The sequence below is a fragment of the Marmota monax genome, unplaced genomic scaffold, assembly GCF_021218885.2.
Source record: "Marmota monax isolate L192 unplaced genomic scaffold, Marmota_monax_Labrador192_F-V1.1 WCK01_AAM20220418_F8-fsc00250, whole genome shotgun sequence".
Taxonomy (NCBI): domain Eukaryota; kingdom Metazoa; phylum Chordata; class Mammalia; order Rodentia; family Sciuridae; genus Marmota; species Marmota monax.
Genome location: NW_026693876.1, coordinates 416913 through 705270, shown reverse-complemented (window position 1 = coordinate 705270; position 288358 = coordinate 416913). Strand labels below are relative to the sequence as shown.

Genomic DNA, 288358 nt, shown 5'->3' with positions numbered 1-288358 from the left:
CCAGGCACCCTGTGACTCAATGAGGTTAACTCATAAAATTAATCATTATATCATATATGAATTCCAATTCATTGAATGTAGGTGAAGGTGAAAGATATCACTTTCAGGCTCACCTGATGAAAATGTCTCCCATAAGACTCTTTCTGACCTTTACCCATCCCAGGAAAACTGATGAGTATTAGATTTAATGTTAGCTATCAGTAATGTTCATCTGTTTTATGAATTTTTTTAAAAAATCTTCAAATGTAAAAGGTTAATTCCACTTTCTTTCCAGGACTAAGAGGCTGTCCTCAGCTATTCCAAGGTGTCTTCTATCCTTCTCTTTTCTAATGGAGATCTCTCTGGTGTCTGTACCTGCTACTATACATACGAAAAATGATAAACATACATAGATCTTCATGAATGGAAAGTATATGGTAAATATTGGGGCTGTGTTATTTCTTTGTATGTGTTGGTTCTTAGTTTGTATAAAGTAACTCAGCACTTCATAGCAGTGAATTAAAGAAAATTCAAGGCAGTTAAATGGTTCCATTGGAACGAAACATCCACCTACTCATGAGTAGGACTGAAAGGATAACCGAGATGAGTCACCCAAAGTGAAGAAGCAGGATTGGTGTCATCCGGGCAGAAGCAGAACACAGGAGCTCAGGAGGAGACAAGTGTATTATTCATCGGGGAGACATTACATCCCTGATCCCAGATACCCTCTTAGTGTAGGATGAAGACAGCCATTCTTAATGGGGAGAGATACAAGCAACGCCCAGAAGTTTTCATAGACTGACCCTTTGTATCACAGGCACACTCAAGCGGCAGAACATAGGAGTAGCTAATGCCAACAGAAAGCAACACCCTCATAAATGGACCCTAGTACTCTGCAAGTGATCTTGAGGTGTCCTCAAGAAGGGCAGATTTATATATTTTATATATATTTTTACACACACACACACACACACTTTCCAACCAGGTTGCATAAAACAAGTCCATACTTTCTGATGTTAAATTTTTTTAGTTTTTTCAACTGAGAACCTATAAGTAAAAGTCAAACAGGAAATTGGGTAGAAGGACGAACTCCAAAACTACACAGGCTGAGCCCACATCCCAGCTCCAACCCTTTCCTCCTGTGCAATGCTGAGCAACTCATATGATCTAATCTCCATGTGTCCTACTTTCCTCTTCTGGAAAGTGGAAATAATAATAGTTCCTACACTCATCAGACCAGTTGTGAGTTTTAAAAATTAGTACACTTAAAGAATTTAGCAGGATACCTGACAGATAGTAAGTTCTTATTAGCTAATCAGCTATCACATCATCATCATCACCATCATAACCATCATCATAATCACTATCAAATCACCTTTATCTTCAGGACACAATGTGCTATATAATATCTATTCCTGAGTTTCTGGGTCAGGGAGTCCACACAGCTGAAAAGGAAACAAGATGAATTCACTAAAAAGACCTAGAAGGTAGCTCATTCCCTCTGCTCAACCTTAGCATAGGCCTGTATGACCACAGTTCCAGAATGATTTGACCACAAGACACTCATCACATTCAAAGGGGCAGGTGACTAACTATGGAGGTAGGTGGGAACAAAATAAGTGAGTTGTGATATACATGGAGAAGGTGAAAAGAGGGTGGGCAAGAAACAGGAGAGGGGCTGGGGCTCAATGGGAGAGCACTTGCCTGGTATATATGAGGCACTGGGTTCAATTCTCAGCTCTGCATATAAATAAAGTAAAGGTCTATCAACAATATATATATATATGTGTGTGTGTGTGTGTGTGTGTGTGTGTGTGTGTGTGTGTATTACGACGCAGGAGAAAGAAAAAACAGAAAATCAGTGGGGCTGTTGGCAAAACTGCAATGTTCCACTTGGTTTTAAACACTTTTATCCCTGGACTTCTGGATCTGCCCTCTCCAGACCCCTTCCCAGGTTTCTATGCTCACAACCACCTTGTTATTAGACGGACCCCCGAACAGTGCCTGTCAACAACCCTACCCACTCTCTGTGCTGTGTATGTATTTTAATAGAGTTACACTAAAGAAATGAACATCATTCATAACCCAGAGACCTTGCACCCCACAAATCACACCACACTCTTCAGTTTCCTGTTGAAGTCTTATTGCTTAGAGAAAAAAAAGAAAATCACAGAGTACAAGTGAGCATGTAATTTTTAAATCATCTTCCTCTTCAGTAATAAAGTACAAGATGTTCCTCAGTGTGCTGAAAACCTCTAGATGATTATAGAGATTGAGGAGGGACTAGGAGGAGGAAGCTTGACTTTTCATAAACAAGCCATTAAAACTCAGGTTGTTAAACTAAGAACTTAAACATGAACAAGGAAAGCCTTCTTGATCAAAGCCCCTGTTCCAAAAGTTCAATAAGATCCTGACCTTGTCTGTGTTCCTTATGCTTCAAGAAGCAAAATTAATTTTTTTTAAAGGAAAAAGAGAAAGTGTGAGTCAAGTGTTCAGAGGTGGCCAAAGGATGGCTTTTCTTTTCTTCCATGAATTCATTTCCATCAAAAGGTGGCCGCATGTTCTTGCGCCATCCTTCAAGAAGTTCATGAACACGTCTCTGAGATGTGGCCCTAGAAGAAAGGCATCCTCACGTAGCTTTGACCAACAGCTCAGTGGCTGCTTTATTTAATATAATTAAGGCTTCAATTATCCAGGAAGGGCCAGAGAACATTTGCTTTCCTCTAGTGTGCCTCTTCTATGACCCCAGGGGGATTCAAAAGGCCCCCCAGGAATAAGTTTCTCCTCCATCTCAAATATTTTGCCACATGTGTTTGTTATGATTGGCTGGGCCTGTGGTGAGTACTCTTTAATTAGGGCAAGATTTAACCTCCTAAAAGAAGATGTGTCTCATGTTTTCAGGCTCCAGCCATCTGAGAGCACTCTCCCAAGCATGAGCCAGGGAAGCTAGGGCTCTGTTAGGGGAGCAGATTTCCATTCATGAAAGGGGGGGGGGCGATTTTTATATTCTCAAGTGATATGTTGGCACCAGAATTTTTTTTTTCAAAACTCAGAACATCTGTTTTAGAATAAAGAAGGATGCCTGTTTCTTTATAATATATTTGTGCATTTCCAGCTGACAAGATTTCATCATGGGTATATTTAGCCGGGTTTTTCTAATTTGGGACATTTGATTAAAATATGTCAAATTAAATTACTCATCATAATTTTCAACCTAATGTGAATTCCCTCCAGGAACATTTGTATAATTGTCTCCATTTGTTGCCATTTTCCCCCCTCAGATTTTTTCTCTGCTTTGCACATTCTCCTTATTTTACAATTCTTCATATATGAGGGAGGTATATTATATGCTCCCCTTTTTAATTTTTTATTAAGTGTAGCAAAATTGAAATCCTCAAAATTGATACTGGCTGAAAGTAGCTTAAACCATAAAGTAAGTTAATAATCATAACAATTTATTATTATATATAATAACAGTGCTTACTCTAAGAGGGGCACTATTTAATTTCAATTTTTACTTAATTTTATCCTCAAAATAACCTTGTGATCATTACCCTACTGTCATGATCTGCACTTTACAAATGAGGAATATGGAACGAGGGCAAATAGCTTTCTTCAGAATCCAATTTTAAACACAGTTTAACATTTAGAGATCCTTTCTCTAAATCTGAGATGTCTCTCTGAATTCATATCACTTTAGACCATTGCCTCAAAGATATTTCAAATATACTAAAATTATCTTGTCATTTCCTTGTTGACCAACCTTGGATCCCACCCCTGCCCCACTGATCCAAATGTCCATGCCTTACACACCCTACCTGTTCACCTTAAGGTATGGCATTTATGGTTGCATTACTCTCCACATGAGAATCATAAATTCTACAAGGACAAAAACCATGGTTTACCCTATTGTTTTTTTTTAAAAGTCTTTGTTTCAGTTCATAAAAGCTTTCCTTAATTATTTATACTTCCTAACTCCTAATAGGACTCCCTCTATCTGTACAATGAAAGAACAGAGGGGCTGGTGTGTGGGGCCTGACAGATATTGTTAGCTCAGTCCCCAGTGAGCAGCATGAGTGTAAATTAGGTTGAGTTCCAATGAGAAGCACATGCAGGTATTCCAACACTGAGGGGTTATTTGGTTGGAAAACAAAATAACTTAAAAGATGCAGGAATAGTGTAAGATGAGGCATCCCAATGTCACTCAACAAATCACTTCTTTCCAAAGACACTGAAAAAACAAGAATGTTCGAAATTAAGTCATCCAAAACCTGATAGTAAGTCCCAGGCGGCCGCCAAGACCACAGCTAAGGGTCGGCGGCCACTCCGCGCGGCTGCTGGCCCTTCCACCACCAGCAGCCACCGCAAGATGTGGGTTTTGGTTATGGGTCCCTGATCTGGAAGGTGGACTTCCCCTATCAGGACAAGCTGGTCGGATACATCACAGACTACAGCAGGCGTTTCTGGCAGGGCAGCACTGACCACCCGGGGTCCCCCGCAAGGTGACGAGCCAGTCAACTCCCATACGGCCCCCAGACCGCTCCCCAACTCCAGGCAGCCTGGAAGAGTTGTGACTCTCATTGAAGATCCTGGGGGTTGTGTTTGGGATGTTGCTTACAAACTGCCAGTAGGAAAAGTACCAGTAAAAACATACATAGCCTCCTTTCTCTGAAGTCAAGGTAACAGTCATTTTTTAATCCAAAAGATCCCACAACAAAACCATTCAGTGTGCCTTTATATATATATTGGAACATGTGATAATCCTAATTATCTTGGTCCTGCCCCTCTGGAAGACAATGCTAAACAATTTTTAATGCAGCTGGTCCAAGTGGAAGAAATAGAATTTGCAAGCTCAAAAAGATACTCTATTAGAAGCCTTGTACCAGAAGATGCAGAGGAGCATCTTTTCTCCTTGGAAAAATTAGTAAAAGAACGTTTAGAAGAAAAATAGAACCTCAGGTGCATATAAAGACCTAATCATTAACTTATTTAAATAGAGCATTTAGTCTTCAAAGAGTAACTTCAGCACACAATGGCAATATTTTGGAAGTGTGTTTAGTTGAAGATCTTATTATTTTTAATGTTATAGCCAGGATATCATCTAAATGTATAATTTAATTGCAAGTATCCTGAAACATTCAGAAGACTGACATACAGAGAAAGAAAAAAAAAATCAAAGTTTTAATAATATAATGATTTCCTAACTATGCGATATTGAACACTTACTCATCACAAGTGAATTCTTTAGAAACATACAAAGTACTCCCTTCCGCAGCACATACACTAAAATCGGAACAATACAGAGAAGATTCACATGGCCCCTGCACAAGAATGGGCAAGTTTGTGAAGCATTCCATATTTTTAAAGAAGCAAAATATATAAATATAGAAATACTTGGTTCAGTTCTTGTTTGTATCAGTAAAATCTTATTTCATTTCACAATACTATTTTGAGGTTATAGAGAATTAAGCCAAAAGTCAAAAATGATGCAAAGTTATTTGCCTAGTTTCACCCAACTGACAGGATGCAGGAGCAGGTCTAGGGTACGGTCTGCCTTCCCTCCCTCCAGTATCTTCAGTCTGTGCTACTGGTCTCAAAGTGCTGCTGTGGATTTTTGTGTAATTTAAAATCTCATTTTGTTCGGGATCTACCCCACCATAGACCATTCACACTGCAATCTGGGATGGGGTCAGGGCATCAATGTGTTGTTTTGATTTTTACTTTATTAAAGAAAATCACAAACACATACAGAAGAGAATTTAATAGTAGAAAATTACCCACTTTCATCCCCAATCTGTTCATCTACTCGGACAATCTCACCTCATCCCTATCCCCAGATTACTTCTCCTCCTCCAGATGATTTTTAAGTAAATCCTAAGCATGTTATTTCATCGGTAAATATTTCAGTATTCTAAATAAGGACTTTTTCCCAAAAAGTCCCTGATTATTTCACTTCTTTTTAAAGTAAGATCTAAATAAGGCCTGTACTTTGCAATTTGAGTTTTAGTTGCTCCTAATTTGTAAATTCTCTCTGCATCAGACTCCCCCCCCTCCCCACTAAAAGCAAAAACAGAACCAGGTTGTTATTCTTTAGAGTTTCCCAATCGCCTGGATTTTGCCATTTATGTCCCTTGTACTATCCTTCAACATTTTTCTCTGTGCCCTCATTATGAGTTTATCTTGAGAAATATTACAGACAGAAAAATAGATGCTTCTTTCCATGTATTTATTTCCTTCCAATTAAGAATGGTTTCACTAACAACTCCCAAAGGTGACCACGAAGAATGTTGTTTTATCTTTTGGCATCAAGATGAGCTTATGAATAGTAGCTTGCTTGAATGCTTTCATATATGCAATTATTTATCCTATAAGATAGATTATACCCTCTTTTGCTAGTGAAGGTCTGTTCAGGTTAGTGCAGGTTTGTTTTGATTGGATTCTTGTAGAATTGTTAATACTACTATTTTGCTTTCCAGAAAAATAAAACATTCCAGTTTCACACATTTTCTACCCCCGACATGGCAACAACCCGTTTTTTAAGTAACCCTTGTAACATTTTAAAGGGAAAATGTATTTAGAAGACTTTTATCTCAAGGAGTGTTCCATATTACCGGGTTGGTTATTAAGAATTTTCAATGGACGGAACTAAATAACACTTCCTTTCAAGATAAAATACATTGCAAATTCACATTTTTAACTCCAGTTCAAATAAGGGCCACAGGGCATTTATTTAACTTTGTCAATCCTAATTTATGTCTTCCTATCCACACACGCACACACACTCCTTATTGTAAATTATACCAACATAAATAACCCACTAAATTTATCCCACAATTATCTACACCTGAATCCATAATAATATCAGCACTTCCAACAATGGCAAAATTATTGAATGCCTTTTAAGGTTTCTTTCAATTACTTTTGTTCTTAAAGTACATCACACAATGGATACAGAGATAAATTGCTATATTAAAATATCACTTGAAATACATTTTGTTTATATCTATTTTATATTTAGGGGTTGATTTTTTAATATTAAGTTATGTGGCCAGGAAGATAAAAGAGACGGGAATGTGATAGGGTCCCAATATTCCCTCCAAGGGCATACTCCCAGTGACCTAACTTCTTTCCATAGGCCTTACCTCTTATAGGTCCCACCACCTCCCATTAGCACCCAAGCTAGGGACCACACCTTTAACATGGGCCTTTGGGGGGACATTCCAGATACAAACTATAGCTCTCTACCTCTGGCACCCAAAGGCTAATAAGCATCTCACATTGTAATATGCATTCAGTGCATTTCTGAGAGACCCCAAAGTCTTAATTCCAATAATGCTCAAAAGTCCAAAGCCAAAGTCGCCTCTGAGACTCAAAGCAAACACTTAGTTGTAAATTCCTGAGGGAGGGAGGGAGGGAGGGAGGGAGGGGGAGGGAGAGAGAGAGAGAGAGAGAATTAACATATTTACAAAACACAATGACATGCAAAAGGGAGGATTAGGGGCATGGAAAGAGGGGATTGGATCAAAGCCAGACTGACACCAGTAGGGAGAACATTAAGTCTTAAGTCTGTATGTGCAGCATCTGAGGCACATGGTAGAATGATGTAATTTCTAAAGGGCTCGGACAGCCCTACCACTGGGACATCGCTGACTGTGGCTACTCTCTTGGGCTGGCTCTGCTCACGGCCTGCAGCTTCCCTCAGCAGGTATCCTGTGTTCCTAGCCATCTCTAACTTCTTAAGAGCTCCACGAAATCTTTGTGTTCACTATCTTAGCTTCATGCATTGCCCTCTGAGAGGCTGCCGGCAAGGACTCTGATCTTGCTGCATATGCCCAGCCTCCCAGACCTGTTCGAGATTTCAGTGGAAGCCTCCATGACCTTGTAACTCTTCCATTCTGCAAACCAACATCACATGGATGGTGACAAGGTCTGCTGCTGCATGCTTTACAGGGGCCTGCTTAAATCATGTTGTAGTGTCCTCTGATTGCCACTGATGACTGAACACAGGAAAAATCAATCCCAGGGAAATGATTCCCTAGGTAACACCATGTGAGCAGGACACCTTAGGCCTGGCTCACAGGCCTTTTCAAACGGAAGTTTTTAAGATGAGTCTATACTTTTAAATTTCAGATCCAAACTAGAGCCTATATATGTACACATATTTATATTTCTCCTTTTTCTTGCTTAAATGAAGCAAATCTGAGAAAGCACGAGTAAAAATAGCATAAACAAGATAGAATGGTGGTTTTATACAAGAGAAAAACCAACTATGTGACTTGGCACAAGTGGTCTGCTTGAGTCCCTCAGGACCCGGCTCCTCCCCACTCATTACTCTGACATTCTACAGAGATAGACCCCATGCTCAGGCCTAAGATGACATTATCCATGTTTGAAGCAGCGAAGTGGATAATGGGTGAAGAAAAGAGAAAAGAGTATGTATCAATAATTTCTTTAAAAACGTTCCTTTGAAAATGTTACAAGGCACTTCACCTTATATCACACTGGCCAAAGTAATATAGCCATTCTCACTGCACAGTAGCAATTTATATAAAAACTCCTAAGTTCTAGATTGTATCTATAGCTTCTAGTTTCCTATGATCTTTTTTTAAAATATTTTTTATTTGGAAATGGAGACAATACATTTATTTATTTATTTTTATGTGGTGCTGAGGATCGAACCCAGTGCCTCATATATGTGAGGCAAGCACTTTGCCACTGAGCCACAATCCCAGCCCCTCCTATGATGTTTATTAAGTCACCTGTGAATGGCCATTTTCTTTCCTTATACAAATTATTTTTTTATCTTGTTTTATTGAGCTGAACTTATAATGCAATGTTATAGAAATGGCAAGAATGAACATGTTTTTTTTTTTTAACATGTTTCTGAATTGGGTATCATATCTGTGTTTTCTTTTTATCATTTTTTCTTTGCTTGGTAGATATATATTTTAGATTTAAGGAAGTTCCTCCCCATTCCAAATGTTAGGCAGTCCCTCTCTTCAGGATGATTTCTTTGCAGGCATACTTTCAAGGAAAACTTATTATGAAGTTGACTTTATATACAAATGTTGGTTCATTTGCTATGACATAGTAATACAAAGTATAATATACACTAGAATATGGAAACTATGTGTTACATTTGCAACTTTTCTATAAATCTATGACTATTCTAGATTTTAAAATCTATTTTAAAATGTCTGAAAAATTAAAATATTATCAATTTAATTTTTCACGAACCTAATTTATTCTAAAATGTATATAAAAAACAATGAATAATATTTAAACCACTCAAAAAGAAGAAAAAGCCGGAACAACTTGCCCTCCCAAAGAGCTCTATTCTAAAGCTTCATAGTAATTAGACAGCACGGTATTCTGATAAGGGTGCTGTAGAAAACAGATCTGCAACTTGTGGTATCTTAATGTATGAAAGAACTACTTCATAGATCAGAGAAAAAAAAAATGAGTCAGTATGTAATGTTGAAATAACTTGTTATTGATACAGAGAAAAATGAGAAATGAATAAGTCACTCATATTTGGTTTATCGACAGGTATAAAGTGTTAGGTTTGTAAAAAGTAATTTGGCTGTGTGTCTCAGAAGCCAAAAAAAAAAAAAAAGTGTTTGCATCATTCAATGTAATCGCTCTTCTAGTGATCAAAGAGGTATCCAGAGAGATAATGTACCAACATGCATCACAGTGTTTCTTATAAACTCAAAAAATTTAAAATGTTTCACAGAAAAATGTCTTTTCATGTCTTTTCCTACAGGTAGGAAGTCATTAAGATTCTTTTGTGAGGAATGTCCTGCATATACAAAAGCTAGAAAAGAATTCGATTATCAGAGACAGTTAATTGTTTTGTTTTTTGTAGTGCTGGGTATTGAACCAAGATGATAGGCAAGCACTCTGACACCGAGTTATGTTCCCAATCCTCTACTGCTGATTGTGAAGTTACTACACAATGAGTTGTGTGTAACTACAAGGAGTTTGCATAAACACACTCTAAAGTAGCCCTTATCTTTCAATAGTTTCTGCATTCCCACCCCATGTATCTCATAGTAACATCCCTAGTGTTAGAGTCTGTAAACAAGTCAAAATAACACCTGGCATTTTGCCAGGGGAATGTTAGAGTTCGTAAATAAGTCTGGATGGTGCCTGGCAAAATGCCAGAGGGAGTGGTTTGAGAAGTAACAAAAGCGAGCCATTAAGTGTGGAGATTCCTTATTGGTTGACTGATGTATCTAGTTTATGCTAATTAGATAAGCTGTGTGGAATGTATAAATACTGCTCCTGTCCTGCAATAAACGGCTTCCACTCCTGCTGTATCAACGTACACAAGTTATTCGTCACAACCACCTCCCCCCACCCCCCCCACCCCCGTTATTCTGCTGCAGCCGGACTGCGGCACCCTAGAATTTACTGCCATAGTCTACACATCCATTTGGCCTGTTACCTCTTTACATACTGTTCTTTGTCAAAGAAAAAGAAAAAAGTGTGTACAAGGCCTCTTTCTCTTGTGAAGATCCCTCTGAATTATGTAAATTAAAGAAACCTTGTAAGTTGTTCTTTCTTTAGTCAGTACTTGCATTCATGGGGTTCCTATATCCAGGCAAAGTTCCCACATTGAACTAAGGGGGGCAAAGAGGATTTCTGTCTCCTCTACAAAAACTTATACAATATACCAATGTGTTTTAAAAGTCCTTAAAAAAGAAAATTAACTTTTTTGATGCTGTAATTCATCTTCTAGGAAACTACTGCAAATGTATGACAATATTTACTCTCAGATTTTTGAGAAGGAATATGTCAGAATATTAATAGTGATTACTTTTGAATTCAAAGATCATTGGGCCACCATTTTTTAATACCCTTCTGTACATTTGAAAATCTCACCTAATCAATAAAAATACGACCGAATTAAAAAGTGGGTCAAAGACCTTAATAAACATCTCACCAAAGAAGATAGATGGCAAATAAGCCTCAGAAAAGATGCTCCACATTACAGTAACTAACAAGATGTTAGTTACAAGAAGATTTCAGTACACTCCTATTAGAATGGCCAAAGTCAGGAATATTGACATCACCAAGTGCTGGGGAGGATGTAGAATAACAGGAATTTCGTTCAGTGCTGATGGGAACACAAAATGGTACAGTCACTTTGGAACACAGTGAGATATCTTCTTATAAAATGAAATTTCCATTTACCATACAATCCAGCAATTGAGTTTCTTGATATTTTACCCAAAGAAGTTGAAAATGTGCCTCCAAGAAGTTATATGTGGCTGATTATTTTTATTTATTTTATTTATTTATTTTTGGCCAGGGGTATCCTTGAGCTCACCATCTTCCTTAGCCTCCTAAGTATCTGGAATTACAGGCTTGCACTATCTCATCCAGTTTATACCTAGTTGTTTATAGCAGCTTTATTCATAATTGGCAAAACTTGCAAGCAACTAAGATGTCCTATAGAGGCCATCTACTAAATAAACCTTGGTACATACAGAAAATGGAATATGATTTCGAGCTGAAAAGAAATGACGCATCAAGCCATAAAAAGACAAGGAGGAAACTTACATGCTTATTACCAAGTGGAAGAAGCCAAGCTGAAAAGGCTAGATAATATATGATGGCAACAATAAAGATGTTCTGGAAAAGACCAAACTATAGAGATAGTAAAGAGATTAGTGGTTGCCAGAGGTTGGGGAAGGAGGGATGGTGGCAGAGCAACAGAGAATTCTTAGGACATTGAAACCATTCTAAACGATGCTAAAAGATGGTAGAAGCATATCATTATACATTGTCCAAATTCACAACATGCACACAACCCAAAGTGAATCCTAATGTAAACTATGAACTCTGGGTGATGATGTGTGTCGGTGTAAGTTCATTAATTTCTAACTATTATACCATTCTGGTGGGAGATGCTCAGAGTATGGGGAAGTTATGCATGTGTGGGGGCAGAGGACATAGGGAAAAGCTCTGTATTTTCCTCTCAATTTTGCTGTGACCTTAAAACTGACCCAAAATGTCTACTAAAATTTTTTTGCAAAGGATAATGCATAATTTATAGAGGTGTTATTAATGTTCTTAATCCATTCAATAAATATGCATTTAGTACCTGCTGTCTAGACACTGAAGGATTTGTTGTTGAACAGGACTGACAAGATCCTCACTCCCTCAGAGCTTACATTCAAGCAAAGCAGACAGAAAATAAACAAGAGAGAGAAAGCCCCGAGGGTTTGGATTTGGAGAGCAACAGGAAGAAAAGATTCAAGATGGTCTGAGCAACTGAGGATATGATGTCACTTGTTGAAGAGAAAGAAAGTGTTTCAAGTGTACTGAATGCATTGAGAGGTCATTGTCCAAGTAACACCTGCGAAATACAGAGAGGAAGGAAAAGTGTCATGGGGACATGGCTGAAGAATACTGTGAAGAGTTGTTAGCACCCCATTTCTCTCCAGGTCATAAAAAAAGGAAAGCTGCGTTATGAAAATTTTGGTTTATGAGTTACACATTATTTACCAGAGAAAATGACTAAATTTTGAAGGATTTCTAGATTCCATATTCTTTGCAACTTTGCGATTGAATTCCTTAGCGGGCCTGACATGCTGAATTAGGTGTTGAGAGGCATGTTCCAGGATCTCTGAACCAAGTTCTTTTCACTATTCACCAACATTTTTTCACCAGGATTCCTAGCCTTCTCTGTTTGCAATCATTACCTGCACCTTGATGATATAGACCAGTCACCTTTTTGTTTTGAAGGAAAGAAAATACTTCAATCTAAGAAATAAGAGGTCTTCTCCAAATGTTTTGATATCACACATCTCCTACTTTTCTTGGTCAGTTATTAGTAGATTCATATAATGTTATTGAATGCCAACCTAGATTATTATGACTTATCAGTACCAAATAGGTATAGTTTGTTTATACATTTGTGTACCTGAGAAATAATCTACACTCCTTAAATTCAAATAGAGAAAATTTTCAATAATATTTTATGTGCCAAAGTCATAAGAGGCTCTTTACAATTTGGTCCCTGCCATCTGCTCCCCTCCTGCCCCAGAATGTCTTTCCCTCATCCCTGTCTGCTCAGTTGTCAATGTCCTGTCTATGGATTCATCTTTCACAGCACATTTAAGGGATACACTCACCAGATGGCCCTTACTGATGCCCTCTGCCCACCACCACCAGTTTAGGTACAGCCGTATCCACAGGGTTCCCTGTGTGCTTCCTTCTCTCACGGCTCATTCAAATAACTTATCAAAAATTATTATTATTAAAAGTCCAAAGCAGTGTGCTATCTGAAATAGTCTATCTGAAAACCCCATGATGAGTTAGAGCTTTTAAATAGTTAATATTCCGTGCTTTTTAATTGCACAAATACATTTATTTGCAAACTAGATAGAATCATTGTCACAGAGTTAATCATTAAAAATTAACTTGGTGAGTCTAATGTCCTCTTTAATTAGGTCAGCAAAGTGTCAAGAAGCCTCCAAAGAGCTGGGCACAGTGACACATGCCTGTATCCCAGAGGCTTGGTGAACTGAGGCAGGAGGACTTTGAGTTCAAAGCCAGGCTCAGCAAAAGCAAGGTGCTAAGCAACTCAAGTAAGATCCTGTCTCTAATAAAACACAAAATAGGGCTGAGGATGTGGCTGAGTACCTCTGAGTTCAATCCCTGGTGCCAAAAAAAAAAAAAGAAAAAGAAAAAGAAACCTCTAAAAGCTAAGAAAGGTCCGTGGGTTCATTGATCCAGAATCTTGAACAAATTAAAAAATAGCACTAAGTAATTGGAATATGAGAATATACATTTTTCATATAAACATTTCAAAACACTGAAGCAGTTTTACTTTCAAACCCTAAATATGTTTTGTTTTACTTTTCACTTTTCACAATGGTGCTATGTGCAATGCTTCCATAATTACAGCCTTGTTGTGTAAAAAGCCTGCAATTGAGAAATGAGAAAACTTAGGTTTCATGCATTTGCCACCATCTCAGAGTTTTGGAGGAGCTCTTCATATCTATTAGCTTCCATTTCCTCACCTATAAATGTTCAAAGTTCCTTCTGATTCAAAAGACTTATGAGGGGCTGGGGTTATGGCTCAGTGGTAGGGCACTTGCCTAGAATGTGTGTGGCACTGGGTTCGATTCTCAGCACCTTGCATAAAATAAATTTTTTAAAAAATTTTAAAATTTAAAAAAAGAATATTATGAGTTTTAATTTTATAATCATAGACGCAGAAGTCCATCAAAATTTAAAATTCACTAAAAGAAATTTTGCTAGGGGTAGAATTCTAACATTGCTCCTAAAATAACACAAATAATGGCCCCCACAAAGATGTACAAGTCCTAATCCCAGAACTGTGGGTAGAGGACTATGGCAAAAGAAATTTCACAGATGTGATTAAGAATCTTGAGATGGTGATGACAAAGATGCTAAGTGGTGACAAAGATTCTGTCCTTCACCAACCCCTAGTCAGGCACCTCTGAACCCTCCAGCCACAACCTGCCGAGCCTTGAAGAAAGGCTAACACAGTTTCTAACAGTTCAAGGCCCCCGTCCCCAAGATGGGGCTCCAGCCCCCCTTAAGATACCTGTCTGAGAAATTGTAAGATTACCAAAGAGTTTATTGCTTGGTCCAGCCAGTACCTGAAGATAGGGCTTCTGTTTCTCAGTCTCTGAGAGGTCAGGGCCTACCTTCGATAAGCACCAGTAAGAAACCCCAGATGGGTTTCACACTGACCAACTGCCTTTCCCACTTTTTGCAATTTTCATTTCCCTGATCCTCACCAGTCACCCTCCCTTCTCCCTTTAAGATGCACTTTTGTACAACTTTGGAATAGAGCTCATTTCTCTCCCTTAGATTCAGCAGTTAATGAATAAAATCCATTTTCACCATTTTAACTAAAGCCAGCTGTGTTTAACTTTAACAGTGAGCCCAATATAAAACCACAAGAGTCCTCCTCAAGGGAGGCAGGGAGGTCAGAAAGAATATGTGATGGCAGAAGTAGAGGCCAGAGTAAAGCAGGCAGGAGGCAAGGAGTGCAGGCCGTCTCCAGAAACGAGAACAGAGCAGCGAAAGAGTGTCCCCTAGAGCTTCAAGAAGGACTGCAACTCTGCTGACACTCTAGTTGAGCCCCACAGACCACTTTCAGATGTCTGACCTCCAAAACCGTAAGAGACTAAATCTGTTATTCTAAGCCACCCAGTTTGTGGTAATTTGTTACAACTGACTACACGACACCATCTGCGCTACATGAGTAGCCTGACAAAACTGTGTTAAGTCCATATGACCACTAGAGAGGATTCAGTTGGTCACCCATGTGGTTTTGGGTGATTAGTCACCAAAAGAAAGGAAGATCATGAACATGTAGCAAGTAAATCCATGATTCAAAATCAAATACCATTTGGGGAAGCACGAAATGCCAGAGCCATTAAAAAAGACCAAGTAGAGCTATTTGACAAGTATGGAAAAGTGTTAAATTGTGATTTTTTTTCCCTCAAGATGTTTAGCAAGGCCGATTCATCTTTCATTCATTTTTACTGAAACTGATTCACCGCACAATTTTTTAGGTAAATTTTTGCCTATATGATAATGCACTATTAGACGAGAAGGGACAGTATATCAAAAGTATCTCACAGCTCTTCCACTCACTTCCTATGAAACCTTCAAACAGTTTTTCACGTTGGTTGCTGGGCTTACCCAACAGAAGGAAAAGAACAATGGGCTGTTCTACCAGAAGAGTGCAGAGGCCAGTCAGGTGGCCATGAGCAATTACATGCTGCCACTCTGCTGGAGCCTAAATGTGGTTTATTTTTCTTTTTAATTAGCATAAAATTATTGTACATATTTATGGTGTATAGTGTGATATTTTGATACACATATACAGTGTGTCTGATCCAATTATGGTGATTAATATTTTCTACTCCTAATCCTGCCTTTATGTTTAGAGCCTATGATCGCTGCTTTTCTAGTTCTTCATAAATCATAGGTTATTGTGAACTGTAGTCATGGAACTGTGCACTAGAACACGAGAACAGGTATCTGATACCCAGCATTCCTGTATTGCCCACCCCTTTCTGTCACCAGACAGAGGTCCAAGAAGGTTCCTCCACTGGGGTAATGTTCCTGGAAGGTTCTTGACTTTACTTAATTCTAGGATTCATCTAAACCAAGGCACAAAGATTTATTTAAGGACAGCAAAGGAATATCCAAAGCAGAGTGGGCTACCTTAGAAGAGAAACGATGCACCCAGGCTTCAGCTCCCTGATTATATATGATTTTCCTGGAAAGAAATGTGCAGGTTCTCCGGCAGGCTTCATGAAAATCAAATCCCATGACAATCATCTAATATTGGGGTTCAGGATGTTTCTTCTTGGTTAGGCAGTCTATCCATCCATCAGTTGTGGGTGGCATCTTTGTGTAAGTCTTTGAATCTGGGACATTTAAATCGAGTATGTTTTTGTTCTAATTGATCTGGTGCAAGCATATGCTGGAGGTTTTGTTCATCTAACTAGAGGAACCAGTGTGGCTGGTCATACTTGTAGATCCTGGTCTCCATCCACTAAGGATCTCTTTGTCTTCCAGAGAGCCCACCTATCTCATTCCTAGACTCTAGTAATTACTATTCTGCCGTGTTCTACTTTGAGTTTAACTTTATTAGCTTTCACATCTGAAAGAGATCATGCAGTATTTGTCTTTCCATGGCTGGTTGACTTCACTTATAATAACATGTCTTCCAGTTTTACCCATTTTCTCCCAAATGTAATACAAAATTTTATTTTTTATGTTTGAATAACATCCCATTGCATCTGCATTCATTAGTCGATGGGTATCTAAGTTGATTCCATATCTAGGCTATTGTGAATGCTGGTACAGTAAACATGGGACTCCAAGTAAGCAAATGTAATTTCTATTTGGCAATTAATTTTCCCTCTATGGAATTTTTAGGGACTAAAAACACTTGAATTTCAAAGTATTTTGTTATTTATCTTGAATTCTGAGAGGCAAAAATAACCACTTCACCACTGTTCCTTTTCCGTTTTCTAATTTAGTGTTTTGATAGATGTCCATAGTTAATGCCTTTTTAATTAATGTTATTCAGAAAATGCATCTGTTCCAGGTTGACCCAGTAATTAAGATGGCCCTGAACTTTCCCATTAATTTAATATTTCTCTAATATTCTTTAATATATCCCTCTTTTTACATGCCAGAGATTGAACTGAGGATCTTATACCTGCTAAGCACATTATCTACCACTGAGCTAAATCCCCAGCCCCTAAAATGTATGGTTGATAATCTCTAATACTACTACTGGTTTCTCACAAAACAATTTGCCCAAGCTACACTTGATACAAAACAGATTATACTAATTTCTATTCTGTTGCATCTAGGGAAAATAACTGGAAAAAAAAAATAACATATCTTCAGATACTTCCCTATATTAGTCTAGGTTCAGGGATATTAACAATTCTAATTGGATGAACACTTGCAGCAAGGGAAATGAAAATTATATTTTTCTGGGAACTCCTATTTTGTCACCATTAACTCATAGCATGAAGTGGTTTCAGATTGGAAAGATTCCATCTCTGTTACATTGGTCCCATGGCTCCAACGGGGTATTTTTCTTCAAACTATAAACATCCTTTAGCTTAGTTGAAATTTAAATTAATTTCTGCAGGAAAGTTAGTAAAGAAAAATATTATGTTTCAACTGTAAGTTTGGAAGTGTCTTCCTTTATGGGATTTTGTAATGGCAAAATTATATTTACTCTGTAAACAGCCCTTCTTTTTAACAGACATACATAATACACATGGTGTAGGAAAAGGAAACCAACTACTGTCTGAGATCCATTTGTAATGAAGTAATGTCTCTAAAATTATCATTGACATTCCACCTTCTTTGGTGAAAAGTCTTGCAAAAGCAAATGCTAAACTGAATAAACTCATTACTTCGATTTCTGGAGTCTTTATAACTGGCATTTCCCCTCATGAATGCCTTCATGTTTGATTAATTGAAGGATGCCATCCAAATTAATTAAAGAAGACAAAGCACAAGAAAATAGAACTGGTCCACTTAATTAGGAAGCATTGGGTATAGCAGGTCTCTGGGAGACTGTCTTTAAAGAAATGCAAACTACTCTTCTATAAAGTCAAATTACTTTGATTCTTCCTCATGGTTGCAAGAATGAAGAATTGGGCAACAATTAATTCTTAATCATAGTTTACCAATATGTCATATGTAAATTGCTAGTTTTATGTAAGAACTTTAAAGCAATGTTATAATTATTTTTTTAAAATTACATAGTATGGTTGACAATGATTAAGTGTGTATATCAAATAGCTAGCAGAGAGGATTTTGAATGTTCCCAGTGCAGAGAAATGTTGTGTTGAGGTGGTAGATATACCAATCACCTTGCTCTGATCATTACATATTGCTTATAGGTGTTGAAACATCACACACAATGTGCCATATAAATATTCATAATCATTATATGTCAATTGGAAATTTTTAAAAATATTTACACAAGTTATATGGTATAGACTTGTGCTTCAAGGAATGGCAGAGTAAGTTTTCCACTGAAGGCAACCAGAAAAACTGGATTTAAAAAACTGCTTGGGTGTAGCTCAGTGGTAGAGCTACACCAGGTTCGAGGCCAGCCTTGGCAATTTAGAGAGTCCCTAAGCAACTTAGCTAGACCCTGTCTCAAAATTAAAAGCATGTGTAAGACTCTGGGTCCCATCCCCAGCACTGCAAAAAAACAAAAATCCCCCCTCCTTAAGGAAATTTACTATTAATAAAATAGTAAAGAATTACTGAAGCAAAAAAAAAAAAAAAAACCCCACAGAGGAAGACCTAGGACTGAAGAGGGAACCTGGAATTTAGGGTCACTTTTCCGCTAGAAATTTCTGCCAGTCCTGGAGAATTCATTTGCCATTCCCAGAGGAGAAAGCTAAGGGGAGGAACAGTGCTTTGATCAGACTCACAGGGCCTGGGGGACAGGAAATGAGATCGGAATCTGCCAAAAGTGTTTTGTGAATCTTTTCTTCAGTTTCAGATAGAGAACATTGTACCCCAGGAGCAGGGGAGAACTAGAACCAGATGGCCTTCACAGAAATTGAAGAGCAGCTTCAAATTATCTTAAAGAACCTAAAACTGGAATCATACACAGAAGCCAGAAAGAGGCCAATGAGAATGACTGCTAGAGAAGGATTAGACTTTCCAAAGACTAATCAATCCTAAAATTTTGCAAATGCAAACCTGGCAGTGGCACCATCGTCCTCATCAAAATAACCAGTCACCAAAGACACCACACAACATGAGTGAAAACCAGCAGCAAAACAGCACGGGGGCTTCAGATAGTGGAGTTACCTTCCACGGACTCAGTAAATGCAGAAAAGGGAAAAAAGAAGTTTGATCTCAGGAGCTTCAGAAAAGAAAGGGAATGGTTAACTGAAATTCTGAATTGTTGCTTCTGTACACAGCAAATGCAGGGCTTGTACCCTCTTCTCTAACCCTTCCTTAGAGCCATTCAAAATTCCAAATAGGAAGCCCCTCCTTTCCATCTCTTGCTTATGAGCAAGGGTTCCTTCTGCAATGCCTTCTCCCTCGCTTGTAGCAAATGAAATATGTAAGTCTGACTCCAACTATAAGTGCATTTCTTTTCTTTCTATCTGTTCTTTTGGTACTGGGGATTGAACTCAGGGGAACTCTACTACTGAGCCATATCCCCAGCCCTGTTTTGTATTTTATTTAGAGACAGGGTCTCACTGAGTTGCTTAGCACCTTGCTGATGCTGACTTTGAACTCAGTATCCTCTTGTCTCAGCCTCCCAAGCCGCTGGGATTACAGGAGAGTGCTACCATGCCTGGCACAAGTGCATTTCTTATCCAGGTTTGGCTGGGGTATTTGACAAAATTCAGTGAAAAAGTTAGGATCATTTCCCCCTACAAAGGATAGGAAAGCTTTGATATGAATTTTTTCCAGCAAATTTAGACCTGGTAATTTGAGAATTACAGAATAATCCCAGCAACTCAGGAGGTTGAGGCAAGAAGACCACAGGTTTGAGGCCAGCCTTGGCAATTTAGAGAGTCCCTAAGCAACTTAGCTATACCCTGTCTCAAAATAAAAAATTTTTTAAAAAGACAGGGTAGCTGGTGATGTAGCCCAGAGTAAAACATCCCTCAGTTAAATTCCTAGTACAAAAAAAAAAAAAAGTTACAGAGTAAGACATTATTTTAATATGATGTGGGTCATCTTAATGGTGCAAGACCTACTGATCACATATCTAAAGAGGTTAATAATAGCAACTACATAATTCAGGAATTATTAACACTGATAAATCAATCTGTTCTTAAGAGTAATTAAAATAACACAGATATCAGATTCTTAGCATACCTAACACAGATGAGGTGGCCCTTGAAGTTTTGTAAAACTCCTTTTCACTTCATATTTTAAGTTGTAATTTAGCAGCTTTAAGATAAACTTGCTTTGATCACTAGTTTGTAATTTATTTCTATGGATACTGAAAAGTAACCTTATTTTACTTTTTAAAATTTTAACTTTGAAGACTTGCCCAATTGAGTTCCAGAGTTAACATTTTCATTACTCCCTGAGCCAATGAAATCAAAATCTCTGGGGACAGAGCTCATATTGTCAATGTTTTATCCTAATGTAGTGTACTTTAGGAAAATCTTTAAAATTATAATTCTTTACTTTAGTGGCATTTTGGACACAGGTAAAGAAATCAATTGAATTTTGATTTTACTAATCTGAACTTTTATTTTTAGAAACTATAGTTCATTTTTTAAAATACTTTAAAATTTGAATGACTTATATTTGTAACTATATTTGTTATAAATTCTGTTCTAATTGCTCTATTAACTCTATTTACCCAAGCATATGTTCTGCAATTTTTTCATGCTGCAAGCTTTCCTCATAAGTTAAAATATATAATTGCTATATGATCCTATAATTCCACTCATAGGTATGCATCCAAAATATTGAAAATATGTACTCAAACAAGTATAGGCACACAAATGCTCATAGCCATACTATACACAATAACCGAAACAACCCAAACATCATTAAGGGATAAATGGATAAACAAATGATAATTTATATATACAATGGAAGATTATTCAGGAAGAAATTCGGACAGAAGCTACAAAATGGACAAACCTCAAAAACATTATGCTAAGAGAAAGAAGTTAAACACACAAATATCATATTTTGTATGGTTATATTCCTTTGATATATCTAGAATAGATAAATCCATGCAGACAGAATCCAGATTGGTGGTTGCCAGGAGCAGGCATTGAAGAGAGACTGGTTAATGGGTAAAGGTTTTTACTTTGGACTCATGGAAATTGTTATGGTTTGGAAATGAGGAGTCCCCCCAAAGTTCCTGTGTTCATACAGAAATATTCAGAGGTGAAATTAGATTGTGAGATCTATAACCTAATTAGTCCATCCCAGTTTGAATGGACTAACTGATGGTAACCACAGGCAGGTGGGGCATGGCTGGAAGAGGTGGGTTACTGGGGGTGTGCCCTGGAAGGGTTCATTTTCATTGCCCCCTGCCCCAGTTCCCAAGTTGCCATGAACAGACAGCTTTCCTCCACCACACTCTTCCACCATGAAGTTCTGCCTCACCTTGGGCCCATAGAAATGGGGTTGATTGACCATAAACGAAGCCTCTGAAACTGTGAGCCAAAGTAAACTTTTCCTCCTCCAAGTCGTTTTTGTCAGGTATTTGGTCACAGATGTGAAAACTGACTAACACAAATATTTTTGAAACTAGATAGAGGGGGTGGTTTCACAGAATTGTGAATGTACCAATAGCCACAGTAATTGGCTACTTTTATGTTATGTGCATTTTATCCTAGTTAATACATTTAAGAAAAAGTGGTATCTGACTTCCACTTCTCTTTCTGGGAAAGAAGGAGTAGACATGCTTTCTCCATCCTGCCCATGAATATAGCTAAAACCACTGGATGTTATCTGTACGACAAGGATTAAAAAAAAAAGATCCTGAAAGTTGGAGGGGGAGTCAGACTGTGTAGGGATCTTGATTCCTAAAAGAAAAAAAAAAAAAACAAAAACACACACACAAACCAAAAAACAGCAAGTATATTCCCTGTGTCTTTATTTTAGTTCATATAGCTTACACTGCATGGCTGAGACATCAAAAATCAAGGTGACAGAGATGTTAGGATTACCTGGAAAGAGTTTTACAGTATCAAAATTAATAACCAAAAGGAAATTTTAGAACCATAATAACCTCAATTTAAAAAGCTAATAGATGGCATCAACAAGAGAATGGAAGGGATGGGGGAGGGTGGTGGTGGGGGGGACGTGTCAGCAAATTTGAAGGTAGAATAATAGAAATTACCCAATCTGAACTACAGAGAAAATAGATTGACAAAACATGAATAACGGTTTAAGGACTTGTAGGACTGTAACAAAAAAAAAAAAAAAATCTAATGTTCATATCATTGTAGTTCTAGAAGGAAAGGACAAAGAGGAAGACCCTGAAAAGGTATTTGGAAAAACAATGATTGAAAATTTCACAAACTTGGCCAAAGACAAACATAGATTCAATAATTTGAGTGACCCTCAAGAGAATAATCCCAAAGATTATTGAACAACATCTTCAGGATCGGTGTCTCAATACAAAGTGATTACACATGACACCAAAAACACGACCCATAGAAGAAATAGTTGAGCCAGGCGTGGTGGTGCTTGCCTGAAATCCCAGCAACTTGGGAGGCAGAAGAAGGAGCATCATAAGTTTGAGGCCAGCCTCAGTAATTTAGCAAGGCCCCAAGCAATTCAGCAAGCACTTGTCTCAAAATGAAAAAGGGCTGAGAATGTAACACAGTAGTAAAGCACCCATGGGTTCAATCCCAGTACCAAGAGGAGGGGGAGGGGGAGGGGGAGGGGGAGGGGGAGGGGGAGGGGGAGGGGGAGGGGGAGGGGGAGGGGGAGGGGGAGGGGGAGGGGGAGGGGGAGGGGGAGGGGGAGGGGAGGAAAAAAGGAAGGAAGGAAGGAAGGAAGGAAGGAAGACCTAGTGTATTTTGACAATGGAATACTATGTAGCAATAAAATAAACTACTGATATAAACAATAGTTTCCATGAATCTTTAGGGAATTAAGCTGAATGAACAAAAGTCAATCTCAAAAAGTCATATGTTAGGAATAGTAACAAAAACGGCATGGTATTGGCACCAAAGACATCTAGACCAATGGTACAGAATAGAAGACACAGAGACAAACCCACATAAATACAGTTATCTCATACTAGACAAAGGTACCAAAAAAAAAAATACATTGGTGAAAAGATAGCTTATTCAACAAAAGGTGCTGGGAAAACTGGGAATCTATGTGTATAAAAATGAAATTAAACCTCCCTCTCTCACCCTGCACAAAAATCAACTCAAAGTGGGTCAGACTTAGGCACTAGAACAGAGACCCTGCACCTAATAGAATAAAAAGTAGGCCCAATTCTTCACCAGGTCAGCTTAGGACCTGACTTCCTTAACAAGATTCCTAAAGCACAAGAAGTAAAGAAAATAAATCAATAAATGTGATGGATTCAAACTCAAAAGCTCCTTCTCAGCAAAGGAAACAATCAATAACATGAAGAGAGAGCCTATGAAATTGGGGAAAATCTTTACCACATGCACCTCAGATATAGCACTAATTTCCAGGATATATAAAGAACTCAAAAAAGTTAACACCAAAACACAAATAACCCAATCAATAAGGGCTAAGGAACTGAATAGATACTTCACAGAAGAAACAATCAACAAACATATGAAAAAATGTTCATCATCTCTAGCAATTAGAGAAATGCAAATCAAAAATCACTCAGATTTCATCTCACTCTAATCAGAATGGCAATTATCAAGAATACAAGCAATAAGAAGTGTTGGTGAGGATGTGGAGGGAAAAGGTACACTTATACATTGCTGGTGAGACTGCAAATTGGTACAACAACTATGGAAAGCAGTATGGAGATTCCTCAGAAAACTTGGAATGGAACCACCATTTGACCCAGGTATCTTCAGTTTATACCCAAAGGACTTAAAAATCAACATACTACAGTGATGCAGCCACATCAATGTTTATAGCAGCACAACTCAATAGCTAAACTATGGAACCAACCTAGATGCCCTTCAACAGACGAATGGATAAAGAAAATGTGGCGCATATATGTGTGTGTGTGTATATATATATATATATATATATATACACACACGCACACAATGGAATATTACTTAACCTTAAAGAAGTATGAAATTATGGCATTTGCAGGTAAATAGATGGAGCTGGAGAATATCATGCTAAGCGAAATAAACGAAACTCCAAAAATCAAACACAAAATGTTTTTCTGATAAGCGGATGCTGATCCATAATGGGGGGGGGGGGGAAGAATGAAGAATGCACTATGTACAGTCAGAGGAATGAGAAGTTGTGTACGATGTGTCAAAATGCATTCTGTCATGTGTAACTAATTAGAACAAATTTTTTTAAAAAGTCATATGCTGCCAGACGCAGTGGCGCACACCTGTAATCACAGTGGTTTGGGAGGCTGAGGCAGGAAGATTGTAAATTCAAAGCCAGTCTCAGCAATGGTGGAGTGCCAAGCAACTCATTGAGACCCTGTCTCTTAATAAAATACAAAATAGGGCTGAGGATGTGGCTGAGTGGTCAAGTGCCCCCGAGTTCAATCCCTAGTACCAAAAAAAAAAAAAAAGAAGTCATATGCTGGGAAAACCGGGGACAGGAATAGGAAAGACAGTGGAATGAATCTGACATAACATTCCTATGTACATAATATATGAATACGCTACAATGAATCTCAACATTGTGTACATCTAGGAGACTGGGAACCTAATTAAAATAAGATATAGTCTGTGCTTGTATAAATTTATCAAAATAGATTCTACTGTCATGTATAACTAAAAATAAATTTTTAAAAAGTAATATACTATGATTTAATTTATAAAACCTTCTTGCAATAACAAAATTATAGAGATGGAGAACAAATAGTGGTTAGATAATGTAGGGAAATGGGGATGGGTGTGACATGAAGGAGGAAGTTGAGATGATGGAATATTTCTGTACAAAGTGACATAGAACCAGAGGTACACAATGTCCCAGTGTTAATCATCTGGGTTTGCATGTTGTGCTGAGTTACAAGTCATGTAAACATAGGGAGAAAATAGATGAAGAGTGTGACCAGGGATTTCTGTACCATCTTTACAACTCCCTCTGAATCTGTAATTATTTCAAAAAAAAAGTGCTGACCATAACTTGACAATCATTAAATGTGGAAGAGTTTGTCTTAATTCTACTCTCTAATGATTTAGCATAGCCCTCTGGGGCATTTAGTTGAAATTTGAGTGAATTGCCACTAGATGACACCATTGATTGCATAACCAAACCGTTGGATTATTCCCTAAGGGGTTGAGATATTTTTAGATTTCCACTGTTTTCAAAAACATGTTTTTTAAAAAACATAATATATATTATATAAAATATATACATGTATGAGACATAATCACAAAAAATAGACATTATTGCTGTATGTATATACACGACTGCATAGCCAATGTGATTCTGCAACCTGTACTCAGAAAAATAAGAAATTATACTCCATCTGATTCAAATGTATGATATGTCAAGATCATTGTACTGTCATGTGTAACTAATTAAAACAAATAAAAAAATTTACTGTTGATTTTAGGAATATCATTTAATTGCTTCAGGCCTCATTTAATCATATCTTAAAATGTAGAGCTTTATAAAATATTTGATCTCACTAAAAAAAGGGTTTTGGGGGGGGGGAACATTTACGTATTTCTTTGGAGGTGTTAAAGTTTCTTTGTCGTTATGATTTTAAGATTGGGTAGTTGAAATCACTAAAGAACTCCGAAGCTGTGGATGCTAAGTAACAAAGCTAGTTACAAACCAACTTTAGATCAAAAGTTATCTGCATGGATCTTCCCTATTTTCCTGTATTAATCATGTTTTTCTGTATTTTATGATTTTTTTAAATTAGTGCATCATAACTATACATAACTATGAGGGACTCAATTTTATATATTCATCCGTGCACAGAACATGTGTCTGTTTGCCGATTTCATTCCCCACGCTTCCTCTTGCCCTTGCCACCACTACCCCTTCCTCTCATCTACTGGTCTCCCTTCTACTTCACTGAGATCCCCCTTTTTATTTCTTCTTCTCTAGCTTCTACATATGGGAGAAAACACATATGACCCTTGACTTTCTGAGTCTGGTTTATTTTACCTGGCATGATGTTCTCTAGTTCTATTTACCAGTAAATGACATAATCTCACTCTTCTTCATGGTTGAAAGGACTCCATTGTGTATACAGACCACAATTTCTTTCATCTGTGGGCAGATACCCAGGCTCAGTTCTTTCCATAACTTGGCTATTGTGAAGCGTGCTGCTATAAACATTGCTATGCATGTATCACTACGGTATGCTGACCTTCATTCTTCAGGATAAATACTGAGGTCATGTCATGGTTCCATGTCTTGTCTTTTGAGGAATCTCCATACGGATGTCCATAGTGGGTGTACTAACTTGCAGCCCTACCAACAATGGATAAGAGTTCCTTTCCCTTTATTATTTGTATTTTTGAAAACTGCTATTCCAACTGGAGAGAGAGGAAATCTTAGTTTTAATTTGCATTTCACTGATTGCTAAAGACATTGAAAATTTTTTCACATTTGTTGAACACTCATATTTCTTCTTTTGAGAAATGTTTATTTCGTCCATTTGCAAAAATCCAGTGTCTTTATTGGATTCTTTGTTTTTGTTGTCGTTGTTTAAGAACGTTAAGTGTTTAGAGTTCTTTGTATATTCTGGATGTTTATGATGTTTTTGTATCTTAAAACCATCAACAGAGGAATAGATAAATAAAATGTGGTATATACATAATGGAGTTTTATTCAGCTGTAAAGAAAAATGAAATTATGTTCTTTGTAGGAAAATGGATGGAACTTGAGACCATTATGTTAAGTAAAATAAGTCAAACTCAGAAGGTCAAGAACTTTATATTTTCTCTCATATGTTGAAGAAAGTGGAAAAGAGAAATGTGGGGAATGATCAAATGAAAACAAAGGGAAATCAGTAGAGGAAAGGGACCAGGAGTTGGGAGGAGAGGAGGGAGTGGGTAAGTGATATTGGCCAAATTATATGGTTACATTGCACACACACATGATGATGTAACAACAAATTCCAACATTATGTACAACTATAATGCACCAATAAGAAAATATGAAAGGAACGGATTTGGGGTTGTGGCTCAGAGGCAGAGTGCTTGCCTAGCATGCATGAGGCACTGGGTTCGATCTTTGACCCCACATAAAAGTAAAAATAAAATAAATGTATTGTGTTTACCCACAACTAAAAAAGCAATTTTTTTCTCCTAAAGAAATATGGAAGGGAAAAAAAAACCCCACAAACAAAACAAAACACATGCTGGTCTAAGATACTGCCCCTCTAAGAGATGGTAAAGGGCTCACTAAGGGTGTCTTTTCATGTGCAAACCAAGAAATCCCATGAAAGGGAGGAATTAGAAACACTCTGTTAATGGAAACCAGCAAGAATTATTCAAACTAGCCCAATCCTGTAATGTTCGTTCCGCCCTGCTTTGAATTTCCGGGAAACTCCTAGAGAGAATCTGGCCTAGACTTTCCCCTCACTCTTGCCTCTTCCTTTTATAAAAGAAATTTCCATTAGTAAAGGTGTTTGTTTCAGGTAGAGGTCGCTCCTAGACAACTTCATTGCCTGTGGCACCTTTTGTCTTCATAAGGAGACAATTCTCTCCTCATCCTCCCATAGCTTCCCACCCCCAGAAGCCTCAAACCCCCATTTCTTTCTGTAGTTCAGGATGCTACTAAGCCTCAGTAGTGAGTCTTACACTTCCAAGACACACCTGTGTGTTTGCTACTGAACTCATTTGCCTGCTAAGTAGTTTTGCCTATCACTGAAGTCACGGATTTTGCAAAAAAGTTTATTCCCAAGGTGGTCAAATGAGCGGAGTAGAAGCCCCCAGACTCAAATCCGCAAGGATAGGGTTTAGGGTTATAATCAAACACAGTGGTTTTGTATGTTGGTGGCTGCAAAGCCAATCAGCATGCAAGGAGATAAAAGTGTCAAAAGAGGCTTACTACTTACAGCAAGTAAGAACACTGGAGTTATTTGCAAAAACATACTCTCCCCAAACAGAAAATGTCTTTTATTGGGTAGCCTATACAAATTCATATAGAAAAACATGTAGGTTGGGCTAGGATTGTGGCTCAGCTGTAGAGCGCTCCCCTAGCACGAGCGGGACCCGGGTTCCATGCTCAGCACCACATAAAAAAATAAAAGGCATTGTGTTGTGTCCATCTACACCTAAAAAAATAAATATTTTTAAAAAATATGTAGGGCTGGGCACATTCCTGAGCATGTTCAGTTTAAGGTGTATCTTTCTGAGCATTCTCAGTTGAAGGTCATAGATCATATGTTCAAAAAGAAAAGAGAAGAGACAAATGCTTCGGAGCAGAGAGTTTAATATTATATGACGAGCAAAGTTTATGCTAGATTTCCTGAAAGAGAAGAGTGACTTGGTAACTTTGGTTTCTTATAGACTTCCTCCAAGAATTTTAACTGAAACAGAAAGAAAGAAAAACTTTGAAGGTTTGTTAAGAGTCTTTTAAAGGGGCAGCAGCTTTCACCCTGTTTGTGTGGGAGTTTGCTCTTAAGTTGGCTTCACTTAGCAGCTGACATTTATGGCATGAAGAAACAAGGTGCTCTGAGGTGTGGGGAAAGTTACTGACAGTAAGAAACGAAGTACTTGGTGGTCTGCACATGCATAAACAAGATTTTACAGCATAGGATCCATGTTCAGAAAACGGCAGCATTAGCATGATCTGAGTATAATGGGGCTTAAAGGCTGCTTTTTCTAAAAGCACTGATTCTTCACTTGGGCCAGCAAACAGAATGAAAGCTTCACATCTCTGCCTTCATACTGCATCTTTTTCCTTTGCTATCTTACGCTTTGGGTCAGATTCCTGCTCAACTCTGCACATAGACATGTTACTCATTTAAAAGGTGTCTAAAACTGATAATGCAAGATAGATTTGCTCTAAATTTATCTAATATTTGTCCTCCCTTTTCAAAGCTTAAGACACCAAAATAAGAGTAAGATATTTTCAAGATATACAGGGACAGGGCTGGGGTTGTAGCTCAGCGGTAGAGCACTCCTCTAGCATGTGTGAGGCCCTGGATTCGATCCTCAGCACCACATTAAAATAAATAAAGGCATTGTGTCCAACTACAACTAAAAAATATTTTTGATATACAGGGACATCATGATCAAAAGATTATCAACAATCAGCTTTAGCAACATTATGTTCCAGACCACTGGAGCAACACCTAGAAGTCTCCAGTCATTGCCCAAAACCTGAAGGAGGATACAGTTTGTTGTTGCCCCCTCCTAACTCCATTTTGCTCCTCTGGCCTGTTCTTTCTCTGAATCATTTCTCCAGAAGGGACAAACCCTGCAGGCAATCATCTCTTCAAGGGAACCAGACTGCCACCATCAAGCAATAGCAATTTCCTTGGCACTTAGCAGGATCCCCCAGAGCCAGATCCTGAGGCAACGATCAACCAGACCACAATTTCACCAAAACTGCTTTTGTCCTCTGCCCCCGCTAATCCAGGAGCTGTTGCTAGCACCTTGAAGAGAGTTTCTTAGGAGGTCACAAGACCCCTACCTTCCGTGTATGGCCAAACTGAAAATAAATACCTTTCCTGTTTTCCTACCACTATCTCTCAAGATTCTCAAGGTGGTGAGCACACAAATCTGGTCTGTTGGGACCAGAGTTAGTCCTCTGGCCTAGGACTCCAGTAACTTGAGGGTGGAGATTTTAACCCTGATACGGGGTCATGCATCAGACACTTGTTCAGGTCCAAGTAAAGGAATTGGTGGCTTCAACCAGTTTGAGCTAGAAAAGGCTATCTCCAAATCCCTAAGAAAATGCTTAGTCATTACCAGGGTGACTATGCATCAGAGATAGTTATAGTAAAGCTAGCAGGGGACTATTATTTTATTTAGGTAAACAACTTCTAAAACCAGTGACGAGAGCAAGAAACAGACAATCAAGTGAAACTAGATTTGTTCAGATTTTCAAAAGAAAGACCATCCTCTTTGGTTTTTACACTTTACGGGGAAAGAATAGTTCCTTCTCTTGCAAGAGAAAATGACTGGAAATGTTGCTCATTGGTACAGCACTTGCCTGGCATGTGGAAGGGCCTGTGTTTGATTCTTTCCCCCCACAGGAAAAAAAAAACAATTTATTAATTTAATTATGGAGTCTCAATAATTAAACATTTTTCTCTTATCAATCTGTCTTATGTTCTTTTAATTTATAGCCCAAAGAACCTGCAAAAGTAGAGCGAAGTCATTTTTCTCTCCCCTACATTAGCAAGACTGTTCCAGTATCATTTCCTGGTATCTAAAAATCTATATGCAAAACATGACTACTTGAGGCTAACAACTTCACATTTAAAATCTGATGAATCTTTTCAATGAATTTTTATATTTATAATAAATTAGAAAAACATTTCTAAAGGGAAGGAAGTACTAAAATACAAAATAATTAGTTGTCAGAGACATGTGCAAATATATAGAAGAGTTACAACTTTAAGTTTTTATATTGCCTTTACTTTCTGCCAGTAAAAACAAAATATACTTGGGTTTTGGCTTCTCACAAAACTAACAAATGTTTCTTAATATAAAATAAGTATGAACTATGCTAATATTTTTTCTTTTCATGTAGGCAGAATTCTATAAAATGGTTCCATATCAACCTATGAAATTGGGGTTTGTACTTAACTACCTCTTCATCAATTGTTCTACTGTATGTTGAAAAAGTTCTATTTTTAGTAGAAGATTTTGTAATCTCCTTTATTCAAATAATATGGCCACTTAAAAAGTGAATTAGTTAACAACAAACGAGGGCAAGATTACACTTAGATCAAAACCACAGTTCTCAAAAATATTTTGAGAATTAATTGAAAGTGTTTCTATAATCTATAAAATTTGACCTGGGAAAAATCAGATACTCCATAGAAATTTTGAGAATACTGGCAAAAATTGTAAAATCAACTTTTCCAGAACCCTGTAAATTAAACCAAAGGCTTACAACAACACAAGGAATATTTATGCAGAAATCTCATAAACTCAACAATGAAGAGACAACTCAATTTAAAAACAAAGGATTTGAATAATTATTTCTCCAAAGAATATAGAAATGATGGATAAGTATATGGGGGAAAAACATCCTTAGCCATCAGGAAAATAAAAAAAAAAATCAAGACCACAATGATATGTGACATGAAATCACTAGAATGACTGTAATAAAAAATTTAAAAGCACATGATAAGGAGAAATTGGAACCATCATAAATTGCTGGTACCACGGTTCAGCCAGAGCTGGGGGTGTAACTCAGTGGCAGACAGAGCACTTGCCTAACATGAGTGAGATTGAGCCTGACTTCAAGCCTACACATTCACACAAAAATGTGTCCCTGATTGTGCAGAGAAAACTTAATGCTTATAATCAAAAAGTGGAGAGCCCAAATGTTCTTTCAGTGAGGAGTAGATCCAGCATGGCATTGATTAACCCAGCCTGATTCCCTTAAAATTGGGAGCCATCTTGCCACAAAGACATAAAAAACTAATTTCAGCTTTACTATAAATTACTGCAAATTCTGAAACTGCTTGGAATGCCTGCCCGTGCCTTGAACTCACCCATGCCTGGCTCTCTGACCAGATAGCAGCCCTCTCTGACCAGATAGACGCTTCAACAATCTTGGCCTTCCCTGGCCAGATAACCACCCTCTCTGAGGCTCTAATGATCTTCATAAATTCTGATGTTGGGGCCAGCAAAAATATAAACTGGCCTTTATGTTATGCTCTTCAGAGTTTTGTTATCTGTAACCCCCCTTTGTGTAACTTTCTGGGCTATAAAGCTGGCTGTCTTGTTCCCGTGGTTTTTGTTGGGAGAGGCAGCACAGCCGGTGGAAATAATAAGCTTGATTTTAATTTGATTTTAATTGGAGTCAGTGGTCTTTTCTTTGTGTCGTGGTCTAACAGCATACCCCTAAAGCATTTTACTACTAAACAACAAAAAGGAATGGAGTACAGGTACATACTACAACATGCACAGACCTTGAGAATACTGTGCTAAACATAAGGAGGCAGACACAAAAGAATGGGTATGATTCTGTTTCTGTGAAGTGTCCAAAATAGGCAGATTCATAAAGACAGAAATTTGAGTAGTGGCTTCCAAAGGTCAAGAAGGGGAAGAAACAGCAAGCGATAAATATTTTCTCAAGTTATACAAGGTGATTGTTTTGGTCTGCTATTTCGATGCAGTGATTAAAAGACCCGACCAGCACAATTATAGAGAAGGAAAAGTTTGTTTAAGGGCTCACGTTTCAGAGGTCTTAGTCCACAGAAGGCTGGCTCCATTCCTTGGGGTTCAAGGTGAGGCTGAACATCATGGCGGAAGAGTGGGGCAGAGGGAAGCAGCTCACATCACGATCAGAGAACAGAAAGACAGAGACTCCACTCTCCAGATACAAAATATATACCTCCAGCCACACCCCACCTGCCTCCAGTTACCATTCAATCAATCCCATCAGGGCTTAATTCATCGATTAGGTTAAGGCTCTAACCCTTATCATTTCTCCTTCAAACCTTCTTGCATTGTCTCACATGTGCGCTTTTGGGGGAGAAATGAAAAGGGTTAGAGCCTTAACCCACATCCAAACCATAACAGTGATGTTTGCATAACTCCGTGAATACCCTAAAAACCTTTCAATTGCACAATTTAAAAAGATATATTTCATGGTATGTGAATTATATCTCAATAAAACTACTTTAAAAATTAAAAAGAAGACCTATGCAAAAAATAAATATAGATAGAATTGAGGCAGGAGGCAAGAGGTATACATAATTAAATAGTTTTGGTCAAGCTGTGAAAAATAAAAAGGGAAACCTATGAACTAATTTGATTTATTTGGTAGTGAAACGTATCTATTATAATTAACTTTATGCCACTAAGTATGACTACTCATCTATGTTCCTGATTAAATATCAGTTCATTTTTTAATCCCGACTCAGAAATGTTATTTGTTATAAACTGTGTTCATTGTTTAGCATTATAAAGCTCTTCAAGTTCTGAATTCTTAATTTTGAAACACATCTGGTTCCAGGGATTTTTGAATACTAGATAGAAACCTGAACTTCTATTGATAATCACTAGCATAATTATAAATACTGAACTTCAATTTTGGTTTCCCTCTTGTACCCCCAAACCAGGGAGAACACAAGCCTGTGTAATGTAAATGTGGGTATGAAATTAGTTGGCCTGGAAGCACTCTAGACAATTATGGTGAATAGCCAAATATCTATGCAGAGACTTGATTTCAAGTGGCTTTATAGAGCTGGAGATGGAGCTCAGTGGTACAGCACTTACCTAGCATGCACAAGTTGGTTGTAAACTAGATTTGGTACTTGATTCACAACTCTTGGAATTATTTATTGATAGTTGCACCATCTCCTATCTTTAAATATGGCCACAAAGAAACTTTAGCACTTCTAAGAATTGTTTAGAACTTTCTTTTTTCCTATAAAAAGAAACACACACAGACATACATTTGTGCTGGGGACTGAACCCAGGGTTGTGCATGGTAGGAAAGTGCTCTATCATGGAGCTAAACCCCAAACCCACAAAATCTGGGTTTTGTTTGTTTGTTTGTTGTTTTATTTTTGTTTTTAGAGGTGCTGTGAATTGAATGAACCTCAGGCTTCATGCAAACCATGCTAGCACTAAAATGTTTGTCAGTGGGATCAAAAATTTGAAAGCAAAACAAGAACAAACCCAAACACATGTGCAATATGTACATTCTAATGCAAAAATCCTCACTGTGATCTGTAGGACTAATGTTTCTCTTCTGAATCATCAAAGGCATAAAATCTGAAACAATAGAATGCCTTAGGTTGATGTTCCATTACCATTGGAAATGTAGACAGTGTCATATTCAATGCATCAATGATTAAAAAAAGAAAAGAAAAAACCTTGGAGCCCTTAGAGAATCGCCATAAATCATTAGTAATGCTTAGTCTACATTTTTGAAAAAAGTAGATTGAGGTTCAACAAAAACAACAAATTCCAGTAAGAGGATATCTAGTTTTTAATTTGCCTCTTGTCCAGAGTTGAAAGATATAAAGAATCCCTGAAAATACATTTAAACTCAAATGGTTTGGGTACAATAAACGCAGGCCAGTGGTCCTCAAAATGGTCCCTGGATTAGCAACATTAGCATCACCTGGGTGCTTGTTAAAGATGGAAAATCTCGGGCCCACCACAGTCCTGCTGAATCAGAATCTTCAGATTGGGTATGGAACAGCAATTCACGTTTTCACGAGCTTTCCAGGTGACTCTGATGCACGTTAATGTTTAAGAACTACGGGATTATGCAAATGTCCCAACATATTCCAACAAAGATTTGGAAAATGCTTTATATGGCATTCTCCTTATTGAAAGTCATGCTACATATTAAGTGCATATCAAAGTCCCTGCACAGACCTGCAGTAAAGGAAACTGATGACAGCTAAGGAATTTGGGACTGAAGCAGGGCATTACAGTGTCTCCCAGAGCAGTTTTTGCCGTCCAGAAGATGTAACTTCAGTATGCAGAGACCAAATCTCCTTGAAGCTGAGATTTTGAAATTCTTTCAGTGATCATCTGTGTTCTTTTTGCCTTGCTAGGCAGCCGTTGGTCTGATGCAGGGCACATCTGCCTGCCTCTAATGGGGTATGGTAAACTGCTCTGATTCCCAGAGGACCCCAGATTGCTTGGCAGTCTTTCCCTGTGGGAGGGCTTGATTTTTAACTGCTGTTTTCCATAAAAGAAAAGTAGAGATGTGAGTCCAACCAGAAACAAGTTGTAAAGACTCAGATGTTGGCACAGACGGGGTTCATTAGCAATATTCTCAAAGGCCAAAGAAAGTCCACAGTGGAACATTCTCTCTCTTGTTCTCCATCATTTTTTTGTATGATATTCTCTTTTAGTTGTACATCAGATTCAGCCTTGCCTTTAAACGTTTGTTTAAAATTAAGAAAGCGATTTAAGATCGAAGATTCTGATAGTTATACTGTCTTTTTTTAAAACAAATAATTTACTCCTTCAACCCCAGACTTGAAACTGGTTCCACTATTATCACCATAATCACACTCTATTAAGCAAACAATTTTACTTTCCATTTTCAGCAAATGTTTAGATCATTAGGTTACATTTGACCACCTGCCTTATTATTATTTCCATTATATATCCCTACCTCAGTTTTTTCTTTACACCAAATTTACATATTTTGATTGACATTATGTTTTTAATTGTGTGTGTATTGCCATGTTGCTTTAAATTTTCCAGAACAATTTATACAGAGAAGTTATTTCAAATTATCTCATTCATAAATAATAACCAAGTGCTGTTTCCCCCCCCCCTCCATTTGGCATCTTTCACAACTTCGCAAAAATTTTTGAGCATCTACTATATCTGGAACAAGTGGCAGTCACTTTGGATATATAAAAGTATGATATTGCTTTTTACTTCAAGCCTGGGACAATTTGAACAATAAAAAATAGTGATAGTAATAAATTTGAGCCCATTTAATAGATGGGTTCATTCTGAATGAATAGATATGTACAGAACAGCAGTTTTTCTGCTGTAGCTTGTCTTGAGTTACTCTATTTTATATAGGGCAGGAGCACCATTTTGAGTACAAATACTAAGTACAATAACTTGGCATATTTTTTGTGTGTGTGCAAGTAAACAGCCACTCTCTTCCCAGGACAACCATAAGACACAGATTGATAAATGACTCATTCAAGGTAATAAAAAGTCACCACCTATGAACATTCCAAATTAAATCAGGGATAGACACAAGGACTTGTGGGACCATGATAGAAATACCAGGTACATGAGTTTGTCAAACACACCAGACCAACGGATGACGCAACCACCTTATCCAAGACCCACAAAAGGAGGCACACCTTGGACTGCAGCATGGCACACCAACCTGTCACCTTGCCATGGACCATTCTAGTGTACACATCATGGCCTCTGCCCAGGAGATTGCCAGCTGACAAACCATCCATTGTCCTGGGAGTCAGGTGGGCATCATTCCCGTGCTGTCCTCACCCTTCCCTCTGACATCCTGGCACTGGGTTCCATGAACCTGACCACCTACAGTGACTTTCATTTGAATTGGCCCTTCCCATTGGCTCCTTGCATTGTCTCTTCAAATTCTACTGTTTCTTTACTCCTTGCAATTTTCTATAATTTAATATTACTGTTTGCTGTGTGATGTGGGTTTTCAAGGTGAAGATAGTTAAGTGTTAGGTGTTGGTAATTAAGATTGAGATGGAACAAATAACTTGTGATTACCACGATCCCAGGTGAAACCCGAGTACTTGATGAAATAAAGTGAAGAAAATGATTGATGTAGCTTGTCAGTCTGTTGATATTCAATATGTTCTGACATTGTGGAAAGACTCAAATATGTTCATCTATGTTAATAAATTAGCTTGCTCACAACAAGTAAATGAATAAATAAATAATAGGAAAACTCTTCCTTTCAGTAGAATTCCAACTAGTAAATGTAGAAAGAATGAAGTAAGAAATTACTATTTATTGAGCACCAGAATAATAATAGTTTTAGGTAGAGACTACCAATAGATGCTGACACTAGAGAATGAAAGTATAATGAGAGCCAGGCACAGTCACACAAAGCCTGTTATCCCAGTGACTTAGGAGGCTGAGGCAGGAGGATCATAATTCTGAGGCCAGACTCAATAACTTAATCAGACCCTATGTCAAATAAAAAATTAAATAAGGCTGATGATGCAGTTCAGTCGTAGAGTGCCCTGGCTTCAGTCCCTGGTATCAAGAAAAAGGAAAGAAAGTATAATGAGAAGCAGAACATGTATATCTTTCCACAAGATACTTATTAATTGCAAAAGAAAATACATAATAATTTTACAATGGAGAAACCTGGCAGATACCACCTTAACCAAGTGATCACACTGATATATTGAGAAGTGTTCAATATTTCTTCTGTGGTATTAACAAAACTGCATTACCTAAGCTAAACCAGGAGGAAAAGTCAGACAAATCCAAACTTAGGGAAACTGTACGAGATAACTAGCCCACACTCATCAAAATTGTCAATGTCATTCATTTAAGTAAAGTTTGAGGAACTTTTCCAAATTAAAACAGGATAGAAATGCATGTGGCGATTAGCATGTAGGAAATCTGAGTGAAAGATGGGAAATCTTTGTATCAGTTCACAACTTATTTGTGAGTCTGAAATTATCTCAAATGAAAAGTTAAAAATGACATTTTATAAAATAGTGTCCTTTTATCAATAAGCTGCTATCAATGTTTTTGAGTTATATCAGTAAACATTTTTCCTCAACAGAGCTTTTTTTTAATTGTTTTTTGAAATTTTTTTTTAATTTTTAATATTTATTTATTTTTAGTTATCGGCGGACATAACATCTTTGTCTGTATGTGGTGCTGAGGATCGAACCCGGGCCGCACACATGCCAGGCGAGCGCCCTACCGCTTGAGCCACATCCCCAGCCCCTTTAATTGTTTTTTATTCTTGGCACCAGGGATTGAACTCAGGGGCACTTGGCCACTGAGTCACTTCCCCAGCCCTATTTCGTATTTTTATTTAGAGACAGGGTCTCGTCCCAGTTGCTTAGCACTTTGCCATTGCTGAGGCTAGCTTTGAACTCGTTATCCTCCTGCCTCAGCCTCCTAACCCAATGGGATTACAGGTGTGCACCATCATGCCCAGCAAAGAGCTTTTTATTTTTAATTCAGGCAAGTCATAATAATTTTATTTCCCACATCAAAAGAAAATAATGAAAGAGGAGAAAGAAAAGTGTAGGATTCTGTAGACAAAATACAGCATATTTTCCATGTTGTCATGCATTTCAATACAGAGATATAAATTTAAGTGAATACCAATGGTAACATCAAAGAGACAAGTCACAAAAAGACTAACCTGTAATCTGGAATAGCAGAAAGTGAGAAGGGTGGGGAGGTTTCAGCTAATTATTTTGGTGATGGTGTAAGTCTATTCATTCAACCTTTCAACAGATTCCTAAGTGCCAAGGCTTGGGAGATGATAGGTTTGAGCAACATGTGAGCACTGTTGTCAGGAGGCTCTCAGTAGTGTGTGTGTGTGTTTGAAGTTTACAATAAAGGACAGTAACAGGGAAATATTGGCTTATACAGGGCTGTCACAGCGTACATACGAAGCTACTAACCGGATGGCTTCCAGGTGGAGAGGACATCTAAGCAGAGGCTGGAAAGGTCCACATGACTAAATCCTTTGAATCCTCCCAGTACCCCTTCCTTCACCCCAATCATCTTCCTCTCTCAATCTCTGTTCAACTAACAAGCTATAGAATAAGAAGGAAAGATCAGCAATAAGAAGAGAAAGAACAAGCACAATGAAAACTCCCGCTGAGAAAGAGCATGAGGGACTGAAGACCAGAGAGGACTCAGGGGCTAGGTAGGCTGCTAGGGGAGAGAGGAGGGGAAGAGACCATAATACACATCAGTACCAGAACACGAGGGGCCTCCTATTCTATCCTGAGGTGTCTGGACATTATTCAGAGGACAAAGGGGCATGACTACAGAGATTTTTTTTTTTTTTGTGTGTGTGTGTGTATAAACATTTTGCATTATGAAGTTTTGTTTTCTGGATCCTTTATCTAAGCAATTTCCTTTCCACAGCACCTTTCCAAGGATCAGAGATCTTCCTAACTTGCCGAACCCTATGGAAACTACACGATTACCTTTATTCCAAGAGGGAGATCAAAGGAGATGATTATGGGGAAGACTCTTCTCTCAGAACATTAGCACTCAGAGTCTCCAGGTTTCCTTCTGGTGTGTCAAGGACACTAAGGCCAGGGATTTGTGGCAAGGAAATATCTTCCATATTCTCAAAAAATAATGGCAAAATTAATACTTTAGAAAATGTCATGCCTTGTGGGATGGTATAATTGCAATTGCTCACTATAATGTTTGAAGATTTCCAAACTGTGGAAGTTCAGGATCAATTTTGGCTGGCTAAGCTGAAAAGACATAACACTACTCAGAGATTGATGCAAGATTTTTCCATTTAGCCTCTTTTTTAACTAGTTGCCACAGGCACTTCATAAAATTACTCACCAGAGATGGGAATGCTTTTCAATTTTATCTCAAGGGTGCAACTCTACTTCACCAGAAGAAAAAATCAAATTACATTTTACCAGTTTCATAAGACTCTGCCTGTATCAGGCTATGCTAACTAGTGTTTGGAAAAAAAATAAATCCTTCCAAATCTCTATAACATGATTAAAGTTTGTCTCTGGTTCATGGCACAGTCCAGTGCGGGGAGGTTGTGAGGGTTGAATCAGAGTCATTCAGAGATCCAGGATTCTTTCTTGGGAATTGCTCTGCCATCACCCAGGGCTTTGGAGTCTTTGTCCAGAATGAAAGGTGTATAAGTCACTTCTTCCTATAATCCATTTCATGGTCACATGACTGCCCAATTATAAAACATGCTGGTAAGTGCAACCCCTGTTTGTGCCCAGAAAAAGAGAAAACAAATATTCCCTTCCTTCGTTCCCATGTGAAGACTCAAACTAACTGATCTCACATTTCTGATTTATTTCAGGTTCCTTTTTTGTCCCCCTGTGGGGCTAGGGATCCAACCCAGGGCCGACACATCCTAGGCAGTTGCTTTACCTCTGAGCTACATTGCCAGCCCTATTTCAGTAACAATGTTGTGACAGTTATTGCAACACACTTTTCTTCTCAGATTTGGTGAGTAGGCTATCATTTGGATATTGGTAGGATGTTTTCATGACTTTTATGTTCAGGTCGCAAACATTTAATATGCTTGCTGTCACTTGAGACTGCCATAACAAAGTGCCACAGCCTGGGGGACTTGTAAACAACAGATATGTATTTCTCACCATCTGGAAGCTGAAGTCTGAGATCAGGGTGCTAGCATAGTTGGGCTCTGACAAGGAACCTCATCCAAATTGCGAGCTGGTATCTTCTCATGGATCCTTGGTGGAAGGAGCACCAGAGCCTTCTGAGGTTTCTTTCCCATTAGTGGGGGCACTAATCTCATTCATGAGAACTCTATTTTCATGGCCTAAATTATCTATCAGAGCTCCCATCTAATACCATCACCTGTAGGTAGGATTTCAACATCAGAATTTGAGAAGGATCCAAACATTTGGTTTATGACATCTGCATTCTCAAAAATTACTTACTGTTCATACTCATTTAATATGTCAGACAAAAACAGGATTGGCATCTGTAAAACCGGTGTTAACGTATCTTCTATGTCCTTTTTATTTCTTTAAATAATTTATTTCATTGGAGCATTTGATTTGTATTTCTACTTGATGGAATTGAGTCACAATTATGTGACTCAAGAGATTCTTATTATATAGTTAAGCCATAAGTCTAGCTGTAAACTTTATAGCTACCAGTATGAATAATTACTACTTTAACATATATGGATCACAATTATTTATCATCATAATCCCTGTCATAATGTATCTGGGGAGGCTATAAAGAATGAAGGAAAGAACCAAAGATTTGGCAGAAGGAAAAACAAACAAACAACAACAAAAAAAAGAATCTCCTTTCTACTTCCTGTGAAATTGTCTCAAAAGCTAACAAATATAAAAATATTGTATGTACAGAATTATTGCATTTTGTGTGTGTGTGTGTGTGTGAAAAACTACAGAAAAAGTTGAGCTTCACATTTAACTATGGCCTAGGGATTAGATAGGATTGAAGGAATGTGGAGAATCTAGACGAGATTCTTTGAAAAATTGCACAATGTACTGGTAAACTCCGAGGATGCCAACCTGTATGTTTCTTTCTCTACTTAAAACTCTTTTTCTGTCAGAAAATGCTGTAATATTCCATATGATAATTTGTTAAGTCTCTCAAGACAGCTTTTTGGTTTTTTTTTTTTTTTTTTACTGTGGATTTTGTGTCACATAAATAAATTAATGAAAACCACAATGAGCTGGGTGCAGTAGCACACACCTGTAATCCCAGTGGCTCGAGACCAAGGCAAGAGGATTGCAAGTTCAAAGCCAGGACCAGCAACTTAGAGAGGTACTAAGCAATTCAGAGAGACCCTGTCTCTAGATAAATATTTTTACAAAAGGGCTGGGGATGTGGCTCAGTGGTTGAGTGCCCCTGGGTCCAATTCCTGATACCAAAAACAAACAAACAAACAAAAAAAAAACAATGATAGTGGAAGTTGACTTTCATTAGTGTTCATTATAGAGCTAGTATTGTTCTAAGTGTTTTATCTGCATTAATCCATGTGGGTCATTCTGTTTTTCATCTTCTATAATAGGTTTGGCTGGCACAGGGTGATTAAATAATTCACATAAATTCACACAACTGGTGATTGGTAAAGGCTTCTTTTGAACTACTTTATTATAAGGTTTTTCATACAATATCCTCACTATCTACAGAGGCAGCTTTCAATAGCTTACAAAAGCTTATGAGAGACCACCAAGAAGATTAGGAATTCACAGCTCCCTTCTAGTTCACAGTACAGCAGAATGTCTTCAAAGATTCTATAGAACAAAACAATATCTATATAACCTCATGTGGTGACTTTGTTTATTTTTTACTAAATATTCAAATATAGTATATTTATATTTTAAGTGTTACAGTACCATACAGTGAATTTATATTTTAAGTGTTACAGTGTTATTTGGATTTGCTTCCAAACTTTATTTTTGTTTCTGTTCATTGTTTTATGAGTATAGAAATAAAATGTCTGGTAGTCAAAAGCCTACTGTAGTCTGCTTCTAATTTTCTGTCTACTGAATTGGTCAGAAGCTGTTTTTCCCAAAGTTTAAAGTCAAGATATGACATCTCACTTATCAATTTCACTCAAGGAGTCATGCTAAAGATTGATATTGTAGTTGTAATTATTGAGTTCCTTGCTTTTTTGAAAATATCATCCTCTCTTTGTTAATGGAACATTTGTTAATATTTAAAAATGCAGATCATGGAAAGGTTCAAAATAATATTCAGGTTACATATGAGAAAAAAAAATAGTTCCAGTTCTAAGCTGAAGCAAAAGTTAATGATCTAATGTGATCAGTGGCTGTATCTGAACAGAAATTGGAATTTTACTTGATAGATTTTAATGAGTTTAAGCAATCCTTTTGTGAACCCCATGTTTATCAATCAACCCTAGAAGCAACCTAATAAACTATAATCTTTGATCCCTTGAAGAGTTTGATTATTTATTTATTTACTATCAGGGCCTTGATCATGCCAAGCACATGCTATATCATTGAGCAAGATCCTCAGTTCTGAGTTCTGATTATTTTAGACTACATTTTTAAAATTTCCTTACCCAATCTACAAATCAGAGTTTATGTTCTCTTCTTTCACTTTAAGTCTTTCTACCAACAGATAAATCATCCAGTTGGCTTTCCAGAAAACTTCTTCCTTGAAGTGGGCTTGAAGAGAAATTTTGATACCTTATAATGATTTTGTCTGAGAAATTGCTTATATTTTTAATGAGGCTTAATGATTTTTATTACCACTCAAATTGGACAGAGAGGGCGAACACTTAAATCTTCATCAGTCACATTGTTGAATTTACTCATTCCTTTTAACAGGAATGATAGAGCATCTGGGGTAGCTCTATTAAGGGGCCAGGACCTCAGAATGTCTGTCCCTGATGGGAAGAGAGGGGAGGGCCTCTTAAGGGAAAATAGTAGTAGATTCAAAAGTCAGCCCAGTTAGTAAATCCAGGGCACAGTTTGATGTGTGATAGAGAATAGTTCCCCCACCTCCACTCTGTAATCATTAACCCAAAGAGGCAAGGTGAGCTGTCACATTGTCTTCTATTTTATGAAAGATGGCTTATGTAATGCAACTTGTGAAAAACACAGTGTAAAGGTGTTAGTCAGCGTTGTGTCACTGGGACCAAAAGACATGACAAGAACAACTTAGAGGAGGAAAAGTTTATTTTGGACTCACAGTTTCAGAGGTCTTAATCCATGGATGGCAGATTCCATTGCCTCTGGGCCTGAGGTGACAGCAGAAGGTGACAGCAGAAGGTGTAGTGGAAGAAACAGCCCAGCTCATGGCAACCAGCAAGCACAGAGTAAAAGAGCAGAAGAGACCGTGCACAGATATAGTCCAAGACCACACCTGCAGTGATCTACTTCTCCAGCCACACTCACCAGCCTATAGTACCAGAAGTCCACTAGAATTAATTCATCAAATGGATTAATCCACTACAGCTCTCATATTTCAATCTTTTCACCTCTGAACGTTGTTGCACTAACACATGAACTCTTTGGGGAACATTCTATCATAGTAAATTTCCCTAGGCATCCTAATTTAAGGATATCCTTTGCCATTCAAGAACCTAGAATGATTTAACTCTAGCTATTCTCTGAGTGACTAGAATAATGTATCTTGACATGAACTATAAAAGTCGTATTTTTCAATATGCATAGGTTTTCAAAAATGCAGGAAAACTCTTTGATGTCTTAAAAATTATTGACTATGACTCTTTGAGACACTGATGGAATAGTTTGGACTCAAAAAATAAAAATAAAACAAAACAAAAAAAAGACACCTCTCCCAACTTCCTAACTTTTCAACATGATTCTTCAGTCTCCATTTAGAAAGGGTTGAAGCAATAGTATCTCCAGGTCTTTCTAGGTTGAAGGGTGCCCATTCCTGGTTGAATGTCCTACAGGTGATGTTCTACCTGGTCAGTCCCCAGTAGGATCTCACTTCCTTCCCGGTCAATCCTGATCCATTCCCATCCTGAGATTGCTACCAGGTGTAACATTTCCACTCACTATGGTTGTTTCAGAACTATCCAAGGGGCTGGGTTATGCCCCACCTCCAACCTGCCAGCCACAAGCCACTGCTTTCCCGGATGCCAGTCTCAGAGTGGTGACTCGTCCTCTCTCCCTTCATCCTCTTCACTGATCATTACTTTTATTATGGTCTATAATTCCCTGCTGGTACTTTCTCTCTAAAGCGAACAGATCCAGAGTTCCCTGCTTTTAAGCAAAATATATAATCCTATTGAGATTTTTCTGATTTCTCTGAGGAATATCCTCCTATAATTTCCATATGCCCCATCTTTGACTTCCACAGGATTCTCTGGTGGGTCTGCCAGACGGCTCGGGTGAGCCCATCAGGTTGTCACAGCAAGCGCAGCAACAGCTGCAAATAATTAGGGCTCTCAATTTCTGAAAAGAAATCTTCTGAAGGAGTGAATGGTTTGGTGAGGTGCCAGGGGCAGGAAGGCTAGACTAGCAATTAGGTCACTCCGTTGAGTCTTTGATTCATAGGCTTGCTTCCTGTAAGACCCTTGAAAAATCAGAAGAGAACCCAACTTTCCTTGATGCAATAAAGCAGAAGAGGGATGTCCAGGTGAAATCCTAGGAGCAACGGAAGAAGAAGAATAGCTTATGCCAGAAAATATAAAGTGACCTATTATCCAAAAGTTGCTGTAGTTTGTTGACCAATTTCCCATCATCTTTTCAATGAGTCATCCTGACCAGTAGACATTATTCCAGTTTATAACAGCGCAACAGTTATAAGAATCACTAACAAAAAAGAAGGAACTGGCCATGATCCACCAACAACAAACCACCCTCACCTTTTTCCCCCTTTACAGCAATTTTCCTGTATCTCAACACTTTCACTTGCTCTTAGAATCATGTCTTTATTGCATGATTAGGTATTATTTTGGTCAAAGATAAAAATAAAATATAACCAAAAATCTGAATCGTTCTTTGTTCTGTCCTATATAACTCAGCCCAGGACTCTATAACTGCATCATGGGACAGACCTACAATCATCCTGGCCAGGACCCCACACCCAGACAGAGGCCCTGAGGCAGGTGCCAGGGATCTGCACCCTGGTCCTCCAAGTCAGAGATGTTCACTAAACACATTAATTACCTTTAATTATTCCTTAATTTATTAGAGTTATTTATGCTTCCACCCATATCCTTCTTTGTGAGTATAAGCCTCTGAACACAAATCTGATGAAGTATCTTTCCCTAATATTTTATATATCAGGGGTAATCTCATTATTCAGCAACTCCAGGGGTGAAGTATGAGGGACCCCCATATATAGCTTCCCGTTCTGTCCAGGGCCATGCATATATCAAAGAGTATCCACTTTTTAATTTTCCTAATCACTACAATAAATCCACTGATTAAAAGCCTCTGTGAACATCATGGGATTCATTAAAGACTTTGTAAGAAATGGGGAGCAAAGGAGTTACGGGACTTCATGAACCTCCTTGGTCAGTTGCTATCTAACTAAATTCCCTCTTCAGCTTTACTAATATTCCATCTGAGCTCCTTTCCCCTCACTCTCCTCCAACTGTCCTTGATTCCCTCTGTTTCCTCCTACCTTTCTTTTTTTCTTTTTTTACATGTAAATAAAATTTTAATCATATTAATCTTGTCTCAGGCCACAAAAGTACAGTTAACAAAAATCAAGAATACTCTCCTACAAGTCTACAATCACTGACTGGTTTGTTGTTGTTCTAATCAGTTATACATGACAGCAGAATGTTCTTTGATTCATTGTACACAAATGGAGCACAATTTTTCACCCAAAGGACTTAAAAACAGCATAATACAGTGACAGAGCCACATCGATGTTTATAGCAGCACAATTCACAATAGCTAAATTATGGAACCAAATTAAACGCCCTTCAACAGATGAATGGATAAAGAAACTGGTACATATACACAATGGAATATTACTCAACATTAAAAGAATAAAATAATGACATTTGCAGGTAAATGGATGGAGTTGGAAAATATCATGCTAAGCAAAGTAAGCGAATCCCCAAAACCAAAATGTTTTCTCTGATAAGTGGATGCTGAACCATAATGGGGGGTGGGGATGGAATGAATGGAGGAACTACCTTTCTTTTTTTTTTTTTTAATTTTTTATTGTTGGCTGTTCAAAACATTACATAGTTCTTGATATATCATATTTCACAATTTGATTCAAGTGGGTTATGAGCTCCCATTTTTACCCCATATACAGATTGCAGAATCACATCAGTTACACATCCATTGATTTACATATTGCCATACTAGTGTCTGTTGTATTCTGCTGCCTTTCCTATCCTCTACTATCCCCCCTCCCCTCCCCTCCCCTCCCCTCTTCTCTCTCTGCCCCCTCTACTGACATTCGTTTGTCCCCCTTATATTATTTTTCCCCTTCCCCTCACTTCCTCTTGTATGTACTTTTGTATAACTCTGAGGGTCTCCTTCCATTTCCATGCATTTTCCCTTCTCTCTCCCTTTCCCTCCCACCTCTCATCCCTGTTTAATGTTAATCTTCTTCTCATGCTCTTTGACCCTACTCTGTTCTTAGTTACTCTCCTTATATCAAAGAAGACATTTTATGAAGAGTCCCTGAGTGTTAACTTCCTTCAACTTTGTTGAGGGCTTATTTAAATCTTGCTTCAGTAAGATTGGTCATTCTCTGGAAGACAAGATGGGGGTGCAAGGTAAGTTAGTTAAAAAAATGATTTTTCCAGATCATAACATCTTTAAAACATGTTTTCTTTGCTTTCTTGTAGTAGCCCAATTTCCTAGATCCAAAAAGTCACAAAATAGCGCAACTAGTTTCCCAAAAGTGTTAGGCGATTCCAAGGTTAGTCTTACTGGCATCCATATAAATTTTTCTACCTGCCCCTCATGTTACTATCTGCCTTCTACCAGATATGTGATAGATGGTTTTGTGCAAGACCAACTCATCTATTTATACCAAGACTTATCTTTTTTGGCTCTTCATTTATTTTCTCCGTAAATCCCTCACATTCCTCTTCTGCAAGAAACATGAAACAGATAAAGGGTAGCAGGAAAGAAATGGGTATTTGGCTACATGCCTCAACTCTGACCTTCTACTTTGATTTCCTTGTAACAAGAACTTACTTTTTAATTTTGCCCACCAATGTCCACTAGGTGACAGGATTAAAGACTTGGCATTTCTGCTTCCATGTTGTACCACCTAGATTCCATGAACTACAGGTCTGATGAATAAATATCTTGGGGCAAGTTAAACCTTGGGGCAACCTCAACAGCAACTTTCTTATCAATGACAAGTTTCTGTCTGACCAACTCTGAGATGATGAAAGATCAGACCACATCTGATCCATCCAGATCCCTGCTTTGACAGCTGTGAAAAGCCTGCAGCTATGCAAACCCCTAGCACTTGATCTCATTCCATTTTCTACAAAACCTCAAAATTATTGTCTGCCCTTGGAAGACAGGGCTAAGGTCATGGGTCTCCTTGTTTTCTGGGTGTAGCTACACCGGTTAAAAGTCCTTTCATGCTTTTCGCCATTATCTTTTCTGTTTTGTCTTGGGGGCAAGTGGCATTACTTGATGTGTTGTACCCCCAGGGTCAGGCCTCTGGTAACATGTTAACATTCATATAGGTAGCAATAATGCTTAAAGATAAGAATAAAATAAGAACCAAAGCACACAGCATATGCTGTTGGGAATGCTGCAGAGGGCAGAGTCTGGCTTTTCTGATTCAGTGGAAGGTTCCTTCAGAAGTCAGTGGGGCACCTATAATTCCAGACACTCCGAAGCAGAAGGATTGTGACTATGAAGCCAGCCTGGACAACACAGTTAGATTCTGTCTCACAAAAAAAAAAAAAAAAGAAAAAGAAAAGAAAAAAAGAAAGAAAAAGAAAAAGTAAAGTCACTTGTTTCCCCATACTGTGCCATACCTTATAGGGTTTATAACTCACAGAGGCCCCATCCATCAGTTCAGTCTCCTGCCTACAGACAAAAGCTGTCAGAGGGAAGAATAACTGTGGAGTATGGAGTGGACGTGCCAACTCACTTCCATTGTTGGAAAGAAAAAAGTTTTTATAATGCCCGTCATTCTGATGACAATCCTATAGTTTCATCCTGATATTTTATCAAACACTGCTTAACAGCCAAATTCTCTGCTAGGTGCTGGGGATGCAAATTTATGTGAGATAATTTCTTTGCCTTTGATGAATTTACATTCTAGACAAACAAGATAATTTATACTTACCAAGAATCATAAGATACATTGTTATCTACAACTGTAATGCACCAATAAAAACATGGTGCATTACAGTTGGAAAGAGAAAAAAAAACAATCATAAAGATTCACCCCCAAAATTTATTTTAAAGGTAAAATTCAATACCACCTACGTGAAAAAAAAAGTTTATTACAGCATTACTCATTAGCAAGAATAAAAAAAGAAACGACACGTATAGTGATCAATAATAGAGTGATAGTTAGGTGAGGATTGAAATATCATGCCAACAATAGAAATAATGAATGACCATCAGTGGTAGAACACTTGCCTAGCAAGCACAAGGCCCTGGGTTCAATACCCACCATTGAAAAAGACGAAGTAGGAAGATTAACCCTTAGAATATGCCACTGATTGTACACATAGTATATTCACATCAAATTATGTCTTCATACATCTACTTTGGACAATAATGATCATCACATTCAACCATCATTAATTACCCCATGCCCCCTCCCTTCCCCTCCTACTGCTCTGCCCTATGTAGAGTTCATCTATTCCTCCCATGCTCCCTCTCCCTACTATGAATCAGCCTTGCTCTATATATGTAATAAGAATTGTAATGCATCCCCCTGTTATATATAAATTAAAAAAATAAATAAAATATACCACTGATATTTAATAAATTTAATCTAAAGTATGAAGGCATTAACTTAAATATTTAAGGCATTTTAATATGTATTTTTTTTAGTTGTAGGTGGACACAATACCTTTATTTTATTTTTTATGTAGTGTCAATGATCGAACCCAGTGCCTCACTCTGCCAGCCGAGTGCTCTACCACTGAGCCACAGCCCTAGCCCCTATTATAGGTGCTTTTATAATTAAATAAAAAAGCAGATTAGAGGCTGTAGAGTTACTTGTCATAGTCTATTGAATTTATCAAGGCAGCCCATCTATGAAGAAGGTAGATACACCCATATTTTAAGCTGAAAAAAAATGTTATTTTTTCCCAAAGCTTTCTTGGGACCTTATAGTAATTCATTGTTAGAATTTGAAATATAATCTTAACAGAAATCTATTCCTATAATTTTCAGACAAATATAGGCTGGAATCTTGATCTTGCCACTGTCACAGGAAAAGCTACTGAAATTTTGATACTTGCTTCCTTATTTGTAATATGAGACTAATATAAAAACCTAACTCAATGTTTTTGTGTTATTTTGTTTGTTTTTATTTATTATTGCCTTAATCAAAATATATACCTGATAAGTAACTGAGACTCAATAAATGTTGGTGGAGTGTTGTTCAAATTCTACAATATCCTTGGATTCTTGCAGACTGACTATGACCTTGAGTTTGCCTCCTGGAGATCACAGCTCTTCACTTGTTCTTCAAGGAGGACTTGGGGAAACAGGGCATCTGACTTCCATCCATGTCCCCACTATAAAAGAATTCTCTGCAAAAAGAGCAGAGTAGAAATAAAAGAATGGATAAATTCCCATTTGTCCTATTTCTGCTCTCTATCCCTTCAATCTCAAGGTCTAAGTGATACATAGGAGGAACCCATTGGCTTGATCATAGGAAAGTCCTCCTCCCTAGTCCAAGGGAGAGGCACAGTGAGTGCTAACGTTAGCAGTAACATTTACTCATGAATTCTTTTGACCAGCATCCGTACAGCCACTGGAGATGTAGAGATCCTGTGCCGTCGAGTTCAGCAACAAAGGTCAACAGGGAGAAATGTTGAATTTTACTTTAAGCTTCTGGTTAAGTTTCCTGTATCCAGCTTAATAAAAATTTCACAGAGGCAATTCTTCACAGATGTCTTTCTTGATCCATTTGAAAGAAATTAGCTCCCTTTACAAGGAAAGAGATTTAAAAATAATTATTATGCAATGCTGTACAAGCAGCCAAAACTACATTCTACTCAATATCTTTGAAGAGCCTGGTGTTCCTGTTCTGGAATGACTCAATGAACTGTCTCTTGAGAGGTTCTTCTCCTGTCCCACCTATCTGTGGTCTTCCAGCCACCCCCAGACCTTACCCCCACTCTCTAAATTTCCTGATTCTCAAGTATTTGTCATACTGAGTTATAATAGCACCCCAAATTCACTCTCACTTAAATTGGTTATGTGGGAATTACTCATGTTGTTGGCTACTGGGAAGTCAGTTTGTCATGATTTTGTCTGAGTTGTCACACATATGGTTCCTTGACATCTGGAATCCAAGAGATGTAGACTTGAATTATCAAAGTGCTATAGTAACACAGATGGCAAAATAGCCATTAGAAGGAAGTCAGTTCACCTAATTTAATCCAAGTAACAACTCTGCAGTTCCAATTGCATAGAAGGAGAAACTATAGTAGCTGTGAAAAGGCTACAAAATGAACAAGAGGTAATCCTTCTAGAGCCTTAGGATGTTTACGACATTGTGCTGAAGATAGGTATTAGTAAGCGTGAGATGCCATTGGAAATATACCAATACAGTAGTAGAGGTGCACAAAGAAGGTAGATATCAACCCTGGGTGTTACAGCATGTGGGTTATAGAACTGGTTAAAATATGGGCTTTGGAGTCGGGCAGGTGTGGGTTAAAATATTAACTTGATCACTTGCTGACTTTCTAGCTTTGGGATCTTGAGCAAGATACTTTATGTGCCCCAGCTGATCTCAAAAGCAAAATGGGTTTAATAATAGTAATTATTGTGTCACAAGATTGCGGAGAGGTTCATTCATTTCTTCATTGTAACACAATAAATGCTCAATATGTTTCCTGTTACTAGATTAGTAAAACGGTCAATTAGAAAATGCTTGGATGGAGGTGATTATAAGGCCATTTAAAAAAAATCTTCCAAAGTTCTTCTGTTTCATGAACCAGCCAGATTGTCAGGAACTAAAAATCAAATAGCTAAAAAGAATGAAAAGGGGGAGCTATATCATTTTTCCAATTATAATGATCTGGGGCTACTGTCCTTGTTGCTAGGCATAGGGACCTTTGGAAAGCAGACCACAGGTCACTCATTTGTGAAGAGTTCCCTCAGGTGGGGCTGGCACTTCCTAATCCATCTGCACCACAGTTTGTGCACAGTTCTGAAATCACCATCATAGCCAAAGACACGGAAGACCTGTAATTTATCAAGCACTTGCCATTAATGTTCAACATATTTTTCTAATATTTTACAAATTTCTACAATGCCAAAAATAACAGGAATCATTGCTACTATATTTCAAATTAGAAAAGCGAGGTCTATATAGTCAAGAGAATTGTGGAAACTAATCAGGCAGAAAATTTGGAGACTTGAGATTTGAACGAGGGTCTAATTATGCCAAAGCCCTACTCCAGCTGCTCACCGCACTGCCCCTCCTTTTGAATAGTGTATTTAAATATCTGGCTCCTTGACTAGTCCAAGAAATTCTGGAAATCAGAGATTTTATCTTGCACATATATGCATTTCCAGCAATTAATACTAAGGTTGGCATACAGTAAGCACTACTCGATAACGTTCACAAAGATTCAATAAATGCACTCATTATTAGAAAATTCAGCAGAAAGCGTGGCCTATTCATACACGTCTGAGTTAATGCATTATGATGGCCTCAATATGAATCTTGTTATTGCTCTCATATCCTGTGATCTTGATAAATTTACTCGTTAGTTTGTACAGCTACTTGTAGAGTCTTTAGGATTTTCTGTATACCCAATCATGTCATCTGCCAATAAACGTAGTCCATCTCTTGCTTTTCAATATCAATAGTTCATTACAAACAAACAGTTCATTCTTTTACATTGTTGTATGGTATTTTGTTTTTAGAATATAATCCCTTTAAAGGTTTGAGAATTTCTTTTGATTTCTCTGTTACAATATTTTTAAAGACCTCAAGATAAAGTTATTCAAATAAAATAGGTTTTTTTCCCTCTTTTTTGTAACTCTCTGAGTACAGACAGTATGTGAATCCTACAAAGACTACTATCTACTATTCCCTAGGCTACTGTCCTTGCCTCGATGGTATGCGTTGGTCACTTCTCTTCATTTCTTTTTTGGTACTGGGGATTGAATTCAGTGACACCTAACCACTAAGCCATATCCCCAGAGTTTTAAATTTTTTATTTAAAGACAGGGTCTCACTCAGTTTCTTAGGGCCTCACTGAGTTGCTGAGACTGGCCTTGAACTTGGAGGTGCTGGGATTACAGGTGTGCACCACCATGACTGTCTCATCCTTCATCAGAGAAAACACAGTCAAAAGTCACAATAATTAAAAGGGAAGCTGGGAAATGTAGTTTCTAGAGGAGCAACTAGAAAAACTGAAAAGACTGGGATCAAATATCAGACTACCAGCCAAAAGCAAATGCAATAATACTTACAATATCTTCATGGTTAGATTTTTTTTTTTTCTGGTGGTGTTGGGGATTGAACCCAGGACCTTACACATGCTAGGCAATAATGGTAAGACTTTGAAACAACAGCAAAACAAAACAAAACAATCCCTTCCAGTTTGTGAAAATGCCTTGAACAGAAAGGCCAGTAGTTGGGGCTGGGGATGTGGCTCAAGTGGTAGCGCGCTCGCCCGGCATGCGAGCGGCCGGGGTTCGATCCTCAGCACCACATACAAAGATGTTGTGTCCGCTGAAAACTAACTAACTAAATAAATATTAAAAAAAAAAAAAAAGGCCAGTAGTTGTCCCGGAGTCCTGGAGAGGAGGGAGTTTTCCACCTCTGGAGTGCACTCACCCAGCACTGTTCATAGAATCGGCACAGGAAAAGAACAAGCCTGCATCTGTGATTTTTCCCTTGGCATGCTTCAGTTTTTCCTAGGCTGCTGCTGGAAGGAAATGAAACAGACCCAAGATGTGGAAAGGTGGAGAGGTGGAGGGAAGCCACTAGGTACAGACGCTCTGGCTACAGGGCAAGGTGACAGCTAACACACCAAGCAGAAGGGGAAGACAGTCTGAGATAATCTAATGCAGAGGAAATATCCTCACACACCTTTGAAGGTTCCCTGGCTGTGCTGCTGCCAAGCACGAAGCGAGGTACCTGCGGGCACCATGTGAAAGTCATTCCTAGAAGCAAGTGCAGGGTGCGGCCACGTGCACGTCCTCCGCACCCCTCTTTGCCCTCCTCCTCCCTTTTCCTCCGCATCAGAAACGAATCCTGCAATATTTTTTTTTCTAATCCCAATTAGATGAGATTTAAGTGAACATCGAGAAAAGGCTTTTAATAGGAAATTAAATTGCAACAGGAAAGCTTATAACCTAATAGGACAATTGTTGTGCGACCAATGAGGAAGGCTAAATGGACCAATACGGAACGGAATGTTTAGTGTAGTTTATGAAAATACATTTAATAGATAACAAGATTCTCACACTGCAAGGATAAACTTAAAACAACCTCATTCATTATTCAGTGGAATTAGGCAAATCATAGGTAAATATAATTAGGTATATCTAAAGAGCTAGGCATTTAATGGTCTCTCTCTCTCTCTCTCTCTCTCTCTCTCTCTCTCTCTCTCGGGATAGAACCTAGGGGCACTTTACCACTGAGCCACATCCTCAGCCCTATTTTTTTTATTTTATTTAGAGACAGGGTCTCACTGAGTTGCTTAGGACCTCGCTGACTTGCTGAGGCTGGTTTTGAACTTGTGATTCTCCTGCCTCAGCCTCCTGAGCTCCTGGGATAACAGGCATGTGCCACTACACTTGCTGTCATTCTTTTTCATACTTTATATAGAGAAAATATATTTGGTGACAATGGAATATGTAATGGAAATATTAAGGTTGTAGCTTACACTGGCTATAAATACGTCTGTGCTTATTTTCTTTGTCAGTTTTCCAATCCTGGAACTTGGATTTCAGAAGTAGTGCATAGCTGGATGTGATGGTGGACATCTATAATCCCAGCAATTTGGGAGGTTTAGGCAGGAGGATCGCAAGGTCAAGGCCAGTCTTAGCAATTTAGTGAGGCTCTAAGAAATAACAAAACACTGTCTCAAAATGAAAAATAAAAAGGGCTGCCTCAGTGATTAAGGACCCATGGGTACAATCCCTGTACCCCCCACCCCCAAAATGAACAAGTGCATATCAGCCAATCAAGTTAAGAATGTCATTTGCCGTCACTATAAAGAATTTCATACAAAGGAGGAAAATGACAGTATGGATAGATCAAAAGGCAGTAATCAAAGAACAATTTATATATTATTTAAGAATAGGAGCCAGATCAGGTGTGATTGTGCATGCCTGTAATCCCAGTGGCTTGGGAAGCTGAGTTAAGAAGATCACAAGTTAAAAACCAGCCTTGGTGACTTAGTGAGGCCCTAAGCAAAACCCTATCACAAAATGAAACATAATGAGGGCTGGGGATATAGCTCTGTGGTAAAGCACCCTGGGTTCAATCCCAAGTACAAAAAAAAAAAAAAAATTTTTTTTGCTATAAACCCAGCAGCTCAGGAGGCTGAGGCAGGAAGATCACAAGTTTTTCCAACATTTCTAATAAATAATAAGCAATATTATAGAGGTCTGACTTGAAGGTTACAAAGTTTCTTGTTTCCCTCTATTGACTCCAGTAAACCTAAGAATTAAGATAATTCAGTTCAACTCCATCAATAATTCACAAATATATTATTAATTGATTTATGATTTTAAATAGTAAGAAAGCATCTTGCCAGCTATAACTCCAAAGGAAGAATTTATGATAAAAGCATGGAACAAGAAGTTGGGTCTAGGGGCTGGGGATGTGGCTCAAGCGGTAGCGCGCTCACCTGGCATGCGTGCGGCCCGGGTTCGATCCTCAGCACCACATACTAACAAAGATGATGTGTCCGCCAAAAACTAAAAAATAAATATTGAAAAAAAAAAGAAGTTGGGTCTAAAGAATAGTCACCAGGACTTGGAAAGTTTACTAGAAATCTCTCTGCATGGCTGCTTCAGTCATTTCCATCTTTTTATTCTAAGGACTTAGAGATCTCCATTTCTTTAGACCGTGGGTAGAAGTTTACATGTTATTAATCTACTTACACAGACTTGTAATTTCTGAATTAAAATTTCTAGGAATAGGGAAACATATCAGCCCACTTTAGTTCAAGTTCCTACTTCTAGGCCTGTCAGCTGTGGCTGACGTGGCAAGATCACATATGCAACATATGCAACCAAAACTACAAAATCCTGTCAATGGAGAGGGAGGTCCAGGAGAAAGGAATTCTCAAGAGACGGGAAGAGAAGCTCCAAGTTCTCTTTGTATCTAGCCCAGAAATAAGCATCATGAGAACAAAAGAGATGTTCTTATTATAATCCTTATCCTTAAAAAAATCTCAATCTCATAAACATATATAAATATCAAGGAATAAACTATAGTACAATGATTATGTACTAAGCAATGGTTTTGATCAAAAGAGAGTTGGATATAGTGGCAATAACTCAAAGCTATGGAATCAAGTCTGGGTCTTGGCTCCCAGTCTTCATGGATTCTTGGATGAGTCACAAGTTCTTCAGTTGGGGCCCTTCATCTTCTTATGTGTAAGATGTGGATGATTATATTTTACTTAAAGGCATTTCATGATAATTAAATATAGCATCTACCAAACAGAGTACAAGGTAGAATCCAGGCTAGATCAGTTTGAATGCTGAGTGTGTATAAATAGACAACCGTGGTGAAGCACTGGATTATATGTTGGCAATAAAATTAAGATGCAGGTATTGGTTGACTTTGGGAAAAATCAAAGTCTTTTGTAGGTGGAAGGCAAAGTTACAGATAATTTCAATGAAACATACTTGTTGCCTGATTTTATATGTGGTTTGGATTGGTCTGGGAAGGTTTGTGGGAGGTGCTAGGACATGAGTGAGACTTGTGTTGTAGGTAAGATTTGAACAGGAACAGATTTGATATTCCATATCAAAATGGGATAAAGCCTGGGGCCAGGCTGATTTAGCTCTGCATGATTGATGGTTCACATTTTCTGTGGCAAGGAAGTTAAATTAGTAATTTAGAAGACTTTTTCAAACACTGCTGGTCTTAAATGGAGCTAAGGGAAATAGCCATATAGTTTTTAAGCAGATTTTTTTTACATGGTAAAGGATACTGGAGCCCACCCTCCCTCTACCTTGCCCTGTGGATGATTTACCTGTAGGTAATTGACAGTATGTATTCTGTGCTTAGTGGAAACGAAAACACTCAAGACATGTACATTTGATTTATTGGTACAAATTTAGAAAATTTATGCCACAAGCTAACAGAAGATAAATTTTAATACCTTCTTTGCTAGATTTAACTTGGGGAGAAAAAAAAATCTACCAGCTTTTGACTATTTTAAACTTGCTACTTTGATCCATTAGTCAAAGCCAGCCAGAGTGATTTACCATCTCAGGACAATTTGTTCACTTCACTTAGAAATTAGAAATGTGTTTTGGCCAATAAATCTAAATTTATTTTGTAGTAGTCATTTTTCTTAATGGAAGTGTTTTCCAGATGTTGCCTAAGTCTAGTCGTCTGGGCTGTCTTCCAATAAATGAGGAAAGTTTGATTTCATAGGTTGTCACTGTTGATTTTGTCTAACCTTTGGACTAATTGGTTCATCCCAATGTATTTGCACTGATATATAAGACTTCCAGGACATTGGAGAAATTCATCTGTCCTTTCACGGGTAAGTATCAAAGTTAACTTGCTCTGTGGGATTAAATGTGTTTTCATTTAAGGTGCTTGCTTGAGAAAGATTTATAAGGATAGTAGTTGGAGAGTTTTGAAAAGGATAATATTTATGCAATACACCTGTTGGAAGCCTATAAATTCATATTGAGAGTTAAGGAAAAGTCAGAGTATTAACTCCACAATGTTTATTAAGTTAAATTTTACTGAAGCTGGTTATTTTGTTTCCCATTGTAGGATTTAAAGGTTACTCTGTAAGTACATGCTATACTTGGAATAGAGTTTTTAAATAAGCCCATTTTCTATTTTGGAGGGTTCTAACATATTAAAGTGCTCAATAATGTGATTGAGGTGACTTGATGACTTGTTCTGCCTAAAAGGAAATGTAGTGATCAAATATTTTCTATAGAATTCCTCATGCTGATTAAAGGTTCAAGAATGGAATGGCTTTATTATTAAACTGCATTTTGAAAGTTACTGAAACATTGGGTATAATGCACACACACATTTATTTGATGGTGAATTTAAAGAGCATTTTTCTGATACATTTATTTTATTTCCAGTGAGAGTACAGTACCGGAAAACAACCATGGAGTGGAAAATACTACCCATTTGCTTGTTGCTGCTACTTTCTGTTTTTTTGATTCAGCAAGTTTCATCTCAAGGTACCTTAACCATCAAAAATATTTTTATTTAACAACTATTGATGAGCATTCAGTTTTTGATCTTTATGACAAGAAAATGAGTTTCAAAAATTGATATTTGCCTGAGTTTAATATTGAGTATAAACTTAAAGTTATGCAAAACATGTAATATATTTGTAAGTGCTTGGGAATTCTCATCCTTTTCTCCTACATAATGAAATCTTTCAAGAAGTTTTGAGCTTTTTTGTTGCTGTTGTTGTGTTTGCAAAGCTGGGGCTGGAACCAAGGGCCTAACACGCATTATACATGTTAGGCAAGTGCTTTACTACTGAGCTGCATCCCAGCTCAGAGTTTTGGTATAAAACAATTTTTGCAGTCATTATTCCTATAGTGCCCCCAAATGTTTAAACAATTCAGACCTTTACATGGCAAAACTAAGCTGGAACTCTATAATATCTCCAAAATAACTGTAAAGAACAATATTTAAGTCACATTTTCCCCCTCTATTTTGACAAATTTTTTTCCACCAAGAAAATTATTGTAAGTAACTTAATTTGGCATCTTGTAGATCTAGGTATTATACTATATGAACATTTACAATGTTTAATGTAGCATTTTATTAGTATTAAGCATTCTTTCTTTCTTATCAGAATTATTCATCCAAATACGAACTGAAGCATCCACAAATGTCATTTTGTATTATAATATTGAACCATTCATAGTCCTCACCAGAGTCAATCCTAGATGAACAATTTTTGTTATTCATTCTTAGAGAGGGTTAAGATATATTCAGCTAATCATGTTTGCACAGTTCTCTAGCATAAGCTTTAGGTGGATTAGTGGTAATAGTTCCCAGCTTTAGACTAGCCCCTTCATTCCATTTGATGTACAAAACCCAAGAGAAGAAAAATCAAGACTCAGGATCATTATTGTGAAGTTACATTTCTTCTTTCTTTCTTTTCTTTTTTTCTTTTTTCTTTTTGTATTGGAGATTGACTCCAGAGGCACTTAACCACTGAGCCACATCCCCAGCCCTTTTTAGTTATTTTGAGTCAGGGTCATGCTAAGTTGCTTAGGGCCTTGAAAAGTTGCTGAGGCTGGTCTTTAACTTTCGATTCTCCTGCTTCAGCCTCCTGAGTTGCTGGGAATGCTCCATCTCACCCAGCATAAAGTTACCTTTTTTTTTTTAAAATTTTTTAGTCTTATTTTTTAGTTGTTGATAGACCTTTATTTTATTTATGTTTATGTGGTGCTGAGAATCAAACCCAGTGCCTCACACATGCCAGGCAAGTGCACTGCCACTGAGCCACAGCCCCAACCCCATGAATTACCTTTTTAAAGTTAACATTACTTTTCTTTTCCTTCCTTCCTTCCTTCCTCCCTCCCTCCTTCCTTCCTTCCTTCCTCCCCCCACCTTTTTTTTAACCCAGTGGTGCTCTATCATCAAGAATAATCCCAGACCCTTTTATTTTATTTTTTTCTTTTGAGACAATGTCTCGTTAAATTATTGAGGCTAGCCTCAAACTTGTGGTCTTCTTGTCCCAGCTGTTCCAAGTAGCTGGAATTCCATGTGTGTGCCACCATGCCTGGCCAAAGCAGACTTTTCTAGTAAAATAACTAAAATTCTCATGAAATCTGAACAGGAGAGATTATTGCTTGCATAGGTATAGGTGTGGAATCACTCAGATAAGATGAAAAAACACAAGCAAACCAGGTCTAGGGATGTACCTTGGTGGTAGAGTGCTTGCCTAGCAAATGCAAGGCCCTGGATTCCAACCTCAGTACTGAAAAAACACAAACACAGAAAAGCAAATATAAGTATTTAACCTGGAGTGATGGCCAGTCTGGTACCCCTAGACCCTACGCTCTCTCATAATGGTGTTCCAAGATGCACATTACCTAGATCACCCTTTCCTTTCTGATATAATTGCTTGTTCACAGAAAGTTGCACTTTCTTTTGAATAAATAAAATTAGAATTAGTGGTTGTAATTAATAGTAATAAAAAATAAAACAGACATATCATCTATGAAAATTAATTTTTTCTGGTAAAGAGAATTGATTTCTTATTTCAGAAATCTGCTAAATGTAAAAGAACAATCTTTTGGTGTTGTTTTGTCTGCTTTTCTTGCCTTCTCAACCTCTTCTTATTCTTTTTTTCTTTATATATAATATATGTATTTATATACATACACTATATATGCATTTTTATATATGTGCACATATATATGTATGCAAAAGTTCTGAGAGTTATCCCACTCTTCATTGTTTATTTGCATATTAAGACTTTAACATTCCTGGATTCTCTTTTGAGATTTTTTCAGTGTGTTGCAACATCTCTCTTTGGATTTAGGACATTGCACCTGCCAATTTCTATTGCAGAGATGGATTCCACTGTTACATTCCTGTGGTTCTCTCTCAGGGAGGCTTTTGAAGTGTTGTTTTCCAAATGGCTTTTAGAAATATTTGAGGATAATTATGCTTTTAATACAGTTTTCCCAGAAAGACTCTGTTCATAACCTTTATATTCATGCCCAGATGCTATTTCAAGGGTTCTCTGTTGTCCCCACTAAAAAAGGAGAACACCTAGCAAAGTGTGTACTGTCCAAACAAGTTTGCTTTAAACTCATCATTGGGAATAAGAGGCAACGTAACTGGGTAGGAGAAGCTTGGGTTTTAGAATCTGGTATGTCAGAGTTCAAGTTCTGGATGGGTTGTTTACTTAGAGTGACCATATAATTTATTATCCAGGGATAATAATTAATAATAATAATATATAATATATATGTATATATATAATAATAACAACTCTTTTAAGGGATACTTAAAAGAGTTCAAGAGATCAGTGTAAAATAATTAGTTGGTCTTTGACCTATTAATAGGTAATTGTCCTATAATATACATTGGAACGATTAAGTAGCTGTGTGCCATTGAGCAAGTTATTAAAATTTCTGTTTTGGCATTTTTTATCCAAAAGGGCTACTAAGACTCTCCTGGAAACATTTTCATAAGCATTAGAGACAATGTATTACTCTGTACCTGGCCCAGAGAGGCTCAATAAATGGAAGCTAGTGGTCATCACAGCCACAGCAGCTGTAGTGGCCGCCCCTCCCCAAGAAATACTGTGCTTCACACAAAGCCCTTACTTTGCCTGGTTGTCAAAGGTGTATTTATCTTTTCAGTCTAGTGAAAAATAAAGGGACATGATCAAGGTTCCATGAGATCCACCATTTGTCATCAATCATAGCCATCATTCTCAACCTTTTTCCAGTTGATAAAATTTTCCCTCGCCCATTGGCTTTATCTTCCATATTAGTTCTCTCCCTTTCTCAAAGTGGTTTGGCCATGTTTACCCTAGTATTGTATGATTTTAGATGTACCAAGCTGTGCAGGGAGATGTGGGGAAGGGTATTCTAGAGATGCCATCTGCAACTGTGATTATAACTGTCAACACTACATGGAGTGCTGCCCTGACTTCAAGAAAGTCTGCACTGTAGGTAAGTCCCGTCTCTGCTGTCGCGTAGCACTGTTCCCTGAGCCTCCCCTGTGCCCCCTTGCAGTGTGGCTTTCCCTCTGTTTCACTTCCTTTGCTTAAGTGCCTTTCCCTTCACTTGCATAAATGTCGTGGTCACTGTACCTAGGGATGGGATGACAGCCTGTGATGACTGGGGAGTGGAGGGACGCCTGGAAATATGTCACTTGCACAAAATTATTTGACTAACTTCCAGTAAAATGCCTTTGTTTTACATAAAGATTTCATACTGTGACTCAGAAGTCATTAAGTAACTAGCAATGTGTGATCTTTAACTGACACAGGGGTAATTGCTTAGTGATGGGGGCTCTCCATAGTTTCGTCAAAGGGGTTCTTGGGCATACAGTAATCTTGTCTACAACCTGACTTTTTCGTATTACATATTTTTAAATTACCTGAAAAGGACACTCTTAAATTTGAAACACCAGTGTTTAATGATGAGTTTCAGTTAAAACTCAAAGGGTCTGAATTTTAGATTTTGATGGTGTTTCACTTGAACATATTTTGGGCCATTTTGCTATCAACTTCGAAACACTTCAAACTCAATTTATGAAAATTATCATTTTGTAAAAGTCATATTTGCTTTAGAATTTGCATGTGAAGCTGGTGAATATTGTTGTATAGTTTATGTGTTGGGTAAAGAAATGATTTCAGGTAGGCCTTGGTAAGTCTCTGTACCTCCACCCAAGGCTGATTTTGAAATGAGCAGGCTTCTCTTAATATAGTCCACACCATGAGATTAGGCTGAAATCTTTCAATTCCATACCTTGCGTAGTTGCATTATCAATTATTTTTGAGCCTCAACAGTGACTCATTTATATTGAACCAGCTCTTTGGAATATAATCATAAAATTTGAGTGTTCAACTAATTTCAACCTATTACAAAGTAATGGTATTGCGGGGGATGGAAGGAACTCATATGAAAGGTTCCCAGCATTCATATATGTAAATGGCTCAGACAGCCTTAGGGTGTCCCTTAGCAACTTGAAGGACAAGTGACATTTTCCCAAATACCCTTATTTCTTTTTTGACTTAGGTTGTCTCCATTTGGACATCATCCATTGTTTATTAGATGATGTACTTCAAATTCCAAATAAAAGACTTAGAAATGCACCTTTGGAACTCTAGTCAATTATCAGAAGGGAAATGGCTACCAAATGCATAAGTATGCCTTCGTATCATTAATTCATGTGTTTGTTTTGCTCCGGGTAGAGCTTTCCTGTAAAGGTCGCTGCTTCGAGTCCTTTGCGCGAGGAAGGGAGTGTGACTGTGACTCCCAATGTAAGAAGTTTGGCAAGTGCTGTTCCGACTATGAGACTTTCTGTGAAGAAGGTAAGCATGATGGTACCCAGCAATGTTTCTCAGTAGTATAGCCAGATCTGAAGCCCTTAGCTTCACTGATGATGTCTAACCTCAGTGCACCTAAGGTCTTGATTTTATTAATGCATTAGCTGCTTAATAATAATTTTGCTCTACAAAGATGAATTAAAGAAGAAAAATATCTTCCAACAACTGCAGCCCCAGGTATTGCTCCAGGAGCACAAGAGATCGCTGGTTGAGTAATGGAGAAGACAGAGATTGAGTGTATAAGCTTTTTTCCTTCTGATGTGGTTCAATTTCAAGTTAAATCAACAGTAATCAGCTCACTTTGTGATTTCTTGTCTCATCCTAATGGTACTGACTCTACAAAATCGACTGTCCTTTGGGCCTCAGTGTTTGAATACATATTTTGGACAGAATTGACACTTTCAGCTTTTCAACAAATAAATTTATGAACTAGTTTAAGCCACTATGTTTACAGGCAAATCTATTAAGAAGTTGTTAACTGTCAGTTATAGGTAACTTCCCATTCATTCCTAAGGTCCCCTCAGTAGTTTCTATACAATTGCCTGTGAATAATGAAGTCAATAAAAAGAGATAGTTTCTTTTAAAAATCTTCTTCCTTGGTCATAAGTTCTGAAGGAATACTCTGAGTATAATTAAACCCTCCAGATTTTGCAAAAAAAAAAAAAAAAAAAAAATTTTAAATACACTTACCTAATCGATTACTTTCCATGACTGAATGTTTGCTCTTAAACCATACTTTGTTAAAATGAGGATACCTGAAATTAAAAAATAATAATAATAAATGAACAATAAATAAAAAAGAAAAAGAAAAATGAGGCTATCTGTGGAAGTCATAGTGAAAATAAGCATGTTTATATAATCTTATCATTTTATTTAAACAAGGTTGTACTTCCTGCTTCTTTAGAACAGTGGAGAAACAGTGGAAATTGTTAACCAGCAGAGTTGAGGGATATTTCCTAACTGCTCAGTGTTTTCACTGGAAAGCATTCCAAAAAGAACAGAGACAACACCCATATAATCAAAAATCTCAAAGCTCAGCACTCCTGCAGCTTTCAGAAGGCCCCATGGTGGGAGATACATATTTACTCATTATCCTGATAATGGCTTTGGCTATGAGACAGAAAATACCTAAGAATTTATTTTGGGTGGAGGATGGAGGGAGGGAAGGTGATTAGAGAGTCCTGAAGCCTTGAGAGAACATTTAAATAAGGGCCTTACTTCATGCCACCAAGTGTACAGTACTTGAGGTCTAGGCAGAACTCATGACAAAAACTGATGACAGCAAAGCCAGTCAACTTCAATTACAGAATTCAAGTGGATTTCAGGATCCCCACTGAAAATAAAGGCACCACCTACAGTTTCAGTATTTTGCTTTTAAAAGATGGCAAACTATCCTAAATCTCGCTGTCAAGTTGTTTCAGGGTTTGCTCTAGATACTGCTTATAGGCATCTAGATATCTAGAAATCCTAACAGTTCAAGAACTGAAGGAAGTCATAGCTGTCCAAGTGCTTTTGATGCTATTGAGCTCAAGAAGCTGTTTGGCCAAGATGGCTAACTGGTATGTGGCAGAGCTCTTCCTCTCTGTGGGATACTTGGCATCTTTGGGTGGGAGAAGGAAGATGGAGAGGGAAGTGGTCGGTTCATGGAGCAGTAGAGTTCTGAGATGTTTGGAGGGAGCAGGAGGATGGATCACAGCTCTTCTCTACCAGAGGGCCTCCATTGCTGTTTCCTTACCTTCCAAAAGTTCCTTTCCTTTTCTTCTGGTTTCTATTGATCAAAAATGTTCCAAGTCTTCACTTTTAGACATGAAAAGGAGAAATGTAGTGTATGTGTATATGTTTGTGGGGGCAGATAAAAGGTTAAGAAGATACACATGGAATCATTAACACTTGTTTATCTTTGGGAAGGAAAAGTATAATGTGGAAGTGTGAAATTTTCATAATATTCATGTAGAACTTTGACAATCGAAAACATTAACTGGCATCATTTGATTCAAATACATATGAAAACAAAAAAGTATAATTATTATACTCCTCAAGACCATAAATACTCTGCCATCTGCATGCAGTACTATTTTTATAATCATGGAAGGATGGCATAATGGATGAAGCTCATAGAATCATTTTTTTTTTTAAGGTGGGCAAACACCTTCAGAAATCTTGAATAAACATCTCAGTTTGCAGATGAGAAAAGTTCATGAAAGGTTAGCCTATTTGCCCAAGGTCCTAATAGTGCATGCTTAGCACTGGCATATAGGTCTACTGATTCCCGAGACTTTGCTTCTGTTATAACCTACTACAGTTTGAGAATCAATATTTTACAGCAATGCAGCCTCAGAATTAGTTGGTTTGGACTTCTCTGTGTTATGGTCTAGAGCCTTCCTGCACTGGATTTTATCAGCATCTACTCTTGAAGCCAGATGCACCCATGCTTTTTACAGTTAGCATTGCTGATGATCATAAACCAGATGTTAACTGACCTGTCTTGCTTGGCCTCAGTGCACAATCCCACAACACCACCACCTTCAAAGACTGCACCTCCGCCTCCAGGAGCATCTCAAACCATCAAATCAACCTCCAAACGTTCACCCAAATCACCAAAAAAGAAGACTAAGAAAGTTATAGAATCAGAGGAAATAACAGAAGGTAGGAAGAAGACAGAAGGTAACTACAGGAGATTTCCTAGATGAAATAACCTGTAGTGTACCAATATAAAGTATTCTCAGAGGCTAATCTTATGAGTCATGAAAGGCTCATTACACTTTTTGTTTACTTGCTTTAAGTCAGTTTAAACCAAAGTATAAATTACCAGGCATTTATCTACATAGTCTTTTTATAGTTACCAAATCCAGTAAGGGTCTAGGTTAAAGTTATAAGAAGGAATAAATCTTGCTGTAAAAAAATGGGGGAAAAAAAGGAACCCATGATTTTCTTTGCAGAGTAATTAACTCCTAAGAAATTTTGGCATATGTGGGAAAGTTGAAAGTCATATTGGTAGTGAGTGGATAAACCCAGGGCATCTTGCTTTCAACAGATGAATTAAAAAGCAGTTGATCATATAATAAAGGCAGAACACAAGCATGTAGATCAGTTATCAGCAGTTCTTACTGTATTTGAACTGGCAACTTTTGTTTTGTTTTGTTTTAAATCATAGTTGGTGTGATCAAACTTTTTATTTTATAGAACATTCTGTTTCTGAAAACCAAGAGTCCTCTTCCTCCTCTTCCTCTTCCTCTTCAACTATTCGGAAAATCAAGTCTTCCAAAAATTCAGCTGCTAATAAAGAATTACAGAAGAAACCCAAAGGTTTGAGCATTGATAAAGATCACAGACTATATCAATGCCATATTAACAATAATTTTTAAGAAGTAATGCGTGTTAGTAGAATGAAGATATTTTCATTATGTGGGGGTGGGGGTACAAAACTTCATAAAAATAATTTTAGAAAGTACCAAATGAATACTTCCTACAGGAAATTAGTGCAAAGCAGCTAAGAAGCCACGCTTGAAAGCAAAAGCTAAGATGCTGTAGCAGTGACTGTGGAACCACAGGATGGCACCAGAGATGACATGTTGTACTGAGATTCCTGTCTACCGATAGTTTTGCTTTCTTTCCCTTCCTCCTCTTTGTGTTTTTGTGTGTCCTCCCCCAGCTTTATCTTATTTAACAAACATTTTTATACTGTTTTAAGTGTTTTACCAATAATCAAGAGCCCTCTTCCTCCTTTCATAAACCTCTTCAGAAAAGCAATATATTGTCCACATTTTACACATACTCTTCATTTTCCTAATAAATTATATCTGGATGATTTTTCCTAGAGAATGTGCTAAAGAATAGGCTCTTATCTCCTGAAAAGAGATTGCCTCTGTTCTTCTCTTTGTTATTTCCTGAAATTCTAAAATATGTTCTTTCTCTAGGAAATACTGAATTTTTAAACTCTTATTTCCTAGGTGGTTGTGAAGCATCCTCTCTAGCCAAATAGCCAGATATTTAGTCTTTGAGTCATTCCAAGAATAGAGATGCACAGAGTAGAAATGCAATACATATCTGTTAAATGGAATTCATCTCAGTGAAGTGCCCTTTGGCTTTGCAGTTCTCCTGTTGGGTAGCTGCTTTGGGAACTCCTTTTTGCTGCTCTGGCATCCTAATCTCCTCTTTTGGGACTGTCAAGTTTAGCTGAGCAGGGGAAAGAGAGCACTAATAGCTCTATGTATGGGAACAGGGCTCAGCAGGAACCTATGGGAAGAATGAAGCCCATTCCCAGAGGCGAGTGCAGAGGCCTCTGAGTTAATGGGTGTAGTGACACAAGATATTGGAACTAGTTTCCTAGGGGGAAAGGGCAGCACTGTGTAATGAGGAATAAGGGTGGGGGTGGGGAAAGTGAAGAGAAAGAACATTAATGTAAAAAGATGAATTAGTATTATTGATCATTTTGGTGACTTCAGAATGGCTTCAATCTATTCATTTTCTTTCCCTAAAGTAATATTTTGAGCTGGTTATAGTGGCACAAGCCTATAATCCCAGTGACTGGGGGTGTTGAGGCAGTGAGATCACAAGTTTGAGCCTAGTTTCAGCAATTTAGCAAGACCCTGTCTCAAAATTTTTAAAAAAGGACTGGGAATGTAGCCACACACAAAAAGAAAAGCAGAAGAGAGGTTGAATATTACCATTTTATAATAAATTATAAAAGTTAGCAATATGTCCAGAAACACACAACTAGTCAGTGATAATGATCTTTATGTCACTACTGAAGGGGAAAATAAAAAAAAAAAACTTAAAAAATAACAAGATGTATGTTTTTTCCTTAGTAAACGATGACAAGAAAAAACCACCTAAAAAGGAACCTAAAAAGGAACCACCAGTTGAGGATGAAGCTGGAAGTGGCCTGGACAGTGGCGATCCCAAGCTCACCCCAACTCCTGACACTCCTACCACGCAAAACAATAAAGTTACCACATCTCTCAAGACTCCAACAATAAAGCCAGAAAGTCTTAAACCCAGTCCTCCGCCTAACTCTGATACATCCCAAAAGACATCTTCCACAGCCAATAAAGAGACAACAGTTGAAACTAAAGAGACTACTGTAACAAACCAACAGACTTCCACTAGTGAGAAACAGAAGACTACTTCAGCTAAGGAGATTCGAAGTGCAGAGAAAACATCTGGTAAAGATTTGGCACCCACACCCGAAGTTCCTGCTAAACCTACACCAAAAGCTGAAACTACAACCCCCAAGGAACCTGCACCCACCACCACTAAGAAGCCTGCACCCACCACCCCCAAGGAGCCTGCACCCACCACCCCCAAGGAGCCTGCACCCACTACCCCCAAGAAGCCTGCAACCACCACGCCCAAGGAGCCTGCACCCACCACCCCCAAGGAGCCTGCACCCACTACCCCCAAGAAGCCTGCACCCACCACGCCCAAGGAGCCTACACCCACCACCCCCAAGGAGCCTGCACCCACCACGCCCAAGGAGCCTGCACCCACCACGCCCAAGGAGCCTGCACCCACCACCCCCAAGGAGCCTATACCCACCACCCCCAAGGAGCCTGTACCCACCACCACTAAGAAGCCTGCACCCACCACCCCCAAGGAGCCTGCACCTACCACCCCTAAGGAGCCTGCACCTACCACCCCTAAGGAGCCTGCACCTACCACCCCCAAAGAGCCTGCACCCACCACCCCCAAGGAGCCTGTACCCACCACCACTAAGAATCCTGTACCCACCACCCCCAAGGAGTCTACCACCACCAAGGATCCTGCACCCACCCCTCCGGAGGAGCCAATACTTACCATACCCAAGGAGCCTGTACCTACTACACCCAAAGAGCCTGCACCTACTACCCCCAAGAAGCCTGCACCCATCCCTCCAGAGGAGCCTGTACTTACCAACCCCAAGGAGCCTGCACCTACTACACCCAAAGAGCCTGCACCTACTACCCCCAAGAAGCTTGCACCCATCCCTCCAGAGGAGCCTGCACCCACCCCCCCCAAGGAATCTGCTCCCACCACCCCCAAAGAGCCTGCACCCACCACACCCAAAGAGCCTGCACCCACCACCCCCAAGGAACCTGCACCCACCACACCCAAAGAGCCTGTACCCACCACACCCAAAGAGCCTGCACCCACCACCCCCAAGAAGCCTGCTCCTACTACTCCTAAGACACCAGCTCCAGCTACCACCATGGAGCTTCCCACTACCCCCAAGACTCCTGCTGAAGCAACTCCTGAGTTTTCTGCAGGACCCACACCAAAAGCTCCTGACAACAGTGCCAAGGAGCCCACTGTACCAACAACCAAGACTCCTGAAGTGACAACCGCTGCTGTACCTAAGATTACAACAAAAGAGACAGCAACCACAGCAGAAGAAAAAACAACTGAATCCGAAATAGCAAGGACCACCATGCAAGTAACACCCACCACTCAGGATTCATCATTCAAAACTACTACTCTTAAAACAACACCAACTGAAGAGAGTAGGAACGAACCCGAAGAATCCCGTGGACCAGAAGACACAGCTACTGATTCTAAAGCAACAACTCCTAAACCCCAGAAGCCAACCAAAGCACCCAAGAAGCCCACCTCTACAAAAAAGCCACCCAAAGCACCCAAAAAACCCACTCCTACCGAAAAGCCAAGCTCTCCGAAAGGGAAAACACCAAAAACTACACCAACTCCCCCCAAGACGACAATACCACCTATCTCTCCAAAAGCCGTGCTCCAAACCACCACCAGCCCTAAGCAAACTCCAGACTCAGAAACAGTTGAAGTTAATCCAAATAATGAAGATGCAGAAGGTGACGGAGGAGAAAAACCACACATGATTCCCAGGCCTCCTGTGCTAACTCCTATAGTTATCCCAGGCACTGATCACATAGTGAGAGGACCCAGTCAAGGCATCAGCTCCCACTCCCTGCTTTTAGGTAATAGAATTACTTTCATTTTAAAAACTGGTAATGTTAATTTATATCTATCTGAACTAGAATGCCCTAATTTACTATTACTCTGAGATACACATACTATCTAGAGCCCCAAACTTTTTACAGCTTCCCTATAGGTAAGCAGACGAAAAATCCAAGTAAACTTATCCAGTCTTTAGAAAGTCAAGTAATAACCTATGGTTAGGAATTTAGCACATCCTCCTAAAAGTACATAGAATGTCAAAAAAAATTGAGGGCTGGGGATATAGCTCAGTTGATAGAGGGCTTGCCTCCCATACACAAGATCCTGGGTTCAATCCCCAGTACCACACACACACACACACACACACACACACACACACACCAAAAAAAAAATCGAGTCTATAAAGAAAGTACAATGCAAAGCAAAAATTCTTACTTCCTTTTCCAAAACAACCCAAAGAGCAATGACTGAAAACATCAGTTCAAACATCCAATAAATGCCTAATTTATATGAAGACCAAGATAAACTTGGGCTGGGGTTCTGGCTCAGTGGTAGAGCGCTTACCTAGCATGTGTGAAGCACTGAGTTCGATTCTCAGCACCACATACAGATAAAATAAAGGTCCATGGACAACTAAAAAATATTTGGGAAAAACAAAGCAAAACAAAAACCTGGCCCAGCCTGGTACAGTGGTGCATACCTGTTATACCAGCCGAGAAAAGCTAAGACAGTAGGGTTGCAAGTTGAAGGTTAGCCTTAGCAATTTTTTGAGACCCTCAGCAACTTAGCAAGACCCTGTTCAAAATTAAAAAAAAAAAAATCAAAAAAGAACTGGGGATGTAGCTCAGTGGTAGAACACCCCAAGTTTAATCCCTAGTACCAAAAGAAAAGAAAAACAAAACCAAAAATCAAAACAACAAGATAACCTGGCCAATCCTGGTTCAAAATGTTTTTTTTTTTTTTTTTTTTAATAGTATCATCCTTAGGTAAGATGGAATTATAAAACATCACCTTTTTTTCCCTTTAAAAACAATTTTTAGTTATTGATGGACATTTATTCATTCGTTTATCTGTATGTGTTGCTGAGAAATCAACTCACACATGCTAGGCAAGCTCACTACCACTGAGCCAGCCCCCACCTTTTTTCACTTTTGAAATGTAAATACCTCAAACTGCTTTTTAAGAGCTTGGGTAAGTAGGAAGCAATCCTGTGACAGAGGATTTGAAAAGAACATAGTTTTCTCATTCAGATTACTTTTGTTTATTTGTTTTAGATGATACCAATTTATGCAATGGCAGACCAGTAGATGGACTGACTACTCTGCGCAATGGGACATTAGTTGCATTTAGAGGTGAGCTATGTACATACTTCTGTCTCTTCCTATTATTTTAATAGTTACAGCATTTAAGACAGCCAAAGTCTTGAGAGAGTGCTAGCAGGGTTGAACTTTCTAGAGGGGAACTTGATTGATAAACCCACTTTCACAAAGTGAGAATTCGGGAGTAATATCCCAAATATTGGATTAACAAAATCAGACACATGAAGATGTGTGGATACTATTAAGATTTTTCCTACTGTTAATATTTAAACTTCACATATGAAATGACATCAGGATTTGCAGGCTTTGCTCTATCTTTAAAAATAACATCTCACTTGTGATGCTTTCAAAGGAGTCACACTCCTTGTGAAAGAGTACCAAGAGAATAGCAATTACTATGTTTTCTGCAGACCCCCTGCTAGTCCAGTCTTCTTAAAACATATATAGATTAAATTTGAAAAGAAGCAAATCATACATAGAAGTTATGGAAATTTTAGAAGTCATTAAGTTGTTAATCCTTTAATTCTAAAAGATAAAGACACTGAAATCCAGAAAGGTGACTTTCTCTTTAAGTTACAAAGCCAAAAGTCTCTTTCTATAAAAACTATAAAACTGAAATATTTCAAAGCTTAAGTTAAATTTCAGACTTTAAGAATATTTCTACTTGGAAATATTTTAATAAGTCCCTTCTGTATCTTATTATACTTTCAGTCAGACCTATTTAACATAGTCTGTTTTTCTTTATGATTATCACTAAAGTTTTGAAAATTTTGGTTTCTTTGGGGATAGAGTTTAGTATTCAGCACATAAGTTGCCACATCTTTTTAAATTTTAGGTCATTATTTTTGGATGCTAAATCCATTCACTCCACCACCTCCACCTCGCAGAATTACTGAAGTTTGGGGTATTCCTTCACCCATTGATACTGTTTTTACTAGATGCAACTGTGAAGGAAAAACGTTCTTCTTTAAGGTAACAAAACTATACTGCTACAGAATCAACAAATAGTAACTGCAGTTTATTACAATGTAAATCACCTTAAGCTCCAGTTCAGAAGGGTTCTTCTATTTTAATGAACAGTTCTATCATCAAAATAACACAGCTTGATATTATTAATGGTATTCAAACATTCAATTAAGTTAACATCTTCTCCTTATAACTTAAATTTAAGAATGAGTTAAACATAATTTGCTCTTTTAAATATCAGGATTCTCAGTACTGGCGTTTCACCAATGATGTGCAAGATGCAGGATATCCTAAACAAATTGTAAAGGGATTTGGAGGACTAACTGGAAAAATTGTGGCAGCTCTTTCAGTAGCTAAATATAAGGACAGGCCCGAATCTGTGTATTTTTTCAAGAGAGGTATGTATTATATAATTGACAAAAATTACGAAACATTTTAAAGAATTATTACTTAGTACTGTCATTTATTACTGAGCTTACTGTCAAAAGATATCTTTAATGGCTAGAATAAAATATTTTCAATGAAAAGCTAAAAACTGAGGGCAGTAATAAGTATTTAGATCTCTTGACATGCACATGTAGTTCATCTAAGTTTTCAGGTCACTGAGATAAAGAACATCCTCATTTACTTTTGGTTAGTTTACTTATTCAACATGTATTTCATGATTCAGTGACTGTTTTGCCATTACTAATATCTAATCATATTTTTTTTTTATGAAAAACAAGTTGATTTCCTTCATGCTACAAAAGCTCTTTTCCATCTTTTTCTGGGTGGATTAATATCAACTTTACATATTCCATGGTTTTCATATTCTGTATGGTTTTCTGATATACAACAGGTGGCAATGTTCAGCAGTATGTTTATAAACAGGAACCTGTTAGAAAGTGCACTGGAAGAAGGCCTGCTATAAATTATTCCGTGTATGGAGATGCAGCACAGGTCAGGAGACGTCGCTTTGAACGGGCTATAGGACCTCAAACTCACACCATCAGAATTCACTATACACCTGTTGTTAGAGTTTCTTATCAAGACAAAGGTAACGTTTTAAGTGTTTAAAATTCCTAAACCTGAAGTAGACGCACTAGTTCCTTATAAAGTAAACCTTATGAAACACAGATCACACTGCCCTAATAATTTAAGTTTATCGATGCAAAATATATCAATTTGCCTTAGTGAATAATCAAAAACCAGTTTATTCTTTTTATGTGTGGGCAAGGAAAGCAGTTTATTCAAGTTAACCATAGTAAGTGTCATGTATGAAGTACATCTTACCAAGAGCATTCTATACAGATCTGTAATCCTCAAGACAATCTTAAAGGTAGATTATATGCCTATCAGAGGGCAAAAACTGAAGCATTGAAATTAACATCTCACCTAAATAACAGAGCTACTCAGTGAAAACAGATAAAACCCTTTGTTTGTCAAGCTCTTTCTTAGACATTGCTTTTAAGATAATGCTTTTTAATCTGACAACTTTCATTAAAAATGCAGGTACCCTCCATAATGAAGTTAAAATGAGTACGATGTGGAGAGGACTTCCAAATGTGGTTACCTCAGCTATAACACTGCCCAACATTAGACGACCTGATGGATATGACTACTATGCCTTTTCCAAGGGTAAGTCCTTAAGGAAAATCTTAGCTGCTCAAGTTGATCTCACTTGTGAAAATATGAATATAACACCTAGTTCACTGGTGACTGAAGGTGACTTCAGATATAATTCTTATTCTAACTGCTGTTAAGGGGAGATTTTTGTTTTAATTTCAGTTAAACTGTGATGGGACTGAAATCCAGTTCTACTCTACCCTTTGTGATGTTATAACATATCCAATTACTTGGGTAAAACCGATGCCTAAAACAGTATTCTACTTCTATCATCTGGAACATTTAACAGATGCCATGAAATAAGAAGGACATTCCTGAGAAACTAATTTTATTTTGAAAAGTGCAGAAATCTAATTTATTCTTCTTATGATTCTATAATATGAATGGCATCAGAATGTATTTTTTTTAGTTGTAATTGGACACAATACCTTCATTTTATTTATTTTTTATGTGGTGATGAGGATCGAATCTAGCACCTCACACGTGCTAGGCAAGTGGTCTACTGCTGAGCCACAACCCCAGCCCCAAAATATATTTTTTAAAAAAGGATAAAATAATTTTTTTTTCAGAAAAACCGTATTCTTAAATGCTTACTTCAAAAAGGAGAGTTGAACACTAAATTAATAAAAACATTTCTGATATTAAAAATGCTAAATGCTGTATTTTACATCATCAATACAATTTAGTTCATATATATTCTTTTTAATTAAAAAATAATTTCTCTTTCATTTAGATCAATACTATAACGTCAATGTGCCCAGTAGAACAGCAAGAGCAGTCACTACTCGTGATGGGAAGACCCTCTCCAAAGTCTGGTACAAATGTCCTTAGACTTACAGGCAAAGGAAGAGCCATCTAATTAAAATGAAGAAAAGGATGATCAATTTTGACATTGAAATACATTTTATTAATAAAGAGTGTTGAGATAAGCATACCAATTTAAATACAAAAATGTTTTTCAACTCGACAACCATTACACTAAAACAGATTTGACAATTTTATTCACAGGAACTATATAGTTTACAAACAATTTAATTAATATTTCCTCTATTTATTCCTCCTCTTCCTCCCATTGCATGGCTTACACCTGTAAAAGGAAACAATAAGAAAGAAAAAGAATAAAAAAAGAGGAATGCTTTAGAACAAAATTTCTTTTTCTTTTTGGTACTGGGGATTGAGCCCAAGGGTGCTTAATCACCGAGCCACATCCTCAACTCTTTTTATTCATTATTTTGAGATAGGGCCTTACTAAGTTGCTTAGAGCCTCACTACATTGCTGAGGCTGGCTTTGAACCTTTGATCCTCTTGCTTCAGCCTCTTGGGCTGCTAGAATTATAGGTGTGCACCACCAAGCCCAGCTAGAACACAATTATTTCTTCTTCTTTTTTTTTTTTTGGTGGGGGTAGGTACCGGGGATTGAACTCAGAGGTACTCAATCACTGAGCCACATCCCCAGTCCTATTCTGTATTTTATTTAGACAAAGGGTCTCACTGAGTTCTTAGGGCTTCACCTTTGCTGAGGCTGACTTTGAACTCGCAATCCTCCTGTCTCGGCCTCTCAAGCCACTAAGATTAATTAAAGTAATGTACCACTGTGCCCGGCCAGAACACAATTATTTTCATTAAAGTATCTAAGCACCATGGATATAAAACTGTTAGTCCCACATGCTTAGTGGAAATCATTAGAATACTTAGATTAATATTTTAATTATATAATTTCAATCTGATATTTAATCAGAAGACATGGAGATATTAAAATTTTACATTTTTGACTAACCACAACAAAGACAAAAGCTTCATTTGTTGTACAGCATAATTATTTTACAATATAAAGTAGTGATGTTACAAATGAACCCTATATACTAGATTTTTCAAATCCGACTTCAGACTTAAGGAAGAAATCAACAAAGAATAAACACACATTCCATTTTATTTCTATGGTACATATATCTGTCTAAATTTACCTCTCTGTCTGTTAAACTGACGACCTCGGACACCTTGTCTCAGTGTTGTCTGAAGTCTCACTCGTCTGAAAGGCTTTGGCTGACTACTGCTAGTATCTAAGAAAACAGAAGAAAAGCAAGTTAAAAAAACTTGTTAAATTTTTAAGAAAGCAGTTATAATGGCAAAAAAAGTTACTAAATGAATATATGGATAAAATAAAGATGTTAGCTTTCAATATTTAAGTTTGCTTTTTAACAACAAAGGGACATTTAACAAACAAAAAATGTTTAAGTAAAACAAAACAAAGCAACCCACTAAATTATAGCAAAAAATAAAAGGTCTGACTTTTTTCATTCATACCCATGTATCAGACATGGTAGTAAATGCAGGGAGTACATTGTAAAACAAAATGTAAGGTGCTGTAGAGACAGATCATTATTAACACAACATAAGTCCTGTCTGACTCTACTCTTTTTTGAATACCTTCAATCCAATTATTAGTAAATCCTGCAAGCTTAAATTTAAATATATATCCTAAATGGGACTACTTCTTAAAAATTTTCGTCTGTAATCCTGTCCAACCCATCTTTCTTTATCCTGAATTACTGAAATAGCCTCCAAAATTTCTCCTTGTTTCTGTCCATTGCTCATTTCAGTTATATACTGCAGCCAAACTGACAGTCGATCATGCCATTACTCTATGTGAAGCCCTTTGGTAGTTTTCTATACCCGAGAACCCCAGGGCAATCACAAAGATCAATTTGATCTATCCTCCTCACCCCACTGTGTCTCCATTCTGACCTCCTTGCAGACTCTGAACACATCAGACACTACTCGATGTCTTATAAATTTTGCATCTGTGATTTATTTTGATCTCAGAACACTCTTCCACCAACCACTGCACAGCTTTGATCTCCTTCCCCCTTTTTTAGGTCTTCACTAAATCTGTCTTAGTGACACTTTCTGTGAAATTGCCTGGAATATGGCAGACACTCAAGTATTTATTGACCAAATGAATAACTGCTTGGATGGGGAAGTACAGTTTACATTATCAAAGAAATTTAAAGACATCCTAATTTCATAATGAACAACATATTTTTCTCAGAGAATGCAATCTTAAAACTAATATCAATTCTACTACTGAGAAAAAACAATTGTCATAGATCATCAAAATATAATTTGGGAGTATAGAACCTCAGTAATTTTGTTAATTATGACAGTTACATTTTTTTGAGTCTTCTGTGTACAAAATATTAATTTGTATAATTTACACACATTATTTCTAATTGTGATATTTCACAATAAGACATCCAGAAATTTAAAGCAGGTTTGCCATAAAATTTGATGTTTCCATGGCAGTTTCAGGATTCTTGCTTTATATAAAAAACTTAAAATGAAAATAATCAGGGTGGACAGAGTATTATATTTCTTAAATAATACAGGTGACTCCCTGCCTGAAAATTTTGAGATAGATATGCTACTATAATGTGTATTTAAGAGTGAAATCTGCAGAGCTGAGCTTCTTGAATTTGCATCCTGGCTTGTCTATCACTTACATGTGACCTTGAGAAGTTATTCAATCTTCCTGTATCTCCGTCTCCACATTTTTAAAACAGTGGGTTTTATTTATACCACACTGGGTTGTTGTGAGAATCAGAAGAGTAAATATTTGTAAGAGACTTAGAATACTGCCTGAAACACAGTCATTGCTCAATAAATGCTGTTTTTTTTTTTTAAATTACAGAAATACCTTATTAGAGAGATGCATAATCAAAAACATAAAAAGCCAAACTCTGTAACCGTTTACTCCAGTAAACTTCAAACATATTTTCTAAAGCAACAAAGCCCCCACCCTTCAACCATCCCTATCACATCTCATGCAGAACCCCACTATGTAGAACAAACAAAAATGAAGCTGCTGGTTCAAACAGTGGCAGTAGGTCTGGAGAACTTGTCCTTAGCACTCTCTCTAGTACATATGTCCCCTATGCCCCTGGAGCACCTCTAAGAGACCCAAAGTTTCTATAGAACATTATGGTGAAACGTGAGTGGGTCCATAGTAGCCATGTTTCTGATTATTAATGCTGGCATACTAGAATAATAATAAATATAAACCAAGTTCCCTTTAATGATAATAAAGTTGTACTGTAATCAAGAGCAGTGACTTACCTACAGAAGAACTGGAAGGAGGATCCTGGCTGGTGGAAGGGAGGTCTGACTCATCAGATGCCTGCACAGGTTCTTCTTCCTGCTGACTATCAATTTCTAGGCCTGCTTCTGAACTAATACTATCAGGAAAAAAAAAAAAAGAAACAAAAATTGATTAGAAGACATAAAATGGATTCTGGAATGTTTCCTAAATTTTTCCTAGATTCTCTTTGATATTCTTTTTTTAACTAAAAATCACAGATTCTGTTAGTAGTCATATACATTTTTTAAAGGGACAGTGGAAAAATGAGCTTTTTTCCTCATTCTTTTTCTCACTAAGACAAGGACATGTTCCAATTTTAGTTTTTGTTTTTCCTTTTCTGAGGAGGGGGACAGTTAACAAGGATGTTTTATATTTTTGACACTTAGCTCTCATATTGATAATCAGCATTGATAATCTATTATATAGATTTTGACAAACCCCAAAATACTTTTTAAGGAAAGCAGAGTACTAAAATAATTCACAAGTCATAAGTTTTAATCAATATACCAGTAAACCACCATGGGCTGTCGTTCAGATAAGACAGGTTATGGGGATGTGAAATTCTTTGCTCAATGGCTATAATTCCATCTTTCTATCTCATTCAAAAAACAAGTGAGGGAGATAGAGTGAAAAAGAATAACCATGTTGAATCTCCTCCAGTTTCATCATCTGCAAATATTCGTACAGTTATTAGTAACAATTTACCTGAGAGACATCTCTGAGGACGGTGTGCCAATGCTGAGAAATGCTGGTGAGATGTAAAGAGCATGGGGCTAAAATCAAGGCTTCAACTCTTACTTAGCACCAGCTGGTTACCCAGGAGTACAGCCTAAGCAAATATATTTTCACACAGCTGAGTCTGATCTTTACCATTTATATTAATGGAAAATAATATTCTGCAGGAATATTGTGTAGATTGGAAATGACATATACTGGAAGTATGGAGTTAAAATTAACTAGTGCTCTCAGTAGCATCTGTAACCTCCTGATAATCAAGTAGAGATTAACACAGATCTGTATTATACCTAAAAGACTAGACTTGGCTTATCTGAAATGTTTCAAAATAAAACAAAGTCCTAGCTTTTCCTCAGGAAATCTGGGTTCTACTGCTTCTTATACTTCTGACCATGAAGTAGTTGACCTTTTTCCTTTTATAAAGAACTAGGTTCCAGCTTGAAAGTTAATTTGTCTAGGCTCCTTTCATTAAATTACTCTACTCCCTTTGGATTAAAAAAAAAATACCTGCCATAAAATACTTTCTTTGTAAAGCCTTCTTTATAACTGATGTGTTAAAAATGTTGTAATGTCTTGAAAACTACCAGAAAATCTTTAAATTTTATGAAACCAGTATTTCAGACACCAAAGTCTAAAAGCTCGTAAATAGTGAGAATTATTTGAGAGCCCACTACTAAATGGAAAGTGAGTCATTTCCTAATATTCCCAATTTTCACAGATAGACTTCTTTCTTGGAGAGCAATTCAAGCAGCTATAACAGAAGGGTACCAGTACTTTTAAAGAAATATTATTTTTATTTACATTATGCAATTTTCAGGGAGATAATGGTCTTAAAAATTGCCTCCTATAACAATCTCCAAGTTCTAAATATACTTTTATATCCAAAATAGCTTTTCAAAATATGTGATTCAGTTTATTTTTTTATGTAGTAAGATGATGTTGAAAACTGAGCACAACAGATGGTTTCCTGGCTAAAAGAAAGTAAGCGTGTAGTCCAGTGGTAAGAGCACTTGCCTCGAAGGTGTGAGGCCGTCAATCCTCAAGTACCACATAAAAATAAGTAAATAAATAAATCTAGATATTTGTGTCCAGCTACAACTAAAATATATATTAAAAGAAAAAGTAAACATAAAAATGTAGTGAATTTTAAGCAAGCAAAAACAACAAAACAAACTTTTACCCTTCAGATTCTGCTTCCACAAATACTTCATCTCCATCATCACCAGCTGCTGTTTCGTTTGATGTAGATAAAGTGCCCGTGGATGTCGTCACCATTGGAACAGACTGAGAGGCATGCTCTGAAGCATCAGAGGTGGTACTCTCAGTAAATACAGTTACTTTAAAAAGAAAAGGAATTAAGATCTTAACTTTGTGGTGTATTACATTTTAAGCCAAATATGCTTCCATGTTATCAATAAAACATAAAATCTACTAATCTGTCTTTGATATCTACCTGGGGCTGCTACTTGCAGAGGAGTAGTGGGAACACTTCGACCACCAGGTTCTTCTTCATGAGCTAGGAAGAGGGGTGTTTCATACATTCCTAAACCTGAAGATAATTCTCAGTATTAATGAATGAAAAAACATAAAATTGCCAATATAACAAGTATCTAGGAAAACAGAAACAAGAACTAGCAGAGATGCAAAACTTTGTAGAAGCTCACAATCTAATCATTCCATCTAGCAAAAGCTGAGCTCTCAAAGTTTTAAAAACTCTATAAACACATCCATTAAACTCCCTAGCACTGACTGAAAGTACCTTTAAACAATTAGCCAAAAAAAGAAAATATCTACTTTGCTAACACATATTTGGAACAGTTGGCAAAACAAATTCATTTAGAGGTCAAAAGCACAGAAAATTAAAATATAAATATTTCCAAACTTCTGATACGACTTCGTCAAAAGACAAGACTATGACAATAGATTTATTTGGAAAAACAAGAAGTAATGCAATGGTGACTAATGAAAATGTATATATGTATTTTATGAAGGAAATAGTAAAGTATAAAATAGAAAAAAATAAAAAAGTATGTCATGATTTGAAACTTTCAGAATAATATTTCTTGACAACCACTGATGTTCTCACGACAAAAATACTAACTATTTCAATTTGGGGATTTTTAATGTTCACTTGATCTAGATTTGATTTAAAAAATTGGTGCTATGACCCAGGCGCAGTGGTGCATGCCTGTAATCCCAGTCTGTAGAGGCTGAGGAAGGACAATGGCAAGTTCAAAGCTAGCCTCAGCAATTTAGCAAGTCACCAAGTAACTCAGATCCTGTCTCTAAATAAAACACAAAAAAGGGCTGGGGATGTGTCTCAGTGGTTTAGTGCCCCAGAGTTCAATCCCTGGTACCAAAAAATAAATAAATAAATAAATAAATAATTGGTGCCATGTTCTATGTATGCTTTTATAAAAAGAAATAAAAGATTTTAATAACTATATTTTAGAAAAAAAAGCTAATGTTGTGTCTATTAGAATACATCTCATTGTTTTTGTCATTTTTGAAAGTTGATTCTTATTTTTATTTAAAAACCATAAGCTCAAATAAATATTGCTTTGTAGTGAAATATTTAATGAAAAATATTAATAATAATTACAGTGAATTTTTTAATATTTGATATATCACTAGTAACAATGTAATTAACTATAAACAAGCCCTCACATGAAGCATTCTGTAAAAGTTTGTGCACTTCAGAATAAACTCAATATATGTCCAGTACTGGAAAACATTAAAAATTCAAGACATCAATAAAAGTGCTTACTTTATCATGACAAATAGGTATGTCACATCATGTCATAACCTTAAAGGGTTGATGACTAAAAAGAAATACATCATTTATATCCCCTTTCTATTAGACTTGACAGTTGAGACAAATAGATCTTTCATGTGAAAACTATGATGGCAAAGATTTTCAATCATAAAAGGAGTGTGAAGTTGACACTGTTATTTCTTTTGAGAGGACCAAAGCCATCTATTAATCTGGATCCAGCAAATGTTATGGTACAAATAGGAAAGGCACAAAAGCCACTGACAAATTGCTGGACTGTGATTTCCCACTCAATCCAAAATGTTCTTAACAGTTTCAAACAAATTAATTTTAATGTGTTCTCAACTATTAACTAGTACTATGTTAGAATCTATTCCTCATTCAAGCTGCAAGGTATGAATTATCATCCTCCTTTTTGCTAATGAAACTGAAGGTCAACTAACTGCTAATAAGCAGTGATATTCCAATTTTAAGCTGTTTCTGACTCCCAAAGTCTAAGAAGTCCTAATATACCAAGCCACATAAAAATCTGAAGTTATATGAAGCTAATAACACAATTTCATATTGGAAGAGGCCTGCCATGTTAGATGACATCCTTAATAACCAGGTTAACAGGTTACAGTATATGATTTTTATAAGGACTATAGATTAATCCCTTATGTTGGGTCATTTATTATAAAAGCAGTATTATGTTTTACCTATTCAAAATGCTAGCTCACTTTCCAGAAACACTGTGGGTTGTATGGATTCTAACTGCATTTTAAGGTAATCAATTCTCCCAGTGGCTCAGAAGGCTGAGACAGGAGGATTGAAAGTTGAAAGCTAGCCTCAGCAAATACAAGGCAGTAAGCAACTCAGTGAGATCCTTTTGTCTAAATAAAATACAAAGTAGGATTTAGTATGTGGCTTAGTGGTTGAGTGCCCCTGACTTCAATCCCTGGTACTTCCCTCCCGAAAGTAATCAATTCCAAAATAACATACTTCATATGTGATTAACTACTTTGGGTTGTATTATTTCATATTTTGAACTTAAAAAAAAAAAAAATTAATTGAAAAAAATCTAGTCATGCATCTAACTAGGAATATTACATGTACCAAACTGTAAATATGCTGCGATCCTTACAGCAACTTCAACATGGGTGGTAGTATCTGTGTATATTTACTGGTTTAATTAAATTCCTGAATACTTCCTACATGTATGACACAGCACTAGAAGCCAGAAGAGATATGAATGTAAAAGCTAGTCCTTATGCTAAAAGAAACTGGAATTTTGTTGAAAAGATAATATTTATATGTAAGGCAATATTTAATAAGCAGTAAGTATATAACTTTCTCTGTACATTAGCATAGAGGTTATTTAGGTACCAACTTTTAAAATATTTAAATTTGCTTTATTTATTTAATTTTAAAATACTATACCATAACACCTTAGTACTAAATATAGACAAATCCAGGAAATCTAACGGTTTATGTAGTTGTTTACCTCCTTGAGAAGCAAGTTGGCCAAGATCAGAGTGACTAGAACTTGTCTGTGGCATATCTTCAGGTGGCCCAAACCGGAACCTAGGAACACCAGCTACCTGTGGGGAACTAAATGGACAAAAACTCATTTAAGATGAAATTTAAAGTTACCTGTTAAATTGCAATGGTGGAAAGAATATAGGTAAAAGAATGAATGTCAACAAAATGGTAAGAAAAACTGGTTAAAAAAAAGATGATAAAGGGTTTCTTACTCATAAAAATACTCTTAAAATATCAGTCACCAGGGCTGGGGCTGTAGCTCAGTGGTGGAGTTCTTGTCTAGCACATATGAGGCACTGGGTTCGATCCTCAGCACCACATAAAGATAAACAAATAAAATAAAGGCATGCTGTCCATCTACAACTAAAAAAAATTTTATATAAAAAAATCAGTCATCAATGAATTTAGTAATAATATAAACAACCTGTGATTTATTAAACTTTCAGCTCTCTTGAATTATGCTCATTTTTTAATCTGTTAGATATCCCCACGTAGATACGTTGAAAGCAACACACACATAGCAAACATAATAAAAAGTCAGAATGAAGTTCTAAGACAAAGTTAATCTCAGCTTTCACCATTTAGTCATAGAAACATCAAGTCACCTGTCTGGCCTGTTCCAGAGTTCACAAGCTGGCTCCCAAAGTTTAGAAAAATTGTAGTATTAGAAGGCTAGAAATCTGCTTTCCCCTTATTCTATCAACACTACTATCCCTTGTCCACAAGCTAGGATATAAAAGAGTATTATTTCCTTTGCCCACTCTTTACCCTATCTTTCCTTAGCTAGCCAGCTATTTTTAATGTTTATAGATATACCTTTATAATAACTCTTTATTCTCTTTTCTGTTTGAACACTATTGTTTTTGTCAGAGCCCTTTTATTTCAGGTGGACTTTAAAACTTGTCTCCACATAGTTATCCTCTTATGAAAGAACCCTGAGCTCTCCTGAGCTAATGCCACACATTTCCTGAATAACTGGACCAAATCTCTGCTATGAAAAAAGCTCCCAACTTTTACACGTTCATGTGTTGGAGGCTTGGTCCTTAGTGCAGTGATGATGTTGGTGGTGGAATTTTAAGAGGGGGAGCCTAGTGGGAGTCACTGGGGGTGCTGTCCTTATGAAGGCACTTGTTAATTTTCATGAGAGGATTGTTGAACAAACTTGGCCACTCCCCAACTACTACTGGCTTTCTCTCTGATCATGTGATCTATCATTATAACAAAGGCTCCTGCTACTGGAATGTTAAGTACCTTTATCAAAGTTGAGCTGTAAGGCCAGCAACATAAAGTGTGAGCTAAAGAAATCTCTTTTAAGTTACCCAGTCTCAGATATTTTATTATAGTAATAGAAAACACATTAACACAAGGCCTCATTCTACTCCTAACTTTGTCAGATAATCAGACTATACCTCAGTGTCTGACATTAAAAATGTAAAGCTTTTACTTTTATTACTTTCCATAGTAAGGGAAAGTTAGCTTGGCCATGGACATTCTCTCCAAGAGGACTGCTACTGTCATATATGGTTTTTAGGAAAAAGAGTTCAGGGACTAAAGATTTTCAGAGCTTTAAGAATTTGACATACAGAAGCATGTTTATTTCCGTGAGAACACTGTTCACTGGTTGGTGCTCAGAAGTATGTTAATTGAAGGGAGTCTGACATTCAGAAGAAAGGAGGCGACATGATTGATTGGCTTGCAAAAGTGTGTTAGCTAGGCAAATTGTGGTCAACAGATTAAGCAAGTTTAAATCTGGTTCTGATTACCATGTTTTACCACATGTACAGAACAGTCATCTTTTCCAAATTTGTAGAAACTTAAAATTCTGATCTTCAAAAGTATATTCTGTTATATGACTAATAACTTGAGGCACAATAAACTTGTACTTTCACCTGGAAAGCCTTTTAATCCTTTAAGAGAAGTGGTATAGCACAACAAAGGTTCTAGAGCCAGACTGCCTGGTCTGAAATCAAAAACTGTTAATTCTCAGTTGTCTGACATCCAGCAAATTAGTTAACATCTTTGTGCTTTAGTATCCTACTTGTAAAATAATAACAACAATAGTGTCTATGCTCAAAGTTATGAGGATTAAACAAATTCATGCATAGAAATGTTAAATAAATGTTAGCAATTCTAAGACTCAATTTAATGTGGTTCCTTATTATGTCTTCTCAGATTTTTCCTCCCATAATTGTTGGAATAATTAATTTTTCATTTGTATTAATAAAGCCTATTGCTTTTGCCTGCCTAATCTCCTAGATTGTTTAGGTTATAGTTGTAGCTTGGTTTTCACAATACTACTACCTATCATGATCACTAATTACTAACACCTTCAACAAAATCTGTACAGCATTTACTATGTGCTAGTTAAGAGTCTAAACACATAAACATAAATGAATTAATTTATTTCCCATAACTGACAAAGGAAAAATCACTGTATTATTATTTCCTTTTGAAAAATGAGGCTTCCCACAGCAGACAACCTAAGAACTTCTTATTTCTAAGAAGCAGCAGAGCTAGGTTTTAAACATGGGCATTCTGACCTTTGAGACAATGTTCTTAACCACTGTTATGCTATCTTCAAGTTTAAAATTCTTTTTAGAAGTAACTGTGTATCATTCACCTCTGTATAATTTTCCCCAACACTATATCCTCGATCCTCCTACTCTAGTGCTAATTCCTACACAGTAGAGAACTCAACAAATAATGAAATCAAACTAAACAAATTAACAGGGAAACAGGAAGAATTTAATTAGTAACAAAATATACTTTCTTTTCATTCACTTACTGAATAGCTTCAGCAAATCCATCAGTACGATGTGGTACCACAAGAGTTGGGGTACTTGGAACTGTTCTGTCTTCATCATCAAAAAAGTGCTGCTGCTGCAACAAAAAGAGAAAACAGGAGTATTAACAGGCACAACAGCACATACATGGACTATATATGTTCTTGCTTAACATATCAATCACTTTCATATGATTAAGTTAGTACTTACCATTCCACCTATTCCTGGAGTCAACTGAAGCCCACGTCCTACAGACTGCCTTCGGGTCATCTGAATTCTCTATGTTAAAAAGGAATTACACTTGTTGTAAGAAATTAAGCAATAAAACACCAAATAGTAATAGATACAGCTTATTATTATCCTGGCAATAAAATAACTGAAATATTAATATATATGTAATGATCAGGCTATTTTCTCAAGGAAAAAATGCCTCTACTCTGTACTAAAGAAATCAGTGACTTTTTAAATTAAATATTAATGGATTAAAATATTTATTAACCAATACTTAAGTTAAAATGAATTAATAATACTATCCTATTTGTATGTAAATGACTTCCATTCCTACCTCCCTAAGTGAAAATGTTAACAGGCATGCTTTTACATCTCAAGGTTTGCTTATATTTTGGGGTTCAAATAGCAATATTGACTTCTTACAGTTTCCCCAGTTCAAGGTAATTCCAAGTTAATGGATTGAATATATTTTGTAGGACCCACACAAGATCCTATAAAACTCTATTTTCACATAATGAAGTTATTTTCAGCAATGGTATTTTAGTAGAATCTATACTTGACATTTGTCAACTGTCAAGTTATAGGGGAAAACAAAGGCTGTACATTTCCTGCTGTGTTCTGCAAGAGCCTCTAATTAAAAGATATTCAAACCTACTAAATGCTGAATATAAAGGGGTTGTGCACGTCTTCATTAATTTAAAAAGCAGAAATGCATGATCACAAACACATGACAGAAAAAAAATGTGAGGGGAAACAGAAATTCCTTTTTAAAAAATATGTGCACTTCAGGGGCTGAGGTTGTGGCTCAGTGGTAGCATGCTCACCTAGCATGCATGAGGCACTGGGTTTGATCCTCAGCATCGCATTAAAAAAAATAAAGACAATAAAGTCCATCAACAACTAAAAACATATTTTAAAAAACATGTGCACTTCAGAAAAAGAAACCTTCAAAATTAATGGTAGTGAACTACTAAAATCCATTTTTAAAAGATAAAACTCAAGCAAATGTTTTTCAACCAGTGGAGATAGCAACAAAATTTTGTTATGAATACTGTCATTTCAGTTTATATACTAAGTGTCTTTCTAAGTTTCAATCCATTTATGAAAGTAAACTACTGCCATGTTTTAAGGCTAGGAAATCAGATTAGTTTCATTAAAAAAATTATAAAAACATTAAAAATATATTTAATTTCCAAAAAAAATAAATGTCCAATGAAGAGGTAATAAAAGTCAAGATTTTTTGAGGTTCATTTTGCAGAATGACTATTTGCTTTAGTACCTGAACTGGAGGTCCCAACTCTTGAGGTGGAGCATGAATGGTCAGTCGTGGGGGAAGTGGATGTGGTGGGCGTCTTGGTGACTGAGGTGCTCGAGGGGTCTGTCTTTCAGATGCTGAGGAAGGCTGCTGTTCTCTGGAAATCTCCTGGGGAAAAGATGACTCTGCAGCACCTGTATTTCCTTCACCTAAAGGAAAAGTTTATTATGAACTACTAAATTTGCCACAAAATAACTTGTACAGTCAATCACAGAAGCATAAACCTTATCATTAGAAATGTTAATCTAATATTTTCCAAAGTACTAAGTGAGGTGGGATGGAAACAAATATGGATGATTCCAGAATCTAATGGAGCCTGTACTTGTGAGTTATAGGGCCATGGACAAATTATTTAACCTTTTTGAGTCTATTTTTTTGCTTGTTTAATAGAGTAAATTTAATGTACAAATAAGGTTTCCAAAACTTCAAGTAATAGACACAAACCTATGAGCCCAACACATGCTAAAGTAAACATAACATAAATTTTGTATCCTACTGTTTTTGATAAAATGAGCAAATTAAAGGTCAGACCTCCACATATCTATCAAACAAGGTCAAATAGATTGGGGAAAAGCCTCATATAAATACTTTTCCAATTTGGTTTTCCTAAGTTTCAAATTTCAATCACCTCTCAAATATCTAGGCCCTTTACAAACATTGTAAAAGCAACAGAATCTGTCTGCCACTATAAAAGTAGGATAGAATATCATAAAATTTAGTAGTTTTTAAGTCTCAGGTCTAAAATTGGATCCATATTCTAACATATGGTAACTATGTGACCTTAGGTAAGTTACCTCACTTCTCTTTGATTCAGTTTCTTCACTAGTACCTAAGTCTACCAAGATTACTGTAACAATTCAAGACAAATAGAGATGCTAAGAAAAGTACTGAGTAATTTTGGGTAATGTGCCAAAACCATCTACTTCCTTAATTTTACCTAGCCTATTAGCCCAATTTTGTTTGACTGGAAAAATGAAAAGAGAAAAGGAAAAAGTCTCACACAAATACTCAATGAACATCTATCTTGTGCCTTAATTGGGAAAAATGGCTACGAACACTGGCCCTCAAAAGACTTAACTCTTAGTTATAATACCTGAAGAAGAAAACAAAATTTCCCTTGATATCTCTCCAACTATATGATGAAATAAAAATATTCAATCCACAAAATGTTTAACAGGGATACTATTAATTTGTTATACAGCTTAATGCTTTTTTGGTTTATTTTTCTCTTAAACAATTAACAGTTGAAAAGGTTGATTGCTCTTATTTTACATTAATACAAACATGCATACATTTTGCCCTTTTAAATATCTAGATGTATATAGAAACCCAGACACAATGTTTTCCCATTAATCAAAACATACAAGGTTTTACTGCATCACTATTACTGATTTTGGTGCAGTATTATTATCTGTAAAACCAGAAATATTACACCAGATGATCACTAATACTTTAAACCACATTTTAAAACAATTATACTAAAAATATTCTGTAATCTTTTAATGTGTAAAGTTTTCAGGACTCCTAGGACTTATCCTTTGAAAGATTTAACAAAAGCTATGTGATTCTGGTTAAAAAATATTTTTTTCATTGCAAGAAACTATTTTTAATAAATAAATAAATAATAAAGGTGAATTTATAACTAAAAAATAGAAAATATTTTTTGTTGCAAGACATTACAAACCTCCAATATCAACAATAATCCACATGCAGCTTGATTAGACTGACCTCTTCTGGTGGTAAACTGTTGTTATAAGTTCTTGATTAAATTTTTCTAGTTAATAGGGGCAGCAGTAGCAAATGGCATTAATAATAAATTAGATTTCAAAATAATCTCACCACTGTTTTGGGAATCAGCAGCTCTCTGATTACTTTCACCTGCACCCATACTTTCTTCTGTTTCTGTACCTGGATCAGTCCCATCACCACCCTAAGAACAAAATGTGATGACATAAACAAAAATAAATCAAATAAATACCTTAAAAGGAAAACCAAATAATTAACCAAAGCAGCAAAAACAAACAAACTGACCAAACAAAACTGAAAAGTATAAAAAGTTTTAGTGTTCTGATAATATGGGCCTTTCTATATCATAAAAAAAAGGCAAGTTTTCTAAGCAAGTTCTTGAAGAAAATGGTCAAAACTCTAACCAGTTACCTCAGCATCATCAGCTTCATATCCGTCATTACCATCTGCACTACCAGTTCCTTCATTGCTGTCTTCACCTTCATCTCCCATCCCTGTGTCATCTTCATCATCATCATCATCTTCTTCATCTTCTTCATAATCCTAATAGATAAATCCACAAGTATAAATAAGATCTAGGATATGGCCCACATACTCTGCACATCTTTACCACATTTAAATTGAAATGACTCCTCATTGGTTGGGATTCAGGAGTTGTCCTGTGTGATAAGTCCAGCAAACCAACAGCAGAACTGTAATGCTGCATGGAATTAGTACAATGCCAATCAATTCTGAATGAGATTGTGCAAAGATGATAGGCCAGAAAGTGTCAAGTGATTCAATTTAATTCTATCTAATTTTAAACAGAGTTGAAGAAAAATAAAATTAGTCCAGGAATTTTAAAATTTTTGTATGCATATCCAAAACTACACATATGTTATTATTACACATGTAATTACTATTTTAAAAAGGTGTAGAAAAAACCCTCATTGCTTTATGAATGAAAGAATCTCAAATAAGCAGCTGTCATTATAGGATTAAATCCCCAAACAAAACACCAAATTTCACTTAAAATATACTTCAATAATGGTGATACCTCAATTACTTCTGAAACAAATTACAGGGCTCCAAGGAGGTAAATGGGAATGGGTTTGTTTCTTCTTTTAATTTCCAGAAATCACAGTGCTTATGAAATAAAATTCATTCAGCCACTAACAAGTAAGCTTGAGAAAAAATTCTAAATAGCTCAGCAATCATTAAAAGACAAAATTTAAAAAATTAAATATTTTCCATCACTGGTTCTATGATTGTTTTCATTATAAAATGTTAATATCTGAAATAATCAGGGTAAAATAAAAATAATATAATAACCTACTGAAACTGACTGAGCAATCAAAACTTGCCCAAGGATTTGAACAATTTCATCTAAGTTTTGAAAATACTGCATAATTTCAAAACCACATTTACCTCATGTTCTCCATCATTTTCATCATCATCATCTTCTTCATCATCACTGTCAATTACAATGACATCATCTCCTTTGCCTTGGCCATCCTGGGATGAAGTTGTTGTTTGCTGATCTGATTGAAGTGGTCCGAGATCTATTTGTAGAGATTGGGAAGTTTCTTCACTGTCTTCCATAGGTGTATAATCTCCCTGGGTGACTCCCTTTAAAAATGAAGAAATTAAAAATCAAATACATCTAACAGTATCAGTGAGCTAAAAGTCGAAGTAAAAACTAAAGAATACTTATAAATTAGTAGGACTTATTTTTAAAAAATGGTTTCAAAGCAGAAATTGAAACATACGGTAAACATCTAATTACTGTCTTCTTAGAAAATATATTATAAATCTTATTGAGCAATAATTTATAAGAGAAAAAATGAACAGAGATGTGTGCATATTCAAAACTACATGTGTAATATTATTGATCAGTGCTGCCTAACAGAAATCTGTGAGCCAAAAATGTAATTTTAGATTTCTTTATTAGACACTTGAAAACATAAAGAAAGTAAAATCAATTTTAAGAATAACTTTATGAACATATACAGAATACCATTTCAACATGTAACCAATGTACAAATTAACAAATATTTTACACTTTAAAATTATTACTAAGTTTCCAAAATTCAATGTATATCTTTCATTTATCTCAGTTTGGACTAGTTATATTTCTTCCAAGTGCTCAATAACCAATGTGGTTAGTTGACAGTGCACTTACTGGCCAAACTTGGAAAAAATGGGCCTGTAACATTCTGTTAAAAAAGCATTTTCCCCAAACTAGAAATAGTCTAGACACACAATGAATAAAGCATGCAATTTTTATTGTCTTTTTGTTTTGGGATATCGGGAATTGAACTCGGGTATTTGACCACTGAGACACATTCCCAGCCCTATTTTGTATTTTATTTAGAGACAGGGTCTCACTGAATTGCTTAGTGCCTCACCATTGCTGAGGCTGGCTATGAACTTGCAATCCTCCTGCCTCAGCTCCTGAACTGCTAGGATTAGAGGGGTGAGTCACTATGCTCAGCTTTATTGTCTTTTTACAAAGAAACTTCTTCCCTTCCCTAAAGTCCAATTAAACCTAAACCTTCAAACCACAACAAAGAGACAGTCAGGGCATCCCCTAACCTGAAAATACGAATGCTCTGAAATCTGAAATTTTTGAGTATTGTTATAATACTAAGTGGGCGAAAAAAACAACAGGAAAAAATAATTATATACAGTGTCTACAGATTTTTGTACCCTTCAATGTTAGTAAGGAGAAGACTACCACATCTCAAGGCTCTAGCTTTTAAAAGAGCAGGTTAATTCTCAAATTTCCATCTGAAAATTAGGAGAACAGTAATAGTACCAGTGGTTGGATGGGATTCTTCTGAATACTGGGCAAGCAAATACACTTAAAATGCTAAGCATATTGCCCAGTACATAAAGTGCTCAGCCAATGTTAGCATCTATGTGATAATTCTTTTAAAGAAGTAGTCTCATTCTACAAGTGAGGCAATATAATGACATTATGAGCAGTGGCATAAGAAAGTGACCCAAAGGGATGCTCAACAGGTAAAGCCTTTATGCAAATATTCTAAAATGTAAACAAACAAAAAACCCTCAAAACACCAAAACTTGCCCCCAAACCTCCCAAATCTGAAACACTGCTGATTCTAAGCAATTAGGATAAAGGGACACTCAACCTGCATCATATATTAAAATAATTATTTGCTCAATTTATTTTCACAATTCTACTCTGTTATCTACTGAAATAAACTTAATCTGTCTTTTTTGGCTTAAGTACTCAGTAAAATCTATTTCATTTTTCATATAAACCAGCAATAATGTCTTTTTGATCTAAGACATTTCATAAAAATTACATATACCATAATGGAAAATGAGTAAGTCATGGTGAAATTAAAAATATGCCCTAAGTGACAAATTTATTTAAGGAAAATTAATAGTTAATGGGAAACTAAAGGGTACTTTTTTGAGTCACAGGACAATTTTGACCATCTTAAGAAAAAAAACTTTTCATACAAGATTTTAGCATAATTTAATGAAGTCTGAAAATAAAGTAGAAATCCACATGCTAATTCCAAGTTGTTTTTATTTTTATGTTCTTTAGATGTGTATCAAAAGATATCATTTGTAGTACCATATATTCATCTAAAGGTTTAGTTTTGTTTTTAGAGCAAAAAATAAACTGGTAAAAAAAAAAAAAAGAAACTGGTAAAATTAACTTTTAAAATCAATGTATCTCAGAAACGAAAAACTTTGCAATCTATATTTACTTATGATTAGCTTAAGACAGTTCCTTTCTTTTACACAGATAAGAATGTTATAATAAAAGATCTCAAGTTTATCCAGAGACAAAATATTGTTTCAAGTTTAAGACGACATCTGAACACTACATAGACTGGGTTCAAATCCCAGCTCCAATGCTGTGTGAACTTAGGTCCATTACTTATCTAGGCATTAGTTTCTTCACTAACGGTTGTGGTGACAAGTAAATTAATTAATAAATGTAATGAATGTGAGTTAATAAACATAAATTTCTTATAACAACATTTGAATATAGTAATAAATTAAGTATTACTCTTTTACGTATTAATAGTTAACTATTAATGATATTATTATATCTGAAATCTTACCTTCAAGGGCAGAGGGATGGAAGGAAAGTAATACTTTTTGAATATGTAGCAGGTACTATTTTAGGTACTTTACCATCCTTAAAATGTTATAATTTTCTGACAAGTAAAACCAAAGAGTTAGTGACATGCTTACAGTCACAGTTTCTAAGTGATGGAGCTTGGAATGCAACCTAGTCCTTTGTAACTTCAGAATCTATGCTCCTTCTGCTAGTAAGGCTGCTGGTGCAAAAGCCCCCAATGAGAGTCCAAAAAAAATGAAGAAGTGTAAAATGCATTTCCTTTCATGGATTATTTTAATACTGCAAGGAAAACAATAGAGGACCTAATGGGGCATTATAGACTAACTTAGGACTCAACCAATACTCTTGTCCTTCCAAATAATTAGAATTGAAAATAACTTTTATTTCTAACAACTTATCACTTGGAAAAATCTTTGCTACATATTAACAAAAACATTCTTTAGTGTAAGTTGAGAACATGGAGCACAGGAGTAAATAAAGCAGAAAATCCATCAGTTTATTCCAGTAATATTTTACAAATATAAAAACAAGTTTAAAAGTCCAAATAATGTTTTATTTTATCAAAGCTAATTTCATTCATTCAAAACAACAATTTATTACTTCATGTAGGTTGTTACTTACTTCTCCAATGGAATCTTGAGAATCCTGATTGTATACTTGAGTCTCAACTTCTCCATCAGTACTTTCTTCTGCCATACCTTCTTCCTAAATCATGATACAATTTATTAATGCGTATCAGAACACTAGATGAAGGGGTACCTGTTCTAGCAGTTCTTTCAATAAAACAAAATCCAAATCTACAATTTTATGAAGCTATATATCCAGAAACATTTGCTTTTATTTGTATAATATAATCAATCATATCAATCATACTTTTCTTCAAGATATGATTTATGAACATTTATTAATTCATAGAAGTAAAATTTAGTCTTAATGCTTGCTATAAAATCGAATTCATTACAGTTTAGCTTTGACAATATAATTGATTAGTTTTAGAAAAAAGATGGCAAATGAATTTAAAATGTCCATGAGACTATAAACTTCCCTTGTTCTTCAAATAAAAAAACAACAACTTTGACACGAAATCCAACTTATGGTTTTTTGTTTTTTATTGAACTGGAAACAAATTCAATTAAAAAAATGAAAAGAATATAAAACACTATTGTTAACAGCAATAATATGTGGGCTGTCAATGAAAGCTTTGTAGTGATTTCAAAAACAGATTTCCAGATAATATAGTTTGACCCCAAAAGGTTAATTTGCCTTTGGCTATCAACGAACAGTCTCTATTAACTTTACTGGGTAAAAGTAAAAATAAATAGAAAGAACTTCACACACCTCAGTACCTACAGGTGTAACACTCTTCAGCTTCTTTGGAAGAGGCATTTCCACTGCATCATCAGAGACAGGGTCTGATGCTTCCACAGTGCTATCCTCCTCCTCCTCACGGCTGCGCTTTGGCAAAGAGGAACTGGGGGTGGCTGAAACTTTGAAATTAGATAATTTAAATATTATATCAGAGCATAATAATAATCCCATTTAGAAAAAGATAATTAGCCAATATGGTCACTTAATTAAAAGAAATAGTCTTAGATCAATTCCCATCAACAAATTATTGTTCTTGCTAATCACTGAAAAAAATAAAGGCGGCTTATCTTTGATTTAATGGTTTTATACTAACCTTCATTTAATAAAGCCAGCCAAATTTTACAGTATAATGACTCACTGTGACTATACTGACAAATAACTGCTATTTACAAATTTACATAGGACCTTCTATAAATCTCAAGACTCCTTAAATGAAAACAGTTTGTGTATAAATAGGGCTATGGTCTTTTAGTCCTCAGGATCTGCATTAAGTTACATACAGAGTTTCCCCTCTAAAAAAATGTCCAAAAGTAACTGAAAGGGAAGAAAGATTTTTTACTTCATGATGAAAAACAACTAACCACTCAGTAAACATAAAATAAAATGTTAGGAATATACTCATTCATCCTAATACCTAGTAGAAAGTAAGAAAGAATATTCAAGATATTGGTTATATCTAAAGAAATAAAAAATGTATAGGTCTACTCTAACTTCATAAAAAATCAATCTTACCAGTGCCAAATACTGCTGTAGAAGTAGAAGGTCGCTCAACTGGTGAACTCTGAACCACTTCTACTAAGTTTGGGGATAACTCCTGATTTGCAGGCTCAATCTGAGGATGACTTTGTTGAGTGGGCTGCACAAAAGCTGTAGCCTGTGTTTGTTGCTGAACAGTTAAAATGGGTTGAGAGAGAGAAGGCTGGACATTAGGACTAGTAGAACGAACAGATCCACTTGTGCTTCCAAAAACTGGAACATGTTCCACGGGACCTTCTGACTGCATAGCTGAAAAATAATCACAATATTTAATGTAAATCTTCTACTCTTACCAAAGCTGGGCTTATTTGTTTTTTTCTTTTGTGATGTCATATTGTGCAGTTCTTGCATACATACCTCTAACCACTTAATACCCCCAAATGCTATGGGTAAAAGTAATGTATTATGTGTTTTTATATTGCCTACATGACTGAGCTGGTAGTATGCAAAAATTTGTTGACTAAATAAATATCTAAAAGGGTTCTTGCATCTACTGTTCCATTTAAATTATGACCAAAAAAAATTAATAAGATCAAAAAGCTCAAAAGTCAAATTGTAAATTTTCATTAAGCATCATTTTTGAATTGACATCATAACACAAACATTATTTTTTTAGGGCTGGGAGAATATCTCAGTGGTATAAAGTGCTTGCTGAGCATGCATAAAAGCAATGGGCTTAATCCTCAGCACTGCAATCCCCCCACCCCAAAAACCAAAGCAACCAAAGTTTTACTGGTAATCTATCCAATAATCACTTTGTTGAAAGTAGCCAAAATATTCTGTGAGCTCATAGCATTTATATACAAAACTTGAAAAATTTACTAAATTCTAAATTTGTACAGGTAAGAATTTAAGGAAATAAGTTTTACTGAATACCTATTCTGCAATTAGATAAAGGGATTAAACAATAAGAAACAAGAATTGCTTTTGAGGAGCTCCATCTAGTAAAGTAAAAAGGCATCAACAAACTCAAACAAAATACAAAGTTTGATTGCTATAACAAGTATCAAGGAGCCATGGGAACAAAGTGGAGAAAGCAATGAGAAGCTCAGATAATTTCAGTGAAAAAGTGATGATTGTGTTGAACCAATAATTTACTATGGTTTTTCAAAGTGGATTTCATACCCTCTTCGTTAACCATTAGAAGTGAACATTTTGGTTTTAGAAAAATGTAATGTAATAACCACAGGAATGGATTTTTCTTTTTTTTTAGCTTAAAATCAAAACAAATAAAAGGGAGGGCAGGAGAAAATTTGCTGTATTAACAAGTATCCTGGGGTCTGGTTCAGTGGTAGAGCATTTGCCTATCATGCACAAGGCCCTGCCTTCAATCCTCAGCAATGCAAACAAAATGATATAAAATGAACCAACTAAACAAATAAAACCAAACATTCCGGAACACATCTGTTTCAAAATATTAACTACCCACTTTTACTATGTCTGACTTCAGCTTTAGAGGCCTCATTTTATCCTTGAAATTACTGCCATCTACTCAAAATAAATTGAAACAAGCTGTCAATCTGATTGAATTTGTATTATTTTACTAACCTTCTTGTGATTCCACCTGTGTGGTGGGCATCACTGTAGCTGTTGGGGTAGTAGTAGGATTTGTAACGGTGGCAGGTGTAACCATTGGGCGGATACTAGCCCTGGGGGTTGACTTATTTCCAGCCATAGCTGCAGCTGTCACTTTACTTGGAGTGGAAACAACAGGAGTTGGCTTGATATTAGCCGTTGGTGGATCTGATGTGCTGGCACTTACAAAGGGGAAAATCCAGGAATAATGCATTCATAAAAAACTGTTACAAATATTTTTAATAAAATACGTATATTCCATGAAAAGCAAAACACATTTATTTCCTCAAGTAAAAGTTCAGCAAATGTGATCTTAAAATGGTTCAGACCTTATTAGGTATTTTTCCTAACACTGCTCTGGGAAGACATGGTGGATTTATAAAAAGACACTGAGTATAGTTTTATATATTTTTTCACTAAATATTTCAAAACTTAATGAAAAGGCTTGAACTTAAGCATTAAAAATTGCAGGGAATGCTTCAGAGTAGTGTATCCTGACAACGTACACTACATCCAACTATTGAATAGCTGAACCCAAATCTCAACCCAGCTTTTCATCATAAAACATCACAGTGAAATCAGAATTGGTCTATCTTAACAATCAATCAAATTAAAAGATGAGAGATGTGCTGGGTCACAAAGCTCTTCCCGACAGGACTGAAAATATGCTGAAAACAAGCGTTGGCAAATCTCTGGTACACTTTTGCACAGATAAACTGCTCTTTAGTATAATAATTTACAAGACAGTACACAGATTTGTTTTCCCTCAAAAATCACTAGATTTTCCCTAAACTTTAAAAACAGACTATTCATAAGAAGGAAAACTCACATTCCTCTTTCACCAGAAGCTGGAGTGGTTTTCAATGTGATCTGTCTCTGCTGTTCTGGGACCTATAAAGAGAAAATTACTAATTTCTGTGCCTAGCTCACACAAGAGACCACCAAATAATGCCACCAATTTTTTTTACCATGGTTTGAAATTCACTCTGAGAAAAGTTCCTAAATTGTCAAGCATTTTCAAATGTACAAAGAAAAGCAAATCCATTGTTTAAGCAGAATTAGCTAATCACCTTATTGGTAGGTTCTTGGGGCTCATCTCTCTGCTCAAGGTGTCTCTCTTGATGCTCCCTGAGTTCTCTTTCCAAGCGACTAATTCGACCTTCATATTGGGACTTCAGAGCAGTCATACGAACATCCAGTTCATCTTTCTGCTGATCTAAGGCTCCATTCCTTTGTTTAAGTTCCTCATTTTCTTTAGTTAGCTGATCTTTTACACCTAGAGTAACCATATGATTACACTATTATAATCAAATATTAGAAACAACATTTATAGATTTAATTTGCACACAAATTATCTGATTCTGTGACTAGAACATATTTATGTATGCTATACATATCAATGACCAGTTTTATATCTATCCATGTTTTCAATATATAATTGAATATATATATACTTACTCCAATATATAAATATGTAAGTTCTCCTACCTAAAGTTTCAAAGAAAGTTTAGTAGAACTTTTTATATTTCAATGTACTACTCAGTTCATTATGATGAACTACAAAAATTTACATTTCACATAATCTATTGCATATATTCAAATATAATAAAGTTTTTAATGAATAAAGCTACTGGGACACTATCTTAGTGATCATTAAAAACAGGCTTATAATCAAATCCAACTGACTTGACATTTTATATAACCACTCAGCAGAACTGGCAATCAAGGCTGAATATGGACTTGATGGGCTTTCTCATAAATCTGACATGAAGGACCAGAAGAAACTCCCTGAACTGAAACACAGAAAAATGCTTGGTCAGGTAAGATCCAATGCTATCTAGTTTATAGAAGATGCCTGGGCGGCACAGTCTGCACTCAGATCTGTCACAATACTCACTAAAGCAAAAGGATGGCAATATCCTGGCATTAATTATCAGCCAACAATTACGAAAAGACTTCATAAATAGAGCAAAGGCATTCAAGACAGCGCTGTTCATGTCTAATTAAGTAACCTACTCAAAGCCTTACCACATAATCAACTTTCACCATCAAGTTCAAACCTCAACATAAACAGATACTTACCGGCTAAATGAGCAATTTTTGATTTTGCAGCTACAATAGCCTTTCTAGTTTTTTCCTCCTTTTCAGTTATTTGCTGTCTGAGCTGCTCCTCCTGAGTAGTTCTATCTTGAAGATCCTGTCGAAGTCGTGAAAGTTCAGACTGAAGCTGCACAGTCTGTTCCTGGAGATTTCTTGCTTCTGTCTCTTTTTCAGATAATGTCTTTTAAAAGAAAAAGGTATTCACCATGAAATTCAATAGAAATTATATGACTTAAAAAGAAATAATTACTAATTTGCTTTTTAAAAAATTTTAACATACACAATTAGTTCTACATGTTAATTGGTTACCATGTAATATTCAAAACATTATACATTGTATAATGTATAAATCAAATTAAATATATTGATGATCTCAAACATTATCCCAAAACATTCATCAATTCTTTGTGGTGAAAACTTTCAAAATTCTATTAGCTTTTTTAAATGGCAATACATAACCTTTGTTTATAGTTGTCATACTATGCAACAGTATCCCAGAGCTTCTTGCTTCTAACTGTAACTAAGTACGCACTGATCAGACTTAGCCCATTCCTCACATTAATTCATTTCTTTAGGATAAATGTGGGTAAACATACAAAAACGGAGGTCAAACTAATTAAGCAGATATTTGAAGACAATAAAATACTATTTATATATACAGTGTTTAATGTACTTCTTAGGTACAAAAAAAGTAGGGACATACACCTTTTGCTGCTCTCTCTCATACCTTCTGAAGATTCTCTACTTGATTCTCCAGTGATTTTGACTTGGTTTCAGCTTGGTTGAGTGAATCTTTGAGCTCCTGCATTTCCTGGACTGAGATATGCTGTTCCTGATGGTCCCCAGAAGACTGAGCTGAAGTTTCCATGACCTAAAATGACAAAACAATGATTATATGCTCATGTATTTATATTTAATAATTTGACTTCTGCAGATTTATCTCAGAAAATAATTAATCAGAGAAATGCAAATTAATTTTGATGAGGTACAAAAGTAAATTTTCTATGTGATAATTTTAATGTCCTCAAATAGGAAATTAGTTATGGTGGATATTACACAGCAAATCAAAAATGACATACTGTAGATGAGCTTCTGACACAGAAACACATTTTCACAATAACAAATCAAGTGGAAAAACAGATTACATAAGAACATATGCAAATGATTAACACTTTGAATAAACATACCAATGACATGTACAAAAAGTATATTATAAAAGCTTACTAAAGTGCTAATAGTGTTTAACAATGAGAGTTAAAGACTTTTGGATATGTTTCTTTATATTTACATAAAGATTTATATATCTATGTATTTCTTTATATATTTTCTAATCCAATATGCAATAAATACATAATCAAATCAGTATGAAAGTTCCTTGTCTTTGAGAACTTAGACCAATACTTAGATTCTAATTATAAAAAAGATGTAAACATTATTTTTAAAAGGAAGTTAACAAATAACCAATTTAAAATTATGTACTCTGGTAAGTTATAAAAAAATATTTTAAAATATGCGTAATTTTAATTGGCAATGAATTATAAGAACATAACTTTGGAAAGGAACAGTATTTAAAATGTAAAAATGAAACTAAAGTACATTTGTAATTTTATAAATACTTTTGGTTATATTAAAAAACTAATCTTAAACCAAATTAACAAATCATGTAAACTTACACTTGGGTTTAGAATGTAAAAATCAATAATATTTTAAAAACAAGATTTTTGTAAAATGCATTCTAATATATATACATATACACACACATATACATACTTTAAGGAAAAATTTCTCAACATACCTTATCCTGTTGTGCTTTAAGTTCTTCATACTGAGTCTTGTACCTCCGTCCAATTTTCTTGACCTGAGTAATAGTTTTAACTTTTTCTTGGATATCAATTATTTTGGCATCTAAATCCTTTTGGATGGTTTCTTTTTCAGTTCTTATTTTATTTAAATCTTCCTTCAGACTCTGGATTAAGTTCTGGTTGTTAGTCAAAGATGCATTTGATCTTTAAAAAATGAAGTCAAGGTTTCTTAGACTAAATATATAAGACTTCAAATTTTAAAATACATCAATTTAAAAGTTTATACCGTACTGCTTTAATAACAGCTTTTCATTTAAAAATCCTTTCAATATACCTTATGAATTTAGTCCTTTAGAAAGACTTTAAATAAGTTTACGTGCGCATTTTAGAGTTGAGAAACACTGAGCTACAAGTGGTCAAATAACATGTACTATTTTTCAAAATAATCAAGTGATGATAGCCAGACTTTAATTCAGATCTGCTTAACAGCAAAAGCTAAACTCTTGCTATTATACTGGATGTTGTCAAAGTTTTTCTGCAAAGGGCCAGATAGAGTAAACATGTCAGGCTTTGCAGGGCACAGTCTTTGTCACATGTTCTTCTCTCTTTTTTAAGCAAAGCTAAAATTGCAAAAATAATTCTTAGTGTGTAGGCCATAAGCCATGTAAAAACAAGTCATAAGCCAGATTTGACCTGTGGGATATAGTATGCCAACCCCTATACTATTATCATGAACCAAACTTCAGATCAATGACCTGAATTAAGAATATGGGCTTAAGAATTAACTCCATAAAGCTGAGGTAGTCCAGCTTTTTGAATCTTAGTTTTCTCATCTTTAAGAAGTAAGATCTGCTCTATCTAACATACTCGACTATTGTTATGGACAGAAAGAATATACATGACACAAATTTGTAAACTGTTCAGCATTACATAAAAGAAAGCCATGGCACCTACAAATGACACTAAAATTTACAAAGATAAGCCAGAAACATTAGTATTTATTTTCTTCTCTCAGGGGGCTATATTTTACTCTTAAGTCCATTAAAAAAAAAAAAAAAAGAAAGAAAGAAAACTTAAAACTTCCTTTACTGATCACAAACATATGCTCTATAAAAGCACAATGAAGAAAAACCTATCTACAAGTTATTTTGGCTACTATTTAGAAAATATATTTAGCTTTAGACTTACCTGATATAGCTTTTATAAGAAAACATAAAAAAAAATCCATATATTAAATTGCTTGATTAGAGAGAGAAATAGAGGGAAGCCACATGTAAGGGCTCTAACACTTTCTATTCTTTCTCAAATCAAGAAGCCAAACTTGTAGAGTCACATAAAGGGTAGAAATAAACTTCTTTAAGATTTTATATATTACATATGATTTACCTTGCAATTTCGGCTTTAAGTCTCCCAATTTCTTCAGTCAACTGTTGAATACGCTTGGTGTGAACTTCCTTTTCAGAAAGAAGCTTCCTATATTCTTCCGTGTCTGGATCTTTCTGCTGACTTAATAAATGCTAGAATAGCAAAAAATATATACTTTGATTTTTTAGATTTTATGAAACAAATGTGCTGTAATAAAGTGGAAGCATACCCAATTAAACTTAGTTTAAGTGTTCTTGCATGCAAGTGATCAAGGACTGAAATATGAGACATTACTTTCAACTAAGTCAGCCAAAATGAAAGATAGAAATCAAATGTCATTAACTGTTCATTATTTTTTCCTAGTTGTGAAAGAACATTTCAGATTAGTTATACTGAGATCAATTAAAGGGAGATAAGGATGAAAAACTTTTATTATGTAACTAATTTTACTGAAGTGACATTTGTAAGAAAAAAAAAGATAAATAATGCATTAACAAACATTAATCCTAAATGCAACTGATTTCATTAACCAGGAAAGGTAGCAGATTGCAAGAAAAATATATCTTAATTTTGTATAGGTTATCCACCCTTCTTGATTTCTCTGTATGTTTGTGTGATAACATCAGGAATAAAAAAGTTCTCAAATCCTATTCGTACAGTAATGGGTTACCATTCTAGAGCATTTCCTAGGCATCAGATGAACTGCTTTACACTTATAACACGTGAGCACTGGTTTTACAAGCTCATTTTTCAAATGAGTAGAACCACAGCTCCGAGAGGTTAAAAAACTCTTAAGTCACATAACTAGTATGTGCAAAGCCAGCTTTGTTTGAGTAAGCAAACGTAGTTTCTAAGTGCAGTATGCTATCTTCCCATCCCACCTCCAAGAGGCTCCAGTAAAAAAAGTGCTTCAATAAGCTACATAAATTCATATTTTCATTTACTTTACAAGTAAAAATTGTTTTTTTTTGGAATTATGGGAAATAAATTAGCCACTTTTAAGAAATATACCAAATGCAATGAAAATTTCTTTAAAAACTGAGCTATAATTTTAACATCACATGTATACATGTAACATATTTCCATTGAAAATTATAATTTTCAGTGGTTTTCCAAATATTTTTAAACTCCTATTTTTATCCTGTTATTTAAAACCAACATTTCCATGTTTTTGAATGACTTTAGCTTCACTTACCTGGTTACGTGCTTTCCAACGTTTGACATCCTCTTCTAACAACTTCTTCTCTGCCTGCAACATACCGCTTTTCTCACTCAGCTCAGCATTTGCTTCTTGTAAGGGTAAAATATCTAACTCCAGTTTCCTCACCTGAAAACAGTGCCAATTTTTAAAAATAAAATTGTAAAAATTCACTTGTAATGTTATAAAAAATAACATACTACTTTTTTTTTTAAAAAAGTGTTTTTATTATTCCAACTTTGTTTTTAATTTTTTTTTTTAGTTGTAGAAGGACACAGTATCTTCATTTTATTTTTTTATGTGGTTCTAAGGATTGAACCCAGTGCCTCAAGCACGTGAGGTAAGTGCTCAACCACTGAGCTACAATGCCAGCCCCCAACTTAACTTTATTTTATTTATTTACTTTTATGTGGTGCTGAAGATCAAACCCAGTGCCTCACACATGCTAGGCAAGCGCTCTACCACTGAGCTACAACCCCAGACCACACTACTACAAACCTTTGCTTGCATCTGCTGGAGATCCTGTTCTAGCCTCTCCTTTTCTTCTCTTAGCATCTTATTGGTCTCCATAACTACATTCATTGTTTCAGTTTTCTTCATCAGTTCTTCATGCTGAGCCATTGTTTTTGCAGTTACCTAATGATTTCAAACATACATATTTATATAGTATCTAGCAAACATACATATTTATATAATATCTAGCAGTTGAAGCAGTCTTTTCCTACCACTTCTAATCTTCCCTAAAACAAAGTAGAAAGAATTGATATTTCAACCTTAACTGAAATTTTTGAAAATTTACCTGTTTATTTTCCTGTGATGTATACTGACAAAGTTTCAAAAATATGAAAAAACAAAGATGAAAGTAAAAATACAGTAGAAATCCCACCAACAAGCAGTAGTAGCATTAAGTTAAAGTACCAATTCAGATATCTAATTGATCTTTCTGTACGTTTTTTATTTTTCCTTGCTGCAATGAATTTATTGCTAGTTCTAAAATAATGACATTTTGATTGTTTTTTACCTCTCAAATCTCTCATCACTTCACACTACTATTTTATTGGTTTGGTTTAAACAACTTGAATTGTTATCCTTCTCATTAAGTGTAATTATCTACCTTCTGCACTTGATGTTACTTTCTTTTCCCACCATTTTTAAAGTGATGGTATTTTTCATGGTTGCCATGCTACACTGCTCATGCTTGAGTAGATACATTACTCCTGACATAATGGATTACTTCTTGACTCTTCTACTATATTTAAGAATAGGTTTTCCCCTATGAACTTATTCATTTGCTGGGCATTTTTCTAGTATATGCTTTTCTACAGCCCAAAGGAATATAAAAATATGCAGAAGAGAATGGGATGATATGCAATCTTTGTTAGAAGCTCTGATTCTGCTCTTTTTCATTCAAGTGGTAACCACTTGTACTTGAGGATCTATTATTTCCCTAGTGATAACATTTGAATTTGGATTGTTTTCTCAATAAGATATACTTCTACAACTATCAACTTCTGCTGCAAACAAATTTAATTATTTGCTTTGCCTTGTTCAATGCTTTCTCCCTAGTAATAATTTTGACTACTTACCAATTAAAAAAGGTTAAGTGTTTAAGGGCTTAATATCATTTGTTTTAGATGTGGGGCTATATATCTACTCAGAATGAAGTAAGTCAAGCTCATGTTAAAACCATCACTACAGCACCTTCTTTTCCTTTCACTGGTTTTATTAGTTTTGATTATAGTTTTGCTCCTTGGCTGAGAAAGAAAAATTCTCTAGGAATTTCAATCTATCATTTATTTTATTCTAGAAAGACTATCCAGATGCATACACAATGGAAACTATAATTAAATTGAAGTAAGTGAAATTTATTAAGCACATACTATGCACCACACATGGTTCCAAATGCTTCAAATTCACAAGACTCATTTAATCCTTACAATTATTATCCGTATAATATAGATGAGGAAACTAAAAGCAGATAAGTAAAATAATGCACAAGAGCACACAGCTAACGAGATTCAAATAGAATTTAATACCACACATTCTAGATACACAGCCTTCCCTCTCAATCATTATTCTGAGTCAGCACATAAAATGTATAATGAATTTACAAGTTTAGGAAGAATACTTATTTCAAATTAATTTTTGCTGTAATAAAAGACAGAAATATAAATAAGCTTTTTAGATGTAACAACGGATTTCTTTAAGCTTAGGAGACATACCTGGACCTTCTCCCTTTCAGCATTTAAGCTATCCTGTAGTTCCTGAAGTTCTCTTTCTAAAAGTTCAACTCTTTGTCGATAACGCAGACTCTCAACCTGAGCCACCTCAAACCTAGTTTCAGCAATTTCTTTTTCTCGTCGTATAAATCTATAAGAATATATATGTTAAGATTTTGTTTGAATTTTGAAAAGGAATAACATAACATTCCAAAGCTTAGGAAAATTTTGAAATAAGAAATTCGTCTACTTTAATAGCTATTTTTTTTGTATGTTAGTTTGATTTAATTATTCCATATCATATTGGTAAATCATAACATCAATTTATACTTAGATATGCACAGCTATAGTTTGTCCATTTATAGTTAAGTTTAAATAAGAAAATAGAAGCATATACAATAAGAAGGCATTTTTTAAAGAAGTATATTTTGTGATTATATTTCTGACTTACTCATATGCTTGCTGTCTCCCTTTATTGCTTTTATATTTTTTTAGTTGTTGATGGACCTTTATTTATTTATATGCAGTGCTGAGTTTAATAGCTATTTTCACATCATATTTTCATTAATGGTAAATAATGATGGAAATAAAAATTTATTTTTTGATACCAGTAGTTTGAAAACGACATCTTTAAAATGATCTATAAGACATTCAGTTTTTCAAGGGGAACCCAAATAGGTTTTCATTATAACATTCAACTTTCAAGTCATTCATTTGATATGTTTAAATATCAGAAATGACCACTAAATGGGTGGCAGTGATTTTGTTGAGCTTTCCATCTAAATTATGTATGACCTTCTGGCCCAATTTCTGCATTTGTAGTTTTCATGTTGTTATGCCATAGATATCAAGCATGAAGAACATACTTGACTTACCTGAGAATTTCTAAAATCTGTTCTTGAGATTTCCCTTCTTCACTGAGAGATACATTCAATGGACCTTGTACACCTTCCTTCACAGAGGCAACTACCTTGTCACTTAATTTTTCAATCTGATCATGAAGTAGTCTGTTTTGTTTCTCCAGATCTTCACAGCGAGACACACTTTTGGAAACTTCATCCTGTAAGCCAAGAGTTTATCATAATAGCAGATTTTCCAATATGTATTTACACTGGAGATGAAATTGCCTTCTAGTTCTGACCCACAAGATTCTATTGCGACCTACAAAAATACCTTTAACATTCTCTCTATTTCTTCCCAAGATGCTTTACACTCCACCAACTGTGATTCTGCTTTCTGGGTTGTTTCTTCTAAATGCTGACGAATTGATGTCATTTTTGAAACCTGTTCTTTGGCAGCTTGAAGAGCTTCAACATCAGCAGCATGGAGCATCAATTCTCTCTCATACTTATTCTGAGCTTCCACAGCTATTTTAGCCTGCAAGAAAAATTGTTAATTGAGGCTAAGGTTGTAGGCTCAGTGGTAGAGTGCTTGTCTAGCATGTGTGAGGCACTGGGTTTGATCTTTAGCACCACATACAAATAAATAAATAAATAAAATAAAGGTGCTGTGTCCATCTACAACAACAAAAAAAATTTTTTAAAGAATTATTTCCCCACTGAAACAAAAGACTTTAATCCATGAAGCTAGTCAGTACATTTGAAAAAGATAGTTTATTTTGTAAAATAACAAAAATAATTTAAATGCACTAAAATGGGGATAATTAAAAGTTATGCCCTATTTACTGAATAAAACATTAAAATGAAGATTATGTAGCAATTTGGAATAAACTATGCAGTGCAATTCTAAACGTAACTCAGCTATGTAAATTTTACTCATACAGAAACTTACAGAAAATAAAGAAAAATATCTAAAATGCTCAAAAACTCTCATATTTTGGAGCATTTCAGATTTCAAATTGGGAATGCTCAATTATATATTATTTGATTTGAATTCCCAATGTTATGTTGTTTGGTAATAAGTCAAGGCCAATTCATTTGTTTCTGAAGACTTTCTTTCCTATTCTATACACACACACACGCATATATAATGTATATATATACATTATATGTATTTAAGCAATATATAATAATAACAATTAACATGCTACCTAAATTAAAAATGAGAATATTACCAATATCTTTAGATTTAGTCCTTCTTCCACCTTATCATGATATATCAGGTTTTATTATTTCTTATTCATAAAACCATTATAAATGATTTCGAAAGTGTGTACATGTATATATACACAGTAAAATACAGAAAAATGAGGTACTGCTGTTTTAAAATTACACAGAATGTCGTGGTTTATAAAAATCTGTGCACGATCACCAATGCATTCAAAATGTTATTTGGATTTCCTTTTTTTTGGTGAGCAAAGTACCTTAACAATGTGTCCATAACACAGTTTAAGAACCAAATGTAGTGAAGGACTACAAAAGTAAAATAAAATTTACAAACAAGAGCAAGTACAGATTTAGTTCCTATTCCTCTTTTCATGTTTTCCCAATTGTCAAGGTTGCTTTATTAATAGAAAATGAACTATTTACGTTCATCCTTTATCTGTATCTTTCAATTTTCTTAATCCAAGTTTCCTAAAACTGAAAACAATCTTCCACTTTTATAAGCTCCAACAATCTAAAAATGCATTCTCGCTGCTCAAAGTTCATTTTCCAAAAACTATGATAATGCTTACTTGTTCCTGACAGTCACGTCTGGCTTGCTGTTCATTACTTAAAGCTGTGCTTGCTCTCTGAAGAGCTTCTTGCACTTCATTCTGCACACTAGAAAGTGTTTTCTTCAACTCAGATAACTAAGAAGGAAGAATAAGATTAAAACAAGAGTTACTGACAAACTTGGAAAATAATGGAGACAGATTTTTAATGATTCAGTTAGCACAAAGAACTGCTGCTAAAATTTAACATAATTATAAACCCTTTTCTATACAAGTTTACAACTCTACATCTACTTCCTAATGTGCGCAAAAGTCAAATTTCAGGCAGAGGTTTCCAAAACGCAGCACTAATACCTACCTTGGTAAAGTGATTTAAAATTTTCAAAAGGAAGTGCATACAAACACAGCAGAGTAAACAATAAAATTAAAATTTTTGGCTATGTCTTTAATCAGTTTCTGTTGAGATGAAATAAATGTTAACTAAGGAGCTAGTTAATGTATATCCTTACATATGCAAAAGAAGATTAATATAACTAATAACCTAATTTACCTGTTGTTCCATGCTCTCTATGGCTTTTCTCTTATCATCTTGAAGTTCTTGTTTTTCCTTTTCTACTTCCATCAACTTCTTTTCCAACTGTGTCTGAAATTCCGCTGATTCTTTTAAACGAACTTCAATATTCTTATGTACTTCTTCTGTCACCTTCAGCATATTTTAAACAATGCAAAAATGATACATACTTAAAATTATACCATTACTTTTTCCAAATCTAATTGGAGAAATCAGTATTTGCCTTGTATTAACAGATGGATCTTGGAAATGCTGATTAAAACAAGCAAATTTACCATGAAAATCTGTTTTGTTTCTTGGTACTGGGGACTGAACCAGAAGTGCTTTACCACTGTACTACATCTCCACTGCTTTTTATTCTTTGAGACAGGGTTTTGAAGTTGCATAGGGCCTTGCTAAATTGTTGAGGCTGGCCTTCAACTTGTGATCCTCCTGCCTCAGCCTCCCAAGTTGCTAGGATTACCGATGTAAACCACTGTATCCAGTTTATACCACGTAAACCTACAAACATAATTTATCTCTCACCTTGGCTATTGGCCTTTTTCCTCTTTTGTAGTGAAATATCCAACTTTTCATCTCTCCCTTAATCCTTGAATCCACTTGCCAAATTTGTCTATTTTACCACTAAAAGTATTTTCCTCACATTGATTTCTACTGAAAATAACCCCAAAAATAACTTAAAAAAACAAAACAAAAACCAAAATCAAAACAAACAAACAAACAAAAACCCCTATGGCCTTAGACTACTATTAGAAAGTTCCAAAGTGAACTCTGTAATCTTCTACTTACCACATTATTCTTTGTGGGGGGAAAAAAAAAATTTGATTACAATGTGTTAAAAACATCGATGGTTCTGCTTCTAATAAGGCTACAGAATACAATTTCACATGATATTCTGAACATTTTATATTTGGTTCTTACCTATTATACTTCTCACTATCGCCTTTCACAAATTCAGCATGCTACCCACACTGTCATCACTGGAAACTCTTTGACCTTGGTTGAGGCTTCCTACCACATAGAACATTTTCCACACACCTTTGACTGTCCAGATGACACCTTTGTTCAAAGCTCTGCATAAATGCTTTTGTAAAGCCTGCCTAGGAAATAAATAATTCTCTCTATATCTTACTCTCCTCAACACTTGATCTATACCTTTCCTACCCCAATTACCCTGGTTGTCATATGAACTGTGTGGTTTTTGTTTTATCTGGATTATTAGTCTTCAGCACTTTCAGGTGGTAAAAGCAATGATATCAGTCCAATTTACACCATAGAACCTTACGTATAGCAAGATCCTAACTGGGGGGAAAAAAGCTAATAAGTGAGTTCAAAATTGAATTTTCAGAATCATACATACCTGTTTTTCCTTGTTCAGAGATTCTTCTAAAGATGTCACCATTGCTCGGTACTGCTCCACATTACTAGTACTTGTTTTGAGCCTCTCCTTCAAGTCATTTACCTGTTCTTCTGCTTGCCTTAGGTGACTCAGAAGATCATCCACATCTTCTTTGTCACCAGGCTGACCTAAAAAATAGTAGCTCTATTAAAATCAATACTTAAAAAACAAAAACATATTTTGCCATCAGTTTACTTCTTTGAAAAATTAAAATATGTGAAAACTGCTGCTATGAAAGTATATTAAGAGAATATCAAATATTACCACTACACCAATGTAGCTATTTGAAGAAATAACCAAATTCTTAATTTATTACTTAACATCATGTATCCTAAGGCACCAAATCTTAAATAATGTAGTCTGGGGGCTGTGTGTGTATTTCAATGGTAAAGTACATGACTAAAAAGCACAAAGCCCTGGGTTCAATTTCCAGCATACTGCTACCCTCTCCTACACAAAACAAAAACAAAATCCTGTAGTTAGTCTAAATTTTGTTTGACCTAAAAAGCACAGAAAAGGAAGAAATTACAGTTAATCGTATAATATCAATAAGAAAACACTACTGGATAGCTATATATTCATTGTGTATCAGATATCTCTGTATCTGCATATACATACAATACACACAGACACACTCTCACACACATACATGTATATGTATATATATTTCCCTTCCATCAAGAAATAAAACCATCTCTGGATTCAAAGACTTTGAATTTGAAATGGTATATTCACATAGGGAAGAAAAATCTAATAAAATAAATATTTTACCTGAAGCTACTAATAAGCAAAGGTTAGGAATATTGTTTTAAAGAAGCAATATACAAATTAGTTATTTTGTAACTAAATCTTATTATAGATTTAGTAAATAATTTCATCTCAAATGAGAAAGGGTTATAAATTCAAATGTTAACTTTCCTCAAATAAATAATTTTCAAATGTCAGTAAATGGTTTCAGGACTAGGATATATAGCTCAATGACAGAGTGACTGCCTAGCAAACATGAAATCTTGGGTTTGATTCTCAGCAATGCAAAAAACCAAAAGGAGGTTTCAATACCCAAAAGGTTTCAAACTACGAATTTGTTGGATATCATCCAGATTATTTTGAATGTTTCAAGACTTCTAAATTTATTAATCTAAGTCTAAAACTGAGCCTTACCATGTGGAAAATGGAAGTGGGTTTCCTCATCTTTTACTAGCATCCACAAGAAAGGGCATTTATTTACAATATATATTATGAACCTAAGTACTTATTTACCTTTACCAGTTCTCTGTGAGGACTGAGAAGCAAGCTGAACTTCCATATTACCAAGGTGCTGTTTCAACGTAGTAATTTCCTTTTGAGCATTCTTTAAGAGTTCTTTTGTGCTAAGATGAAGATTTGTTTCTGTATCTAGCTGTCTCTTTGTATCTAAAAGTTGAACCTGTAAGAAAAAATACATTAACCCTATAAAGACTATCTGCACGTTCGTAACTAAAGGCTCAAGTTATCTTTCTACAGATCCTTAGTACTCTGACCCAGATAGAATAATGAAAAACAGATTCAAATTCTCATGTGAAGCCCCCAGACAAAACACATCGAACAACCATGATCCCTGAGGTGGGAAACTAAAGAGGTGAACCACATGACTGCCAAGTTTATTGACTTAATTCTAGAATATGACACAGGGAAGAGGAAATGAAACAGAGGTCACTGGACTCCCTAAATTAAAAACTGAATCTGAGGGCTGGGGATGTGGCTCAAGTGGTAGCGCGCTCGCCTGGCATGCGTGCGGCCCGGGTTTGATCCTCAGCACCACATACAAAGTTGTTGTGTCCGCCAAGAACTGAAAAATAAATATTAAAAAAAAATTCTCTCTTAAAAAAACACAAAAAACCTGAATCTGAGAGTCCTAAGAGATTAAAACAGCTTCAGTTCACAAGAGAATACCAGAGAAAAGCAGCTGCAGAGAGACAATAACCTGATCTATGCAGAGAGTACCTTTGAATACCCAGGAGAGTAGTGATCATTGCATGCATGCATGTGAAATTACCCCTGACAATGGAGAGAATCATCCAAAAGTCTTAGAGTGAAGAGTGCCTAGCACTCATAGAAAGTCAGGAATAATGCTTGTTCCCAGAAGACAGACTGAAAAAGAAAGTTTATGGACAACTGGACTAAGGAAAGTCTTGCTTCAGTAGTAAGGAATAATTAGTCTTAACTAAGCATAGCTCTGGACTTGCCAAATATAACAAAAGATAAGACTCAAAAGAATCAAACTATTTTTAATTAACTTCACTGAGTTCCAGAACAAAGCTCAAGAGAATTAGACAAATAAAATATATTCAGCACCCAAGAGGGTAAAGCAATGTTTAGCCCCCAAATATTAATAGGCAAAATTCAGAGGCTCTAAGATTTTCAAAATCACATTTCAACTTGGATGGCAGCATGTCCCACACACTAGATTATAAAACATAAACTACAGATATTCAGAACTCTGCAAGACTCACATCTAGATTTCTAGTAAGTGTGTGCCTTTGTTCCACCTCATTTTCCAACTTCTTCTTTAGATGAGAGATCTCATGCTCCAGCTTTTCTATCTGGCTACTAAGCCTTTGTTTGGTTTCTGTTTCAGATCGCTCCAGTATTCCCTTGAGAGAAAAAAAAAAAGAAAGAAAGAATTTTTTGGTTATGCTTAAAAAAAAAAAAAAACCACCCAAAAGAAGCAATGCAAACAAAGTTAAAGGCTACAGAGAATTGAGGGATTATAATCCATTTCCACACAAAGAAATTAGGATTTGAATATTTACCAAAAAGCTATTTTGACATTTTTTTATATTAAAACACCTATTGGTGGTGGTGGTGGGGGGGTGTGTGTGTTTGAAGAAACATGAAAATATTCATTCAGATTTCCTGAACTTTTAGGGCCAAGAAAAGTTCTAAAAAATTTAATCTTGGTAATAGTTAAGCTGCACACAATCCAATAGATTTAAGGATCAAATGTGCCAACTCCATGGTTTCAGTCAATTCTCTTTCAAAGTTTTATTTAAAATATTTCTTAATATCCCCCCCAAATTCAATGATTTTCATACAGGATGACAAAAATGACAGGCAAATTTTCTAATTAGAAAAACTGAAAGGATACAAGGATGAAACTATATGACCTTAACTTTCTTAGTTTTTCTATCTGTGCTTTTTATCTGATTACCTGAATTGTTTGTAGATTAGTCAGCAGCAAGTTTTGCCCTCGTTGTTCAGCTAACAAAGATTCTCTTTGCTGAGAAAGACGGACCTCTGACAATTTAAGCATTTCCTTTTCTTTCTTCAAATTTTCTGCTCTTACCTTGAAAAAAAAAACAAAAACAACAGAAAAAATATTAGAAAACATGTCAAATGTAATAATGATAATAAAATTTAAATTCTTCTTTCATTACTACATATATATTAATGCTATTTAAAGACTATACTTCTTCATCATACATAGAAATAAAACTGAGTTTCATGTGTTAAACAATGTGGAGCAAAAATTATTGGAAATACCAATAGATCAAAAGAAAAATCTCCCATTACCACAATACTAATGATTAATTTGCTCTAAACAGACTTTAAAAACAACACTAAAGGGCTGGGGATGTAGCTCAGTGCTTGCCTAGCATGTCTGAGGCACTGGGTTTGATTCTCAGTACCATATAATAAATAAACAAAAGTCCATCAACAACAACAAAAAATTTTAAAACAACACTAACAAAAATCTAAAATACCAGAATCAATGAACAAAACTGTGTAACTATGCTATAGGCATATTTGCATACTATTAAATAATGCAAATTTTAGAATAATCCAAATTGGTTTCTATGTACCTCTTTGAAAGTGATGAATGATCTGTTTAAACTCCCCCTGCCCAAAGACTATGCTCTACGTCTTGTGGAATCCGAAAGAATACTAATTTCAAAAAATTAATATTTTCAAAGAATTCTTATTTAAACATGATGGATCATATTAATTATCAATCACAAAACTGATTCTATTAATTTGAAAAGTGTTGCTGCCTACCTCCTGCCATAGAATGAGACCAAAATAAAAATGAAAGACCATAGCCAACTGAGTTAGAAAATTGGGGTCAAGCTCTAATCAACTTATTTGTTATATACAAAAACAGATTTGAATCAATTTTTTATAGGTAAAATGGGGGACAACTGTACCTAGTTTACAAGTGTTGATAAAAAAAAATGGGAGAATTTTTTATCACGACTGAGCTCAGTATTTATTTGGAAGCATTAATTACAGACATATTTATATTCAACTTAAAATTCAGAAATATAGTTCAATGCAATATAATATTTTATTTTTACTAGAAATGAGCAAGAAATAAATTTATTATGAAATGGAAAATTTGTAAGGAAATCTATTCAATCTTAATAGAAATGATCACTCTACTAATGCATTATATATAATTTGAAAACAATGTAATAAGAGTTTATAACCCACAACTCCTCAACGAGCTCAGTTATTTAGATTAGTAAAATCAAAGTAATAACTAAGAAATATCAAATGCAATATATAAAGCAAGTGAGTTGACAGATATTGTCTCACTTCTGAAACTGCTAGCTTTTCATTTGCTCCTCTCAAGTCCTGAGTCATTGTGTTGATGATCTGTTCCTGCTTTTGAGTAGTTGCAGTGAGTTTCTGATTTCTCTCATGCAAGGATGTTATTTCTCGTCGATATCCTTCAACATTATCTTGCAGCATTTCATAACTGGTACAAAAAGAATAATTCTATAAGCAACAGAAATACTATATTCTAGCTTAGTTCCTCAAGACATTTCACAATAGGTTGATTTTATAAATTAATAATATGAAAAAGTACTTGGGGTAATAATGTGAAACTTTCATTCTTGAAACTGTATTTGGCAGTAAGTTATTCAGTATAAAATACTTTTAAATTCAAGTTTTAAATAAGGACAGTACTTTATGCTGAGTAACTTTTTAATCTTATTCACTATAAACAAAACAAAACTTAATCACACTAAAAATAATGCTAGTATAATATGAATATACCAGACACCCACCATGTAATTAGGATGGTCATGCATACTTTTGACAATCTTTTTTTCCTCTTTAATTCTTCCTCTTATTTTCTTATGTGCTTGCAAAGTTAAAAAATGGCTGATTTAACTATTAGATGTACAGAGGTAACTGCCTATGTATTTTTGTCAGAAAAAGTTTTATCATGTAATATGTAAAAATAAATTTTGTCCAAACATGACTACATAAAAATTAAATTAATTTAGTAATGATAAACATAGAATAATTTCTTCATAAGTGGCCAAGAAAATTTTCCTACAATTACCTAGCACTCATTTCTCTTTTACTCAGAACAGAAAAAGCTGAATAAAATTTGATCTCATTTCTCTTAAGATATAACCTATAGAAACAACAGGTACTATGATTTCAGGAAGAGAAACTAGCAATGTTCTTCACGTGAACTTCAACTTACTAAAATAAGTTAACTCATTAGCACTGCCCAGGAGAATCATTAACCAATATTAAAAAGGGAACAACTGTGGCTTTCTCAATCCTGGAGTTTCAAGGAAAAACAACATTATTGCAAATCAACCATTGAACATGACTGATTTGAATAATGAAGTATAACATTTAAACTACATTAATATTTGAAGAAAAGAAAATTTACCGTTTAGAAGCAAAATCTAGCTGGGTAGAAATTTTGGTGTTTTGAGACCGCAAATCTGTGACTTGTTCCTGAAGTTTTTCAAGTTGCTCATTTTGCATTTTTTCATTATCTGCTTTTTCTTTCTTGTAGTTCTCAAAAATTTCCTGCAACTAAATATCAGAGATCATTGATGCTGATGACATTGTAAAAACCCAAACCAAAGATAATGTGATCTTAAACAGGTGAGATCTTTACCTGTTTAAGGGCAGCCTTAGCTTCTATAGCCTCTGTTGATTCAATAACAGGTACTGGAGCAGGAGTGGAAACAGACTGTGATGTACTTGAACGTTTTGGAGTTGACATAAGAGAAATATCATCTAAGCTTGAAGCTTCAGAAAAATAAAAAGACTCATTCAATGTTTTGTTAACTTGAGTAAATTAGCTTTAATCTGATGTCTACTTGCAAACATCACTGCCAAATCAACGGTCTAAACTTTTTAAAATGAAATCCTAAGAGTATAGAGTTTTTTTGAAATAAAGATTCTAGTAAACAATGCTATTAAGATTGTTTTGGTTTCTGGTAATTTATTTGGTTTCAGGTAATTTATTACAGATAAAACATTAATAAAAACATTGTAATTCATGATTCTAAAATGTACATTTCTCAACAATATTCACTATTTCTTCTTTTATATTAAGCATAAAATAATGTGGTGACTGTTATAATTGATCATACATGGCAAATTTGAAGGTAACATCACTCAGAGTAGCTACTGTTTATGTCACAAAATCCGTTCCCTAATGTATGTTTCCAAAATATTTCCTCAAATTAATGTAAAAAAAACCCTACCTTGTAATGGAATGACAACTCCTGTTGTTTGTGACAATAAAATACGATACATATCACGCTGACGAACTATGGAATCAACAAGCTGCATCTGATGTTGTCGTGATTCACGGAGTTGCTCCAGTTCAGTGAGAGAGTTCTCAAGTTTGAGCTGAAGTTCAGTGATTCTGTAAAGAAAGACATCAATTTATTTTATAGGAATGAGTTAAGAGTTAGGCAATTATGATTTCTATTATAAATTATTATTTTCAGCATATTCTTTTCATTTTTGCTATTTGTTTTTCTCTTCTATTGGTATATTTATAGGATATATATATATATATATATATATATATACACACAAATATATATATACATATATATATGTATATATATATATTTTTGACGGGGGTTGGTTTACGGAGATTGAACTCAGGGGCACTTAACCACTGAGCCACCTTTCTAGCTCTTTTTTTGTATTTTGTTTAGAGTCAGGGTTGCACTGAGTTGCTTAGGGCCTGGCTAAGTTGCTGAGGTTGGCTTTCAACTCGTAATCCTCCTGCCTTAGCCTCCCCAGCCACTGGGATTATAGGTGTGTGCCACCTCACCTGGCTTTTGTTGATATTTTAAGGACTACTTTTTAGTCTCCACTATAAAGGACTCAGATACTTGAACTCATTAATGAAATCTAAAAAAATCTGTTTGCAAAAATTATACTAACTTTACTCACTCCTAACTCCAGTCTTCTTGCTTTCAGAGTCATTTCCACTCCTGTAGGACCATACACATCTAAAAAATCTCTTTTTTTCTACTGAAGTAACTCCTACATATCTTTTCTATGAAGCCAGCTCTATCCCCTGAAATCTAGGTGCTCCAACTAAATGCTTCCACGGATGGGAATCTATTGTATCTATTATAGCATTAGTCACAATGAAGTATTTTTTTTTTTTTTTTAGAGAGAGAGAGAGAGAGAGAGAGAGAGAATTTTAATATTTATTTTTTAGTTATCGGCGGACACAACATCTTTGTTTGTATGTGGTGCTGAGGATCGAACCCAGGCTGCACGCATGCCAGGCGAGTGCCCTACCGCTTGAGCCACATCCCCAGCCCATGAAGTATTTATTTTATTTATTATTAGCTCTACTATCTGTGTCACTCACAAGCTGAGCTTCCTGACAGTAGATCTTTTTTTTATTTTTATTTTTTGGGATTGCTGCTTAATTTTCCCCTCCTAACTTACACTATCCCCAGGATCCAGCACTGTTAGGGACACATTTCAACAAATGCTTCCTGAACAAATTGAGGTAGTCAACAGCTTACTTGGAGGAAGTTGTTTCTTGTTCTTCTCTTTCTCTGGTTTCCCCAAGATCTCTAAGAGCCACTAGCAGACGCTGATTTTGCTGTTGAAGTTCTTCAATATTTCTGTAAGATACTAGATGCTGTGATATTACTTCAGATGAACTACTTATGTCAGCAGAGCTTACTTCCTCATCACGAATTACATGATTACCCCTTGCTTCTTCAAGTTCCATCAAAAGCACTCTAATCTAAAAACAAAATTTTAATGTTACATAATAGCATTAGCTTTGATTCTGAAAATATTTAGAATAAAATAATTTTCCCATGAAAACATTACTTATGAAAACCCTTAACTTGTCCTAAATTACATTATCTTAAAATGTGAACCATAAAGCTTTTAAAATCTAAGTATAGAAAATTTTAATGGAATAAATTTGTTTTAAAATATATAATAAAAGCTGTTATTTATTAAAAATTTGTGAATCACAATTCTGAAATATGGCCCCATTTCTGTAAAACAACAATAACAAACAAAAAACCCACAGTAAAATGTATCTAATTTGTGTTTATGTATATGTTGTATGACAGGGCAGAGGAAAAGCATGTAAAACAGATTTTTAACCAAAAATGTATTTATGAAATCCGAATGAAATTTTTATAAATGCATGCTATGTGTATACTATGAAATAGCCCTACATTTACTAACTTGTTCATTGAGAAAGAAAAAGAAACAAATAAAAAACCCCAAACCAGTAAGCTGGGCCTGGTGTTACACACCTATAATCATAACTACTCAGGAAGTTAAGACAGAATTACTTAAGCCCAGGAGATCAGGGTCAATGTAGGTAATATAGTGAAACTGTGTCTCTTTAATAAGTAAAGCAACAGAGTAATACATATAGTATTTTATTTCAGTAAATACAAATTTTACATGTTTATATATGCTTATTAGATATGTGTTTTTAGATATAACAAGGATATGAAAGAATATTCATCAGATTAGAATATTAGTTACACTCTAGGAGATGGGGGTGTATGGGAATGGTGAGAATTGGAGAAAAATTTTTACTTATCTTTGAATTATTTGTATACTTATAGAGAGTATATAAAATTTAAAAATTTATCAAACACCCGAAAAAATAGGGAGGAGATATGAAGAAATAATGACTGGGCTATAACTCTGCTAGAGTAGTATTCTCAGTTTTTCAGAATTTCTTGTGTGGTAATTCTTAGATATCTTCAAACCAATTAAAACCTTATTAATACCAGATAGCTGGTATTTAAAGAAAGAAAGAAAAAAGGAAACAAAATATTCTAACCTGTTGTGAAAGATCTTTTATTTGTATTTCCATTCTCTGATTGTCTCTTTCAAGTACAGATGAATGTTTATTGGCTTTATCAGTGTCTTCCTGCAATCGCTGAATTTCCTTTAAAATGTAAACCTAAGTGAAAATTCTGTACTTCCTTCTAGGATTCTTACAAATAAAGTAAGCATGTGAATAACTAAAATATACATTGCTTAAATACCATATTAATCAATTTATAAAATAAATATTCTACATGATACAGTAGCTTTCAAAAAAGAGAAATTGTATATAGATATGAACATGCCATTTCTCAATATTACAAATAATGTTTATCATTATAGTGTCACTATGAAAACAATGGAAAATTATCTACTTCACCAATTCATTGACTACAATCATATAAGCCACATCAATTCATAATGTATTACCAATATGATGACACATTAATGCCCTCAAAATCTCTATGACTAGGACAAAAAAAAAGGACTACAATACAGTGATAAACATTATTACACTGGTTATCTGGAAATACACATCAAAAGTAAACATATGGCTGAAGACACATGCTGTGCTTTGTAAAAAGTTTCATATCACAGTATCACTCACAGTTCAGGGCAAAGGTTTTAAATTCCTTAGCAGTTGTGAAAACTATTTAAAGATTTTAATTAATACATTGTATATTAATGAAGGAACAAATAGTTTTCCACAATAATCAGCTACTGTTCTAATTCTTAAGCCACTCTATCTCAGCACCCACTTCTGAAACACAAAGAGCTCCAGGCAAACATCCTCAACACAGAGAAAGTGACAGATTTAACTGGACCCATTCGACCCCTTTTCCAAACCATACAGCAGGAATGAGGGGATAAAATATGATGGGAGGGGGGTTGTCAGAAAGTCAGTATCCCATCAGATCAAGACTTTAAAGACTTACTTTGATTCAGAAGAAAGAGATCATTAGACATAATATAAATGGCTTTAAACTGACTTTTAAATTATAATAGCAGCCATGATTTAATTTTGAATTAAGGATATAATTTACTTGTATTCTCCAAAAACAACAAGAAATTTATCAGTTTAGAATGGCAGATACAAATTCATTTATATGAATTTCTGCAATGAACTCATTTAATAAATCTTATAGACATCCCTCAGTACCATTACTAGGTATACTCTTAAAAAGGCAAAACATTAGAGTATAAACACTTCTTAAAAATCATCAAATTAAAAATCTTTAGAAGGGTATTGATGAATTTCCTTGAATTTTTTTGTATACAAAGAGTAACAAAATAATGTATATAAAAATATTCCAAGGGGCTGGGGAGGTGGCTCAAGTGGTAGCGCGCTCGCCTGGCATGCGTGCAGCCCAGGTTTGATCCTCAGCACCACATACAAAGATGTTGTGTCCGCCGAAAATTAAAAAAAAAAAAAAATTAAAAATTCTCTCTCTCCTTAAAAAAAAAATATGCCAAATTATGAAATGGTATTAAAAAGTTCTTACCTATATTCAAACAACATTAGCATTTCTAGATAGGTTATCAAAACCATCTGAGAAAGAATGATCAGGCGAAACTTAGAAGAGTTCTATTACAAACAGATTGTTATTTTAAAAGCAGTCCAAGAAGATTGGCTATTATCCTCCACTAGAGAATCCTAAAGAAAACATATCAAATGCTTTAAAAAAATGTGAAAGGCTGTAGCAATTTTAGCTGAAGGTAGAACATCTTATAACTAAAAGTATTTAATAACGTAGTAAGAAGCTTCAAAATGTTTAATTACTATATCAATCAAAAGTATATTTAGCTTTTTCTGACTCAAATATCTCAAGAAATACCTATCTAATAAACTTTTTTTTTTTTTTTAATGCAACAACTAAAATTTAGGAGTGGAACCAACCTTCATCGCTTGTTCAAGCTTAACAGACAAACTTGCCACGGCTTTCTGTGCACGTTCATATTCCTCACGCTGGCGTTTCAAAATTGGTGCTTTGGCTTCAACTTCTTTCACTATTTCATCTAGGTATTTATTAATTCTTTTGTTCTCTAGTTTCTCCAAAAGCAACTGATCCTGAGTTTCCACATAAGCATTATATAGCTGAAAGTAGATGAGTTGTTTCAAATTGAAGCTGAATAATAGGAGTATGTAGTCTACCAAAAATAACAAGATTTAATGGCATTCTTACCTCAGTTAATTTCATGCCAGGTTTCACTATCTTAGCTACGGCTGCTGCAGTGGGAGACATAGCAGCAAGCTCTTCTTCAGATAGTATAGCTCCTGTGCCAACACACATAAAAATCTAGTATAATTTTGTAAAATTTCAAACTAACAGCCACTAACATTTTCTTATTTTTATTTCTTGTGATCCTGAGGACTGAAACAGAGGTGCTTTACGACTGAGCTATATCCCCAGCCCTTTTAATATTGAGACAGTCTCACTAAGTTGTCCGGGTTGGCCTTAAGCTTTTGATCCTCCTGCCTCAGCCTCCTGAGCTGCTAGGATTACAGATGTATACCACCATGCCGGGATTATTAATAACTTTTTAAAAAGAAGCAAAGGATAAATGAAAGGAACTATCACATATCAATTATTAATTCCTATGAAAAAATTTAAAAAATGAGAACCCAAAGTCACGTAACACAACCCAATTCTAAGAATCACAATAATTACAGTAACACTAAGTGCCCTGAGAATTGACACCTAATATAGAAATTGATCAAATAATACTTATATCTGATGGCTCAGTAAAGATATAGATAATTCTTTTTAAAGTAAAACATTCTAATTGTATAATGTGATAGTTTCTTACATGGCAGAATGACAGATAAATACTGTCATAATTTAGTGTAATTAAACTATTATGTAGACAAGTTTTAGTACTTCAAGGAATAAACAGCACGTTATCAGCCATACCTTTACGTTTAGTGGCAGAAAGCAAGTCATTTGCATTTTCTAATTCCTTCTCCAATTTCCCTATTTTCTCAAGCATTTCTTTTTCCATTTGATCTTTAGATTCTTCCACTTCTAGAAGATGATCTTGTGTTGCTTTGTTGGCTAAAAGCATTTTTAAAGAGAGAATAACCAAATATATAATTAAAGTCTTACAGTTCATAAACTATAAGAGAATAGTCATTTTCCCCTTCAATAGACAACAGTTAAGTTCTAAAGAGGCTATAACTGACAATTATCTGCTGTACACCTCATCACTCTACTTAGAATCCCTGAAATGTCTTTGCCTAATGAATCTCTTTCTCCTTTTGATGTCTTATACCCAGAAGGAAAACATGAGGTCTTAAGTGGTAAAAAAGTGGCTGTAATATATGTCTGGTTTCAATACAAAAAATGACTGGAGTAGAACCTAAACACTGTTGACTTACCATATCACTGAATTCTGCACCATGAATTCAAGGATTGAAAATATTTAAGACGAGGTGACTAGCACCTGGTTTAAATCCTTAATACTACACAAAAACATGCAAAAGGTCCAGTTCCACCAAAAATAAACAAACAAAAGGATTTGTGTAGGTTACATGCAAACACTACACCATCTCAAATAAGACACTGGTGCATCCTCAAATTTTAATATCCTTGAGGGGTTGCAGAACCAATCCCTGCAGATACAGAACAACTATAAATACATGTTATTAAGAAGAAAAAGCAAGAATTTAAGGCAATAAAAGACCTTACAATATGCTATGGATAACTTAAAAAAGTTTTCACTTACAAAGTAAGAATCACTACATGAGAATTTTTTTTAAATGCTATCTATATTTTCAAATACACTATTTGCTTTAAAATATAATTCTAATTTTCCTAATCCAAGGATCTTTCTTTACTAAATTTTGTTTTTAATAAAAGAAAGCCTGACTTCCAATGCCAATTACCTAAACAAACTTAAAAAAACAACATACCTTTCTCTCATAAACAATAATCTTCCCATAATCGGAAGCACTTACCTTCTCCAGCTTCTTTCAAAAGTCTGTGTAGTTCATCCACTGCCCGAGTTAGTTCATTGCTCTTTGCTTCTGAGTCATCAGCAGCACTCTAAAAGCCAAGGTGAAAAAAGTTACCTACCAGTCAATAATCTTACATTAGGGTACCAACATATGTTGTGGAAGCCTTACCTTGTATAGATTAGACAGCTTTATGTGAGCATTTAATTCATTGTGGAATTTCTCTTCCATACTGGCCTGTTGTTCTTTGGCCTGAGGGGGAAAAAACCCAATTTTAACAAGTGATTTTATTTATTTAGCTATACCATTTAGACTTTTGGTAATTTTATGGTAACAGAGACAGTTTAAAATACATCATCATTTTATAAAATAACAGCTTCTTAAGTGCTTAATATTTCTGTAAAAGAAACAGATCTTTATAGTAGTCATCTATACCTCCTTTAATTTGGTCAACAGATCCTCTACATGCTTTTGAAGATGCTCATTTGATGTTTTTAAACCATTCATCTGTTCTTCCAGTCTAGAAACCTAGAAACAGGGAGGGGATGTCATTAACTGAAATGAATTTGATGTTTATACCACCAAGCAAGAGCAAAACTCTCCCCTCTGTACATACACTCAAAAAAGGTAATTTACACAAGGTATGCATATGCATATTGAAGAAAATGAAACATAACACCTCATGGGCTAAAATGTTTGGATTTAATTCACAAAACTCAAAAACCATTTCTTAAATATGCAACTTAGGAAAGAAAGATATGTTAAGAGACAGTTGATGGTATCAAGAGTCATAAAAATCATAAATTCCTTTCTTTTAAAAATATTTTTAGTTGTCAATAGATCTGTATTTTACTTATTTATATGTAGTGCTAAAAATCAAACCAGTGCCTCACATATGCTAAGCAAGCACTCTACCACTGAGCCACAATCCTAGCCCCATAAATTCTTTATTTAGATGCAATTTGTTATTTTCATAGGCTAAGTATTAATAAGTTACACCCTCCACATTTGACCATTAGTCATATATAACAAATAATTAGGTCCACTATTAATAAACTGACACACAAATGTGATATCCAATATGAAGAGAAATGTAATTTTATTTATTTACCTCTTCTTTCTTGTTTTCAAGATTACACTTAAGCTCTAGAATTTCATTTCCTTTTTCTCTTCCAAGGGCCAGAAGTTCATCAGTTTTGGTTTTCAACTCTGTATTCAGCCATTTATTTTGATTACGTAGCAATTCCTTTTCTTGCTCCAAACGTTTTTCTCGATACTAAAGAAATTGAGAAATAATGTTTATAGTTAAAGATAATATATGGTTATTCAAAATAGTTTTGTCTGTGGCTAAGGGATACAGCAGAATTTTATTTTAGAACAAAAATAAGTATTCACACGGATTTTTAAATAATAGAAAACAAAGAACCACAACAAAAATGAATGACAGTAGAGGGGGTAGAGAGAGAAGAGGGGAGGGGAGGGGAGAGGAGGGGGGATAGCAGAAGATAGGAAAGGCAGCAGAATACAACAGACACTAGTATGACAATATGTAAATCAATGGATGTGTAACTGATGTGATTCTGCAATTTGTATACGGGGTAAAAATGGGAGTTCATAACCCACTTAACAAAGTGTGAAATATGATATATCAAGAACTCAACAATAAAAAATTTAAAAAATTAAAAAAAAAAAAAAGAACCACAACAACTTAAATTTCAAATTTAAATTGCCCTAATGTGTAATTCCTTAAATTAAAACCAAAACACAGCTTTTAATAATGTTATGGACAACTTGCCTATATTTTAAATTTAGGTGAGTTTTATGCAAAACTTACTTTGTGCACTAGGAATTATTTATTACTTGCCTTAACAGAAACATCAGAAGCTTGAAGTTCGTCCAGTTTTAACTGAAGTTCACCCTTCGTCGTATTGCTTTCTTTTAGCTTTTCATTTAAACGTTTAAAATCCTCTAGAAAGGTCATGTGAAAATTTGAAAATAATGACTTGTTAAATAACAAGAACCAAACATCTAAAAAATCTATAGGATATAAATCTCTAACATAAAGCAAGTAGGTCTCAACTTCCCTATTTCAACTTGTTTCTGTAATATTTAATTACAAATTTAATTTTAATGATTATAAAGAAACAAAATCTGTATACGTATCAAACACATTATTTATATAAATTATTTAAATATACTATTTAAGGTAAATATTGAATATTTATTTAGGTTTTTTTTTTTTTTAATGTGGTGCTGGGGATTGAACCAGTGCCTCATGCATCCTAGGCAAGTGCTCTACCACTGAGCCACAACCCCAGCCCTAAATATGGAATATTAACCTTAATGTTCCAGATACATACCCAAAGAGCTATTAATATTTAGGTTAAAAAGCAATAGTAAGGGGCTGGGGTTGTGGCTCAGAGGTAGCACGCTTGCCTAGCATGCGTGAGGCATTGGGTTCGATTCTCAGCACCACATACAAATAAATAAAATAAAGGTCCATCAACAACTAAAAAATTAAAAAAAAAAAAAAAAAAGCAATAGTAAATATAAAAACCTTCTACTTAAAATAGCCATAATATATACATTTGATTCCCTAATATCCAGGGTTTTATGAAAATAATTTCTTTAACTCTAATTACTATTAGCTGATCACCATTATCAATAAACACTCTGAAGTTACTGTTCTCTCATACTGAAAAAGCTTAGTTCTCTGGTTGATTATTACTGTACAGCAACATGAATATGTGAAAAACTTTCCCTTATTATAAGGAAATAAGAATTTTAAAAAACCATTTTAAAAAGGGAACACAATACCATTAACTGTTTAAAAGTCATGTTCACCAAAGTATATCAACTGTTTACATAGCATGGTTTATTCTATGTTCATGTATTTTATATTCCTGTGACCTAAATTCCCTTCAGTCTGTTTTTAAACACAGGTTTTCTTTTAAAGTTCTAATATTAAACACTTATGAATTGAAAGGATGTCTGAAAAAAATAAGGGAATTTAGATTCTACATATATCTTTTAAAAGCTTTCAGGCTCTTGCCCAGCATGTGAGAAACTCTGAATTTAATCTCTAGTGCTGTCCAGAAAAAAAAAGGCGTGGGGGGGGGGAAGGGGAGGGGGGGCGCAATCTGATATTACAAATAGCATTACAATTAACAAAGATCTTTGTATGTTAAAGAATGTATAAGCAATCTTGATCCAGATCACCACTATTTTCACCACTATTTTGGGATGTTTCTCTTTTGGGCATTTTCTAGATACTTCTTCAAAGTCTTGATAATTGTTTATAGATAAATGAGACAGAAAAATAACAGGATACATTACCCTGATTAAATGACATTGCCCTAATTTATAATTCCTTGAATTACACAGCAGTAATAAAAAAACATCAGCAACAGAAACACATAGTGCTAATTCCCAGCACTATGACAGGGAAAGGAAAGAAGAAAACTAAACATTTCTACATACCTGTTAAATACTCAAGTTCTTGAGATAGTCTCTCATTGGTTCTAATTAAGTCTCTTTTCTCAGCTTCTAATTCTTCCTTTGTTCTTGTAAATTGGCTCTGTAAACCAAATAATAAATTTGAGAAAACAAGGTTGAGCAGTAATACAGGGACTTGAACGTGAAATTATCACTTTAGTTAACATTAGCTACAGTTCAAAATGTTTTCTTTCTCTTAAAGCTTATATTCCAAAAAGTTTAAAATACATTCACGATCCCAATATTCTGATTTCACTTTTTAATATGGGAAACATTTTTCTGGTGTCACTTTTTTAGCTAAGTACTTAAACAAGTTATAAATACTATATGTAAAAATCTCAAACAAACCTCATAGTAAATGGGGAAAAACTGAAAGCATTTCCTTTAAAATCTGGGAGAAGACAGGGATGTCCACTCTCACCACTCCTGTTCAATAGAGTGCTAGAAATTCTAGCCAGAGCAATTAGGTAAGAGAAGAAAATAAAAGGGATAAAAATAGGGAAGGAAGAAGTCAAATTATTACTGTTTGTAGATGATACGATTCTATACCTAGAAGATCCAAAAACTCCACTGAAAGGCTGCTAGAGCTAGTAAATGTATCTGGCAATGTAGCAGATTATGAAATCAACATACAAAAAAGTCAACAGTTTTCCAATATATCAACAATGAATCTGCTGAGACAGAAATCAGGAAAAGAAATCCATTCACAATAACTTCAAAAACAAAAGAAACCTAGGAATAAGTAGAAAAGACCTCCCATGTTCATGGTTGGGCAGAATTAATATTGTTAAAATGGTCACTACCAAAACAATATACCGATTCAGTGCAATCCCTATTAAAATACCACTGACATTCTTCCACAGAACTAGAACATACAGTCCTAAAATTCATTTGGGAAGAATAAAAGACACAGAATAGTCAAAGAAATTCTAAGTCAAAAAAGAAATGCTAGAAGCCTTACAATACCTGACTTCAAATTATACTACCCAGATACAGTAACTGCATGGTTCCGGCATAAAAATAGTCACATAGACCAATGGTACAGAATAGAAGACACTGAGAAAAACTTACACAGATACAGACATCTGATCCTTGACAAAGGTGCCAAAAACATACACTGGAGAAAGGACAGCCTTTTTAACAAATGGTGCTGGAAAAACTGGTTATCCGCATGTAAAAGGATGAACTAGACACCTATCTCTAAACCTGCACAAAAAATCAATTCAAAATGGATCAGGTACCTAGGAATTAGACCAGAAACTACACAATTACTAGAAGAAAATATAGGGTCAACACTTTAGCTTTTAGGCAAAGGCAATGACTTTCTCAACAGGATCCCTAAAGCCCAGGAAACAATGCCAACAGTTAATAAATGAGATAGCATTAAAATTTCTGCACAGCAAAGGAAACAATTATGTATGTGAAGAGAAGCTACCAGAATGGGAGAAAATCTTTGCTAACTACTCTTGACAGAGGATTATTACCTAGTAAATACAAGAAGTCAAAAACTTTACACCAAAAAAGTTAAATAACCCAATTCATAAAAGGGCAAATGAATTAAACAGACACTTCTTAAAAGAAAAGAAGAAATACATATGGCCAACAAACATATGAAAAAATGTCTATTATTTACAAATGGGGAAATGCAAATCAAAACTAAGATTTCACCTCACACCAGTCAGAATGCAGTCATCAAGAACACAAATAAGGGCTGGGTTGTAGCACTTGCCTAGTACCTGAGAGGTCCTGGGTTCAAACCTCAGCACCACATAATGAATAAAATAAAGCTATAAAAAATTTTCATTAAAAAAAAATAATAGGGGCTGGGGATGTGGCTCAAGCGGTAGCGCGCTCGCCTGGCATGCGTGCGGCCCGGGTTCGAACCTCAGCACCACATACAAAGATGTTGTGTCCGCCGAAAACTAAAAAATAAATATTAAAAAATTCTCTCTCTCTCCCTCCGTCTCTCACTCTATCTTTAATAATAATAATAATAATAATAATAATAATAATAATACTAATACAAATAAGCTGGCCATGGTGTTGCATGCCTGTAATCCCAGTGCTAGGGAGGCTGAGGCAGGAGGATCATGAGTTCAAAGCCAGCCTCAGCAACAGTGAGGCACTAAGCAACTCAATGAGACCTTGTTTCTAAATAAAAATACAAAAAAAAAGCAGCAGGGGTTAGGGATGTGGCTCAGTGGTTGAGTGCCCAAGTTCAATCTCCGGTATCCACCCCCCTCCCCAAAAGAGTACAAATAATAATAAATGCTGGAGAAGATGTGGAGAAAATCAAATACTTTTATACTGTTTGTGGGACTGAAAAATCAGTATAGCCACTATGGAAATCAGTATGGAGGTTCCTTAGTAGGATAGGGTAGAACCACTACATGACCCAGCTATACCACTGTGGTATTTATTTAATCTGAAGAATGAAAGTTGTCATACATGCCTATCCACATTTATAACAGCACTATTCATAATAGCAAACCTATGGAACCAACCATCCATCAATGGATGAATGGATGAAGAAGATGTGGTACATATATAAAATGGAGTTTTATTCAGCCATAAAGAAAAATGAAATGATAACAATCGTAGGAAAATGGATGGAACTAGGGAATATTATGTTAACTTAAATAAATCAACAGAAGGTTAAGGGTTATGTTACTCTTGTATGTGAAAGCTAGACAGGAAAGAGGAAAAGAAAGCTGAGGGTGGATCTCGTGAAAATCAAAAAGAGGTCAGTAGAGGGACCAAGGCGTGGGAAGTGGGGAGGGAGGGTATTAGTGCTGGGGAGTGATATTGGCCAAATTGTATTGTTATATTATGTATCCCGTGCACTTACAATAGGGACTACCAATCCCGTCAGTACATATAACTATAATGGTGACATTTTTAAAAGGTGAAAAAAAGAATTGCTTTCTACTTCAATTTAAAAACTTTTTTTTCCCCGAATTTAATTTGTTTGCCCAGTTTTTCTGTACTGTGTCCATATTTTTTATCAGATTCATGAAGAATTGATGGCAGCTTTCCTCTGTATTGGGTTGTATTTCAGAAATATATTCTGTTCTTTATGCTGATTCTTATACCAAAGTCATAAAATTTCAATGATCTTAGCTTTGTGAAACATTTTAACATGACTAGCCAAGTACTTTGAAACTGATATTTCTTTTTCAGAATTATTCTAGTTATTACTACATGTTTTCCCCCAAATCTCCTTCAGAGCCATGATACCAAATTTCAACCTATCCCATTTGGATTTTAGAGTCAAAATATTTTTAACCAACATATATAAATTTGGAACATGCTATATCTCCATTTATAAAGGTGCACTTTCAGTAGTGTGTTTTAATTTCCTTAATATTTAAGTTTGCATTTCTTGTGAAATTATTTCTAGCTATGTCATGGGACTTTTGTGTTCCTATTGATTCTGGGAGTGGAATTTTGTCTTTCTTTCAAAGATGTGAAAGAAATATCTTTGACCATCCCCCTCAATCAAATGCAAATCTTTTTCTTCTTCTTTTAGAGGTGTGTGTGTGTGTGTGAAGTTCTAGGGATTGAACCCAGGGCCTTGTGCATGCAAGACAAGCACTCTACCAACTGGGCTATCTCCCCAGCCCTTCAAATGCAAATCTTAAGAAAGAAATGTTAATAGTTCAAAGTTTGATCTGATTAAAGAAGCACTGGGCATGACTATGTTAAACAAAATGGTCAGCAATAGTTACAATCAAATTCAATGTTACTCTTATCACTGCTTTAAGGATATGATTATCAATGTGGTTCCACTTAAAAACCAACTAGATCAAAGCATTTGGAATAATGCACTTTATAGACTTTTTATTGAATAAAAGAAATTCCTAATCTGTCAAAATAACACAAAAATATCCAACTAGAAAATCTGTATACTATTGTTTTTGTTGGTAGCTTCTCCTAGTTGGACATATTTCATTTTACCACTAACATCTAATAAACAGAAACCTTCCTTGAGAATATTAACAATTAACTTTATACATAGAAATATCTTTTACCTGAATGGAAATGTTTCGATCCTGAGCAATTTCAAGTTCTTTGTTTTTCTCAGTTAGTGCCTTCAATTGACTGTCTAGATAAGAGAAAATTTTGAACATATGTACGTTAGCTTGAATCTTGCAATGAGTGTTTCCATCCAGCTGCCATGCTTATACTTTTTTAAAATAAAGAAATTGAAACCCAAAAAGATGGAGTTGTAAACACATTGTAGATTGGTCTTTATATCAAATTTACTGTTTTAGACAAAAATTTTGAATATGCTATTCAATGTCCAAAATCAAATGTGTAATAATTCTACCATTGTCTGTAGTGAAAACATACACAGTTATCAATTTCCTTATTTTTCACCATCTTCTGAAGAAACCAACATATGTTATACAAAACTACATCATAACTAATTTATAAATGAGAAAATCAAGTAAAAATGATAGATTAAGACAAAATATCATTTAAACAAATAAAATACATTGAGTAAATCATAATAACAGACATTTGCCAATTCCATACCTATTACTCTAAAGACTTGCTTTAACATGGAAGAAAAAATTATGCTTGATATTTAATGATTATTCCCTAATATCTACTTCATAATGCTCTTTCCTTACAGTTTCTCTCCTTAAAAAATGCAGATAATTATGAGTAAAATATTTTTTGGAACTTCCTCCACAAAACATATCTATATTATATGCTAGCAATTTAATGAACAACACATCATTACCAATTCAAATTTTTACTTCTATTTAAGTCACAGATTGTAAAAGGGGAAAAAGCCCTGCTAAATTAGTGTAGATTTCTTAATTTGCTTTAATTTATTTACTGCTTTCTAGACTTAAAGGTCTAGAATTATCTTCATATAAAAAAATACAAACATAGCTGGGCACGGTGGTGCACGCCTGTAATCCCAGAAGTCGGGAGGCTGATATAGAAGGCTTGTGAGTTCAAAGCCAGGCTCAGCAACAGTGAGGCGCTAAGCAACTCAGGGAGACCCTGTCCCTGATAAAATACAAAATTGAGCTGGGGATGTGGCTCAGTGGTTGAGTGCCCCTGAGTTCAATCCCTGGTACCCTTCCCCCTAATATAAACATAATTGTAGAAGATATCTGATCTTTGTGCAGGTTTGCCCCCTATACTCTCACCCAGCCAGATTAAAGCTATAAACACAACCATTTTCATGATGAACAGATCTTTTTTTTTTTTTTTAAGAGAGAGAGAGAGAGAGAGGGAGGGGGGGGAGAGAATTTTTTAAAATATTTATTTTTCAGTTCTCAGCGGACACAACATCTTTGTTGGTATGTGGTGCTGAGGATCGAACCCGGGCCGCATGCATGCCAGGCAAGCGCGCTACCGCTTGAGCCACATCCCCAGCCCATGAACAGATCTTTTATTTACTTTGTCAAGGAAAAGCTATGTACAGATGAACCAGATCTAGTTTATTTATGCTCCTGCACATATAAACACACATCAGCTATGTACATCATGTTTTAAAAGTGGAGTGTGCTAAGAGTAGCTAAAACACACGTTAAACCCAAAGAGTCAATGAATATTTTTCAGAGAAAGCTGAAATTTTAACATTCCCTTGATTATGAGCTTCCTGCTTCTCCAAATTAAAGTAAAATCAAGCTATATTTAAAAGGAATTAATTATGCCCTTCCTCTATTAAATGTCACCTAACATTTGCTTTCTTTTATAGTAAAAAAAGAACATACACGTCATTTAAAATCTTATATACTATCTAGAAGTTAATGATAGAAGAAAACTAAGAGAACTGGCTACCCATCATTCACAAGAACTAGGCCTGAAAGAGGAAATACTCCGAATTTCATAAATGTTTATAAAAATAATAACAGAAGTCAAATAATGGAATCAATAGGCTTTAATTTGTCAATGTAAAACAATTCTATCACCCCAATTATTCAGTTATGTACTGCTTTAGCTTTTTCAATAACTTTAAAAATCTTATTTGATATGTAAAGCTGATTATGTAGAAGCCCATGTGGGCCTACTACTTTTAAAACCATCAGACTCTGCTTTGTTTTACATAAGGCCAAACCACTTTTAACAGCAAAATCAGAACTAGAACTCAGGTATTGGTGGGTGCAGTGATGAACGCCTGTCACACCAGTTGACTCTGAAGGCTGAGGCAGGAGGATTGAAAGTTTGAGGCCAGCCTCAACAACTTAGCGAGATTCTCTCTCAAAATAAAAAATAAAAAGGGTCACGGATGCGGCTCAGTGGTTAATTGCCCCTGGGTTCAATACTCAGTACCAAAAAACAAAACAAGAACAAAAAAAACTCAGGTCTCATGATTATTAAGCCCCGTGTTCCTGCAGTCTTTACTGAGTGAAAAAAATCAATGTCACCATAAACAAAAACAGTAATACTTAACCAGTATTTTCATATACAGTAAGCAAATGTTTTCAAACAACACAAAGAGTATCTGGAGATCTCAACACTCCAAGAATGCTTATACTTATAAAGGTATAAATAAATACTTACTGAGTTTCTCTAGCTCAAGCCTCAAGCTTTGGCACTCACGTGTTTCATTTACAAGTCTCTCCTGACTGTGGGATAACCTCTTTTCTATCTCGAAATACTGTTGTTCTACAGAAAGCAAGTAGAAAAAAATAAAATTAAAATAAAACCAAATACACTATTAATACTGCTAATTCCTAATGACTTTGATTTTAAAATCTAAGATACAATATTGGAACTGCACTCCAAAGAAGAGACTCTAACATCTATAAGCACACAAAAGGATTCATTAACATTTCCAACTGACTTACACGACAAAAGAAAATAAGGCCTAAAAGGGGTTTACAAATTAATTTCTTCAAGGCAGGCAAGATATCATATGTGTTAGTATTTTACTCAGACATCAGTAGACTACTTGGCATAAGGCAGATTTTTAAAAGTATTTATTACATGGAAAAAAAATGTTTAGGTTAAAAACTGCTTTGTTTTAAAAGGTTTGTTGTAAAATACTCAAAATAACTGAAAGCATAAAATTACTAAGCTTCTGTAAAAATTAATGTGTAAATTCCCAAGAGAAGAGACTGAGACAGACTGCTTCAGCAGAGTATCCAGCATACAGCTAATGCTCAATATTTACTGTGCAAATTACTGGACAGAATGCAGTGTATATTTAGCTGTGGGATTCTGAGAACTGTCTAATTTCAAGATTAATTCTGCTCGACAATTACCCTTCTTTGAAATGGAAAATTTATTTAGATGGAAATTTCTGGGCAATCTAGCAAAAAAAGAAAAAAAAAATCAACTTCCCCTAAGGGCAAATTAAAAAAAAGACAGGAATTTGTATTTTATTATCAATAATCACTATATTCTTAAAGTTTTTTCAAGGATGTTCAAGACACTGTGGATAATTTTCTTATTTGAAGGCCCACTATAGATAAATAGAAGCAGAACTCAACGTATTTTTTATGAAACTCCAACTTTTAGAGAGAAATAACATTAATTTTTTTTACTGGAAGTTCACTGAGTTTCCAGTGCTGTCTTTTGCATCTAAACTCATTTTGGGGCACACTAATTCGATATGGGATCATGGTGTGACATGTATACTAACAAGTGCACGAAGTCGTCATCAGACTCTGCTTTGTTTTGTTTTGAATTCTTAGGAATTCAGGTGACTAGAAAATAGAGCAGACATTACTGCCATTTACAGTGCAACAAATAGATCAGTTTCTGTAGATATATATAGAGAGAAGTTGCAAACGTTCAAATGTCTGGTGCAAAAAAATTTTGTTTATTGGACAAACCTAAGACTGCCTACGTGAGATCACCCTAATTACAAGGAAGAGTGGATTCCGATTTGGAAAAACAACAGTGGATCCTTCTTACCAACATGCGGGAGTAGGAAAGAGAAGGCCTTGGGCGCTCAAGGAGCCCTGAAAGAGATACTAATAGAAAACGTCGCAGATGTAAAGAGGAGGGCAAGTGTGCAAAGGCGGAAGATGGGCCACAGCTCAAGTGGAGCCAAGGGCGGGAACAGCGTCTCGCTTACCGCTCTCCACCTTAAATTTCTCGTGCCGTCCCTTCAGCCCATCGATCTCGGACTGCTGATCAGCAAGGAACTTTTCAAGTTTGTTCTGGACGGACTTAGGCAGCTTGTTCAGCTCGGTACGCTCCAGCACTTGCTGCAACACTGCCGCCATGTCGATCGGGCCGGCGACAGGAGCCGACGGAGCACAACCGGAGAAGAAAGGCGAAGGACAGGACCCTGAAGCCGGGGACGCAGCGTCTGCAGTCTCGGCCCGGTGCTCGCGCGCTCCTGCCCGCCGGAGACTCCCGCGGCGGGACCCTGGGAAATCGAGTCCTGCGTTATAGGGTAAGCGCCCGACGCGCCTTGGCGCCCGCGCCCAAAGTGCAGACGCAGCAGGAAGCCGTGCACCCTGGGAGTCCGAGTTCAGAAGCGGCCTCCGACCCCGCCGAGCAATTCAATTTCCGGCTCCCAGTCCCAACCGCTCCACGCCTCGCAGGCCTCTGGGAAACGTAGTGTTTTTCTCATTCCCTTCCGTGGCTCCCAGCCCCGAAGCACCCGTTCCGCTTCCTCCTCTCTCTCCGCCCCCCGGCTCTCCTCATTCGGCTGCAGGATCCCTGTCCACGCGGTGGCGCCATAGACGTACTCGTCAACCCATTTCCCTCCCTGAAGAGCAGGGCGGCCTTACCGTCAAAGCCACGGGATGCCATGGGTCGTCCTCTTTGGCGGCTTCTAGGCACTGAGCCACTAGAGGGCATCGGTCCCGACAGGGCCGCACGGCAGGCTCTGGGCTACCGCCACGCTCTCACTGGCGCCCGGAAGGGGGCGGGGTAGCGACCGCGGCCGCTGTAGCTGCAGAGCCGGGGCGAAGGGAGAGGGGATCACGTGCGTCATCGGTCTGCGCCACCTGACTCGAGACCCTGGGTTTAGGGTGGGAAGTGAGGTGTAAGAAGTCGGTCGCTTTCTGATGAATTCATTGGCTGTGGAATTGGAACCAGAGGGTATTCTGGCCCCTGGAGGCTGGGGCTCGTGCACCTCAGTCTTTTTCTCGGTGCACCGACGGTTCGGGAGATTTATCTGGCAGCGTAAGCATCCTGAGAACAGGTGAGTCAGCTAAGCTGGTAATCTGCGTGTCTAGGGGTATGTGTGTGAGCGCTTGCGCTTGGGCACCGAGAAGGGACCCAGTGTAGGAAACATATGGACAGTCATTCCGGTGTACACGGAAGTCCAGTTCTGCCGAACTTGCCTCACGTGAGTCCTCCTCCTTGGATGCTTTTGGTGATTCAACAGGAATTCAAGGAGCCCAGTTCGTTGTTGTTGTTGTTGTTTTCCTTTTGGAAGAGGATAAAAATAAACCAAGAAGAGTTTAAATGTAAACTGTGTTTTAAGGTGACATTAGAATGTTGAGTCGATTTTTAAAAATGAAAACAGTTGTAACAAAAGTTAGGTTCTTAAAAACCATTTGTCACCGAGCCACCATTAATAGAATTGTTTCCAGATCTTAATTTTGTAATGTCTAAGCACAGTTTGTAGTTTGCTTCATGTCTGATTACTCTTTTTGAAAAAATTAGTGATTTCTTCATTGAAAATCAGGCATTCCTGGTGTCATCTTCCCTGTGATTCCTGCAGTCAGGAGGGCCTTCTGTGAATGGGTGATTTAGTTTTACATGACATTGATTATTTTTCTCTTGTCCCTACTTTTGAATTTGTTGTGAAGACATTACAAACAAAAGTATCTAATGACATTTCGTGGTAACTAAGGTAAATTAAATCAGTTTTACCTAGAATAATGTTGACTTTATCTTCCAATTATTATACATATTAACATTTCAATTAAGGTTGTTGGTATGTGAAGTACTACCACTTGAGAAATGCAAATAGTCTGTACTTAGAGTAACAGAATCCTAGAATTAGATAGGTTTTCAAATGTTTCAAGATCCAAATTCTTTACTTTTTAGGTTAGGAAACCAGAGTCCAGGAAGGTTGATTATTTCAAGTCATATCAAAACTAAAACAATTAAGAAATAGATCTAAAGTAAAAAATCAGGTGTTTCAAGTGATAGTTTAGTGTCCTGTCTCTTACTTACCCCAAGTATGAAAAATAGGTGTGATCTCTCATCTCAACTCTGGTTTATTGGTAGTCATTTCCTGTAACACTGTGTTGAAAAGAATTGTGGCACTACATTTGAACTTTGCAAGAAAAGAGTACTTTGTTTAATAAGCAATCACTGCAAGACATGAGGTAGTATCTGGGTAGTACCATTTTTTTCTCAGTATACTACCCCCCCCCCCCGCTAAAAACATAAAAATTTGTATTTTTACCTAATGATGCTATATACAATTTTTCCTTGTAATATAGGAGTTGAATTAGTTCTCAAAAATGGGAAGAACCTACATCGTAGAAGAGAGTGTTGGCCAATATCTTTCAAACATCAGTCTCCAAGGAAAAGCTTTTATCTCTGGTCTTTTGATAGGACAGGTATGTACATTTATTGATATAACAAATTATTTGTTCATTGAAGCTAATTATGCTATATAAAAGTAAACTTAAGATTGGTGGATGGAAGGGTCTGATGTATAAGTAAATCTTAGGTGGATCTTTGAGGAAACATAAATTTAGTAGTACAGACCTAACCCAGGTTTTTTTTTTTTTTTTTTAAGTCAGACCCATTCCCTTTTGATGACACTGAAAGTAATATAATGTAGAAACTCTAAAATTTAATTTTTACTAACCAGTGCATTTACATTTGGTTATCTTTCCAAAGCATTTTGTACCCCCTTGTAATCTTATTAATTCCTGATTGTCCAGGTCTTTAAAAAAAATGCTTTTGACATTCTGGTTTGTCTTATCTCAGACTTAGACCAACAGTGGTAATGTTTTTGTTATATGCTCTTATTTCCATCATAGTGAATTTAAAAAAACAAACAAACAAACAAAAAAACTTAGAGAAAGAAAGGGTTTGGGGGAAATTTGAAAAATAGACCATCTCCCTCATAGTTAAGTTTTAAAAATCAACATTGAATAGAACAGAGATTTGGACAGTTATTTTACATAATATAAGCAGCCACTTGATTTTTAAGACCTAGTACTAAATAAAAGTCTTATTGTGCCAGTTTTCTTTCTGCCTATTTTGGTCTGATGGCTTGGAACCTTCAAATTGCATAATTTTACTCCTTATTATGATTCTGTTAACATCCCTAAGCTCTTTTCTCTTAAAATTTGATGGCTCAAGTTAATTACTGATAAAGAATGTGCTGGGCTAGAGGTACAACTTGTGGTAGAGTACTTGTCCAGCATGCGCAAGGCTCTAGGTTTAATTCCCATTAAAAAAAAATAATAAATATCCCTGTATTAAAAGAAGAAAAAGGAAAAGGAATACACTGCCCAGAGGGCTTAGGTCCTTCATGAGATTCAGGTTTTCTACGTCGTTATTCATCAGCTTAGTAATGTCACTTTAGCCTCAGAGAAAGATTTATTTTCAGAGTTTTCAAAAATTAGATTTCTTGTAAGACAGGGCATATCTGCACTGTTCATCCATGTAGTACCACTCTCCAAGACCCATCTTTAGACAGCCAGACTGCCTGTCTTGGCAGTGACCTGAACTTCTTTTTGACTCAGGTAACTTAGCATCTAATATAGGGGCCTTTTTGTTAGACATTTTTATTCAAATATTTCCCTTCCCTTTATTTTGAAAAAGAGAGGAGTGGGGCTGGGACGGGGACTCAGGGGTAGCGCACTTGCCTGGCATGTGTGAGGCACTGGGTTTGATTCTCAGCACCATATATAAATAAATACAATAAAGATCTATCAACAACTAAGAAAAAATATGTTTTAAAAAAAGGGAAGAGTGTTAAAGATATGATCAGTAGAGATTAAAGGTCAGGAATAAAGATAGTCTTCCATACTTGCCTTGCTGGATGTATGCTACTTTGAGAGCTTAGTACAACTGCCATCTTGCAAATAAGTATCTCACAATTTAATGCCCTTCTTCCAGTATGTTTTCATGCTGTCTTTTTATTCCTTCTGATTTTCTACAGCTTTTCTTTTTACTTCAGAGCTCATCACTTTTCTTCTCCTCAAGCTTCCTTGTTCCCAACTCCTAGTGCCAGTTTTTTTGTTTGTTTGTTTACTTAGTTAAACAGTTGATGAAAAAAGAGGAGCTTCTTTCAGTCAGGACCTGTATTATTTTCCTGTGTACATTTGAACCTGGCCTTCTGAAAGTAACTTCTGTAGAAATAATTAATCTTCCTTTATTTTCTATCCTGAGATGATGCTAATTATCCTTAAGGAGTTTCAGGTCAAATATGAAGATGACAGCATCCTAATGATACCAAAAGCTTAGTTCTTGTCCCACTGCTGAGCCAATAATGAGGATAAGGTTTTGAGAAAAAGAAAGTTTTATTTGCTAGCAAAAGAGAAACACGGGACTCTTGTTCCAGAAGCCATGATTCTCCCTCCCAGGGAAAACACAGGGCTTTTAAAAGAGGAATACAAGGAGTGGGTTCCAAACATTATCAGTAGATAAAACTGATTGGTGTCCATCAGGTGTCCTTGAGAGAGTTCTTGTTCCAGTTCCCAGGTTTGGAGTTTCTTTATGCTTGTGGGCAGTGAGGGACTCAATAGCTTAGCCTGGGACAGGAAAATGTTAGTCTTGTCTATCCTGCTGTTAGGGAGCAGAAGAGTGTGAAGAAGAAGAAAAGAGAAAACAAGACCAAACCATGTCAGTTTTAAATAATCTACTTGTAGGCAAGCAGCAAAATTTGTACTCAAAGCATAAAGTGGACCCCTGTTAAGCTAACTTGCATTATCAGCTTTATATTCAGTCTTTTTAGGAAATTTTCACTGTAATTAAACTGAGCTGTTCAGTGTTCCCTAAGTTTATCATTTGGCAATAAACATTAGTTTTCATAAATGCAGATTCCATTATAATATGGATATTAATTTGGTATAAATATTCCATTATAAAAAGGGTACTTAACTTAGTACAAGTATTATTCAGTTTTTGCATGTCCTAAGAGCTAAAGTATCTGATTTTTCAATCAGATAAGCTCTTATAAAGCCCTAATAAGCTTTTATAATTTGTTTTTGAAGTGTTCTTCACAAAAGGATTATGTGATTCTTGCCACTAGAACACCACCCAAAGAAGAGCAAAATGAGAACCTCAAACATCCCAAAGCTAAGTTGGATAATTTGGATGAAGAATGGGCCACAGAACATGCCAATCAGGTAATGGTATTTATCTCTTTATATAGTTAAGTTTGTATTTATTTGACTAACAAGAAAAAGTACTTTGTTCTCAGATTATTAGACTAGAATTTCAGAATACTTGTTCTTAATAAGCTGCTGATGGTTCTGGATTTGAAGGCCGAGTAAGACTTTGCCAACAGAAGTCAGAGCACATTGAATATAGCTAGGACAATATGGATAAATGACACAAAGGCATAGAAGCAAAGAGTATGTTAGGATAACAGCAAGCAATTAAGTATAGTTGAAACATGGAATATGTAAAAGAATGTAATTATACATAAAACTGGAAGGGCCAGTTTTGATGGCTTTTGAGTGGTATCCTAAGGAGCGTATTGGTAGATGTGGTAGACTGTCAAAGCTCCTGATTGTGAGAAGGGGATAGTGTGACTGATTTGCCAGTAATTTAGAAGGTAACTTATATCTTAGAACAATTTGCATGCAGAATAGAGAGTGGAAACAGAATAGAAAATATATACTTGCAATGTATTCCAAACAGTGATGACATGAACCTTAACTTGGGGAGAGGGCACCTGTTTAGTAATTGCTGTATTCTGAGTGCCTAGCATAGTATTTCTATAGTTTATAATGGGAGCTCTAAAATAGTCGATAAATTAATGCCTGAATGAATAGACACAGTGGATAGAACTTTTTTGCCATATGATCTCAGAGAAAGAGCTAGAACCAAAATTTAGTGATAAGTAGATTGGGAATGAAGAGATGTGGGCTGATAGAAGCTTAAGATGAGTAAGGATTTTAGGGTGAGCATCTAGAACAGTGTTGGCAGTATGAGAGGAAGACATGGATTTAGGGGTGAGAGGGGCTAATGAGTAAACTAATTCACTTAAGAGTATTGCAAGAATTACATCATTTAATGGGGGTTTGGGAGTAGAGCACTTACTTAGCATGTATAAGAACCTGGGGTTTGATCTCCAGCACTGTAAAAAAACAAATAACCAACAAGAATGTTTAGATTAAGATAAAAGTAGAATAATAGTATTTCCTACTCAAATTTAAATCCTTTAAACACACAAACTTGTGTACCTGTGCATATACATACATGTTCCTGTATTTGTGATGGAATAGTATGTAGTTCTAAAAAACAAATCCAAGAAATACTTTATAAAGAAAGTATCAAATATTTTTGCATTACATTCCTAATGGTCTATAAATAACTTTTTAAATTCTAATTTTGCTTTTGATTTTCTATAAAATTGTATATGGCATACATATATATATATCTGTCTATCTAAACACATACAGAGAAAGAATATGAATTTATATAGTAAATTTGATTAACCTTTTTACCTTTGGAAAAAAATAGCAAATTTTGTGTGTTGGTGGTCTTTAGAAAAGATGTGTAGATCCTCCATGCTAAATATGAAAATTGTATCAAATTTAAGGGAGTAGAGTTTGTGAAATCAGAGGGAACCATTAACAGACATAATGCAAATGCAATAGAGATTAGATCATGGTATCTAATTTTCTGAGGACTTTGTGATCATTTGATTATACATTAAGCCACAAAAGCTAACTGGAACATTCTGGTCTCTGAATATAGATGGCAGAGAAAAATCTGTGAGGCATTGAGAACTAGCTACAATCATGTGAAGAGAAATAGAGATATTATGGAGGACAAACTGGTAGTTTGTACATATAATACTGGGTTCTGTGATAAAGGGCCATGGGAAAACTATACCAAAGTCCTACGGGAGTTCAAATGATCAGGGAAGTCAGCTTCCTCAAGCTGATTTTGAAGTATTCAATAGAATTCAGACATGTGGAAATATAAGAGAAAGTCAATTCGGAATGAGGGAACAGCCTGAATAAGGGCACAGAATAAGCCTGGGGATAGGTATGTAAAACTGTGAGTAGTTTTTGTGGATACTTTTAGTATTTCAGGGAAAGTAGTGTCAAATGAGGCTTAGAACATCAGATTGACCAGATTCTAGGAAGACTGAAGTATAAGTCTAATAAAAAAATATATATTTTATTTTGCTGATTGTGGGAAACCATTGAAAAGATTTCAGAAGTTATCTTAGTCTTTTAGTCTTTTGAGAAAAGGGCTTATATATTAATGTAGCTGAAGGATGTTATTATTAAGTGGTTTTTATTTGTAAAGCAACTTTAATGTGAAAAGCTAAGGACCCTCTGGGAATATTGTGTACATAATGATATCCCATTCATCTTTGTTGCCATGTTTCTCATTATTTTAACTAATTTTTCAACTGTCCCTACTTTAATGTTATGAATGTAGTTGGTACTTGGTAAGTAGTTGCTGATTTAATATTTGGTTTCTTAAATAGAAAAGTTTGAATATGCTTATGGGAGCTAATACTGTATTTTTGTTTTTAGGTATCCAGAATGCTACCAGGGGGACTTTTAGTTCTTGGAGTATTTATCATTACAACTTTGGAACTGGCCAATGATTTTCAAAATGCCCTGCGCAGAGTAAGTGATATATCAGAAATTCGTATTAAATCAGTTATATATTATTTAATTAATTTTATGTGTTTGCAGTTACCCTAGGCATATTTAGATTAGTGCTGCATAATTCACTAGGCTAGGATTATGTTGAAATACCTTTTCTACTTAATTACTTGGATATCTTGAATGTAAGGAATGTAAATATTATTTTCAACCAAAGCTACATATTTAAAAGTTTTTTATTTTACAGATAGTATCTCAGTATTATGAAACAAGGCATAATGGTTGAAGAAATTTAGTATGTCAGTATTATGAAACAAGTTATAGTGGTTCAGGAAATTTTCTTGTGCAATAGTAGTTTTCTACTAGACCTCTACTTGGTACCAACTGATTGCTATAATGTGAAATTATTCTGTTTGTTCTCTTAAGATCTTGAGAATAAAATGTGAATAGCAAATACTTATTCTTTATTCCTGGGCAGAGTATATATCCTGGATTCCCTGTGTGTTTTGTTTTATTCTTCTATCAGAGAATTGGATAACTTTGTCCCAAACTGTTTTATCTTAAACACAAACCTAAATCAAACTCTATGCAGGCAGCTTTCATCTCTGTTAGTACTCTTAAGTCTTAACCCAAGTAAACTTTCACAAGGGTATTTTACATCTCAAGAGAAAAAATAGAACCTTATACTCTTCAGTAGTACAAAATCCCACAGATTCCCCAAGGAAAATTTTTTTTATTTTAAAAATGTGCAGTTTAGCCAGGCACAGTGGCATACACCTGTAATCCTGGCAGCTTGGGAGGCTGAAACAGGAGGATTGTGAGTTCAAAGTCAGCCTCAGCAACAGCAAGGTGCTAAGCAACTCCATGAGACCTTGTCTCTAAATAAAATACAAAAAAGGGCTAGGGATTAGCTCAGTGACCATGCCCCTGGGTTTAATCCCTAGTAAACCACCCCCACCAAAATGTGCAGCTTAGAACCCAAGGGGCTATAGGTCATTCCAGTTTTGTAACCTCTCCTATCACATGTCCCACTCTCATGTCTTTGATATTTGTGCCTAAGAATGTAAGAAGAAATATTCCCTTTGTAGGTAAATCGTTTACACTTCTACCTCTTTCATTTACCTCTTTCATTATAGTTCATCATCTTTAGCCATTTGAAATATAGTTTAAATATTTATTATATGTGTATCTAATGTTAGGAGCATTGCTTGTGTATGCTTTTGCGGTTGATACTGTGTGTATGTGTACTTAGTGTAGAGAGATCCAGTCAGGTCCTCCTTCCTTTTGCTTTAGTATTTTTTGTTCTTAAGAATGTAATATTTTAGGGGCTGGGGTTGTGGCTCAGTGGTAGAGCACTTGCCTCAAATGTGTGAGGCTCTGGGCTCGATTCTCAGCACCACATAAAAATAAATAAACAAAATAAAGGTATTGTGTCCATTTACAACTGAAAAAAAATGTGATTTTTAGAAATTCTGTATCTTAGAAATGGTCAAATTTCAATAACTTTATTTCCATTGGCCTATATTGAGAGACATTGTAAGGAATAACTCTATATAAAATTTGTTAATCTCTTCTATGGGGTTTATTGTTAAAAATGTTGGTTGTCATATTCTAAAATATTATATTTCTGGAAAAAATTTCTTTGACATCCTCATCAAGAAAGTTGTACCTCTTTTGATCAGTTGTTTGTTTTCAACTTATAGACCATATTTTTTTAAAAAATTTTTTTAGTTGTACATGGACACAATGTATTTATTTTGTTTATTTTATGTGGCACTGAGGATCAAACCCAGTGCCTCATATGTGTGAGGCAAGTGCTCTGCCACTGAGCCACCACCCCAGCTCTGGACCATCTTAATTAGATAACAAATCAGATTTCTCTCTGCATATTTTTTAAAAATATTTTTTTAGTTATACATGGACACAATATCTTTATTTTGTTTCTTAATTTTTACGTGGTGCTGAGGATCAAACCCTGTGTCTTAACATGTATGAGGCAAGCCACTGAGCCACAACGTCAGCCCTCTGCTCTGCATATTTTTGTTAGAAAGCTTAGAGCTACATTTATGGCAGCCCCATTTCACACATGCATTTTATAATTATTTCTGGTACAGATTTATATCTCTATTCTGATTTTTTTTTACTTTAATCTGTTATTCTATTTTTTGTGTTCTTATAATTGTCATAAGTCTTTTGTGACATTGAAATAAGAAATGCTCAATTGGTAGCATCCTGCATTTTTGTGGTTAAAATCACGTGTTGTTTCTCATCCAATTAAAATAAAATCTCTATTCTACATTTTATGTAAATGCTGGTTGCCTGAAGTCAAAATTTCATGTCCAACTAATAATTAATGATAGTGAATCATATCTATGTACCCAATTTTTATGTAAATCCTTAAAAATGAAATCCAAAATGGTAAATGTATTAGTTCTATATTTTAAAGGAAAGAAAAATTGATTAGACTCATGGAATTTTAAAGATACATAGGAGCTTAAGGACATGTAATTATCTATTTCTACACTGAATTTTCATTTTACATTCAATTAATGTGTATTTTCCTGTCTTTCAGCTAATATTTGCCATGGAAAAGTCTATGAATAGAAAAAGACTGTGGAATTTCACAGAGGAGGAGATCTCAGAACGAGTAATACTTCACATTTGCTCATCTACAAAAAAGTATCTTTTATTTAAGAGTTTATAGCTAAATAGTATATGGTACCAAAATAATATTTCTGCAAGTTTTTTAAAACATTTGTTTATATCATTTTTAAAAATAGACATAATTTGTAAGGTTTTTGATAACTGTCACATAATTAGAGTTGAAAATAATAATAATAGCAAAAGTAATAACTGCTGTTAATCCTGTCTCAGGGTTATATAAAGATTTAGAGGTAGCAAGAACTCAGGATTCTGAATTTTTTATCAGCTATATACCCTTGTACAATCAAGCACAGTATATTCTCTTTTTTTTTTTTTTTAAATGTTTTGGTTTAGTTGTAGTTGGACACAATACCTTTATTTTATTTTTGTGTGGTGTTGAGGATTGAACCCATTGCCCTGCATACATTAGGCATGCACTCTATCGCTGAGCCACAATCCCAGCCCTGATTCTTTTTTTTTTTTTGAATGCAATCTTTCTTCATGTCTGATTCTTTTTTTTAATCCATATTTTTTTTTATTGGTGCATTATAGTTGTATATAATGCTAGGATTTGTTGTTATGTGTTCATATAGGAACACAATGTAACCATATAATTTGACCAATATTATTTCCTGGTATTCCTTTCCCTTTTCCTGGAATTCCCTTCCCTTTCCCCCAGGTCCCTTTCCTCTACTCTACTCATCTCCCTTTGATTTTTATGTGATCTCCACTACTACCTTCCTTTTTTTTTTTCTTTCTAGCTTTCACATATAAGAGAAAATATATAACCCTTAACTTTCTTAAAATTTGCTATATTTTGCTTAATATAATGTTCTCAAGTTCCATCCATTTTCCTGCAACAACATAATTTCATTCTTCTTTATGACTGAATAAAACTTCATTGTGTAAATATACCACGTTTTCTTTATCCATTCATTCATTGTGGATACCCAGGCTGGTTCCATAAAACACTATAGATTCTAGAGAGAGAGAAATGCCAATTGACAGCTTAGGCAAAATAATTAAAAAAAAAAAATTGTTAAAATTTTCACCTTCATTTCCTAAAGATAACATGTGCAATTTAAAGCACAGGTATACTGTACTGAACAGTGTAGGACATCCAAGAAATCCTTATGCTTTGAGCCAAGATTAAAAGACATTAAAAACCAGCTATAGGTACTTCAAGTCACTGTAACTTTCTAGAACAGAGGGACCCCCAAGAAGCAGCCTCGCTAAAAAGTAATGCAATCCAAGGGCCCAGTAAATTCAGACTTTCAGAAAACAAAATTTTAAAAGCGACCATTCCTGCAGAAGGTAAGCTTTTAACTAATTTAACTGGAAAGTTCCATGTATAGGCCTTTGACCAGATATTCTTAGGCTTGATCCCATCCAAAACAATACTCCTTTTTTGTTTTGGAGAATATATTTGTGGAAAATGTCACAAGTGCTTATATTCTATTTATTGTGATTAGCAGTGTTTGTAAACATGAGGAAATAGTTTTCAATTACCACAAGTACTTTAGACCAAGCAATTTATATTCGTGTGCATACATAAATAAATTTTTATATATACATGTACATACCTATACATTTATGTATATGTAACTGTGTAAAGCATTGTGATTTGTAAGAACTCTTAGATGTATTATTTTTTTTATTTTTTGAGGATTTATATTCTGTTGATTACCAAGAATTACTTCTTGTTTTGGTCATTTCTATCCTTAATTAGTAAAGAATATCTTGTCGAACTTACGATGTCCATGACCCAAAGGTAAGACAAAATTACTCTTTATAGATTTTTGTTTTTGCAAACTATTTTTAAGTTTAAATTTATCTTTATATTTAGTTTAAATAATTTCAGTGCCTTTACTTTCTACTGATATCTACAGTCACCTGTGGTTTTTATTCTGAACTATGATTAATTTTATTATAGGCAAGAAAAATTTGTAGTTTTTTTAATTGTTAATTTTTTTTCCCCAGTACTGGGATTGAACCCAGGAGTGTTCTACCATTGAACTACACCCCAAGCCTTTTTTATTTGAGACAGGGTTCTCATTAAGTTACTGAGGCAGGCCTTGAACTTGTGACCCACCTGCCTCAGCCTCCTGGGTTGCTCCGATTACAGGCATGTGCCAGTATGCCTGGATAATTATGAAAATTTAAGAAGCTGATAGTAAAAGTGATGAGGACTGTTAGTAGCTACAGTGTCTATTCTGTTAAATCTAGACGATCATTTTGTCAAGGAGTCTAAAAGGTAATGAGAAAAAGTAATTTTGCAATATGGTTAGTAAGGATGGGACAGAAAGGAGACTGGCTGGCACTTAGTAGTTGCTCAGTTACATATCAGAATCTTCAGAACTGACATTACTGAAGCTACAGGTGAAAGACAGAGGTCCAGAGGATTTCTCAGAATTTTAAACATGGAACTTTATGATCCTCCTTCTACCAGGGGAGGTAGGGGGTTGCCAAGGTTTTCTAGGCTCTACTGAACTTAATACATGCATTACTTTTTATTTTGTAGTAATATATAGTCCTTTGATTAAGGAATTTGGCCATATATATTGTGTATTGGTTTGTTTGAGTTATTAGATTGTACACTTTATGGTGCTATGTTGATACATGTTTTTTATCTAAACCACATTATACTTTGTTTTTTCACCTTCTTCTCTGCTAAAGAGTTCAGCAAGACCAGCCGATTGGAAGTATCAAAGTGGACTGTCTACTTCATGGCTTTCTCTAGATTGTACCATTCACATTGATATTCACATTCCACTTTCTTCTACTTCTGTCAGCTATACTCTGGAAAAAAATACGAAGGTATCAGGGTAAAATCAATTTTTAGTGTTTGCTAAGTGGAAAATCTGCTGTTATTCTGTTTGTGAAATTCATTTTATAATCCTCAAAACTAACATTCTGTTTATAATAATGATTGTGATATATAAGTAACTAATTCCAGATTAGATTTTTTTTAGAAGTTGAACAAAGTCATAATACTAGTATATTTAGTAAACAGGTATGTAATAAATATTTATTAATTAACATATATAAAAAATAATTATGTAAGTGGCTATACTCTTTGGTCTTACACCTATCTCTTTTTGTCAATTTTCTTTTCTATTTTCTGGCCCTCTTTTGTATTTCTGTTTGATTCTTTTTTTGTTTATGTCTCATTTTTCTTTCTTTTTCCATATTAAGACAAATGGAGCTTGCTTATATTTTCCTTTTTAACACTGCTTTAGATTATTTGTTTAAGGTTCTTTTTCTCATATTTTGAAAAAAGATAATGAACATTATTGAATTTAATTTTACTGTGGTCATGCAGTTAAAAAGAATCCAGAGTTTGAAGTAAATGATAGTGCCAAAAAGTTAAGATGTCTTCATTTTTATTTTTTATGAGATCTGCATTACTAATAATTAGTGCTTTTCTTTTTTACTGTGTTCAGTGGAAAAAAGTGGAGTCTAGGGAGGTAGAGATGAGGTTATATCTGTAAGATTTCCATGTTGCATTTCTTTTAAGAATGGACTTACACGCTGGGCCAAGCAAATAGAAAATGGTGTTTATTTGATTAATGGACAAGTTAAAGATGAAGACTGTGATCTATTAGAAGGACAGGTGAGTTGAGAAAAAATCATTTTTATTTATGAAATAAGAAAAAATAAAAGATGTTCTATCTTTAGGCTTCGACTTCATGAAAACAGGTTTATCTATTCATTTATAAGATCTATTTTTCTAGAAAATGATGAGAGAGATTATTTCTGATGTAATTGTGATCCTGAACCCTGCAGTCGGAAGTGTATGTAAATTTCAATTTAATCTCATGATAGCAGTTTAAAAACTAGGCATGGCCATTTTATGGGAGGATCTGTAGAGGGTTCTAAAATAGGGTTGACCTGAAGGAAGAGGAATATCAGTGATCTTTCTCTCTATAGCGAAAGAATGGACAGATTTTGTGTAAATATTTTAGACCTTGCAAGTCATGTTATCTGGTTACAACTATTTACCTCTGCTATTGTAGTATGGAGGTAGCCACAGATGATAATAATAAATGAATAATAATTGTGTGTTTCAGAAAAAAAAATATTTACAGAGATAGATGGCAGTGTGGATTTGGCCCACAGGCAATTGTGTTTGCCAATCCTTGCTTTAGAGGAATCAAAGTAGGAAATTTTTTTTGGTACTGAGAATTGAACCCAGGGGCACTCAAACACTGAGCTATATCCCCAGCCCCTTTTTGTATTTTATTTAGAGACAGGATCTCAATGAGTTGCTTAACTCCTTGCTTTTTGCTGAGGCTGGCTTTGAACTTGCGATCCTTCTGCTTCAGCCTCCCAAGCTGCTGGGATTACAGATGTGCGCCATTGTGCTCGGCAGGAAACAGTTTTAAGAGTACATATTAATTGATACAGAATACATGAAGTAGCTTATCTTTATAAAAAAACAAAATTAAAGTAAGTAGTAAGATTTGTGTTTCCTTTTAGTTGGTTGGTACATGTAGAATAGTTCCTAATTATCTTATGTTCCATTTACAATCTCAGTAGTATGGCTTTTTAACTTTTTTGTTTTTTGATTTTTTTTTTTTTTTAGAAAAAATCTTTCAGAGGAAATACTCAAGCAACTAGTCATTCTTTTGATGTGAGAGTGCTAACACAATTGGTAAGTATTTTAAAATACTTATCCCACTTATTTAAAATATATTATTTTGGGGGGCTGGGGATGTGGCTCAAGCGGTAGAGCGCTCGCCTGGCATGCATGTGGCCCGGGTTCGATCCTCAGCACCACATACAAACAAAGATGTTGTGTCCGCCGAAAACTAAAAAAATAAAATAAAAATTCTCTCTCTCTCTCTCTCTCTCTCTCTCTTTAAAAAAAATATTATTTTTTAACATTATCACAATGAATTTATTTATTTTTGTAATTAGAGAATAAAAGAATTTTAGAGATGCAAGAAACTGTATAAAATATCCAGTTGGAAAGGTTATTCCCAGGAAATTTTTTTTTTTTTTTTTTTTAGTTTAACAAAAAAGTATTTTATTTGATACCTTAAATAGAGAAGTGCTATATTTCATGTACAAAGAGCTTTATTTTTCCCCCAGGAAATGTTATTTTAATAAAACATATTTGAATCTTTTGCCTCAAGGCTATTAAAATTTTAGCATCAAGTAGATAACAGTTTTTTAAGTATATACATACATATACACATGTATCTAAATATTTGGAGTTGTAGTTTTTATAAGTTAAGTTTCAACTTTTAGCAACTTTATACAAAGCAAAAAAAATGTATGCATAGATGTGCCAGGAGTTGTCATACACTTAATTTGATGGAATTTTTTTACTTCCTCTGGGTTTGATAAAATCACAAAGTACTAATTAGCAAGTTTCATATTTCTATATGATTATTTCAAAAATTACATATTTTTGGAAATTTGAAGTTGGATGTCTTGAAGAAAAAAATCTTAAAAGTACAAATTATTCCTAGAAATGTAAATCGTGTTAATAATAGAGTTGTATCAGAGTACAAGGATACAGAGAAAACAGTAGAAGATAATGTCATAGAAGATAATTTGTTGTAATGATGTATATTATTATATAACATAATATTATTTCTGTCAAACATTCAGTTGGTTTCTCTGGGTATTTTTGAAGTGACCAATGTATAATAATTGTCAGTAGGTACTTGTTGTCATTTTTCTTCTACTCAGGTCTCATTGATGCTTTCCTTACAGTGTGGACTTACCTTTTATTTTCCTTACACTTCCCCTGTCATTAGCCTTACACAACAGTATACTTTACCTAGATTAGCACAAGTAATTCTTAACTGGTTTCTTTTCCATATATATATATATTCTTGCCCAAAGTGATCACCTCTCTGAAAACCTTTATATTGTTGTTTGTGTAATACCTCCCATATTGCTACTTTGCCCTACATGTAACCTCGTATTATCCCTTCTGATTTCCTGTTTTTCAGAAAGTATTTGTAGAAGGATCAGACACTGATTTTACTATTCTCCTTACTCAGATTCCTTAATTGCTCTGTATTGACCAATAAAAAAGACACATTCAGGACTCTTCATAGTCTCAGCTTACCTTTCATCCTTATTTTCTAACTATTATAGCTGTTTGTTTGCTCTGCCTTTAATATTCTTTGCATTTCCTGAATCATGTGTCTTGGCAGCCATATTTTCCCTATTTGCCCAGTCAAAATCTTATCTGTACCTTAAAATCTAGCCTAAAATGCCTCTATATCTGTTGGGTTTCATATGGTTACCATAGCTAGAAGTATTGTTCTTTTTTCCAAAATTCTATATCAGTATCACTTCACTTATGAACAAGATAGATTCCCAAAGGCTTTTTGTAAACCAGTTTGTTCCCAAGTTCAGGTAACCAAGTGGAGTTTACATTTGTAGAACCCAGCTACATCTTCACCAAAAGAAATGAGTCAGTTCTTGTATCCTTTAGAACTCTTCTCCTTGATGTGTTTGCATAGCGTAGTCTATTTTGGAAAACAGTGCCCTAACTAATACACATATGTATTATAAATGTTTAATATGTGACAAGATATATTTCAAATTATATATTAAATATGAAAAATAGGGCATTATTTTTCAAAAAGAGTAGTTTCATCTATAATAATGATTTGTGGTGTGGATGAGGGAAGCCCATTACTCTTCTCCACTATCACTCTATTGATGTATTGATAAAATATGCATAGGAAGCTTATTCCAAAGAGTATCAGCATTGTCACCTTGCTGCTTTGTTCTTTGAGAAGTGTTTTTTGAATGGACTTGGGACCTTTAGAACTGTTTGGTCTGTGAGAAGATTTTTACTAACAAAACCTTGACCGTGATTAAGTTTGAATTTTTTTAAAACTAGACTTTGAATTGTAGTCAAAACTCTATCAGTAGCTATGTATTCAGGGCTTATAGACCCATAGCATTTTTAACAAGTTGTATGATTTGGATTTTGTTTACTCAGAATGGACCCAACTATTAAATGTTTTATTCCAAATTACTTAGAACACAGATTATGTTCTTATCTCATCCAATTTTTTTTATCACAATCACAATTTTCTTTCTCTCTCTCTCTCTCTCTCTCTCTCTCTTTCCTCTCCCTCTCTCCCTCTCTCTTTCTACCAGGGATTGAACCCAGGGATGTTCAACCACTGACCTACAACCCCACCCTGGTTTTTATTTTTTATTATTTTCAAACAGTCTTGCTAAGTTACTGAGGGCCTTGATGCTGAGGCTGGCTTTGAACTTGCAGTCCTTCTGCCTCAGCGTCCTGAACTACTGGGATTATATGCATGCGCCATCACACTCAGTTTTTATCACAATTTTTATCCCCATTTTGAAGATAAACCTTTAGAAGTATTTTTCAGTATTTCTTTGCTCTCTTTGTTTAAACACTTATTAAGATGATGAACTTAAAAAATGTTTGTGAACTGCCAGGCCTGGTGGCACATGCCTGTAATCCCAGCCACTTGAGAGACTGAGGTAGGAGGATCACAAGTTCCAGGGCATCCTCAGCAACTTAGCAAGGCCCTGGGCAACATAGCGAGACCCTACGTCAAAATAAAAACTAAAAGGACTGGGCATGCATATGCAGCTAGCTCACTGGTAAAGTGCCCCTGAATTCAATCACCAGTACAAAAAAAAAAGAAAAAAGAGTTTATGAAATCTGAAAAACAAGCAGGAACTAATACTCCTAGACTAAAGAAGATAGAACTATGAGATGAAAATGGTAACCATTTCATCTGTTGTAAACTATTAATATCATTTTTAGCTGATAGTCATAGTGGATGTTTTGGTTTTGCCTAAATAAAGCATAGCATTACTTTTGGCCTATGGAAGTTATGAGTTGAAAGTTTAAGTAAATGTGAGTCTGTACTGTTTATAATTTTTTTATATTTATCAGATCCTACTTCGTATTCTTTTGTGCATTTCTTATATTACATGCTTTATTTCTCCTAATATCATGTCTTTATAAAACATTTTTTATCTTTTATCTAAGTAATCTGCAATAGTATATATTTGGTGAATATTTTGAATAAATATTGGTATTTTAGATGTTTATGTTAGTGAAAGAATACATTGAGATGTGGATGTCTTTAATTTCAACCCAAATTCAGAATGCTTAGGAAATTATATGTAACTTAAAAATATGAAGACCTATTAATAATTTATAGAGAATATTTTCAAACAGTCAAAAATTCCTGCTTTCTTCATAAGATGGCTAATGTATGTAGTTTCCTGTAGTTAAATATTGTTGACTTTTAGGACTTAAACATATTTGTCTTTCAGCTTCTGAATTTAGAACACAGATCTACAGCCACAGTTCAGATCTGCAGTGGTTCCGTAAACCTTAAGGGTTCTGTGAAATGCAGAGCTTATATTCACAGCAACAAACCCAAGGTTAAAGACGCTATGCAGGTACAAAAAGGAATAACTGGTATATGAAAAATGGATGCAAGTTAACATAACTCTTCAAAAATCCTCAAATTTTATTTCTTTTAACCTCAGATTTTATAATTATTATGATGATCTTAATTGATGGAGGGCCATTCTGTTGGACAGTCCAAATATACCATTTAACTGGTTCTAGGATTTTTACATGTAGAATATATATATAATTTATATATATATATATTTTTGTTTGTTGGCTTCTTTTAAAGTTATGATTATGCAGTCTTAGTAGTACACTACAGTTGTGAAATATTACTACATTTGAAATCATTTATTCTGAGGGAAATTGAATTTTGTAAATAGAAAAAGTATTGATGGGTATTGTTGTATAGTTCAGAATTTTAAAAAAATGATGACTGGCATCTGTGTCATAGTTATTCATGTCCTTACTTGGAATACTGGTAAGATTTTTTTAGATAGAAAATTTCATTCATTTATTTGGTTTTAATGTACTATTTAAATGAGGTCCTAGGCAAATTTGTCATTAACTGTAATTGTATTAAGAAGTATAGTAAATAAATGGAAATAACAAATCGATTGATGTGTATGCGTCAGTTGTTGAGTGAATGTAATTATACTGGGAAGCAAAATTTGTAGGGGTTTTATAATTAAATAATGAAATTCTAAAGTTTTGTTGTTGTGTTTTTGCTTGTCCCATCCCCCACCTACTCAGGCAGTGAAGAGAGACATATTGAACACAGTTGCTGATCGTTGTGAAATACTATTTGAGGATCTGCTTTTGAATGAAATCCCAGAAAAAAAAGTTATGAGTATAAAATAAGTACTTTTTTTTGCATGTGTTCATATAATAAATTTTTAAATAGATTCTATTTATAAACTATGTTGTTTACCTCTCAACTATAACAGATTTCATTACATCAAAAACAAAGGCTGTTATAGTTTAATAACTATTCAGTCTTTGGGGAAACAATTAATTTATACCAGCTCAGTAATTTGTGTTTAAAATATTTTTTTCACTTAAAAAATGATAATATTGAGTATGCTTTTTTGAAACTAAACCTCCTAAACCTAGTCCCCATTCCTACTATTCTGATATGAGTGGATTTTCAATTCAAATTTGGGTATATACGTAATTGAAACAATCAGAGTAACTTTTTAAGGAAAGATTTTTATGTTTATAGGGAACAAACAACTTTTCTATAAACTAACTTCTTTTAGTATTACTTATAGCCAACATATTAGGTTTGCTAGACTAATCAGTCATAATCTTTATATTTTTTAGTATATTAGATTGTTTCTTTGGGATTGCCAGATTCAGCGTTTATCTTTCTCTCTCCTGTGGAGAATATTCCTAAATGATTTTTTTTGGAATACTATTTGAGATGTGTTTCTTCCAAAAGATTATTCCTTTAATTTTTAACTTCAGATCAAATGAAAAACTTGGTCTTATGTAGATAATAAATTGCTAATTGAACCTTTTAATTTGAAAGTTAGAAGAAGTGCTTTTTCTTTTTTTAATGAGCAATTTAAATTTTTGCAATCATTTTCTTCACATCTGATTTATATTATTTTTTCAGGCAAACTTAGAATTGATGCAGTTTGAAATGGTTTAAAATTTTTGTGTGCCAGTAATACATGTACCTTCTAGCTAGCTTTGAAGTTACTTAATCTGTTTCAAATATCGGTGGCTCAAAATAAAAATAATATAGTCCTTATTTCAACACATAGTTTATGTGCTGCTGTACAAATTGTTGTGATGCAGTTCTACAACTAGGAGGCAGTCTGGTCAAAGAGTAAAATTATTGCCCTAGTTCTCATCTCTAAACAAGTAATGCATGGAATCTACAGGGAACAGGTGAAATCATGGCATTTTCCATGGCACTTAAGGCATTGTTCATCTTCTGTTTGTAATTAAAGGTACCACTAGTTTCTTAGTGAGGAAATGTAGGTTACTTTAATGTGAACCCCACTTTTCTACTTGATCTTTACATCGATAGCTTTTTAGTCATGTGTCTTTTTGACAGAGGTCTTTCTTCACACAAAATCTATTTTTGTGATAGTTCATTACAATCATAGTGTTGAACTAAGCAGCAGTTATGTGTTTATGTGAATCACTGACTGTTAGTGAAAAAGTAAGTTTTAGTTTGTAAATATTCAAAGTGAAGTAGTTATTATTTATATAGAGTCATGTTTGTCTAAAAATTATTTAAGGTTGTATACAAAGAGGCATTATACATAAAACAGAGAAAAATAAATAATGAGGCACATGGAAGAAGAGAAAGCAAGCAAGTTGGGGGTTGGTAGTGAGCTTGGTACACAAAATATATGTGTTCATGTCCTAAACATTCTTGATATTGGACTCCATCAAGTAAGATGTAGTCAGTAGTGACATTAATACAAAAACATATGCTGTCTGTCCTGTATCCTTGATGTAGATAGACTCCAGTTTGACTCCAAACATGCATGATAAAGGGAAAAGTCAGCTTATTATAAAATTCACAGTGTTTTAAGTTTAAAACAAACAAGAAGATGACAGCTTTCTTCTTCAGTGTTCCAAGAGTGTTTTTGTGCCACATCAATTAGGAAATGAAAATTGTCATTTTAAGCTTTATTAGTATTTTCATATCCTTCCCAAGTACATCTTGACAAATGCCAGTGACAGATCTGTCTAAATATTGATAATGTTCCTTCTCCTTTTAGATTCTGAAAAAGAGTTCTACATTCTCCCTCATCGAGTTTTTGTCCCCATTCCTGGATCCACTGTAAAGTTATGCGATTATAAATTTGGTGATGAATCAGCTGAAGAAATCAGAGACCATTTTAGAGAGATGTTAGATCATACGGTTCAAATAGAAGATTTGGAAATTGCAGAGGAAGTCAACACAGGTAATTAACAACCTGATTAGACTATTGCTAAGATTACCCTTGAGATATCTGGTTTAAATATCATGTCTTTATATTTTCTTAAAGCTAACTCTGTTTGCCATTTCAAGTGTTAATCAAGGCATTTAAATGTATTTGACTAATTTCTACATGAATAAACATACAGTAACCATTTTTAGAAATCATACCAAAATTTAAAACATTTAAGGTATTTTCAGGCCTAGTAAGTAGATCTTCATAAGATCAGTTTAACCTTAAATAAGTGAAAATGTATAACTTTTAGGTATTTATTTTAATGTAAGAGCAAGCTTTTCTTAAAACTAGTCTTAGTTATTTGATTAAGCATCATGTCATAAAGTTTTTTAACTACTCTTGTTTATTAAATATTTCTCTATATTTCTTGCCTTTTTCTTCATGTCCTTTTTTATATAATGAGTACACTAAAGTGAAATGAGCATTTTCAAAAATTAGATCAAGCTTATTTTTAGAGAATAGATTTGTCATACTATCCAATTGTGTAAAATAATTTGCTTCCCCTAGCCGTAATTTTAGTCTAAAGACTGCTTTTTTTTGTTTTTCTATTGAGGAAAAGATACCAAAACTTGTCTGTAAAAACGAAAGTGTATAACAAGCTTCCTGAAACATTCAAAAATATGTAATAAAAGGAATTATGTATAAATGTCAATAAATCTTTAGTAAAAGAGCAATTAACTGTCTTTGAAACTTGTGATGTCAAAGTAAAAAGTTTTTAGGTTAGTTTTGAATGTGGGTGTTTATGAAATTTGAATATTTCAATTTTTTAAAGTTCTTTTTCTAATTTCTTAGTTATTCCTCTTAGCATAGCTAATTCTCACCCCCTACGAGGAGTAGAGTGCACTGTTGGTTATGGTGAGTCAAGTAAGTATTTGGGGAATTTTAAATCTGTCAGTCAAGTATCAAGTTAGGAAAGATCACCCAGGCTTAGTTTTTTCCAATCAGATTAATGTTGATCATGATGTGAACAATGTTTTGAAGAAAAAAACCTGCACTCTTCTAAAGTGCTTAGTGCTCAGTTTTAAAGAGCAGCTATGTTTTTTAAAAGTGTAACTCTGGTATATTCTTGAACAGATAGAAAATACCTACTTTTTGAAAGTACACTGGAGCCAGGTGTGTTGGTATGTCCCTATAATCTGAACTACTAAAGGGACTGAGGAGAAGGATCTCTTGCTCCTAGGAGTTTCAGGACAGATATCCTGGGTTAAATGAAGAGATCTCCATCTCAAAAAAACCCCCAAAACACTACTTCCTTATATGTACTCTGACTTGTCTTTATTGAGATGTTACACTCAGTTGAACATTCTGAGAAATGTGTTTTTCATTAATTTTATTGTTGTGTGAACATCATAGAGTGTATTTTACACAAACTTGGTTAGTTACTCAACATTTGATGCAGTCAAGAGACAGGTTAAACATGATGTGTCCGGAGTTGATGCTGGCATAGCATGGCATGCTATTTTGTTTTTAAATTTTATTTTTTCATTTATTTTAGGGCCTGGGGTTTGAACCCAGAGCCTCCTAAATGCTGGGCAAGCATTTTACCACTTAGCTACACCTCAGGTTGTGGCATACTGTTTTATAGTAAACTTTTTTTTTTTTTTAAATAAATAGGACTGTACTATAAATATTGATAAAAAGTATAATAAATATATAAGCTAGTGATGTTGTTTATTATCAAGTATTATATACAATGCATAATTGTATGTGCTATGCTTTTATATGACTAGCAACGCAGTAGGTTTGTTTACAGCAGCATAATCACAAACATGTCATGTGTTGCTCTGTGACATTAAGATGAATGCCACAGCTATGACCTCACTCATTGATAGGAACTTTTCAACTTCATTATAATCTTATGTAAGCAATATCATATATTGGGTCCACCATTGACTAAAATATTGTTATGTAATATATGGCTATATTAATATTAGCCATTGTTAATAAAGAACCTACTGTGTGCCAGCTACTGTTTTAAAAACTTTATAAATACTAAATTATTTAATCCTTGTAACAGCTGCTGTGATGTGGATGCTGTTATATTAACCCTGTTTTCCATTTAAGAGGATTTAAGCTCTGAAGGTTTTAGTAATTTCTCATTTATATTGCTGTTAATGGAGGAACTAGAAATTAACTTAGGCTACTTGGTTTAGCAGCTGTGCTTTTTTCCTGACAGGTTTATTTATGGCCTTCCTGTGAGCCTAACTAATACAGACTATAGGACTGTTATTTTCCATCATCTAGATACTTATTTTAGCCTGTTGTCCTTCATTCTGTCCTTTGGAACTTGTTTAACGTAAATGAATGTTGTTATAGTATCCTAGTTTAATTTATTATTGATCATGACAATTTAGTTTCTTATTAGCTGGAATCTTGGATCTGTTATCATATATGGTTTTCATATTTTTCATATTCTTTGTCTCACTCTTAGTAAGTAGCTTGTCGTAAACTAAGGAAGGAGTAATAATGGTAGCACTGTTTGCAAAACCTGCCCCACTAATAAGTTTCTTTAAAAATTGGATCTAAAACAGAAAGAAGAGAAAGATTTCATTTATATTTTTTGACTATAATTTTAAATATTTTTAATTCATGTTTCATTTGTTGTTGTATTTTAAATGTAAGAGTGTACAGACTGGCTTTTATTTTATTTAGTGCTTTTAAAGTTAGTCTTTAAAAGAGTTAATAACGGGGTTCATGTTCTTAACACTGCTAAGACACTTACCACTATAAGATAGCCTTGCATGAGCTTCCCCAAAACAAACTAAAATCTAATAAATTCAAAATTCTATGAAGCCATTATATTTGTAGTTCAGCAAGCATTTATTGAGTATTTCCTAAAATTCACAAGGCCAAGGACTTTTGCCTTTGTTGTTTATACTGTGTTTCTAACGCTTTACTAAGATCCTAGCCTCATCACATCATAGGGACTCATTAAATATTTGTTGACAACAGAATTATTGGTTTTGTCAATCCTAGAGATTGGGATCCAAAGATCAATGAGATACCGATCCTGTCTTCAGTGAATCAACTAGAATTTTTTTTAAACTTGTCATTAACTTTTATGTGCTCAAACTAGGTCACTTTCATTAAACTTTTTCATAGTTCCCTGTGTTGTGCATTTATTTTTTATGACAATAGCACACCTTTTTATTCACACTTAGACATGAAGTTTATAAGGTTTTTGTAGTACACTATATTGAACATGATTAGAATTTAAAAAGGACATAATAGTCATAATTTTATGGCTCAATAGTTCAGAACATTGTAAGGGGTAGAGAACATTTAAAATTCTTGAAAACACATAGTACTGGTTGTTGTGCCAGAAATAGTAACTCTAGTTTACAGCATTTAGTATGTCTATTTATGAGATATATATTAAGCATTGCTCTATTCAAGGCTATAATAGATGGGAATCAATAACTGGATTCCTTTCCTCAAGAAGCCCATAATCAAGGCTGGGGTTGTAGCTCAGTGGTAGAGCGCTTGCCTAGTTTGTGTGAGGCACTGGGTTTGATTCTCAGAACCACATATAAATAAATAAAGATCCATCAACAACTAAAAAAAATATTTAAAAAAAAAAAGCCCATAATCTGATTTGGAAGATAGAATGTCATATATATTATTACTTATTCAGAGAATGTAATAAGGTCCTAAGAGTACTGGTACCTAAGAACTTAATCAGAATTAACAAGCAGTAAGTATTATCAATAACCTATAATCTACAGTATCAAAATTTTGGCATTAGCATTTTAAAATTTTAGTAAATTTTTTCCATTTTTTTTTTTTTTCATTCTTTATCATGACTACTTTTGTATTTTATTTCCACTGAAAGGTCATTGAAAGCACATAGCTATTTTATAAATTATTGTATATTGTACTGGTTAATCCCAATTATACTTAAAGTTCCATAGTTTTGCATGGTGTTCATTTTTGCAAATAAATGAGATTTAAGAACCAAAACAACATTCTTCTTTTCCATTACTTATATGCATACTAAATATATTTTAACCCTATTTCTCAGTTCTCTCTCATTAGCTTTATCATTAGCATTGTTTGTATCATATTAAATATTAGCATGAACCCACTAATATGAAGTACTTTTAAACCTTAGATTGTGGATTTTATATATAAATATATTTAAAAAAACATTAAGCTGGGCACAGTATCCCATATCTGTAATTTCAGTGACTTGGGAGACTGAGGAAGAAGGATCAAAAGTGTGAAGCTAGCCTTTGCAACTTAGTGAGACTCTTATCTCAAAAAATAAAAAGGAGTGGGGTTGTGCCTCAATGGTAAAGCTTCTGTGGGTTCAATCCCAGCACCTTAAAAATAAAAAAAGATTCACATTATAATATGAAAGTTTTTTTGTAATATGCATAGATTTTCCTAAACATTTGGAATTAGGATTTCCATATAAAGTAAACTACAAAAAGTAATTCAGATGTTCAGATTAAAAAATTAAAATCAGTTACACATTTAGGAACATTCAATTTGTTTTAAGTATCTGGCTTTATTTCTAAGTTATTTGAAATTATTATTTGCTTGATTATTATTTAATTATTTATGTTCTATAATATAGTTGCCAAGTAGTTGCTATGTTTAAAATACATGTTTTGCCAAGTAAGTATTTTAAAATAACATACTTCTAAATGACTTAAGAGATGAAGGACAATTTGTTTGTCAAAATGACTCACTTATGGTAAGGGATAACTATGGCTTTAAAATTTCTTAGATGTGTTAGTCATCCCCCAGTAGACATTAACTTAATAATTCAGACATACTTTATCCATAGTATCAGATTGAAAAAAATGAAGACACACCTTTAAAATCTGGTGAAACTCATCTTTGACATTTATGTCTGGATATCAAAGCTGAAATTCATTTTTGTTGTTCAGTTAAACATTGAGGATTTAAAGGAAAAATGAGTTAACACTAAAGTTGTATTTTTATGGCTAATTGCCAACCATAGTGATACTTTACTTAGTAAAAAAGATACAGAAGACAATCAACTAAGGAATTCAAGTCTTAACATTTCATTTTAAGCTTCTAAATAGTCCTTTCTACCCGTTAGCAGCTTGGAATGAACAACTTTGAATGTATACATGGCCGTTTTTTCCTCTTTTGTTAAGAGTTGCTCAAGAAGGTTACTTTCTTTCATGATTAATTTAAGATTTGTCTGAATTTAGAATTACTTAATTTTAAGGAATAGTTCTTATTAAGTCATGCTATTTATATCTAAATTTTCAAATAACATTGACATATTGGTGAAATGACCTAATGTCTTGAGATTTGAGTTTAAATCCTTTATGTTCCCACCAAAACAGACAGACATACAAATTGTGTCAGTCTGTATCAATAAATAATAGTGATGAACACCTACCATGTTTTAGGCATGGAGTTCAGGTAGATAAATATTTTACCTATTTATGTTTAAAGATCTTATAGGCGAATATGGAAGATCAGCATTTGATATTCAAATAATGGTTTAGATAATTACAAGAATGAAGAATAGCATAGAACAGGGAACTCTGAAAAACCTGGGTGAAGTTGACCTAGGCTGACATATGAAAGTTAATGACAAGTTAGTATCTATACAGATTTTTTTTTTTAATTCTAGTTGGCTCATTAAAGACAGGGATCACTATTTTATTGATCCTTGGATCCTAATCCCTAGAACTTAACAAAATTGATAATTTTTTGTCAACAAATATTTACTGAGGCTAGGGTCTTAGTAAAGTGTTGTGTGTTTGATACAAGGGTTTTATTGTCCCAAAGATGGAAAGAACCTAGCCAAGATATTTGCTAACAGAAGATCCAAAGTTTAATATAAATACAATTTTGCTGTCCCATTCAACTTTTAGACCTATAGACTGAAGTTGGAGGAAATTTGAAGCTGTTGGACCAATTATAGTTTAGAACTAAAGTATAATAGCCCTTGAGAAATTGGAACTGTTAAATAGTATAGAGACAATTCATAATATTACTGTCTCATCTTTTTTGATTAATTTGATTGAGAGTAGAAAAAAGGAGAAAAGGGCTAGGGGTGTAATTCATTGCAGAGCACTTGGCTAGCATTCACTAGCCCCTAGCACTGTGAGAAAAAACAAAAAGGAAAAAAAAAGGGGGGTGGGGTTTGAGGATTGGTCCAAGTTAAAGCACTTTAGTTATATACTTGAAGAAAGAATGGTGGTGCACTTGATCTCAGTGAAGTAGTTACTAGTGATTATTTCTGAAAACCATAGTAAACTTACCTTCATGGGAAATTAATGAGAAATAGGTAATTTTTTCCCTTGTATCCATTTGGTGCCCTGGGTATCCATTGCAGGAAGTTCATATGTTAACTTCCTGGTCATATGCTAGTAAAATGGGGTACAAACATCTGTAAGGACATTTTAAATTAAAACAGTGGGCTATTTTACTTTAAATTTAAGCGATGGTATTTACTATGTCTCTTTGCAGTTTTTTTTTTTTTTTCTCTTTTTGTACATTAAAAGAATCAATCTGAAACTGTAGTTTTCAGATGTAGTTTCCTAGAATTCTATAGAGCAGCACTCCACTCTCACTTCTGGAATGAGACCGGATAGAAGAAAGGAACTAACTGGTCAGGTTGCAGGAACTTCCACCCCTGATGCAAACTCAGTAGTAACTTTTTTCATCTATTATACTGAGATTTTCTGTCAGATTTTTGTTTTCATAGAATTCTTCAGCACTAGAGGAGAAAAAAGAAAATTGAAAATTCCTACCCTGTGTAATCTCTAAGTTATCAGGTCACTTTTAATCAGTGTTCAGTAAATTCTGATAGGACAATCTATGTAAGTCACTGTCAGCATAATGAAGTAGAAAGAAAACTTTTCTTTTTAGTTGAATGCTTTCTCTCTCTTTTGGGGAGGGTACTAGGGCTCAAACCTGGGGTTTCACACATGCTAGGCAAGTGCTATACCATTGAGCTACATAAACCTTAAAAGAAAACTTTTGTTTGAATCCTCACTTGATGCCCATGACCCTCAAGTTATGCACTTTCCTAGGTTTTGTTTTCCACCTGTAAAATGGGGTGATGTATTTGTCCTCTTTAACATTTAGAGTGTGGTTAGGTCACATTTCTAATGTTTGCTTGTATATTTGAACTTGCAGATTTGATCAAGAGTCAGCACTCTTTTTCTGTATCAGGCCAAATAGTAATTTTTTTTTTTTTTTACTTCATAAATAATCTTTTTTAAAAAATATTTTTGTTTTATTCTTTTTTTGGATTTTTAAAAAAATTTAATTTCTTATATATGACAACAGAGTACATTACAATTCACATTTTTTCCTATCTCTGGTTGTACATAAAATAGAGCCACATAAGCTCTCTTTCACATTATTTTTGTAATCTATTTTTTAGCTCAGGAGCTGTATAAAAACTGGGAATCATTTGATACTGGCTCTGTAGCTTTCTGGTTGGGTCAATGATAAAACTGTGTTAAATAGGAAAGCTATGCCTGTTTAACATATACCATGAGTGGGATATATTTGACATATATTCTATGATATGCAGTTCACCTACATTAGATAAGGAGTAATTTTATAATGTTATAAAAAAGATGAGTAGAAGAAAATCAGTATTGATTGTATGTTCTTTAAAACTCAGTTTAAATGGTAATTCTCATCTTATATTGGATTTATTATTATCTTTTACAGCTTGCATGAGCTCTATGAATAATGAAGCTTCATTGGAACACAAAGATGATAAACAACTGGAGCAACCAATTAAAACTACAGTAATGTTGAAAATTCGGCAAAACATAGGTATTTTACCTTTTTTTATAACATTGAAAAAATAATATTTGGGTTTTGAGTTTTCTTAGTACTTTAAATTTATTTTTATTTCTTAAAAGTACTAGATTAATACCAGATTATTAGTATTTGTTAAATATTATGGAAAGTTCGGGGTTCTTGAGGAAGAAAAGTTTATAAATAATGTGTTATCACCTAAGTGCCCTCAAAGATGGCATAGCCCATAAGCTTTTGGTGTTTTCAAAGAAAAACATCTAGAGTTTTTGGAATCAATTAGTAAAGAGAAGCCAAAGTGGTATTCCTAGAATGTTTTGAGGTGTTTTATGAAAAAAAATCAAAATACTTGTCTGGAAATTTAAAATGCACTTTTGTATTTTAATGAATTTTTTTAATATTTATTTTTTAGTTGTAGTTGGACACAATACCTTTATTTATTTACTTATTTTTATGTGGTGCTGAGGATCGAACCCAGGGCCTCACACTTGCCAGGCAAGTGCTCTGCTGCTGAACCCCAGCCCCAGCCCCGCACTTTTGTATTTTAAATGCTCCAAGAAGTGCAATAGTCCCTTCAGTATGTTTTGATTTTTTGAACAAAGAAAAAGTAGATTATTGCTTAGTGGAATAACAATTCAAGAAATGCTAAACATTATTATTTATTACTTATAGTTAGGAGCCAGATATTTAGTTGTAGTTCTTGTCACTCATTAGATAAGCTTTACTTAATTACCTAAATTCTTTGTATCTCTATGCGTTGGTCTGTATGAACGACTTTGGTTAATTTCTTTTTTTAACTTATCATAATCAGGAAAAACTAAAAGTTGCCAACTGCAACTTACTATTACTGTGAATTTATAAACCTTGGCTTTTATAGTTTTGAATAGCTACACAGACGACTTTGCATTTTAATATTTGAAAACTACTGACTGTTTATTGCTGGTTTTTTTTTTTTGGCTTAAACTTAGTATTGTGAGATGGTTGGTGTATTCTCTGTGTTGTGCGCATGTGTGTATATTCATAGAAATCTTTGAAAGAATTTATTTTGTCTTTTTGTCCAAGTGCACACCTCTGTGTAAGACATTTTGTCCAACATTTGTAGTCTAATTTTTCAACTTATAGCTTTATTTTCTGCTAAGACTTCACTGGCTTTTAGTATAGACCATATGTGTGTGTATTATGATACAGTGTATGTATAAGTGTATGTCTCTGTGTGTGCTGTGTTATAGCTCATCTATTCCCTGCATTTCAGAGCCTAGGAAGAGTTAAGCCTTTCTTTTGCTCATTCCATTTCCATTTGTTTTGTGTCTGTTTTACTTTTAGGTGTGATTGCAGCATTTGCAGTTGCAGTTCTTGCTGCGGGTATCTCCTTTCATTACTTCAGTGATTAGGGTGAGGCACAAAGAGCTTCCTGATCATCCAGAGAACATTGATCAACAACTATGAATAATAAAGATATACACAGTCCCTCTGTAGTCAAGACACTAGCAGTCAGATCTTCTACCACAATGCCTATTAGGTGTGTTTGTTTCTTACCAACGTGAATTCACCAGCTGCCTTGTTTAGCATCTGTTTATATTATAGGCAGCTCAGGTTTCCAAAAATAAAGTTATGCATCTAGATGAGAGTTGCATGTAGCAAAGCATTATCCATTTCTGAAAGGGTTCAAAATGTGGGATATTAACAGATGTTAGTCCTGTTGAACTAGATCACATATTGATCAGGACATTAAACATTTAAACAGTATTGACTACAATAGCTTACTACTAGACCCGCCCAGGAGAAATTTCTCCCAAGTGGTTCAGTAATTTGTGGGCTTTGTTTGTATTCGAAGACCTTTCTGATACGTGTTCAAGTGATTAAGGGCTAAGGAACCTTTCCAGAGAGATTTGAATGAATAACAAATGACAAATTATGTGCTTTCTCAGGTTAGTGTATTATAACTTTTTAAATACATTAAATAGGACTTTGCTTCCAGCAATATAATAGACTAGATACTTTAAAACAACAAGATCCTGAATAAAATCTGCTTTTGAATGTGCTCAAAAGAAGTTGGAAAAAACCTTTTAAGAAATCACACCTCAGTCTTTCCTCTTCCACAAAAATGAACACTTTTTTAGTTGGGAATCATGAGTACTATTTTTAAGCATTAATACAAGTGAATTTTGGTTTCCTGCATGCCAGGTACCACTAGCAGCACTGTTATAAGCATTTTGCTTAACACCAGATGTGAATCTGAGATGCTGCCCTAGCCAGAACAGTTGAATATTAAATAGCCCTCAGTTTACAGAACTCTGTAGCTTCTGGCAGAAACAGAAGGGAAACACTTGTAATTAAGTCCCAAGATTCCCATAGATAATGATTAGCAATACTATTTCATGACCAGATATCATGCCACAAGGTGAAACTAGCTAGCATGAGAAAGAACCTATGGAAAAAATAAACATTGAATTGAGTTCTCCAAATGGAGAATGAAACCACAAGCCACTTCTGAAAAAGAACAAAATGGAACTCCTGGGAATGAGAATGTATTTGTTGAAATTAGAAAAAAGTAACCGTCAGGTATACTGAGTATTATAGTAGATTCAGCTGAAGAGACCAGTGAACTGGAAGCTAAGTCTAAAGACATTACCAGGAAGCAGCAAGGAGAATAAAAGGAGCTTGAAAATATTAGGTAAGAGATATGGAGTAAAGAACTGTAAGGACTAGGAGGAGAAAATAGAATGGAGAAGAGGCAATATTTGAAAAGATAACAGAATTTCCACAATTTTTGAAAAATGTGAATTCACAAATTCAGGAAGTACAATATATCATACTTACAATATATACATACTTAAAGCAAGTCTATGGCTAGACCTAATGGAGTAAACTGCATGATATCAAATACAGGATTTCAAAAGCATCCAGAGACGGCATAAAGATCTTCAGTGAACACAAGACAGACAGATATTTAGTAGGCTTCCTGACAGCAATAGTATCCCCAGTGTGTCCAAAAGGTGATAGAATGGTATGTTCAAATCTGAGAAAAAGTGTCAGCTTAGAATTCGCATGAAGCAAAATTGACTGTCAACAGACCTTCATTTAAACTGCGAATGGATGATCTTCAACAGGGAGAATTTCTCTGAAAGGATTATCTGGAATTGAAGAACCAGTAAGCAAATAGGATAATAAATATATGTAAATTTAAAGTGTTGTTTGTATAACACGATCATAAAGGAAGGGCATTTATGATAAACTGTAAACAAATATAATTGTAAATAAATATTATTATAAAACATGAATGACGTGGAATTTTCAAATAAGGATATAATTGGAAAGCTGCATAGTAGCTTATAAAATGGGAAGAGGGTGATTAAAATTACAGTGTCCTGAGGTGCTTTTATTTTAATGTGATTATTTACATATATACAGTCAAATTTTAAAGGGCTGGGGATGTGGCTCAAGCGGTAGCGCGCTCGCCTGGCATGCGTGCGTCCCGGGTTCGATCCTCAGCACCACATACAAACAAAGATGTTGTGTCCGCCAAATACTAAAAAATAAATATTAAAAATTTTAAGGGTGACCTCTAAAAAAAATAGATAGGAGATCGGTCATTCCAAGAAAAAATAAATGTAAAATGTAGAATAGGAAGGCAGTAAATACAGATAAAGGAATATATTGGGGATTTGAGGCAATGCTAGTAAGATAATAGGGTAGGGGATATAGTTTAGTGGCAGAGTACTTGCTTAGCATGTGCCAGCCCTGGCTTCAGTCCTCACCACGCAGAAACAAAAAATAGTAACCAGTCTTGTATTAGTATTTAAGTATACTGAATTACCTAGTCATATGACAGGTTGGTCAGCTCTTTTAAAAAAAAAAATTAACTATAAGCTGTTTTAAAAGAAAAACGTCTAAAATAAAATAAGACATATGGAGGTCAAAAGAAAAAAGAAAATAAAAAAACCACACCCATAAGTACTGAGAATCTAAGTAATTTGTTTTTAAAAATTGATAGGGTAGAAATACACTTTGAAAGGAAATTAGGGAAAATGACTAAATGTCTGACTTAAAACACTAGAATACACAATGTAGAAGGAAATGAAAGTAATGAATTGATGAATTAGAAAAAGATTAAGATTAGGGCTGGGGGTGCGGCCTGGGTTCCATCCTCAGCACTACATACAAAGATGTTGTGTCTGCCGAAAACTAAAAAAAAAATATTAAAAAAATTCTCTCTCTCTCTCTCTTTTTTAAAAAAGATAAAGATTAACAACATCTGGGCTGGGGATGTGGCTCAAGCGGTAGCGCGCTCATCTGGCATGCGTGCGCCCGGGTTCGATCAGCACCACATACAAAGATGTGTCCGCCGAGAACTAAAAAATAAATATTAAAAAATTCTCTCTCTCTCTCTCCCCCACTCTCTCTTTAAAAAAAAAAAGATTAACAACATCAACATTGTTTTCATGACAAAACTAAACTGGCATAATGGAACAGGAAGAAAACAAGCACATGTAAACAGCATAAAGATTGAAAGGGTTCGATCCCACAGGTACAGCATAGATGGGGGAAAAAGTACCAAGAGCTTCTTAGTGCTCACATATTTGAAAACAGACAAAATAGACTAAACTCCAGAAAACTACAATTTACTTAAATGGGCTCAAGAAGAGAGAAAAACTGGACTTAGTACTGTTTTGTAGTAAAAAGAAATTTAAAAAATGTTGGCAACACCTGACCAAGGTTTAGAGTAAGTTTTACCCCTTTCAAAAATACACTATTCCAAAATTTATACAAATTTTCCAAGCACACATGTCAAGGGAATACTTTCTAGCTGAGTATATGAGACTTATATAGCTTCCTAAAATCAGACATGTTAGTAAGGGGAAAGAAAACTATAGGCTAATATCAATTCTTATCAATCATAAAAGAAGCACTATTCAAATGAATTCAGTGTCATCTTAAAAGAGAACATGCATCATGACTACTATATGCATTAAAAATGAGGAACACAACAAGGATGCCCATTGTCTCCCTTCTATTCATATTGTCCTGTAGAAAAATAAGCAGAAGACAAACCAGGTATTTTAACAGGATGTGACTATACACACGAAAGATATTTAACTTCTTAAATACTTGGCTAAGATCACAATAAATACCATTTTACATTCAATAGATTGAAAAGTTAGAAATGTGACAGTACTAATAAAGATGGTGTGCATTAAAAAATATATGTCTGGTGTCACACACCTGCAATTTCAGCAACTTGGGAGGTGGAGGCAGGAGGATCCCAAGTTTTAGGCTGTCCTTGACAATTTGGCAAGGCCCTAAGCAACTTAGTGAGACACTTTCTCAAAATAAAAAAGCTAGGGGCACAGCTCAGTTGTAAAGCACCCCTGAGTTCAATTAAGAAAAAATAATTGAAAGGGCTATGGATGTAGCTCAGTGGTAGAGTTTACTAGTGCTCAGTTTCTAGCACTGCATAAGAAAATATTTAAGTATTTAATTTTTCTCACAATTCTGTGAATCTAGGAACTAGATTAGGGTTGAATCAAACAGGAAAGTTCATTCATATGGCAGTTGGGAATCCAGCTATCACAGTCATCTATGTAGCCTCTCCATCTGACTTGGTATTCTATCATGGTGCCTGGGATTCAAGAAGTAGCATTATAAGTATGAGTATTTCAAGAAGAGGAAAAGAGGTGTGGAGTTCTGTTGGGGCCCTGGTTTAAAGTCCCAGAATATAATTTCCATTAAATTGTGTTGGCCAAACTAATTTACAGAGTCAGCCTAGATTAAAGAAGAAGGAAAAAAACAACCCTTTTCTCTTAATTCACAAAGGAAGTACATACAAAAGAAAGGACAGGCGTGAAGTCAGCCATCTTTGGAGATGTCTAATATACCTTTTGGCCATATAGAATGCATTCACTGCATCCCAAGAAATCTTATTTTCATCTCAACATGGCATCAGGTTCAAGCTCAATGCCTAGTTTGATCTAAATCAGTTTCAAGTACATATGAGGAATACTTCCTGCAATTTCTCTATCTGAAGATGCATGAAACTAGGGAAACAAGTTTTTTCCCCATATTCATCTAGCACCCAATAGTCAAGCAGCAGATACCCTTGTTCAAGAGGTGCAATGAGTGACACACAACAATGAATAAGCTATGGCAATTCAGAATGCCAATTGAGTACATGTCTGTAATTCATCATGATTCTGGAAGAAGAAAATGTATGTTGATTAAGGCCTAATTCTCCCCCAAAGTGATTCTCAGCTATTAGCTATTTCCTATGAAATACTGACTCTGCTTGGAGTCATCCACTGAGTAACTGTCACTGGTCAGGCACAGTGGTGCACAACCATAATCCCAGTGACTAGGGAAAAATTTCCTGGGAAATTTAGCAAGATGCTGTCTCAAAAGGCTGGGGATGTAGCTCAGTGGTAGAGCACCACTAGGTTCAATCTCTCGTACTACAAAGGTAAATAATAGATGAGAACTAAAGCTGAGTAGTTCTCTCAAACTGCTTCCTGATTTTTGGAGATTGAAGACCCAGAAGTCTCTTCATTTTGTACTTTCTATCCCTTAAAAGAGTGTGTAATTCCTTTAAAAGCACCTTGCGTGTCCTTTGAATCAAGTTATCAACTCCATTAGACAAAAGGCACACTTAACAAATCTCTTCAAGATAGGTCTGTCTATACTTTTAGCTGAGAATCAGGAGTGGAGAGACAAGAGTCTTAAATACTCATTATCTGGCTAAATGGTCTACCCTGTAGGTCTGTGAGATCCTTAGAATCTTCTTGTCTGGGTAAGAGGTTTATGGGCACTGGCTTAAATATTTCGGAAGTCTTAAAGGATATTACAGAGGCATATTTTCTATTTTGATCCTAACTTATCCTGATTCTATGGTTTACCAGCAATTCCTTGAATTTGATCTTTACTCTGAGGTCATTTCTTCCTTGAGGAGAAATAGATGGCTGGAAAAGGTGTTCTTGATTCTCTATGTTTCTTCTAGATTTTTGTTTCAAAACTGAACAGCTTATTTAGCTCATTTATTTTTTCTTTTCAGATTTGATCATAGGCAGGTAAAAGTCATTTGGCATTTTCAGTATCCTACCTGGAAATCTTAGCTAGAGTCATAAATATATTAATCTGCCTTTTCCCTTTAGCAGTTTTCACAGGCTTATTAGTCTTACCTTTCACATTACTACAGGTGAAAGTATTTATTGCCTTTCATAACAAGGGTTGCCTTTCAATTTCTTCATTGTTCTAGACACCACTGTTAATTAAAACCCTAAATCCTCTATTTCTTGCCCAGTTCCAAAGTTAAGGGTACATATTCTGACTTTGCTTCAGCAGTACCCTGTGTCTAGGCACCATTTTCTATTTTGGTTATCTTTTGCTCCATAACTTGCATCTTCAAAATTTACTGGCTTAGAACAACCGTTGTCTCTTCTGATTCTGTGGGTATGAAGGGCTTAGCTGGCTCAGCTGGATGGTTTTTGGGCCACATGATGTTGGCTAGGGCTTTCATTATTTAAGGGCTATAAAATCCAGGATGGCTCATCCACATGGTTGTTTTTCTGATTCTCCTACAAGACCTCTCCACAGAGTCGTGGCTGAAATTGTGGCTGAAATCCAAAAGGAAGGGTCCCAACATTCAGTGTTCAAAGAGAAAGTAAGTAGATCTCATCAATTATCTTAGGGCCCGGATTAGGAATCTCCAGAATATCACTTCCTTGAATTCAATTGGTCAAAGCAAACACAGGTCCAGCCAGGTTTCCTTGCCAAGGGGAAAAGCAGCCCAACTTTCAGTGGGGGTGACCAAATGGTGCATGCATGTAGAAAGGGAAGAAATTAATGATAGTGGTCTTCAGTCATGACTGGATTTATAACTACACGCATGTAAAAAAAACAAAAAAAAAAAGAAACTTGAGAAAGAAGAGACAAAGGAGTTCCCTAAGGAAATAGTTAATATTAAAAAATACTCCAGGGATGGAGCTGGGGCTCAGTGGTAGCGCACTTGCCTGGCACATGTGAGGCACAAGTCTCAGCACTGCATATAAATAAATAAAATAAAGGTCTATCAACAACTAAAAAAAAATTTTTAAATACTCCATATATTACCCTTAACACAGTTTGCCTTTTGCCATAGCGCCTCCCTTTGCCTTTCTTCTGTGGTATTTTGTGGACATACGTAATGTCTTTTCATTGTACCCACTGCTAGAAGTTCAGCAGTTAAGAGGTTCATAATGTATTACCAACAAAGGATTGATCTGAGCTCTATTACAAGCTCATAATATTTGTTGATTCTCACCTTAAGAATTTGACTAAATATAAATTAACCAATGCATAATAAATAACTGCTCTTGATTTCTTACTTTAACCTCATGAATACTTATGCTGGGAATGTCAACAGTGTTAATGAATATTCACTAAAGGTAACCAATGAGTTGTAATGAAGTTTATAACCGTTTAAAATGTAAATTAAAATAGTAATAAATTTTTACTTATTAAGGACAAAGAATAAAAGTGACTTAGAAATGACAGAACATTTGTCCTTGCTTTTGCCATTTTGAAAGTGCTTTCATATTCATTATCTCAATTGCTTTTTACAACCTTCTTGGAAGTTGGGCAAAAAATTGTTGACTAGATCCAAATTTGATGAATACAATTGAAATACACATTAATTACTATCCACAGGACACATAGTTAGAGTAAATATTTGGGTAAATAACTATTATATTTGTCTTAATAATAAAAATAAGTTCTTCTTTTTTCACATTTAAAAAAATATTTTAAAATATATTATACACTTGACACCATCAAATAAAGCCACATTTTATGTTATACTGTAGGACTTCTGAAATTCTAATCCTGAAAATGCCCTGTGCAAAAATTCTTAATTAAGAAAACTTGACATTTTTGGAAAAGATCCTTCATTTAATTTGTTCAGTTTGTTAAAGAGTTCTTTTGTATATAGAGTTATGGAGGGGAATTAATGATAGGGATGAAGTAGTTTAATCAGGTCTTAGGTTCTATTTTAGTCAAATCCAATTTAGTTGTAGATACACCAGATACAAATGCTATGATTAAAATTCTGAATGTCAATAAGCTCTGGTGCTAGATTGTAATATCCTTGTCTAAACAAGAATAATTGAAACGAAGATTTTAAATAATTCTTTCTATGCTTTCAAGTTAGCATTATTGAAAACATTCTCATTTTAAATTATAAATAGCTATTAATTATAGAGAATTGAGGCATACCTCTAGATCTGCCAAATAAGAAATAAAGCCTTGGGAAGTCAGTTAATTCCTTTGCTCTCTAGGTTAGAACAAATTCTAATAACATTAAACTAACTCTCATCAGAGAGTACTTTACAAGTTACAAAATATTTTCATTTTTATTACACTCTTTTCAACAGTTCAGAAACTGAAATTTAAGAAAGTGACTTGCAACCTAATGGGACACGCATATTAAGGGGAAAGATACTAATGGAAGGGAGTGACTGAGTGTGTGGAAGTAGGAATATAGCTCTGTGAAGAACTAAGAAAATATGAATTTAAGACTCCTGAGAAGGTGGGAAGTCCAACTCTAAAGCATAAGTGAATCAGTATTCAGAGAAGGAATGTCTCTTCTTATATAACAGCTCAGAGGATGAAGAAAATTGATGCAAATGTTTATGAGTTTGATAATGAAAGTTGAAGATGATCTCATCTGATACCTTCAGATTTCTATAAAATTTGCAAGGTCATCTTCTGAGATTGAAGAAGAATGAGAATAATAAGTATTTAGGAAAATTGTTGCAAAGAATAGGAGATTGGGTTGATCAAAGAAACGTGGTGGAATTGTCACACAGTGGTAAATAAATGAATGAAATTGTACAATTTTTTCTCTACTGGTCTCCAACTTCTTATAGGATAGAATAGAAAAAAATAAATAGCAGTATTTGGAAGTCTCATTTTATGAATAACTTGAAAGCAAAGAAGGGCTAAGAAATGGAATGATGGACCATGAAATCTAAAGAAAGTGAAGAGTGTGGGGCAGAGGAATAGCACACACGAGAAGCATTATGAATGTAGAAGAATAAATGCAGCAGAGGTCCAGAAGAAATCAAAAAACCAAAATTTTGGTAGTAGTCCACAAATAAATAATGATGCTTGGAGTAGTGATTTGGGGAGAAAGAATACACATGACAACGAAGGAGGTAGGTGGCCGAGGTGAAGTAGCAGGTTAAGATCAAGACTGTTCCTTGTTGGGAACAGTACTGAATATGGCTGGGTTGTCAAACCAATGAAAGGAAAGTGTGCCCTCTTTGAAGAGCCTTTTCAGTTCTGTCAAAGATGTGAAAGAAATGCTTAGAGGAAAGTTGAAAATAAAGGGAAGTATGTAGATTATGGAAAACAAGAAAGCATAGACTATCGTGGGGATGATGGTATATAGCTAAGAATGAATGGGAGTGGTGAGAAATAGGGAGTGGGAAGAGGTAGCAGGAGAAGCTTACATTTTGTATGTTCATTGTGATAAATGTAAGGTTAAAAATCATGGCAGATTTTGTTTCAGTGTTTTTTGAGGAGGTTGGATTCTGAGCCTAATGGTTAGAGGAAATAGCCTGAATGAGTAGTTTACTGCAGTTGAAACAGGTTTTAGTTGCTGCTCCTGTGTAGTTTAGAGATGGGAGGGGGCAATGATGCCAAACTAAAGACATCATGGCTAGAGTAAGTGCATAATGTACAAGTGTTATCTTTATATTCTTAAATCCTTCTTGATTGTACTTTATCTTTTACATATACTTTTGGATTTAATTTACTAATATTTTATTTATTTTTGCATATAAAATGGCACTAATTAGTCACTTGTCTTTGATTTTCTTTTCTTTTGCTGTATTTGTCCTAGTTTGGTATCAAGACTATACTAGCTTAATAAAATGATTTGGGGATTATTATGTTTATATTCTCTGAAGAAACCAGTATTAAACTATCTGATTCTAATCAATTTGATAGAATTAATTCATAAATACATCTAGATCTTCTGTTTTGAGGGGGTTAATATTTTGTGACTTCTGTTCTGGTTTTTCCTAAATTCTGGTAATTTATACTTTTCTAGGAATTTTTCTGTTTTGAAATTTGTTGGCCTTAAGTTGTTTATAGTGCTTTATATCTTTTTAATCTCAATTCTATCTGTACATATTTTGGGGAGGGTACCAGGGATTGAATTCAGGGGCACTCAACCACCAAGCCACATTCTCAGCCCTATTTTGTATTTTTTATTTAGAGATAGGGTCTCACTGAGTTGCTTAGTGCCTTGCTTTTGCTGAGGCTGGCCTTGAACTCACAATCCTTCTGCCTCAGCCTCCCAAGCTGCTGGAATCACAGGCGTGGACCACCACACCTGGTTTATACTATGTTTTTTTTTTTTTAAATCCTAATATTATCTATTTAAGCTTATTCTCCATACCACTCTCTGCTAACAGTCTGGCAGATACTTCTATTTTGTTAGTCTTTTTTTTTTTGTACTGGGGATTGAATTCAGGGGCACTCAACCACTGAGCCACATCCACAGGCCTTTTTTGTATTTTATTTAGGATAGGGTCTCACTTAGAACCTTGCTTTTGCTGAGGCTGGCTTTGAACCTGAGATCCTCCTGCCTCAGCCTCTGGAGCTGCTAGAGCATGCGCTACCATGCCTGGCATCTGTTAGTTTTTTTAGAGAACCAACTTTGGCATTATGGATTCTATCTATAGAATTTATATTTCATTGATTCCTCATTTATTTCATTTTTCTACTTTGTTGATTTACCTTATTTTATTTTTATCAATTTATTGAGTTGTACACCCAGATCATTTATTTTAAGTTTTTCTTCTTTTGTAACTTACATTTTTAATGGTAAAATTTCAGTTTTGGGTATATTCCTAAAGATTTATTATAAGCTACCTTATTATATTTCAACTCAAAGAATTTTAGATTTCTTATTTGTTATTAATTTCTATTTAATTTATTGCATTCCTAAAATGTGATTGTCTTATAATGTCCCATTTTATTATTAAATGTTTAGTTTATCCTTAAAAACATTATTTGTGTGGTAGAGGGGGAAAATGTGGTTATTTTATTAATTATGCATTGCAATGCTTTATATATATTCCTTAGATCAAGTATATGGTTAATGCCCACATAGATACTTTTTCTACTTGATATAGCAAAGATTAAAAGAACGGTACTGAAATATATGATGGAGAATTGTCACTTTGTTTTTGTATTCTATCAATTTTTACTATATATATCTTATGACATTAGGTATATAGAGGTATAACATTATATGTTCTTGCTAAAACATACCATTCTATTAGTAGATGATGACTATTTCTGTTTAATAATTCTTCTTTTTTAAACTTAGTTATCTGATATTAATTTAGCTATATTCACTTTGTAAAGATTGTATTTGCTTGGCACAGCTTTGCCATTGTTTTATGTTTTACTTTTCTATATCCTTATGCTTTACAGTATCTCTTTTGATACCAAATACCAGGGTTTCTAAAACAGTTTAATTGGACAATATATATCTTTTAACTAGAAAATGTAAACCATTTATGGTTTTTGTTACAATTATTATGTTTGGAATTGCTTCTTCTTTAAATTTTCACTTGGAAATGGACTGGGAAAGAATAGTAAAATAACTGGTTTCAAATGGATAACAACTCACTACTGCTTCTTTAGGAAAAATCAAGTAAGTGATGGTTTACAAGTTCTCCCCATTTAAAAATGTGTGTCTGTCTGTCTGTCTATGTATGTGGATCAACAACATACTTTAAGATGGGAAAAAATAAATTGGAAGTAAAATGTCAAGAATGGTAACTGCATTTATTTTTAACAAAAGGTAAATGTAACATAGAGCCTTAGGCCTTATTCTTCTAAACTCTGTAGGACTTAAACAATTTATTATGTAATTCAAGTTACCTAGTAAGTTTAATTTCATGTGTGATTATCATTGCCTATGGCAAGTGAATCTAATTTGTTAGAATAGGAGTCCTGTAGGGGAGGTAATTATGTGCAGTGAGCAATGAATAAATGAAAAAATTAAAAAATGAATTAGTATTTTTGAGGTAACATGTTAAATATGTCCACAGATTGGGAATGGAGAGTGGACATTCTGAGAAATAAAATAGGCAAGGTAGAAACATTGGTTTTGTGAAAATTAATTTTTCTGAGCATTTTCTCATATACTGTGGCAAATAGAAAAACAAAAATTCCTGAAAGATAAACAGACTTCAGCAGTTTTTATAGCTGACAGCCTCCAGTAATAATAAAATTTAATGTTTTCCTTGAATGCTATTGCTCAAATAATGAAAATGTATAATTGAAAATGAGATTACCATATAATTTGCTTTGTTTTCTCTGCCAGAGCTATGCCTACTGCATTAATTTTTCAGTTGTGGGGTTTACTGAAGCTTTATTTGGTAAAAGGTGAAAGATTTATATGATCTGAAGAGAAACCAGAGTATTGAAGCTTTATTTGGATTCCAGGTCTCTCACTCCCTTCCTTCTTCCTCCTCCTCCTCCTTCTCTTCCTTCTCCTCCTCCTCTTCCTCCTCCTCCTCCTTGATATAACAGATTAAAAGAAGTGCTGAAATATCTGATGGAGTACTGAAATATCTCCTCCTCCTCCTCCGCCTCCTCCTCCTCCTCCTCCCCCACCCTCCCTCCCTCCCCCCTCTTTTTCCTACAGACTTGACACTACCTGAAGCATATTAAGATAGATCTTAGAGAATACTGAATTTGTTTGCTAATGTATTCTTTGTGCTGGTGACTGCCACAAAGAAGTATGATATAATGTGTGAAGTACAGGAGCTAGAAGTGGGAGGCACAAGACGAAGTTCAAGCTCTGCATAGTTCCAGCTGTATATAAACCTGAACAAGTCAACCAACCATGAACACTTTAATTTCTTCATCTTTGAACAGTATATATTGAAAACAATTCTCTGCCTACCTAAGAAGACAATTGTATTCTCATAGTTTTTCAAATGAGATAATAATATATATGAAGTTATTTATATACACAGTCCCTGATTCAATGATAGTTTGATTTACCTTTTTTTTTTTTTTTGCTCTACAATAGTACAAAAGCAACATGCATTCAGTAGTAATCATAATTCAAGTTCTGAATTTTGATCTTTTCTGGACTTGCAAAATGTAGTATTCTCTTCCAGTATGCACCTTGGCTCTCAGGCAACTGCTCAATCAGAAGGGTAAACAAGCAATATTCTACAGTGTACTATTACTAAACTGTGGTATTCTGTAGGTTAGATGTATTAAATGCATTTTCATCCATTTTATATATATATATTCATTGAGTTTCTGGGGAGTTCTGGGGAGATAACCCCATTATAAGTTGGGGAGCATGTGTATAATACATTATAAAAATATTAGGTTTTATTTGGGGTCTCCAAAGCTCCTATTTCACAGGACATATTGTACTGCCTTTACATAAATTCTTTAGTAATCATGAACTTATATAGTTATTGGCTTTTAGATGTCTTTCAGGAACTTAATATTTAACTTGTTCATGAAGTATATTATTTCATAACACGGCAAATAACTAACTGCTCATGACAAAGGTATTTGTTTTTAAATTACTTCCAACTTTTTCTTATTAAAGGGACAAAGATATTGGAACAATGCCTATCTTTAAAAATAAAGATAAAATTATTATTTTGTATTTACCTACACAATTTTTATGTATATATATATGTGTGTGTGTGTGTGTGTATATATATATATATATATATATATATATACACAAAATTTTACAAACTATCAAAATTTTTCAAGTTTAGTTGCTATAAAATAATTTGTCATTAAATCTGCATTCCTTTATCTAAATTCATATCAATACTATTTTAGTGTTTATACTGTTTTCAGATTTCAAATTTTCAAATGAAGATTAAACTCTTGAAAATTGTCTAGTGAAACATTACCATTGAGTTTATATTCTTTTTTCTTTTCTTTCCTTGGTACTAAGGATTTAGTACAGGGGTACTTTACCAATAAGCTACATCCCCATCCCCCATCCCTTTTTTAAAATTTTGAAACAGGGTCTCAATAAGCTGGTGAGGGTCTTTCTGAGTTGCCCAGGCTGGCTTCCTCCTGCCTCAACCTTCCAATTCACTGGAATTACAGGTGTACACTACTATGCCTGATGAGTTTATGCTCTTTTGAAAGAATAAGTTTCCCTAATAATGGGAAATATAATATTTCTGTACATGGTTACTGCATATCCACAAACTACAGGACATCAAAAAAGAGTATCTATATTCCCAAATGTTTCAGAATGAAAATTAAAAATTCTTAAAATTCCACTTCTTGTTTGTCACACAGATGATCCCCCCAAAATTTTCAGCAGTGTATGGACTACAGCCTTGGGGTTTCCCCATGCACTGACAGTCCTTTAAGGGTCAGTCTGGTATCCTCATGAAGACTGTGAGTTGTGAAGCCCACCCAGTTACAAAATGATTGCAGTGGTTCAAGCAAAAAATGCTAATAATTGAATTTCCATTGACATGGAATGCAGCAGCCAGAAGATATATATTTTGTAAAAGGATGTAAGTGATTCTTGACTGGGGGTGATTTTTTGCTCTCTGGAGAACACTTGGCGATGTCCAAACATAGTTTTAGTTTTCACAACTAGGGGAGGAGTGCTATTGGCATCCAGTGGGCAGAGGCTGGGGATGGAGCTAAACATCCTACAGTGCATAGCACAGACCTCCACAATAAAGAACTGCCTGACCAGAGGTGTCAAGAAGAGTGACTTTCAGAAATCATGGTATAGGTAGTACCTGGCGCCATCCTACTAATATCCAAGGGCCATTTTAAGAAAGGCCAAGGAGCTGGGGATATAGCTTAGTTGGTAGAGTGCATGCTTAGCAGTCACAAGGCCCTGAGTTCAATCCCCAGCACCATGAAAGAAAAAAAAAAAAAACAAAATAGGCCAAGAGATAAGACTGAGAAAGAATGGTCATAGAAGCAGAGAAGGATCTGGAAAGTGGTATTCCGAAAGCCAGGTGAGGAAGGAATTTTCCATTTGCGAGTGGTCACTAGCAATCTAAAGGCCCAAAATTACATAAGGTGGACTGTAGAGTGTAAGGTGTTTGGTGGCTAGGTGATTGTGTTGGGTACTATTCATTTGTCTCAGTTTCAAAGCCCCTTACTCTTTCAATTCAAATATTATATATAAAATATTTAATAAATTCCTTATCTGGAAGAATGTGAGAAACATGTTTGGTATAAATGAATTGCATTCTGACTTCTTCATCAATTAGTTTCTTTTTACATAAGCAGGTTTAATATCTTATATCTATGCCTATATGTGTGGTTTTACTTTATGTATATTTATTAATAATACCAACTAACATTTGAGTAATACTGGTGTGTCAGGTATTGTTCTAAATAATTTAGATGATTTATTTTTTTCTCTCACACACACAAAAACCAACCCAAGGAGGATGTGCATGCTGTTACTATCCTTATCTTACAGATATAAAAACAGGTACAGAAAGGTTAACTAATTTGCCCAAAGTCACAAAATTAGTGAATGGATTGAAACATAGGAAGTCTGATATTGCTACTTAAAATATTCACCACAGTATACAGATCCAAATGTAGATGCATTTATCCATTCATTCCCTGTATAAATCTTTGTTTTCAAGGACACTGCATGACACGTTGCAGATTATCAATATAATTATTTTGTAAGCCATGAGTGAATGAGATTCTCAATTTATAAGATAATTTTGCTATTCCCTACAAATTTTCCTATTGCTTTAAACTAACACTCTCAGCTTTCTTTCAAGTCTATTCTAGTTATTATTTGAGTGGTTTGTTATGAGACGTGTTATGGCATTTTAAGCCTTTACATTTTAAACTTCATTCTTTTGCTGATCTCTTCCTCTCCTCCTACCAAATGAAGTAGCAGATTAAGTGTTTACATGAGGGGAGTTTGTAATCCAGGATTTCTGCAGCATCGGACTTCAAATAATTCCAGTCAAATCCTGCCTTTTGTGTGATTCTTCCCGATGAGTGTTATGATCAAAGCTTCACTGTGGCAGCCATTAGTCACCGAGTGCTTATTTGGAGAATGGTTGCTAGCATCACTCACTCTCTACACAGGTGCCACCTAGTTACTTTTGTTTTTGCAGTTATGGGTTAACTACATTCCTGGGCTTAGTCCTGCTTAAGCTTGCTAGCTCCATATTCTAAATTAAAGTGTGGTGGGGAATTTCTTAAAAGAGTAAAGCTTTCTCTGAACAGGAGTCTTTCAAAGCCATTTTTATTCTTTTTCTTCTGTAAATGAGACTTTTCTTTCAAAGGAAAGTTTCACTTTCTTTTAAAAGGAGTTTTTACTGCCCTTGACCTATAAAACTCTATTACACTTCAGTTAACAATAATTAATGATTGAAAAAAACCTTATATTTTATTCTTAAAATATTGTTCTCTTTTGAGACATTTGACTATCATTCCTCACTGCCTTGCCACCATCATTTATGTACTTACTTCCAGTGCATGGAATTAACGTCAATCTAAAGAGCTGTTCTACTAAGGAGCTTTGAATTATAAATATCTCATGCAAGGACCCTGTTTTTTTGCTATACTTTTTAAGTCCAGTAATTCCTTAGCAGAGAACTCAGTAGGGGATTATTACATTTGCTAGTCATTACTTGATGAGAGAAAGCATTTTGAACTATTTTTAAAAACTCCTCATTTTGTACATAATTATTCTGCATGTCTCCCTCCTGGTGGTTTTCCTTCATGTGATATGCCTGTTGCTCATCAACTTAGAAATAGGCAATTGGCTATTTAAAATGCCTTTCCCAATTTATAAAAGGGATAAAGAATTTTAGGTTCACGAACAATAATGTATTGGGGACTAGTCAGCATGAGCTCATCATAGTAAAGAATTCTATCTTATTCATCTCTATATTACTGATATCTAGTACAATTGCAAAGGTTCTTTTTCTTTACCTCTTCTTTTCCTTCTTTCCCCACTTTGTCTAGGTGATATATAAGAATTTGAAGTCTAGTAGAGAGGTAAAGCCAAAGGTGTGATTTGGGGACTATTGAATTTAAATGGTGGTTGGGATTACACATTTGAGGAGATTACCTAGAGCAAAGATTTAGAGAAGAAGTCAGTGAAAGACTTGGATGGAATAATCAGTAGGATAGTAAGCAAATGAGCAGTGTGTTGTCAGAGCCAGAAATGACTCAATAAGGATGGAGACAGTCAATTTTGACATATGCTTACAGGAGACAGAATAAAATAAGGAGTAAGAATTGACCATTAAGTTTGATAGTACAACTGCAACTGTAATTAAAGTGCTTGAGACAAAGACCTGATTGGAGTACAGTTTAAAAATAATTGAAAATGAAGAATAAAGGTGGCGACTTTAGATACCTCTGTTGAGAGACACAAGTGTAAAGAAAATCAGAAACTGAATGGTAGTTGGAAATTTTAAATTATAGATAGGCATATTTTAGATAGTGTGCAAGGTTAAAATTTATAAGCCAATATGAGTAATACAACATCTATAAAGAGAGAAACGGACAATGCAAAGGAGGGTAATAATTGCAAGAGAAAAATTACTGTGTAGATGAGAAGGATAGAATCTACAGCATGGGGTGAGTTTGGTAGCTGCATGGACCTTTCTTCCATCATAATGTCAGCAGAAAGACTTTACATATAGGTACACATTTTAGTTCTGATGATGGAAAGATGAAGTAGGTCTCAAGTGAAAGCAACTTTTTGATCAATGAAATGTGGAAAATGTGGAGTTGGAGAAAGAGGTGCAAAAAGTATCAGAAGAGAAACTATGCAGTAGTCATTCAAGAGTGTGGAGACTAAAACTTGTGTCACATTTATAGTTTCAACACTGGGCTACCAGGGAGAAATGTGAAAACCTGTTTAAACACATCTCTCACAGGGAGCCCATTTCTGGGTACTTATCAAGCACCATGTCTTCAATAGAAAGCCATATTGCTTCAGCTTTACTCACCATTAATTTCCCACTCTGATTCAGACACCTAGAAATTTCTTTTATCTTGCTCTTTAATATATTTAAAAACATTATAAAAGATCTTTTGTTTTTTGCTTCCATATATTCATGTGGGAAGATGAAATATCAAATATTTTCAAGGGAAATAAAAGTAGAACTTCCACTTTATTTCTCTGAATCTTAGCTTCATTGTTTAAAAATAAGGATAAGACTACATGTAAATTTGTGGTTACTAATTAGAGATAAAAATGTATAAAATAATTGGTTATCAATAGATGATAACTGAAGTTATTATTACTACTATATATATTTTTCTCATCCAGAGAATAAGCAAACATTTCTTGTATCCTTTTAACAAATGCAACTTTTCTTTTCACAACATTAATATTGCACAATATTTCAAAATTTCTTATGTTTTGGTTTGATTGGAATATAAGATACTTTATTGAATGAAAACGTTTTTGTCTTTACAAAATATTTAGAACTTTGATAATGTAATACTTGAGAAAGAATAAATACTGAAAATTCATTTCCATGTGATATTTTATTCTTATTATGCAAGGAAAATTGTAATTAATTTGAAAATTAGTTTGAAAAGCACAAATAAAAATAACACTGAGGAAAAAACAAAGAATAAAAAAGCTAACACATAACTTGAAAGAGAGTTTTAGAAAATGACATAATATTATCCACAGCCTCTTTGTTTACTAAACAGTGTTGCTAAGGACTACAATGTTTTTGTTGTAAAGCACTGTATCAATTTGAATAACTAACATTAATATTAACACTGAAATTTTTAATCTTTTTTTGCAAATTACAATAATCATGACCATATTTGGTGTTCTCTAAAGGAATATGGATACTACCAAAATCAATGTTAAGTATATAAAGAATAAATATGAGATATTGACACTGTGAGTCTTTTTTTTTTTGGTACCCAGAAGTGAACCCAGGGTGCTTAACCACTGAGCCACATCCCCAGCCCATTTTTATATTTTATTTAGAGACAGGGTCTTGCTAAATTGCTTAGGGCCTCACTAAGTTTATGGGGCTGGCTTCAAACTCACAGTCCTCCTGCCTCAGCCTCCCAAACCTCTGGGATTATAGGTGTGCACCACCACACCCAGCTAACACAGTGAACTTTATTCCATATCTTCTTCCTCCATGTTGGTCTGCTCTAAGGCTTGTATCTCTCTTTCAGGTAGCAACCCATATTCATTCAGGAAAGACTCCACATCTCCAGCAAAAAATTCTTCAGCAAACTGTTCAGCAATACTAATAAAGTTGCTTATGAGTTCCCCACCTTTGTAAACAAGTAGTGTGGGGAGTACCTCTGAGGAAAAGCGGTCCCTAGCACCTGTATTAGAAGCTTTTATTTTACAAAATTTGACCATAGGGTATTCTGCTGCAAGGTATGTAAAACTATTGTTTAGAGCATCACAGCCCTTAATGCCATCTTCATAAATGTGAACAACAATTGTGGTGATCTTTTGCTCCTTTTCAATTGTTTCCAGGAATTGCTCCCCAGTTTCCAGCTCATATACAAACCCGTATCTAGGCCCAAAACTCAGCTTCTGATGCATATCCTGCATGCACTGTCTTCTGTATTTACGTAGGCAGTTTTCATCCTCTTTGTCTTGATGGATTAGTTCATATTCTTGAATGCTCATCTGAGAACAGATGAAAGAAATGATAGAGATCATTCAGCCAGAAATGTGTATTCCTTAGGCATACCACACCCATTCTCCACTCTAGGAGTTTGTATTTGCTATTCTCTCTGCCTAGATCACTTCCTCCCCACTCCTGATATGGCCTTTACCTCATTTGAGAATTTATTCAAAAGTCACCTTCCTTGATTACTTAAAAGGGTCCCTGATCTACTCTTAGTTCTTTATACTGTTTATTATAGCAATAAATACTAACCAAGCTTATATTATATATTTGATTAATATCAGTTTTTCTAACTATGTTTAACAAGAGAAGGAATTTTATTTGTCTTAATGTATCTTCAACATCTAAGATAATGTTTGGTACACAGTAAGAGTTCAATAATTATTTCATTCTTAAATCCATATATAATTATTGCTGAATGCAGTTGAGCCACAAGAAGCTCACAGTCTCAGTCAGAAATATGACACTTAACTACTCACCACTTTGGGTGAAAAAAAAATCCAGCAAGGTCTTTTATCAAATAAGCAACAAAACAACAACAACAAACCACTAAACACACACACACACACACACTTAAATGTGTCTCTAACAAATGCCTCTATATGTTCCCTCCACAAAAGTTGTTAAAGTCTTATAATTTACTGGACTTTTAGAATATGTAGAATGGAATTCAAACAAGACAGAATTAGAGTTACTTAGAATTCATAAGATTTAACAAGAATGCCAACTGCTGGACCAGCAACCTCAGCATCACTTGGGAACTTCTTGGAATGTACATTTTGGGGCACCACCCAGATCTACTGAATCAGAACCTGTAAGGGTGAGGCTCATCCATGTTTTAACAAGCCCTCTAGGTTATTCTTATCCACTGGTTTAGGCTAAAATGAGAAAAGACCTAAATTTCTTCTTTCAAGACAGCTTCTTTTCACTGCAGCTAGGATTTAAAATTACCTGCATAGTCTTTCATGATATCTTCTCTGTTATTAATGTATTTAGAAAAATGTCAAGCACCCCTTACCAAACCAAACCAAACCAAAAGAAAGTATAAAGGAGCAATGGGACATAATGTTGTATGGGACACTAATAAATGTGGAGAACCCCCGAGTCATGGAAGTTGGATAGCACCCAAGAAGGATCAGCGTCTACTGCCTTATCATCATATAACTGCTCAAAAAGCAACTGCTGTCAATTTTTTTAAGTACTGGGGATTGAACTGAGGGGTGCTTTACCATTGAGTTACATCCCCAGACCTTATTAATTATTATTTTAATTTTTTTTGAGACAGTTTCTCTAAATTGCTTAGGGCCTTGCTAAGTTGCTGAGGCTGGCCTGAAACTTGGGATCCTCCTGTCTCAGCTCCTGAGTCTCTGGGATGACAGTCAATTTTTAAAGGAGAGAAATTAACTCCTCCGAAACAGGTAATGTATAAAATTGGCTTTGGAAACCAAAGGCCAATTTTATAAAGCATATTTATAAGCACATTTCCATCTTTGGGAAAACAATAAAGTGTAGGAAAATTAAGATGGCAAAAAACTAATGTTTATGGTATATCTACCATGTCTTAGGCATTTTCCGTGGATTATATTATTTAATCCACACAACAAACCTCTGAGATAAGCATTATTAGTGTCATTGTGACTACGAATATACTGAGATTCAAGTTAAGGAGAAATATCTTATGCTTTTATTCCTTCTTTCTCTTGTTTCTCCCTCTTATATTTGTTTTCTTAATGTCTTCTTTCTTTTTCTTATCCTATTACATTTTCTCTCTTAACAGTATTGTCTCAATTTGATTTGTTTTAGCTCTAAAATTAATGGATATTTTGCATAATTCTTAAGTTGCTACCGGAGTTCTGATAATTTAATAGACTAACCACACAAATATTGATTTCAAGATGAATTTGAGCATTCATATGAGAACTTGTTCTATTTACTTATTCAGGTGTACAGATATTTAGGCATTAAGGTACATTTCCAAAACCTAGCCTAGACACAAGATTTTTACATAACACATTTGGATAGTTTTTTATGTTTTAAAATACTTTCATACTTGTTTTCTCTCTACATCTGTTCCAAAGAAGAGTAGGTATTCTTGCAGTAATTCAGATGGGAAAATTTGTCTCATCCACAGCATAGTGACTCAATAAAGAACCATCCTCTGCCCCCACTCCCCAAAAATATTTGACTTGAAGATCATCTCTGTTGCCAGAAGCCTTAGACCAAGGCTTATTTCTGACTGTAGTTGTCTGTTGACTCTCAGTATACAACTCATACGCACTGGTTTAGAGATAAATAATTCACTATTGTGATTTTTCCCCACAAATGAAAGTGACTTATGGTTTCTTTTTCACAATCATTGTTATTTAAATAATGCATTCTAATTATGAAGATAAAAACAAGGCTTAAAAAACAAACAAAAAATACTGAAATTTTACTACTTTACTACTCAGATAATCCCCATTAACATTTTAATATATCTCTTTTTGACAAAAACATATACATTACATAAACTAAATATGGGAAATCTTTTAAAAATACAACTTTTTAGCAGAGGTGTAAATATATAGGCTTTGTTGTTGTTATTGCTGTTTTAATATTTATTTTTTAGTTGTAGTTGGACACAATACATTTATTTTAGTTTTTTATTTTTATGTGGTGCTGAGGATTGAACCCAGGGCCTCACATGTGCTAGGCAAGCACTCAACTTCTGAGCCACAACCCCACCCCCCTTGTTGTTGTTTTTGAGATTTATTTTTCCTCCTCCTTTTTCCCCAATCTCATTCTTTCAAATTATCAATATTGTCAACTTGGTGAATGTCTCTGTAATTTTCTACACAAACTCATATGCTTATAATCACATAAGCATTAAAAACATACAGATCTGGGCTTAGTGGCACATTCCTACAATTCAAACTACTTGGGAGGCAGGAGGATCACAAGTTCAAGATCAGCCTTAGCAACTTAGTGAGATCCTGTCTCAAAATTTAAATTAAAAATGGACTGGGGATATAGCTCAGTGGTAGAGTGCCCTGGGTTTAATCTCCAGTACCACAAAACAAACAAAAAACATAGGATGTTTTAAATAAGGGACATATTTACGACTCATGCCTTGTTGATGGGACTACAAACAAGGTACAACCACTTTGGAAAGCAAAAATGGAGATTCCTCAAAAGATCAGAAATGGAACCACCATATGATTCAGCAATCGAACTTCTTGGTATTTATCCTAAAGAACTAAAATCAGCATACTATAGTGATACATGCACATCAGTGTTTATAGCAGTGTAATTCACTGGAACCAGCCCAGATGTTCATCAACAGATGAATGGATTAAGAAAATGTGGTATATATAAACAACAGAATTTTATTCAGCCAGAAAGAAGGATGAAATTACAGCATTTGCTGGTAAATGGATGGAACTGGAGAACATCATGTTAAGTGAAATAAGCCTGACTTGGAAAGTCAAGGGTCAAATGTTTTCTCTGATAATTCGAAGTTAGACCAAAATAAGGAACAAAAGCAGGAGTTGGGGATTCCATGAGAATAGAAGGGAAATCAGTGGAACAAAGAAAGGGGATTGAGGGAGAGGGTGGAGCAACTGGAAAAGGGAGGAATGGAGGAATGAAATTGACCAGATTGTGCTATGTGCATAAATGAATATACCACAATAATTTCACCTTTATGTATCTCTATAAAGCACTAATTTAAAAAAAAACTGTAAAAAAAATAGAAGGAAGACCAATATAATAAAGGAAGAGGAATAGGGGGAGGAAGTAAAGGAAAGAGGAAGTACCGGGTACTGAAGTGGAACAAATTATATTCCATAGATGTATGATTATGTCAAAATGAACTTCAATATTAATCTCCAGTACCACAAAACAAACAAAAAACATAGGATGTTTTAAATAAGGGACATATTTACGACTCATGCCTTGTTGATGGGACTACAAACAAACATATATTTATTATAATGTACTAATAAAAACATAAAAAATTACAATGTGTGTTTCTTTCTTCTTTAGAATAGAATTATTCATATAATTTAAAACTCTGTGCACTTAGCTTCTCATATTGTGAAACTTCCCCGAAATCAATTCATGTATTTGTAACTCATTCTTTTAATAGCTGTATACATTTGTTAGTATGGAATGCTTTGATAGAGATTAACTTAATTTCCATTTTTGCCAGTATAAACAATATTCTAATGAATATGTTTCATAGTGTTCTGAAGTAATTATTTAGAGTGACTTAGCACATTGTAAATCTTTAATAAATATTTTTTACTTATCTTACCTTTCTGCTGAATCTTTCTTTTGAGTCATTTCTGCTCTGAGGAGAAGACATTTGCCTGAGAATCTCCTTCTTGCTAGGTGGGATGGATTCACTCTCTTCACTCCTTAATTTAAACTTTCTCCAATCATTTATTACTCCTTTGGGACCTGGAATAAAAAAAAATCCCATCTGCATTTTGAAAAGAACTATCTGCATAATTGAAATTTGTGTACATATTGCCGTGGGAACAGACTTCTTATCTCCTGCGTCAGGAAAAAAACATTTTCTTTGGCCTAGAAATTCCTACTGCCTTGCTCATAAAAGTGTTCTTTCAGATTAATCTTGTTAATTGGATATTGGCAAAGAATCTTTGTAAAATAATCTGCTCTAATGAAAATATAAATTACGCACTTTGAGCTATTGGCAAAAAGAATGGGATAGAAATTTTTAAAAATTAGAATATATGGTGGAAAGGAGAATTTTTTAAAAATAGCACTTTCATTATATAAGAAAGAAGCTTTAGCAATAAAGTAACATTGGTATTACACTATTAATAAAGGAAACCAGGTCTGTGATTATTGGGGAAAGGATAGATAACAAGAATGACTAAAGACAACCAGTGAGAAGGAGGCCTGACCTCAATTAGCAAAACTAAGATGCTTTAGAGAAAGTCATTACATAATCACCCAATTTCTTCTAAGAGTCTTAAGAATCTTCTACAGATACAGGAGAGATGGAATCTGCAGATTTAAGAAAAGTTAATTAAATCAAGGATGATCCAACTGGAATTCTGATATTCAGTTGCCCTGAAAAGTAACAGTACTGGGTGGGGCGGGGTGGGTATCAGTGCTTACAAGGTCATAAATTCTTGAAAACATGAATAAATAAACTGAATATCCTTCACTCAAGCTTAATCTTTCTATGCCTTTAATGTTATGTTCTATATGCAAGTATATTCAGGCAATCAATGTTTTTTAAATTTTCTTGTATAGTCTTGATCTTCCAGACATTTTATGCAGATACAAAACATTTTATATGTGTGGTTTTGTGTGGAGAATCTTTTTTCTCCTGTTTGCCACAAATGGTAAGATATTATATGCACACATTATATACACAATTTATATGTATTACACATACTTTTCCTTACTTAATGTTTTCAGTTCATAATATGTCTTTGAGATTTCTTTCATCTACACACATAACAAGGCTCTTTTTTTTTTAAATGGAGGTATGGTATTCTATTCTAGAGATACATATAATTTACTTGGACAGTTTCTTGTTGATATGCATTATTATTTCCACAGTTTTTTCTATGACATGATGCTGTGTGAAGAACTCTGCACATATTTTTTTTTATATATATCTATGCAGGTATATCTATCGTTGTAGAAGTAAAACTGTTTGGTCAAAGGACATTATACATTTCAGATTTTGCTTTTACTAGACTGCCCTTACAAAGATTGTACCAACTTAAACTATTCTCAGCAATGTATGAAGTTGTCTTATTCCAAAAAGTGTTATTAAGTTTTTTACTTTTTCTAGTTGTGTGAAAAAAAAATGCATCTCACCAAAGTTCTAAATTTATAAGTGTGTTTTTTTTTTGGTTTGTTTTTGCTTCCCATCCAATCTTTTGTCCCTTGTCCCATTTGGTTGATCATCTTTTTCTTATTAATTTGTAAGAGGTCTTAATACATATTAAGAAGTTAATCTTTTGTTTGCCTATTGATTTGTAATTTTTTTTCCTAATTTGTTAGTTTTTTAAAAATTTTTGCTCCAATTATTATTTCCTTTGTTTTTCCTTCTTCTGAATTTATCATTTTTTTATGTTGTACTTAGAGAACTATTGCTTACATGACCTTTAAAAAATGAATTGCCACATATTTTGCCTAGTACTAGTGTGAATTCAAACTTTTAGCTAAATTTAAAGGTTCTAAATCCATATTAAAAAGATACAGGAAACTACTAGTCAAATCAGATTCAATAGAGTTAAAAGAAATTTGATTTTTAAAATTTAATGGCATTTAACTTTTAAGCTCTTTGTAGTGGCATATAGATAGTTATACACCATTTAAAAGATTGTAGTGGGGACAGGTTGGAGGAGAGTTGAGCAATGAAAATCAGTTAGTTATATTGTGGATAGAGAGCAAGAAAATTGGGCAGCAAGAAATTATCAGTAATTTGGCACTGGGGCTGGGGCTCAGTGGTAGCACATTTGCTTGGCATGTGTGAGGCACTGGGTTTGATTCTCAGCCCCGTATATAAATTAAAAAAATAAATAAATAAATAAAGGTCTATCAACAACTAAAAATTATTTTTTTTGATAATACTGTTTTTTTTTATTATCAAAGATGCCAGAAGAAGAATATAATTTCAGGTTATATTTTAAACATAGGAATAAAAGTATACAACATTTTAATAATCTTCATTTATTAGTGAAGTACCACAAGGTGGATTTTGTTTTGCTAATTTCTATCAACAGACAGTAAATTCTCAATAGCATTAAAATATCTTGTGAAGATTATAAGTGCCCTCTACTAAAGCTGTTTTTCATTCTTTGAATACATTTGGCAAATTTACTGTTCCATGAATCAGTAAGATTTGACCTCACAAATAAAATAATTAAAAAGGGCTGGGGATGTGGCTCAAACGGTAGCGCGCTTGCCTGACATGCACGGGGCGCTGGGTTCGATCCTCAGCACCACATAAAATAAAGATGTTGTATCCACCAAAAACTAAAAAATAAATATTAAAAAAATTCTCTTTAAAAAAAATTTAAAAAAATAAAATAATTAAAAGATGGAGTGTGCAAATCACCACTCATAATTAGTGTTTTCTAAAGACCAAGTAGATCTGAAATATTTGTCATTTGAAATCCACCTAATGCATTTATATGAGTATCTTAGATTATATATATTGCCTCTTTTTAAAAAAAATTATTTATTTATTTTATTGTGCTATTTTTTATTTATTTTTTTATTAGTTGCTCAAAACATAACAATGATCTTGACATATCATACATTTGATTCAAATGGGGTACCTAATCTTAATCTTATTTTTCCACGTGTACAGATTGCAGGATCACATTGGTTCAACTAAAAATTATTAAAAAAAAAAAAAAAGAGGAAAGAAATTATCAGTAATTTAATGACAATGCCCAGAAGTGTGGAAAACAGAGAAACTTGGTAATGCAATGACCATTGTTTTCCCTGCTGCAATGTTGCTGCAGTCTTTCTTTATATTCCTTAGAAGAGCACATTGTAATTGGATGAATAATTGTATTAAATTTTAATTGAAATAACATTTTTCTTAAAAACAAACAAAAAAGAAATTATCAGTAGTGTTTTTCTCGTTCTTTGACATTAAAATAAAACTGTTTTATTTCATTTCAAGTTAATTTATGGACTTAATTTATGGAGTATTTTTAAATTTTTCTGTATTACCATATGAAGATATTACTCAAATTCCATGATGAATATTATTGACAAGAACATTACATATTTGTAGTTTTTTAAAATCTTATTTTATTTTTCACACAAATGGAGCACAACTTTTCATTTCTCTGGTTGTACATGATGTAGAGTCATACAATTTGTGCAACCATACCGGTATATAGGGTAATAATGTCCATCTCATTCCACCATCTTTCACCACCATACCTCCTCCCCTCCCTTCCCTCCCCTTTGACCAATCCAAAGTTCCTCCAGTCTTCCTTTGCACCCTCTCCCCATTATGGATCAGCATCCACTTATCAGAAAACATTTGGCCTTTAGTTTTTTGAGATTGGCTTACTTTGCTTAGCATGATATTCTCTGACTTCATCCATTTACTTGTAAATGCCATAATTTCATTCTTCTTTAAGGCTGAGTAATATTCCATTGTGTATATATATGTACACACACACACACACACACAATTTCTTTATCCATTCATCTATGGAAGAGCATTGGGGTTGGTTTCACAGTTTAGCTATTATGCATTGAGCCGCTATAAACATTGACATTGTTATATCACTGCAGTATGCTGATTTTAAGTCCTTTGGGTATAGACGGAGGAATGAGATAGCTGGGTCAAATGGTGGTTCCTTTCCAAGTTTTCTAAGGAATCTCCATATTGCTTTCCAAAGTGGTTGCACCATTTTGCAATTCCATCAGTAATGAATCAGTGTACCTTTTCCCCACCTCCTCACCAGCACTATTGTTGCTTGAATTCTTGATAATTGCCATTCTGACTAGAGTGAGATGAAATCTTAGAGTATTTTTTATTTGCATATCTCTAATTGCTAGAGATGTTGAACATTTTTCATATATTTGTTGATCGATTGTAGATTTAATCTTAATTTAATAATTATTTTTCTTTCTAGCTTTACTTACCTGTATGTGTGGCCTGTCCTTCAAAATCTTCCTCAAAACTTTGGCTTTTGCCTTCTTCCATTTTAGGGATTGGTCTTTATATAATCTACAGAACAAACAAAGAAGCAAAAATGCAGATGAATGCCAGAATATACATGCATTTATACATAAATATAAAAATAAATGTGTGTATGTATATGTATTTATAGGTCCCTGCTGCCAGGTTCCACTGTAGGTCAACTGCAAGTAATTAAAGTGATATGGCATTATCTAACATTTGTTTTGCTAAAGATGTCTGGAAAATTCATGTTTTTTTTTTCAATATACCTTCATTTTAGTTCTTTATGCTTGATGAACATTGTCAGTAACTGACTTTTTAAAAATTATTGTTATTAAATTATATATAATTATGCTCTAATATTTTATATAATAAACATTTAGTTAATAATCATTACATACTTAGTTCAGATATTTACTATGTGCTAGGTGCTTTTCCAACTATTTTATGAGTTAAAACTCATTTAATTCTCACATAACCATATATGGTAGGGATAATCCTTAATGTCACTTTGCAACTGAGGAAATTGAAAGGGAATTTAAGTTACTTGCCCACCATCACATAGAAAGTGCTGGAGCAAAGATTTTAATCTAGACTATTTGACTTGGGAGCCTACTCTCAACCATTCCACTGTTATGGAAATTAACTCACTATAACAAAGTTATTTTTTCTGTATGGTTTGGTGAAAAACTAGCCTCTACCTCAGAGCAAAGCCTGTCCAAGGAAGGGACATGACCTTTGTCCTAGGAAAGACCCACAGAGCACTCCTAGGCACATTCCCACCTTGCTAAGTTGTTTATCTACAAATAACAGGAAAGATCTGCTGCGCCAGGTGTCCCTGACTCAGTCAGGCTAGGTGGGGACCCATAACAATCCCCTAGCAGCCATCAATCAGCATGAGATAGGGAAATACCTGGGATGCCAGATGACCCTCCCAGTAGTTTATGGTGTTGGGAAACCATGTAGTTCAGCATGAACACCCCTCTTGGCTTAAACCAATCAGTTCAAATGAATCCCCCTCTCATAGTAACCAATCACCCCTACCCAACTTGTTCCCACCAGCGAATGTGCTAATCATGTTTTAGAGTTGTTATTTGATTTTCCCGCGGTATGTGATGATTTGCTAAGAGATGCTATGATGTATGTCAAGTCCCTGCCTTCCCCAAAGAGTGTATAAAACTGATGCAAACCCTGGGCTTGGGGCCTCTCAGTGTCACCAATTCCTGTGTGCACACGGAGGGCCGAGCTAGCTCGCAATAAACACCTCTTTGCTGCTTACATCGATCTTGGTCTTTGGTGGTCTTTTGGGGGTCCCGAATTTGAGCATAACATTGGCAAATCCCTTGGCTAAACACCACAGCTTCTCTTCAAACTAACGAGTAGGTTTGAAAGGTTAAGAATGTATGTTGAGAAATCTCTCCTGACCATTTGGTTGCTCTGTAAAAACAACCCCTCCCAGAAACCATGCAGCTCAGCACGTACACCCCTCAGGGCTTAAACCAGTCAGTTCAAATGTATACCCCTATTTTGTACTGACCAATCACCCCTACCCAACTTGTTCCCGCCAGTGAATGAGCCAATCATGCTCTGGAGTTGTTGTTTGATTTTCCCGTGGTGTGTGATGATTTGTTATGATGTATGTGAAGTCCCTGCCCTCTCCAAAGAATGTATATAAACTCTGCTTAAGTTGTACTCGGGGCTCTCTGCTCCTACGAAGTGAGCTCTGAGCCCCAGCATGCTGGACCCCCAATAAACCCTCTGCTGTTGCATGAGACAGTCTCTTGGTGGTCTCTTCCTCTGACACTCGCCCGACCTTAACAGGTTTTAATGAGGTTAGCCACCCAGCAAATGAAAACATCCAGTAACCGAGCCTGGAGTACTTTTGAGAAGCTAAAATCTACCACACACTTGGACATTTTTATTCATGTGAAACTTCTTGCTACCCTCATATCAAACCTTATTTTTTTAAGTTCACCGTCAAACATACTTGCATCATTAGCTGTTAAATATTTGGAAAATACAGTTATTATGCAAACTGATATATGCCTCAAGGAGTCCCCAGTTGTGTTTTTTCTGAACATTTTGTCAGGGAATATATATTAGCAGTGGATATACTATTTCAAAGTCAGTTTTAAGCCATGATATCATTCTGCTTGTGCTTTGAATTTCTTCTCCTCCTCCTTTCCCTTCCGCTTCCCCTCCCCCTCCTTCTTTTCTCCTTTTTTTTTTAATTGATTTGATTTACATTTCAATACTGGACTTGGTGTCTTCAGTGTGTTTCCAAATTACAAGATAGTAAGCTAGAATTCTGCCTTTATCTTCATCCTAATACTTGGACTGTTCCTATTATTTTATTGTTTCAATTACCACAGTCCCTATTCAGAATCACTGGAGGTCAAAGTTTTGGCAAATTTGATTTTCCTACTTGAATAAGAACAGGCTTTTAAGCAAAGTGTCTCAGGGGAAAACCAGTTTATACCACAATATTTTCATAACTATAAAGGTAAAAAAGAATATAGAATTTGAATGTATTTAATAAGTAAAAAGAATAATGGAAATGAACATGAGTAAATACTGTTGGACAAAAGAAGCAATTTCATGACTTACTGAAATTATTTAAAAATAATTTTTGCATCTAAAAAAATGAGAAAATCTTTGCTTAAAAAAATACCTACAGAACTAAGAAATGAAAACTTATCTGACGACTTCAATAGCTATTTAGTTCCCAGAAAAGCAGAGACTCAAACGAATCTCTTATTTGCAAGAGCAGATTGTTAATTTGGGAGAACTATGATTCTCAATAAGTATGCACAAGATTTAAGAAAATCTGGGAGTTCATAACCCACTTGAATCAAAGTGTGAAATATGATATATCAAGAACTATGTAATGTTTTGAACAACCAACAATAAAAAAGTTAAAAAAAAAAAGAAAATCTAAAATTTTTGTTTCAAATGTTGAAGAGACAGAAATAGCTTCCTCTTGACTTGTTTCTTGCTAATCTAACAATGGGGTGGGGGAAAAAAGAAATTCCATTTTTAGAAAAGACTTTCTGTAATTTCAAGAAATCCCTTTACTAAAAAGATAATCAAGTTACTTAGGACAAACTTGATTCATTGATTGGATTAACATATATTAAGAATAGACATTTCTCTGGGCTCTGAATTACATGAAGAACAAACACCAAGTCAACTGTGTTGCCTGTTTAAGAAAAAGATTGTCTTTTAACCTATTGTCTACATTTGAGTTGAATACAAAGATTGGTTATTGTACAAATATTTGTTATTGTTTACTGCTGGGGGAAGGAATGAATGAATTGGAAGAAAAATATTGAAAAGCTGGCTGCAGTGGCCCACTCCTATAATCCAAACAGCTTGGGAGCCTGAGGCAGGAGAATCGTGAGTTCAAAGCTGGCCTCAGCAATTTAGCAAGGTCCTAAGCAACTCAGTGAGACCCTCTCTATAAATAAAATATAAAAAAAGGGCTGGGGTATGTGGCCCAGTGGTAAAGGCCCTTGGGTTCATTCCCTGGTACAAAAAATAAAAAAATAAAAAAAAATATTGAGACATGAGCATGTGTTCTTGCACTGCTTGTTGCCTCTGAACAGAAAGATGTATAAAAATATCGTTAACTATGCCCAGTTATCAGCAATTTAAAATTGAATATTTGGTTTGCAATGATATTAATACTATTAATTTATATTATTATATTTAATATTATATTTTAAAATATTCCATGTCTAAAAAAAAATATTCCATGTCTGCTTTAGGTTAAAGGATTTAAAATAGTAATAGGATTTTTAGAAGAATTTGAGTGGCAGTAAGCACATCTTTGTCCTTGGAAACTGGTGAAAGGTAAAGCAAGAAGACAGAAAAAAAACTGCCTTGATCAAGATTTACTGTAGTTCAGGAGTTTCCGTATATTCCATCTTACATAATTTTAAAAACTCTGATGCTATTACTTTTTAAATTTTAGATTGCTATAATACTATTTTAACTAATAAAATCTGTATTAAATAATTATATGTTGATGACTTTTGACACAATATCATTCAGTTAAGGGCATGATATTACTCTCCTAAGTAAAAGGAAAAAGTTAATTTTGGCAAAAATATGGTATAAAATATAATTTTACCAAATTGGGGTCTTTTTTTTAAGAGAGAGAGAGAGAGAGAGAGAGAGAGAGAGAGAGAGAAAGAGAGAGAGAGAATTTTAGGGTTTATTTTTTAGTGGACACAGCATCTTTGTTTGTATGTGGTGCTCAGGATCGAACCCGGGCCGCACGCATGCCAGGCGGGCGCGCTACAGCTTGAGCCACATCCCCAGCCCAAATTGGGGTCTTATTTTCCTTTTAATATAGGATTTTAATAATAAATTTAAAATAATGACTTTTATGAGATAACATTTCTCAAATGTGTCCTCAAAGTTCTAACACCGCCAAATCATGGTTTAGCAATTTCCAAGAAATAAGATGAAACAAATAGAGGGGATTCTGCTTGTTGTTCTTGTATCCAGTGGTTAGTAGTAATCTAGAATAGAAAGGGAGTGAGTATAATTCTTATCTATCAGTTTTAGAGGACTTGAAAAAATCTAGATCCATCCCTAAACATTTCAATATCATCATTATTCTTGTTCTAATGACACTGCTGTATTGACAATTGTTAATCATTTCAAATATGATGACCTAATCAGAGCATATAGTTTAGAATTAACTTATAGATTCTCAGTGTTCCTTAAGAAGGGCTTTGTTTTCAAAACTCTCTTGTAGTTTATTGGTAGATTTTTCCCCCCATACTGGGAATTGAACCCAGTGGTGTTTTCCATCTCCAGTTTTTGTTGTTGTTGTTGTTTTAAAGTTTTTATTTGGGAGGCTGGCCTTGATTTTGTGATCCTCCTGCCTCAGCTTCCTGACACATTGGGATTACAGGTGCATGCTACCATGCCTGGCTACTGAAAGAACTAACTCTACACTCCAAAGAATAGTATTTGATTTTTAAAAATGTGATTGAAATAACAATTCTATGGCTTCAGAAATATGTAAGACCAGCTTCTAAAATCAAGTCTGTTTATTTCATAGGCCTGTTATTATCTAGCCCAAGTTTTATATAAAAATCTTTGTGTGTGTGTGTGTGTGTGTGTGTGTGTGATCTTTGAAAACTAGCACTTGAATATTTCTGTGTGTTAAAAGTAAAAAATAAACACAGTTGTATGGTGCCTTTGCTTCTGCTACTATAAAAAATACCCCATTCGTTTATACTGAATGTAACAGAAGAGTCCATTTATTTCAGGTTAGCAAAATTAATTCTAAATGACTGATCATGACCCTGGGAAGTCAGTACAAAAAGACAAAATGGCTTTGCCTGTGGTTGGTTCTTGATTTTTTTTTTTTAAATATTTATTTATTTTAGTTTTCGGCGGACACAACATCTTTGTTTGTATGTGGTGCTGAGGATCGAACCCGGGCCGCACGCATGCCAGGCGAGCACACTACCACTTGAGCCACATCCCCAGCCCCTTGATTTTTTTTTTTTTTTTTTTTGTGTGTGTGTTGTATGTGTTTTGCTGGTGATTGAACCCAGGACTTTGTGCATGCTAGGTAAATCACTCTACTGCTAAGTTTCATCCCCAGCCTGGTTCTTAATGATCATATAAACTGATGGAGAATTTACCATCAATCCTGTGTCTCTTGATTATTTTAAAAAACAAATGTAATAAGCAATATGCATTATTATATAAAACAAGAAAACTAGGAAATGTCCTTTGTAGAGCTACTCTTACACATATGGCAAAATTATGGAAATATTACATGTGAATTTTGTGTTGAGATTTGTATGTGAAATGAGATTTTATTCATCAATCATTTGAAAGAACTAACTCTACACTCCAAAGATGTTAGTATTTGATTTTTAAAAATGTAATTGAAATAACAATTCTGTGGCTTCAGAAATGTTTAAGACCAACTTCTAAAATCAAGTCTGTTTGTTTCATAGGCCTGTTACTATCTAGTCCAAGTTTTATATAAAAATCTCTGTGTGTGTGTGTGTGTGTGTGTGTGTGTGAGAGAGAGAGAGAGAGAGAGAGAGAGAGAGAGAGAGAGAGAGAGAGAGAGATCTTTGCAAATTAGCACTTAAGATTTCTATGAATTAAAAGTAAAAAATAAACACAGTTGTATGGTGCTTTTGCTTCTGCTATTATAAAAAATACCATAGACAATGATATTTAAACAATAGAAATGTATTTTCTCACACTTCCAGAGGCTAGAAGTTCCTAGATCAGAATCCAGCAAGTCCACTCTCTGGTGAGGGCTCTCTTCCTGGCTTGCAGATGGCCACCTTCTGTTTGTGTCCTCACATCACAGAGAGAGAACAAGCTCTCTAGTATCTTTTCTTATGAGGACACTAATCCTACAGGATCAGAGCCTTATCCTTATGACCTCTTCGAGGCTTAATTATTTCTGTAAAGGTCCTATCTCCAAAAATATTTCATTGGAGATTAGGACTTCGACACATGAACTTGGGGGGATATAATTTAGTTCCTAGTTCCGGGCTCAGGCTTTTTTGGTACAGATGCTGGCCACAGTCCCTGTGTTCTGGCTCCCATCTCCAGCCCTTTCCTTAATGTCTAAAGCTTTGGAGGCTCCAGATTTCTCAGGGCTCCCTCCCTATCCTTTAAGTAAGGCCACAGGCAGGGAAAGGAGAATTGCCTAGAATTAACTCTCCCATTGTTTTGGTGTCCTTTCCCTGCTTCTGGACCCACACTCCTGGTATGCTGCAGAAGGTCCCACAACAATATATAGGGCATTCTCATTCACGTTAGGTAATACGAATACCTGTCATTTCTTTGTCAGTTTTGGGTCACTCTTACATACTAAGGAATATATTGGTGTAAATATACTAACTGCAATAGAATCAAGGACAATTTATGTTCTGAGATGGCAGGGACCAGTAAACCTGTTAAGTGGGCAAAATCAAGAACGTGTTGCTTCACTTTCACTGCTGTTAGAAAGCTAGATTTTGTCTTGATCTGTGCCCCATTTGGGGTCACACTAGGCCACTCACCTCACCCTTGCAGCACTTGCTATTGTTTCCACCTCTAACCAAACATCTCAGGTCTCTGTGTTCCAAGGTGACTGAGATAATCTGGCCACTAAGCCAGGCTAATGTGCTCATCAGTACTAACATATTAATGTGAGAAGTTTTACCCCCTGCCATGAAGAGCACCTCCCAATGTCATATTGGACTTCTAGAGAAAGCAGTTTTGCATTTTCTTTCTTATTAAAATAAGTTATCAGTGTGGAATTTCATATTAGATAGGTCTGACAATACCATGTCAAATAGAGGGCATATTACTAGGCTTGTGGAGACCTCATTGTCTTTCAAATCATAAGGATTGATGTCATTATTTCACCCAAGTTTCCTTTTTGCTCCCTGGTCCCACTATTCAATTTATTGACTTTGGGAATGGGAGATGGCGAGCTAAAAGTGATATGCCCTTAAGGTAATAACAATATAGAGGGGATTTTATGGCCCATAATATATGTATTAATTTCTTAAATTATTCTCTAATTTTTAAATTTATGTTTGTCTTCTCAAAGGAGGAACTAAGCTTTTTGTGGGTAAGAACCACAAATGCTTCCAAGTGGCAATATAGCACAGTAATTAGTACTTGGACACTTGAATTCAAGTCTAGTTTTGCAAATATTAGCTGTGTGACATTGGGCAAATCACTAAAGCCCTCTGTGCTTTAATTTCTTGTTTTTAAAGTTTGGAGTAATAATAGTGTATATTTTAAAAGGTTGAATGATGATTAAGTGAGGGAAAATATGTAAAGTGTACAGTATGTAACACTGGAAACTTCATAGGTTTTGAGTAAAGACTTCATAATTAGTACCTAAAAATACTAAAACAAACATTTAAAATTAGTAATTCATATAGTAAAACTAACTTAAATTTTATTTAGGAATCAACACACTTATGCACTGTTTATGTCTAATTATCTCTCCCACCCAAAGAATAGGTATGTGTGTATATAGTTATATATTATACATATTACTTTTCAATTGTTTTATATTCTATTTCATTACTGAGGTCCTGTATTAAGTAATTTGATTTACTTCTAGTAAGGACTATTTGCCACAAAGCATTTAATAACATGAACAGGAGATAAATTTGGAATTATGAAATATAGGCTAATAAAATGTACATGAATGTGCTTGAAAGTAGTAGTTGAAAGATTTTCTGAAGATGTGTGCCCAAGTGGGAAATGGGAGTGATTATTTAATTTGAATATAACATACTAGTTTTCCAGTGAATTGAATTTCCTACTCAAATTGTTATGTGGTTTTTCTATTTGATTTTCTTTTTTGCATTTATGTCAGTGCCTTATATACATTCTCTGCATTTCAGTTTTGAAATGAAGTAGGACTTTGTAGAGATAGTAGCAACACTCGGGATTTCTTTTGCCACATTTAGTTATTTTAAGTATTAGTTTTGGGATACTTCAACTTGTATATTTTGTGGCATCATAATGAGAATTTTCTTTAAAAATAAATTCCCAGAAGGATGAATGAAATAAAGGACACATAGTCCTCAAAATGTTTATCATAAAAAGAAATGCTAAGAGAATGGCTGGCACTCAGCAAATATTAGTTTCCTTTCATTTTCATAACACATACCTTGATGCTACCAGAACATCCCTTAATTTATATACTACTCCTCCCCCCATATAGATTCATTCAAGCTCATGAATTGGATAGAAGAAGTGGGATAGAAACTTTGATGTTAAGACACTGCAAAACAGATACAATGCTTTCTCAGCTCCTACCTTACTCAAATAGTTTTACTTTTTAAACAAATGATATGGGGAATTCATAGAAAATAGCCATTTCATTCTTGTCAACTTGCATCATTAGTAAAAAAAAAATATTCAGAGAAAACATGAGCTTTTAAAATTAGAATTGAATTCTTGCTCCTAATGCAAAGACATTCACCTATCCAGGTGTGTGCTTAATACATAGCTATGGCCTCTTATGGTTCTGGAGGAAAGAGAAGTGTCAGAATCTTACAGGAAATTCAGAGCAGCTATCTCTTTTTGAGTATGTCTTACATTATAAATACACTTATGTTAACATACGAATATTATTATGAATGGTTTACATACATTTTTACAGTAACATATAATATCAAATCCAGTTTATAAATGCAATAGTTTTGCAAAAGTTGCCATGATGAATTAAATAATCTGTAATCTTAATGTTAAGTGATTCTAAGTATAATGTACAAAAACAAAATATTTTAAATGGATGCTATAGTTGAAAGCTATTTTTACAGTAATAAAATAACTTTTTTTGCAAACCAGTGGGAAAACCATACTAAACTCACTTTCATGATGCAAATAGTAAGATTTATTTATAATAAAAATCATCTTCATGTGAGCAAAAGAGAAGAGAAATAAACCAATTGAAAGAAAAAGTTCACCTAATTTAACAAATATCAACAAACTCTCAATATTCTTTTCCTTTAAAAACATCACTTCAGTCTCATTAAAAATTTAAAGTAGTCATTTGAAAAACACATTATTATTGCTATTTGAATTCTAAAAGAAACAACAACCCCAAAAATGTACTTTTAAGTAAAAATACACAACAGATTGAGTGTCTGACTTAGAGTTCTGACAATACTATAGCATTGTATAAAATACTCCCTTTCTTTTACAGTTGGAGTCAAATTCTCAAACACAAAATGTGAGGAATTATACTTTCTTCCCTTTAGGAATTATAGTTTCTTCCCTTTAGTTCCCCCTTCATTCAAAGGAAGAACTGAAGAATTTTTAAAATTTCAAAATGAATTCTTTAGTCATTGTTCTTTTTTTCAAAATCTACAATATCATACTCAAAACTGTGTAGTTCACTTTGAATTTTTATTAGTAAAGATGACTAGTACAAATCACTTTAAGAAGGAAAGGCACACAATTTTAATTGTCTTTATAGCAGAGAAAACTTTGTTAGTTTGAAATATTTTAAAAGAACACAATTAATAGACTAACACTGAAATCATTATTCTTTCCCCAAAGGTAAAAATTTCAAACTTATACTATGAAAAAGACTATTTGCAGACTCACAGTTTAGCTCTCTGTGCGTGATGTCCTTGTCAGTGAGTGAGAATCCCTATCTACTCAACTCCTTTTGGACTTGGATAAATTTAAGCTCTTCAGATTTAAGATCCATGGATATTGATGACCCTTGCAGAAATAGCTCTGTGCACATAATAGGATTGATGTAAGAGAATTAACAAAGCGTACCCATTAAGAGTAGAGCAAAAACAAACTAAAATACAAGGAACTTCAAGTTCTGTGTTTATCATAATCTTTGTCTGCCTCTTTTTATGTTACTTGAGAAAAAAAATATGTCTTTCCAGCATGGACTTCTGATATCTATTCTTGGAATTTTTTTTACCATTTCCTAAAAGAAAAAAAAAACCATTTTTTTCTGATTAAAAAATTTTTTCTTGATCTAACTATAATTAATATCCTTCTCAACATCTTTGACATGGTCCACTTTTTCCTTTATACTTACCATCAACCAATTTCTTTTCTTTTTTTTTTAATACTCTGAAAAGCTTTGTTTTAAAAAACAAAAACTACTATAGTAAACTTAAAAAAAAAGGTGTGTGTATTAAATCTTTGGCATTTTTTTTGCAACAAAATTCCTGAAAAAGTTAGAATACAAATGTTGATGCCCTCTGTCTTATTATATCTTCCCTTTTATATATATATATATATATATATATATATATATATATATATATATCTTTCCTAGTTCTTATTTGTTTCATTATGTTGGTCATTTCACATTCTTTCACGTGCCTATCAAAACAATGAACACTTATTAAGGGACAGTTTGTTGACTGCTTCCCTTTTGCTAAGGGATGCTTACAGAAAGTACAACTTCAATGTTCAGATATTAAGTTTTTATAATAAGGCCATTGGGTAAAGGCTACACCATATTGTATATACTCTATTATGTAAGAGTAGTCAAGTTTATAGTTTACAGGATTCATTGAATGGATGAAAGACAGAAATTACATGAATATTTCCTTATTGCAGTAGTCTGAATATTTCTTCGCAGTTGCTTGGCACTGAAATTGCAAAGAAAAATATTCCCACTGTAGTGGGGCTCATGGTCCAATGAGGAAGATAGTCAAGTAAAAAGACAATCACAATAATGTGATATAATTACCATAAAATCTGGAGTACAGGAGAGATTCCATGAGACAAATTGTGTTTATTTTCATCTTCTCCTGTTACAGGGTTTTAATAAAACCTGTTCAGGTTGGTTCAGTCATTTGTGGGTCTGTTTGCTTTCCAGATGCTAGAGTTCTATGGGTACTTTCTTCCTTTCATTTCTCTTCACTGTAGCTGGGTTTTACCATGAAAAATATGTTTTCTGTTGTTCCTTAAAGGCATTAAGAAATGAAGGGAAAGTAGATGATGTGTTCAATCCACCATCTTTTCCTGACATCTTTAATCCTCATGGCTAAATGTATCATCTAACTTTGCCAACATAGGAGATTTAATTTCCTTTCAGTTTAATATTGAAGAATTTTAATTAGCAAGAGCACAAAATTTGTAATATTAATGGAAATTAAGCTGAAAACATCTAGATTCAATCTCATGTAGTTTCATCCAAAAAATTTAAACAGATCTTGTTGCAATTTAAACAGTGATAGTACTTACACACATTCTAATAGTTGTGTTTTGTTACTCTAAATTAATTTGACATTTATTTATTCTCTCTGAGCAGGAGGGAAGGAAGTGTGTCACATTTCACAATGTTGTTGGTTTGTGCATCCCCTAGGACACCCCACCCCTGCTGCTACTGGAGATGGAACCCATTGGTGCTCTACCGACTGAACTCCATTCCCAGCCCTTTTCATTTTTTTGAGTCAGGGTCTGGGTTAAGTTGCCCAGGCTGGCCTCTTGCTTGCTATCCTCCTGCCTCAGCCTCCAGAGTCTCTAGGATTACAGGAGCACCATTACCCCACTGCTGATTGTGCATTTTTGTATGTTACCTGTAGAGGTCACTACTTTCCTTGTAGTAACAATCTCAAGAACAAGGTGATTTTTAAGTTTCTCATAGCAATTCACATTCATTTGTAAGGAGCGGGATGTTTTCTTTTTAGCTAAAGAATCTAGAATGTAATAAGATGCAACACCAGTGTAATTTAAACAGTGGCACACTTTGTAATCCTAGAGACTCGGGAGACAGACAGGAGGATCGCAAAGTTCCAGGCCAGCCTCCGCAACCTTAGTAATGAGACCCTGTCTCAAAATAAAAAATGAAAAGGGCTGGGGGTGGGGGGGGAGAAGCTCAGTGGTAAAGCGCCCCGGATTCAATCCCCAGTACAAAATTAATAAACAAATATTAAAACTTTTTATGCCTTTTGGTGGAAAATGTAAAAATAAATACTGAAAAATTTTCATAATTAATGGTTTTATGTTCAAAAAAGACATATTTAAGTTTCTGTCAATTACAAACTTGGAACTCACATATTCACATATATTTTCACAACTGCAGAAGCTTATGGTAAAAAATGACTTAGAAATTCCTACCCACACCTTCCCAACACATATAAAGCTATACTTTGCTTTTTATTTTTTGCTACCTTTGACACATGTTTACTGGAGGGATTTTAATAGCATTATGGACACTACACACTTACTCCAATTCTGACAACATTTTGATTTGATTGCTCTAATTATGGATTGAGCAATTTTTGTAGATGATGAAAACTTGTCAAAAAGAGTCAAAAGTTAAGAGGTCTGTTATTTTACATACGTGATTCATGATTAAGGCAAAAATATTTGAAAGTGTTAGAATTATATTGAGATCTTATATTCAACTTAAAAAATATTAAGATACAAAGCACAAACATTACAAACCAGATGAAAATGTCTTTAAAAATGAGAACAATATTAACAATGAGCACACTTAATGGAGTACTTAACAGGTGAAGTACTCAATATTTACCTTACTTAATCTTCACAACTATCCTCTGAGGTAGGACAAGAATAATTTTATTGATGAGAAAACAGGTTTAGATAGATTTTATTTAGATTTGTAACTTATCCAATTTTATGCATATATTCCACAATATTTGTGAAATGTCCATTCTGTGACAAGCATTCTTCCATGGACAAGAAATAAAGCAGCAAGAAAATGAAAATTTAAAAAATTTATTTATTTGTTCTTTCTAGATATACATGACAATAGAATATATTTTGACATGTTATACATACATAGAATAAGAATAACTTGCTCCAATTAGGTGCCATTATTGTGGTTGAACATGATGTGGAGTCACGTTGGTTTTGTATTCATGTATAAGAATAGGAGAATTGTGTCCAGAAAATGAAGTTTTTATGTTCAAAATGTTGATAGTATGTCTATGAGGAACCCAGGGTGGGAATTAAGGTATGACTTAATCCCATGGCTCATACTATCTCCTGCAAAGGGCAGATTAAGCAACCTCCAAAATTGAAATTATCAAATCTTCTTTAAATCCTAGATAATCTCCAGTGAAGATTTTTTTTTTGTACCAGAAATGTCATAAATACATATTTATGTCATAAATATGATATTTAGTGTAGAAATACTTTCCGTTTTTTGCATATAAGAAGGTTTATTATGAAGATTGTATTGATGGATTTCTTAGGAACCCAAGGACAGCTATATTTACTCTGATCCTAAGGGAGTGGAATAGCACTTTTGGAACTTGGAAGAAGCAATTCTACTCTGAGCATTTAACCTGAGAGGTCTGTTGACCTTCCCAGAAGAATTCAACTACCAAGGTTACAGCTTTCTCCTGATGGCTCCTCCTATCACTAGTGTTGACTTCCTTTTCCTAAATTTGATTTAAGTTTTCCCTCCTTTACAGCCTCTGCTATGCATTTTTGCTACTTATTCTATTTGTCAGGACCCGTCTCCTGGTTCTGATGGGTTTATCTCAAAACAATTTTGCTTTAAGCCGCTTCAATCTTCAGTCAAAGTGTTGGCATAATTTGGCCAAGGTCACATCTGTCAGTCTAATCAGCTTTGGCCAGAGGGCAAGATTATGTGGACTATATAAAGATACCTGTTCACTACAGGGAAGGGGTGTTTTTATAAATGCTATTGGTGAGACAGGGATGGTGATTGACATGATTTTCCCTAAAAATAAATTCATCCTTAGTTTGAGCTTGAACACATTTCCCTCAGTCTTCAAATGACAGAATAAAATTTAGAGCTGGAAAGAAATGTTAGAAACAGAATGAGAGAGAACTGTGATTCTTCCATTTAGGATTTTATTTCCCCTTTCCATTATGTCGTGTGTGTGTGTGTGTGTGTGTGTTTTTCCTGAATTTTATTCTTGAGAAGATGAAAATAAAGTAGAATTCTATAGTTTGTCTTTCTCTTTTCAATTTACTGTTTATTTAAAGAAGAATATCTTCCTTCATTTTCTTTCTTGTTCTGCACAATTATAAATCTCCTTTTATTCTCAGCATTTTTCAGAAACCTTGTTTATTTGGACTGTCATATTAATATTGATTCATACTTGATTTCAAGTATGATTTGTTATCATACTTAATTTCATGCCACCCCATCTTTTTATAGTTATCCTTAAATTAACTGAGTTCACCTGGACTCTCACTATGATGGTCCAATGTCAGTCACCTTATTGTTCTCAATTCCTGGAGATACGTGAAGGTAGTTACTGTCAGAATTTTATTTTGTCATCTCCCAGTTGTTTTTTCTTTTAGAGTCTTGGGCCAAAGAAGATCTGACACTTGTCTAAAACTTACAGCTTCCCATGAGTCTGCAGTTCTTGTTTTCATCCCTTGCTTTTCCTTTTGGAAACTCCCAAGTCCCTTAGTTACATCTTTTAAAGGTTTATAATGCTTCCTTGATACCTGCTAACTATTCTTTGCTGACCAGAATAAAATCTAGAGTACCAGCTTACTTTGGTTCATCCTCTATTTTCTGAAAAACATGTTACCAGTGAAACTAGTCAAGACATTTTCATTGGTATGAAGTAAATTTCTAAAAAAAAATGGAATCCCACCCAGCTATCCTGTTAGTTTTGTAATCTACAATAGAGAACATGACAGTCTCATTTTATTTTTGCTGCATGTATCAAAAATAGTATCACTTTATTTCTGTTGCTCTTTTGCTCACACCTCAACATGTTACCTCTAGTAGGCCTACAGATTTCTTGGGTACCTAGGGTATAATCTTCCTTACCTTCAAAGTATCTTATATATATTTTTTATTTTTTATGTAAATTTTTAAATTTATATATGACAGCAGAATGCATTAGAATTCTTATTACATATATAAGGCACAATTTTTCATATCTCTGGTTTGTATACATAGTATATTCACACCAATTTGTGTCTTCCTACATGGACTTTGGATAGTATCTTATATTTTTTAACAATATTTTACTGCTTCATTTTCATTCTCCCTCAGTTCTGTCACAGAAAATGTTGGTGGAAAATGACAAATTACTTTTGCTTGTTTTTGTTGAAATTTAGTTTAAATTTTATAATACATAGTCCAGACATTGGTATATAGAAATTTTGTGTGATGTAACCTAGGAAAAATGACTCGGAATCTGGGTTAGAATGCCGACTGTCATTTGTTAGCTGTGAGACCAATAACTAGCTCCTAGACTTTTCTAAAACAGTCTTCTCAGTAAAAGGAAGCTAATAGTATATTGTATATATTGTTTTGTGGATTCCATGATATTATAATTATGTAGTATCATAGCTTCTAAAGTCCTGTGTGAAAAGTCCTTATCACTATTTACAACCTTTCAAATTAATTTGTGTTTTTTAAATTCCTATGACTGTGATCATTGCTTTTCTTCTGGCTTAATTCCTGATACCTGTCAAGGGATTATTATTATTATTATTTTATAATTTATTGTATTTTTCTCATTTACTTTTCTTGTCCCCTAGTTTGAATCTTCATTTTTTTTGGACTGGAAAGTGTCCAGAGCAAAACACATTTCAGTCTGTTTCCAGGCCCGTAGAGCCCACTGACAGGATTAAGTGTCTTTTTCGTGCAGTCAGCTCTTGAGATATTTTGTTTTCTCATTTTATGTCATGGTCTTTAAAAGAAGAAGATAAAAATACCACTTGGACACTGAAATTCCTTGGTTTTCTGCCAGGGACTCATAGAAATTTTTCTGAGTTCTCTTCTGAGAATGGCATTATTTTTCTGAAAAATATGAATAAGAGAATTTGAAAAGCATATTGGTTTAAAACCACATCAGAAAATTAAAAGGACTAAAGTAATTCTAAAAACTAAGGCAAAATGCTTTTGGAAGACTTGAATTTAAAAGGATCTTTAAATTCCCAAAGGACGCATATAGGATATTTTGGAACATCATCCCTGAAGAAAAATCAGTTAATGTTTTACTTAACAAGAAACCCATACAATCCACAGGGATAAGGCATAGTTAAAAGAGCTCATCAAACTATTAAAATGTATTTATTAAAGCAAAAAGAGGGAATTGGAAAGGGGTATATACCCCCAAAGATAAACTTAAAATAACCCTTTTTACTCTAAACTTTTTAAATTTGGATTCATCAGGGCTTAGTGCTGCGGAAAGACATATGTATCCAAAAAATGTACATAAGCCTAAGGTACTTTGGAAAGATATTGTAACAGGACAACGGAAAGGTCCTGACCCAGTGATTGTCTGGAGTCAGGGTTCTGTTTGTGTGTTTCCACAGGGAGAACAACAGCCGATTTGGATTCCAGAGAGACTAACCAAAAGGAAGATGATTTGACTCAAATCCATAACAGCTGATATCCAGAGCCCCAGCTTGGCTATTCTTACATCTGCGACAGTGATTAACCAGGATGCTTTTTTCTTTTTTCTTTTTTTTTTTTAAAGCAGGTTTTTTTTTTTAAAGAGAGAGTGTGAGAGAGGGAGAAGAGAGAGAGAATTTTTCAATATTTATTTTCTAGTTTTTGGCGGACACAACATCTTTGTTTGTATGTGGTGCTGAGGATCGAACCCGGGCCGCACACATGCCAGGTGAGCATGCTACCACTTGAGCCACATCCCCAGCCCAGGATGCTTTTTCAATATCTATTTTATTATTGCCTTTTCCCACATCATAAAGTTCTATTTTATTTTTTGAGTTCATATAGACCTAGGTTAATGTTTTTCTGATCAGTTTTATTTTTTGACTGTGGAGTTTTTAAACATTGCAATGGAGATTTCACCTAGGTAAAGCTACAAGGCCTTTACTATTGTCTTATGTGTTGTATGTTATGTGTGCACACTTGTGTTTTGTGTTGTATGTCTGTATGTGCGTATGTCCATATTTCATATACGAGGAGCGCTCATGAAAAAAATGGATCCGAATTTTTTTTTTTATTCACGTGATTTAAATGGTTTAATTTAAATTAGGTAAACAGCTGTTAAGGATTGTTTTTAAAGGAGGTTAACAGATCTGTTTGTTTACTTTCACCTTTCCTTTTCATTATATTTAATAATTCTGTTCAGGATAATGTAATGTTACATAATTTCTTTTTAGCATCATTGCCAGAATTCCTATCTTCATCCTAGTGCCGGTGAATGAAAGATAAAACCAAACTACAGCTTCTTTGATAGCTATCACAGTAAACTGTATTAACTGATGCATCAATGAATAATAACTCAACAAGTAATGCTCAATCAAGGAGTCGATTTACTTTGGGAGGAAATGGACATATTGATAGATTCCTCTGCTTTGAACTGCTTGCAGAACTTGCCTGGACTATGTATCACTTGTATGCATTGTGAACTATCTGTTGGTGCAGCGAATTGTGGTAGTGCTGGCATATCTTTGCTGATGGTGTCACCAGTGATGCAATTTTTCCAAAGGAGCCGTCAATTGGCTTGGTGTCGTGGCATTTCTGTATCCTCCTCCCTTCTGCTAGTGATGGTCTAAATTTTGGGGACCAACAGAGGTGAGGCTAAGAACCTCACCCCCCCCACTGGTGCATAGGCCTATCCACAAGTATGGCTATATGCTGGACCGGTAGTCAGTGACGGGTATGATCCAATTGCAGTGGTATCAACCTAAGACAGGAGGCTGACGCCTAGAGGTCAGTTCATCCAATGACGGGTAAGAACCATATGTTGAATTGGACAACCTAACAGGCACGGTCCCTAAGCCACATTGCTTGTTGTTTAATTAATCAGAAGGGGGGAGATGCTGAGAGCCATAGCCAAGTAGGAATGACGCATGGTAATTTCCTTGTCAGCCTACCCAATGTTGCTTAGAGGGAGGACTCTCCATTGTGGAAATGGGCTTGCCTTGGACCCAGGTCATTTGCAGTGACATTGCATGAAAGGTGACCTTGCTCAGGGATTAGGGCAGATCCGGGTTTAGGGCGGATCCGGGTTTAAGGTGGATCCTGCTGGGAATAGGGCATATCCTGCCGCCTCGGGCGCCCGCTCCTTGAGTTCCTGTTGAGTTCTCTAGGGATTCAGAGAGTATTTGGTATGCAGAGCCCGGTGGAATGTGTGGATTTTCCCAGAACGTGTGTGTAGAGCCAGTGAGAGTCGGGAATAAAGAGTTGCTGTTGGAATCTACAAGTTTGTGGGGTGGCTCGGTTATTTTGTGCCCAGCCAGACTGCGGCACATTAAAAAGAAGGTAACCCCCTGTCGCGACCCCTTCGCCAGCAAGGAAGACACGACACAGGATTCTTCTTTCAGCGGTTTATTCAGGCCTTAACTCTAGTTTTCTCTCAAGCGCTCTCTGCTCCATGCACCCACACACAGCCTAATAAAGCTTACTCAAGTCCAATCAAAAGCCGCCACGTGGGGTTTTCTCATAGGGTATTGAGGGACAGCGCGCCAACTCTTCCTAATAAGGAGTTGTTTACCAAGATCCACAACGGAGACCGGCGCCATCTTCCAATGGCGGCAACGGTCTACAAACAGGGCTCACCACAGTTCCCCCTTATCTCTTAAAAAACAATGCAGGCGAAAACAGAGGTCTTATCCCACTGTGCAAACATGGCTGCAATGTATGGCTCAGTCCTAAGGAGGCGCCTTCCCTAGATCTGACACCATATCAGCGGACGCCTTTTTTCGTGGGACGGGGCGTGGACGCCAAACCCGTATGCAATAGGACATGCTTCCCTTGAGGTCCGGAGATCGGATCACTCAAGTGCAGTGCCTTGCCTCGCATCCTGCATCGTGCTGACGGCAAAAAGGAAGGGGGATTTTACAAGTAGCCGGTCAGTGACTATGAGGTTGGAAGTGGCAACACCATCCCTCAGCCCCTGAGAAAACGAAGGGTCCAAAGCATAAAGTGCAGCACCAGCATGGAAGCCCACCTGTGTGCAATGGCAACAAGGCCTGCAGAGTGCATGGGCCTTCCATAACTGGGAAGGCAGGAAGAGGAGGGCATGCCAAACCCAGTGCAATGTCAAAGATGACTTGGGGTGCAATGGCCAAAACCCAGGAAATCATTGCTTAAGTTGCGCAAGCCAAACTTGTGGAGAGATACCATTCTCTAGGGCTGCAAAAGCCTGGACGATCATAGCCTTTTCTTGGCTATGGCGAGCTCTTAGGCGACAGAAAAGCCGCAGACAAAGGACAACCCCAAAACAACATATCGCTCCAAAAATGCCTACTCCCACCCATTCCTTAAAGAAAGAAAAGGCAGAAGACAGCCAGTTCGTAAATTGGCCCAATGTCACAGGGTCCACACGAGTGTTGTTCAACATGGCAATTTGTGTCAGTTGGGTCTGGATCAACTTCTCTGCTTCCATGGACCAGTTTCCGGTCAGGTACTGTCCAATGATTTGAGAGGTATTTCTGGAATCATTAAATCTGAGAGATGTTATACATAGATGTGCACGATGATCAACACAACCCAAATGTACTAGGTCTGACAATTCCTCAATCTGAGGTTGGAGGAGATCCACCCTTTGATTAACGGCCAAAATTCCTGATAAAATATGTTGATTGATTTTACTTTGAGACTCTAAAATGCTGGAAGTTTGTTGGATGACCTGATTAACCGTGGCCGCAGTCTGCACTTGACTAGCCATGGCTACTCCAGCAGTGACAGCTGCAGCAGCAGACATTGCGACCGCTGTCACAATAGCTGCCGTGATTCCAAAATCCCTACGGCTCCTGAGTACCTCAATAATAGGGAAGGAGTCCGGATCCGCAGTAACCGGAATCGGGACGAAAGTCGGGACCTTCATAACAACTGCCGTGCTCCAGGATCCATTCCAACACTCAGACAAGACACATGTACAATTAGAACAGTCAATCATATCCGATCCTGTAGTATTGGTATCATTGATCAAAAGGAACAGAAACGGAGAATGAAGACAGACTGCTGCAGGGGGCAGTGTAGCATTGGACACCTGAGAATTGTATGAAATGTTTTTAAGCCTCCTACCATTAACAGTGTCCTGTACAGAGCCAGACACATTAAACAGCCAACTCTGGACTCCTCTCAATTGAGCCAGAGCAGAGACATCGGCTGTGGCCCCCTTTTCATTGGAAATCAACCATTGAAACCAAGACCAGCCTGTTCCTGTAGTGGAATTATCCTTGGAAGAATTATACAAATATCTTTTAAGAGAAGGGGAAAGAGAGAAACCCACAGCAACTTGGCGCTTCTCCCAAGAATGATCTTGACAAGGCTTGAATGTCGGGGGGAAAGAATAGTACGGGGTACAATAAGGAGAGGCCTTAAGATAAGTGGCATTACTAGCGTTAGAAAAAGCCACCGGGAGTGACACCTGGGAAGTTATAGCCAAAGTGGTGATATTCATTTCGGTTGAATTTGTAGTCTCTCTTGAGCCCTCCTTTTCCCCAAAACTCACTCAGTTAAGCACCGCAGACAAGGTTCCCAGTGAGACCCTACTGTTCTGTAAGGGGTCTTCCCAATTGGTCAAATTGTTGCGCTGTAAGCGAATACAACGGGTTCTTAAGAAACTGAAGCAGAAAGTTCCCGTGAGATTAACACGAGAAAGGTTGAAAACCTGTTCCCCGTCTCCTCTAGGGGAGACACAAGGGGCAGACATCTCACATGAAGTAGAAAAAAGAGTGGGGAGGACACTAGAATTTTTATGGACCGGCATCGGCATCGGCCATGTCCGAGCTACCGCCCACCATTGCATCGGTAACATCTGGACCATCATCGTCTGTGATAGGGCCAGGATACTCAGCAGAATGAAGGGTCTCATCATTGGACTCTTGTAGGGTCCCCCATTGTTGGTCAGTTGTCTTTGAGACTTTTCTCGTTAGCCGTTCAGGGATCCACACTGGCTCCGTTCGGTCCTGTGGGAAAACACAGACAGAACCTCGTGCCCATGCCAGCACGGGATCAGGCCCATACCATTGTCCGGAAAGGACATCTTTCCACTTAACATACCCAAAATTCGGGGCAGAGGGCGAACAATGCCTATCTGCAGCAGAGCGCCTTTGAATGTCCAGATTTAAAAAATTGATAGTAAATAGAGCCAGGGAGAGGCGCTCTTTCGGGGAGTGGCCTAAGCCAATTCCCCCTTTTTGTTTTAGTAACATCTCTTTTAGAGTCTTATGAGCACACTCTACAATGCCCTGGCCTTGTGGATTGTAAGGCAAACCATGGACAAGTTGGATACCCATCTGGCTGCAAAAGGAAGAAAATTGTCGCCCAGTATATGCTGGACCATTGTCCGTCTTAATGGACTGTGGTAATCCCCAGGCTGCCCAAGCTTCCAAGCAGTGTGTGATAACATTTCCAGCTTTTTCCCCAGACAAAGCGGAAGCATAGATAATGCCAGAACAAGTATCTACAGATACATGGACATATTTAAGTTTACCAAAGTCAGGAACATGAGTAACATCCATTTGCCATATAGTTAAAGGCCGTAAACCACGAGGATTTACGCCTATAAAGGGAGGATGATGTAAAATCACACAATTAGGACAATCCAACACAATCTGTCGAGCATGAGCACGGGAGATGGTAAAGCGTTTCTGAAGTGCTCGTGCATTAATATGAAACTTACTATGAAAGTCTGCAGCTTGATCTAAGGAGGAAATAGGGAACACCCAAGAAGGACGAGTAGCAAGATCTGCCTGGGCATTGCCCGCAGAAAGAGCACCCAGTAAACCTGTGTGGGCTCGAATATGCAAGGGGTAAAAACAGGCGGAACGATTCCAAATCAATGTTTGAAGATGGAGAAAAAGGGAAGACATTACTCCTGATGTGTGTATGGGACCCACTGCTTCCAACACCTTTGAAGCTTGAACTACATAGACAGAATCTGAGATTAAATTAAAAGGAAATGGACATTGTTCAAAAACTTTTATGACAATTTGCAGCTCCACCCATTGTGGATTACCAGGAGCAAACTGATGTTGGATAGGAGGTTGATCATTTATCACATAAGCTCCAATACCAGTCTTAGATCCATCTGTAAAGATATTTGCAGCTCCTGGAATAGGCGTGGAAGAAGTGATTTTAGGGAAAATGACAGGATGTTCCTTAATAAATGTAATAAGAGGATGTGATGGATAGTGATTATCTATGTCTCCTGGAAAAGAGCATCGTAATATAGCCCAATTATCCAAGTTAGCACATAAGACCAGAATTTGTTGACATGTATAAGGAACAATCACAGACGTTGGAGAGAAACCAAAAATTTGTACACTTTGTTGTATCCCTAACATAGCTAAGGAAGCAACTGCATCAGGATAATACTCAAGGGATTTTCCAGGGGACATACGTGGATGTATCCACAGTAAAGGACCATCTTGCCATAAAACTCCAGTAGGTTGTCGCACAGTGGCGAGCACACATAGTTGGAGAGGTTTATCCTCTTGAAACCTACAAAGGCTAGCATGTTGTATAGCCTCTTCCACTTTAACCAACACTGACCTGGCTTCCTCAGTAAGATGTCGAGGGGAAGTAAGATCTGAATCGCCTTTAAGAATTTCATACAAAGGTTTTAATTCAACATTGGGCATATGTAGGTAACTTCTAATCCAATTTATATCACCCAATAATTTTTGAAAATCATTTAGCGTCTGTAATTTATCAGTCCTCAGAGTTATCTTTTGGGGTGTGATAGTTTTACAAGAGATAGTAGCACCAAGATAATTAATGGAGTCCCCTATCTGTACCTTATCAGGTGAAATAAGCAAGCCTTTTAACTGTAGCAAATGTACTAAGTCAGTATAAACAGCCTCCAACATACCTTGGGTCTTTGCTGCTAACAAAATATCATCCATATAATGTACACACCTTAATGTTGGATATTTTTGTCTGATTGGAGCAATAGTCGCACCGACAAACATTTGACACATAGTAGGACTATTTGCCATGCCCTGCGGCAGAACCACCCACTCAAACCTCTGATCAGGCTCCTCGTGATTACACGAAGGCAAGGTGAAAGCAAAACGTTCTGAATCTAGAGGATGCAATGGGATGGAAAAGAAACAATCTTTAATATCTATACATATCACTGGCCAATTTTTAGGGATAGTAGAAAGCAAAGGCAACCCTCTCTGAATAGATCCCATGAGTTGCATTTGAGCATTAATAGCCCGTAGATCGTGCAGCAACCGCCATTTTTTAGTCTTTTTCTTTATAACAAAGATGGGCGTATTCCAAGGAGAAGTGGATGGCCTTATATGTCCTAACTTTAACTGTTCTTGAATTAAAACATGTGCTGCAGTCAGTTTCTCAGAGGAGAGTGGCCACTGAGGCACCCATACTGGCTCCCCTGATTTCCAGGTAATGGGCACCTGATCCTCAGCGGCCCCTAAGAAAAACTTAACCCATGTCTGTTAAGATTTGGTATTGATTGTATGGGACGTCTACGTCCCTGTAAATTTTTTCCTAATCCAAGACCTGGTCTATATCCCATGTCTTGCATTATCTTTTGGGCAACTGTTGAGTATTCATTACTAAGTTGAAACCCCATGTCCTTCATAAGATCACGTCCCCATAGGGAGATTGGAAGATCAAGTACATATGGTTGAAAAATGCCAGAATGTCCTTCAGAATCTTTCCATGATAGATGTCTACAGCTGACTTGTGGAGCTTGAGCATATCCTAAACCCCTCAGCGATTGATCCGAGAGTTGCACCGGCCACCCCTTTGACCAGTCCTTCATTGCTATTATGCTACGATCTGCTCCAGTATCCAGTAATCCTAAAATTGATTTGCCTTCTATAGTTAATTTTAATGTGGGACGGTCATCCATTTCTAAGGACAAAAATACACAATTTCCCCCCGTTGTTCCAATCTTATCGTTTAATCTCAAATGGGAGCCTGCAGGAAAATGGGTATGTAGACTGGGTAAAATTAACAATTGAGCAATCCGGTCTCCTGGGGAGATGGACACAATACCTTTTGGAGCTTCTACCATAACCTTTACTGTTCCTATTGTATCCAGATTAATAATTCCAGGGAAGATGTAAAGGCCTTGTAAAGCGGAAGAAGCACGCCCCACTAACAACCCTACAGTACCAGGTGGCAAAGGTCCTTTAAAGTCAGTTTCCACCAACTGGACTCCCATTTTAGGTGTTAATATGAGTCTGGAGGCGGAACAGAGGTCCAGTCCCGTGGCACCTGTAGTGGTTCTCCACTGTCTTTGGGATGTCGTAGAGATGGCCATGTTTCGCTCTCCATGGTCCCATTCTCCATTGCCCCATATATTTGTGGGCCCTGAGTTCGAGGGCCCTTCCGGCCGTTTTTTGGCACCTGTTTATCTGATATTAGCTGTCCATGGATATCCTTGACTGATCTGCATTCATTAGCCCAATGTTTACCCTTTTTGCAATGAGGACATAGTCCCGGCTGTCGAACAATTGAGGATGACCCTTTTTTGTCCTGTAACTGACATGTTCGGGGACAATCACACTTAAAATGTCCCTCCTGGCCACATCTAAAGCACTTTCCTGTATGAGGTGGTGGTTTTCCGGTTAGCTGGAGAACGGCAGCAGCCAACCCTGCATTAGTAAGTGGCCCACCTATTTCCCTACAGACTTTCATTTATGCCTCTATTCCTTTATTTTTATATGGGGTTATAGCTGCTTTGCATTCCTTAGTACATTGTTCAAAAACAAGTTGTTTGATCAAAGGCATAGCTCTATCAGGGTCCCCGAATATTTTCCCCGCTGCATCTATCATCCGAGCCACAAAGTCAGAAAAAGGCTCTGTGGGGCCTTGGATGATCTTAGTTAGATTACCAGATATTTCCCCTCTGTTAGGCAAGGACTTCCAGGCTCGGATGCAGATGTTGTTGATTTGCTCATATACCTCCGGTGGGTACCCTGTTTGTTGATTGGCAAATTTGCCCTGTCCCAAAAGCATGTCCTTATCCCAGGCAGGGTGTCCCGCTGCATGGTTTTGGGCCGCCTGCTCTATTGCCCCCTCTAACATAAATGCTCTCCAATCCAGATACTTTCCTGGAGAAACACAGGCACGCACTAGGCTCGCCCAATCAGACGGAGTCATACAAAAGCGAGAAAGGCCCTCCACCTGGGCAAGTGTAAATGCAGCATCCACACCATAGGTTCGGACTGATTCAGCCAATGTCTTGACAATTTTAAAGTCAAGGGGTTCATGATATCGCCCCCGATTGGCATCTTGAAACACAGGGAATGCTAGACCCATGTCCGAATGAATTTTTCTCCATGTTTGTGCATGAAACGTCCTATTGAGTCCTGGGTTAGGATAGGGTGGAGGGTCAGGAGGAACCGCCAAAGCATCCTCCCCCTCTTCCTCATATCCCACATCTGTCTCTGGGTACTTATGTTCTGTGTAGACAGCCTTACGGGGATCACTTCGCCCTTTAGTTTCACCTTTTCCCCTTTTCTCTCTAGCTTGCCGTGATAGCAATTCCAATACTTCCTCATTGTCTGAACTACTGTCTTCCTCAATGGCTTTCAATTCAGTCAAGTCTGGATAAAGTCTAGTCTTTGGCTGGCTTGAACGTTTATTATCTCTATCATTTCCCCCACTCTTAATACTTTCAGCTCCCTTGGACCTCTCCTCATGCAATTGTTCAAGAACCTCCTGTCCTTTGGTTAGGGCGTCCTGACATCTACTGTCAGATAAACAACCCCTTACTAACTTCCGTAAAGGAATCACCCCACCTTCGAGGGTCCCTTGTTCTTGTGCAAAATCTAAATCCCTGCCTAGTTTTTCCCAGATGGGGGTCGTGAGACTGCCCGAGTAAGCAAACCATGGGGCCGCCAGATCTACTTGTTTTAAAAACATCTGCAAAGTACTGTTTAACTTTTAAACCTTTAGATCGTAGCAGTCCATCCAGGGCTAACAGAATAGGGCTAGAAGCAGAGGCGCCCATGGCGTTAATGCAGAAAGCGAAAGCAAAGAAATAAAGCGAAAGTCCAAAAAATCCCCGCTCTCTCTTTTTACAGAGGAGCAACCAGCTAATTTTTCCGCGGATTCCCACTTACCCGGGAACTTACCGGTGCACCACCCTGACCGCTGAAAGTTCTGGATCCTGGGATTGAGAGGTATTCGGTTCCCCGTCCGGGCCACCAATTGTCGCGACCCCTTCACCAGCAAGGAAGACACGACACAGGATTCTTCTTTCAGCGGTTTATTCAGGCCTTAACTCTAGTTTTCTCTCAAGCGCTCTCCGCTCCATGCACCCACACACAGCCTAATAAAGCTTACTCAAGTCCAATCAAAAGCCGCCACGTGGGGTTTTCTCATAGGGTATTGAGGGACAGCGCGCCAACTCTTCCTAATAAGGAGTTGTTTACCAAGATCCACAACGGAGACTGGCGCCATCTTCCAATGGTGGCAACGGTCTACAAACACGGCTCACCACAACTCCCCTCCTTTTTTTTTTTTTTTTTTTTGGTTTTTGTGCTGGGGATGGAACCCAGGGCCTTGTACATTACACTACTAGCTGAGCCATATCCCCAGCCCAAGGTGAGCTCTTTCACAGCCTTTAAAGCCCTTAATTTATCTGTTTCAAAAAAGCAATGAAAGTAAGGGCTGCTTTTACTAAATTTATCTTTTAAATTTTATAAATTCAAACATCAAATTTAGGTTATGGGAGATATAGTGAAAATATCTGTGAAGTATATGACACCAGATGCTTAAAATTTCAGAATTATTGTTTTGATTGGTCTGCAACATATCACATAGACCATAACATTGTTTGAGGAAATAATTCACTTCTTAACCCTTGCTTAACTTCTTTCATTTAGTTTACAATTTCTATTTTGTTTTAGGAGAGAGAGAGAGAGAGAGATTATTATTATTATTATTATTAAAAATATTGTACAATATAATTTTCCAAACTTTTTTTTTGCTGTTTATATCTGAGGTTTTTCAACTATATTTGTTACTTTAAAGAATTAAGAAATTGGGCTGGGGCTATAGCTCAGTGGTAGAGCAGTTACCTTGCACATGTAAGACACTGGGTTCGAGCCTCAGCACTACATAAAAATAAATAAATAAGATATTGTGTTCATCTACAACTAAAAAAGAAATTTAAAAAAATAATTAATAAATTTATGGAGATTTCAAAGAAATTTGAAAAAACAAAACAAAACAAAACACTACTATTCAGGCTTCCCCAGGGACTAGAATAGTCTCTATATAGATATATAAGAGGGTATTTCTATGTGAATTGGCTCATGGGATTATGAAAGGTGAGAAGTCCCATGATACTCTATCTTCAAGTGGTAGAACCAGGAAAGCTATGGTATAATTCAGTACTAGTTCAAAGGAATGAGCACCATGGGTGCTGATGTAATTCTCAGTCCTTGGCCAAAGTCCTGAGAACTAGGGGTTGGGAGTGGGGCTGTGGTACAAGTACCAGAATCTGAAAGCCTTGGCTCTTATGTCCAGGGCCCAAAGATAGAGGTCCTAGTTCCTGAAAAGAGAACAAACTTGCCCTTCTTCCACCATTTAGTTCAATTTGTAGCTTCAAGGAATTGATGTTGTCCATCTGGATTGGTGAGGGCAATCTTCTTCATTCGGTTCACAGATACAAATGGTAATCTCTTCCAGCACCCCTCACAAATAGAGAAATAATGTTTTATGAGCTACCTGGATATCCCTTAACTCAGTGAGGTTAACACAAAAATTAACCATTACAGATACTAAAATTATAATAAAAATCAAAAATATTTCTGCAAGCTATTGATGCCTTTTGGTGTACTTGATCTTTGCATATACATTATTTTTAAGTGAAGAAGTGTTCTGGTTCCTCCACATCTTCACTACAACTTGTTTATTGTATTTTATTTTTGATTGAAACATAATTGTACAAATTTATTGGATGCAATGTGATGTTTTGATACATTTATGCATCGTATTATGATCAAATTAGGGGAGTGGCATATATACAACCTCAGACATTTATTATTTTGTTGCAGTGATAACACCTAAAATCCTTTCTTCTAACTGTTTTGAGATATATCATATTGTTAACTATAGTCCCTCTTCTCTGTAGGAGAATAATTTGCACCATTTTCCATCCTTTTCCTCTTCTTTCCTCCATCATGTTCTCTACAACTTCTGCTTACCACATTTTCTTTCTTTCATTTTCATACCAGGTATTGGACTTACGGGAGCTTGACCACTGAGCCACAACCCCAGTCCTTTTTTAAAAAAATTATTTATTTACTCTAATTTGTTATACATGACAGCAGAATGCATTTTAGTTCATAGTACACATATAGAGCACAATTTTTCATATCTCTGGCTGTTCACAAAGTAGAGTCACACCATTTGTGTCTTCATACATGTACTTAAAGTAGTGATGTCCATCTCATTCCACCATCTTTCCTACACCCATGTCCCCAATCTTCTCCTCCCTCCCCTTGCCCTACCTAAAGTTCCTCCTTTCCTCCCATACCCACCCCAGTCCCCATTATGGATCAGCTTCCTCATATCAGAAAGAACACTCGGTCTTTGTTTTTTGGGATTGGCTTACTTAGCATAATATTTTCCAACTTCAACCATTTACCTGAAAATGCCATTATTTTATTCTCTTTTAATGCTGAGTACTATTACATTGTGTATATATACCACAGTTTCTTTATCCATTTATCTACTGAAGGGCTCAAAACTATTCTAAGATTTCATCTCACTCCAGTCAGAATGGCAACTGTTAAGAATACAAACAGTAATAAGTGTTGGTGAGGATGTGGGGGAAAAGGCACACTCATATATTGCTGGGGCTGCAAATTGGTACAACCAATATGGAAAGCAGCATGGAGATTCCTTAAAAAACTTGGAAAGGTGTGGTGAGCCGTTCTAATTGGGCAAGGGGTCGCGACAGAAAGGAACCACCATTTGACCCAGCTATCCCACTCCTTGGTCTATACCCAAAGGACTTAAAAACAACATACTATAGTGACACAGCCACATCAGTGTTTATAGCAGCACAATTCACAATAGCTAAATTGTGGAACCCAGTCCTTTTTTATATTTTATTTAAAGATGGGTCTCTCTGAGTTGCATAGGGCCTCACTAACTTGCTGAGGCTGGCTTTGAACTTGTGATCCTCTTAACTCAGTCTCCTGAGCCGCTGGATTACGGTATCCATCACCATGCTCAGGTTGTTAACCACTTTTTAAGATTCTAAATATGGAGTGGATAATGTAGTGTTTGTCTTTATGTGCCTGGCTTATTTCACTTAAGTTTCTCCAGGTTCATCCATGTTAATGCAAATGACAATATTTCATTAATTCTTTCTTATGCTGACTAGTATTCCATTGTGTATATATACCACACTTTTAAAATTCATCTTTTGATTCATCTTGGCTGTTATGAATATCAATAAACATGGAATGTTCTTATTTACAAGGTACTGATTTGTTTTCTTTTGGATGTATTCCCAGTAGTAGAATTGCTGGATTGTTTGATTAATTTTTTGAGGAATCTCCATGGAGGTTTCCATATTGGCTATACTAATTTACATTCCCATCAACAAGGTATAAATGTTCCTTTTTCTGTACATCCTTGCCAATCCTTTTTTTGTCTTTTTTTTTTTTTTTTAATAATGGCCATTCTAACTAGAGTGAGGTGGTATTTCATTGTAGTATTGATTTGTATTTATCTAATTACTAGTGATGTCAACATTTTTATTAGCACATCTCAATGGTACATATTAATAGAATTCAGTATGATATTTCTATACATCATACATATATATTTACTTTTTGGTCATTTTTTTAAAATGAAAAAAATGCCTATTCAGGTTTTTTATCCATTTTTAAAGTAAGCTATTTACTTTTTTGCTATTGAATCATTCCTTGTATATTTTTAGGTATGAAATCCTAGTCAGATATGTAGTTTGAACATATATTCTTCCATTCTGCAGATTGTTTCTCCACTGTATGCTTATTGCCTCATTTGCTGTTTGAAAATGTTATTTGTATATTTTTGCTTTTGATGCTAATAATTTTCAGATTTTTCTTTTCTTTTCCTTTTTTTTTTCAGAGGTGGGGATCAAATCCAGGGCCTCACGTATGTGAGGCAAGTGCACTACCATTGAGTCACATCCCCAGTTCCTCCTTTTAGATCTTATTCAAAAAAATTCTTGCCCAGACCAATGTCATGTAGACTTCCTCCTGTTTTTTTTTTTCTAATAGTTTCATATTTTACATTTAAGACTGTGATTTTGAGCTGGTTTTATATGTGGTATAAAAGTCTAATTTTATTCTTCATTCATTGATGAGACTATCCTTTCTTCATTTTGTGTACTTGGCAATTTATTGCTGGACTCTCTATCTGGTTCCATTGGTGCTTCTTTCTTTCTTTCTTTCTTTTTTTTTTCTCTCTCTCTCTCTTTCTTTTTCCTCCTCCTCCTCCTCTTCTTTTTTCTGTTTTGTAGTTGTAGATTGACATAATCCCTTTATTTTATTTATTTATTTTTATGTGGTAATGACGATTGAACCCAGTGCCTCACACATAGTAGGCACGTGCTTTTTCACTGAACTACAACCCAGCTCTTCCATTGAATCGGTTTTTATGCCAATGGTATACTATTTTAGTTACTATATATTTGTGGTATGTTTGGACATTGTGATACCTTCATCATTGTTATTTTTAGTAAAGATTGTTTTGAATATTTGGGGGTCTTGTGGTCCCATATGATTTTAGGATCATTTTTAGTATTTATGTGAAAATGTCACTGGTATTTTGATAGGCATTGCATTGCACCTATAGATAACTTTGGATAGTATGGACATTTTAAAAATACTTAAATTTTGTAATCCATGAACATTGGATATCTTTCCATTTACTTGTGTTTTTTTTTTTTTTTCAGTTTCTTTCATCAGTATTTTGTACTTGTTAGTGCAGAGATCTTTCACCTCCTTAAATTTACTTGTAGGTACTTAATTTTATTTTTGTTTTATGTAGATACTATAATTTTTTTTCTTATTTTTAAAAAAGCTCAGTATTGGTATAAAAATGCTACTGATTTTTGTATGTTGATTTTTTTATTATCTTGCTACTTTGCTGAATTTGCTTACTTGGATCTAACAGTTGTTGGATCTGGCTCATACTTCTAGTACTGTTTTGAATAGAAATGGAAATCTTTGTCTCATTTCAGATCTTAGGGAGAAAACTTTCATTTTTATTTGTTTGATTTGATGTTAGTTGTAGTATCATATAGGGCCTTTATTGGGTTGAGGTACATTTCTTCTATACCTAATTGAGAGATTTTATCATGAAGTGATGTCCATTTTTGTCAAATGCTTTTTCAACATTTATAGAAATGATATGATTTCATTTTTTCTTTCATTCTATAATGTGAAGTATCATGTTTATTGATTTGTATATATTGAAACATCCTTTCCTACTTGGGATGAAACCTTCTTTATTATGGTAGATGATTTTCTTTGATAAGCAATCAAGTTAGTTTTGATGATAGGTTGCTGAGGATTTTTGCATCTGTGTTCATCAGGAATGTTGGCCTGTGGTTTTCTGTTTTTGTTACTAGTATCTTTGATTTTGGCATTAGAGTATAATGCTGGATTTGTAGAATACATTTGAAAATATACCCTTCCTCCACTAGTTTTTTAGAATAGTTTACACAAAAATTATTTTCTTTTTTAAAAATTAACAATTCAACTTCTTCACTTGTCATTGGTCTGTTAAGATTTTATATTTCTTCATAATTCAGTTTTAGTAGGTTTTTTTGTGTTCAGAACTTATCCATTTCTTGTAGGAAAAAAAAATCCTAAAAATTTATTAGCACATAAATTGGTTATTAAAGTCTTATGATCTTTTGCAATTCCCTGTCTGTTTTAATGTCTCCTTTTCATTTCTAACTTTATTTATTTAAGTCTTCTCTAATTTCTCTTTAGTCTACCTGAATGTTTATTGATTTTATCTATCTTTTCAAAAAAACAACTCTTTGTTTCATTGATCTTTTGTATTTTTTACCTCTATTTCATGAGTTTCTTCTCTGATATTTATAATTTCCTTCTTTGTATTGATTTTAGGCTGAGATTTTTCTTGGTTTATCGAGTTCCCTGATGTGACATATGAGATTGTTTATTTGATATTTATATTCTTTTCTGATGTAGGCATCTACTGCTATAAACTTCCCTCTTGATACTGCTTTAACTATGCCCTATAGGTGTTGTTTCCATTTTCATTTGTTTTAAAGAACTTTTACATTTCATTTTTAGTTTCTTCATTAACCTAGTTTTTTTTCAGTAATGGGTTTAATTTTCATCTATTTCAAAGGTTTCTGAATTTCTTTCTACCATTGCTTTTTAAATTTTATACCATTATGGTTAGAAAAGATACTTGGTATTATTTCAATTGTTAATTAGTTACGATTTCAGTGAACTGATATTGGATCTATCATGGAGAATGTTTCATATGTAGTAGAGAAGAATGGGTATTCGATAGCTTTTGGATGAAGTGTTCTGTAAATATCTGATAAATCAGAAAGTAGAACAAACAACAACAAAAATCTGTTGGGTCAAGTTGGCATGAGACTGATGTTTCTTTGGTAATTTACATGTTGATGATCTCTATTGCCAAAATCTCCTATTTGTATTACAGTCTGTTTCTCCCTTTAGACCTATTAATATTTGCTTTATATATTTAGGTGCTCTGATGTTGTATGCATATATGTTGCTAATTGCTATATCCTCTTACTGAATTGATCTCTAACTCCACTCTTCCCTCAAACACACATTTTGAAATTTTATATAAAATTTACACATTTACATTGTTTATTCTTTAGATTGTGGTTATTATTTTTAAGTGTTTTGTTGTTTACTGTTCACACTAAAGATTTAATGTGATTTACACACTATCAATACATTTTTAGAGTCTTCTGAATCTGGCCAATAACTTACTTTTACAAGTGGGATTTTTTTTTATGTTTCTCATTAGCATCCTTTTATTTCACTACAAATAAATTTGTTTAGTATTTCTTGTTAGTCAAGTCTGGTGGTGATGAACTCTCAATTTTTGTTTGTCTAGGAAAGTCATTATTTTTGTTTCTTAAAGTCAGTATTTTTCTTGACTGCTTTTTTCCCCTTACTTTCTTTTTCTTTGTGGTGCTGGGGATTGAACCCAGGGCCTTGTGCATGCAAGGCTAGGACTCTACCAACTGAGCTATATCTCCAGCTCAAAGCCAGTATTTCTCAAAGATAGCTTTTCTGGGTATAGTATTCTCAGATTTTTTTCTTTATTTTTCTTTTTGCTTTTATACATCCTGCCACAAATGTATTTGGAAAAGCATTATTTCCTCTTTTGGTTTTTAAATGTAACTTGAGCAATTTTTAGGAATTGATGGCAGTGAATTCTATTGCAGATCAGAATAAATATTATTAGATAATTGCACAAGAATAACTTTACAAGTGCTACATACCTTGTTATTTCTTTTTTTTATTTTTTTATTTTTATTTTTTTTTAATATTTATTTTTCAATTCTCGGCGGACACAACATCTTTGTTGGTATGTGGTGCTGAGGATCGAACCTGGGCCGCACGCATGCCGGGCGAGCGCGCTACCGCTCGAGCCACATCCCCAGCCCCCTTGTTATTTCTTGATTGACCAAAATGGTGGCTTATATTAATCTAAAGGCTTGATCTAATAGCAACAACAAAATAAATTGATATGTATAGATTTTTGACAGATGTTTTGTTGGGAGAAGTTTGTATTTCTCCAGTTGTTTTTAAAAAATTGGACATATAACCACATTCGACATGTCTATTTATTTATTTATTTGGTACTAGGAATTGAAACCAGGGACTTTGCCACTGAGCTACATCCCCAGTCCTTTTTTTTTTTTTTTTTTTTTTTAATTTTGAGATAGGATCTCACTAAGTTGTCAAGGATCTCACCAAATGGCCCCAACTGGCCTCAAATTTGCTATCCTCTTGCCTTAGCCTTCTGAGTCGCCGGGATTACCAGCATCGGACACTGCGCCCAGCAACACATCTTATTTTGAACAAGAGGATTAGCCCTCTTCTCTTCCACAAACTCTTCTGGGTGGTGTCATTGCTTTGCAACTTACCAGTTTAAATGCTAATTTAAACATTTCATCCCAATAAAATATTTTACAACAAAATATGTGAAAAGAGCAAGGAGAGTGATTTTCCCAGGATCTTAACTCACTTTCAAATGGCTCTAGACTTCAGTGACTCTAGGTCTGAGTAAGAATCAGAAGTATAAAGCTGGAAATGATGGAAGGGTAGAGGAAGAAAAACCTAACAGTTAGCATTTAAGAAGAAGGATAGTTTTTTAGCGAATATCTCTGGAGTTACAAAATACTGTAATCACAGAAACAGCAAGATGTTTGACAAAAATAGCTTCAAACTTTATGAATAGTTGGAAGTAAGTTAGGTTTCAAAAAATAGAAATGTCTCAACTTCCAAATACTAAATTTAGCAAATGGTATATAATCACTATCATCAGAGGCTGAATCCCTCAAAACACTATCTTACTGAACAAACATTTTGAGTTCTATGGTCATATTCCTACTTCTTTATGTGGTGGAGAAAAGGGATTTCAGAGCTAGTTATGGTAAGGTCTAAGTGCTTCCCTCAATTATATACATTTTTTTGTCTCAGTGAGTAAGTCCAACATAAATATTTAAAACATAAATTCTTCTACAGGGAAGGGAATTTCCATGTGAACCATTATTTATAGGGACTTTTTTTTTTTAAAGGGAGAACCTGAACTCTAAAGGAGACAATGGTATCAAATTAGAAGATCGCCAAGAAAATGGCACTGCAAACATGTTGAGGTACAAACTTGGAAAAAACGGAAATTTCAAAATAATCTCATTTATGATTCATTGCCCTTATGACCTCTTTAAAAAGCAAGATGAAAACGTCCCCAGACTACATCACCATAGAGTCATTGGTATGAAGTTGTTTTACCCCCCACAGTGATGTCATTGCTGGTTTCAGACCACTCTAAGCAAACACTATGTGGACAGATAAATGTATGCTGTGCCTTCTGGTTTTATGGTATTGAGAGTCAGACTACATAAAGGGTAATTTGTTTATGTCTGCTGTTTTTGTTAGATTAAAAGAAGTTGGATTGCCTAGACAATGAGTGTTCTGCTTCAATGAGTTTTTTTTTTTAAGAAGCTAGTATTTATAAAGAATCACAATAAAAAGTTTCCCTTTGTAAAAGAAAAATCCAAAGCAACAGTTGGTTATAGATTGAGTGAAACAGCTACAGTCATTAGGAGGTGGGGCCCCAGAGTTAGACAGATATGTTTTAAATCTTGACTATGGCCACTTACAGCAGTGCAATTTTGGAAAAATTATCTAACCTCTTCACACCCTAGTTTGTTTGTTTGTTTATTTATTTATTTCTGGTACCAGGGATTGAACTCAGAGGCACTTGACCACTGAGCCACATCCCCAGCCCTATTTTGTATTTTATTTAGAGACAGGGTCTCACTGAGTTGCTTAGTGCCTCACTTTTGCTGAGGCTGGCTTTGAGCTCGTGATCTTCCTGCCTCAGCCTCCCAAGCCACTGGGGTTGCCAGCATGTGCAACCATGCCTGGTTAGTTATTTTAACAACAACAACAACAGCAATAATAATTGCACCAAACTTCTAGGTGGTTTGTGAGAAGCAAATGTCCATACATTTGCTTCTCACAAACGTACTGCACTGCATTGCCAAGTGTCTAACACATACATTGCTAAGTGAAAGTAGTTATTATGGTTATTTTTGCTGGATCGACTTCATGATCCAGGTTCCACAAACCCCAGCATTCTATTCCCAGTAAAGGAGAAGAGGAATGTATTGTGGAGGATGATGTCTTATCCTGCCATCAGCCTCAGAAGCTAAGGAAATCTTTTATGTTATCTATGAAGCCATCATTCATAACTTTTTCCAAAAAAATTGTTCATATTTTCTATCTGTAGTAGAAATGCTGGGCAATGTTTTATACATTTATTAAATTTATATTTAAATTTAAAGCAATGTTTCCTTTGGTCTGACACTAAAGCCACTATAAATTTAAAGACTATCTACTTGCCCTAGAATCTTTTGATTTATTCTGAGTGTAGTTTCTATACTATTCACAACTGAAAAGAAGTAATACAAATCTGTGTGAACTCTTACTGTATTTCAGGTACTGTGCTAGACATTTCACGAAATTCATTTTATTGAATCTCCAAAATAGTCTTATGAGGTAGGAAATATTTTTATTTAAACAGAGAATTTAAGTTTATAGATTCTAACCATATTATCTTTCAGGTACCAATTTCTAGAGTAAAGCTTCTATGTTTTTTAGTATTCATACAGTGGCCTTTAATCTACTGTAGTTTTTTCTTCGTTTGCTTTCGTGTGTGGTGGCTGTGTAGTGAATTGGTTCAGAATAGTAGCTATGAATTCTGAAAAACCATGATTCTAATTCTGACTCTAGACTAGTGTTAACCTCAAGTAAGCTGCCTAACTTCTTTGTTATTTCACTTGTAAAACGGAGCTAATGTTATCCATTTTGGATTTACTTTTGGAATCAGATGACTCAACTTAGTGTAAAATGTTGAAGACACAGTCTAGATGTAATAAGCATTCATTCAATGATAGTCATTATTTTTGGTCAACCATGAGCTACTGATGGATCTCACACACACGCACACATGCATGCATGCCTACTGCTAGACACTAGAGTGGGTGCCAAGCAAAAAAATAAATAAATAAATAAATAAAAATGAGATGCTTATAGTATTTAGACTTAGAATGTGATGAGAAATCAGCAGGCATCTGTGAAAAAATATTCTTAGACATAAAAACGGGTTCTATGAAGGTATAGAAAGTAGCGACAAATTCTTAGTTTGGAGTACAGCTCAAATTAAAACAGGTGGAGAAAATGGTATCTGAACTGGATTTGGAAACAAAGAGCAAGGCAAAGTGGCATATGCCTGTAATCCCAGTGACTTGGGAGGCTGGGGCAGGAGGATCCCAAGTTCATGGGCAACTGCCACAGTCTGGCTGGGCACAAAATAACTGAGCCACCACAAAAACTTGTAGATTCTAACAGCAACTCTTTATTCCTGAACTCTCACCGACACTCTACACTCACGTTCTGGGAAAATACACTCCCTCCAATTGGCTCTGCATACCAATTCTCTCAGAACCCCGCGAGAACTCAACGGGAGCTCAAGGAGTGGGCGCCTGAGGCAGCAGGATATGCCCTAATCCCAGCAGGATCCGCCCTAAACCTGGAGCCACCCTAATCCCTGAGCAGGGTCACCTTTCAACCCAAAAATGCCATGCATCATTCCTACTTGGCTATGGCTCTCAGCAGGCAACCTTAGTAATTTAGGGAGATCGTAAGTAACTTAGCAAGACCATCTCAAAACAAAGAATATAAAACAGACTGGGGATATAGCTCAGTGGTAAAGTGCCCCTCTACCAAAACAGGAAAATAAAAAAAAAAGCATGCTACTATTTAGAGAAGGAAGAAGGCTTTCCCAATGCAGGAAGCAGAACAACTAAAACCCCTCAACTATAAAGTACCGTGCTTAGAATAGTGAGTATGGTGTGACCATGTGTGGTGTGACTGGGAAGTAGATTTTGTGGCTGTCTTAATTTAGTAATAAGACTGAAAGACAGATATGGCCTAGTTTGTTAAGTGCCTTGCTAAGGAGTATTAATCTTACTGTCTTGTTTAAACTTCTCTATTAGAAATGTGGGAAGTATAAGAAAAGAACCGAATTAAAGAGAGAGGAGACAAGGTTCAACAGTAACACAGGTTTGTTTTTTTTTTTTTTTTTTTTTTAGGATAAACCAGCAAGTGGGGGGGGCTGGGGACTGAGACCCATCTTTGGCTTACAGCCTGGGGTATATATAGGGGATTAGGTGGGGGGATTTTTTTTGCCCTTAGGCTATTGCAGGGTTTATAAGGGAAGGGTCCTTGTGGTGTCACTCTTAGTGTTTTCAGGATGTCAGTCCCAGATAACAATTTCCTTTCTTGTGATGAGGGGGTTTTGGGTTTTCTTTGCATGGTAATGGATTATTGATGGGGGTTTAGGTCAGGCTGAGTCAGAGTGACCTCGGATGATTCTTGTTCTAAGGTGGAGGATAGGTTTAAAGATGGTGTTGGCTGTGTCAAGTTCTTCCTAGCAGAAAGTGTACTTGGAAAGGTAAGAGAGAGCACCATTAAGTGAGCACCATTAAGACATTCATTGTGCTTGTTGAAACGTGATGAATTCCTGGGCAGAGACAGGGACACAGGAATGGAACAGAGGAGGAGTGTGTGCAAAAGAGACAAGGAAGAGAGAGAGAGAGAGAGAGAGAGAGAGAGAGAGAGAGAGAGAGAGAGAGAGAGAAAGGCATTCCTTCATGACTTGTGGAAGTGAGGATGAGGGGTTCAAAGATGATATCTAGTTTTAACCAGAGGGCTAGAAACTATTCACCAAGATCAAGCCCTCACCAGGAGGTTTGAGGACAGTGGTGTTTCTGGATATAATGCAGATGAAGTAACTTTGGGTAATCCAGGTAGCGATGCCCTAAATACAGAGGGAAATCTGGGCCTGCAGTTTAAATGAAGAATCTAATACTAGATGTAAAATAATATTACTATGATTGACACATATAATTTATTTTATACTTGAAAACACCAGATAGTATTTTCAAAATCAAGGTATACAAAATACAAATATTCTTTGAATAATGTACAAAAGTATTTTAGATGGAATCTATCTACTTAATACCAGGCTCACTTTTTTTGTTGTTCTAATCTAGAGAACTTTTTTTTTTTTTAATAAAGAATAGGGTATGGGAGAGTCAGTGATTCTGGAATTCTCTTCTACAAGTACTTTGCCAGAACCTGTTTTTATCAGTTCACATAAACTCCACCTGCTGGGGCTTTTGTTTGATTGGCAGTCTTGGAATCCTCTTGTGAGAATTAACTGGGCGGCTTTATCTATAAATAACATTCATTTTCAAGTCTGAGGTATAAAGGTGTAGTCATGGTGATGAGAGATCGTCTAGCCTGCCCGCCTTTTTAATCCAGGGTTAGTCCCTGAAGCATTTGTCAAGCTTTTACATTCTTGTCCCATTTTTAATATTTTGAGGAATAGTTCATGAAGAAAATAACTTTTCTTGGGGGGAATATGAAGTTGTTTTAGAATTTAGCCTATTAGCAGTATTATTATTTTAATGCTTGCTTGAGTGACATTTGAATAACTTTTAATAATGTATAAAACACTTTCACTGACCTGATTTCATTTTCACATTCAGAATAAACTGTCTGGAGGGAGAGTTATGATTACCATTTAAAAGATGAAGAAACAGACTAAGAGAGGTAGGGGAAATTGCTCAAATTGCCCAAAGCTAATTAGAGTTGGGACCAAGACTGGGACATTATTTTGACTCCAGATGAGTTTTTATATAGCTATCTCTACTTTTTCTAGTAATATTTCTAACATACTTAGTATCCTTTCTTAGTCTCAAATGTACAGACTGTAAATTTCAATGTTTTTCATCTTAAAAATTTTCAATAGGTCATTCAATATGGTAAATGGGCTATTCACTGTGAACAACCCATTTGGAAAAAATCCATATGTTAACTCACCATGTTATCACAGTTGTGACAGTTGTAGGTTCTTGTTTGATTTTCAAAGTGTCACAGTTGTAGATTTGATTTTCTTTTACCAAATATTATATGTAGCTGTAGACTATGTGAAGCTTAAACTCAGTTAAAAGTAATCTTTGCCTGGGTTCTGTGACAAACACCTTTTGTTCCAGCCTATTGGGAGGCTGAGGCAGGAGGATCTCTTGAGCCCAGATGTTAGAGATCAGCTTGAATGACACAGTGAGACACTGCCTCTTATGTAAACAACACACTCTTTGGCTATAATTGTACGAAATAGACATGTTTTAAAAACAGACATCATTTTAAGTCTGGTGTTTAAATTTTATTAAAATTGAAAACTAAAAAGAATAAGAAATGAAACTGAGATGGAGCAAAGGTGAAGTGGAATCTCTTCTGATTAGTCAGTATGCCACCTGGCTTTTTTAAAGAGAACAGTTTGAATACCACTCTTAGGGATTTGAAAGTAAAAATCGATCTTTTATCCACAGTACATTGTCTTTTCTGAAGCCAGCAGAGGACATGCAAAGACTTTTCTCTGGGGACGACCCCTGCAGCTATAGCTGCATTCTTTGCCCTGGTTCTGATGCTGGAGCTATTCAAGCAATCTGACATTGTTTCCCTTCATGCTTAAGTTTGTATTCTTATTATTCCTTGAGGTCTTCCTTGGTTACAAAGAGAAGAATTTAAACAGGAGGTATCTAAACTGAGATCTCAGACTTCTTGCTTTATATGTTAAAGAGTTATAATCACTGAAACAGGTGGTTCAGCAGGAGATGAGTGTAGACACTATATCACTATTTCCTGTGGAAAGAAGATTATTAGGCTACAAAAAGCACATAATCTAGAAAGGAGAGCATCAGAAAGGACCAGCTAACAACTGCTTCCTGAGATACACAAAGCAAAAGAGCTCTTGTTCTGATTGGTTAACTTTTAAATGTTCACTTTTGGGACAGTGGAATTAATTGTAACGGGTGTGATAACCCTTTCCTTACCTGGCAGTGCATTATTTTGTTTCTCTCTTTCTACTTTTATTTGGTTCCTTCTAAACATATAGTGAGTGGATTCTTTAGAAACAGAATACGGCCTTTTCTTCATGTTGGCCAAAAAGAGATGGAATAATCACTTCAGTACTCAGAGTCTTTTATCACTTCAATACCACTTGGTATTTCTATGTATAACATTTTTTATTAAAAAATGATTTTTTTGTGTGTGTGGTAAAGTCATCAATTTTAAGGTTCCTTGAAAACAAATTTGGTTATTTTCACTCCATACTTTTTGATCTGTAAGTGCTGATTAAAAAAATGTCCTTTTTTATTGGATTATTTCCAAAATCCAGTTTGGGACAATTGGACTAGTCTTACATAAAATTCTCAAGTAGTCCAAATTTGTCTTCAGCTTCTCACTTTCTCTTTTACAACTTGGATTCTCTTGCCTGGCTGATCTTCCTGGTCCCACTTTACTAGCCACTCTGCCTGTCCTTCTTGGCCTCTGATCTTTCCTCTCTCCTCCTGTCCATTAAATACTATCTGTACCTTGACCTCTAACCTCCAGGTCTTATTTACTGCTTTCTTTCTTTTTATTTTTTTTAAGTGGATTTCAAATGGAATAACACTTACCCAGGTTGTAAAATTCCTGAGATCAATAACTACCAGTATCTTATAAATGCCTGCCTATAATACTATTAAATATTTAATTATCTTCATTATCATTAGAATTTAATATGCTTTCATTCCCATGATCAAAACTGTACCTTTTTATACTTGCCATAATTATTGAGCATTTTTATTAGTTCCTTTTCATTACACATAATATTAGGTCTCATTTTGACATAATTATGCAAGCATGGAATATAATTTTACTGCTTTCTTTTTCACAATAAGTATTTTGAAAAATTAATCTATGCTGAAGAATTTATGATTTATAGTGCCTTACATTTTAAGGTAATGTATATTGATATTTCAAAATCACACTATGAAAGTGTCAGTAGAAAAATATATATTAATGCCAAGAATTGTAGGCTCTGGAGAGGCCAGTTTGAAAGATAATTTGAAGGCACCTGAAGGCCTTTGGTTACCTCAGATTAAATATTGTAGGTAGCCACCTACATAATTTAGCATGTAATTCTGATGTTGTTTGTAGATTTTAACTCCACATTCAGTAAAGCTTTCATAAAAATTTATGGCAAAAAATAACTTTTCAAGGTAATTAGCTATTTGTCAGTGAGGAGAAAAGGATCTTACTGGAGATTTGCCTTGAATTTTGTTATATGGCACATTTTATCTAAGTATCATAGGCTATTTCTGTACTCATAATTATGAATAGGAGGGCTTTAAGTTTACTGTCATAAATCTAATGTTTCCAAGATTAATATTAAAAAGAGCAGAGCTTGTCATGTTGTATAATTATATAGGTAAATTATGTATTTCCCTGGAGAAATTTAAAAACTTTCCAGTTTTTTTTTTACTTGTAGTTAGACCCAATATTCTTATTTTATTTATTTATTTTTATGTAGTGCTGAGGATGAACCCAGTGCCTTGCTCATGCCATGTGAGTGCTCTACTGCTGAGCCACACACCAGCCGCTTTCCAGTTATTTTAAATATTGTTGTATAGCAAGTTTCCCTATTAGCATATTGAGTTCATAGGAAAAGAGCATTTCTGATATTACCTACTATTAAATTGTAAATACAAAGTATTGTCAACACCTGTACTAAATGAAGTTTCCTACTTGGTATATACCCTCAGTAAAGTAAATTAAGGACACGTGAAAACTGCATTGAGGTTTTGAGGTCACAGCTGCAAATGACTTTGAAAGTGGTTGGTAAGCCGGTAGAGAGGATAGCTGCAGTTCACAATTATGTCACATGAGGGCAGCATAGTCACATACAGACTTGCTGTCTGGTTTGACCTTAAATCAAAAAACCTGATTCCAAAGGCAATTATGCAGCTCCCAAACATGTAAATAAAGCCAATTACATGTTTCCAAACTGATGGAGACACACGATGAAAAAACCGAGAGTAAATATGCTTATAAATAGTTTTTTCGACTGAATATTTTTATTAGCAGTATATATGATTTGCATTAGAAAAATAATTTGCAATTATAAATAGACATTATGTTATAGTTAAGAATGAGAGAGAAAGAGAGTTTTCCTTTTTGTGAGTGGAACCATACATAGCCTTTACATGTTGGTATCAGACTACTTGTGTAGTCTGTACATGGTATTTGGGGCATTATTTAACATTATTATTAAGGATCAAATCAGATAATGCAGGGAAATGAATTTGAATATACTATAGATATAAGTTCAATATAAATGTGAGTTTGCATTATATTCACTAGGCAAATGCTGAACTCAAGTATGGATTTGTTTTTTCAAAGATCTTCCTTAATTTGGAACTTGAAAAGGAAAACTCTCTTTCTCTCTCATTCTTAACTATAACAAGCTATCAGAGACCATACACAAGAATGAATTTGAGTGGGAAGCTTAGATTGTATTTTATGGTATTTATTATCAAATAATTCTGGAGAAAAAGAAATACCTGGGGATTGAATCCAGGGACACTTAAGCATTGAGCTACATCCTCAGACCTTTCTACTTTTTATTTTGAGACAGCGTCTTACTAAGTTACCTAGGCTGTCCATGAACTTATGATCCTCCTGTCTCAGCCTTCTGAGTAGCTAGGATTACAGGATGATTGGCATGTGCTACCATGCCAAGAATGGGAAAAAAAATTGCTTGAAGGAATTAGTTAAGGGGATTTTAGTAAGAATAGAAAGTTTAAAATCTAGTGTGAATTAGAGAAGAGATATCACAAGTGCTATACGGAAGAAAAATTTTTCTTCTCAAAGATTTGAATCCTGGTATCAGGGTAGTGATTCTTTCCTACTTAGGAACTAATCCATGGTCTATGAAAGCAATATCGGAGAAAATAAAATCATGGAAACAATTTCCAAGAGAGGAAACACAATCCTTTTCCAGTTTATTCAGCTTTTTTTCTTGCTGTGCGACAGAGCAGTGACTTCATGCTTCCTAAATGGTGGACCTGAAACTGCAAGTTTGAGCAAAGAAATTTGATCTTGTTGAATTCTGAGTCCATATGCAGTAACCACTTACCCAGAACCTAAAGAGCTTAAGCTTCTGGAGAAAGAAGAACTGCAACCAGGAAATGAAACTATACATGTGCCAAAGTGAACGATACAGAGCTTAAAGGAGGAAGCGGGAAGTCAAGCTAGAAAGATTAGGAAGAATCGGAAGTGGGATTTGAATGTGGCCTTAAATGTTGCTTGGGATTTGGAAAAGGAATAGGCAGAAGGAGAAAATTTAGTGGGTGTTATGGGCTGGATTATATTACTCCAAAATTTTTATGTTAAAGTCAATTTTAACTCCCAGTACCTTAGAATGTGACTATTTGGAGACAAGGTATTTAAAGAAGTGGTTAAGGTAAAGTGAGGACACTAGGGTGCACATAATCCAGTGACTGGTGTCCTTATCAGAGGAGGAGACTAGGAGATGCAGATGCTTGCAGAAGGATGACCACATGAAGACACAGGTTGAAGACAGCCACATATCAGCCAAGGAAGAGGCCTCAAAACCAGTGCTGGCCACACCTTGATCTCAGATGGAGTCTCCAGCATTGTGAGAAAGTAAATGTCTATTGTGTAAGCCACCCAACTGGTGGGCCATTATTCTGATAGTTTTAGCAAACTAGTAACAGTGGGGGAAATTATAAAACAAAGGTGTGGAAGTAGTAATTGGTGTTTCCCTGGAGGACATCTAAAAAGAAAATTACAGTTTGTTATTAAAGGATGTTTGGTTGGCTGCTTATAAAAACAAAATGATATGACACTGTTCTGAGAAAGTTGGGGTTTAACCCTTCATGGTCTGGTCAGAAGTTTGGAGTAAAGATGGAATTGCAAATGCCCTGTGTTTAGAAGTCAAATCTGGCAGTGATATGAAGGGTTCCATCAGAGACTGAAAACAAAAGTCACATTTTGATGAAAGGAGTCTGGCCTAGGGAAACAAAGCCAGCGGGGCACATATCAGTTATTAAAGAGTAGGCAGTCCTTGATGGCAAAGGGGCACACCTTAACGTACTAAAGTGGTTTTGAGAGAGGTTGACCCGTACATATCACAGAGGTACCAATGATAATGCACATGTCTGAAGCCAGATTCTGTCCCACAGGAGGCAATGAGACAGGCTGGATTCAAGGTTAAGAGTGTTAATGTTGGAGCTAAGAGATGGGGGAAATCTATGCGACAGTGTTTAAAAGGGCAGGCATCTGTGGCCACCTGAATCAGCATGCCTGAGTGATGGTCTCACAGCCAGCGACTCACCCGTATGGGGAGTCTGAGGTTGGGTGAACTGTCTCACATCCAAGCAAACAAAAGAAATTTGTAGGTTCTGTGCCACATTTGAGTTGAAACAATGAATGAACACATGGAAACAAGAAGAGGGAGGAACATGAGAGAAAAACATCTGGCAAGCGGGGTGATCAAAGAGTTGGGTCATTATTCCTTTTTTTTTCCTTTTTGGCAAGGTCTCCTTATGTTGCCCTGCTGATTGACCTCCTGGGCTCAAGTCATCCTCCCACCCCAGCCTCCGAGTAGCTGGAACTATAGATGCACATCACCACACCCAATTTACATCTTGAATATATAATATTTTTATCAATTAAATATTTTTAAACATAAATAAAGGGTGATTGAGATTTTAAGGGGGGAAAAAAGGCAGAGGACTAAAGATGACTAAAGGACTTTTAAGAACAAAGGTGTCAACTATATAATTCTACAGTGATGCCCATTATGTTAATTAAGTCATTTATATTTCTTGAGATGTAAGCATCCTCTCTCGTTCCAAAATTATGATAAACTTCGATACAAATACAAATTCCTTTGTGTGGCTAGTTTTTCCAAAACTAGGATAAGGAATTATGTTTCATGTTTGAGTTAGTCCTAAAGACGTAAAAGAATTTATCCACAGAAAGTAAGAATCAAGTAAGAATAAATATTAATTAAAAACAGAGGCTCTGAGCCTGGGGTGACCAGGGGAAAGTGGGCATCCAACTGCTTTTTTCTTTTTCAGTTGGGTAGGGTTGCTAGTTCATTTTCTGTTGCTAATGCCATAACACCACAGACTGGTACAAAGAGAAGAGGTTTATTTTGGGGTCAAGGTTCTGATCCAAGGTTGAAGGGAAGCATCTGGTTATGGTCTTCTTGCTGGCAGAGTCCTGGGGTGGCACAGGAAGTCACATGGTGAGAGGCAGGGAGTGTGTAGGGGTATGTGTGTTCTGGTTTCTTTCCTTCTTCTTTGAAGCCCTTGGCTTTCAATCATGGGGATTCCATCCCTGTGACTTGACTTAATCCAAATCACCTCCCAGAGGCCCCACCTCTAAACACCTAAGTTAAAGTTCCCACTCTCTGAAGACCTCAAAACAGGGATTCAACTTCAGCGTGAGTTTCTAGTTCGGAGTTTTGGAGGGGACAACCCATGTTCAAACCATAGCTGTAAGTCACACGGGCGTAGTTATCCTCCAGCCTGGATGCCACTTGGTATAGTAGTTCATCCTTGGCAAACTCTTCCATATGCACTTATAGAATCTGTTTGAAGGACCCTTAAGAATCAGAAAAATAATTTTAAAAAGCAACCAATGTGGCAATGACTTATTAAAAGATCTTTTCTTTTCCAAGAAAGCAACTCATTTTACAAGAAAATTGCCAGTGAACTCTATTAAAATAAACTGTTGACTTTAATTCAAACTTTTTTTTTCTTCCCATGCCGCTCATTCCTGCCATGACTAGTTTATGGGAAGGTAAATCCCTGACATTAGAAATAACAGGCCAAATCATTAAACTTTAAATAGAAGGAGAGTTACGTGATTGGTCAGAGGCCAAAAATCATAGCACTTTTGTTTGTTTTTATTCTTAGTAGGATGGCCAAGCAATGGAAATTGCAATATGAATTACTAGAAATATTATTCAAACATTTTATCTGGAGAAACAATTCGGTAGTTTTTCTTTCCCTCTTCAAAGCTTATTATTGATGAAACCAGTACTGTAGTAGATAAGATCTTGGAGAAGTTTTTTTTTTTTTTTAAAAAAAGCAATTTAGAAAGAAAAAGTAATATTTAGTAGGTTTCTTAACATATAAAGCAATCTAATAGTTTTGTAATAGAATACAAATTACAAAAAAAGAAATATTAGCAGTGTTATGGTTTGGATATGAGGTGTCCCCCAAAAGCTCATGTGTGAGACAATGTAAGAAGGTTTTGAGGTGAAATGATTGGTTTATGAGCATCTTAACCCAATCAGTGAATTAATCTCCTGGTGGGATTAACCGAGTAATACTGAAGGTGAGTAGGGTATGGCTGGAGGTGGGACCCTGGGGGCATGCCTTTGGGGTATATATTTTGCATCTGGGAGTGGAGTCTCTCTGCTTTCTGATCATCATGTGAGCTGTTTCCCTCCACCATAGTCATCTGCCATAATGTTCTTGCCTCACCTTGAGCCCCGAGGAATGGAGCCTGCTGTTCATGGACTGAGACTTCTGAAACTGTGAACCCTTACATAAACTTTTATTTTCCTAAAATTGTTCTGGGCAGCCTTTTAATCATGGAAGCCAACAAGCTGACTAAAACAAGCATCGAATATAAACATTTGATTCCTTGTTATATCATTGAGATGGGTTATCATCGAATCAAATCTAAATTACATAAAGTAGGCTGGGGATGTAGCTCAAAGGCAGAGTGCTGGCCTAGCAAGCATGAAGCCCTAGGTTTGACCCCCAGTATCATAAATAAATATAGAAAATAAATACAGAAATACAGAAAGTCTGACCTGTGAAGATGTCATTGTGGGTTGATCTGATAAAGTTTCATAAAAGGGGTGGTAGCTTTAGTTGGGCCTCCAAAGATGCTAAGGATTCTCTGAAAGCTGATACAGACTATCATCTAGCTACATTCTATCATCTAGTGCAGGATTTTCAACCTTGGCACTATTGACATTTTGGACTGGGTAATTCTTTGTTGTGGGTGACTGTCCTTCACATTGTGAGATATTTAGCAACATACCTGGTCTCTACCATCTAGATGCCTATAGCAAGCCCTGTCTCTACCCCAAATTGTGACAATTAAAAATGTCTGCAAACATTGCTGATGTCACCAGTGAGGGAGTGGGGGCAAAATTGCCTTTGTTGAGTACCACTGATTTAGCATAATGGACAATAATGTATAATTAGAGAAATCAATTTTATTTTAGTATCTTTATACACAAGTAGGAGAATAGTGGTACAATTTGGGTATAAAAGAAATTGCTTAGTTCTTTGAAGGAGGTGGCTTTGATTTCCTCTCCAAATGGCATTGATTAGTTCAAGAAGAATAACAACAGATTATGCTAACAGGAGATACTTCGGCTGTTATAGAAATCATAAAATCTTTTACCTGTTTTACTGAGGGCTCCAGTGATGACTGTACTTTTCCCGAGATTCCCTGAATAATGCATACAGACACACTAATTTCTGATGATTCATTAAAATTACAGTTTAGGAAATATGAAGCACATTAAAAATACACTTTAAAGCCTACTCATGTTTTACTTTCTCACTTGAAATACCAAGTGAATTTATACTATTTCCATTTACATCGATTTCAATAAACTTAGACATGGCTTTAGTCATGTCTAGCTAAACATCAGGGGGTCTGATTGTTTTAGATTGACTAGGCAGCTTTGGATAGCTTTAAAATTCATATTCAAAGAATGATGAGGTGACAGAGACTTAAAATGGAAAATACTCACCTTAAAAAAGCTAAAAAAAAAATGAAAGAGAATCAGGTCAGCATAAATATCTGTGGATGTGCATGATGTGCACAATATTTAGCCTCACTTTCATATCTGATTTCACAGATATTATCAGAATTTCATAAAGAAGATAACTTCTTCTGGTTTAATGTCTTTGAGTTATAGCATGAACTTAGAATGAATTTTGCCTGTTTTAGTTAGAATAATCTATCAAAACAGGAAGTCTGGTCCTTATGAACTGATTTAACAAACACCTCTTAAGTACTTAGCATGAGATGAGACCTGTGATAAAAGGTAGAGACTAATATCCTCAGAATCTTATAAACCAAATAAAGGAGGTGCTATACAAAAAGAGTATAAGTAAAATTAAATGTTACAGATAGTATACAAGGCAGTCACAAAGGCAGGGGAGATCAGTGAGACCAGGTAGATAATAGGAAAAATGTGGAACTATGTCATATTCCTATCAATAGTGTATGCTGTCTCACTGGTCCCTTGTCAGTATGGAGTGTTATCATTTAACATATTTTGTTGATTTGGTAAGCAAAACTTGTATCTAGTTTTAGTTTGCATTTATATGTTTGGGGTCCATTTTTTAAAAATATATTTGTTTTCTGTTTGTATTTCCTTCTTTGTGAATTGTCTATTTTTGCCCTTTCCTGCCATTCATTTTTAAATTTAGTGCTCTTAGCGCCTATCTTCCCATTCCTACAAGTACCTACATGACTGTTTACGTATTGAAACACATTTGTTCTGGAAAAGATCACCCAAAAGAGCATAAATTCTAAATCCAATAAATTGGTTTCATGTCTTGCCATATTGGATATCTTCTAGTATTGTCAATCTGCTTCCTTCTTTACAACCTCTGCACCCAGAGTTTCCACATTAGCTTAATTTTTGTTCTTATTGCATGTCTCCAGCCATTTCTTCTCAGTCATTGTTTGTGGTCCCTTTATACATATAAACATCTGATTCCTTGTTATATCATTGAGATGGGTTATCATCAAATCAAATCTAAATTACATAAAGTATGTTTATATGTTTCTTAATTAATAGTGTTTTTGAGGACCTTGTTCTTTTTCTGATTCTGGATCACATTCCGGTTTCCTTCATGCTCACTGTTACCAACTTCATGCATTATTCTCCTGACTTTCCTACCACCTCTGTGTTGTAGCTCTGAAATGCTCATCTCTACCTTAGAACTCTTTGTTTGATTTTCTGCAATCCCACTGATTACTGAACCATTCTGTAGAATATCCCATACACATCACATTTAACAGCTGTGAAATCAAAGCCATTCTTCTCATAGAGAAAGATTTAGCAGATGAACCCCCGACCTATGAAGAAAACTGACTGCTCTCTTTATGCCTCTATATTACTTCGTATATTTTTTATCAGAGTAATCAATGTGTTTTTTCTCTTGTTTTCCTTTTCTGTGTTCTTTACTAGGTTATAAATAAGCTCCTTGAGACTAAATCTGTGCTGCAGCTTGGTGTCCCCAGTGCTTATCACAGAGTGAATGCTCAATAAGACCTCAACAAATATGTGCTTCTTTAGTTAAATAAAGAGTACCCAGGTCACAGTAAATGATCATTTTATTGTATTAGAACATGTGTACAATATCATGCTTAATCAGGAACTCCAAATAGCCATGCTCTTAAAAGAACATGAATGAAGAGGGAATTTCACAATGGGAGAAGGTGCCCATGACGGTAGAAACCAGACTATGTCTAATACCATCCCAAACAGAAATACCACTATGTTCATTGGGAAGAATTTCTTTCCAGAATTCTTTTCTGTACATACTTCTTTTTTTTCATAAAATCTATGCTTTTATGTCCTGCTTTTTTTCTTATTTTATTTTCTTATTTTTTTTTTAAATTTTTTATTGTTGGTTGTTCAAAACATTACATAGTTCTTGATATATCATATTTCACACTTTGATTCAAGTGGGTTATGAGCTCCCATTTTTACCCCATATACAGATTGCAGAATCACATCAGTTACACATCCATTGATTTACATATTGCCATACTAGTGTCTATTGTGTTCTGCTGCCTTTCCTATCCTCTACTATCCCCCCTCCCCTCCCCTCCCCTCCCCTCTTCTCTCTCTGCCCCCTCTACTGACATTCATTTGTCCCCCTTGTATTATTTTTCCCTTTCCCCTCACTTCCTCTTGTATGTACTTTTGTATAACTCTGAGGGTCTCCTTCCATTTCCATGCAATTTCCCTTCTCTCTCTCTTTCCCTCCCACCTCTCATCCCTGACTGCTCTCTTTATGCCTCTATATTACTTCGTATATTTTTTATCAGAGTAATCAATGTGTTTTTAATGTTAATCTTCTTCTCATGCTCTTCTACCCTACTCTGTTCTTAGTTACTCTCCTTATATCAAAGAAGACATTTGGCATTTGTTTTTTAGGGATTGGCTAGCTTCACTTAGCATAATCTGCTCTAAGGCCATCCATTTCCCTGTAAATTCTATGATTTTGTCATTTTTTAATGCAGAGTAATACTCCATTGTGTATAAATGCCACATTTTTTAATCCATTCATCTATTGAAGGGCATCTAGGTTGGTTCCACAGTCTTGCTATTGTGAATTGTGCTGCTATGAACATCGATGTAGCAGTGTCCCTGTAGCATGCTCTTTTTAGGTCTTTAGGGAATAGACCGAGAAGGGGAATAGCTGGGTCAAATGGTGGCTCCATTCCCAGCTTTCCAAGAAATCTCCATACTGCTTTCCAAATTGGCTGCACCAATTTGCAGTCCCACCAGCAATGTACAAGTGTACCCTTTTCCCCACATCCTCGCCAGCACTTGTTGTTTGACTTCCTAATGGCTGCCAATCTTACTGGAGTGAGATGGTATCTTAGGGTGGTTTTGATTTGCATTTCTCTGACTGCTAGAGATGGTGAGCATTTTTTCATGTACTTGTTGATTGATTGTATGTCCTCCTCTGAGAAGTGTCTGTTCAGGTCCTTGGCCCATTTGTTGATTGGGTTGTTTGTTCTCTTATTGTCTAATTTTTTGAGTTCTTTGTATACTCTGGATATTAGGGCTCTATCTGAAGTGTGAGGAGTAAAGATTTGTTCCCAGGATGTAGGCTCTCTATTTACTTCTCTTATTGTTTCTTTTGCTGAGAAAAAAACTTTTTAGTTTGAGTAAGTCCCATTTGTTGATTCTAGTTATTAACTTTTGTGCTATGGGTGTCCTATTGAGGAATTTGGAGCCCGACCCCACAGTATGTAGATCGTAGCCAACTTTTTCTTCTATCAGACGGCGTGTCTCTGATTTGATATCAAGCTCCTTGATCCATTTTGAATTAACTTTTGTGCATGGCGAGAGAAAGGGATTCAGTTTCATTTTGTTGCATATGGATTTCCAGTTTTCCCAGCACCATTTGTTGAAGATGCTATCCTTCCTCCATTGCATGCTTTTAGCCCCTTTATCAAATATAAGATAGTTGTAGTTTTGTGGATTGGTTTCTGTGTTCTCTATTCTGTACCATTGGTCCACCCGCCTGTTTTGGTACCAGTACCATGCTGTTTTTGTTACTATTGCTCTGTAGTACAGTTTGAAGTCTGGTATCGCTATACCGCCTGATTCACACTTCCTGCTTAGCATTGTTTTTGCTATTCTGGGTCGTTTATTTTTCCATATGAATTTCATGATTGCTTTCTCTATTTCTACAAGAAATGCCGTTGGGATTTTGATTGGCATTGCATTAAACCTATAGAGAACTTTTGGTAATATCGCCATTTTGATGATGTTAGTTCTGCCTATCCATGAACAGGGTATATTTTTCCATCTTCTAAGATTTTCTTCTATTTCTCTCTTTAGGGTTCTGTAGTTTTCATTGTATAAGTCTTTCACCTCTTTTGTTAGGTTGATTCCCAAGTATTTTATTTTTTTTGAAGATATTGTGAATGGAGTGGTTGTCCTCATTTCCATTTCAGAGGATTTGTCGCTGATATACAGGAATGCCTTTGATTTATGCGTGTTGATTTTATATCCTGCCACTTTGCTGAATTCATTTATTAGCTCTAATAGTTTCTTTGTAGAGCCTTTTGGGTCTGCTAGGTATAGAATCATGTCACCTGAAAATAGTGATAATTTAAGTTCTTCTTTTCCTATTTTGATGCCTTTAATTTCTTTCGTCTGTCTAATTGCTCTGGCCAGTGTTTCGAGAACTATGTTGAACAGAAGTGGTGAGAGAGGGCATCCATGTCTTGTTCCAGATTTTAGAGGGAATGCCTTCAATTTTTCTCCATTCAGAATGATGCTAGCCTGAGGCTTAGCATAGATTGCTTTTACAATATTGAGGTATGTTCCTGTTATTCCTAGTTTTTCTAGAGTTTTGAACATAAAGGGATGCTGTACTTTGTCGAATGCTTTTTCCGCATCTATCGAGATGATCATATGGTTCTTATTCTTAAGTCTATTGATGTGGTGAATAACATTTATTGATTTCCGTATATTGAACCAGCCTTGCATCCCAGGGATGAATCCTACTTGATCATGGTGCACAATTTTTTTGATATGTTTTTGTATCCGATTCGCCAGAATTTTATTGAGGATTTTTGCATCTAGGTTCATTAGAAATATTGGTCTGTAGTTTTCTTTCTTTGAAGTGTCTTTGTCTGGTTTAGGTATCAGAGTGATGTTGGCCTCGTAGAATGAATTTGGAAGTTCTCCCTCTTTTTCTATTTCCTGAAGTAGCTTGAAAAGTATTGGTATTAGTTCCTCTTTAAAGGTTTTGTAAAACTCTGCTGTATACCCATCCGGTCCTGGGCTTTTCTTAGTTGGTAGTCTTTTGATGGTTTCTTCAATTTCCTCAATTGATATTGGTCTGTTTAGGTTGTCTATATCCTCCTGACTCAATCTGGGCAGATCATATGACTTAAGAAATTTATCGATGCCTTCACTATCTTCTAATTTATTGGAGTATAAGGATTCAAAATAATTTTTGATTATCTTCTGTATATCTGAAGTGTCTGTTGTGATATTGCCTTTTTCATCCCGTATGCTAGTAATTTGAGTTCTCTCTCTTCTTCTCTTCGCTAGCATGGCTAAGGGTCTGTCGATTTTGTTTATTTTTTCAAAGAACCAACTTTTAGTTTTGTCAATTTTTTCAATTGTTTCTTTTGTTTCAATTTCATTAATTTCAGCTCTGATTTTAATTATTTCTTGCCTTCTACTTCTTTTGCTATTGTTTTGCTCTTCTTTTTCTAGGATTTTGAGATGAAGTATGAGATCATTTATTTGTTGGTTTTTTCTTTTTTTAAGGAATGAACTCCAAGCAATGAATTTTCCTCTTAGAACTGCTTTCAATGTGTCCCATAGATTCCGATATGTTGTGTCTGTGTTTTCATTAATCTCTAAGAATTTTTTAATTTCCTCCTTGATGTCTTCTATAACCCATTGATCATTCAGTAACCTATTGTTCATTCTCCAAGTGATGTATGCTTTTTCCTTCCTTCTTTTATCGTTGATTTTCAGTTCCATTCCATTATGATCAGATAGGATGCATGGTATTATCTCTACTCCTTTATATTGTCTAAGAGTTGCCCTGTGACATAATATATGATCTATTTTTGAGAAGGATCCATGTGCTGCTGAGAAATAAGTGTAACTGCTTGATGTTGGGTGGTATATTCTATATATGTCAATTAAGTCTAGGTTATTAATTGTGTTATTGAGTTCTATAGTTTCCTTATTCAACTTTTGTTTGGAAGATCTGTCCAGTGGCGAGAGAGGTGTGTTGAAGTCTCCCATGATTATTGTATGGTGGTCTATTAGACTCTTGAACTTGAGAAGAGTTTGTTTGATGAACATAGCTGCACCATTGTTTGGGGCATATATATTTATGATTGTTATGTCTTGTTGGTGTATGGTTCCCTTAAGCAGTATTTAGTGTCCCTCTTTATCCCTTTTTATTAACTTTGGCTTGAAATCTATTTTATTTGATATGAGTATGGACACTCCTGCTTGTTTCTGAAGTCCATATGAGTGATATGATTTTTCCCAACCTTTCACCTTCAGCCTATGTATGTCTTTTCCTATCAAATGTGTCTCCTGTAGGCAGCATATTGTTGGGTCTTGTTTTGTGATCCATTCTACTAGCCTGTGTCTCTTAATTGGTGAGTTTAAGCCATTAACATTTAGGGTTATTATTGAGATATGGGTTGTTCTTCCAGCCATATTTGTTTATTTATGTTACTAAACATGGTTTGTTTTCCTCTTTGATTATTTTTCCCCCCTTTACTGTCCTACCTCCCACTGTTGGTTTTCATTGTTATTTTCCATTTCCTCTTCCTGTAATGTTTTGCCAAGGATGTTTTGAAGAGATGGTTTTCTAGCTGCAAATTCTTTTAACTTTTGTTTATCGTGGAAGGTTTTAATTTCATCTTCCATCCTGAAGCTTAATTTCTCTGGATACACAATTCTTGGTTGGAACCCATTTTCTTTCAGTGTTTGAAATATGTTATTCCAGGATCTTCTAGCTTTCAGAGTCTGTGTTGAAAGATCAGCTGTTATCCTGATTGGCTTACCCCTAAATGTGATCTGCTTCCTTTCTCTTGTAGCTTTTAAAATTCTCTCCTTATTCTGTATGTTGGGCATCTTCATTATAATGTGTCTAGGTGTGGGTCTCTTATGATTTTGCACATTCGGCGTCCTGTAGGCTTCTAGGATTTGGGATTCTGTCTCGTTCTTGAAGTCTGGGAAGTTTTCTCGTATTATTTCATTGAATAGATTGCTCATTCCTTTGGTTTGAAACTCTGTCGCTTCCTGTATCCCAATGACTCTTAAATTTGGTCTCTTGATGTTATCCCATATTTCTTGGATGTTCTGCTCATGGTTTCTTAACAGTCTTGCTGAGCTGTCTATGTTCTTTTCAAGTTGAAATACTTTATCTTCATTGTCTGATGTTCTATCTTCTAAGTGTTCTACTCTGCTGGTAGTATTCTCAATTGAGTTTTTAAGTTGGTTTATTGCTTCCTGCATTTCTTGGATTTCTGTTTGTTTGTTTTTTATAACCTCTATCTCCCTGTATAGCTGATCTTTTGCTTCTTGGATTTGTTTATGTAATTCATTGTTGAAGTGATCTTTCATTGTCTGATTTTGTTGTCTGATGTCTTCCTTGAGACTCCAGATCATCTGAAGCATGTATATCCTGAATTCTTTAACTGACATTCCATCTGCCCAGCTATTACCTCTTCTAACATTGAGTTGACCTGCAATGCTTGTGGTCCTTTCTTTCCTGTCTCTTCATACTGTTCTCCTTCCTTTCTACTTGGTGAAACTGTTGCGCTATTGAATTTTCCCCCTATATATTTATATTGGTCTTGTATAGTTGCAAAGTCTCCCTCGCAGGTGCGGGCGGCGGCTCTGCCCCTCCTCCAATTGGGGCAATGTGCCTACCATGCCGGCAGGCCGCTGGGCCTGCTCTGCCGGTCGGTAGCAGGTCCGCCTACCTTGTAGGTGCGGGTGGCGGCTCTGTCTCTCTGCGGGCCGCTAGGCTTGTTCTGTCGGTGGTCGCAGTTCTGCCTACTTTGCAGGTGCATGCAGCGGCACTGCCCCTCTGCACGCCTCTGGGGCTGTTCTGCCAGTGGGTCGCAGGTCTGCCTACCTTGCAGGTGCGGGGGGGTGCGGCTCTACCCTTCCTCAGGCCACTGGGCCTGTTCTGTCTGTCGGTTGCAGGTCTGGCCTGTTCTGGTGGTGGTCACAGTTCCGTTTACCTTGCAGGCGCGGGGGGAGGGGGCGGCTCTGCCTCTCAGCAGGCCGCTGCGCCTGTTCTGCCGGTGGGTCGCAGGCCCGCCTACCTTGCAGGAGTGGTTGGCAGCTCTGCCCTTCCATGGGCCACTGGGCCTTTTCTGTCGGTGGTCACGGTTCTGCCTACCTGGAGGGCGCGGGGGGTGGGGGACGGCTCTGCCCCTCAGCATGCCGTTGGGCCTGTTCTGTGGGTGGTCACGGTTCCGCCTACCTGGAGGGCGCGGGGGGTGGGGGACGGCTCTGCCCCTCAGCAGGCCGTTGGGCCTGTTCTGTGGGTGGTCACAGTTCTGTCTACCTTGCCAGCGCAGGGGGAGGGGGCGGCTCTGCCTCTCAGCAGGCCGCTGCTCCTCTTCTGCCAGTTGGTCGCAGGCCCGCCTACCTTACAGGAGTGATTGGAAGCTCTGCCCCTCCGCGGGCCACTGGGCCTTTTCTGTCAGTGGTCACAGTTCCGCCTACCTGGCAGGCGCGGGGGGTGGGGGGCGGCTCTGCCCCTCAGCAGGCCTCTGGGCCTGCTCTGTGGGTGGTCACAGTTCCATCTACCTTGCCGGCGCAGGGGGAGGGGGCGGCTCTGCCCCTCAGCAGGCCACTGGGCCTGATCTGTGGGTGGTCACAATTCCATCTACCTTGCCGGCGCAGGGGGAGGGGGCGGCTCTCCTGCTTTTTTTCTTGACAAAATGTCTTTAGCATTTCCTCATGTTATTTATCATTTTTTGAAAATGTGATTTTCAATGACTACATAATATTCTATTACATAGACTAGTTAGAACCATTTTTTTTAATCTCTTAAAACTTACTTTCAACTTATGGTATGTACTTTTGTTTTTTTTCTGGGGTTTTCATGCATAGGAACACATATATGTGTGTCTCTGTATATATATATATATATATATGAGTATGTGGGTGTGTATGTGTATCTAGAATTTATAAATTTTAAGAGTATCTCATCTTTGGCAAAATGTATTTTCATAAATGGAAGAGATGTTTTCAAAAATTCCTCATGGAAGATTTTAAAACCTTTTAATGTTATCATTTAGTTCGTGTTTAATTGGTACCTAACAGGAATTTAAGAATGAAACTATATTTTCTACCTAGAGACTGTTTTATTCTTTTCCCAATTTAAAAATATGCCCTTAGAAGATAAATTAAGGAGGGCAAGAAAAGTAACTAATCACTAATCTATATGATAACCTGACCATCAAAATCCAAAATTGAAATAAATAATAAAATTTAAAATTCTTTGATTTGGGATCTTTGATAATTCAGACAGACTTGGACCTGGTCTATGTATAGAATTAATTTACAAAAGCTTAAGTAAGATTAATATTTTTCTTTACTTTTATGTATTTTAAAAGGCTCATTATCAGCATTTCACATTTGAAGTTTTATATCCTATGTGTTATTGAAAATAATAGTATTTAAAATCCTTATTGATCAATCTCTTTATCAATTTTATCTTTCCCTTATTATCACAATTTAACCAGATGTTTACTATTAAATCAGTGTTTTAAATATTCTATAATTACATCCTTTTCATGTTCTTTAAAAAAAAATTTAATGAAACCAGGTGTAGAGGGGCACTCCTGTTATCCCAGTGATTCAGGAGGCTGAGGCAGGAGGATTTTAAGTTTAGGGTCACCCTCAGCAACTTAGGGAAACCCTGTCTCAAAATAAGAAACTAAAGAAAGGACTGAGGTGTAGTTCAGTGGTAAAGCACCTGTGGATTCAACTCTAGTACTGCAATAAATTAATCAGTAAATAAAATTGTAATTTAAAACATGGTTGTTGAAATTTTCAAATCCTTGGTTTTGCTGATGCCATCGTAAATGATGGGACAAGTTGTAAAGAAGTTATGATTTGTTAATACAACCAAACAGGTGTTATTTTTACAGTAAAATGGAAATAAGTGAATTATTGCCTCAGACTTCTTAACTTGTGTTCTGTGGTTTCAGTTACCAAGGCGGTCTGAATAGTGTGTTCCTTTCTAATATCAAGTGGAAGTGAAAGCAGCTAAATGCTAAGAACCATATCCAAGTAGTATGATAAATATTTGCAGATTTACATCTTGAGCAGACATTGCTGATAACTGAGGCTTTATTCACTCGATGTTCTTTGGGGAGACAGATTTATTGAGAAGGGTTACTGTTAATGATTGTAATGCCCATGAAAATAGAAAATTGTCTGTTATAATGGAAAGATCAAGGGAGATTTAATATGCCAAATGTTTCCTCTCCAAAGGTAGAAGGAGGCGTTGATAATGTGTGAAATTCTTGTAAGCTTAACTCACCCCTTAAGGAACAGATGACTATATAACCACACTTATAACTCCAAGTTATACTTCCTGATCTGCTTTTTCATTGGGAATGTCAAGGAGTAGAGCAGTAGTTCACAAATTTTAGTGGGTATCAGTCTCTTGGAAAGCTTGTTAAATATGTAGATTTCTGGCCCATCCAGAAAGATTCTTCTTTAGTAGGTCTGAGGTTAGACCCAGGAAATTTGAGTTTAGAAAACATCCCAGAAATTGCAATATAGATGCCTCCTGAGCCAAATTTTGTGAAATGCCAGGCAAGTAAATAAAGCTCTGGTAAAGATCTTGGGAAAGGCGCAGTTAGATATCTCACCGCTGGAAGAAAATGGAATTTTTACCTCTACTGAAGACTCTACGTGAACAAAGGGATTGTTCATATGGAGGACTCACAGTTAGAGTCATCGACTCATGAAATCAAAGTTAGAAGAGTCCTTAAAAATTCATCCAACCTCTTTCAATTGTGTACTGGTTCTTTTTTTTTTTTTTTTTTAACATTTCCAGTAATGGGGATGTATTCAGTCCTATGGCTTTTGCAACCTCGCTTTGGACTTTTTTAATCATCATGGTGTTCATCCACATAGTTAGAAGTTTGTGTCTCGTGGCATCTATTTTTTCTAAAACAAATAACATAAATGTGTGTTAGATGTTTAATGAACCATTAGAAAAGAAGGGAGATTAAAAGATTTAAATTAAAAGACAAGTTTCCACTTGTGCCAGTGCTGTCAAGTTTAGACTTCCATGTTGCCAGTATCAATTTCATTTAAAATCTAGACTTCACGGCCAAAACTGCGACTAAGAGAATTTTTTTCTCTGCAGTGTTGGGGATTGAACCCAGGGTCTTGCACATACTAAACAAGTGCTCTCTGTTGGGAGTCTCCCTGAGAACTCCCCGGGCCTTTCAAACATGGTGGCAGGCAAATTGCCAGTGGGTGGCTAGAACTCCCCGGGCCTTTCAGATAAGGAGCCCCTAATGCACCATGGCAGCGGGCTAGTTGCCAGTGGGTGGATAACAAGTTGTTTTGAAAACCTTCTAATTGGTCCTCCTGTCTTCTGCGCTCGTGGATAGTTTGTGCCCCCCATGAATCTTATGCAGGGCGGACGTGTGTGCACCGTAGGTGATGACCTGACCTTTACTATGATTGGCCCTGGGAGCTTCCTGGTTTAAGATAACTGACTCTCACTTTCTATATAAGCTAGAACCAGCTTGCAGTAAAGTGCTTCATCTTTGTCACTGCTATCTGTGTGTGTGCATTTTAATCTCCTACGACGAACCTTGGCCTTTCACTCTCCAATGAGCTAAATCCTCAATCAAAGACTATTTTCTATATCTATATTATTCTTATTTTTCTTCTACATTAAATCAAATTAGAATGTAAATAAATATCTTTTCTTCCAAAATGTATTTTATCTAGAACATCTGTTTTTTTGTTAAGAATATAAAACTTAAGATTGCCTAAAAGGTCATGAATTCTGTTCTCATGCCTCTGGTGCATCCTATGCCCTTTATCTTGAATGCACTTTCTTTCTTCAGGAGGCCTTCTCACATTTATTTAATGCCATTTTGACCATTCTTATATCCTCTTTCCCATAGTCTTGTTATTCAACACAAGGTGATTATTTCTTGTTCCTCTAATTACACTTGAATTGTGACACACACACACACACACATACACACGGGTGTGTGTGTGTGTGTGTGTATTCTCCTTTATATGTAGGGTACTCATAGATGAAAGCCAAATCTTTAATTTTATTTGTTTTATTTATTCAGAGAGAATTGTTGATGGAGCAGTAGGCATTTATATTTCCTCACCTCCAGTGAAGTGCCACAGTGCCCAGTCATATACTGTATTAAAAAGCTATGAAATCAGAAGGGAAGGGTCTACTGAGTAATTCACCATTTTCTGAAAATTTTGTTATCGTTTGGATCTGGAATGTCCCTCAAAGTCTTGTGAGGGCTCTGACCTCATCAGTGGATCAATCGTTTGATGGTAGAATGGGCTGTTGGGAGGAGGAATCTAATGGGAGGAAATAGGTCACTGTGGGTATGTCCTGGAAAGGTTTATCTTCTCTTCCAGACCCTCCCTCTTTTTCCCCTCTCTCTTTCTCTTGGTTTCCTCGCTGCCATGAGCTGAGCAGCTCTCCTCTGCCAAACCCTTCTGCCATGATGTTCTGTACCACCGTGGGTCCAAAGCAAAGGAGCTGGGTGACCGTGGACTGAAAACCCTGAACCATGACCTGGAAATAAACTTTTCTTTCTTTAAGTAGTTGATGTCAGGTATTTTGTTTATAATGATGAAAAGCTGACTAGCATACCTGTAGCAGTAGAATCAATGACTACCAGTATAGTTGTACCAGAGGATTGATTGCTGGGGAGGCAGTGTTGACTGAACTACTTAGGATTCGGAATCATGAGGACCACAGAAAGGAGACCTGTGAGAGCAAGTTGGTAACACTTGCTGTTTGAGAACAACTGATTCACAGAACACTCATTTCTGTCTTCCCTGAACTTAAGGTGGTTGTGTATTTTTCTAATATTTGCAGAACCTAAGCAAGGATCCACAAGGTTTCCTTGAGGGCTACTTCACTGGTAACTTTCAGAGGTGTATTCATGTTCTTTGCATAGATATTTTAAAAGCATTTCAAAGACCATGATTTAAGTATGTTGGAATGTCTAGCTTTGGTGGAACTTTGAGGTAATGAGGTACAAATCTTCCCTTCCTTGGAATCTTATTCAGATCACAGCTGGGAAAAATTACCTCATATACACCTAGTCAGGACAGCACCTAGACCTACCAAGGCTTCTTAGAGCTGCTTCCAGAATTGGAATTTCCACTTCCCAGGAAACATTTTGAGCACCTTAAAGCTTTATTCTCTTATACTAACTTTCTTTCTTCCATAATGGTTGACATATAGTGCATAGATGCTGAATAACTGTTATATTAAATAGAAGTTTGCCCTTTTAAATTTGTTATCCCTTGAATTTGTTCAAATTCATTTTTGTAAAATATTCTCTAATAGTGTGAATTAAAAATGAGAAGAATTAAAAATGAGGAATCACACTCATAACCTGCAACATCATACATGTCTAATAATAGTATTGGACATTTTTCTTTTTACTATTTATAAAATGTTATAGAGTTATCCAGATTGAGAATATTTTATTGGGCTTTAGCAATACCAAACCTAGACTTCTGTTTGGAAATGGTATTTGCAGTGCAAATAAAAAAATAAATCTTTTATGTGGGAGGCCAAGCTTATGGGTGACTGAGTTACACTCCCCAGCTGGGTGCTAAGGCGCTCAGTCACAGAAATGTGTGTGTCTTGCTACAGCCCCATGGGTGAAGCTATGCTCACCTGTCCCTTTGTAATATAACCCCTTGCCCTGTTTAGGATAGAATCTTCCATGGAAGTGCCTTGTGTGTGTCCCGTCCTCTTACTGTGCCCTTGGGTGTGGCCTACCCAGGTGTCAGTCAACCTGCTGACAGTGGACATCATGAAGATAGACTCAGCCCCCTGAAACCTGACCCCTTGCCTCATTTGAATAGCTTCTCCTCAATAAAAGGGGTCAGCGCGTGTGCTCTCGCTCTCTCTCTTTCTGCGGACCTTAAGGTCAGAGGAGCCGTCACAGCAACCCCAAAGAAAAAGGTATTTGTGTCTCTTGTGTGGTTATTTCGTGCAGCCCAGTTAGCCCAGTTTAACTAGAGTGACCCCTGAGCCTTTTAGTCGTGAGAACAGAAACCCGGCACTTTTATGATATAATAGACCTAGATAATGAGAGCTTTGGGGAAATATGTGACCTCGTTTTTAAGAATTCCTTAGAATCAAGTCTTTAGGCTTTGTAGAATTATTCTTTTCTCTATTGATTTATTTAAGAATTTGTTTAAAAGTAATGTATACCACTGAGGAAATTTGAAAGCTGCATAGCAAAGCCATTGAACTGGTTCTAGGAACTGTGAGGAACCAGTGTATTAGTTAGCAGGTGGCAACACAGAGGCTGGGGGAGATTTGCAGAAACCATTAGTTAACTGGAGCAGGAGCAACTTCTCCAGAGGGCAGCCAGCATCTCCTGTATGAAAGGTTTTGCTTGCTCCTATACTTCTGGAAAGGGACCTAGGAAAAGAGGGAGTAAAGACCTGGCAAGGAGAAGGTGAAAGGAGGGAAGTGGGCTTGGTTCTGACTTTAGACTCTTTCCCATCCATAAGGAAGGAACTCAATTCTGCCACTGCCTCATTTGCCCATGGGAGACATTAGCACAGCTCCTCTATCTGCACTAATGAGGTAATGAGGTACAAGTCTTCCCTTCCTTGGAATCTTATTCATATCACAGCTGGGAAAAATTACCTCATATACACCTAGTTAGGAGAGCACCTAGACCTACAGTAATAAAGTAATGAAGCATAAATCTTCTCTTCTTGATAATCTTATTCACATCATGACTGGAAAATTTTACCTCACACACACCTCCACTTACACACATGTGTGTGCACATACATTCCTATGCCCACACGTACATAAACACACACATGTACACCTAGGTACACATATGCACATATGTATGTTATTCCAACTCCCCAAATGTGTTCACAAAGAGTCTTGTCCTTGCTTAACCAAACCACGTTTCCTTCTTGCAAGAGATAAGTGAGGACATCTTCCCATTGTGTGAATGTGTGTGAAGGATAGGACCCTCTCGTCAGCACCATTTTTTGTTATCTGCTCCACTGAGTTCAAAATTCTGATTTTTTTTTGTTAAATTGTTAATATTAAAAAATCTTAGTTCAGCTTCCTATCCACAGTTTTCAGCCATCTTCCCTTGGATTTGGAATGATGAGGTAACTCGTAGGAGAAGCTATGCTCATTTGCTTCACTTTAACACGTTCCCTTATAGTAAACAGAACCATAAGGAACTGCCAGTTTTATAGGTTAAACATGGTCCAATAATAGCAATTTCATTCGGTTAAACCTAAATATTACACACATTTTTATTTAGGGATATTATTTTAACCACTTATTTTTAAAATTTCTTAGCTACTCTGTTTTTTTCCATAATCATTTTGCCCCCAGATTAAGGCTTGGGCTTTTTGGATCATCTATTGTTAATGAGACCACCAAATACAGTTAAAGAGAAGGAGATTATTGCTTACTCTCTTTCTTCTTGGATAGGGTCTGGATAATCTTTTCCTTTGTGACCTTTAGCCACTCTTAGTACCATGTTTATCTAAGAGCCTCTTGAGAACTCTATCTGCCTTTAGACTGGAGATTGTGTTTCATGGGACTCTTGTTTATGAAAATTTATTCATGTCTAAGTACATGCCATGTTACAGAGAGCCATTTGCTTCCAAAATTCAAGAGAGTTTCTGAGAAAACCTACTGAGCGGTCCTTATCTTTCTCGCATTTGCTATCCTCATGCATTTGAACTTTGGCAGTGAGCATTCGATTTACCTGTGTCCAATTTCCTGTGGTTGGCCAAAGTGCTCTTCTAGCATTGTTCTAGGAGTGGACATCACCAGTTTACAGATGATCAGCTCATCTTTGACCAAATTTAAGATATTAATAGGAGTAATGTTGTTTGCAACATTACTGTTTTCTTGGGTGTCAAAACATACTTTTCTCTTGCTATAGCAGAGGATTCCTTGGTAAGGAGCCTCTTCTAAAGTTTGAGTACCTGACTACTGGGACCTGCTGCTTCAAGTTTTACACCTACCACCGTATCACTCCCATAGACTCTATCTCTGGTACCTTCTCCAAATGGCTTTAATAGCCTTATAAAGTACTTCACTGAAGTCAGAGAAAGAACAATTTACCTGAATAATAACATTTATCAGAGAGAGATGGTTAAGTATATACATAAACTTGGCTGGGTTCAGTGCTCAGATACATTATTCTGGATATTTTTGTAAGAGTGTTTTGGGGTTGGGCATGGTGGTACATGCTGCTCAGGAGGCTGGGGCAGAATTGCAAATTCAAGGCCAACCTAAGTGAGCAACTTAGACCCTATTTCAAGATATAAAGTAAAAAGAACTGGGGCTATAGCTCACTGGTAGAGTTACCTAGCATATGCAAGTCCCTGGGTTTAATTCCCAGAACAACAAAAACAGTATTTTTGGATGAGATTAACATTTATATTATAGACTTTAAGGAAAACAGATTGCTCTCTATAATGTGGGGGAGGCCTCATTCAATCAGGTGATGACCCAAATAGAAGGAAAGACTGACCCCCCCTGAACAAGAAAGAATTCTGCAATAGACTGCCTTTGTACTTGAACTATAACACTTGTTTCTCATGGTTCTTTAGCCTGATGGCTTTGGACTTAAACTGTCCCACTGGCTCATCTCTAGTTTCCATCTTGCTTATCCACCCTGCAAATTTTGGACTTTCTAGCTTCCATCACTGTGTGAACCGATTCCTTAAAAATAAATTGCTTTATACACACACACACACACACACACACACACACACACACACACTATTGGTTCCTTTTCTCTGGAGAACCATGACTAATATAGAGGGGATGAAAACCAATGTTTATACAGTGCAGGATGTGTGTCAGGCATTCTACACATATTAACTCAGAATCTCCAGATGATTCCTGAAGGTAACAGAGATCCAAAGATGTAAAGAACTTGCCCCAAAGCATCTAATCATTGACAGATCCTTGTTTGAATTAAGGTTTGTAAAGTGTCTTCAACTACATGACTCTGCAAGAAAAAATTGCATTTGATAAGTGAACACTTTATGAGTTCCTGTAATAACCTCATAACATAATGAAGCCATAAACCACTCTCATGAGGGACCATATTATAATCTTCTCTCACTTCCTTGGTGGACAACTATCTTTTTTGATCTTGTTGTTGACTAGCATTCATTCTTCTCTCTAGCAGAATCCTATTTCTATGAGGACTTAACATCCTTCCCACTTTGTGTAATAGTGGTGGAAGAAAATTTCAGGCCCATCCTGGTCTCTAAGAATTATACTTGGAAGACCAGACCTTTTCTACTCCCTAGAAACGCTAGTGGGTGAGCTTGTGATCTAAACTTCATTGATTGATTGGAACTGTTTCCTAAGATGTGGAAGTCTTAGCATATGGTATAAGAAGGCAGAGAACAGCCATAGGCCTCATGGGAACAACAGCTTTTCCAGCGTTCATGTGGTTATTACTTCCTGTTTCTTCATTTCCTTTTTGTTTTGAATTTTCTCAGTTTCTTTCCCATACCAAGTCTGGTCCCTAATTTCCTGCCATCCCCAATATCCTTCCACTAAATTCCTCTTGTTTTCTAGGGTCAGTTTCTGATGCTTCTAAGCAAGAAATATAGTGATAAGGAATTTCAGGGCATAGATCCTCAGGGAAAGGGGAGATACAAGGTGTGATGTCCTGTGATGATCATCTAGGTAAGCTATTGCCTATAGTCACCCCAAAAAAATATCAATCAGAGGTAAAGTTTGGGACTTAGAATGGTTTCTACAATGAAGCAATATAAAGAATGAAAGAATTCAAAGATATCAGGGTGGGGAGGCTTCTTCTGATGGCATTGGATGAATAAAAAGCCAAAGAATGATAAGTTATTAACGTTATTAAAGTCTAATATTGCTGAGAGCCATAGCCAAGTAGGAATGACGCATGGCAATTTCCTTGTCAGCCTACCCAGTGTTGCTTAGAGGGAGGACTCTCCATTGTGGAAATGGGCTTGCCTTGGACCCAGGTCATTTGCAGTGATATTGCATGAATGTTTGAGAGTTTTGGTTGAAAGGTGACCCTGCTCAAGGACCAGGGTGGATCCGGGTTTAGGGTGGATCCTGCTGGGAATAGGGCATATCGTGCTGCCTCAGGCACCCGCTCCTTGAGTTCCCTTTGAGTTCTCGCGGGATTCAGAGAGTATTTGGTATGCAGAGCCCGGTGGAGTGTGTGGATTTTCCCAGAACGTGCGTGTAGAGTGCCGGTGAGAGTTCGGGAATAAAGAGTTGCTGTTTGAATCTACAAGGTGTGGTGGCTCGGTTATTTTGTGCCCAGCCAGACTGCAGCATAATATAATCTCAGGGACTTTTGTCTTATACATGTAAATATTAAATTAAATAAATTAAATTAAATTAACTGAAATAACCAAGAATCAAACTCAGCTTTTAACCACCTGTTGAATTCAAAGTCAGCATAGACTCAGTTATGTTGTGATGACAACAAACTCCACAGTGTCAGTGTCTTCAAACAAAAAGCCCCAGTGCACCTTTCCTTTCTTCCTCTCTCCCTGCTTCCTTTCCTTTCTTTCTTTTTTTTTTCCTTTCTTCTGGTTCCAGGGATTGAAGCCAGGGGTGCTTTTCCACTGAGCCATATTCCCAGCTTTTTAAGTTTCTTATTTCCAGACAGAGTCTCACTAAGTTGCTGATGCTGGCCTTGAACTTGAAATCCTCCTGCCTTAGCCTCCTGAGCATCTGGGATTACAGAAATACTCCACTGAACCCTGCAGCCCCAGGGTGCCTTTCTTGACATAAAAGTGATTCTTTTCTGTGTCCTGAAAAGCTACTTCCTTTCCAACCACTGAGATAAAAAGTCAACAATCTTAATGCCCCATATGGTTTCATCTACGGACCATTGACTTGAATCATTCCCTTGCATGACCCAGAGTATAAAATCAATCTTTGAAAGTGAAATTTTACATAAATATAAACACACACACACACACACACACACAAAATGGTGGGCAAGAACATGCCAATGTCTGTTAACCCCAAAGTGGGAAGTACACCTATGTACGAATGGATTTTGTGACTGCTTGGTCAGGATGATTTTAGCTTTACTGAAGTTGTCAGCATGGTTCATACCACAGTTTTATATGAAATAGACCAACTGGGTTGATAGACCAACTGGGTTTATTTTAACAACCCTTGTCTTGGCTAACACACCTACATAAACACACACATAAAAGTATATCCAATAGTCAAAAAAGTTGACGTGTTAGGGTAATAGAAATGTCTAATTTTAGAAATGATAGAAATAACCAAGTCTAGAGGGTCTAGATGATAGTTTTTTTCACCAAACACCTGAAATATATGTTGAAGGAATTGTAGATCTTTAAAGTGTCTGGTTTAAAACATTGTTCTCTCTAAGCCAGAAACCCTGATATGAAATACTGCATTCAAGTGCACTGTTCTGTGCATGGGAGTGGCAGAGTCCAGGCAAGACCATAATAGGAAGTGAGATTGGCACAATCATCAGACTGGTCTGCTTGGAAGAACTCTCTGGGTATACCCAATTGTGGATGAGTTCTCTAGGAAAAAATTGGGAGTGGAGCAACCACATAACATAAAGCATAAAAACTCCAGGTCTAGTAATCAGAGGTCTTAACTTAAGTCGTCAGGGGGAAAAGCCCTTAGTCAATTTCCAAATGTAATTGTTTACATTATCAGATTCCCTTGAACCAGCGGAAGGCCAGAAAACTTTGATGTCAGATCCTGTTCCCACACTGAAAGTCTACCTTGGAGATATCAAGATATGCCCACCAAAGGAAAAACAACTTACTGTACTTTTGGCCCTGTACCATTAAGAAAGAGTCCCCACACTTGGAATGCTTTGGAAGGAGCTTGTATCCACTTTGTCTTTCCTGCTTTGGCTATTTACCAGGTGACCGGAAAGGCTGCCAGTTTTGAGTAAGGCCCAGAAAAAAGAGAAGGTGCCCTAAGCAAAGAAGCATAAAGTTCTACTGAGCTGTTACTAACATATGCTGAATGCAGGAACAGAGCTAAGAGTGAGAGGAGGGAATGAGTGGGGTATAAACAGTGGAAGACAGTACAAGCAATTACATGTGCATTTAGGGTTTTTTTCTTGGAAACATTGGCAGAAGTCTCCTTATATGGGAAACACATGTTCTCTAATATGGCAAGTAATACTAATAGTGACCTTAATTCCTGAAGTGTTCTGATGAATGGAGAATTGGAGCTGTTTATCTACTCATTAAAATAGACATATCCATTAAAATCACAGGCTGCATATTCTGACTTGCTATCTGGTCGTCCCATACTTGCATGGAACTCTCACAGAAATCAAGGACACAGAACTGTTTTTCTTTGGCATTTAGTCTCTTTACAGGTTGTAAGTTTTGCCATTAAATGTGAATTTTCAGACAGAAATTCCTTTATCTTAGGGTGTTATGGCCTCAGGTTAGATTACCAGAGTAATGTACATATAAATACCTTCAGCTTGTTGGATCTCTGCTCTTGACCATAATTATTGCTTTACATTTATATAAGATTTTACTGAGCTTATTTTTAATGGTAAGCTGTGTTTTTCTGATATATCACTTTCAATTTAGAATTTTTCTAGTTATTATTTATTGACATAGGCATTAATTTGCATCTCCCATCATTTTATATACGTGTGTATTTCTGCTTTAAATTATTCATTTTAATATTTCAAAAGTTTTTTAAGATGCCCTATTACCTATAGCAATTGTGAATATAATCTTGTTGAACATTCTTTAGGCTTCCATTAAAACAAAAGCAATAAAGACTGTTTTCCTTAATGTGGTCAAATTTTATCCATATTTACTGTAGTACTCTATAATAGGAACACTTCTGGAGGAAAAAGTAATGGGATTTATGAGAGATTAATTTAAGGAAAGTTAATCAGGGCTTTTTGTTTTTGTTTTGTTTTGCTTTGCCTTTTGCTTTTGCGAGACAATGATCCTGTACATACGGGGGAGTAATACTCTGTTGATGGGGGCGTTTTGTGAATATGCTTCATTTGACTTTTCTTTTAAGTTTCATTCCACTTCTTAGAATTTTTCTATTGACTTATGAGAAGAATGAGTTTCTAAAAGTTATTTTGAGAAGGGAAGAGTGAGTAGAGAGTGAATCAAAGGTAATGTGACACATTTGGGATACAAATTGTAAAGATGAAACTTTTCATTCTAGACAAATGACCAGGTTTGCCATGTGAGGTAAACAGCAAAGAGTATTCCGTTATCAGCAAAGGCTTATTTGAAATATATAATATTCAATGGAAGTCACAAGAGAGAAGAATTTACAGAATTTTTTAAAAAGTTAAAAATATATCTAGATAGAATATGAAAACAATGACTGAGAGTGGGACATAGGACTTCAAATCCTGAGTGAGGAAGAGGGAGAAAACGAAGCCCTCACTACTGGCTAGCCCCAAGTCACCTTGTATGAAAATAAACTTTTCCTCACTGTGAAGATTAAATTCTTATTCAGATTTCTCAAGTGTGCTTTTGTATAGGAAGTGTTTGTGTCCCCAAATTGGAATCATGTTGTGAGTTCTACACCTTTTATTACCTTAGCTTCAGTTACCCTTGTAAGACCTAGGAAGAAAAGTGGTGGAGGAAGCTAGAAAGTCTACCCATTGTGTATTCATCTATTTCTCCATTCATTCATTCATTCAATATTCATGGAGCATGCACTTATTCCAGGAGCCATGCATGTGGCCAGACTGATAGCAGTGAATGAGTTGCCCTCATCCCTGCCCTCCTGGAACTTAGAGTTTGGGAGAGAAGGTAGGCAAATAGTATTTTATCATACTTTAAGCAAAGTCAGATTAATGTTCCAAATTACAGGTGCTGAGGTGCTTCATAAGAATGAGATCTAGAGCTGGGAGTGGTGGCCCATGCCTATAATCCCAGTGGCTTGGAAGACTAAGGGTTCAAAGCTAGCCTCACCAATTTAGTGAGACCCTCTCTCAAAATAAAAAATAAATAAAAGGGCCGAGGATATGGCTCAGTGGTTAAGCACCCCTGGGTTTAATCACTGTATCAAAAAACAAACAAACAAACAAACAAACAAACAAAAAACCCTGGATCTATCTCTGGGGTTCAGAGCCATCTAAAGGAGTAGAAGTCGGGGAAGTAAAAAGGCTAGCAACGTGTGGAAGTCCAGGGAGTTGAGGAGGTATCCAGTGAGAGTTTTACAAAGAAATAACAATTTTACAAAGAAAGACAGCGGGCCAGAAGCACAGTGAGTGTGGACCTCATGAGGATCAATACCCCTGGAACATCACATCTGAGAGGACTACCATGGGAACCAAGTCTGGGAGGAAAGGCAGGGTCCAGATCAAGAAGGACCTCCTAATCAAGTCCACTCTTGCTTTTGTCTATGCCTTCTTTAAACTCTTCTCTGTCTATACAACCAACCTCCTTTGCTAAGGCCATCAAAATGCTTATTCTAGGGCTGAGGATGTTACTCAGTGGTAGAACATTTGCCTAACATGTAGGATTTGATCTGGAGTGCTGAAAAGGAAAGAGGAAGTAAGGGAGGAAGGAAGGAAGGAAGGAAGGAAGGAAGAAAAAAATGGGGAGTGGGGAGAGGAAGGGGGGGTGAGGGATTCCATTTTATACAATGAAGTGTTATTTAATTCCAGAATTGAAAATAAAGCCAATTAAAATCTTTAAACTAAATTGTTGCAGTTTTGCCATTCGACACCCTCAATTTGCTTCAAAATCCATTCTATATTTTATACTCAATTCAGTGTGTTCACTTTCATTCTTGTATAGCATTGCATCATGTAATTGTGTCACTGTGTGTTTATCCATTCTATTACTGATAGGGATAGGGGCTAATGCCAGATTTTGAAAATGGAATAATGCTGCTGAAAACATTATTTTATGTATCTGTTAATGTACCATATACTTGAATTCTAAGTCATAACTTCAATAATAGTGGATAAAGCCAAACAATTGTCCAAATTACTGGATTCAATTTATGCTCCCATCTGCTGTCTATAAGAGTTCCTGTGACTCCACATCTTCATAGGATTGTTAGTACTTTAAACTTTTTGCCAATGAGGAGATTGTGTAGTTGAATTTCATAGGGTTTTAAAATGCCCTCCCCTGATGGCTATAAAAAGATACAGTAAGTCTTTATGTTTGTTGTCACTTAAATGTTCTCTTTAGATAAGTGCATGTTCTCTTCTTTATCTACTGTACTATTGAATTATTTGCTTGTTCTCAATCATGTGTGGGAGCTATTTTTATATATATTCTGAATTAAGTTTTTGATGATAAAATGTTTTATTGATGTGAAATGTTGTTATCTCTTTAAAATTTAATTTTCTAGTAGTTTTCCTGTTGCATAAAATCTCAATTGATTTTTGTATATGGATTTTGTGTCTGGAGGCATTGCTAGATTCTCTTACTAATTTTTAAGGGTTTTCCATAAATTCTTTTAGAGTTGTCTACATGAGCACCAAGATTATCTATGAGTAATACAGTTTTACATTTCCTTGTCAATCTTTATACCTTTCATTTCTTTTTCATGTCTATTGCACTGAAGGTGATTTCCAGTACAATGTTGAACACAAGTGGTGTTAATAGTCATTCTTGATCTGTTTTGGATGACAAGAATCAATCTATCTATCTATCTTTCTATCTATCTATCTATCTATCTATTAGTAATGGGATCCTGCTTGTGCTAGGCAAGTGCTCTACCACTGAGCTACATCCAACAAATTCTCTGAACTTTTGGAACTGATGAAGATAAATTATCTTCATCAATCATTGGCCCAACAATGCTAATAATTAGAAAAAGAGCAGAAAATTAAACTCCCAGGTCTGGCTGGGCACAAATCACGAGCCACTGAAGCAGGAACAAACTTTATTTCTGAATTCCACCAACACACTCCACACATGCTCCCCGGGAACTATCCCGAACCCCATGCAGCTAGTCCAGGAACCAGCCACCAGAAATATCTCCTCCGGAAATCCCTCCTCCTGCACTTCCCCAACCAATGGGAACTCTCTGAGAATCCCCGGGAATCCCCACGAGAACTCCAAAGTAGCGTGAGAACTCCAAAGTAGCGGCTGAGGCGGATAGTAATGCCTCGCCTGTCAACCAATACTGTTGGCAAAATGCCAGGGGCCATTCCCACTCGGCTGTGGCTCTCAGTATCTCCCCCCTTCTGTTTAATTAAACAACAAGCAATGTGGCTAGGGACCATGCCTGTTAGGTTGTCCAATACAACATATTGTCCTTACCCGTCATCGGATGAGCTGACCTCTAGGCGTCAGCCTCCTGTCTTAGGTTGGTACCACTGCAATTGGATCATACCCATCACTGACTACCAGTCCAGCATACAGCCATACTTGTGGATAGGCCTTTGCACCAGTGGGGGGGTGAGGTTCTTTGCCTCACCTCTGTTGGCCCCCAAATTTGGCCTTATGCCAGTGGGGGGGGTTGAGGTTCTTTGCCTCACCTCTGTTGGTCCCCAAAATTTAGACCATCACTAGCAGAAGGGAGGAGGATACAGAAATGCCACGACATCAAGCCAATTGACGGCTCCTTTGGAAAAATTGTACCACCAGTGACACCATCAGCAAAGATACGCCAGCACTACCACAATTCGCTGCACCAACAGATAGTTCACAATGCATACAAGTGATATGTAGTCCAGGCAAGTTCTGTGAGCAGTTCAAAGCAGAGGAATCTATCAATATGTCCATTTCCTCCCAAAGTAAATCGACTCCTTGATTGAGCATTACTTGTTGAGTTATTATTCATTGATGCATCAGTTTATACAGTTTGTTGTGATAACTATCGAAGAAGCTGTAGTTTGGTTTTATCTTTGTCTTCACTGGCACTGGGATGAAGATAGGAATTCTGGCAATGATGCTAAAAAAAATTATGTAACATTCCAACAGGTACTAAGAAAACAATTTTCTGAACAATTTACATTATCCTGAACAGAATTATTAAATATAATGAAAAGGAAAGGTGAAAGTAAACAAACAGATCTGTTAACCTCCTTATTTGTTCACATATTAAAACAATCCTCAACAGCTGTTTACCCAATTTAAATTAAACCATTAAAATCACGTGAATTAAAAAAAATTCGGATCCATTTTTTCATTAGCGCTCCTCATATATGATATATGGACATACGCACATACAGACATACAACACAAAACACAAGTGTGCACACAAACGTGCAACACATAAGACAATAGTGAAGGCCTTGTAGCTTTACACAGGTGAAATCTCCATTGCAGTGTTTAAAACTCCACAGTCAAAAAATAAAACTGATCATAAAAACATTAACCTAGGTCTGTATGAGCTCAAAAAATAAAATAGAACTTTATGATGTGGGAAAAGGCAATAATAAAATAGATATTGAAAAAAGCATCCTGGTTAATCACTGTCGCAGATGTAAGAATAGCCAAGCTGGGGCTCTGGATATCAGCTGTTATGGATTTGAGTCAAATCATCTTCTTTTTGGTCTGTAGAAATCACTTTGGTTAGTCTCTCTAGAATCCAAATCGGCTGTTGTTCTCCCTGTGGAAACACACAAACAGAACTCCGACTCCAGACAATCACTGGGTCAGGACCTTTCCATTGTCCTGTTAGAATATCCTTCCAAAGTACCTTAGGCTTATGTACATTTTTTGGACACATATGCCTTTCTGCAGCACTAAGCCCTGATGAATCCAAATTTTAAAAGTTTAGAGTAAAAAGGGTTATTTTAAGTTTATCTTTGGGGGATATATACCCCTTTCCAATTCCCTCTTTTTGCTTTAATAAGAACATTTTAATAGTCTGATGAGCTCTTTCAACTATGCCTTGTCCCTGTGGATTGTATGGAATTCTTGTTATGTGAGTAATACCAAATGATGAGCAAAATTGTTTAAAACAGGTCAAGGTATAGCCAGGACCATTATCTGTTTTTAACTGTTTTGGAACGCCCACAGTGGCTAAAGTTTGTAAGCAATGAGCTATAATATCTTTAGTTTTTTTTCTCCTGCATGAAGGGAGCCCATCAAAAATCCAGAAGAAGTATCAACTGTAACATGCAAATATTTTAATTTTCCAAATTCTGGCAAGTGTGTGATGTCCATCTGCCAAATATGGTTAGGTATCAATCCTCTAGGACTGACTCCAAGATTAACTTTTGGTAAAAAGGTCACACAATTTTGACATTGTTTTATTATTTGTCTAGCTTGTTCCTTAGTTATTTTAAAATGCTTTTGTAAAGTATTAGCATTGACATGGAACCTTTTATGAAAATTTTGTAGCTTCTTCTAGTGTAGAGAAAATATGTATGTCATGTGTAGTTTTATCTGCTAAATCATTGCCCAAACTAAGGGCTCCAGGCAATCCTGTATGTGCCCTGATATGTCCTATAAAGAATGGATCTTTTCTGTCCCAGATTAGACTTTGTATAGTGGAAAACAAAGAGAAAACAGTAGAGGAAGGGGAAATCCTACCAGCATCTTCAAGGGATACTATAGCATTAACTATATACTGACTATCAGAAAATAAATTAAATACAGAATCTTTAAGCATCACAAAAGCTTGTATAACTGCATTAAGCTCTACCTTTTGAGCTGATTGTTTGGGTACTAAAAATGTAAAAGTTTGATCAGGGGTAACTACTGCTGCTGTACCATTATTTGACCCATCAGTGAATACATTTGGAGCATTCATGATAGGGGTTTTTCTTGTCATTTTTGGAAAAACTACAGGATGCAAAGACCAAAAAAAACAACAAAGGATTAGATGGTAAGTGATTATCAAATGAAACATTAGATTTACACATGATATTGCCCAAGTATTTAACTCATTAGCTAACTCATGAATTTGATCCATAGTATATGGAGTAATAATTTTATTGGGAGAAATTCCAAACACTCCCTTTGCTGCTTTTATTCCTTTGAGTATTAATTGTCCTACAGCCTCAGGATACCTAGTAAGAATAGTGTTAGGAGAATAAGATAAATGTATCCACAATAATGGACCTTCTTGACAAAATACTCCTGTAGGAATATTTTTTGTTGGTAGTACAATAAATAATAAAGGCAAACTTATATCAATTCTATCCAAATGCATATTTTCCATATATGTTTCAATAATTTTTAATGCCTTTCTTGCTTCAGGTGTTAACATGTGGGGTGAATTTGGATCTGATGGACCTTTTAGGATATTAAATAAAGGTCCCAACTCTCCTGTTGGTATGCCTAGATAAGGCCTTATCCAATTTATGTCTCCCAATAACTTTTGAAAGTCGTTAAGTGATTTGAGTTGATCTACTCGTATTTGAATTTTTGGTGGACGGACCATGGTTGAAGATAATAGAACTCCTAAATAATTAATTGGAAAATTTAATTGTACTTTATCTATTGCTATCTCTAGATTATAATTTTTTAATAAATTTGTAAGTGTGGCATAACATTCTAACAATCTGTTTTTATCTTTATGTGCTAATAATACATCATCCATATAGTGAAATATTTGTAGTTCAGGATTTTGATTTCTAAGTGGCTGGATTGCTTTGTTAACATAAATTTGACACATAGTTGGGCTGTTAGCCATCCCTTGAGGGAGTACTTTCCATTCATATCTCTGATCAGGACCTTCGTGATTCATTGCAGGGATAGTAAATGCAAAACGTGGACTATCCTCAGCATGAATTGGAATTGAAAAAAAACAATCTTTAATATCTATAGCTAAAACATACCAGGTTTTTGGCAAAGCAGACAATTGAGGAATCCCTGATTGAGCAGGTCCCATAATAACCATCTCATTATTAGTGGCTCTTAAATCTTACAATAATCTCCATTTACCAGATTTATTTTTGATGACAAAAATGGGAGTATTATGGGGAGATACAGAAGGTTGTATATGTCCCTCTGCTAATTGTTGTTTGACCAGGTCATGGGCTACTTGTATCTTTTCTTTAGTCAGGGGCAACTGAGGAACCCATACTGGTCTTTCTGATTTCCAAGTAATTTTGATTGTCTCAGTGGCCCCTTCTGAAAACCCAATCCATGTCTATTTATTCCTTGATCTATTTGAATTGGTGCCGCTATACCTTGTTCTTGTTCTCCTAATATTTTTTCTTTCCTAAAACCTTGTCTAGCCCTAGTAGTGGGCGCATTAGGATTGATGTTATTTGTTAATGTCAAACCTAATTGACCTAGGACATCTCATCCCCATAAATTTATAGGAAGATGATCCAATACATATGGCTGTATAGTTCCTTCACATCCTTCAGGATCCTTCCAATCTAATACCATTGCACTTTTATGGGGATTAGTTGCCACTCCTAGGCCTCGAAGCATTTGGGTGGCTTGTTGTAATGGACAATGTTTTGGCCATTCTTGACGAGAGATGATGCTAAGGTCAGCACCTGTGTCCAGTAGTCCATTAAATTCATGTCCTTGAATATTTAGTTTTAGCATTGGGTGAGAATCTAAATTTAAAGACAGCATAGCCCAATCTACACCTGTGGAGCCTAATCCCCTGGAACCTCTTTCTACAGTATGACTGGAAAATTTATCATGCAGGCTGGGTATTATTAATAACTGTGCTATTCTATCTCCTGGTGAAATTACTGATATACCTCCTGGAGAACTAGCTATAATTTTTATTTCACCTACATAATCGGGATCAATTACCCCAGGACTTATCATAAGTCCTTTTAGTGTAGAAGAACTGCGTCCTAATAATAAGCCTACTGTTCCTTGGGGAAGAGGTCCTTTTACTCCTGTGGGAATGATTTGAACTCCCATCTCTGGAGTTAGTACTGCTCTGGCGGAGGCGCAGATGTCCAACCCTGCGCTCCCTCTGGTTTGTCTGATGAGGGATTTAATGGATAATGTGTCCTGGGCACTACCCTGATGGTGTTGCTGGGTTCCTCCATTGCCCCGTGTATTTGTGGTTGTGGGCCCCAGAACATTGGGCCACTCAGTCCGTTTTTTGGCAATGGAGCCTGATGCTTTTCTCCATGATATCATGGGTAAACACCTGGTCCTTGTCCATTTTTTGATAATGGAGTACCCTCTATGGTGGTTTGAGAATGGCAATCATAAGCCCAATGTCTCCCTTTACAGCATAGTGGGCAAATACCCAGTATTCTACTCCTTTGATACCTAGCTTTGTTAAACCCTCCTCCTATGGGGCAACTCCTTTTAAAATGTCCTGTTTGTTCACAATTGTAGCATGTTTTTGGCCTGGCATCTAAAGCCTGTTGTACTGTAGCTGCCAAGACTTGCCCTTGTTCATTAATGTCTCTACATAATTTAATATATGAGTTTAAATCTCCATGTTTCCATAGTCTAATGACCTCTCTGAACCAACGATTTTCTTGGTCATAAGCCAGTTGTTTAATTAATGGCATTGCTTGTTCTGTATCCTCAAAAACTCTGGTAGCTGTTTGAATAAGCCTATCTACAAATTCAGCATAAGGTTCATAAGCTAATGAACAAGATAATTGACCTTGTAAATCTCCATGTCCTTGTAAAGTCTTCCATGCCCTAATTGCATCTGCAGCAATTTGTGCATATATAGCAGGATCATATTCAATTTGTTGCCGTTGACCCTCATAAGATCCTTTTCCTAACAACATATCTAGATTTCTTTGAGGGTAACTGGCTGCTGCATTTCGCCTAGTCGGCTCCATGCAAAATTCCTCATTGGCAACCTTCCATAACAAATATTGTCCTCCATTTAGCACAGATTTACACATGCTAGCCCAATCTGCTGGCGTCATGTCCAAGTTGGTAATGGATTCGACCATGTGTACAGTGAAGGGTGCTTGAGGACCATAGGTTGTTACAGCCTCCTTTAACTACTTCACTGTTTTGAAATCTAAAGCACGGTGAATTCGCTGCCCTCCTGCCTGCTCAAGTACAGAGCATGCTAATCTTTGAGGTCCTGTCTCAGGATCCCATCTATCAACTACGGGGGTTGAGGGCCACTCAACTGTCTCCATAGGTGGAGCTGTTGTTTGAATTACGCCCTCTGGTGATAGAACGGTGTTAGTAGCAGCCTCCTGTTGTAGCTTTTTCCCTAATAGCTGTTTCTCCTCTAAGCTTTCTTCCTTTAAATTTTCTTCCTCTATCTGACTAGCTCCAGAGACCTTCTCTTTTTCTTGATCTAAAATGTCTTTCTCCATGGTCTGAACCTCTAACAACTTACTTAACACTCTTTCAGTTTGTTTTTTACTAATTTCTAATCTACTATAAAGATAACACAACCCAATAAGATAACACAAAGCAAAACGGAAACAGAATGAAACAAAAACGGAACAAAAAATCGTTGTATCAATTTTCCTATTTTCTTGACCTGTGCATTTGTTGTTTATTTCTATCTCTTCCTTAGGGGTGAACAACTTCAAACCTTGAGCCAACCATTTTTCCCAGTTTGCCTGAGAAAGTTCTAGGGATAGGCAGCTTGAAACAAAAACAAAACAAATCAAAACAAGAACACATTGTTTTTGAAATGGTCACCCATTCTCTCGCCTTCCCTTAGGGGCGAGCAATTTCACTTACCCCTGAGCTTCAGGCATTCCCTGTATGGGCCGCCAAATGCCGCAGTCTGGCTGGGCACAAATCACGAGCCACTAAAGCAGGAACAAACTTTATTTCTGAACTCCACCAGCACACCCCACACGCTCCCCGGGAACTATCCCGAACCCCAAGCGGCTAGTCCAGGAACCAGCCACCGGAAATATCTCCTCCGGAAATCCCTCCTCCTGCACTTCCCCAACCAATGGGAACTCTCCGGGAATCCCCGGGAATCCCCACGAGAACTCCAAAGTAGCGGCTGAGGCGGATAGTAATGCCTCGCCTGTCAACCAATACTGTTGGCAAAATGCCAGGGGCCATTCCCTCTCGGCTGTGGCTCTCAGCACCAGGTAGCAAAAGGAAGGAAAATAAATGGGAAATTGTTAATAGAATAGAAAACAGATATACAGTTATTATTTACCAAGCAATAATTTGTTCTTTTTAAAACCAAAGAAATTAATTGCCAACACCTCTTAGGACTCATTTAATAAAAAAGTAAAGGAATTCTCAGAAATGAGAAAGAAGACATGACTATAGATGTTTCAGGTATTAACGTTTAATAAAATGATATTATGAAGAAATGGAATATTAGTCAAAACACTTGGCACAAAGAAAATTCTAGGCTCAGATGCCTTTTGTTGATGAGTTCTACTTCTACTCAACATTCAGGAAAGAAACAGAGGCCCTCTTATACAAAGTCTTTCAGAAAATAGAAAAAGTGGGTCTATTCTCTACCTTATGTTAGGAGGTTTTTATGGTTTAGATATGGTGTCCCCCAAAATCTCACATGTAAGGCAAGTCAAAAAGGTTTGGAAGAGAAATGATTGGGTTACAACCTTAACATAATCAGTGAATCAATCCTCATGGGATTAACTGAGTGCTAACTGGAGGCAGGCGGGGTGTGGCTGAAGGAGGTGAAAATTGGAGGCCTGGCTATGGGGTAGATATTTGTATCTGGAAGCAGAGACCTCTCTCTCTGATTCCTGATCCCTGTGTGAGCTGCTTCTCTCTGCCACACTCTTCCTCCATGATATTCTGCCTCACCTCAAGCCCCGAGAAATGGAGCCAGCTTTCTATGGAAATACCTCTGAAACTGTGAGCCCTCAAATAATAAACTTTCAGTCCTCTACAATTGTGCTGGTTGGGTCTTTCAGTCACAGCAGTGAAAAAGCTGACTAAAACAGAGGCATAAATGCAAAATTGCACTGGATCAATTAAATAGGCAAGAAAAACTTTATTCAATACTGTTCCAAAATATCAGATTTATTTCTTAAACCAGAAAATGTCGAACATTTATGATTATATACTTATATGTTGGCCACAAATTGTGACTATTCTTTTTCTGTACTTTAGTATTCTTTTATCACTTATGAAAAAAATTAAAACAAATAATTAAAAACAAGACTATTCCAATAAGAGAAAGACTGGGGAGAGGTAGCTCAGTATGATTAGGTTATCCGTGTTCAGACTCCTGAATCTGTGGATATTCTTGTTTTTTAGATTTCAACATTACACTCTTTATGTATTTCAAATTTGCCTTTCTTCCTGTTTTCTTCTCTAGAGCTCTATCAGGGTCTAGGTTAACTTCTTTCTATCCTCTAACCCTCTTTCACATTTTCCATATCTTGTTTTCTTTGATAAGCATTCCATGAAATTTCTCAAGATATATCCTCATTAATCTCTTTAGTTATATTTACTGCTTAACCCACTGGTTGAGTTTTTTTTTAATTTCAACTTATATTTTCATTTTTATTTCATTATTTTTTAAAAATTTGAGACAAGATCTTGCTAAGTTGCCCTGGGGGGCCTTGAATTTGTGATCCTCCTATCTCAGCCTTCTGAATCACTGGGATTACAGACAGATGTGTACCACTGCACCATCTTCAAGTTTTCAGTTTTAGATGTTTCATTTTTTTCCTTTCAACTCTGTGAGTTCACAGCCCTTAATTGGTTATCTTTGTGAAATAATTCTTTGTTTACTTTAAACATGTAGTACATATTTCCTCAAAATTCTTTTTTATAACTCCATGCATGAATACTTGGGGACATAAATGTATTATTGTTTTTGCTGACTTTAATGTTACCATTGTTTCTTTGAAACCTTTGAATATGAGCTAATTGCCTTATCTTAGTATGTGTTATTGCAATGGTTCTAAAAAGGGCAAAAATCCCACCTGAAAGGCTTTCCTGTGCTTGGGCTACTAAGAGGTTCTAATAGCAAAGTACTACTTTAGGCCCATTTAAGTATCCTGGATCAGCTGCCAGTTAAGGCTCATCTTGAAACTTTGTTAGTAACCTAAAGCTGAGTGTCCTTAACTCAGTGCTGCCGCAAGAGTCTGCCTAGGGGCACCCAAACTCCTCTGGGCTGCCTACTGCTCCCAGCTCTGGATAGTTACTTATATCCACAACTCTTCTCTTCAGAAAGACACTAATATAACTCCAAACCTTTTGTAAGACTCACAGTGCCTCAAAAATTATTGTTCTGTCCATAGCATCTAATCTATTGGGTAAAATTCCTCAAAACAAAATGAACAAACAAATAAAAAACTATTCTACTAGAGTGCTAGAAACTAAACATTGAAGTCAATGTTTGAACTTGATTCCGCAGACAGAAGTATCTGCAGGGCTATCAACAACCTTCTCTGTCAGGGACATTGAGAGAAAACCACTCTGAAAAGTTGCTTCATTCATAAAGGAAATAGACATATTTTAGGGGTGTCAGCTAAGACTGTTGTTGGGCACTCAGTAAACACCAATTAATATGTTGACACTTTATCATTTGCTTTTTCTATTTTCCAATTTCTAATTCTCCTAATGCCATTTCTAACTTTTCCACCCAAAATCATGGTTTTACTTTATATTCCTATTTGCTTGAATAACTTTAAGAAATCCAGAAGCTGTTAGTAGAGAGCAAAGGTAGAGATGAATGCATGAAAATACATTCCATATCTAAATCAATAAGTGGACAAAATGGAACAAATTCTTAAAGTACCAACAAACTTTCATTTGAACTTAATTTCAAAGTTTAACTTCCAAATAGATCCGTGGGAACACTTAATTTATCATGTGGTAGATGGAATGTGCTCACTCATTCAATAAATGATTACCAAGTGCCTATTAGTTGTCTGGCACTGTAATGGGTGCTAGGGATACAATAGTAATAAAAATAAAGTTTATAGTTTGTATAACTTGTAGTGTAGCCAGATATACAAACTAGACAGGAATAACAATTAAAATGCAACCATTCCTGAAAACAGTGGGGAAAGACGGTCATATGCAAGCACACAAAATATGGAGGGGACAGCCTGGCAAAGAAGGGACAGTGAGAAGTATGGGGAAGAGCCGTGGAAACATCATTAGGCAAGAAGAAAAATTAGCAAAACTAAGAGTGGTTCAATGGAAGAAAATGAAGGATCATTTTTGGGGAAGGATTATGAAAGATGTGTTTGGAAAGACACTAAGGCCAGGTCATTCAAAACAATGTTGAAATGTTTTGCTTTATCTTAAAAGAAATGGAGAGACATTAAAAGATCTTATGCACAGACATACCTTGACTACATTTGCATTCTGCCAAGTTTCTCCCTTCCAGTCCTCCTTCTTCCTCTTCTTCCTCTCCTTTCCCTTCTCTTCCTTTTCCCTTCTTTCTTACCCTCCCCACGCTCCTTTCACTGGAGATTGAACCCAGGGGCAACCCACCACTGAGCTACATCTTTAGCCCTTTTTATTTTGTCTTTTTAAAATTTTGAGACAGATGCCCAGGTTGATCTCAAACTTGCAATCATCCTGCCTCAGCCTTCCGAGTAGTGGGATTATAGGCATGCACTACTGCACCTGGCTCAAAGGTTTTTGGGTAGCATGCCAAAACGGAGAGGAAAATGGTCCAAGTGGGAATCAGGGAAACCAGGTAGAATGCGTGTTTTAGTAATTCAGGTGATAGCAAGATTATTGAGGATGAGTATGGAGGGAAATGGATAAATTCAAGTCATTTATAGGTAGGATATGCAACTTGTATGGAAATAAAAGAGCTGAGGAGAAGTACAGTTCAAGAGATGACTCCATGAATTTGGCTAAATAAACTGTCTCTAGGGGGAAAATAGATGCGAGTTTAACTGGAAAATTTGGATCCTAGTAACAATTGGTCCTCACTGCAAACCAAGCCTCCTCAAGATACTTTTGTGGAAAAGAGGGTTTCTTTCCCTTTCTGTTTCCAACCCAATGAAGAAGAAGATTCCTCTGCTATCAGATCATTATCTGCAATATGGCATTAAGTAGGAAAAGCACAAGTCCAGTTGTCAATCTGATTCCATGAAGATGAAACAAGGACAAGGAAGAACTCTGGGGTTGTTGCCCAGAAATTGAGGAAAAGAGAAAGCAAGGGTCCCAGCTTCTACCTCAGTCATGGTTACTGCTATGCAGTTTTTCATGCTGGGATTGATAGATAGGTCCATCAGGGGCCTATTTTCATGGCAGACTCAAGGTCTCCTAGAAGAAGACACATCCATTAAAGCCTTAAGTAATACATAGAAAGGGTGAGTCCAAGTACTTCAGAAGGCTTATTGTACAGGGATTAAAAGTATGGGCTCTTCCCTGCCTTACTTGAGATAAGGCTCTGTCCCATCTCACTACATGTGAAAGTGACTATGAAAGAAGTAGGCCAGATTTCAGTACAGTTAAAGTTGTGTCCAAAAGTAGTTTTTTTGCCAAGATTACTAGGATCTCAAACAGGGAATTATGATGTATAACCCTGCCAGAATTCAAGGTAGCTATTATATAAGCTAAATATGTTTTTACCCTAGTTAGTTTTGTTTTGTAGTTTGCTTATAGATGGTTTAAGGATTGCCTGTTAATGTTTTAAAGAGGTACTGCTTTAAGAACACAACCTGGGTCAACATAAGATAAGGAGTTATCACCTACAGGATAGAGAGATAGACATTAAAGCCCAGTGCTCTTAATATAAGGCTGTTAACTTATTTGCTGGATGTTTAAGATTAAGTTCTAAAATTAAAAATTTGGCTCTTGCCCTCTGAGTCAGTCTGAATCAGGGAATAGGGGACTTCTCCAAAGGGCTCTGCAACTCTAGGCCACATAACCTCCTGAGCAGGGAGATTAATGAGACCAGTGGAGGACAGAAAGCCAATCAGTGCATTTGCTATGAAGAGGAGGGTCATCAGAAAAGGGAGACATCCCTGATGCTTCCAAGGGAAGCCACATGGTCAAGCAAGGCCTAGACCCATCCTAGCACAAATGGCACTAGCGGAACTGAGAAGCTGCTGTAAGTTCCCCAAGGACTCCCAGGGAAACTCAGCTGACTGTTAACAATAGATAGAAACAAAAGTCAGTTTGACTTGCTTCATCTTAAACATTTAGCAAAGACAGTCAAAGCTATCCCTGGGCATTTTAAATAATAATAATAGTTAAATGTAATTTCCAAAAATAAGTAAACTGGAGGCTGCAAAAGAGATTCTCAGACAGGAATGCCTGATACTATCAAAAGGAACTGCCAGAGTAGTTTTTAGTTTAAGGCCTTTATTTCTAACCTACACAGGTAGGCTTAATGTTTGCTAGTATGGTTATCCAGCCCTAAGTAACAGAATTAAAGATTTCTCTATTAGACACAGAGGTCATACTAGTAAAAGGATTTTACAAGACCAGATGACATTAAATTATTAAACTGTATCTTAAGGAAAAGGACATCTGTAACCCTAAAAGTTAAATGTTGTGTTTACATCCCTGACATTTCTCGCAATGTGACAAATATCCTTAAAAATTTACATGCTCAGATAGAAGCCATGTCCTCAGCAACTTTGTCATGGAAACAATATCTTAGCTCCTGGTTCTTGGTACTTCCTGGTGGAAAACATTTTTAGTCTTTGTATTTGCCATCATACTCATTGGCATATTCCTGTGCTATGGCATTTATTGCTGCATCAATATGGTTCCAGTACTAATGAATTATTGTTTCTCTTATACACCATCCATCACTCAAATGGCCCTCCAGCCTATTACTTCTCAATCAGACTTCTATCATGGACCACTCGATAGACCCGATTTTTAAAGGGGGACTCCAAATTGCTTGCCCCACATAGTCCCTTTTCAGCCTGAAGAAGCCAGAAAGATCTTCTTTGTCCCCCTTCCTTACAGCAGTAAGGAGTTCCCAAATTAGAGGGGGGAATGAAGCCAGATTTAGGTAAATCGGGTCTAATATCGAGTGAAATCTAAAATGGAGGCCGTGCGGAGAATGACTCAGGGAAAACACAGGACAACTCATGGAATGTTAATGAAGTCCCAAAAGGCCCTAGGCCAAAGTCCACCTCAAAGAAATGTTAATGAACAGCCCCCAGCAAAAAGGCGCTGACTCAGAAGTCCTTCCTGACCAGATTACTTCTTTGGCCCACCTGTGTCCCACCCCTGGGGCCTTCCCACCTACATTCCATCACTGAAAGAACTATAAAAAGGGGAGACAACATCTCTTCCACAGATTCCACCTCTTGGGTCCCCTTCTTCCTCCGGGAGAAGTCTTTTCTGCTGTCCTTTAATAAACTTCTAATTTCTACTCTGAAAAAAAAAAAAAAAAGTATGGGCTCTAAACTGGGCACAGTAGCACATACCTGTAATCCCAGTGACTCGGGAGGCTGAGGCAAGAGGATCACAAATTGGAGGCCAGGCTCAGAAACTTAGATTCTGTCTCAAAAAATGAAAGAGGATAGGGACTTAGCTCCATGATAAAGCACTGCTGGGTTCAGTCCCCAGTAGCAGACAACACCAAAAACAATAACAAAAAAACAAAAAATGTATGATCTCTAGAGCTATTTTGTGATGGCTATTATGGAGTAATTACTTATCACCATATCCCCCAGTGTCCTTATTTGTGCCAAGGATAACTTCTCTATTTATCTTATAGGGTTGTTGTAGGATTAAATGAATAAATACATATCAACTCAATAAATATCAGCTATTATTATTACTTTAACTCAGCTCATCATGGACTTTGGATCTGAGCCTTGAGGTGGGGCTGGGCAAGGTGGGGAGCAAGGGGGAAACTACAATAACACACAGTGGTCTTGACTAAACCTCACTAATAATTTAGGGCATAAGAAACATCGAACAAGAGTGTGCTGTGTTGTCAGATGTGCCCTGATGCCCACTGCAGCTGGCTGTCTCTGGAAGGTGGTGACTCACTCTGGACATGGGGCTTACACAGACCCCAGGCAGGAGGGCTCACTGAAGGAGGCCAGGTCCCCAAAATGCAGGCCAAAGGAATCACTTAGTAATGCTCCTTTGGTGTTTTAATTTTAACTGTTTGCACAGGATATTTAGGTAGGCATAAAAATATAGTGAAGTTTTTGAGCCACAAATATGGTAACTGGGAGTGTTCTGAGAAAGTTCTCAGTTGTGTTCTGCTGTAGTACGTGAAGTACAACCACTCGCTCCGGAGGAAAGGCTACTGGCAGACTTACAAGATGAATCATTGCTGAAATGTATTCAAATAGAATTATAAAGGGACGGAATATAACAGGAAATAAGCCTCATGGGTCATTCTGAGTTATAACCTTTTCTTTTTTTTTTAGTGTGTCTGAGTTTGAGTTTATTTGAATAATTCTAGGATGTGCTGTGTTGAGTAAGGGAAGGACGGGAAGTTGTGATCACTCAGGTTTTATCATCTGGTTTTTCACTTTTTATGAAAGATTTTTCCCCTTTGTGTTAGAATAATTTTGGTCAATTTTTTTCAAGTAACACTGTTATTTTTTAAGAGTTAGAGTCACAGTGCCTTTGTTTTATCAGAGTAGAATCTGTTCTGCACAAAATTTAAAATTTACTCTTGATTTTCATCTGAAACTTGAGAATAGAAACCAAATTGATACTTTTCTATTCTTCAGTTTTTCCAGGTACTTTTTACAATCCACTTTCCACACTGTTTCCAGAAAGTTAACTCAAATTTTAAAACTTGGTTTTGACTATGTTCTAATATTTGTTGTATAGACAAAGAATGAAGTAGAAGAAATGTAGTACCATGTGCAGTGGCACATGCCTATAATCCCAGCAGTTTGGGAGGCTGAGGCAGGAGGATCGCAGGAGGAATATAAGTATATAATTTCCCTGCCTAAGTTTCCTTAGTGTATCCATTAAGCTGATGTTTACCAGGCCTGCTACATCTGGCACTTTGATACTGTGAAATATGTATTTGGTTGGCCTCTACATTTCCTGTACACAGTTCCAATCTGTTAAATGGTGTCTTTTGTATGCTAACGAGATGACTATGGCTGGTGGATGAGGGAGGATCTCTTTGCTAGGAAACCAATCCTAAAATTAAAGTATTGGAGTTTTCAGTCCTGCCCTCTGACCTCTGGGGAGGGGACAAGGGATGAAAATTGAATTGATCATCAAAGGCCAGTGTTGTGATCAATTATGAATACTTAATGAAGCCTCATTAAAAAACCAAAAGGACTGGATTTAGAGACCTCTGGATAGTTGGAAAAGCAGAGGCACCTAATGAGAGAGCAGCTGTTACTTGGCTCAGCGGAGTGTTGCCATGTGTCAGTCTCCAATGATTTAGGACTTGGCTCCCCCCTCACTGCTGCTGGGGCTCAAACCCAGGATCCTCACACATGCGAGGCAAGTTCTCTACTACTGAGCCCCCTGCAATTTTTAAAGAAAATCTGTAAATATTTTTTTCTTTTCTGGTGGAATCTCAAAGCTCTTACATGATGGCAACTTTACTTTTTTTACTCTCCAAAAGTCAGCTGTAATGCCAGATTTGTGGGACCCCAATACACCTCCAGGAGCTGAATCCGATGCACTCACATGAGAGTCTTTATTGCAAGCTTGAGCCTGGACTCACAACCCTTTCGATGCAGCGGTCCCAGGGAGTGAGTCCTGGTCCTTTGTTTAGTGAGATTTTATAGGTTTTGGGAGGATACTCTATGCATCACAACATCACACTGCAAATCATTCCATACCATGGGAAAATCACACAACTCTTAACATTAATTAGCACATTCACTGGTGGGAACTAGTTGGGTAGGGGTGATCGGTTAATACAAGAGGGCGATTCCTTTGAACTGATTGGTTTAGGCCACGAGGGGTGTACGTGCTAAACTACATGGTTTCCCAACATGTTTAATCAACCACCATAAACTACTTGGGGGTCATCTGACATCCCAGGTATTTTCCCTGTCTCATGTGATTGGTGGTTGCTAGGGGGTTGCTATGGGTCCTCACCTAGCCTAATGAGTCAGGGACACCGGTGCCGCAGACCTTTCCTGTTATTTGCAGACAAACAACTCAGCAAGGTGGGTATGTGCCTAGGAGTGCTCTGTGGGTTTTTCCAAGGACAAGGGTCACGCCCCCTTCCTTGGACAGGCTTTGCTCTGAGGTAGAGGCTGGTTTATAAAAAATGGAGTCACATAAGTTTCTCAAAGCGAATTTTGTTCTGTTTGCTATTTTTATTCCTATTGGCAGTCAAATTGATAACTCTTAAAGATACCAGTCCTTTTTCCCATTATCTACTCTTCCTAAGCCTGAACCCCTCATCCCTTCATAGTTAAATCCCAGGTTCTACAGCTCTCTTAGCACCCTGTATATTTTCTTTTGTAACATTTGTTGTAATTTTGTGAGTCATAATTCTCATCAATCTCTTATAAATTCCAGGAAGTTGGACAGCATGCACATCTTTCTTTGTTGTATCTAGAATAATATTTGGGATGCAAAAGGGCACTCAATAAATATTTTGAGTCTAATGGAAACATGTTATAATATTATGTTCATTACATTAATGTTAGACATAAAGCATAAACATCACCCCGCCTTTTTTTTAAATTGAGAGCCTATAATACTGTGCATTTAAAATGACCTTTTGAAGTCATTCAGCTTTTAGTGATAAATCCAGCTTCTGACTCAGAAAACATGGCTCTCGCCATTGTACCATGTTATCTTTCTTAGTAATTCTTAGATTTTCATAATATTGTAATTCTGAAACCTTTGACTACTCTAAGTTGTTAAAACTGGGTTTTGACTGTTTTAATATTTGTTGAGTAGACAAAGAATGAAGTAGAAGAAATGTAGCGCCATGTGCAGTGGCACATGCTTGTAATCCCAGCAACTGGGGAGGCTGAGGCAGGAGGACTGCAAGTTCAAAATCAGCTTCAGCAATTTAGTGAGGCCCTAGCAATTTAGGGAGACCCTGTCTCAAAATAAAGAACAAAAAGGACTGGGGGTGTATATGTGTGCCAGTGGTTAAGTGCCCCTGGGTTCAATCTTCAGTACCAAAAAAAAAAGGAAAGCAAAGACCATTAGCATTGTTAAAAGACAAATGTTTTTAATCTGGAAGAATGCTTTTAATTTTTTTTCTGGATTTAGTATTTTCATCTGTTATTAATACTTGATTATAGTAATGATAATAGTCTGATGCTCCATACATTCATCTGAATCTCTTTTCTCTGTTGTGCTAGATAAGAGTAAATCTTGATTACCTGAACAGCCTGTTTTTCTTTATTCCCACACTTGCTGTGTTGCTGGCATCTATCAATTCGCTAGAGAGTCAATAAGAGAGAAAGAGAAAAATGTAAGAAAATACAAAAGAAAACAAAGGAAATTACAGAACTGCTAATATGACTGAATTATAAGAGCATAATCGCCAATTATCAGTCATTTCCTAGGTTTATGTTAAAATGGCAATCAGGACTGGAGATATAGCTCAGTAGTAGAATGTTTGCCTAGTATGTGCTAGGACTTGGGATTGCGCCTCAACACTGCAAAAAATTAATAAACAAAATTACATAAAATCACAATCAGAAGGTATTTAAGAATAAAGAAGGCCATTTACCACTATTCTTTAAGACCCTGAGAAAAAGTGTAGATTTTTTAAACCAACAATGTTACTTCTGGTAATTTCTCCTGAGGAAATAAATATGTCCAAAATAGCAAATGGTTTACTATGTTATGACATGTCTTAATAATGGGATATTATGAATGATGATTAATTATGTTTTGAAAATATTTAATAATGTAAATGAATGGTCATTTCACCGTAGTAAGAAAAAACAGAGAGAATCGAAATCTTTTATAAAATATTTTCCCAATGTTGAAGTGAAAATAAAAAGCTTAAAATAAATTTCCGGATTGTTTTATGTTTGAGCAATGGAGCTATGGGCAATTTTTATTTTCTCTTAAATTCTTCTATACTTACATATTTCTATATATAGTTTATAGCCTTTTGTAGATGTTAAATAAGGAAGTTAATTAAATTCAGAAATATATCCTTTTAGTTAAATCATAAACAAAGTGATGAAGACTTTGGCCTTCTTTCTTCACTCTTATTGTATAAATATTTTACTTTCTCTTCATCTTCTGTTTGAGCCTTTGGATGAAGTCCATGTACCTCCTGCTGATAGATGTGTTAATATTTTAAAGAGAGATCTCCTTGATTGGAACAGAATAAGCCCCAGAGACTATGTTTATAAGGCATTTAAAGCAGGGTACCTCAAGATTTGAAAGATGACATTGATATTATTCTTTTCATTTAAAGTTCAAAGTATTATGAACGAATAGTGTTTTTAAAATACTTTCCTAACTATACATTTTACTTATTTTTTCCCCCATGTGTTAACATCCTTCTTCTCTCTCCACTCTGAATTCTATCTCCAATTTTATTCTTCAGGCAAGTAGGCAGGAGTTGGGAATGAAACAGAAATGACACAAGTGCCATTTTAAGAAGGGAGACAGGCATATTTGAGATTTCTGATTCAGACATTCAAGATGAGACTATTTTATTTCCTAACTATATCTGTATATGTTATATCCCATCATAGAAATCATATGTCAATAAATCAGCTTGACTCTTAGCACTAGTCTTTCTTGGTTTCTTGGCTTTGTGCTTGGTTTATTAGAACGAGCTAAGGTGACTTCAAAACAGATTCCCTGCATTAAATACTCTGCCACACACTATTTTATATAAACAAGCACTGTTACCTTGGAGGTTTGTCCCTCAGAGCTTCATGTGTTGGAGACTTGGTCCCCAGGGTGGTGGTGTTGAGATGGTGGAATCTTTAAGAGTTAGGACCTTGTACAAAGCAGGTAGGTTCTGGAGGCTCCACCCTCACAAGGGAATCAGTGCTGTCTTGGGGGAGTGAGTCAGGTCTCACGTGACTGATTAGTTCCAAAGAGAATGACTTGTCATAAGCAAGTCTGGCTCCTTCCCCGAATCCTTCTTCCTCATCCTACGTTCACCACGTCTTTGTGCACCCCTTGTGCACCACTTCTGGTAATCACCAGTTGCCAAAGATTTCATCAGTAGGCTACTATGATGCCATCTGTCATGAGGCCCTTACCAGAGCCAAGCAGATACTGGCCCCATATGTTTGATGGACAAGATATTCATTGCTTTATTTCATAGAAAGAACACATTTAGTTTTGTGCAAACTATAAGACTTCAGGCAAGAAACTAACTTTTCTAAAAGTTAGTTTTCATCTGAAAAATAGAAATAATAGTATTACTTCAAAGTTTACCTTCTTTGTGTGTGTGGGGAGAGAGTAACTGAATTATATAAGCATATTTACCATATTATAGGAATTTAACAGATGAGATGATTATTAGATAGGGTATACAGTTAGGGAAAAGTAGCTCCACATTAATTAGGATATGGGATCTGTGATATTGTGATTTGTAATAAATACATGTTTGGTCTTTGTCTCCACAACTTTTAAAACCCCTGGAGTATCTAAAAAAAAGTTCTTGTATATTAATGAGATGATTGATGACTGGAGCTTCTTGGATGGCCTTGGATGAGGGCAGGTTGCCAGGATAACCAACCCTATCATTAGAAGATTGGAACTTTTAATTTCACCCTCTGACACAGGGGTAAAGAGTCTGAAGGTTGTGTTGATCACCAGTCACCAACAATTTAATCAGATATGGCTATATAATGAAGATTACATAAAATCTCCTGAAGATTGGGTTTGGACAGCCCTCGGAAAGCTGAGTTGTGGAGTCTGGAGGATGGCACACCCAGGAGGGCATGTGGGCTTCCCGCCACTTCCCATACAGCTTGCCCGGTTCAGCTCTTCCAACTAGCTGGGAATTCATGTACTTTTACAGTAATTGGGCAAATTTAAGTAAAGTGGTTCCCTGAGTTCTGGGAGCCATCTAGCAAATCAGAGGTCATGGGAATGTTTTGCTTTACAGCCAGTTGGTCAGAAGTACAGGTTAAACAACTTGGAACTTATGACTGGCTTTTGAAGTGGGGGACAGTCTGATGGGACTGAGCCTTTAATGAATGGGGCTTATTGACAGTGTCAAAGTTGAATTAATAAAACATCTAGAGAATTGATCAGTGTAGCAAATCCCCCACAGATCTGGTCACAAACGTATTTGGGTTGTGTTTAGAATATAGTAGGTTTTTTTTTTTTTTCCTACACAGTAATCCCCTAGGTAATCTGAAGAATATTGCCTTCTACATAGCAAAATCATAAAAATGCCTATCATGGTCTTTCATTACATGTTCAAGAGATTCTTTTATGTTTACAACTTTATTTTTTTTAAATAAAAAAATCTCTTTTCTATAGAGGAAATAGGGAAATTCCATTCGTGGCTAGATTGATCAAGAGCCCCAGGTTATATTATTTCCTAGAGTACCTTAGGAAATAAAGCATAATCGTTAACATTCCTGATCATATTAATGATCTTAATTATTATAATTATTACATTATAATAGTATGAATCTCACTAATTTCTTTATGTTTGGAATCAAGACTTTTATTTGAGAACTTTTTTTGTGGTATTAATGATTGTTATGGTTTAGTTGTGAGATGTCCCCCAAAAGTTCATGTGTGAGAAAATGCAAGAAGGTTTAGAGGTAAAATAATCAGGTTAGAAGAGTCTTAACCCAATCAGTAAGTTAGTCCCCTGATAGGGATTAACTAAGTGGTAATTGAAGGCAGGTATGGTGTGGCTGGAGGAGGAGGGTCCTTGAGGGCATGCCTTTGGGTTATATATTTTATCTCTATAGCCTAGTCTCTTTCTCTGCTTTCTAATCATCACATGAGCAGTTTTCCTCTGTCACACTCTTCCACCATGATGTTCTGCCTCATCTGGTGCCCTGAGGAATGGAACTGGCAGTCTATATGGACTCAGGGAACCACTTTACTTAAATCTGCTCTGAATCTGTGAGCCCCCAAATACATTTTTCCTCTTCTAATTGTTGTTTTTGTCAGGTCTTTTGGTCACAGCAGCAATAAAGCTTACTAAAACAATGATTAAACCCAGTTTTGCTCTACCACTGAGCTACATCTCCAGCCCTTTTTCTTTTTGAGACATGGTCTCACTAAGCTTCCCAGCCTGGCTTCCTGTCTCAGCATCCTGAGTAGCTGGGATTACAAACTGTGCACCACTATACCTTGTAAACATTTAATAAACATACATATGAGGCCAGGCTAAGTGACACACGCCTGTAATCCCAGCTGCTTGGGAAGCTGATATATGAGGATCACAAGTTCAAGGCCAGCCTGAGCAATTTAGTGAGACACTATCTCAAAATAAAAGACAAATCTGGACATGGTGATGCACGCTTATAATCCTAGCGACTCCAGAGGCTGAGGCAGGAGAATCTCAAGTTCAAAGCCAGCCTCAGCAATTTAGTGAGACCTTAAGCAACTTATCAAGACTCTGTCTCAAAAAAAAAAAAAAAAAAAAAATGAAAAGGACTGGGGATGTAGCTCAGTGGTAGAGCACTTGCCTAGCATGCTTCAGGGCCCTGGTTTCAATCCCCAGTACCGCAAACAAACAAAACCAAAAAGACAAAAAGGAAAAAAAATATGAAAATCAATATTTAAAACTATAATCTGGATTCAAAGACAAACATTGTGTTAGCTTTAACATAAGAGGGGAAAAGGAAAATCAAAATGAGTATAATTGGTGTTTTTCACATTTATCAAAATCACATATTCAAGTAGCGATTTGGTATAAGTACAAATATGGTATGAAACTAAAAATGCTTATGGACTAGTATGTCAGATCACAGTGAGGTGCATTCATTTTGCACTATTTTTCTGAATTCTTTACATATTACAGAAAACTTCATCATCCAAACAAGATTTTTGGATGGTTCGCTCAGTTCTGCAGCTTCCGTTTGTCATCATTCTGACCATTAGAGAAGCATGTCAGGCAGAGAACTTGCCCTGAGGCCAAGGAGGTTGTGTGGGCTCAAGTACCTGCTTGTTCACTCTGAGTGAAAACACCTTCCTGGGAAGGAGTTTATAATTAGTAACAGCTTGAAGACCTCATTTTAAGTGAGGAGAAATCATCTGGGCATTAGATTGGGAATTGGGAAGAAATGAGGAGGTAATAAAAGTTTGGTGCCAAGTTTTTCTGTTATGGGCACCTACTGCACTATTCCTGCTAGATAAGACATTTCTCCTCCTTTCCGTCTTTTCCAGTGATGAAAGTGACTTGTCTCTTCTGGAGGGAAGTTACTGGAGAGGGATTGGCTTGTGAGCAAAGCAGGTTTGGTGTGTGAGATTTCATCCTGAATCCATTAAAGGTATAGTTTTCTCCAGTGCTCCTTTATTATATACCAAACCAATAGTTTTACACAAAACTGATATAATTTGCCCTTTGTGGGGTCCATAGCTCTTTCTGTTCACATTCAGGGTTGGATATAATATGTTCTTATAAGAAGTCTATAAAGTGCCAGTGACTTAAAAGCTCAAGAAGATGTTTGTAATAAACTCTAAACTCTTGGTTATTAATGTTAGGTCAGTAAATTGTCCTCAACTGGAGATTATAGTTCTTCCTAGGGGTTATTTGTCAATTCCTACAGATATTTTTGATCATCACAATAGGGGGAGATGGTGTTACTGGTACCTACTGGGTAGAGGCTGAGCAGGCTGTTAAACATGCATTGCACAGAATACTCCATAACAAAGAATCATCTGGCCCAAAATATCATTAGTGTGAAGGTTTAGAAACCCTTTGTTAAATACATGTGATTTCATGGAGAAAGGATGGGTTGTTTTTGAACACATTTAGTCCTTTTTTTTTTTTAAATGAATTTGACCTTTATTTATTTATTTACTTTTTTTTTTTAAATTTTTTTAATGTGGTGCTGAGGAGCAAACCCAGGCCTCACCTGTGCTTGGCAAGTGCTCTACCACTGAGCCACAACCGCAGTCCCACACATTTATTCTTACACTCATAGCAGCAAATAACATAAGCTCCTTTGCTTAAGGTGTTCAGTCTCTTGGGGAAGCAGACTGAAATTTAAAGCCATTGTAGTATGACGGATAGAAGGAATTTAGGATCA

At 35.9% G+C, this 288358-nt stretch overlaps 4 protein-coding genes, 1 long non-coding RNA gene, 1 other non-coding gene and 1 pseudogene across 12 annotated transcripts in view; 4 read left to right on the top strand and 3 right to left on the bottom strand.

Moving 5' to 3' along the window:
- Positions 1-1573: 1573 nt before the first annotated feature.
- Positions 1574-4930, top strand: LOC124105522 (putative glutathione-specific gamma-glutamylcyclotransferase 2; annotated as a pseudogene).
- A 308-nt stretch (positions 4931-5238) lies between these two features.
- LOC124105529 (U6 spliceosomal RNA) lies at positions 5239-5342 on the top strand. Its single transcript, XR_006855761.1, has one exon. It is a non-coding gene; the product is annotated as a U6 spliceosomal RNA (small nuclear RNA).
- A 51454-nt stretch (positions 5343-56796) lies between these two features.
- On the top strand, positions 56797-74094 carry Prg4 (proteoglycan 4). Of its 2 annotated transcripts, XM_046462686.2 has the most exons (13): positions 56797-56841; positions 57407-57508; positions 60860-60982; positions 62230-62349; positions 64864-65010; positions 65548-65670; positions 67173-69290; positions 70545-70622; positions 71425-71561; positions 71797-71953; positions 72394-72591; positions 73047-73172; positions 73894-74094. In XM_046462686.2, exons 2-13 carry the CDS (start codon positions 57433-57435, stop codon positions 73989-73991), a joined length of 3501 nt encoding a protein of 1166 aa, XP_046318642.1. In that variant the 5' UTR covers positions 56797-56841; positions 57407-57432; the 3' UTR covers positions 73992-74094. The 2 variants fall into 2 exon arrangements, with proteins under 2 accessions (XP_046318642.1, XP_046318643.1); XM_046462687.2 differs by lacking the exons at positions 64864-65010; positions 65548-65670 and having other exon boundaries at positions 56804-56841.
- On the bottom strand, positions 74045-134425 carry Tpr (translocated promoter region, nuclear basket protein). 2 transcript variants are annotated; one of them, XM_046462685.2, is made up of 51 exons: positions 134053-134425; positions 132531-132635; positions 130034-130107; positions 125988-126084; positions 124372-124475; positions 123619-123783; positions 122943-123035; positions 122679-122759; positions 122511-122598; positions 121468-121608; positions 120739-120830; positions 120453-120650; positions 118569-118676; positions 117271-117497; positions 115975-116138; positions 115380-115513; positions 115146-115294; positions 114047-114209; positions 112662-112796; positions 111964-112104; positions 110732-110897; positions 109433-109599; positions 108052-108204; positions 107523-107639; positions 106061-106264; positions 105763-105947; positions 104891-105038; positions 103167-103304; positions 102666-102797; positions 101492-101622; positions 100099-100309; positions 99031-99174; positions 98286-98484; positions 97274-97479; positions 97033-97094; positions 96177-96385; positions 94605-94877; positions 93843-93991; positions 93126-93209; positions 89807-90007; positions 88811-88942; positions 88493-88583; positions 86618-86802; positions 85318-85386; positions 85110-85204; positions 82287-82393; positions 79484-79579; positions 79211-79367; positions 77274-77392; positions 75125-75220; positions 74045-74247 (listed from the first exon to the last, which is right to left on the bottom strand). In XM_046462685.2, exons 1-51 carry the CDS (start codon positions 134201-134203, stop codon positions 74192-74194), a joined length of 7092 nt encoding a protein of 2363 aa, XP_046318641.1. In that variant the 5' UTR covers positions 134204-134425; the 3' UTR covers positions 74045-74191. The 2 variants fall into 2 exon arrangements, with proteins under 2 accessions (XP_046318641.1, XP_046318640.1); XM_046462684.2 differs by having other exon boundaries at positions 85110-85201; positions 134053-134347.
- Positions 134426-134701: 276 nt separating this feature from the next.
- Odr4 (odr-4 GPCR localization factor homolog) lies at positions 134702-174158 on the top strand. 5 transcript variants are annotated; one of them, XM_058585110.1, is made up of 15 exons: positions 134702-135132; positions 136388-136507; positions 139159-139255; positions 141629-141724; positions 144276-144382; positions 146081-146117; positions 147023-147163; positions 147864-147959; positions 148932-149000; positions 152645-152773; positions 153480-153570; positions 155468-155653; positions 156476-156547; positions 163361-163468; positions 171035-174158. In XM_058585110.1, exons 4-15 carry the CDS (start codon positions 141638-141640, stop codon positions 171103-171105), a joined length of 1194 nt encoding a protein of 397 aa, XP_058441093.1. In that variant the 5' UTR covers positions 134702-135132; positions 136388-136507; positions 139159-139255; positions 141629-141637; the 3' UTR covers positions 171106-174158. The 5 variants fall into 5 exon arrangements, with proteins under 5 accessions (XP_058441093.1, XP_058441091.1, XP_046318644.1 ...); XM_058585108.1 differs by having other exon boundaries at positions 134712-135132; positions 139121-139255; positions 171035-174146; XM_046462688.2 differs by lacking the exon at positions 171035-174158 and adding an exon at positions 164774-166731 and having other exon boundaries at positions 134720-135132; positions 139121-139255.
- A 9447-nt stretch (positions 174159-183605) lies between these two features.
- Pdc (phosducin) lies at positions 183606-192844 on the bottom strand. Its single transcript, XM_046462683.1, has 3 exons — positions 192778-192844; positions 188429-188574; positions 183606-184133 (listed from the first exon to the last, which is right to left on the bottom strand). The coding sequence occupies exons 1-3, from the start codon at positions 192836-192838 to the stop codon at positions 183606-183608; spliced, it is 735 nt and encodes a 244-aa protein (XP_046318639.1). The 5' UTR covers positions 192839-192844.
- A 72577-nt stretch (positions 192845-265421) lies between these two features.
- Positions 265422-288358, bottom strand: part of LOC131424882 (uncharacterized) — a 62668-nt gene continuing 39731 nt past the window's right edge. The window contains exons 3-5 of the long non-coding RNA XR_009228487.1: positions 282533-282592; positions 278672-278744; positions 265422-267054 (exon numbers count right to left, since the gene is read on the bottom strand). This is a non-coding gene — a long non-coding RNA (uncharacterized LOC131424882). The remainder of the gene's footprint in view (positions 267055-278671; positions 278745-282532; positions 282593-288358) is intronic.

Coding starts and splice junctions, on each gene's coding strand:
- Pdc (XM_046462683.1), bottom strand. CDS start 192,838: ATGGAAGAAGGCAAAAGCCAAAGTTTTGAGGAAGATTTTGAAGGACAG. Junction 188,575..192,777: donor AGGACAGGCCACACATACAG/GTAAGTAAAGCT, acceptor TTTTTATTCCAG/GTCCCAAAGGAGTAATAAAT. Junction 184,134..188,428: donor AAGAAAGATTCAGCAGAAAG/GTAAGATAAGTA, acceptor ATCTGTTCTCAG/ATGAGCATTCAAGAATATGA.
- Tpr (XM_046462685.2), bottom strand. CDS start 134,203: ATGGCGGCAGTGTTGCAGCAAGTGCTGGAGCGTACCGAGCTGAACAAG. Junction 97,480..98,285: donor AAAAATTGCTCATTTAGCCG/GTAAGTATCTGT, acceptor TGGTTACTCTAG/GTGTAAAAGATCAGCTAACT. Junction 77,393..79,210: donor GTGGAAGCAGAATCTGAAGG/GTAAAAGTTTGT, acceptor TTTTCCTGATAG/TATTAGTTCAGAAGCAGGCC.
- Odr4 (XM_058585108.1), top strand. CDS start 136,409: ATGGGAAGAACCTACATCGTAGAAGAGAGTGTTGGCCAATATCTTTCA. Junction 144,383..146,080: donor ATTTGCTCATCTACAAAAAA/GTATCTTTTATT, acceptor TAATTAGTAAAG/AATATCTTGTCGAACTTACG. Junction 152,774..153,479: donor AGGTTAAAGACGCTATGCAG/GTACAAAAAGGA, acceptor CCACCTACTCAG/GCAGTGAAGAGAGACATATT.
- Prg4 (XM_046462686.2), top strand. CDS start 57,433: ATGGAGTGGAAAATACTACCCATTTGCTTGTTGCTGCTACTTTCTGTT. Junction 69,291..70,544: donor CTCCCACTCCCTGCTTTTAG/GTAATAGAATTA, acceptor TATTTGTTTTAG/ATGATACCAATTTATGCAAT. Junction 73,173..73,893: donor CTACTATGCCTTTTCCAAGG/GTAAGTCCTTAA, acceptor TCTTTCATTTAG/ATCAATACTATAACGTCAAT.